Source organism: Lycorma delicatula, chromosome 9 (assembly GCF_047948215.1).
Source record: "Lycorma delicatula isolate Av1 chromosome 9, ASM4794821v1, whole genome shotgun sequence".
NCBI lineage: Eukaryota > Metazoa > Arthropoda > Insecta > Hemiptera > Fulgoridae > Lycorma > Lycorma delicatula.
This window is the reverse complement of record NC_134463.1, coordinates 46,220,525-46,508,882: the sequence shown is the minus strand read 5'-3', so window position 1 is coordinate 46,508,882 and position 288,358 is coordinate 46,220,525. Positions and strand designations below refer to the sequence as shown.

At 29.9% G+C, this 288,358-nt stretch overlaps 1 protein-coding gene and 1 non-coding gene across 2 annotated transcripts; both read left to right on the top strand.

Annotated features, from left to right (window-relative positions):
* Positions 1-125,920: 125,920 nt before the first annotated feature.
* On the top strand, positions 125,921-275,854 carry LOC142330227 (aminopeptidase N-like). Its single transcript, XM_075375380.1, has 16 exons — positions 125,921-126,055; positions 146,204-146,626; positions 218,789-218,947; positions 231,879-231,998; positions 233,791-233,976; positions 237,834-238,017; positions 243,790-243,940; positions 249,074-249,155; positions 251,795-251,963; positions 253,959-254,157; positions 256,478-256,752; positions 260,153-260,340; positions 264,779-264,940; positions 267,527-267,655; positions 270,733-270,808; positions 275,471-275,854. The coding sequence occupies exons 1-16, from the start codon at positions 125,991-125,993 to the stop codon at positions 275,687-275,689; spliced, it is 2,787 nt and encodes a 928-aa protein (XP_075231495.1). The 5' UTR covers positions 125,921-125,990; the 3' UTR covers positions 275,690-275,854.
* On the top strand, positions 135,440-135,511 carry TRNAH-GUG (transfer RNA histidin (anticodon GUG)). The gene has a single exon. It is a non-coding gene; the product is annotated as a tRNA-His (tRNA).
* Positions 275,855-288,358: the final 12,504 nt, after the last annotated feature.

The following is a 288,358-nucleotide window of genomic DNA, read 5'->3' as shown; positions in this document are numbered from 1 at the left end:
CTGGAATAGACGGAATACCTGTAGAATTACTGCGTAGTGCAGGTGAGGAAGCGATTGATAGATTATACAAACTGGTGTGTAATATTTATGAAAAAGGGGAATTTCCGTCAGACTTCAAAAAAAGTGTTATAATGATACTATAATGATAGTAATGATGGTTTCAGGAAAAGGATAGGGATAAGGGAAGCAATTTTAGGCATCAGATTAATAGTAGAAGGAAGATTAAAGAAAAACAAACCAACATACTTGGCATTTATAGACCTAGAAAAGGCATTCGATTACGTAGACTGGAATAAAATGTTCAGCATTTTAAAAAAATTAGGGTTCAAATACAGAGAGAGAAGAACCATTTTCTAACATGTACAGGAACCAAACAGCAACAGTAACTATTGAAGAACATAAGAAAGAAGCAGTAATAAGAAAGGAAGTCCGACAAGGATGTTCCCTATCTCCGTTAATTTGTAATCTTTACATGGAACTAGCAGTTAATGATGTTAAAGAACAATTTAGATTCGGAATAACAGTACAAGGTGAAAAGATAAAGATGCTACGATTTGCTGATGATATAGTAATCTAGCAGAGAGTAAAAAGGATTTAGAAGAAACAATGAACGGCATAGATGAAAAGTAATGAAATGTAGTAGAAATAACAAAGATGGACCACTGAATGTGAAAATAGGAGGAGAAAAGATTATGGTGGTAGAAGAATTTTGTTATTTGGGAAGTAGAATTACTAAAGATGGACGAAGCAGGAGCGATATAAAATGCCGAATTGCACAAGCTAAACGAGCCTTCAGTAAGAAATATAATTTGTTTACATCAAAAATTAATTTAAATGTCAGGAAAAGATTTTTGAAAGTGTATGTTTGGAGTGTTGCTTTATATGGAAGTGAAACTTGGACGATCGGAGTATCTGAGAAGAAAAGATTAGAAGCTTTTGAAATGTGGTGCTATAGGAGAATGTTAAAAATCAGATGGGTGGATAATGTGACAAATGAAGAGGTATTCCGGCAAATAGATGAAGAAAGAAGCATTTGGAAAAATATAGTTAAAAGAAGAGACAGACTTATAAGCCACATACTAAGGCATCCTGGAATAGTAGCTTTAATATTGGAAGGACAGGTAGAAGGGAAAAATTGTGTAGGCAGGCCACGTTTGGAATATGTAAAACAAATTGTTAGGGATGTAGGATGTAGAGGGTATACTGAAATGAGACGACTAGCACTAGATAGGGAATCTTGGAGAGCTGCATCAAACCAGTCAAATGACTGAAGACAAAAATATATATATATATATATATATATATATATATATATATATATATATATATATATATATACACCGGGAGTTGCCTATGACATATATATATATTTTTTTTTTATTTCTTAGAGTACGTAAATATATAAGTACATACTTACATACACCCTAAATGCATTACACTCCTCTTTGGGCAGTCGTGTAAAAGCAAGTATCAATAATAGATTCCTAGTTACAGGAAGTAAGTACAATAACATATTGGAAGTTGGACAACCCTAGCAAATTTCCTATTTAATTTAATTCTTTACAAATTAATATAATTCTTTCCAATTAATAGAGAAATTTAAATAAAACTAGATACGACCAAAAACAATTTTTTTTAAACCATTAACGAGAATTGTTAATTTCTTATGACTGGTGATGTACAAATATTTCTCTATAAAATATTGTTTACTACTATAAATTAGCAAAAACTGTCCTTAAAAACAGTATTAAAATTACCGTAATTTTTTTCTAAAAATAAATCCTCCTACGGACGCAGCTCTAACTAATTTAATTTATCTTAAAAATTATTGCTTTCGGTCATTACAGTTTTTATTTAATACTCATATAATCTGTTTTCAAAGCATAATTGAAAAAAATTGTTGGGGTTGTTTGTTAGTTCTTTTTTATTTATAAATTTACAGCACGTTTAAAATAACTTTTAAAGAAACCATATCTACAAGTGTATGTGTTTCATGAAACTGTGTGATTCTTGATAACGTGGGATCTATTTTTAATACTAATGTATTTCCATTTAATAGCATTTTGAGGAAGTTTCAACTTATTTACAGCCACATTACTTTATTACTTAATGTTGACCGATTTCTACAATAAACTGGTACCGAAATCGTTGTTCAATTATAATAATAATTAAGCAAAACTATACAGTTGCGTAATCATAACATGATTAACCTTCATAAAGTAATCTCGGTCCACGGAACGGATCACGCCGGTCTTCTATAGGTTAATTAAACGTGTATAGTCATGTACATATGTTACTAACGTTCTACGTTTAATTACGAAACTAATTTTTTTCTATGCTATCAAAGATTATATATTTCAAAATCTTGTTTATGACATAATAACCGGATTATTTAATTACAGTGGAAGTATATTAGAAGTTAGAATTAAAGTTAAGATTAATACCAAAATGTAAATGTAAAGGATTTCCAAGAGATTGGGTAATTAATACCTTATGGTTACGGTTCATAGTAAAGCCTACTAACTACACTTCGATGAAATCGAAGTGTAAATAATATATTTTTTAATCGCACCAAGTATGAAGAGTTTTGTACCAAAAAACGCCAATTGTACAAAAAGCGTTAATTTTTTGTTTCCAATTGAAGAAATCGGCAGCTGAAAGTCTTCTTTACCTGTCTGAAGCATATGACTATTATGCTCCATCGACTGCAACTTGTAAGTAATGTTTTAAAAAATTCGAAAGTGATGATTGTAATTTGGAAGGTAAGAACCGCCTTGACAAACCGAAAAAATTTGAAGACGAAGAATTGGAGACATTGCTGAACGAATATCAATCTCAAACGCTTAAAGAATTGACAGAAGTATTAAATGTAACCAAAATGGCCGTCTTTAAATGTATGTAGTCGATGGGAATGGTCCGAAAGCAAGGAAATTGGATGCGATACGAATTTAATCCAAAGGATTTCGAAAGGCGTATTCTAGGGTGTGAACTGTAACGTAAAGGGTGACGAAGGGTTTTTTGCACCTTATTGTCACTGGCGATGGAAAATAGATGCATTTCGATAATCCCAAGACCATCTATTGTTTTTGTTTTAGTTTTGATGATAAATGAGGGTATTTTTTGTGCGTTATGTATTTTATGTGAGAAATGTGGTCCTAAAATTGGATCTTGCACTTTAATTTATTTATTTACTTTATAATAAATATATTAATGTAATGTCAAATAAAAGACAGTCTTCGTTTTACGTGCTTAAAACTACTAAACCAATTTCGCTGAAATTTTCACAATTATTTGTACCGGAAGTATTTAACGAGATATATTTTTTTTGAAATTCCGAGTTTAAAGGATTAAAATGGAATAACAATGAAATTTACTATTTTTTTTAATTTCTCGGTAATAAATGAAAATATCAACTTGATTTTTGATGTGTTTAAACATATCATCTTCATCTTCATCTGAATATCTAAAAATCAATTTCTAGATTTTTGAAATTCTGAGTGTAAAGGGTTAAATTGGATTTTTGAATCGTTTTAGAAACCCGGCTATTATTTTAATCTCCAGGTAACAAAAGAAGTTACCAGCTTGATTTTTGGCGTGTGTAATTTTTATGTGAATATTCTAAAAAACCTATTTCTAGATTTTTCTATGTTCGACGTTCAATTAAGTAAAGAAAACTAAAAAGATGTTGTTCAATGATTCCAAGTTTTCCCATTTTAAAACAATACTAAACGAGATATTCTCTAGATTTGGATCTGCAAATATTCTTCAGATAAATATAAAAAAAAAGATTTTCGGGTTTTTATAAATTTCTATTATTTAGGGGATGCGATGGTATACGGCGCGGCGGCTCAACCGACATAGCCATTGTCACTGTAATTGTATATACGATCCGACTGGCTGTACCTGCCAGTTACTTCACTAAAAAGTATTAAAAAAAAAAAATTGACCGCGATGATAAACGTAAGTAACCATATATATAGCACGGGTGAAGCCGTGACGGGAAAAAAAGTTTTTATGTAGAAATTGGATATGTGACGCTTGTATTTCAGGCGCATTACGAGCATCATAGCTGTAGTAAAATCCGGGGCAATTAGCGAAAAGAAAACCATTTTACGCCTTTTTTTTTTTTTGCAAGAAGCAAAATATTTTATATAATTCATCGATTCAGTAGAGGCGACCAGATCTTAAAGCGCAAAATAGAAATCAAAAAAGCCTTGATTAAAGAACTTTAATTGCTATTTTCTGAGCAAATATGTATCAGATTTCAAGCGCAAGCCTTTTCATGAGGAAAGTAATTTGACAGAATCAAGCCGTACCAGTTAAATAATAATGCGACTAAATCCCCCCCGTTGGAAATCTGAGTTCTAATTAACAATACGTCCTATTCTACTGACTTAAGAAAGCAACATAGCAATAAGAATGCTGTTTCAGTTTCCGTATAAGGAATGCAATTTTCTATGCCAAGTAAATTAATCTACACAAGATGTTGTCCTTGAGATTTTAAATTATAATATAATTTAATCATTCATTTAATTAAGTCTTATAAAAATTAACGTTAATAATCATTTATGATACATTCCTTGAGTAATAGCATTATTAACAAACAGAAAACTGACATAAGAGACGGGGATACGTAAAAATCTCCCTTAATTTTAAATAATTTTTCTAATAAAATTTGTCGGAAAATCTGTTCCATAGAAAGCACTTTTTTTTTATCCAATCTGAAGGGATTTCAAAACAAATAGGTTTTTAAAAAGCGTGCTGAGAATCCTTTGAACTATTTGTCTCTTTTATATTCGTAAATTTCATTAATAATTTAATTCAGAAGGTTGAATTTTACAATCAAGTTTGGAAATCTCAATTTTGTAATACATTATTACTTTCCAGGCTGTAGTTCAACTGCTGCTGCAGCAACATAGATATAAAAATAAAAATACAGCAGCCAGAATTTTAGCTATCCGGATGTAAGACGAATGTGGACATTTCACTGAGTTCAAAAAAAAAAAAAATTATAGAAAATTGTGGAAGATGTATGTGTAACTAATTTTGGTTGTTTAATATTTCAGAAAGGTTCAACATAAATTCTTAGAATGTAGCTCAAAACAAGTTTTATATATGAGGCATTAATTGCATTTAATTTTGGAAAAAATAAAAAAAATATATTGTCCTGGATTTTTCAACTTTTATTTTTTGAATAGTGGTCGTAGAAATTTGGGCTTTATTACGATGGAAGTATTTATTAAATTATTTAAAATGTTATAATATAAATCATCGAATTTACGGGTGGGAGTATATTCAACTTTATTAATAAACAGTTTCCTCTCTTAACTCGAAAATCCGTTGGCCAAAAAAAAGTTCAAATTTGGCGCTCTCTCTCTCTCTCTCTCTCTCTCTCTCTATATATGTATATATATATATATATATATACTAGCTCTAACTCTCCCTCTCTATATATATATATATATATATATATATATATATACTAGCATCCCCGCCACGCCTCACCAGTGCTATGTGGATACTTACGTTTCCCGACTCGGTAAATATTTTTTAATTTTATATATATATTTTTTTTAATCAGGTAACTGGAAGCAGTCGCAGCCAGTTGCGTTGCACGTACAATAGTAAAATGGCTATATTAGTTGAACCACCGGTACAACCAACCGTACACCGGTTGAACCTCTTAAAAAATTAAAATTCAAAAAAACCCGAAAATATTTTTCAGATATTTACCTGAAGATTATTTGTAAGCCCATATTAACTGAATATCTCATTTAGTGTAGGTTGAAGTGAGGGAAATTTGCAATCATTGTTCCCTAAAAAAACTAAACACACTAAAAAAAACACTAAAACACTAACAAAAACCTTTTTTTAGTGTGCACTTGCACCGTAAAAAGAACATGTATAAACTTTTCATCAATTTATCTTCAATAGATCTTTCTGGGTGTTGCTGAATCACTTTATCACTCAGGACAAGTTCTTTTATGTATATAATCATATATATATCAGTTTTGACCGGATTATTTATCTTATCGAAGGTACGAGAGCATCATCTACCATCGTTTTTTTGTACTCTTAATTAGTCTTGTTGAATAATAATATAGCACAATATAACACTGAGTAATAACTTTAAATTGGGCAGACTTATTGAAGAAAATTATTACTCAAATTAACAACCTTTTAACCCCCCTCCACCCAAAAAAAAACAAGAAACTGATAGAACCCGTACTTAAAATACCAATGGTTTTTAAACTTAATTTTAATGATTGAAAATCCAACTATATCTAGTATTAATATGACACCTTTTTTAAAAATGGGGTCCCGTGGAAACCGATTAAAGAATTTAATAAATGAGTTGAAGCATTGGAGACCCCGGGGTACTTGGGGAAAACAAGACTGTAGTCCCGGCGAGGGGCCCATTTAAGGGACTTCTGCTAGAGGCAGGGCGATTTAGGATCGAGTCCCGGATGCTTGAGTTCCTCTGACGGGAACGGCGTAGCCGGGCCCGAAGGAAGGACCTGAGTGGTTAGAGGTAAGACACTTCCCAAGACCGAGTGATGCTTGATTGCAGGTCCAATCCTGGGTGACTGGGTTGGTGAGGTGGAAGTTTGAACAGTGTCGTATGATGGGTTGTGTATAATAACAGAAGTTCCCCCTATAAATTTGCAAATTAGAGAGAGGACATTAAGAGCCACGGGACTTCCCAGAGGTGAGACCATAGAGCTAATACAGCAAGAGTGGCAGAGTGCGTGGGCGCACTCAAGAGTTGGGGATTGGACGAGAAGGCTAATCCCCAACATAAATACATGGGTTGGCAAGAGACTGGGGGACGTGAACTTCTACAGCACGCAACTATTGACCGGCCATGGTTGTTTTGGTCAATATTTATTCAGAATTGGGAAGAGGGCCACCCCACTATGCTTTTATTGTCAAGAGATCGACAATATAGAACACACCATCTTCGCATGTCCCAGATGGGCTGATAATAGAAGGGAAATTTTAATTAATAGACTAACCCCTGACAATTTAATTAATTGGATGGTGTATAGTCAGGAAAATTGGGACTGGTTCAAGAAGTTCGCGGGGGAAATTCTCCGTATTAAAGAAGACGAAGACAGAAGACGGGGGTCGTAGTAAAAGTATGGAAGGGAGGAGAGAGTCCCTCCGTGGAGGGCCCGCATGCTGAGGTGTGCGGGTTCCTGAGAAGGGAGGGAACTCCTGGGTAACTGTGGGGTAAAGTTAAGACCGAGTCTCGGCCGGCGGTGTCGGCCCTGCGGGTGCCTTGGTGCTTAGTAGGGTCGGTGCCACCGGTTTGAGGGATGGCAAAAGATAAAGACGGAGACCCGGTTCCCTGCCGAGGGGCTGAGGGACGGCGTTGCCGGACCTTGGTCATAAGGTGGGGGATTAAAGGCATGGCGAATGGAAAATAAAAGATCCGAGACCGGGGAGGCTAACCTGCCGTGCCGGACGTGCTGCCGGTGGGTGGGGGACCCCTCCTTTGAGTATATGGACACTCTCCCCGACTGCGTATACTTAAATGTATATCCGGTCAGGGCGAGAAGAAGGAAAAAAAAAGGTACACATTCGCACACTGATAACATATTGCAGAACCTGTTAGCGAATCCAACACGCTGTCCGTAAATAAAATTACTCCACCTCAACTTATCAAAACCATAGGAAATTAGATGAATATTTTATAATATCTGATACATTATCCGTTTTGCAAGTAGTGATCGTGATTAAAATTGTTACATTAGCTAGATGCTGATCAAGGAAGGGTCAGATAGAAACTAAACATATTTACTATTTTTTCTTTTTTGCAGTTATATTCTAAATATAATATAATTTTTGTTATAAAAATATCATTTGATACCGAATTATTTTATAAAACATTTTGATCTTTTTCCGAATTTTACTCTAAATATTATATAATCAAGTGAATAATATTTTAAACCCCTATAGTATATTTCAAATAAAAATCTGTCAAGAGTAAAGCCAGGAATATTAATATTATATTTGTTCGGTTTTTTATTCAGAACAGTAATTAATCAGTGACAAACATTCACCTAACTCTTCAGTAAATTTTTATTCACTCTTTTTTTGTATTCCCCTCTTCATTTCTCCTTTCTTCCTTTTCAACATGTTTTAAATCCAATTAAATAAGCTCTTCATTGAAATTTTTGTTTAACTAACAATCTAATTACTTTTAAAAAAAATTTAAATCCCAATTGGACTTCTACTTCTGAATCCAAATATATTTTGTTGATGTATATCAAGATGTTTCTTTTTTCAAATTTTTCTAAGGTGTTATCATATGATTTTTCCTAAATTTTTTACATAACAATCACAAATTTCTAGATTATAACAATCAAACTGATGCAATATTTTTTATATAACATAGGATGTTAATTTTTTTCCAAAATTCGAGCAACGTTAAATTTTCGTTAAAATCTACAGCAGTCATGTCTTAAATGAATGTAGTAAAATTTAAACTGCAATTACAGCATGCTCATGTGGAATGATATTTACGAAAAATATTATTTTAAAATTACTTTTTCTTATCGTAGTCATAGGGACTATTAAATCGGTGAACCGGTTTAATTGTTTATGCTGCAGTTCATATTTACCATTTATGAAAAAACTTGAAATGAAAAGAAAGGATTTAAAAATTCCAACCAATTTTCAATGAGAAAGGGGTAATTTTTTACACAAGAAAAAAAAGAGAAAAAATAAACAAAACCAGGTTTCCTCTTACGTATAAAATAATAATAATAAGATGGTATGTTACATGGAGACGGGTAAGTGGTTAGAGGGGTAAATATAAAATGAAATTCTTTTTCCTGAATGTAGACGGTAATAATAGAGGTACGAAATTACTTTTCTATTAATGATGTGTAATGATGTATTAGTAACAAAAGACTCATAAAACGAAACCATCTTTTGATAAATAACACGAGATAAAGTTAAACGAAAAACTATAATATTTAAGGAAGTTGATTTTTAAAATTTAAAACTTGTATTAAGTCCACGGTATAAAAGTGGGACTGTTGGGCTGTTTTAATAAATCTTTAATTACGTTTTACATCATCATTGTACATTTGAGATACATATTTTTTTTATTTAATTTCATTTACAGTCGCATCAACAATTAGTCATAATTATTACTTTTTTCATCAGATAAAATATTGCCAAAATTTTGAAAATACCATTGTTTATTTCTAAATTTAGTTGTCTTCTGATAATATAAATTATCTTTGCAGTAAAATTAATAATATTATTTCCTAACCTGTTTTTAACTAACTAAAAATATTTATTCAGATTTCAGTGGTAATATCAATTTTGACCATCCCTAAATTCATTTTGACTAGTTTCGGCGTGATGTCTGTACATACGTTCGTATCTCGCATAACTCAAAAACGATTAGCCGTAGGATGTTGAAATTTTGGATTTAGTACTGTTGTAACATCTAGTTGTGCACCTCCCCTTTTGATTGCAATCAACTGAACCAAAAGCGTTAATAAAAGACCTCAATAAAAAAAAATTGGATATTTGACGTTTTCATACTGCAATAATAAGCCCTCATTAACAGCTTTTCAACGATGTATCATTAAGTGGTACTTATTTTCATTCGTTGCAGTTTTAGCCAAATTAAATCTTAATTAATGAAATATTTTTTTTTCTAATTTAAACACCCCTAAGGCAACCAGTCCGGCAATTAAGCATCACTTGGTCACCTCAGGCTGTCGTAACAGCAGTCTGCCCTCCCTGTTTAACCACCTGTAAAGGAATCCCACCAGGGTCTCGCTAGCGTCATCAGGTCATACCGACTTCCTCTTCTGGACAGCCAGCCCATCTCTCAGTTGAAGAGCTGACCTTCCCGTCCCTAACCTACGAAGCACCAAATGTGCGTTTCGGACGTCTCATGTTTACCCCACGCGACCCGTCCTCTCAGACGTTGAGGGTCCCCCATACCATCATCGAGGAGCTCCGATATTTGGATCTTAAAAGGGGAAGGCCTCATCTGTTCGAATCAGATCCATCTGCTTTTATTTAACTTTTTTTGTTAATTTAAATATATTGATTTATTAATAATTATTAACCACTGATTGCAAAAAAATGTTTTGATAAATAATAATGCTTAGAACTAGATAGATAAGTAATTTGTTAAAGCTTAGATAAGTTCAATTTTTACTGGACCTCTCAGACATCGTCACCGGCCTTGTGACCGGACTTGCGCACTTTGATGTCCTTAATCGGAAGAGAGATGAGATTTACAGGTGAGTGGGTAAGAAGGATGCGGAGACATCCTTTGTTCGCAGCTGGCAGAAAAGATGGGATCAGACGAAAGGCAGATGGACCGATAGACTGATCCGGGACCTCCAGAAATAGCTGTGCTGAAAATACGGGGAAAGGGTACGAATTTGCACAATTTGCACAGTTCCTTAAAGGTCACCGGTTATTTACGATATACTTGTGCGCATAAATGCTGAGATTCTCCGCGAAATGCGATTATTGAGGGAAGAAGGATATCGCAGAACACACTGTGTTCGTATGCGATCGGTTCCTGTAGCATAGGAAAGCATGCAGGAGAGAATTCAGTGTGCTTATCCCAAAGAACCCTCATTAGGGCTGTGCTACAAACCGAACGGTCGTGGCACGCGGTGTCTACAATATTGGTTAAAATCATCCGTAAAAAGTTAACGGAATATATGTAGCGGTGAATAACTACCACTGAGTCACTTTGAGCAGGTCCCTCGCCTCAGGTTGACGTTAAAAAAACATATATATATATATATATATATATATATATATATATAAATAAACCGCAGGATTGCGATGAGTTCGAGACGTAAGGCTAGCAATGGAGTGGAGACACATAAGGTGCTGTGATAATCGTGTATATATCGTGTGCACAGAAGAGCCCTGATAGAAGTAGTTTCTGCCTACCGGACGGTTTCCTACGAAGCATTGTGTGTTTTTGCCTCGGTCCCGCCAATCGAGTTGCAAATGAATGAAAAGGTAGACATAGCACAAGGACTGAGTGAGCACAATGAGATTGATCACCAAATGGAAGAGCAGATGGTGAGCAAGAAGGGTGGAACAGTGGACCAAAAGGAACATACATGATTTAGAAGCGTGGAACGAAAGGAAATTTGGAGACATGAACTATTACACAGGACACATTTTAACAGGACACGGTAATTTTCAAAAATTGGTAAATGAGAATCGTAGACATGTATGTTTTGTGAGGAGGAAGACCTGCTGAAAACACAGTCTTCAGATGTCGACGATGGGACACACTGCGGAATAAGGCTGGAAGTGTACACCAGACGACCTGGTGGACTTCATGTTAAACAGTGAAAATCAGTGAAGGAGAGTAGATGCATACGCTAAGGAACTGCTAAAAATCAAGGATCAAGAGAAGCGGGTTGATAACGTAGGGTAGAGAGGACAACCCCAGAGGCAAGGGCTGGCACGCCTATGCGTGACAGTACCAATGAAACTCTGAGGACTCCAGGGAATAGTAGGCTGAACACTAAGAGAAAAGACCTGGAACCATGTTTGGCAGAATTGTCCGGATACGACGTCAAAAAGGCACACAAAAGAAGAACCCTCAAAAGAGCTGATCGGTGAGCCGACCTACCGTGCTGGATATACAGCCGGTAGGTGGGAAGGCTCATTCGAGTAACCGGACACTCCTTCAGGTGGAGTATAAAAACAGCTCAGGTGGTTTAAAACAGGTGGTTTAAAATATAACAAACGTCGTCACCAGAAAACTAATAATTGTATATATTTAAAATAGAACAGATCCCAAAAATAGCTATCTAAAAATACAGAAATCAAAAGTAAGTTTTTTACAACTTTTCTAATACACTTTTGATCGCGGATAGAGACATTTGTTCTTCAATAAGGTTTAATCAGAGGCCCTTATACCTACCAGTTTGATCCAACCTGGAGGAAAAAAAATGCTGTTATAATACCATAAAGTGGGCCCGTTATCCCTTGTGGCAAGGGGGAGGGGTTTTAGTAGACCCAAAAGGGAAAGTCCCACACTAATTATCGGGTACGAAGTAACCTCGTACATATAAAACCCGGAAGGAGAGGAAACCCAAGGGGGTAGTTTCCTCTCCTTCAACGAAAAAAGGTAGGTTCGATTTGGCAAGATATATTTCCTGAAATTAATTTAAAATTGAAAATGAAGTGTAAAAATTGTATATGTTAGAAAATTATGAGCATAATCAGAATTTCAATCCGGAATCTTTTGAACCAAAGAGTGGAATTGCTACCGCTAAGGTACGGAAAACAGTCAAATAGTTATTTTTCAATGAAATTTGATATCAGAAATTGTATTTCTATTATAAAATACTTTTGTGACTTTATTTTCAACCACTAAATCTCAGGAAACAGGTAAAACAAGCGGAATAAACAGTAAAGGAAGACCTACATTTTTATTCTGCCATAATTATATAAAGAACTAGACTGCCAAAAGAGAACTAGATTTTTTAAATATTTCAGGGAAATAATTAAACAGATTTAGTAATTTTTAAAAAGGCAGCTAACCTAATCACTTACTTTCTTATTCCGCTATGTATTTCACTGATATTCCTTTTATGGTTCGTGTAACAATCCAATAAAGTTAATTTATTTTTTATATTTTTATAAATTCATCCATTAAGTTATTATCATCACTTCAGAAAATTATCTTTCGATAAATATATACAAAGAGTTATTTTTATCAAGATTTCAAAAGAAATAAACTTAATGTTATATTTTTAATAATAAAAGTGAGTTAAAAAAAAAAATATATATATATATGTATAAACCCAAAAACAATCTAAATCTTTGTAGGAAATAAGCTAAAAGAGAAAATAGAACAAAATTTAATAAGAGAAAACCACAAGAGATTAGAAAACAATAGGAACTGAATTGAGTTTGACTACTAACGCAACACGCAAATGTTAAAACGAGATCTTTCTAATAAGTTACTTCGAAAACAAGAAATTACTACAAAATTGAATTATTTGTTCAATCTCTTCAAAAAAAAAGATAATCAGTCTTAAACAAAACTTTAGTTTTTATTGTAAATTTAATTGCAATAAAATAAAATATACCTTAAATAATAGAGATAAAACAAAACAAATAAACTTTATCAACAAAGAATAGTCAATTTAAACATTTCAATACTTGCAATCTATTACGTTAATCTCACTGAAGCCACTTGAATACGATTCTTTAATATTGACTAGAAATCGAACGTATTCAGTAGAAATCATAGAATGGGTCAAGGAAAATTTATCTCAACAAAAATAAATTCCTTTTCAATCTAATAAAAATTATGTGAGCTTATATCTTGATTAAAGTCTATGAAATCTAGTTTAACAAAATGAAAACATATATACGACTATAAACAACAACTTGGTCAATAATGGGTTACAGATTTCTAAATATGGGGTCAGGATAAGTTAAGTTTTATGAAATACAAATAACTAAGTCAACTGAACCGGCTTCACATCTTCCAGTAAGTGAATAAGTTTCCAGATGTATTTTAAATCTCGTTGATCATTGTTATTATTATAATACTAAGCTCGGCATAATTTAGCGGGTAACTTTGCCGTGTTGCTATGTTGTAAACAAAATTTTAATTTAATTACACCATAAGATCCATTAATCTTTCCTGAAAAAATTGCATTCCTAAAAGCCATCCGCGCGTAATTTTCTGCTGCTTTCCTGGTTACAGAGCTATATGCCGCTACAGCAGCATACTTATAACGGGGAAAGTACATAATCGCTAAAAAAAATTCTAGTCTTTTTTAAGTTTTTTTAAGTCTTAGAAACGTTAAAAAAAATTTTAATCAGAAAATTGAATTTAAATAACTTGTAAATAATCTCCGATAAAGATGTTATTCCAAAACGGGTTCAAAAATCTTAATTTTGTCTGACGGACGTTTGTGCGTATGTACTTTGGCCTGTATCTGGTCCTATAATTCTGGACCTCGTTGGCCGACTTTCTTCAAACTTGGTAGACAGGTAACCTTCGGGGGAAAGAGTGTATTCAGTTTTTGCAAAAATTGGAAAAAAAGGTAGGGGTTGTTTCGGCAAAATAAAATTGTAAAACTTTGATGGGGCACTTAACAAAACATAATTTTCATAAAAGGTGAAGTTTTTTAATCCAGATTACAAATTACAAACATTTTAGTTTATATATTCATCTCCCTCCACAAAAATTTGTTTTATATATATAAATGTTTCAGAACATTAAAACAGAACAGAACATTAGAAATTATGTATATATATATATATATATATATATATATATATATATATATACATAATTTTTTTTTTTAATTTATCTTGCTTCTGAAAAGGAGAAACTGGGAGTTTTTTGCATTTATATTTTCTATATGATAGGCCTTCAAACTACTATAAAAACTGTTTGCCCATTCCTCTCCAGTGGTTAATGGTAACAAAAAAAATTTGTTGTTTAAAAAAATTATTTTAAATCCATGTCGCAAATTACCCATAGTATTTGAAATGTAAAGATATTAATTTTTATTTCTTTGTACGAAGCAGAGGAAGTATTGTGATCGCGAAAAATTTCGGTTTTCAGATTTCAACGGAAATATCCATTTTGACCATCCCTGAATCCATTTTGACTAGTTTCGGCATGACGTCTGTACGTATGTAAATCGCATAACTCAAAAACGATTAACCATAGGATGTTGAAATTTTGGATTTAGGATTGTTGTAACATCTAGTTGTGCACCTGTCCGTTTGATTGCAATCGACTGGACCAAAAGTGTCCAAAAAACCCAAAATCCAAAACATTTTGGATTTTTTACTTTTTCTTAACTACAGTAAAAGCTTTCACTGAGAGCGTTTCAATGATATAAGTGGTACTTATTTTCATTTGTTCCAGAGTTATAAGCAAATAAAATTTTAATTAATGAAATATTTGGCTCTTACAAAAGGAAGGAGCATCCGGTTCGAATCCGACTTCACCTTCGTTTTTTTATTTTTTTTTAAATTTAAATATAATGATTTATTAATAATTATTAACGGTTGTACAAAAAAACATTTCAATAAATAATAATTCAATTATAACAATAAAAAAAGAAAAATAATCAGAAGTTAATAATTAAATAAAATTTTATGTACATTTTTCATTTAAAAAAAATGTGTATATGTAATTTTAGAGGCGTACAAAGAGATCATATGGGGCCGACATGAAATTTTTTTGTAGCTCTTATTCTTTAGTATTTCTTGGAAAAAAAATTAACCAAAAAATTTTAACCTCCTTTCTAGAAAATAACAACTTTATTTAGAATAACAGCTGTATCTTTGTATTTTAAAACAATTTTACAGTGCTTTTTAAAATTTAATATTTCCACTTTTATTATTTTCTTAAAAATTAATTTTACCCGAAACCTTTCACTTGAGTATGGGAGCTCCCAAAATAAATATAAACTTTCTTTTTTCTAAAACAAAAATAATAGTCCCACCGTTCAACTTCCTTTAAGTCCTCCAAAAGCATAGAAATAATCTGTTTTTTGTATTTATTTATTTATTAAACTATGAAAGAAAATTTTTTCTTTTAATTGTAAAAGACATTTTTATTAAAAAAAAAACAAACATTAAATTTGGGAGAGAAAAGAAGAACTGTAATGTTAAAATGTCTCAGCTTAGCTTTTTGTGTGCGTCGGCCTTTACTGTGTTGTCGGGCAATATAAGATGCGCTTTTACAGTTTTATTAACTCTTTCTTTTTCCTGTTTAGCCTGCGGTAATTTCCGTTCAGATAATAGTTCAGAGGATGAATGAGGATGATATGTATGAGTGTAAATGAAGTGTAGTCTTGTACAGTCTCAGTTCGAACATTCCTGATAAGTGTGATTAATTGAAAACCAACCACCTAAGAACACCGGTATCCACGATCTAGTATTCAAATTCATGTAAAAATAACTGACTTTACTAGGACTTGAACGCTGAAACTCTCGACTTCCACTGATTTGGAAAGACTCGTTTACCACTAGACCAACCCGGTGGAAAGTTTTAATAACTCAAAGGTACCATTCTACAACGTACGAAAATTTTCTACTTAATACGGAAGGATAAAACGTTCGGAAAGGGTGTTAAGGACTTCAAAAAACAATAAATTGAACGTGCGTTCCGAAACATTTAATCTTAATGTACCTATCAAGTTATATTACGGATAAAGATAATATTTATTATAATTTTTCATCTGACGTTAAAATCCAATAATTCATATAAAAAATTATGTTCGTTCTGATAAGTGGAAAAATAATGTTAAACGAATATATATGAAACAAATCATTACGGGGATAATGATTTATCCCCGTAACGGGGAACTGCTATATTAACTATACTAGAGTAGAAATTGTAGAAACAACCTAGTAATGAATACGTGATATTTGGATTGATGCTCAATAAGGAACAGCCAATTATGAGAAATTTACTATACAACCACCGTTCAGAAGCGATATATTTAAAACATATAATCATTAACTAATATCTGCCAACTTCCGGCGAAATAAAGTTGCTTTTTAGTTTCCTGTACCTTAGTTCTAGAGCTATGCTGGAAGATAGAAAGTATGGTAATTAGTCAGAAAATGGAGTATTGGTTTTTTGCATTTCTCATGACCCAAGAACTCCAAAAATCAAAAAAAAAGGAGGGTAATGTTAAGCCAAAGTGTTTTGAAAAATGTTTAGAAAACTTAAAAAAAAACAAAATCGATATTTTTAAACTTTCATCGACTTTCCACCATCAATATTGTTCCCAAAGTATTTTTTTGAAGGCCACTTCCATTGCTATTACTAAGCTTAGGAAGACAAAAAATAATTCGGTCAAAAAATATGATATAAATAAGAAGGTAGTTTTTTTCAATTTCTGGTGAAGGGGAGAATTTGGGGGCAACTATGTATGGTATGTATGGTTCTTTTAGCAAAATTTCGAGAAACTGACCTGGAGATACTTTAGTATCTATCTACCTACTGGAGATATTGATCCCAAAAATTTACCAACAAATTGCCCTTTACACATAAGCCTCTGCCAAATTTCAGTCAAAATGTGGTTTATCCAGTTAAAAGTTTTAAATATGTCAATTAAAAGCTGTCAATTAAAATATGTCTTAATTAATAGCTTCAAATATGTCAACACATTATACATACATACGTATGAAAATAATTCCTCATTTTTTGGGGGTCCCTGGATCATGAAAAACACATGGATCATGAAAAATGTAAACAACTCACACCCCATTTTTTTATCTGTTACCATACTTTCCTTCTTGCGGTTGAGGTCTAGATGCCAGGTAAATAATAAATAAATAAAACTGAACAAAAAATTAATATTTGATTTAAATATAATTTGACGTTTAATAACTGATAAAAAGAAAATAATCAGATGATTATTTTATCAATATTTTTTATCAAAGAAATAATTTTTCTTACTATTAACTGTATATGAAGAGCAAATTTAATTATTTCAACCGACGATTTTAATTTAGCTTCACTGTATTTTATTTTACAGAACTAATCGCATCCCATTATTACAAAGGACCGTTATATTCTGTTAGATCTGCATACGTTTAATAAAATAGAGAACTTATTAAAATCCATTCAAAAATTTTCTATTAATTATTACTGTTTACATTTAATCTTTTAAGTTTTCATCTCTTGCATTACGGCTAAAAAATTCCCGACTCCGAATATAAGTATTGAAGCCCCATATATTTCTAATTTCTTCCGATTATCCATCCACCGCTGAAACGATAATTTCCCCGCTTAACCCACCCTACTCGACTAGAACTAATACTTTAAACTGCTAACGTAAAACACTTAATTTAACCAGACCTGCAGCAGGGCCTATCTCATGGGAAAATTCACTGATGTGTACTCTTAAAGATTTAAGTTCTGAATGAAGCACGCACGCTTGTACATGTACGCGCACACTGACATAATAAAAAACATAATATAATGTTGTACGTCACTGTAGTAGATATTATAGAACATTTTAACAATTCAACACACATCTCGAATTAAAATAAACAGTTGTGCAGCGTTTATATTATATTCACTTAACAGACATAAAACTCTTGTCACCGAGTCGGTAAATTTAATTTAATTAAAAATTCTATGATTTAGTATAATTTTAACCTAATTAAAATTCAAGAATATCTTACCGCCCACTTCATTATAAACGATATACATTACCTCTTTCATATATGAAATAAATTTGGAACCCTCGGACTTAATTAAAACATTACTTCTTAGAGTAGTATTGACAATTTTAATTAAACAGTAATATTCTTGCCACGCGGTAAGAATTATCAGTATATAATATTTTAAAACGTAGTAATTTATACCTGTAATACAATAAAACTCAAAACCGGGAAAGAGTTGTGAATATAACTATGTTTCTAAACAGATAGAAAATTCAAATATTTCACATCAGTAAAAATATTAAAAATAATTAAATATTACTAGAGTAGCGTTGAAAATATTCTATATTTATCTTCTTTTTTTTTTTGGAAACGTAAAATTGATTAAAATCGCGATTTTTTCCTTTGCGCAAAAAGAAATGGGAGCCGCAGTAAATAAATAGGATTAAATTTAATAGATTGAAATTATAAATTTATATACACATATATAAAAGAACATGTCCTGTTGTTTTTTCCTGTTTAGCCTACGAGAATCACCGTCAGGTATTACTTCAGAGAATGAATGAGGATGATATGTGTGAATGAAACTGAAGTGTAGTCTTGCATAGTTTTGAATGATGTGTGTGAATGTGTATTGTCACAAACATTTCTGACTGATAAACGCCACGTCTAAGTTCACGCTAAGAATTTTCTGAAATTCCGAGTTTAAAGGTTTAAAATGGATTTTCAGTTTTTTTTTTTTTGAACCAGCTATCTTTTTAATTTCTAAAAAAAAAAATGAAGATTTAAACTTGATTTTTGGTATATGCAATCTTCATGTGAATATCAATAAACCAATTTCTAGATTTTTTTTATATTCGACTTTGAAGGCGATGGAAAAGGTAAAAAAATTCAGAACAATGACTGAAAAATGTCCCAATTATCCGCTATACTAAACGAGATATTCACTCGATTTGGACTTGTAAATGGTTCTAAAAACCATTTCTAGTTATATTTTAATTTTAAAATTTTAAGGGGTAAAAAAACAATTTTTTTTACATTTTTACCGTTTTATTCGATCGCTACTTACTCAATCTCTATGAGATTTGCTAACATTGTGATGGTAATTTATGTTTGCTATTCTGATTATGTACTTCACGAGCGAAGCCGCGACATAAAATTTAAAAAGAACCATTAGTGGGTTCTGTACTAACAAATTGTTCCTCTGAAGACATTACAATAAACTGATCGTTTTTATAAATTGAAGAGGTTTTAATTTTTATTTATTATTATTTTCACAAGCATGTGTTTAATGAACTTGGAGGGCAGAAATTAGAACCCCCCCTCCCGGACTAGACGAGAAAACTGGATTAACATCTCCTGACCGCAACCGGAAACGTAAGTAACTAAATAGCGTGGACGAGGCCGCGATGGCAATGCTTGTACATACAAGCACATAAAGCGAGGACCTGAGTAACGGATTCCTGCTAATTAAGAAGAAAGTAGTAAATAATATAATAATGGGAGGAATCCAAAGGGCAAAAAAAAAACTCCTTTTAGTAAAGGTAACAGGTCAGTTTAACAATCGTCTTTGGTAATACTGCCCACTGACACACAATAAACAAATGTTGTTCTGTGAGAAAAGTTACTAACGGGCTCGGTCAATTGTTCTCACGCTTTGAGTTGAGTCCAGTCCGGCAAATTAAGAGGATAGGAGTATAAATACTCTCGAGAATACCAGTTAAAAATCAGTACTGCGAAATGAGTCTACGCAAGACGTTATGATGACAGTTCCGCGATGTGAATCTTCTCGAATCAGTTCATGAGAAGTTAATCAGTAAGAGCATCCTGCGAGGAGATCAGTGAAGGAGCGGATTTCGAGTTCAGGTTCAATGCAACAAAAGTAACGTCACAAGTAATGGTTAGGTGAGTTAGTGTAAGATTATAAGTGAAAGAGATAATTTACTAAATTTCATTTATACACTGTTAGCGTAGTTTTATTTGTGAACAGAAAAGGTACCTGCAGTAAAAGAACTTTATATTTGTCTTATCTACTGTACTACTGTTATTAATACAAAACTAATGGTTAAAAGTGTTAACAATAGCGGCCTTTTGTCAACGGGACTGAATTCTGGTTTGCATTATTTATCTAACTGTGAATAAATCCTGACAATTACTTCAAATTCTGTTTTGTAATCTCTGTTTATTATTAGTATTATTGAAATTTATGATTATTATTATTACTGTTTATTGTTATCATTATTCTAAACATTATTGTAAGATGTATTTTGATCCCGCTTACCATTATTACTATAATTATTATTGATTTTTCTTCATTTATTTATATACTAATAAATTGTAATTATATAAACATTTTCTAATGTCAATCTCTCAATATCCTAATCAAGCCACGAACACTCAACAATACAATTAATCGTTTTTTAATTTTCTGTGGTTTATGATTTTTTCTAAATTCGATTTATTACATATTTTTCATAAACTGACCGTGTAGTTAAAAATAAAGATATTATTATATTTTCAAAACAATTCAAATTATTTATGAGTTAATAAGTAGGTAAGTATTGTTAATATTAAAATAGTACGGTTAATTAATATTAAAACAATCACGAAGTCTCGATTTTGTTTCTTTTTTTTTAATTGATATAGCTATACAATAAGCGCTATTCATGATCTATATATTCATGAATGTAAATGAAGTATAGTTTTGTACAATTTCAGGTCAACTTTCCTGAGATGTGTGGTTAACTGAAACCCAACTACCAAGGAACACCGGTATCCACGATCTAGTAACACGACTTATCGACTGCGGCAATTTAAGATAACCCGTTCATAATCTTCGAGGTGATTCTATAATCAGTATCGATTCTGCCACCGACTTCTCCAATAATATGAACTGTAATAAATGGCGTAAGTAGATTGCTCAAAGTACGACAGTTTTAACACGTTTTTTCTGACAATAAAGAAGTGTTAATTGTTTATTACGATATTCATAAGAAAAAAAGAAGCAAAAATAACACCTAGTTATTTTACTTTAAACTAAATTTTCTTGTTTGTTAGAACAAACAAAATTTAAAAATGTCTGTTTTTCACTCATATTAGATAAACAAACTTTACTTTTAGGAATTGAACTATATTTTATGGAATTAGATTTATTTTGTTACATTTAAAGTTAGCCATTTACGAACAAACATTATAACATTAAAGGTTCGTTTAATGGACAAAAAACTTCTGTTTTGTGGTAGATTTTACGAATGAAACTTGGGCAATAAAATTTAATCTATCTGCTTAATACATCTTATCTTCAGTTTTCTTGTTCCCAAACGGCCATAAACAACCTCTTTGTATATTATCTTTTTCCTTATTACTTTTTTCTACATCTTTATTTAATTTTTTTAGCCCATTTTACGTGTGTTTCCTATTCTTGAAACCCCTAATGAGTTATTTTATTACACTTAATTTTCAAACACATTTTACATTAAATAATACAGTTTTGTTATAAAAATATGCAAGTACAAATAATTTAAAAAAATATAAAAATTAATTTAAAAAAATAGTCAGACTGCATTAAAATAAAAAAAAAATATTCAAAGATGTTTAATTAATATAAAATTAACCTTTAATTTTCTAATTGTTTTACTAAAAAAAAAGTTTTAAATTTCAAATAAAACTGAAAAAAAGTTCATTTACAAGATTATGAAACCTTCTACTTAGAGTACTTCTTTTATAGCTAAGACACGATTAGCTTGAGTCCCCAATTGAATGAGGTTATAAAACCTAAAAATTTAAAATAAAAAAAATTTTAAAAATTTAAATTTTTTTTATAATTCAAATAAATTTAAATTTGAATTAAAAAAAAATTTTTAGAGTGCGTTTAGAAACTAAAAAGAAACATTAAGAAAATGTTTAATTTCCTTTAACAAAATATTCAAGAGCGATGGATGATGTTAAATTATTTCTTCTTCTTCTTCTTCTGTTGTTGATATTACTGTTGTTGATCAGTGATCGTTGTGGCTCATCTGGTCCCAGACACGTTATACATACACAGAATAGGAACAGGAAACTCATTGTCACAAAGCATTTTAAAATCTCATCGAAACGATGTTCGAGTTAATATTAAACGTACCTTTTTTTTAATATGAAACTTACTTCAGACGTCGCGGAGTAATAACTATGTTGAATTAAAGCATAACTCTACTTGTAAAATTCGAAATATGATTTTTTATTAAATTTTAACACTATACTGTATTTACGACGCGTATATAGGCCAAACGCATGTATAAGCCGCACCCGGTTTCTGAGACGTAATTTTGCGAAAAAATAATTTTCTTAGAATTTCATCGAGACACCAAAACAAAGACAGTAGGTTCGAAAAACTTGACAACGTTGTAAATCCTAAGATCCGCGCTGTCCACATAATGTACAGCCGGATTAATGTTGGAAAAATCAACCACTTGACAGGTAAAGGTACCGTACGAGACAAATGGGAAGTGGGTGGAGAGCACTTCTACCAGTATTGTGTATACTCTTTCTTTAGTTGACTGGTCGATCACTACGCGGTGAAATATGGGGGCGTAAAAAAAGTTATAGATGTAAATTTAAGTTACAGGTAGTGCGAATGCGCAAGAAAATGGAAACCGATCAGCTGGGAGGAAGTTCGATGAGGATGAGAAAAATGTGCGAAGATGGATGGAATGAAAGATGATCTTCCAAAAACGGACATAGAAACCAATCTGCTATATCAAGAAAATACGGTCAGATGAATTTTCTGTGTTCATAGAAATGTTACAATTTGAAGCGCGACAATTATCAAACAGCAGAGGAATTCTTCAGAGTGAAAATTTAAAGACAATTATGGCTAGGCAAGACGCTTTATGGTATGAAATGGTTCGCGATTTGGTGAATCATTATCGTGATTCATAAATAATCGATAATCAGTGGTGGACAACAATGGTGCAACGAATTCACAACAATTACTAGGAGATACTGTTTGAGTTTCAAAGACATAATCTGAAGTTACGAAAGACACATAACATAACATTGGGACAATTGTAAATGCAGATAAAACTCACGTATTCTTTGATATGCCAGGTAAAACAACAGTGAATGAAGGTGTTGAAAAAACAGTGCAAGTGTGACCTTCAGAAACAGAAAAACAATTCGTAATGTTAGTATTATTGCTGGCGGACACAAACTCCCACGTTACGCTATTTTTAAACGTAGAACCGTGCATAACGAGAAGCTACCGCCTGGGATATTGTTAAGAACGCAACAGAAAGGGTGGATGACTTAAGAACTGGACATGGATTGGTTGAAGACAACAGTGTGGACGCTCAGGTGCACTATTACGTTACGGGTCCGTGGTAATCATAAACACTTTAATAGAAACCCCATTTAACAAAAAAAGTAAAGAAGTTAAGGCAAGAGAAATGCGACATGGAGGAAGAGTCTCAAGAGGCTTTTATCGACTAGACGTACAAATGTACGATCGATCGATTGTTATATTTATGGAAATTTATTTAATTTTAATATACATCACAAAATGCATACACAAAAAACACAAAATCCAAAACAAAATTTGGATTTTGGACTTTCCCTCATTTAGAGCGTTACAACGAAATAGTTATTTTTATTGGTTTCAGTTTTATAGCCAAATAAAATTTTAATTAATGAAATATTTGGATCTTCTAAGGGGAAGACACATTGGTTTGAATCAGACTTCATCTTTCTTTGGTTCTTTTAACTTTTTTTTTTTTTTTAATTTACATATATTGATTTATTAATCATTAACTTCCGATTGCAAAAAATATATATAATAACTCAATAACAATAAAAAAAAAAATATGAAAAAAGTATCAGAAGTTATTAATGAAATAAAATTTTATGTGCTTTTTTTTTTAAATGTGTATACGTAAATTAATAGACGTAGAAGTAAGTCATGTGGTGACGATCAGATTTTGTGAAACATCTGATTATTCATTTTTTTTTCATTTTGTTAATGGTTACATCAAAATGATTTAAAAGCCATGGTATTAGATACATTTACTTAGTAGTAGAAGGGACTTTTACTCTACTCTAATATTTCAGGTTAGATTAGTGATTTATAATTGCATAAATATTTCATGTTAATAAAAACTAATACTTTAGCAATTGTGTAACTGTCCACTTTATTAAAGAATTGTAGGATCGTATCTCAATTTCAAATGAAATAAGTTGTATGAAGTGCAGCAAAAAATGTGTATATGTAATTTAATAGGCATACAAGGAAGTCATGCGGTGTCCACTCTTTTATTTATGGAAATTACGACATACGGTATGGTAACAATTAACGTATGGTAGCTCAATTAATTAACTGAGCTTAACTCTTCCGAAATTCTGCGCCGCGTAGCTTGAAACAGTCACTTCGGCCCTTGGCAGGGATTGACCTACGCGTTAGGGTATCGGAGCCCTTTCTGCTCGTGCGAGCCCTGGAATGTTGGAATCGGAGTCAGGCAGTACCTTACTCCCCACCAAGGGTTAAATTTATGGGAGGTGGCTGACTGGGGGGAACCAGACGGGGCACGCCCAACCGTCCCTCCAACCGCACCTTATGTGTATTGACTGGTAACACTACAGGCTATTGAGGAGAGCGTAGAACTCACGAACATTGAAAAGACGGATCGAACCAAGCTCCGGCCGAAAGGCAACGTATTAATACCAAAATATTTGGTTATCAAGAAGATTGAAGAGATTTTAGCAAGATAAATTCTTTCGTGATAGCCCGAGGGATTACGGAAGCTTCTTGAGAACTGATAAAGGATATAAGAAAGACTGCAGAAGTACTGTTCGTTGAAACTGTCGTCATGGCTGCTGGAAGCGAAAATGACTGGACAGTTAAACATTGAAGTTTCACCGCATGGGACTCGAACGGGGAAGTTGTGGCAGCGACCTTCTAAACTTCATAGAGGAAGAAATCGTCGAGGAACTGTATGAACAAGGAAATACAATTGAACGTGTCGACAATTGAACGACCGAACCAATGGAGAAGTTCTACCCTCCGCGTCATCGCACTGACATTCAACAAGACAAAGTGCGGGCTTTCACAAACCAGACATTCCGTCTCATCATCCTGATTCCATTGCATTGCATTGAAAGTCAGAGGTTTGGTCACACAGCGGCATGTTGTACAAGAATACAGATCTGTGTTTGTGGTGAACCGCTTCATCTTGATGACTCGTGCAAGGATCCCCACCTATCTGTGTGTGTCAACTGTCACCGGAATCGTTAAATATATAAAGATTAGGTAGCGTACCACTTCGAAGCCAAGAAAATCGCTTAAAATATATCGCTAAAGGTAAAATCGTATGCACAGGCGTTGACAACTCCTACAATTATTTTCAAAGCAAAGTATGTGATTGCAAAACTGGCACCGACGTTAGAAAGTATGGTTCAACGTACTGTGAACAACAAACTCGGAAATTGTCCAACAAGAGAATGTAAGACAAACGGGAGAAGAAAACAGCAATTACTAAAACAGTTTATCTTCTTTGAAGAATGAATCTTCAACCAGTTCCAAGGTGAAGGCCAGTGAATGCAAAACAGAGAAGAAGCCTGAAGCCAAAGTCGAAATTAAAAAAAATTTCCCAGGAAACTGAGAAGATGGAGCCATGCAGAAGACAAAGATGGAGCCCCCAAAAGCGCGGAACCTTTAAGTGAGAGGGCGGGGAGTTCTCCCACCCCCCAAAGCATTAGAGTCGAGTCTCGACTCTGTTGCACTACTGACCACAGTATCCGAGCCGGAATCGCCCGATGACGGTATCGGAGCATCCTCCGTGCTTTACTGTGGAGGATCGGATGATTCAATCTCCGAGGCTTCAGATACCTAGGAGTTTGACATCAAGGCCTTTAGGAAGATGGAAAAGAAGCAAAAAGGGATTGACAAAGGGTAAACCTAAGCGATGGAATTTAAAAAGAGATTGTTTTTATGTTTTCTGAAAAAAAAATAATAAAAGGTGTATCTTTAAATTTTTGTATAATATGAGGTTTATTAAATGAGCTTACATTAAAGGTGATTTGTGTGTTATTATGTGACAAGGGCCATTTACGTCACCGTCATCTTGTGTTTAAGAGTTTTTTAATTCTTTATATGACAGAAAAGAGTGTTTTTTTATAGTTATTAAAAAAGTTCGTAAGAAATCGTTAGATTGTTTTTAAATACCAAGAACCTTTAGAACATTGTTATGTTAGTTTTTGCGGTTTCAGTATCCTTTTAAATGTCTGTAGGTGCACTGTTTTGACAAGATTGGTCACTGCCAACTTCGTTAGCGTTTTTTATATAGCAGAAAAATCATTTTTTTTTAGGTGGCTAATGACCACAGTAATCGATACCCTTAAAACTTCAAAAAATAAGATAATCAAACTTTTGAAAGGATGTCAAAGTAAAAGTATAAATTTACGCGTGAAAATACCATACTAGTATTACCTATTTAATTTTTATGAAACCAAAATTAGTGTTACGGCACTGAATGATGAACACAAACGCATTCATTTTTTTTTTTTAATTCAACTGGTAAACATGTTTTTCTTATTATATCATATCTTAGTGAATCTTTAACTGACTGTGACATAATTTATGTTTAAAAAAAGAAAAAAACAAAATCAATAAATTTTTTTACTGTTTTTAATTATTATTAAGAAGCTTACTGTTATTATAATATTATTATTAAAATACGTTAACAATATTTTTTTTTTAAAGAAATAGTATTGAAATTAATAAATTAAAAAATGTTTTTATCTCAAATTTTTAAAGCGTAAAAAAATACTGGTAAATATTCTGGGTGTAATATTAAAAAGAATAAATAAGTTATGAAAAATAAAACATGAAAGGAAGAAAAATCTAGTTCTCTTTATTTTTCTGTGAAATTTATTTGTCGACTTGACGAAGGTTTAAAGAATGTAGGAAAGAAGAAAGAAAAAAAATACGAATTGCTATAACACAGCCTATAAAACGTACACAATAATATGCACAACGCAAGTATATAATATAAGAAAGAAGCTCCTTTTCAACTCCTCTCGTTTATTTTTCCTTCTTACAAGCGACGCCATAATTTGTCTTAAAAAAAGGGAAGTAAACAAAAAAGTATATATACAAAAAAAATCTCGGTTTAAAAGAATGAAAAGCAAACTAATTTTATTTTAGGCTTATAAGAAAAGTATAATGTAGAGTAGAGTAATGTTTACTCTAAAAATTTGGAAACTTTTTATAAAAACACTTTTATTTTTACCTCGTTCATTTTTTAAATAGACAAGAAGTAACAAATTTTTTTTTATAATCAATCAAATTGGATGAATTAATAAAAAATAAAAAAATAAAAAAGTCTGGTATATTTGTCATAAAAACCATAAACCATTTGTTTTTTTTTTTATAAAAAAAATACGTTTTTACGATAAATAAAAAAAAAAACATTGAATCCGTTCCTTTTCGTTAATGTATAATTAATTACCCCAACTTTATACAAATTTACTGAAGTACTCATGAGAATTTTCGGCCGACTACATTCTAAAAGTATACTTTACATGTCAGATTACATCAAGTCAAGCTACATCTGAGATAAAGAAACGAAGTGTTTCATCAAACACAAAGAGTAACAAAGCTAAAATTATGTAGACATTAGCAGACAACATATTTATCATTAGTAGAAGTAAAACACTTAGTACTAGACTGTGACAGTCTTCTAGATAACGTAGGAAAAGCAATGACACTCTTTCTCAACCATTGTTATATGAATAGATGGTCACCTAACCGCAGTAAGTTACTATTTATATTATGATTACAATTTATGATTGTCTCGGAAAAATTCTATATTTGATAGTTCAGAATCAAACAAATACATCTGACATTATTCTTCATTATTCATCATGTGCTTGTCGTATAATAACATTTAACAGTAAATGAATATGTCTAAACGCCGAAAAATCACCGTTTTGTGTCTTTAAACAATTGTCATACTTGTTCAAGACCGTTACAGTATAATTCGACTACTATTGCTATGCAATATTAAATAATATTAAGTTATGCCGATCGTCCCCGAAGAATTAAATTTTTTTTTTAAATAATTCTTAAATTTTGATAAAAAGTTTTTTTTTTTAATATCTTTGTTACCTGAAACACAATTTTATTTATTTGTAACGATAAGAGATTTCTTTAAATATATGTGATTACATATATTTAACGTTAATGTGCATGTACGTGTATATACCAGGAACACGATAAATATAGTAGAAATATATATATATATATATATATATATAGATATATTTTACTTAAAAATATTATCTTTATTAATCTCTCGGGTTAAACAACAACTACAAGTACTTATAAATTAAATTCACTGTGTTTCACTAAGAATTTTCTAAAGCTTCCTCAGGTGATAATACACATTCATACACATCATTCAAAATTCTCTTGCATATTCGCGATTAACTGATCTACCCATCCTAGATAACAATATTTTGTCCCCACTCTTATTGTATATATAAATATATATATATATATTAATTTTTCAAACATGGTACCGCTGATATGTTAAATAAATAAACTAACAATTAATATAATCCACCTTACCAATACGTTCTCCAGATCTTTCGGTTTTCTTAGAAGCCATCAACAGGAGTTAAAATAAATTAAAATTCAGTCAAAGTTTAAAAATCATAGTTAAAATTTAAAAACAGTCATGATTGCTCCGGTTATACTACTATACAAGTCGCAATCATCACAAACAAGATTGTATACTACTTGTTCATCAAATTTGGTATCATTATCATATTATTTTTTATTAAAATTATGATTAATATATTTAACTAATTTGTTATTAGTAGCATATGTATGTGTTAAGCCATTTTTTTATATATTTTTCCAATTTTTTGACTAAAAGGTGTATATTCATTTTTTATGTATATTTTATCCTTTTTATCAGGTAATAATTCTGTATTGTTATTTATATTAATTCTGTCATTTATTTTATTATACAATTTGTTTATAGTACCGACATTATAACTGTTAGCAACAGCAATGTTTTTAATTATTTCTATTTCTTTATTTAAGGAAGTTTCATCATGATTGAGGTATTTTATGGCTCTATAACAATGAATTATAAACAGCCATCTTTTGGGGCCATGGATGAAATGAATAGTAATTGATTATTGTGTCTTTATGATATATTTCCAATTTTATTTTCATTCTAATCCACCAGAGTTATGTATTTTTCCTTCAGTATACTAGTAGGACCGGGACAGTCATAACTGTTTTTAGATTTTAACTATGATTTTAAACTTTGACTTAATTGCATTAATTTTAACTCCTGATGATGGCTTTCAAGTAAGTAAGCCGAAAGATCTAGAGAACGTATCAACGTGCTGGTAAGGTGGATTATATTAATTGTTAATTTCTATATATATATATATATATATATATATATATATAGAAATTACTAATATATATATATATATATATATATATATATATATATATGTGTGTGTGTGTGTGTGTGTGTGTGTGTGTGTGTAAAGGCTACATAATTAAAGGGAGGAAGGAAATCACTTAAATATACGAGTTTTTAATATTTGAATGTGTTCTCATTTTAACATGAATATTTCTACAGTTTACTGTAATGTAAGACATGCCATTTTGTTATTATTTCTTTTTTTAATTATGCTTGAAATACTGGCACCATTAGTTCCGCTAATGTTTGCGTTCGCCTGACATAAATTTTGTTCTTGAACAAACCCCAAAGAAAAAAGTTGCAAGCGGACAAATCAGGAGATCTAGCCGGTCAAACAATGTCCCCATTTTTGGTTATGGGATTGTTAAGAAAGAATTCTCTTAAATCAAAATTAGAATGAGTTCTCTTAAATCAAACTGAGCAGTATTATTTGTAGGACCGTCTTGCTGGACCCAAGTAATTTGCGGAAATCTAACTTATACTTGTCTCAAAAATGTTGTGAATGTGATTGTGTAACTCATTATAGTAACTGTTGTACCGTTTCTTTGATCTTCTTGAAGAAGGAATGGTCCAATAGTCTCAGATGACGTAAGTGCAAACTACACTGTGACCTTCGGACTGTGCAATGGTTTCTTTCGTTATGCAAATTTTTTCAACCGTTCATAGTGGATTTCATTATCGATTATTCTGCTTATTTACGTAGCAGTTCAGATGAAAATGAGATTCATCTGCAAAAAATATGGTAGAGATTTTATCACCATCCAAACGCTGCAACATTTTTTGCCAAAATTACACGGGAGCAAAACCAAATCAGAATCATTTTTTAGTTCCTGAACAATTTGAATTTTATAAGGGTGGAATCGTAAATGCTTACGTAAGAATCGACGAATCGATGGTTCACTGAATTCACTGACATTCAGGGCTAATGAATGTTTAATGGCAGAAAGTTTTTTAACTTTCTGTCAAATGTTTTTCAACGACATTTCGAACTCTATCAATGTTTTCTGGCGTTCTAACGCTTTTTTCTGTCCGTTCATGTCTACATCTAATGTAAACCCAGTTTCCTCAAACCTTTTGACCCATAAGTTAACTGTATAAACAAACGGTAACCCCCCACGATGTGGAATATTGAATCGATTGCGATGCTATATAACCTTCGTACAATTGTTCCAGAGTCACCATTTATATTAAATGATTTAACACAGAAAGCACGATACACACCCGACCACCATTCTATGTTTACTAATGGCATTAAATGACTGACAATACTATACTGATAATATATCATTAAGTCCATTGCCCTTAGCCAAACGTAAAATGAATAACCAAATTTTTAAATTTTCCCGCTTTACTTTGCATATACACTGTTAATAAAGTAATGGGAACCCTTAGATAACGATTCAACAGTTAATTGAAAAAAAAAGGAATTTAGAAAATGCTCCTGCCTCGAAACGAAAAATTTTGTTGTATTAGACCACTACATTCCAAGCAATCAGGAGGCTTGCATTTTAAATGGAAAAAATAGAATTGTAATACATTACTTTAAAGAGCTTCGACAACAATTTTGATGAAAAAACTTCAGGTTGTGACAACTCTCTCTTCAGAACAGCAGTCATATAATATTTTTCACAGCTAGTTTCGAAGTGATCTACATAACTATATCTCTTAAATAACTATACGAGAATAAAACATTAAACTTAGGGAATGAATGCTTCCACCTAAAAACGATCGGTTTTTCTGAAATAGATCACTGTTCTTGCTCTACTATAGGCCACTTTTAAAGTCGGCTGTGAACAATATTAAATGGTTTTAAAATTTTTGGGATCCCTTAAATTAATAATTTAAGTATCAAAATACTTGTTAGAAAACTTCTTCAGCAAGCTATATTCTTTTCTTTTATTTTGACCCGGTTAAATTTCCATAATATCAAAATAAGTGAACTCTCTCTTCACTATGAATTATTTTTCAAATATAAGAAACATCAAGTTACTAAGAGCAAGCTTTAAAAAAAATTGCAACATTTTTTTATCGCATATAATTTATACTGATACATGATTCCATAGTTTTAAAGGATTTTTTTTTTAAGAATTTTAAATGTTAATAACATAAAAGAAACTCCTGTCTAGTTCTGTTCAAGAAAACCGGCGTTTCGTTATTTTATTTTTTTGAACTGCTCAAATAAAGTACAGTTATTATAACCCACAAACAGGTAATGCTACTGCGCCGAACAATAATGCTAATAATAGTTACCGCAGATTAAAACACTTGAACGTTCCAACTCGCAGCATCATAACGAACCACGCTTCTAACTACCCTCGCTTAAACTTTTACACCATAAGAATTGTTGTTGTACTTAATGTTTTTTCAACACTTTCAGTAATTTCCAACTTAATTATATACTATGCTGTTTTTTTTTTTAATTTTTATTTTCATCATATCAATTATTTAATACACATATAGTTTTAACCTTTGTATTTTTAATTTTTTATATACAAAGTGTCCTATTATTCTTATTATAAAATTAATAATTTGCTTACGTTTCATCAATTATGCCCATGATTCTGTTAATTCAATTCAGTCGAATGAAGAATACATTTTACTATAGCATATATATATATATATATTACATACAATTATTATATAATAATGATTTTATTTATTGCAATATTTTGTTGTTAACTTTGGTGCATAATAACGATTGCGATGTAACTAATCGTATACGTACACTAAAATCGATTGTACCAGTTTTCAAAAGACTAACTATTTCTAGCATATATAAACAGAAAAAGTTCCTTGACTAGTTATAATGGTCAATTTTATCACATTATATAAACTATTGTTACTTTAATGATTGTTAATTGCATAAACATCGATAAAACCAGTGATTAATCACTACATTTGATTTGTTGATTTAAGAATATTTATCGACTTTTAAAGCTAGTTATATAGTACTTCTATTAATAGTTAACTGACAGAAAATTTGTAATTATAATAGAAATTGGAAAAAAATTCATAATAAATAACTTAAAACTAATTGTTTTTGTTTTTGAAAAAAACAAATAAAAATATTACACAATTTAATTTTAATTTCATTATTTATTCAAATTTTTTTTTTGTCTTAAGTCATTCGACTGGTTTGATGCAGCTCTCCAAGATTCCCTATCTAGTGCTAGTCGTTTCGTTTCAGTATACCCTCTACATCCTACATCCCTAACATTTTGTTTTACATATTCCAAACGTGGCCTGCCTACACAATTTTTTCCTTCTACCTGTCTTTCCAATATTAAAGCGACTATTCCAGGATGCCTTAGTATGTGGCCTATGTCTGTCTCTTCTTTTAACTATATTTTTCCAAATGCTTCTTTCTTCATCTATTTGCTGCAATACCTCTTCATTTGTCACTTTATCCACCCATCTGATTTTCAACATTCTCCTATAGCACCGCATTTCAAAATCTTCTAATCTTTTCTTCTCAGATACTCCGATCGTCCAAGTTTCACTTCCATATAAAGCGACACTCCAAACATACACTTTCAAAAATCTTTTCCTGACATTTAAATTAATTTTTGATGTAAACAAATTATATTTCTTACTGAAGGCTCGTTTAGCTTGTTCTATTCGGCATTTTATATCGCTCCTGCTTCGTCCATCTTTAGTAATTCTACCTCCCAAATAACAAACTTCTTCTACCTCCATAATCTTTTCTCCTCCTATTTTCACATTCAGTGGTCCATCTTTGTTATTTCTACTACATTTCATTACTTTTGTTTTGTTCTTGTTTATTTTCATGCGATAGTTCTTGCGTAGCACTTCATCTATGCCGTTCATTGTTTCTTCCAAATCCTTTTTATTCTCGGCTAGAATTACTATATCATCAGCAAATCGTAGCATCTTTATCTTTTCACCTTGTACTGTTACTCCGAATCTAAATTGTTCTTTAACATCATTAACTGCTAGATCCATGTAAATATTAAAAAGTAATGGAGATAGGGAACATCCTTGTCGGACTCCCTTTCTTATTACGGCTTCTTTCTTATGTTCTTCAATTATTACTGTTGCTGTTTGGTTCCTATACATGTTAGCAATTGTTCTATCTCTGTATTTGAACCCTAACGTTTTTAAAATGCTGAACATTTTATTCCAGTCTACGTTATCGTTATTCAAATAATACTTAATAAAGAAACTTAAAATAAATTTTAAATACAGCAGAAATGAAAGATATACAGTAATTTTATTCCGTTATTTATTAACTAATAAAAAATAAATATAGTGTATTAATATATCAGTAATATTACATTTGAATACATCAAAAGACTGTGGCGGTTTCTCTGTGATAATATTAAAATATTATTAGAGCGTGTAATAAATTACACGCTCTAATCAAATTTTTTTACTCATTATTTAAATCAGCGTGAGATTTTGTACAAAATAAAATAACAGCCTGTCTAAAAAGCAGGCTAAAAAGAAGATTGAACGCGTTTATTACAATTGGGAAAGCCTACGCTGATACTGGTGTTTACTTAATATTTAATATAATAGTATAGCCTACGCGATATGAAAATTAGGTCTAAATAATTTAGGTATACATCAACAGAGACTAAAATCAGTCTAAAAAAGTAAACTAAAGCAAGAAAAAGTATGTACTACGGTGAATTAGAATAAAAAAAAGAAAAAAATGTTCGTAGAATAGACCTTAATATTAAAAAGGGTTGAGAAATTGTAAATTGGTGATGATACTGTTTTTGTGTGAGATTGAGCCATAAGGAGCACAAATAGCTAGTGAAAACAGGTTTTGAAGAGAAAGGAACTTAATCATGGAAAAGAGAAGAAGAAAAAATATTTTCTATAGAACAGAACAGAAAGGAACAGAAGGCCGCTTTAGTGTACGAAGTATAGTCGGATAGGCGAACAACGAGACGGGGATGACACGATGAAAGAGGAACACGAAGAAGAAGAAGATGATGATGAAGAAGGGTAGGTTAGTGGTGGTGTTAGTATTGGTAGGAAGCATTCTTTGTTAGCAAGAGAGATGATGGAAGAGGGTTTTCAACTATACCCTTCCAACGTTGCGGCATCACGCCAAATGGGGTCGATTTGTCTTGTCACCCCCTGTTGATCTTTAAAATTCCACCCAACAAAGTAACTGAAAATAAGGAGACCGAATTTAAGACTTCATCCTCTCTCATACCGCTGGAATTTTGCCTAGCGTAATGGTGATATACAGTAACAAAAAAAAAAAAATAGAACAGAAAGGCACATATGAAAATAAATATTATATCATTTTACGGAGGCATTATACTGTCTTTACTTTACCATATTCTTCTGTAAAATAAAAAATTATACTTATATATTTAGAATCCGTAATAATTCCGCGGGTTCCTTTCTATCTTAACTATAAAAATTCTGATTTTATTTTCTCAGTTCAAAACTTTACTTTTGTAACTGAGAAAGAGCTCAATCTCAAAAGTTAGACTTTTTCCTCTGCGACTCTTCGATACACACGTTGTTTAAGGACTGTAAAGTCATCCAGGAGAGCCTCTGGCGACCCAACGTGGAATCCTCGTAGCCTGTCTCCGAATGTCCACTTGAAACACAAAATGCAAAGTTAAACCCTGTCCTCGAATTAAATGGTACAACTTGAAAACATCGGACGGTGATCAGGCCGTAAAAAGATTATCTCACTGACTTCGTGATGACCAAGACGCTGACACAACATGAAACGAGCTCCACACCCAAATTACAGCATTGCTAAGGAAGAACTCGGCGCATTTAAAGGCAAACTGAATACCGGAAAAGATGCCAGCTGGTAGTCCGATGATGTCAAACAAAAGCTCAAAGAGAGGAAAACCAGCTTTAAGGTATGGCAAGAAACAAAAGCGGATACGGATAAAGACGCTTACAACATTGCAAAATAAGCAGCTAAACAAGCAATTCCATCGCCAAAGACTCGACCAACAAGACTCTGTTTATCCGACTATAAAATGTGGAAACAGATAAGCAAATATTCAAAATAGCCAAACAACATTACAAACAAACGCAGAATTTCAAATGCTTCAAGAAATTTACTAACATCGGACGATGAAATTAACAAAAGATGGCAAGAGTATTTCCTACATATTCTGAATGAGGAGTTGCCACAAGAGCAGCCCGTACCACTCTCATACGTATTTGGCCTTGTTGAGGTTGACGTACCATCTGAAGTGAGATTAGCTACATCTGGTATGAAAAATGGTAAAGCCACCGGTCCGGATGAAATCTCAGCAGAACTCTGTAAGAAAAACGGCACAGCTGGAGTTATGTGGCGACAAAACTGGAGACTCAGTAACATGATACCATTTTATAAGTACAAGGGGAATATTGCTGAATGTCAGAACTATAGAGTCGTTAAATTAACCTCACATATCTTGAAGATATGGAAAAAGATTATTATCGGTAGGCAAAATAAACTCTCTACCATAACCACAAACCATTGCGGTTTTACTACCGGTGGGCATCACGGACGCATACACTGAGTAAGACCACCTTATCTTCACTGACTTAGAAAAGGCTTTCGACCGAATACCACGCAAGCTCATTTGGCAAGCACTAACAACCTAACTGATAATAGAGCAATACATCAGTATCATACAAGACATGTATAATAATTCAACGACACGATTGGTGTCACCAGCGGATACTAGCGAAAGTTTTGATGTCACCAAGGAGGTTTTGAGTTCCACCAAGGATCCGCTCTGAGCCCATTGCTTTTCAACATTGGTATAGCCTACATAACAAAATATCTCCAAAAGTCGGCTCCATGGACACATTTATACGCAAACGATGTAGTTTTAATAGAGGGATCGTTGCCGGAAATCCAAAACAACCTCGACAGATGGCATAAGACTTTGGAAAGCGGTGCCCTACAAGTTATTCGCAAGAAGACTGAATGCATGCATTGCAGTTTCTCTGGTGACAACAGCAACACTCAGGCAGTACCTACTACCAAAGGAACTCTCTTAAATAAAGAAGAAGAATTCAAGTACCTTGGATCCATAGTCAACACGTCAGGTCAAACACGGAAAGAAATTTAGAAGCAAGGTTTAAGTAGAGGTCGTTCTCTGGGATCCTCTGTGACGCAAAAATCTCTATTTGAACTAAAGGCACCGTGTAACATTGCGAGCCGGCAATGTTATATGGATTTGAGTGTGAATAGAAAAAAATTCATGTCACGTAGATGAAAATGCTGCGATGGTAGATGATGTTACGAGACTTGACAAAATCCAAAACAAGCACATCCGAAGAACCTTTAAAGTAGCTGTAATACAGTAAAAAATTGAACACATAATGCGTGGAACTGAAGATCATATGACCTGACAGGTTGTAGCCATAAAGAAAGGCAAGAGAGGCAGAGGCCGCTCACCGACTAGCTGGACGCAAACCATCCATAATGATATGCTGACGATGGGCTTTAAGCCAGAAATGACACTAAATCGCCAAGAGTGACGTAAAGGTATCAGGAGGGCTGATCCCAAATAGGGAACAAGCCACGGGATTGACTGAGTTCAAAACATTACTTATCTGAATGAAATTATTCATTCAGTATCATTTAAATATATTTCCGACTTCGGGTATTGTTTAATATTGATGATATACTCTAATTAAATAAAGTACTTTATAATGATTGAAGTTATTAAAATTGATTAAAAATATAAATCAGAAATTAATAATATAGTTCAATTTTTTTTTTTTTTAAATTTAAGGTTCACAACTGGCAAAAAAAGGTTTTATCATCTTTTTAACTATTCCGATCTTTATGTAAGAAAATCGTTTATTCTATAAGTAACTATATAGAAAGAAACTGAAGAAGAAGAAGAATTAGAAGTGGAAGAAGGAAAGAAAGGAAACCCCCCGCATGAGAAAATTCATAGTAGTACAAAAGTAACGACTTTTAAACTAATACAAAATAATATAAGCCACTAAAATCATATTATTCAAAGTTAAATGCTACATTATATCTGGTTTGGATTATATTATTGTCTGAGTTGTATTATTATCATAAATGAGTCACAACAACAACCCGTTACCACCGCTACACCGACTGCAATTTCGGGCAATCATGATACAATGGTTATTCTTGCTCTATCATTAATAAATTTCTAGGGATCTCCCTTCAAATTTTAAAAACTTATTGTACAGTTCTTCGCAAGAAGATCGACTTTTCGTTATTTTGTTTCCTTTTACCCTTCTCAAACACATACTCAGTCATCATGAACCTCAAAGTACGTAACGCTACCTGAATATGCTGAACAGTACTGCTAACAATGGATACCGCACGTAAATAAACATCAATTTTAAAAATTGCAGCATCATAATAAACCTCATTTGTAATTTGCTCTGCTCAAACTTTTTCGTCCTTAAATTTAGCGTAACTAAAGAAAAATTCAACCAATCTTCATCAAATTTTCACATGCACAACTTCAGATACACTACTACAGCAAATGTAATCCTCTATGAAACTTACCGAGCAGTTTTGGAGATTTTCGAGCCACAAAATATTATACATAGCCTGTAAATAAATATATGTATATATAAGGAAGCCATAGTTTAAGTGAATGGTATTTTCGTACTTCTCACTTTAAAACGTAATAGAAATTCATTTTCACCAATTATTCACACTATGCGACCGAAAGTAATACCGATAATGATGTCAAAATATTTTAATTAGAAAAGTGGTAGGCCCTTATCCAAAGCATAGTAAAACGAATTCGATATTTTACTTAATAAGAAAGTTATAGGTATTTTGTTTTTTTCGAAAAAGCTCCCCCATTTCCACCCCCATGGTCCGATTTTTCCCATTAAAAAACTGGACCAAGATTTTGGGTCGTTATATTTTATGTATCAACCTGAAAATGATTGGCGCAAAATTCTGGCAGTTATAGTGTCCACAAGAAAGTGAAATATAGATATACGTATATAAATGTATTTAACAACTTTTGAACTGACGGTGGTTTGCGGGTCGGGGGATGTAAAACCCGGAAATATGTCGAAATTTTCTGGAAGGTAGCTCTTTCTTATGAAATCTAACTAAAATGATACAAAACGTTATTCTGAGATTAGTTTAAATATATTAAACTAATTATATTACTGAATTTAATAATCCTTATATAAGAACACAATATAAACAAAAATAATACATCTGACAATAAATTTGTGCGAGAATGTGTAAGCGTCATTCGTATTTGATAATAAATATGATATACATACAAATACGCGAATTTTTTTAAATATATCTACTACATACAAAAATGTTTAAAATATCCATGTGAATTTCAACCATACAAAAGAATATTTCAGAAGTGTAATATATATGTATGCGTAGAGGCATACCTAAATAGACGAAATAATTCAAATAATGTAACGTAAAAGCTACGTAAAAATTTTTTTTAATAAAGCAATGTTGGTGGTTCAAAAATTTAATAAAAATTATGGAAAAAGTTTGAGCTGTTTTATAAAGCGAGTTTTACACAGTTTTTTTTTTTTTGAGTAGAGATTTATGAATAACATCGTCCTTAGGGAATACGATATACAGGTATGTTCCGTTAAAAAAAAGCAGATACCTCTTTGTTTTTTGGGGAAAAAATTCATTTTCAAACTTTTTTTTTAATTTGGTACACTAGAACAAAAAAAGGTTTGATGCTCCTGTTCCGATAAAATAAAGGCTTATTGATTAATAATTCTTTCATAACCATCCTCTTTGATTAATTCAAGTAAAAGTTTTAATAAAAAACATTACCTTTGTTCTGGTTACAACTCAATACCTAAAATAGCTTCAACTACCGGTGTTGTAATTTTTCATTCATGTTCCGTTAATTCGTTAATCTGAAATTCTATTTCTGATTTTCATGAGAAAAGGAGTTATTATTTTACAACCAATAATGAAGAATGTATGAATTTTATTTTACATATTTACACATCCTACTTGATTCACTATTATGTTTAACTTAGTTAACAACAAGACTTCATTAAAATATATAACTCGTATTTGCGAATAATAGGAAAGAAGCGTTTGACTGTCCTAGCAATTAGCTTAATTAAAATTTATTTATATTTTAATATAAATATAGTTTATTTTCTGTAATGTTTAGGTTAAACTTTGTAATTCAGGATTATACATCTATTTGATGTCTCACGACGATTTTCGTTTTAAATATGTACATATATATATTTGCGAGTGTGTATTAAAACTTCACTGGCTTTGCCGCTTTAGGTAATGAAACTTTATCGACTGATCCACTTCAAATGCAAATTTAGACATAAGTTTCATTTGATACGCGAGGTTCTGTAAATCGAGTACTGAAATCATGGTGACCATATCTCCCCACCCACCTTGACCGATTGTAATGAAAGTTAGAATCGGTCAAGGAATGACCGGTCATCAATAATTCATGATCAAAAAAAAATTATTATTTTTATGAAAATCGGTTATTAATATTAGTAAAATCTTAATCTTAATCTTAATTAGTGAAAATCTCCTACCTCTCAATGAAATTGCTTGAATGTATAGGTCAATACTAATGTAATCGAATCATCTAATTAGTACAAGAATGTGAGCTTGAGTACAAAAACAGTAAAAAAGAGAAAAGTATTTTGGCCCATGACTTTATGAGAATTTTAATAAGATCAAACACAATCAAAAAGTAACATTAAATTAATCAAAAGGCATTAAATTATGTGAAAAAAATTACCTATCCTTTGAATAAAATATTTAGGTAAGAGACCAGTTAGGAAGATATTTGCAAAACTAATTGAAATCAATGCTCAATCTACAGAAAACACCGAGCAAAATTTCATCCAAAACTAAACATCCAGTCTGGAGACATCAGGCAAAAAAACAGACCGACATCCAAACACAGATTCTCCATACGTATATACATCCATACGAAATTTATGAATGTTAAAATTTTGTTATTTAGTTAGTAGTCATAAAATGTCGAGAATTTGAACTATTTACCATACTTTCCCTTACAAAGTACACTACATAACTTAAATAATTTACCGTGCACTCTATATTTCTGTAGTAAGAATTTATTATAGAGCAGCTGTATTCAGCAGCTATTTCAGATAATTATACAATCGAAAAAATAAAAATTTATCTCTGATATAGATTAAAATATAACATTTTTGTAAAAACTATTAAAAAATGCCATTTTATTCATTGGTATTTATCTACTACTCTCTTAATATTCTGATAGATTTGAAAATTGTTCTCGCTTTGATACCACGTGATTTAGTGAATAATTTTATTTCTCCAATTACAATTTATTCATAAAAAAAAAAATTACAATCCATGGCGTAATGAGAGAGTCTCGGCCTTTCATCCGAAGGTCCTGGATTTGAATCCCGGTCAAGCAGAGCATTTTTTATACGCTACAAATCTAATTTTCACATTATCGCGTACACGATTCACAGAAGGTTGTCGTACAACCTTTTGTGAATTCAATCAGTCAATAATTAAATAAATATAATGTAAAATACCTAAAAGTTGCTTTTTTAAAATAAAAAATATATTTTGTCAGTTTTTATTTTCCCGACTATGGCGATATTTGTTATAGCAGCTATACGGAGAACGTATACATAGAACTGTTAAAAAACTGGTCTTTTTTAAGTATTGTGCCTTAAGAACACATTTCAAAAAATGTTAAGAAAAAGATTTACTCTTTTTAGATTAAATAGAATCTTAATAGATTGTATATAATCTGTGAAAATAATTTTTTTATTCCAATGCTCCCAAAACCAAAAAATTATTTTTGTAAAACGGACGTTTGTGCATACGTACGTATTATGTATGTTGACCTATATTTGAATGGTCTGGTATGTATTTTTCATGATTGGCCTGTATTATACGTTGTCAGTATATCCCAAATACACCGATTTTCTTCAAAATCGATAAGAAAGCAAACCTTCGGGAGGAGAGTGCATTAAATTCTTACAAAAGTTTGAAAACGGTGGGGGGATGTTTTGGCAGAAATAAAATTCCCTGGCTGAATGCTTTCCTTTTAGTTTGGGAATTCCCAAAATAAAAAACATTTTTTGGCAATTTCCATTTCAATGAACAAAATGTATTTTGAAAATTAAAAAAAAAAAACTAAAATAACTTAATACACACACTCCCTGACGGGAAAGCTTCCAAATATTAAAAAAAATTGTATTATTTTTTACTTCGATTTCAATTTATTTACAATCAATTTTAGTGAATACTTAATCATTAAAAAAGTCCCCTGATGCAAAGTCCCAAAATCTTCAAAAAATCGATATATTACTTTTTTAAATTGTGATGTTAATATCAAAAAAGATGGGTATTGCATTATTTTGTTGAGCATCTTGGCTTCTAAAATTAAAATTAAAACATTTAAATATAATCAAACAAGTAATTCTATATTTAATATTTTTTCTTCCTTGCACGAAGTAAAAGAAGTATTGTAATTGCGAAAAATTTCCGTTTTCAGATTTCAAAGGAAATATCCATTTTGATCATCCCTTCATCCATTTTGACTACTTTCGGCGTGATGTCTGTACGTACGTATGTATCTTCTCGCTCAAAAACGATTAGCCGTAGGATATTGAAATGTTAGATTTAAGACTGTTGTAATATTTATTTATACACCTCCCCTTTTCATTGCAATTCCACTTGACCAAAAATGTCCAAAAAAAGCCCAAATTCAAAAAATTTGGATTTTGGACTTTTACTTAAGTGTAGTAATAAGCCTTCACTGAGAGCTTTCAATGATATATCATAAGCGATTCTTATTTTCATTGGTTCCAGAGTTATAGCCAAATAAAATTTTAATTAATAAAATATTTGGATCTTAAAAGGGTAAGACACGACGGTTCGAATCGAATTTCATTTCCATTTTTTTTAACCTTTTTTTTTTTTTTAAATTTGAATATACTGATTTATTTATAATTATTAACCTATGATTTAAATTAAAAAAAATTACGATAAATAATAATTCAAGAATAACAATAAAAAAGAACGAAAAGAAAAAAGATTAGAAGTTGTTAGTGAAATAAAATTTTATGTACTTTTCATTTAAAAAAAAATTGTGTATGTAATTTAATACGTGTACAAGAAGATCTGATGTCCACATCAGACCATTTTTTTTAAATTAAAAACTAAAGTTTATTATGATTCATGTTTCATATCTCTTTTTTAATATGTTGATTAACAAATAACTGAAGCATGCTAAACGAACATTTTTGTTTTAATACATTAAAAGGCTGTAAAAGTAATTGTTACAAATAGAACTTAAAATGATTAGCGATGAATTGTTTTTCTCAAAGGGAATAAAATTTCTCCGGCCGAATGCTTTCCCTTTAGTATGGGAACTCCCAAGATAAAAAAAAAAATTTTCGCAATTTAAAATTTTTAATGCTCAAAATGTATTTTGTTAATAAAAACACCAAAATAACTTAATACCCCTCCCCTGACGGGAGAGCTCCGATATTTTTTTATGTTTTTTATTTTGATTTTAATATGTCTAAAATTGTCTCCATACTTAACATTTTTTTTAGCTTTTAAGTAACTCATAATGAAAAAATGAAAAATTTCTAATTGTACTATATATACCATAATTCAGATTTTACATTATTTTTCAATAATATTTAATATTTAGCTACGGTGAAAATAATCTTCCAAACGTTTATAGAGTATGTAATTGTATAATTTAAACATCTTTAGTATATGATATCTGAAAATAAATTTGATGAAGAGTGCAGCTTAAGTATTCATGGAAAAAATAACAGTATAGGTCGATCTGAGAACTCCCTCTGGTTGAAAAAATAAATGACAATTTTTAATGATTATAAGAAGTAGTACGTTAAATCTCATTTATTTGTATAAAACTTTTAAAACTTGAATAGCTTTTTAAAATGTGAATAATGTTACCTTTTAGGAGTAATAATAAACAGCAGTATTAACCTTTAAGTAAATTAAAATTCTCTAAATGAAGTTTGCTAAAATGCATAGTTTATTTAAAACATATTTAAAAAATAATTACTGTACTCTGTTTTTATAATACACAGTACAATAATTATTTTTTTAAATTGTTATTCTTCATATTTTATAATTATTTTTTATTTGTTTTTTATAATATAAAATTTTATTTACTTTTAAAAATAAATTTAGAAAAAGATGTAAAAAGTTAAAATTTTATATTATGTAATATACTATTGTTCATAAAATTAGTATTATACAACAAATAGACAGATACTTGCAGTTTATATTTTTTTACTTGCATCTCATTTTTTACATTATAAATATAACCTTCGTCCAAAAATACTATGTACGGATGTAAACGAAATATTTTTTATTGTTATTATTATATATTTCTTTACTAGAATATCTGAATGTTGTATTTTATCTTGTGTTGATGCCAAAAAGAACATCTTTCTATTATAATGGAAAGTTATAATTTGGCAGACACACTGCTGCTGATCTAAATAGCTAGTTGCAAACACAAATACTATTATTAAATATTGTCTTTAAAAAATTATTTACCTTTACAAGGTACAATTTTTTAATTAAAAATCAAATTCATAGAAATTTATATATAAACATGTCATGAGGGATTCATAATCAACGCCCAGAAAAAACTACTTTAGATAAATTGATGAAAATTTTTATACAAGTTCTTCTTACGAGATAATTGAACACTAAGAAAAGATTTTTTGATATTCCTAGTTAAAAGGATTGAAATACAGTAACAATAAATTTTACTATTTTTTTTTTTTTAATTCTCGAAAACAAATGATGATATCTACTTTATTTTTGATGTGTGTAACCATCAAGTAAATATCTAAAAACTAGATTTTTGAAATGCCTAACTAAAGAGTTAAAATACAGCAACAATAAATTTTCTTTTTTTTTAATTTCTTGGTAATAAATGAAGATAACTTGATATTTAGTGTGTATAATTATCAAGTGAATATCTAAACACTAAATTTTTGAAATTACGAGTTTAAAGGGTTAAAATTGTGTAATATTAAATTTTACAATTTTGTTTTAATTTTGCACTAAGAAATAAAAACATTAACTTGATTTTTGGTATGTAATTTTCACGATAATATCTAAAAATTGATTTTTTGATTTTTTTAAATTCCGCTTTTAAAGGGTTAAAATGAAGTAACATTATTTTACTTTTTTTTTAATTTCTCTGTAATAAATAAAGACATCAACTTGATTTTCGGTGTGTGTAATCTTCAAGTGAATACTGAACACCGATTTTTAGATTTTTTAAATTCGATCTTGAAAACTGTGAAGAAAGGTGAAAAAAAATCGAACAATGACTGCAAATTTTCCTATTACAGACTATAATAAACGATTTTCTCTCGATTTGGGCCTGCTATTTAGATAAATATCTAAAAATACATTTCGGGGTTTTTGAATTTTAATATTTTGAGAGATAAAAAAACCATCAAATTTTAAATTTTTTTAGGGTTTTATGTTACCACTATTGATTTTTTTCTTTTTGAGATTTGGTAATATTTTGATAGTATTTTAAGTTTATAATTCTGATAATGAAGTGAAGTTTTTCGTCCCACAAGGTTTAGATTATATAGGCTGTTTCTGCGTCCATCTTTCCTTCGATCGGCCTCGATCTCTTCATCCTGTCGGCTTGTAATGCCAGTCTCGAAAAGGAAGTTTAATGTTTGGCAAACGAAATAGGTGCACGGTCCGATTCATGCGATACCTGCTTATGATGATTAATCGGTTCAATTTGCTATACCATTCTTACAACCTAATTTTTAATTTGGTCCGTTCTGGAACAATTTTTTACCGATCGTAAAAATCGTATAATTCGTCTGACTGAGTATGTGATTCCTCTTTTGAAAGAAATATTCAAGTCTTTCTTCTAATTGTCAACGTAGGCACAGTCATTCCTCCAGAAAAACATAATTGAGTCTTCTTCCTTACTTTGTTCCTCAGTGTCCTTCTGATGCTACCACATTGTAGCATTTCACTTTCCAATTTTTTCATTCTCGTCACTATTCACATCATAAAAAATACCACTTTCTAAATATTTAAAATAACTCTTATGTGACCTTCTACCACTATTTTTGAACGCGTTGGACATTTACCGATAACAGTCATCATATTTGTTTTTTGAGAGGAAATTGTCATGCCAAAACATTCACTTATTTTACCTCATTTATAATAGTATACCCGAGCAAGGCTGCAAAGGGAAATCTAATAGCCAATTAGTGGGTCTTGTGGTGATCAAACTTTTGCTCTAAACAAATTACAATACATTGATACAATACATTACAATACATACATTACAATACATATATATATGTAGAGAGAGAGAGAAAACAGGCTTTAAATTTTATATATCATTATTCTTACACAACCCTGAGTTTAATGGACACAGGAGGCTTCATGGGATTCTGCCCCAGGCCACGAGCCCTGACCGGCTAAACATCCCCTGACTGACCGTACCGGGATACGCAAGTAACCATATCACGAGGGCGAAACCGCTACGGGGATGCTAGTATATACATATAACATTTGATCTATTTTTATTAAATAATTATATACAAATTAAAACATAGGAAACAAGCGTAGTGTTTTTTTTCGAATTCACCCAAGATATTTAAAAAAAAATAAAAAAATAAATAAAAATAAAAGTGGAAGAATTTAACACCAAGAAATTTTTATGGATATCAGTAGCTTATAAACATAAAAATATGTTCTATAATTATTACCTTGAATCGTTTATGTTTGCAACATCTTTCTTTTAATTTGTTTTTTCAAATACTAAGAAAATAGTTATTACCTTTAAGTAAAGTCTTTTCTTAGTTTCCTCAAAACTGTACTTAGTCAAATGTGACAAGTTATTCCAACAAGCATCATACATTTATAAAAGAGACTTCAATAAGATTTCTATAAGTGAACGGATGGAAAAAATAATGCATACATCAAAGGCAATTTAAAGTTTCTTGAAACGTGCAAGAAGAGCTTTCTTGAAAAAAGCTCTGCTAATATCAAATTAGAATTTGTTAATTAGAAAGGTGTTGCTAAAATGTTAGGAAAGGATGTTGAAAATTAGGCGGGTCGATAAAATTCGAAATAAAGAGGACTTACTTCTAAAGGTGATAAACTGATGATAGAAACTTTATAAAGACACGAAGTTGGTGAGTAGGCCTGGCATTACGACAGGTTAAGTTAAGTTGGCAGTGAAGATACCTCTAGATGGTGCATACTGTAGTGGAAACAAAGATTATTATACATGGAACAAATAGTTGAGGACGTAGGATGTAGTAACATATATTGAGGTTAAAAGATTAGCACAGAATAAAAGGAATGAATACTTTCATACCAATCGAATGATAATTGAGTAAATTAAAAATTGAAAACTTGACTCATAAATTTCTGTGTAAGATCAAAAAATCCATGAAAGATCTAATAAATAATTTCTGAAATTTTCGAGCACAAGTAAACTTTCTTACATTTTCAACAAACGAACAGTTCTTTATTGAATATGTATGTGTAAGCACATTCTGTCTCGGATTTTGATTACAGATTCGGGTTACGTATCGTAAGAGGATTACAAAAATTCACGAATGGCCGCGATCGGTTGTCAAAAATTGTCGCCAAAATTAAAATTTTGAAATAATTATTACGCAATAACGGTGTAGGCTATCAAGGTGGTAAAAAGACATTAATGTAAGGTTTACTAAAATTCATAAAGTATATAAATATTAATTTTTTTAATTAATTGTACTGAAAAAAAAGCCATAAAACGGACAAAATATGAGGTAAATAAATTATATTAAATTAGCGTACGTAGGACTCCAATAGAGATTTATTAAAACCATAACAAATTCATTTGCGCAATCTCCATGAATAAAAAAACGTTTTTTAATTTGAAATTAGAGAAATATGTAACTTTTTAATTGTAACAGAGACTAAGTCATATAAAACTATAAATTTTGATTATGGAAGTACTGATTTGATCAGCCACCAAATAATGGTCACGTGACATAAGGGAACATAAAAAGAAATTCACACAAAGAATTCTGTTAATAGCAATTGTAGTTAATCAAACAATAATACCCAAGTATATTATACAAACATGTTATAATTATGTTATAATCTGATTTAAGTAGACGTTAGAAATAAATTAATAATTGAAAGAACAGAAATAATTAGAAGAATTTTCATTCGAAAAAGTCTTACTAGACTTTCCATTCGTAATTGATTTATTATAATAAAAATTTCTAGAGAAAAACCTATATTAGATATACTAGTAGACCCGACAATGCTCCGCTATTGCTAGATTTGAGTAAATATATATATATTAAATGAACACAAACAAAGGTTTGATAAAACATTAACAAAATTAACATTAACAAAATTTAACCTTTCCTTTTCTCCCTTTTTCCAGTTTCCATTTCCCCATTTCTTTTCTCTTTTTTCTTTTTCCCCCTTTTTTTCCATTTCCCATTTTCCTTTTCCTGTTTTCATTTTTATCGTATTCCCTTACCCCGTTTTCCCCCTTTCTCCCAAACTTACTTCCCCCAATTCTCTCCATTATTTCTCTTTCCCTTTTCTTTTTCTCCTTTCCTCTTTCCATTTCCTTTTCCCGTTTTTCCTTTTCCTCGTTTTCCCCTTTTTATTTTTCCATTTTCCCCTTCTTCCCAAAAAGGGAAGAAGGAACCTTCTTTCCTTTCACCTTTTTCGATTTTCTCTTATCCGATTTAATAAAATTCAAAATAATTCATCAACATACTGACCACTATGCCAATTAATCTTTATATATATATATAAATGTTACATTACATCCAAAAAAAAAGTATATAAGTAAAAACCTAAAAAATGAAGAAAATATAACCTCAAATAATTACAAAAAACTTGAATATCACAATATTATTTTCAGCTGGAATGATGTAAATTTTAAAACGGTATATAGGTATGTTCGTAAATGTTGTCAAGTCTTATAATTCAATATGTCTTTAAAGTACCATTTTCAAAATCGACCTGTTGATTAATCATTTCATGTTTTTTTTTTTTGTTTTTTTAGTTTGGTTTTTTCTAGGCGTAAAACGCTTCGGTGTTATCACTCGAATACGATGTATGTATTTTAAAAATTGAATTTAAAAAATTTAGAATTAAAAATTTAAAAAAAAAACGCCCGGAAAACAAAACATGCAATATAAATATAAAAACATTAAAATATTAAAAATAAAATCAAAACAAAAAACTTAACTGAAAGTTACTACTACAAAAAAAAATCGAAAAACAGTATTAAAAAGTACGTAAAATATTAGCTCCCTGGAGAAATAAAAACAACTCGTCCATTTCACGTTTTTTTTTTAAATTTATAAATGTAATATTTTTCAAGTATGTTTCATTATATTCGATATCCTCTAAAGATCAAATTTAGTAATTGAAATTTGACACACTTACCGTTATCCAATCAAGCTGAAATTTTGTACACAGTTTTGGTTCTGATGACAATATAATACAGCATATTTAATATCGTTCTAAATTCAATATGGCGAACATTGTGAAAACATATTTTTTTATTTACATACGGATCATATGTTTCGGTAACTAAGGATTTGTTGTGGTAGCGAAATGATTTTATTACCATAACAAAATGGATTTGTTACTATAACCTATCGTTACTAATTTGTTACTGTAAGTTACCTGATTTTGTTACGACAACAAACCGATTTGTTATCGTAAGCAAATGAATTTTGTGATTTTGAATTTTTATTTTTTGAATTTTGTTATTTTTAGTGCGGGCAAGAAACTGAAAAGAAAAAAAATAGATGAATTAAAAATACATTTTTAAAGAAAGGTTTTCTTTTAAAACGAAATTTCTCTAAAAAGTAGAAAATAATTCTTCAGTGATTATATGATAATCAAAATAATTTTCAACATTTGTAAAAAGAAAACCATTGTGCACTCAAAACATATTACTTAAGAATTCGAATAGGTATTCTGTGAGAATGAATAATAGTTAAAATGTAAACTTGAATTAAAATGATTAAACAAAGTGTTATACATAATATGAACTGCTTACCAATATATATATTAGAAGCAGTTCATATTACATATAATAATTGTATTTTACCAACAATAATTGTATTTGCCATTTTAGAAAAACTTCATAAAGTAATATTTTATGAACGCACAATGGTTTTCTTTTTACAAATGTTGAAAATTATTTTAATTATTTCATCATCACTGGAAAATTATTTTCTACTTTTTACAGTAATTTCGTTTTAAATTATTATTGTTACAAATTTCCAAAATTTCTGTTAGTTTTGTAATCAGTGATACTATGCTTACTAGCAGATTGTTGGCCATAATAGAAATACTTTTCCTTCTGTTTTTGTAAGTATTAATAATGTTTCATGAATCTTTTTACTTCCTTGTACGAAGTAAAGGAAATATTGTGATCGCGAAAAATTTCGGTTTTCAGATTTCAACGGAAATATCTATTTTGAACACACCTGAATCCATTTTGACTAGTTTCGGCGTGATGAGTATACGTAAGAACGCATTTTGCATAACTCAAAAACGATTAACTGTAGGATGTTGATATTTTGGATTTAGAACTGTTCTAACATCTAGTTATGCACCTCCCCTTTTGATTGCAATGGACTGGACCAAAAATTTTTTTGGAATTTTTCTTAACTGCAGTAATAAGCCCTCATTGAGAGCTTTTTAACGATATATCATAAGTGGTACTTATTTTCATTGGATCTCCAGAGTTTTAGCCAAATAAAGTTTTAATTAATGAAATATTTGGATCCTACAAAGGGAAGGCACATCGGTTCGAGTCAGATTTCATCTCCTTTTCTTTTTTTATCTGAATATATTGATTTATTAATCAATATACCTCTCATTGGAATAAATTTTTACGATAAATAATTCAATAATACAATAGCATAAAAAGTATGAAAAAATATCAGAAATTATTAATAATATAAAATTTTATGTACTTTTCATTTAAAAAAAAAAATGTGTATATGTAATTTAGCGGGCGAACAAGGAAGTAATGTGGTGTTCAAATCTGATTTTTTTTAAAGGATATGTTTCATAGTTTTGCTAATATAAATTTTATTACATTCATTAAATTAATTTTATGTATTCCTGTTAAATTGTCTCCATTTTTATTATTAATTTTATTCCTTAAATATTTTATAATATTCAATTTGTGAACTTTTTTACATTTATTTTTATCAAAAACAATTTTTCGATTATTTTATAATTTTATTGTATAATTGTAATCTAAGAAAAAATTATTAATAGTCTTGTATTATTTTTACGTTGTAATTTTGTAAAACTATCATGTTATACTCCCTGCTTTTTATACATATTTTCTATTAGAACCATTAAATACTGCTGTTTATTTTATTACATCTATCTCCTTCTTGAGTTTGTTTTTATTGTTCCTTGTATAATGTAAAGCTCAAAAAATCAGGTTTTTATATGTGCCAATTATTAGTGACCATGGGTGATTAGAATTTACATGTATTGTAGAAATATTCGTTGTGGGTTTTCTACAAACTGATGTTTCTATGATATATTCTTTCTGTTTTTTACAATTTCAATATCTAAAAAATTTATTTTTCTGTCCTTTTTCATTTCACATGGAAATTTTTAATTATCATTATAATTATTAAATTTATTCAAGATGATCATATGTGTTTCTCATTATTGATTTAATTTTTAATACTTAATTTCTTCTTTTTTTTAATAAGATATATATTGTAAAATTAAATAATTTATAAACAGTACAGCGAATTTAGAAATTTCAGAATACTCTTTTTATCCAATTAAAAAAAAATAAAAAATAAGATGCAAAGTTTTAATAGTAGCATTTAATGTTTTTCTTAAATAAAGATAAGAACTGAAGATCATGTACTACAATAATGTGTAGCGCCGAGACGCGGAGACGTACAGTCGACGTTACGATGTCGACGCTTTGTGACGGGATACAGACTCCATTAGTGTAAATTTCGAATAAAGATTTTATCTCATCTAAGATTCCTTCTTGCTTATCGGAAAACGGCCGGTATCAACACTACAGAAAACGAATATAGTGGGAATAAAATGGAAACGAAAAAAAGAGATTCTATATAATTCTTTTATACAGAACCCGGTAAAAATAACAAAAAGACGTAATTTTTGTTATATTTACAAAAGCTCTTTAAAAATATAAAAGCATTACATTTACAATTTGTAATTGGTTGTTTCATTTAAAAAATAAAAACAAAATCCAGAAAAATGAACAGCCTACAATAGAAATTTTACACAATGAATTACCTACTGTTTAATAAACCGACTTCCCGCTATAAATAATAAAATAAATCCTTTCTCCGCTCTTCACTGCTCGTATTAAATGCGAATATCATAATCATTTCAGATTCCTTACCGTAATAAAATTAACGAAGGTGGGTAGAAAATTAATGGCCTAAATTAATAATACTTTTTTACTGGCCGTAATTATCTGTATATGTAAGCTTGTAAACACATGCGCACGCGCGCGCGCGCACACACACACACACACACACACACACAGAAATTTCAGATTGACTCAAACCAGAATGAACCGTTTAAAAATGTAACTTAAATCCCTTGATACAAGTCTTGAACAAACTGGGATATAACGTTTTATACGAAAATATTCTAGAGATTCTAACCTCTCACGGTGAAAAATGTTAAGTTTGTATATATTTCATCCAGGGAGTTTTTCCTTTTATCTAAGAGGCTTTAATGATTTGAATATATTACTTTTTTTTAAGTTATAATGCACGTAACATTAAAAATTAATGTCAAACTCGGCTTTTCTAGTCTTCCAGCAGGTGTCGTTTTATTAGCTATAGTCGCCATCCACTCTGAATAAAAATGTTTCAAACTGGCTTTGAAAGGGCGATTAATAAAAGTTGGCACAGGGAAAGTTAGTAGCGGCAGCACTGAGAAGCTGGTAGAAAGGTGGGAGGAGTCCTTCTGTGCCCAACTAACCATCATTTATTTAGTAATTATGGAACAGTGGGTAGGTACGCAACGTGCATTTGTCGTGAAGGGATTTTACAAGATTGGAGACAGTGTGGCTGCTGCTCAACGGGAAATTTGGCGTCATTACAATTTAGGACGTCAAGGTCGCGTTCAATCTTGCCATGCCATCAAGAATTGGGTTGAGAATTTGAGGAGGTGGGTTCAACTCTAAAAAAGAAACCACCAGAAGGTCAAGGGAATTAAACCCCAGAAAACATTAAAGCAGTTGGGGTCTCAATTGGAAGGAGTCCACGACGAACGGCAAGGAAACACGCAGCAGCATTGAACCTAAACCGAACAACCGTCCGCCCAATACTACACATTGATTTGAAGTTTCACCCTTACAAAATTCAAATTGTACAGAAATTGTAACCATCAGACTACGTGAATTCCCGTGAGAATTGGTTTTAGTGTTTCAAAGTGCCGTGAAAAATCTCAGCGTTCTCTTCCAGGAATGCATACGTTCGAATGGTATTAATCTTATGAACATTGTTTTTAGAAATTAAAATTTTTTGTTGGGACATTTCATGGGATGTAATTTACTTTTTGTTTTCAACAATAAATTTTGTAAATTAATTATTTTACTTTTTTGAGAGTTAATTAAAAATTTCGCGTTTCCTTGCGCGACACTGTACAAAAATCAAATGGCTGGAGTAATGACGTCATTCCAGTAGGATATATAAATTTTCACTGTTTTACTTTCTATTTTTTTTTTTTTTTTTACATTTTCAGTTACATGTCCACGGAAACTGTCCATCACTAACATACTTCTCGATTTTAAAAATACACCTGATTGCCGCTCCCGTAACATTTAACCTACTCTAAACTAGATCGTCGTCCACCCACATTTTTTCCTGGCAAACAACCAGTGACACCAGCAGGTAATTTCTCACCATTAGAAGGGAGGTTTTTCTTTTAAATACAATAAATGGTAAAAGTTTTTTGCCCCTTGCAAGTACTATAAAAGTGATTGTAAATCGCTATTTTCATAACCACAAATACGGACGCGCACAGTTTATCATCGAGAGTATTAATTGTTGAATCTTCTAGCCGGTCGAAGTAAACCGGTATTTGATCAGAATTTCCAAACTGTCCCATTAAAAAGTTATTTTCTTGTTTTGTAACTGAATTACATATCTGGAAGGGCAATAATTTTTCCAAAACTGCGTCCGGAAAACATTGACAAACAGATGTACGACTATATATTACTACTGATAGTTCATACCTATTTGATATCAAACGATTTAACCATACTCGAATTGCTTTAAAATTCGGTATTTGAATTTCCCTTGCAATTTTTCGGGATTTTAATTGTCCCATCTTTGTTTAAAAAGCAATCCTTGTCCGCGCATGTCTTGAATGTAAGAAAATAACTGCTCCTTTCTTTGTAGAAACGTCTGAATACCGCCGCGAAATGGTCTTCTACTTTTACTCCTTTCTGTAAGCTGCTTTATTCTTTCTCCGATGGATTATACACGATACTTGAATATCATATTTACCGCCTGCTCCACGATTACCGATTTCCTCAGCTAAGCGATTAACTTTTAAATTTTCGCCGGCCATAAACAAACGCAAATGTTTTACAAAACTCTTTTTTTCCTAGCACATTTAAAGTACAAACTGAAAAATACTGTTATGTATTTAACTGAGTCGACTTACGTCCTGTACAAAAATACAGAATGTTGAATAATAACAAGTTATTATAACCGGAAATCCGAAGATAAACAAAAATGTTTATGACAAAAGTTTATTTGTAAACACGTAGTTACAATGTAGCCTACATGACTGATGCACTTCAACATTAAGTTATGGATGTGGCATTAAAAATAATTAGAATACACGCTACTTAAGCCACCGGGTTGGTCTAATGTTGAATGCGCCAAATCAGCTGATTTGGAAATCGAGAGTTCCAGCGTTCAAGTCCTAGTAAAGGTTTTATACGGATTTGAATACTAGATCGTGGATACCAGAGTTCTTTAGTGGTTGGGTTTCAATTAACCACACAACTCAGGAATGGTCATACTGAAACTGTACAAGACTGCACTTCATTTACACTCATACACAGCATCCTCATTCATCCTCTGAAGTAATATTTGAATGATAATTCCTAGAAGCTAAACAGGAAACAGAAAGAAGAATACACGCTACGATATGTTTACGTCACTGCCGTTTATTAGTATATTATGTCACAATATGTAGTGCAGTGGTAAATACAAACATTCGACCCTCATTTGGACATCCGCGCGTATCACTGACACCTATAAATTTCATGTTGTTTTTTAAGAAAAAACGCTGCGCGTCGTAAGCAAGTAAATACGGTAATTAAAATATAACATCAATGAGAGGTTACAATAATTTTTTTTATGAAAGCTAATTGATAATCAGGGTAAATTAATAGAAATTATGGTCTGTTAATTTTTAATTTAAAAAAAAACAAAAATAATGGTAATAGATTACAAATAAGAATACTTCGAAATTAATTACTTCGAAAACAATTTTAACTTTTACAAGTAAATTCCCCATAATATAGGCGAATTGAACTTCCTTGTGCACAGATAACAAAAAAATCAGATAATTCTACTTTTCTCATTCTTATACCTAACTAGCAGACCCGACACTGCTTCGCTATTGCTATACATATATATATATATATATATATATATGTAGAGAGAGAAAGAGAGAGAGAGAGAGAGAGTGAGAGAGAGAGAGGGAGAGTTTACATTTACACAATTGAAAATTTGATAAAAAAATTAAAAAACTGAACTTCAAAAATTTTACCTTTCACTTATTCTCCTTCCCCTTTTCCCTTTCCAACTTCTCCTTCTCCCTCACCGTTCACCCAGTTTCCTTTTTACCCTTTCCCGTTTTTCCCCTTTTCTCTTTCCACCTTTACCCCTTTTTCCCTTTTGCCTGCGCGTAAATCGACCCATTAGATTTTTATCTTTATCGGACACACATACGAACATGCCTTTTATATATATATATATATATATATATATATATATATATATATATAGAATAAAAAAGTCTGTGTATATTTGTTTTTTTCGTAAATATCTCGACACCGGATCCATCTAGCGTGTATAGTTTTTGCAAAAATATTTCTTTTCACGTAACTAATATTCATATTCTGAATATGAACCAAATCGGTCCATAAATATAATTTTTTCTAAATATCTCAACCCCAGCGCCATCTAGCGGGTTCATTTTTTGCAGAGAACTCTTTCCATGTAAGTAACATGTATTCTGAATACGAGGCAAATCAGAACATAATTTATTTTTCGAAATATCTCGATGCCAGCGCCACCTAGCGGGTCCAAAGTAATTCAGAAACCTTCCCTGGCATGCGTCCAACCATTCCCCAAAGTTTCATCGCTATCGGATGAACGGTTTAGGAAGGTATATGAGACTTACAGACAGACAAACAAACACTCATTTTTATATATATAGATAATGAGACAGATTTTTGATTTACGAGTAAATGATTTTTTTAACATTAATTGATTCATAGCTATTATATAAATTTTCCCGCCAAAAATAGTAGCTGTATTGCATGTAAAAGTTTTTAATAAAAAAAACGTCCTTATAGATGACAGTTTAATAGGAAATTAATTAATGTCAGTTTCAGTCAAAATAAAATAAAAAATGCTACTGATTATATTTAAATATAAATATTTACTGTAACCTAAATTACACAAATTAATGTTGTAAAAAAAAGATCAAACAAACCAGAGCCGCCAAATTGAATATTTAAGCAGTATTTCCATGGTTTTACTAGCGATACCCTTCTGTTTTGTGAGAATGATATTCTACTACAATTGTAGCATAAATTCAAGTACCTTAAATACAAAACATATATAATTAAAACGGACGATTCTAAATTCCGTTGATTATCAGTATTTAATAATATGAACTGATTAAATAGTACTTTGTTAAATAGTAGCTTATTAAATGATAGTACCTTATTAAATGCAAGACATACATAATTAGCAAGACGATTGTAAATTCTGATGATCATCAGTATTTACTAAAATGAACTGATTTCAGATAACATAAATTACATCAGTGTAAGAATTATAGTAATTTTTTTGATAAGACTGCACTTTTATTATCTATTTTAATAATTTATTTAAAACTATAATGGGAAGAAAATTTTTCTCTCCAAGTACGTGAGCTGCTCTGACATAAGACTGGATGGAATATGACGAATGATTGCGAATCTTTTTATTCTCGCTTGAATATCATTTAATTCAACTCAACCATTTTTGTAAGATCTTTGTACAAGAATTTAAATGTTTTTAAAAGAAGGTTATTGTAAAAATGAATAGTTGAAATAAAAAAAACTTAACTTTTTAAATAAAATTCCAGTATTACTTCGAGAGTTGATTAAATTTTTTTTGTACAATCCGTGAAAATAAATAAAATGATAATGCAAGCTACGGATAATTTTCTCTCACGAAAATTATAAGATTAGTTACAAATCCTTTAAATCATTCCAATATAATTTACCACTATCATTGTAATTTATTACCGCACAGAAAGTATACAATATTACTATGTTTAGTAGGAAAACACCTTGAAACTTTACGTTTATGCAATCTAACTAAGGATACAACTAATATCAGTCATCGGAAAGATGATTCTTTTTTTTGTTATAAAAAATCAACAACCATTTAACAAATGGGATTTGTTACAAAAGGCGAAGAAGTTACTAGTACAAAATTGTGAACCAAAATTAATAATAAAATAAAAAAATATTATACACAAAAATTACTTTTATCTTTCTTTTTAAATATCTTAATAAAAAGCAAAAAGAAAATAACAAACGAAAAATTATACTAAATTAAACTGGGAAATAATTAAGCCGATAATTTAGTTTGATATGAAAAAATACAACTTCAGTAATAATGACTCGAATAAAAAAGAAATACAGAGAATTTAATCACGACATACATTACTTACATAATTTTCTAAGATAAGGTACACATTTTTCGTACCTAAAAGATTAGATCATACTCGTATCTCCCATTTTTTATTACAAAAATAAATACTAGCCTTTCGAAACACAATAACTATAATGTTCATTTGATAAAAAATTGAAGTCCAAAACTGTATTTTATCTCAATAATGATGTTCCGAAAATAACGGAAATTATAATTATTACTGTTGATCTCTTACAAAGATATATTTTTATTAAATAAAGTTGTAAGTGAACGCATAATAAAATTTATGCAAATTCGAATATACCCAGCGAAATATTATGAAACAAATTTATATTTACACAATAACATTCTCTCAAATTTTATTTATAGGTAAAAGCCTACAAATAAAACTATTTTAAGAAATTCCGTTCATGCACACATTCTCACAATAGATGCCATAAATAATAAGAAGTATTTAGTAAATTTATTTAGATAATATTTTTTTATAATATGGCCATAGCGTTATATTTTATTATATTATGTACTAATGTAAACTATATTTAAAAAAAGTGTACAATTAAAAATAAAAGTAAATAAATAAATTTATGTTTATTTATTAATTTTAAAAGTTGTAAAGCTATTTAACCTCTTATTAACAAGTAGTTATCAGTTTTATTTTTAATTCATGCCATTCAGCGTTAATAATTTAAAAATTTAATTCTCTAGAGAGGCAGTCCATTATCGCGGTGAAATTGAACTGAAAACTTTTTTGTCTCAGTCATTCGAGTAGTTTAATGAATCGCACTTTAAGCCTTACGTAATTTTCCATATCCCATACATCCTCAATTATTTATCTTACGTAGGCTATCCTAATTTGTCTTCCCTTTGTCATTTTCATTCTTTGTCTTCGCTGATAAATTTACTCCGTATACAGTTCCTTCTATTACAAAATTAATTTACCCTGAGCGCATACAAACTTTATCTTCCTTTTGTAAGATTAAGTCTAAAATTTTTCCTTAAATTACTCGTTTTAAAACCTCTCCGTTTCTTTAAGTTCGTCATTACAGTTAATTTTAAACTGTCATCAACAAAACATGTTTCAAAAGTCTTTACTTTTATTCATTTTTTTTTTCTATCATAAAATTTTACTTTCCATGAATATATATTTTTAATTCTTGAAATGTTTTGCATTTGAATTCTTAAAGATTGAATGTATCTGCACGAAAGCTCTCATACGTTTACCGCCCTGCTTTGATCTCTTTTTATATCAGCCAGTCCTTTACCTATACCATTTATTTATCAGAAATCTTTCGGTCATGTATTTTTAAAACATAAAACAAAATATTCCTCACTTTTCAGATATTTTGTTGTCATATCGTAAATTTTCCAATAATTCATGACAATACCGTAATTAAACTTTAGATTATGTTTGCGAACCGATGTCACACACACACACACACACACACACACACACACACACACACACACACACACACACACACACACACACACACACACACACACACACATATATATATATATATATATACATGTAAAGGGTTTTTGTTAAAATTTAAGTAAAGAAAAGTTTTTTTCGCTTTCCGAAATATTTATTTCGTATAGAAAACATTATAATAAAGGGGAATATCGATTTTTTTTAATTTAAACTCCTCAAAAATTCCTCGACCGAGGAAATAATTTCATACGTTAAAAAATTAGGCTGTAAACTTACTTCCAGTCCGCGTTGACGTTTTACTGAACGGATCGGCTGATTTTATTTTTATTTTGCTCTAAATGACCCACAGATATATCATTAAGGGTCATCGAACACCAAATTTGAATCTCCCTGAGAAATCCTTATTTATTTCTTAATTAAGAAATTTTTCGAGGTTATTACTCATAGGAAAATTACTTTGAAGGTCTGTCGATGCTTCATGACTATCTGCTGTCCATTCCGAGCAGAATAAAAAACATCAGCTCAATCGGTCACGTAGAACGTCTGAACGGACTGGAAATAGGTTTCGAGAATGCACTTTACCTGTGATAGAAAAGGAAAAAGAAAAACAAGGGAGTAGGGGGCGAGACGTGTTGTAAATTGAATTGGTTTTTAACCGATTTCTTGTAATATTACAAGATAATAACCGATTATTACATATAATAACAGATTACATTACTTTCTAATAATAAGGTTGCGAAGCAGCAAGAGCCACTTGTAATACACTATATTTTTTGCTCAAAAACCAATAAAAAAAAAAAAATATATATATATATATATATATATATATATATATTTACAAAATAATTTTACACGTCCACTTATCTTCAGTTACGTGTTGGCATGTAGTACTCACCAAAATTCTTTATCAATTTTCACTCCTTGAGAGTGCAAATGTGCCGGCCTGAAATTTTTTCAAAATTCAATTTTAAATCGAATTATTTAGATTTAATCTTGTTATTTTGTAATTTTATTCTCTATAGTGTATAAATAAGAGAATATGTGTATAAAAATTTCTTCCGGCTTGCGTTACTACTCGAATAAACAAGCAAGAGAAAAATACTCAATTATAAAAATTAAATACGAAGTGTATAATGTTTGTAAAATATATTTAAAATATTAGAGCAAAATATAAAAAGTGTTCATTTGATGAAAAAAAAAACCAAATGAAGTCAACAAAACTGTATTTTATCGCAATAATTCGGAAATAACGGTAATTATTACCGTTGATCTCTTATAGAAGATATATTTTCATCAAATAAAGTTACAAGTGAACGTGTAATAAAATTTATGCAATTTCGAATATACCCAGCAAAATATTAAAGATGATAGAAATTTATAATTTAATTCAAATATTGTTATTTATTTCCGTAAATTAACGTAAGCACTTTTATTAACTTGTAATAATTAAAAAAATATAACAATATTAAAATAATTCAAAAAAATTAGTGGTAAATTAACACTTTAATAATAAAAGATAGCTAATTTTTAATTAATACTGATAATTGAAAAAATAAAAAAGATAAAAACAATAAAGAATTTTTATCAAAGACGACTTTTTGTTATTTTATTTTTTTCCCGCTCAAAAACACACCCAGTTATCGTAAAACTCAAACTGTGTAACGCTATCTAATAAAAAATATAGTTAAAAATAGATACCGCAGATAAAGAAAGTCAAGTTCCAACTTGCCTGATCGTAACTCAAAAACTACTCAAACAATCTTCATCAAATTTTTACATGCACAACTTCAGACTACTCAGTTTATCTAAATTTCAGTGAAACTGTTTTAATATTTTAGGAGATTTTCGAGCCACAAAATTTTATACACACGTCTAAATAAATACATAGGGAATTACAACTTAAGTGATTGGTATTTTGTATCCTCAAAACGTAAAGAAAATGCATTTTCACACCCATTACCACCATATGACCGAAATACCGTAATTTTCTTCGAAAAGTCGGAAATATATAAAAAAAAAATATTTTTTTCATAACAAACAAAGAAGCATAACAAAGCTTTTCAGCTAACATATTAATGCAATGGAATATATTTATTGTTCCCATGAAAAATAAATCTCACAGAAAAAAAAACTGCATGCTCAAGCAACAAAATTATTTTAATTTTCTTTTCAGTTCTTTTAAAATAGTTTAAATATTTTTTTTTCTTTTTCAGTATATTTTAGTAAGTAAAATATAATGAAAATATTAAATTGGACTGAAATTTCACGGAACAAAATGTTTCTATTGTCAAGGAAAACAGTAATAACAAATATGATTAGAAGGCAAGTAAGGATCTATTTTTAGAAGTCATTCAGATTAGTTCATACTAGCTCAAACCCATAATTAAATAACATCAATGTAAAGCTCGTTAAGTATATTTATCAATTCCAACATGCCACGGATTTTTTATATTTTTTTATTACTATTTTTCCCCAAAAAACCACCGTCGACATGTTATCAAATTGTTGTTTGAAAGATAATTACATAGAACAAAGCGATTTAAGTAACCGTGAATATTTTAAGTCTGGGATAAAAAATCAATGTATTTCAAAACTGGACATAAATAAGGATGCACTAAGAAAGTACAAAGCTCATAAAAATATTTCCCAAAGAACTTGAAAACACATTATATTACTAGCCTGTCGGGGGTCATTTGCTCACCCGACCGTCTAGCCAGGACCCCCGCAGCGTTTCTTTCCTGTGAAAACAATACTGATATACAAGAAACTTGAAAAAGACTACATTACAAAAGACAGAATATTAGTAACTATGGTAAATGAAGTACACAAACCTTAGACGAGGAAAATCTCACAATTTATTTCGATTCCCATTGTAACAGAATTAATTATTTATTAACTTTTTTCTTCGTGAATGAATAATTTTAATAAACATCTTCACCCCCTAATTGAACTAGCATCCCCGTCGCGGCTTTGCTCGCTCTATATATTTACTTGTGTTACCCGTCGCGGTCAATTTAATCGACTAGTCAAATAACCGGAGGCAGGTTCAGCCAGTCGCGTCATACATACAGTAACAACGGCAAAGGCTGTGTTGGTTGAGGCGCCGTGCTGTATACTGGCCTGCCCTTAAAAAAAAAACAAAATTCAAAAAACCCGAAAATTGTTTTTAGATATATATCTCAAGAGTATTTGTAAGCCAAAATATACAGAATATCCCATTATAATGAAAAATATCTCCTACACAATGATAAATAAGAATTAAATCTCAATTTATTTTTAAAAAATCAGTGTTTTGTAATTTCTTCAGCTCAACAGTTTTCTCAGTACAGGACCCGAAAATTTGAGTGATCTAAGAATGTATGTTTCAAATCAGTCGGCCTCTATCTTAAAGATATTAGTTATAACTATTTATTTATAAATATATTTACAAAATATATTTTGCCTGGTTTTTAGCAGTTACCCGACAAACACAACTTGGAGGTGACCGTACTTGGTTTCTCATTTTTAAAAAAAAAATGTTTAATTACTTTTATGTTTTTTAGTCGAGTAACGGAAGCCAGATTCAGCCAGTCGGGTTGTACATAGGTTAACAGTGACTATGTTGGATGGGCCACCGAACCATATAACTTCGCACCCCTTAAAAAATATAAAATTCAAAAAACCCAAAAATTTTTTTTGGATAGTTATGTATAATAGTATTTTCCAATCCAGTGAAAATTTCGTACAGTAGAAAATAGGGAAATTTTGCATCCATTTTTCAAATTTTATTTACCTTTCTTCATCCCTTTCAAGGTTAAATTTAAAAATTTGGTAATAGTTTTTAGATATTTACATGAAGGTTACACACACCAAAAATCAAGTTGATATCTTCATTTGTTACCAAGAAATTAAAAATTAATAAATTTATTGTTACGCCATTTATCCCTTTAAAATCGGAATTTCAAAAACTCTTTTCTTAGTGTGTACTTACACCGTAAAGAAGAATGTGTATACAAATTTTCATCAATTTATCTTCAGAAGTTTTTGCTGGGTGTTGATTCACCTACACCCGGCAAAAACAAGCCGTACAATCAGTCAGTCAGGACAAGTTGCTTCAATTTTTAGTTTTTCTATTTCATAAATTTTATGCATACGTTTGTTATACAAATTATATATTTCCAGTAAAAACGTACATATTAATATAAATTATGTGTAATTTTTAAAACCATCAATTTTGAAAATTCAATATACCTAGTTTATATTTTTAGCCTTACGTGGCAACAGAATAATATATCATATAAATGTATTATGTTAATAAAACCGAATTAGATAATAAATTTGATGATATATGACAATAAAATAACATATAGATAATTAATGTAATGCACATACGTTGAGTATTATTTGAAAAACGTTACTGTGGCAACGTTTTATGTTTTGTTGGTTTTGTCGTTTTCAATGTATTAATTAACTATAAATACTAATTAATATCACTTTTAACGCTATTAATGTATATATATATATATATACATTAATAAATATACATTAATAATAATAGAATTATTATTAAAACATATATATATATGTTTTAATAATAATTCACCGCGTTCGTGAATGTATTACATTAATAGGCTGACACAAAATAATTCAAGCTAATTTTAGTTTTAATCAGTAAAAAAACGTACGACGTAAACAGATATTTATCAAATAAAATGGAATATTGTTTCAATTTATATTTACCTAAAATAGACTTCAAAAACACGACAGTAAATCATTTAAATAAGTGTAAAAAATATTTATATATATATATATATATATATATATATATATCTGAAAAAATTCCAATCGAATTTTTCCTTTTCCGCTCATTCCTTTTATTCTCAAAAATAATCAATATTTCGTGCCTGATCGACCAGTAAAATTATGGAGTGAAGCAGTTTTCCGCAGTGATCAGTGGACAAGTTCCCCGATATCTACCGTCTAGCGTTACGCTCGTCGATAATAAGCACAGAATGTGGTATGATATATAGGTATGTTGATAATATATATATGTATGTATAATGAACTGTCTACTAAGAGAGGGAGATAAAAATAATTACTAATTTAAATGTTTATCCCTAATACTTGAAGTGTTTTATGCATATTTCCAATAATCTTCATTTAAAATATTATTAAGACAAATTTTATAACCTTAAAATACAGATATAAAGTGAATTACATATACCTAAATAAAAAATTTATAAAACCTAACATACTAAACTTTTTGGAGTGTATTTGATTCATTCTTAACTTGTAAGAAAATATTGAAAATATATTTTAAAAGTTTCGGACCTGCTTTTTTTCCTTCTGAGAATTTTGTGGACTACCTTTTCATTTAACTTATTTAAAACGTTATTATGGTATTTTCTACCCGAATTTTTTATAAGAGATGGGTCCTTGTAGATATCGGCTCAAATTTATGTAAATAAGAGTTGCTTTTTCTTTTAATAAAGAAAGTTCCTAACTAAGGAAAACAGAAGAAATTTATACTGATTTTTATAGGTTTACTGGTTTTATAAAGGTTTTACTAATTTACCGGTTATTAAAGAAAAACTGGTTTTTAAAGGAAGATAGAAGAAATTCTTAATTAAATACAGATACTTTTCATTCAGACTAAATTTTTTTTTTATGAAAATAGTTGGACAAAAGGTAGAGGTTGTAAGTAAAGGGATATTAAACAAGAGTTACTGAACTCTAACAAACTAGAGACAAATTAAATGTATTCGACTACATGTACTGAAGATGCTTCATGAAAAAATACCTTTAATCTGAATGAAAAAAAATGTTTCTCGACGATGTTCTATTTTAAATATCATAGTGATTTTACTGTGATACGGCAAAAACGTTACAGCAGACGTTACTTACGTCTGTATTTAACAAACTGGTCTCAGAGAGAGGATATTATGAATAATTATTCCACATACGTCATTTCCCTTAAATTCAAGGTACCTTTCTGCAAGACTCCATTAAAAATAAGTAAAAATGTTTAAAGTTTTATGTACGAATAGAAATTTACAACTTTCGGTTGCTTTGCTATCATTCCCTATCTTTGATTTATCGTACTAAATTTATCACTTATTAAATACCAAATATATAGATTATTTACCATTTCTAGCAACTGAAAAAAACTGTTTCAAAAATAAAAATGTCAAAAATAACTGAAAAGTCCTTTCTTTAGAAATAGAATATTCTTGTGTATGCTGTATGACTATTCTGTTTTTCAGGATGATCTGTTTTACAAGACTAGTTTTTTGACTTGGTCGCTATTTTTTATTAATGTGGTTAAGATAAGGTGGGAAAGATATTATTCTTAGCTTAGGGCAAGAGCTAATGACCACAGTAATCGATGCCAAAAAAAGACAAAATTTCTGTAGATTAAAAGTTATAAATAAATAATGTCATATCTGTTACAAATGTTTGCTATTTCTGCACGGGTCTTGGGTACTTAATGTTTTCCTAACATTCTACATAAAAAAAAAAATGTTATTAAAAGTTCTTAATTAAAACCAGAAAAAGGGATTTTTAACAAATAAAATAAAACTTAATGTAATTAAAGATTAGGAAAACAACATAAAAATACTTCAATAAAATCATTATCGAAATAGAACCATGTAATTCAAGATAATTATATTTTCTATTAACTGATAATTAAAATAACTGGATGAACGGAACAACAAGAATTAAGATCCATCATCAACTATACAAGAGAGAATATTAAACAAGCTTTAGAGCGTCGCTTATCAAAGACAGGATACACCGTTTACTTTAAAGGATGAGTTTTAGGTAGAGAATACATAGTGCAATAGAAATAGAGGAAGCTTATAGGATGAGGAAAAGGGTGGCATCGGTCGGTTATCTTTCTGTAAGTTGGGGAAGATAATCCCGTTCAAAGCACCCCCGGGAACCCCCGTGATCGCTGGTACCCCCTACCCGTTTTCGACGAAACTCATTCAATCCCAACAAGCACATTGTAAATTTACTCTAGTATGGTCAAAATTATTAATGATTAAACGAAATGAAATACATACAAATATGAAAATGTCTGTTTGTTATTTGAGCGTGATACGAATACACCTATTAAAGGTAGAGCTAATACTAATATAATCAATTATCCTTTATAATCCTTAAATAACTGTTATTACAAATATTTATGGTAGTAATTAGTCTATAAATATACATAGATATATCAATTTATTTAAATTAATCTTTATAATCCATAATTCCTCTGTACGTTAATTTTACCTACATAAATTGAATTTCAGCCAATCCACCAAGTACAGAATTAAAGGAACATTTTTACCTTTTTTTTCCTTTACATTATAGGGTTTCGGACATAAGCCCACTCTCATTAATGTTTTCTGATTTATCTTTATTTCAATTTACACATATATCAGGCTCGGCTGATAAATTTTTCACACTAGATTGCTACACGAAGACAAAAGTTACTATCGAGTTGGGAGTGGCAGCACATGATAGCTAAAATCCCCCTCCACAAAGCTGCGATAATGCGTTGAAGTCCGTTCACCGGATTGTTTTCAGTGGCAAGTAATATAGAGTCGAGTACGGCCAAAATGTCAACACAGATAAAAAACCGCGCAGTGATAGAATTTTAAACAGCAGAAAATGTGAATCCTACGAATATCTTTCATCGTTTAAAAGCGGTTTACGGAGGTTAAACTGTTGATAAGAGTACTGTGAATAGATGGGCGTTGAAATTTTATATATGAGAAGCTGGTAAATCTATAATTGAGAACGCAACTCACAGCGAACGACCAGTTTCTGTGACTGATGAGGACCATCGAAAGGAGGTAGACGATTTGCTTCAAAGTGACCGGTGAATCATCCAGTAACGCATCGCTATACAATTAGGCATATCTAAAGAACGAGTAGGCCATATTACCGAGCAACTGGGTTACTGTAAAATCTCTGCGCGATGGGTACCGCACAAACTCACTGATTGCTCTCCGCAAGCTGAAGTTTGAGCCTATTCCGCATCCGTCATACTCACCGAATTTGGCTAAGTGCGACTTCCACTTCTTTCCTCATCTCAAGAGGCATCTAATGAGGATCTTCCCTCATTACATCCATCACCGACGATGAGATGAAGGAAACTGTGGTCACTTGGATCCGAAAAAACCGCCAAAATTTTTCAGTGACGGAATGCAAAAACTCTCACACGTTGGAAAAAAGTGTATCATTGTAAACGGGGATTATATTGAAAAATGAATACTTCATTTTGTAGCTAAGATATTGTACTTTTATTCATTTTTTATTTCATTCCATTATATCTTTTCATTCCCATGCTATGCAGCTGTGTGCAAAATTTATCAGCCGAGCTTCATATATTTGTTCAGTAAAAAAAGTGTTTTAAAAATTTAAAAGCATCTCTAAAATTGCAATTAAAGTTAAAATTTCTTTCGATATTGCTTTACATAATGATAGTAAAGTAATCAATTACTTAATCTTATTTAATAAATTAAGATTAAGGATATCTTAGGAATCTTTAGAACTTCACATCAAGATTGAATTACTGCTCTGTCTAATCATTCAATTCCAGTGTTGGAATAAACGCTTTCCACTGTTTGAAATTAAACTTTTCAGTGCCGTTTTGTAATAAAATTTGCAACGGATACGAATTTTTAAGTAAAAATATATTATTTCCCGCTATTTAATATTTTTTAAACGAAACAATTATTTAAAATCGATTGTAGTTTCCAATTTGATATTCTATATGTTAATAAATTAATAAGGGGGCATATATCCACAATTTTCGGCATCGACTAAAAAATCACATGTTTGAAGTAGGGTATTAATCCTACTTCAAAACACTACACCTACACCTACTTCAAACCCATTGTGATTAAACTGAGGAAATACTTAATTTGCATTGACGGAGAGAAAAGTGGAAAAGAATTGTAGGGATTGCGATAAAGTGTTATTTTCAAATAATCCTTGAAAATCGTTATATCCAAATTTTCTGAAAGGATACACAATCGTGAATAGCACGTTTTGTTTATTCTCATCGCTTTCGCAACGTATATGAATGTTTAACAAAAATTAATGCTAAAAGAAAATTTATTTTCAATCAGGTTAAAAAAAGACTTCAATTTGGATTCAGAAAGAAACCTTTAGCAGACGCATCCTTTTAGCCCACCTGTCTGGTCTAGTGGTAAACTCGTCATCGCAAATCAGCTGATTTTGAATTCGAGAGTTCTAAGGTTCAAATCCTAATGAAGGCAGTTACTATTTTATACGGATTTGAATATACTTGATCGTGAATACCGATGTTCTTTGGTGGTTGGGTTTTCAATTAACCACACATCTCAGGAACGGTCGACCTGAGACTGTTCAAGACTACACCTCATTTACATTCATTCGCACGTACTTCCTCCTCATTCATCCTCTGATGTAATACCTAACGGTGGTTCCGGAGGCTTAACATTAAAAAGAGAGACGCTTCCTTTTATTTTGATAGAGGCATGACTCGAAGGCTAATGAAACTTTACAGTTACGTTACTTTTCATCTTGATTCGTTTAAATATTAAATCTATAAGAAATTCATGAAAAAATATCGTTTTTTTAAGACTTTTTCAGATTTTAATTACTTCATAACTATTGTGTTAAATAAATATTATATTCTGTTCGATACTTACTGTAATTATACCGATCACATCAAGAATGGGGAAGCATCCTACTCCATGGGTAAGAAAAAGGAATTATCCCACTAGCTGCTTGAATGGATCAAAGGAAACCGTAACCTTCATCAGACCAGCACTGCAAATTATTATTTTTTTATATTTTTACAATTATAAAATAAAAACAGATTCCTTAAAATCTACATAAATACTTAAAAGTAAAAAAAAACATGAAATTAAATAGAATATCTATTTAATTTCATGTTTTTTACGTCAAAGTAAATTAATTAAACTTACGGGAAAATACTAAATATATTAAATAAACGTAAATTCAGAGCCGTTATTCATGTATTTATAGCAGTAAGGATTATCTAGTCGTTTGGGTTTAGTACTTTTTTTTTTTGGGGGGGGGAATATATCAGTAAATTGTACGTAGTTACATTTTATATATATATTTTTTTTTCAATATAGATTTAATTTATTGGACGAAGTGAATTAAAAATGTATTGGTCTGTTTTTCAGTAAATACATTATTTGTCTAATTACTGAAGGACCCTCATCCACGAGAATAAAAATTAAACCTTTTCCGTCTGTGCATCATCTGGTAGTATTTACTGTAAACTACACACGATTTTCTTTTGAATTCTTAAATATTTAAAATGAATTGAATAGACACACTTCATTATAATTTTAATAAAAGTAAATACTGGACAATTTTTATTGCTGTTTCAGACCAAACTGGAAAATAGAAGGAATTGTTTACAGTGCAATCATGGCTTTATATATTATGAACAAAAATTGTAAAAATTAAAAACGCGTCGGACTGCTAACCTGCATGATTGTGTACGCTGAGCATGGTGACCTTATTTCCTTACTTAAGATTCGAGACAGGCCGTAAGAGGGGGGGTGCTCTATAAGGTTTAATGAAACGAACATGTTTTTTTTTACAAATATGCATTTTTTGATATAAAAAACAAAAAATTACGTTAACATTTCACCAAAGGACAGCGAAAAATACAAGGTAAAAAAAACATTTAAATAAAACCACATATCTCCATGGCTGTATCTTATGACCAAAGTAGATAGTGCAAACGAACTGTTCATCAACCAATCACTAATTAATGGAAATTTTTCAAGAATAGACTGTTCTGGAAATTAAAAATAGACAAAAAATATAATTACGGACAAACTGATGGATTAGCTAGGAAACTGTTGGAAAAATAATTAAAAAAATAAATAAATATTATAAAATTACTTCAGAAACTCTGCATATGTTGAAATTGCTAATAAAAACGAATACCGTAAAACACATTATCATTAGAAATTGGTATGTTCGATTTTGAAGGCATAATGATGCAATTTCGGACGCCTAAAATCAACGAATCATGAAAATTATTTTTATTAATGAAAATTGTTATTGTTAAATATTGGAAATACAAAAAATACTACGAAAATATTTTGTTTAATTACTACGTCAAAAGATTAATAACTACTGCTGATAAAAAATTGTAGAAAGTTATAGAAGAACGAATAAAACAGAGAAAAAAAGGCTGAAAGTCGAGGAAGAAAACCAAAGAACGTACTATAGATTTAGCTACCTTCTTTCTTTCCTGTTTAGCCTCCGGTAACTACCGTTTAGATAATACTTCAGAGGATGAATGAGGATGATATGTATGAATATAAATTAAGTGTAGTCTTGTACATTCTCAGTTCGACCATTCCTGAGATGTGTGGTTAATTGAAACCCAACCACCAAAGAACACCGGTATCCACGATCTAGTATTCAAATCCGTGTAAAAATAACTGGCTTTACTAGGACTTGAACGCTGGAACTCTTGCTTTCCAAATCAGCTGATTTGGGAAGACGCGTTCACCACTAGACCAACCCGGTGGGTTATAGATTTAGCTACCAGATTGTCCGAACGTTTACGTCGGATCATAACTTTGAAGATGGAACAGTGAACCATGCATCCCACTAAACGTAGTTTAAAATTTTATTTTATAAGTATACTCAGAAAAAAATATTTGACGGCAATTACGATCTTCGGAAGATATTTTCCACGCGTTAGATATCGGCAACGAACGGAAAATTAGTCGTAAATTGACTAGGTACGTTCGTCGAAGTATCGTTGGAGTACTGAAGAAGATGGCCGCATTAAAGGCAAATGACGAATCGTTCAAATGATTGAAGAAATAATAAAAGAAGAAAACGTAGATTAACTAAAGAGAATGTAATTTATTAACCTGAAATAAAAAATATCGAGCTTGTATAATCGGAATCTTTTTACTGTATTTCATGTAGTCCTCTCTTCTAATCGTACAATAATGAGTTAATTTCTAAAGATTAGTATTGCATTTATTCTGTGAAACAGAATAAAATTTACTTGAAAATTACAATAAAGTTAAAACGCGCCGTCCTTGCTTGCTGAAATCTGGAACGTACGGTCACCATTCCGCTAAGTAAAATAACTACTGTAATAAAGATAGAACAGTAAATACAAGGAAATTACACATTATTTAAATGCTCCATGTAAACATTTAAGTGGAAGAATATTTACTTTCCAGTTTTACTAAACGTTATTCACTTCAAATTGAGTAATTACTTTAATTAAATCCTCCATATTTACTTTACTGAAAGTAAATAATTCTATATATATTTACTACTTTTTATTAATTTCACTCCTACTGGGCCGGACGCAGAGATAGTTCTGCAAATCTTAATATTCAGAAAATAACGTCATCGCTAACTAATAATTCCGTTATACTCATTAGACTGTGAGCTCGATCTCTAAGTAATACCGTATGGTCTTATCATTCTTCAATATAACAGAATTACGTCAACGTAGCACTTTTAATCAAACTCACCTGAGCGACATAATAAAGAAAAAATTGACTTTACGGGGGAAAGTCTTACAACAGTGGGTTGTTTCTGATGCACGACTTACACACACAACTTAATCTAAAATATTTATCGTTTTATTTAAATATAGTATTTTTTCGTTAATCTAATTCAATCATTCTAACTAAAGCGTGCGCGCATATTGTATTTAATTCGCGCAGATATGGCGGTATAGCGGCGACCGTCAGCACTAACTAAACTAATGTAATTTTACAATTTACATAGAATAAATTTCACTTGTACGGTCGGAAAACTGGTATAGCCGCGAGGCTTAACACCCCAAATACCATGTCAATCGGGCGATCGAGTTCGGTACCCGGCCAGACCGAATTAATTTTTTAAACTTGAATTATTATTCATTTATTTGATTCTACCACTCACTTGTGACGTCACAACAGAGCAGATGACTACTTTACAGCCATTTCAGCCACGGTATAATACGTTGGTTGTGGTAATAACATAGACTAAGTAATTGCCGGACAAATAAACTATGAATAATTTACACTTTGTTACTTTAAATTTACATTTTTTTTTTTTTTTTTTTTTTTTTTTTTTTTTTATTCCCACCTACTCCTCTGGAACGGATCTACAATCAAGTTTGACTCGCGCCAGAGGAGTGTCCTTTACTCTAGCTTGCCTCCCCGCCCGCCGGCAGTATGTCCGGCACGGCAGGTCAGTTCACCGGTTAGCTCTTTTATTTATTTTATAGATATTCATCATACACTGATTACTGAGAGTCCACCACCCTTGTTCTCTCAGCAACAGTCACCCCTATTCTTTAATCTCTCTCTTTTTTTTATATGATATCATACCAACCCAACCAATTAGCTTAAAACTTAAACCACGGAGTCCTCACGTTTCTTCACCTCTCTGCCCATCCACGCAAGCACGAACGAGCATGAGCTCCACCTTCGGCTGTCCGTCATCACAATCGAGCAAGAGCACCACCTTAAATTACCCGTCAACAACAAACAGTTACCTTATGACAGTTTTCAGTATCTTTTAACAAATTTTTACAAACTTATAAGAAACACAAAGTTTAAGAATCTATAAGTTCCTTCACCACTTATTCGATAAAACCTACAAACCAGAGCTCCATCATCAGCTTCCCCTAAACAACAACTCAACAACAAATTCAATTTACATTGAATTAAATAAACGTTACATTAAATCACAATAATTTTATACTTTAGTTGAACACACATTTTTAAATATATATTAAACATACAGTCTAGCTAGAACAGATATAAAATTAGTAATGTTTATTTGACATTTTAAAGAAATGTGAAATCATGAGTTATCATAATTGCTTAATAATGGTAAAGCTCACAGAATCTTCATTGTTAAAAAATAAGAAATAAGAAAATGACAAGATATGTTTAAATTTATCAAGAGTATGAAGAAAACAAATGAATTTTAACAACTACAACAGCATTTTTTGAGGGTGAAGCTGCGATTTTGCAAATCTCTTTTTTTATCAAATATTGTTACTTTTCAATTGTAAACAAATGTCCCTAAGGAAAATATGATCTTATAAGACGAAATCTCGAGATACTGGGGGTGACCCTCAGTATCACCCCTTTAACCTCACCCCCTTCATTTTTTAAATTGAAAATTTAATGGCATCAATTGCCCATACATAAAAGTAACCTGAACAAGTTTGATGAAAATCGGTACAGTAGTTCTAGAGATATAAATAACGTGATTTAGATGCCAACACCGAACACACACGTACATACCAATATCTGGAATACTTACATCCGGTCTTTTGAGTTCCTAAGATGTCAAAACGTTAACATCCGGTGAAAACCGCATTTTCCCAAACTGGTCCGATTGCAATGCTTTCCCTTCTAGACCTATAGCTCTGTTATAGCGCTACCTACACAGGAAAGTAAAAATATATTTTTATTTATTACCTCATCCCCTCAATACAAGGATCTTTCTGTTTAGTATGTATTTAAAACACTTTCAGTGCTTAGCACTTGAAGGTGTATTGGTTTGTTTGGCATTTCTCCCATCACCACCCCATTCGGTCGCCTTAAAGCATAAGACCAAATGTCCGTACCACAAACGGTACTGTTCCTCAAAACGGTTTAGCGACCAATATCCTAATTAGCTCCTAAAGCTTACCTAACTGCTTGAGCGGCATAAGCATGGTGTCCTACACCACTCGCTACCGCGTCCCACCGTCATATATTACTAAATTGGGTAGGCGCCCCCCGTCTACATACTAAAATATATGACTTGTCAATAAATTACAATTTATTCTGTCAAGGATAGCAATTTGCTGCCACACCTAGGTCGCTGAATGCCAGTAATTACCTGTCCACCATATTATAGCGCTTGGAGCTACATTTGACTGATGGCCAACCATTTCCTGAGGGTAGCTTCCTAAAGCGGTAGGAGTCTTATATCCCTTAAACCACTGATGCCGGTTGAACAGTGTAACGGCATCAAGGAACTCCCACACGGTCCGACAATGCGGCTCACGCCACATTGACTTGCCACTTATGAGTGGCCAATTTTCTCCCTGACCTCTATGTTCCAGGGTGGCCTGAGTTCTGCTCCCCTCCCCACCAAGAACTGGGCAGCCGAACATCACGTGTTCGTTTGACTGGACCTCCCCACAGACGCACAGCTCATCAGCTACCAGCTGGAACCGAAACAAATATTGGTTCAAATTCGCGTGGTTGGAGAGCACTTGGGCTCCCGTTGCCCTTAAAAACGAACTAGAGGCGTACCATCCCTCCAAGTCCTATATAAATCTATTCAAGGACCTACCCTTACTTGTGGCGTGCCATTCTTGCTGCCATGCTTCCATCGTGAGGCTGTAAAGCCTCCGCCGCAGACGGGAGATGGGCATGTTCAAAATTTAGAACCGGTGCATTGAGATCACCGTTCTGCTCCGGTACAACCTCAGATCGAAACCGCGTCCCAATTACCTCGGCCTCACTGCCTCTTTGCAATTTCCTCATGGCCGCCCGAACTTTCACCACTAAATCGACTGGGAGAGCCTTTCCCAATACGGTAGCCTCGAAGGAGGTTGATTTAAACACACCAGTGCATGCGATTAAGGCTCTGCGCTGGGCACTCCTTAAATTTTAAACAAGTGCTCGATTTCTTTCTAACCTATGCGCCCAAACGGAAGCAGCATAAGAGGTCAAACTTTCGAAGACACCTCGGTACACCATATGTAAATGACGGCCCGACAGCCCGTAATTCTTCCGAGCAATTATCCTAAGCTTGTGCATCACAGAGACGGCGTCCATCGCTATTTGCCTAATGAGGTTGCTAAACAGCAACTTCACATCAAACAAGACACCTAGGTACTTATGAACTCTAACTCGGCTGATTACACAGCCTTTATACTTAATATGGGGGTTACGACTGTACGATTATTTGTCTGCACCCTTGAGAAGCATACACTTTGTCTTATAGACACAGAAATCTATAAATTTTTTGAAGGTGTATGACCTACGCATACATGCAACGTGCTGACCACGTAAAAACTCACGGTAGTGCAGAGGCTTTTCTATCGCTTCTGATGGGAATCAGCAAGTTACTATTCGGTATCGTATGTTAGCTCATCAGAAATGTTTATATTTTGTTACTGTGCAGTTCGTTCGAAGTTACACTGAACCGGCGTTTTTGAGTGGAATTTTAAATTTGCCTGAATTTTTATCACTTTTGAAAGAGAATAAATTTTTATAATAAATAAATTTATTTATAAATTGTGTGTATATCAGTTAATACTGGATTAGACAATTATGTCTTATTTTTATAATTATTACTATTATTATCATTTTAAATTAATACTTTTTGGCGATTATTTATATCCTTTATAATAAAATGTACGCTACATAAATATTTTATTATTATTCTTTTAATAAAAACGTTAAAATATAAAATTTATTATTTCATTATGTATTTAAAACATAGATAGCATTTGTGATTTATTCTAAAACATTCAGAGGAATTACGTAAAAATTAATTTTCAGGTTATAAACAAGTCAGATGGTAGATGAAATCTGATAAAAATAACTGTAAATTAATCAGATACAAACGTAAAATAAAACAGTCTAAATCAATTATTGATATACTGAATTAAGGATTTATTGCACGTAAATTTAACACTGACCTTTTATAAATAAAATCCACAATTTTAGGTCTTTCTTTTTTCATAAAACGAAGAAATAAATTAGTTTTATCTACTTAAAAGATTAGAAAATTAGTTAAATAAATTTCTAGCATGAACCAGTAAGTTAAATCTACGAATACTCTCAACGAGTGAGTGTTCATTTAAATCAAATGTATATCCCATGATTTTGAGCCACTTAAGAAAAATCCTGGACACTATCCTGGAAACTATTCAGCCCACCGGGCTGGTCTAGTGGTTAACATGTCATCGTAAATCAGCTGATTTCGAAGCCGAGTGTTCTAAGGTTCAAATTTTAGTAAAGATAGTTACTTTTATACGGATTTGAATACTAGGTCGTGGATACCGGTGTTCTTTGGTGATTGGATTTCAATTAACCAAACTTCTCAGGAGTGGTCGATCTGAGACTGTACAAGACTACAACACATTCACATTCATACATATCATTCTCTGAAGTAATACCTTGCTGTGGTTCTGGACAAAAAAAAAGAGAGGGTTGGAAACTACTAGAAAAAAGCAAAATACAACAAAGAAAGCAAAATACGACAAAAAATGATATCATAATTATAAGTTCAAACTTATTAATAAAATCAATGAATATATTTATTCAAAGGAATACTAAGAATATATTTATTACAGAACAAACAAATTAGTAATAATAATAATATTAAAAAAAAGTCTATTTACATTTTAATTATTAATTAAATTGAAGGTTCTATGATAAAAAAGTAAATAAATACATAAAAAAAAATCTAAATTACGAATATTATCGTTTCTTCGCTTGTTAATACATTTGTACAACTTTTTGTTTTATTATAAGAAGGTTACAAAAGAAAATTCTAATGATTTACAAAAGAGTTCTCGGATCTATAATAGTAAAACATCAAACTATCTTAAAAAAGAAAAAAAACTTTTTTAGTACTTCATTATTCAGATAAAGTTTCCGTTTACCTTTTGATATTAAAATAAAATGAGAACGAACAGAATTAAGTGATCCTTATAAAGATTGAATTAATAGTCAAGAATATTTTTTTTTTGTTTTTATTCTATTTAAATTACTATTTTTTTTTTTTTTTAAATATGCACGGATTACTTATTATTATGTTTAAATTTACATTTATATACAAAGTAATTCACTAAGAATGTAACAATCTTATTAAAGGTATTCTACTGGTGAAAAGATGAAAGCAATTTCAGATTTCTGCACAATCGGTAAAACTAAGACTAATTTTAGGACCCAAATTAAGGATCAATTTAATGGTTTTACGAGCATATGAATTTAAATCTGAAAAATTAAATTATAATAGGCCACAGAGACGTATTTTTAATAGTTTTTGAAAAAATCTGGGGTAAAAGACAAAATACTAGGGTCGAAAAACACACCATTTAGGGTTTGGCGTAAAATAATTTTGTTAAATGAATAAACATAAAACTTTTAAACACAAGTTTTAGAGAATTTGATTCAGGAAAAGATTCAGAATAAAATCTTCAGAAACAAAACACACTGAATTTCGGTTTTTATTAAAAGCACATCATAGTAAGACAAATTTTAAATAAATCTGTCATACTATGATAGCTGAAACTAAATTTTCAATGTTATGAAAAATACTTTAGAAAAATAAACTATCAAGATTAAAAAAAGATTACAACAAAAATCATATAAAACAATTTTGATGGTTTAACATAAAGTAAGATATGGCAAATACTTTAAACAGATCGAAATACTTTAAACTAAAAAAATTACTTTAATCCAAAAAAATGTACAAAATATACTTCATAGAGATTTTTCTGTACGTTTAAATTTTTTTCACCGAATTAAATAACGTAGATTTATTTTATTATGTTCACGGATGAAGTCATATTCACTCAAATTGGAATTAATAATTAAAAACCAGTTACACATGGAGTTACAAAGATGTACAAGCCACCGTCAAAAACGAATACTAATACAGGTTCCAATATATATAGACGACTTATTTTCAGTGAGAATGTTTCGGGTGCTTCATATTTAAATTTTTTATAGAAAACTTTTCAGATTTATTGAAAGATATTTTACTGATAACAAAAAGCCAGAGGATTTTCCAGCACGATAAGCCAACTCCACATTTTTTTATAACAGTTAAACACTTAAATGCGATTTCTGTAAACAACTGGATTGAAAGTGGCGGACCTAACAACTGACCTCAAAAGTTGCCTGACTTAACACCTTTGGACTACATGTGGGGCCAACTGAAATCATTAGCATATGAACAAGAGAAAAATTAGATTTCACAGTGCCGTACAACTAATACAAATCGGCCCTGTTGAAATTGGGTGGTGGCCTATCCGGAGATGCACCGTTCGGCAGAAGAAAGGTGTTTTCGATGCTGAAGAGTGGGGCACCGTGCGGGGTCCTGCAGCAAGCCGGACCGGAAGGAGCAGTGTTTTTACTCTGGAGACGCTGGTCATCAGCGCAAGGACTGTACGAAGGAGGCCAGTAACGCGTGGAGTCATTCGCTTGGGGATCGTGGCTGCAGGGTCTCACTGAAAGCTACTGCGGAGTAGTTTTGGTGAGTTGGGTTTTGGTGAGTTGGGACAGCCCAGTTTAAGAGGGGTGGGATTCTTAGGTGTCTCACTATCGATTGAACGGAGACTCCCTGGGGTTCTACATGGTGGGAATATTAAGACCGTAGTCCCAGTGGGGGATCCCTTTGGGGGTTCCTCACTAGAAAAACCGGAGTCTCGGTGGGGGGATTTCTTCGGGGTCTCCTTATTAGAGGCATGGCAGGTGAATAAATGACCAAGTCCCGGCTACCTGGGTGTCATGGCTACCAAGTCCTCAAACTACCAAGGTAGTTTGAGGCGATAGCGCCCCCCTGGAGCTGTGTATATGCTTAACTGCAAGTCTGGCTCCGGGAGGAAATAGATGAACAAAAAAAAATATTGCTGAATTACGGAAAACCACCAGAAAAATTGTTCGTCGGGCAGAGTATTTTATCCACTGAGGCGGAGAACATTTTCAGCAGTTGATATAATGGTTTGTTTTGTATTTATCTTTTTTTTTAAGTATTTAATTCTTTTCTTTTGTAATATTGAAAATTTTGTTTCGTTTAACACAAGTATTTTTTAAACTTATATGTGTTTATTATCAATTTAACGAAATTCTCTCAACGCCAATTAAAATAGTGAATTTTTCGACGCCAATCTTCGATTTTACCTCATATTTTTTTCGAAAACGACTAAAAATACAGTTTTGGGATTTCTTTTATCAATTTTTTCATTCAGATTTAATACAAAACTACAAAATTTATTCCATAATTCGGGTTCCAAGAATTATCGAACTCGCTACAGAAAGATTTCTGAACCTATATATACATGAAATTTGTTCTTTATTTTCACCGGTAGAACATGTTCTGAAAAGTTGTTACCTTCTTCGTGAGTCATCCAGTACATTATATTTAAAATAAAACATTAAAATAAATAATGTATTTTTATCGTTACACCTATATCGAGTAGAAAGTGGAAGGAATCAATAACCAAGCTAGGTTAAGATGCAGAGTCCGGATTCCACAATGTAATATTAAACAAACTGAAGTTATCAGGAAATTAAAAAAATCTTGTCAATTTTTTTGTAACAACAAGCGAAAATCTTTAGCTTGCTGTTACAAGCGATAATACAAGTTAGTGATATTACTTAATCATTTACTGTTAAATAAATATAAAAAATATAACGGTTAACGAAACGTCCGGCATCTAGTATAATATTAACATACAGATAAAAGAATGGACACATCTTTAGGTCAAATGCAGAAACATTTCCTAATATCTAGATAAATTAGACCATTATTAATGATCACCTAATGTTGCGCTTGGAACATTGACAGTGGTGGCTTCTTACTACTACTGAAATAATAACGATATGTGCTTTTCTACCTCCCAAACAGAAGGTAAAAATATCAAAACTTGAAAATATCAAAAGTTCAAAATATCATAACTTGGTCGCAACGTTTCAGATGATAAAAAAATTTGGAATTTAAAATCAAATTTGTAAATTTTATTTCAAAACAAGATTTTTTAAAGCTTGAATTATTTTCACTAAATGTTTTTATCGGGTGAAAGATTTTGGAATTATTTTTTCTTTGAAAATTTGCTTGAAAAGAATTTCGTGGCGGAATATTTAGAAAGTTATATAATTTTCCTTTTACATTTTTTAGTCCTTTTGATTTAAATTACTAATATTTAATACTATAATTTAAAGTTTAATTTTTTAACTTAGACACACATTAAGAAGTACAGTTTCTATTTAAGAAATTTAATTTTTAAAGAGACGATGTTCAGAAGTTTCAAATAAATAGTAATACGACACTATAATCTTTTGAAAATTAATTTTTTTGTGGTTCAAGGTAAAAAAAAAAAAAAAAAACTGAGAAAACATTTTTTTATTTTATTTTATCGTTTTTTACTTCCTTGTACGAAGTAAAGGAAGTATTGTGATCGTGAATTTTAATTAATGAAATATTTGGATCATACAAGGGGAAGGCACATCGGTTCGAATCAGACTTATTCTCCTTTTTTTACCTTGTTTTTTAATTTAAACATATTGATTTATTAATAAAAATACAAAAAAAAAATATGAAAAAAATCAGAACTTATTAATGAAATAAAATTTATGTACTTTCTATTTTAATTCAAACATTTTTACAGAGCTTAATAATTATTATTAATAAACCAATATATTTAAATTTAAAAAAAAGATCTCAATATAAAATAAATTATAAAAATAAAACAATTATAAGATAAAAAATCCCATTCGGCACGCCGGAAGGCTAAGGTAGATTTCACAGATTGTAAGTAGGGGGTAAAAAAGATTTCCACCTTAAAGTTAAGAAAAACCTCAAATTTATTCAATACAACAATGGTTGCATGTGAAAAAAGTTTCACGTGTTTAGCATACGACAAGCCCCTTCTTACAATTCCAGCATTATTTTGGTCATCCCTTGCCGTAAGGTTTGGTCATATCAAAAATTGTTACAGACAAAAGTTTTAGGTAATGTTTAGAGGACTAACGACCACTTCAAACAGATTCGACACTGTGCCTATTGAGGGAGGTATGATTTTTTTTTTGTCTTCGAACCTCATTTTTTCCACCTCCTTGACCAATGGTTGGTGATATCAAAACCTTTATTTAATTAAGTTTTAGGAACTTTAAACTAATTCAATATTTTGCTTAATAAGAAAGTTATAGCGATATTTTGTTTTTGTAAAAAAGGCTCCCCCCACATTTTCACTCTGACCGATTTTGCCCATTAACAAACTCGACCGAGATTTTTGGGTCGTTAAATTTTACCTAACAATTTGAAAATGACTGGCGCAAAATTACGTTAGCTACTGTGCTCACAAGAAAGTTAAATATATAAATGTATATATAAACTTTTAAACTGACGGTGGTTTTGGTGGCTGGGAGATGTGAAGATATGTCGAAATTTACCGGAAGTCGAATCATGGTACCCATTACAATAAGTAGCTTTTTTATGAAATCTAAGATAGATGTGAATGAAGACCGTATTAGCTATTTTAATACAAACACAAGAAATGTTATTTCTTTAATTTTTTTTATTAATGATAAATGTAATAAATATACGGATTTATAATAAAATAGTTCACCGGTTCGGAAACCATTATTGAAAATTATTTTAACCAAATATTTATGTACAAGCTGATTTGGTTTTAGATGAAATAGCGACCAAGAACGGTATTACTTTCGATCGCACGGTGGGATTGGAGAGGTGAAATTGGATTTTCTTACGTTCTGAAATATGAGTACGAAAATACCATTCATTTAAATTGTGGTTTCTTATATGTTTATTTATAAACCTATGTATAAATAATTTCCAAGACTACTACATCATGAAATGCACATGATAATACATAAAATATAGATGTGCTATACTAATGTATCTAAGGTTATGCGTGTGAAAATTTGATGATTTGTCGAGTCGTTCTTGAGTTACGCTCAATATAATGTTGAGAAAATATACGATGCGTGGTTCGTTTTGATGCTACAAGTTGGAACACTGACGTTGCTTTATCTCGAGTATCTATTGTTCAGCGATTCAGGTAGCGTTTTCTACTGAATGTGTTTTATCTAAGGATTATGTTGACTGGGTAGTGGTGTATTTTTCATACGCGCTTATGCAGTGAATCACAGTGGTGAGAGAGTCAGTTTAAACTTTTTTAAAAAGAAAACAAAATAAAGTAACGAAATTACTCTTGCACAGAATTACGCAAGAATATTTTTTTTAAACAGTATTACTTATAAAAGTTCATCGACAGAGTAGTATCGTTTATGTAAAAAAAATCTTTTAATTGTATTTAATGGTTTAGCAATTTATTAAATACGACAACGGAATCACAATAAAGTCCTTTCTCATAAGTTAAAGTAGTGTGCTAAGTTGCATGAAGACAGTTCCACTGCTTGGTTTAGTAAAGATAAATATTGTTATTTTTTAACAACTGATTATTATTTTTAACAAAGAATGCACATTCATAAATCAACTCTACGTAACATTACTTATAAAAGATAATTAAAAGTGAACGACAAAATTATTTAATTAAAAAGATTTTTTTTTTAAGCGACTGATTTCTAAGTGTCATTCTCTCGTGTTAAATTTCATGCATCACCATATTTCCTGCTAAGTTTTAAAAAAATATATTCATATATATTTATGCACTTTTTAAGTCCTTTCTTCTAAATAATGTGATGCAAAACCAAAAAGTTTTGAATAAGAATTTTTTTCTAGATTAACTTTGAAATTAATGTTTTATTCGTTTTTTTAAAAATACTTTCTTGGATTAATATTTCAGTTTGATTATTTATTTTATTCTTTATTTAACCTAAAAAGAGATTAAAAAAGGTTGTTTCTAAAAACTAATGAAATTTCAGCATATTAATGAAAGTTTTACTACTGTTACTAAGATTTAAAAAATAAATAAAACTATTCTTCCAATAATAAATTTGTAAATAAAATGGACCATTACGTTTATGTTTTTAATTATTTAGTTCCAGATTCCTGACAGAATTTAAAGAATGAAATATATTGAGTTTCTTAAGCTTCTTTGTTCAAAACATGAAATAAAATTTAAAATATTTGCCGTGGACTAGACAAAAATAAACAATTTACTTTCAAGTAGTAACTCAGTTCACGTTTCTCCTTTAAAGTAATTAAATACCTTTACGGTTCACTTTTATCTGTTTTAATTGGACAAAAACGTAATTTGATTTTACAGCTGAAATTTATCTCGGATGTTACGTTCAGTCTACACGTGGGATCCTTTTCCAGGTAATGATTCTTTTTGTTTCGATTAGGTTACAAATCACAATTTGTTTTTAGTATAACTCAATCAAAAACAAATAAAAAAAAAATTAACTTTATCTATATAAAATAAATACTCTTCTTCTACACACCATGGCGTGAAATACCGGAATCCCGACGGAATAATCGTTGCGTAATCATAACCGAATAACTAATCCATTGTTAGTGAAAAGCAAATCGGATGGAATTTTGAGTAAATATTATTTACTTGCTTACAGATGAAATGGTTCTGCTAATGAGTAACCCCGATTTCATTCATCGGACACAATGAACAAACAAAATTTTCGTTATTAGTCTGATACGAATCCTAAACAGTTTCATATGCGTCCTTTCCCCAGTCCACGTGTAACTTTTCTTGTGTGCTCTGGCAATTTTTAGAATCGTAGATCCTTATTTCTTCGAACAGGAAGAGAAAGTGGTGACAGACAATTTCCATGGATGTTTTCAGGCCAAGTGATTTCCAAACGAGGAGATTTCGCATGACCGGCATGTTTCCCAGACCTATCACTATGCAATTATTTTCTCTGCGGCTGTCTGAAGTGTTTATCAATACATCAAAACCATTAACAAACTGAAAGCTTCCATACAAAAAGAAAGAGAATCCCGAACAAGGTAGTGCAAGCAATGTTGCGAAATCTGCGACACAAATAACATTGCAAAGAAAATGGTGGAGGACATTTGTGTCTGATATGCTATTTAAAAATTATAATTACGCCGGCGTTTATATTTACTCTAAGTTTTTTTGGATTGTGATTTAGCCAAATAAACTTAAAGATTTAACATCGGAAATAGAATTTAAGTACCGTATTAAAAATTCCATGCTTGATCGGGAATCGAATCCGGTACCTCCGGATGAAAGGCTGGGACGCTAGCACTGTGCCACGGAGATCCGCGGATTACATACAAAAATAAACTTAGGTAAATTATATTTTGTACTTTTTATTCCATTTTTTTTAAAAATCAGATTCCCGTGACTCTATAAAATACACCATTTTCTTACAGATTTATTAATTCTAACCGTTTTCTTTTTTTGCCTTTCATCCGGAGGTTCTGGGTTCGAATCCCAATCAGATATGGCATTTTTCATACGTTACAAATGTCCATTCTTGTAGAGAAAAATAACCAAAGAAGTCGATGTCTATCATCTCAAAAAGAAATTGACCAAAACTAACTAAAGATTTTACATATTTTAAGCGCTTTAAATTAAAAACGAGTTAAATTTCTTTTTTTTTCTCTTATATTTGATATTAATTGTAAGTTTTTTAGGCATAATTAGTTTTTAAGTTTTTGTCATATTTAATATATATATTTATATAATAAATTAAGTTTTAGTTGTGTTTTTTATACTTTAATCTTACTCTATATTTATTTATATATATATATTTTTTTTTAACCTGTTATGTTTTATCCGGGCGAAGATAGTGCGAAAGCGTTTATCGCCAACAAAAAAAAAAAAAAGGTTATGAAAGTCCCGGGAGAACTTCGTGATTCACTCTGCGTGTATTTTATTTTTAATTAATTTTAATTTTGTGACTGATGATGTAATCAAGACTTTACGATGCTTCCTTCATCTATCCACTCACATATTAGTTTAGTTTCTTTTTTTATCTGTGTAGTAGTTTATCTCTCCATTCCTGACGTGATTAATATAAGATATTGTTATGTACTGATCAGAATAAAAAAAACTATTCACAAGTATTTTAGTATTATTTTTAATGAGAGGAGAACGGTTTCTGTATTTTAATTGCCAGGAATTTGAATGTCGATCTTATAAAGCGGTACTTATTTAAATGGTTTAATGCTGTTTAAAAAATAATGATCACGACGATAATAACAATAAAAACAACGATCATTTTGAAATTGTGTACACAAAGACATTCTGATAAAGTGCAATTTAAAACATATACTCCGATCAGTTATTTGCGGTGAAAATTTGTTCCATTTGAGCGCTTTCAAACCGATTTAATCGGGTAGAAATGAATTATTTCGTTGCTCTTAAAACTTTACCCTTCTAGTTATTCGGTATTAGTGTATGATAGTTTGCGATTGATACTTTATTAATCCGACTCAGTATTGCGCGGTATTTTAATAAAATTTTGAAATACCTGTTACATAATGCTATTTTGTTCGTTCATTCCATATCGTATTATAAGATTAATTTTCGTATTATTGCTTTCGGTTTCAAAATTAAACACTTTAATCTTGTTGCAGAAATACCTTTTATATGATATATATTAATTGGATTTCACTAAAAATTAAAAATTTGTTTCGTTTTTATAAATCCCAACTGATAAATTAATAAATTTGACAAACACCAAACGTTAATAATAAATTATTTAATCTATATCACAGTTCGAGGTGTAGTGAATGCATATCATTTATAATCAATACAGAATGGTTTATATAAATTTAACTAATAAAAATTAACAATTTATTTTCTTTAAATGTGTACGCTTGCGTATTCGTATATATAGTTCTAGTTACAGTTACGGTTCTAAATCAGAATCAATTAAAATTATTTTATCAGTGTATTCATATGTTGTAAATAGTAAATAAGTACAACTTACTTCAATGGCAAACCAATCAAACAAAAATGCACAGAAAAACTTCGTTAACAGCAGCCCAGTTTACGTACCCGATATACTTTATTTACCTTAAACAATAATTTAAACGCTAATACATTTCCGCACTGTTGATCAGCTGTTATTTTATTGCCAATTTTGAAGTAATAATTCTTCAAATAATTTATTGTATTTATTTCATTATAAAAAAAAAAATTGTATAAGTCATTTTTATTTTACAACTGTTGTGTAATCTACAGGTTTTTAAAAATTATTTCATCATTTTTAACAGTAAATTTTGTTTACGTTAAGCAAGCACTTTTATGACAAACGTAGTAATGTACTGTTTTAAATAAAATACGAATCTTTCTAACTTTTCTCATTTTATTCAACTTGTCTTACAAATTTTTTTTTTTTACAATTAAACTTTCTAGAAGTTTTGTTTAAAAATTTTGCTTTTATTATCCATTTAACAAAGTTATGGTACGACAAACATAAAAAAACAGGATTTTTTACCCCAATTTATTGGTTTCACCTCATATTTCTCAAAACCTACTGCAGATACGGTTCTAAGACCTGATTTTATAGGTAAAAAAACATAATAAATTGCTAATTCTGTAGCTTAAATAAGGTCCTAAGAATTTCAGTACGACCTCATTTCACCGGCGTGGATGAAATCCGAGCGAAAGCTTTCACTAGCCAAAAAAAACTTTTTTTTTTTTAAATCTTGATACTAAAAATTCTGCCCGAACTCTGTTCTTTCCCTTTCTACCTACGCTGCCCCAAAAACAATAAAGCTATAGTTGGAAATCAATAAACAGAAAAACAGTCTAGTTTTTAATGCAAATTATTTGAATGCACAGAATGTACTCACGTCAAACGAGAAGAAAGCACAAAGCTGTTTATTCAACTCCTATGTATACCAAATCAGTTACACACTTAAGGTTTACCATTGGGTCTATACGTATCAAATTGCGCACACAATTGTTTGATCGCGTGTACCAAATTTGCTCACACCCAACAAATCGGTTTTGTTTTGCTCACACCTAATCGATCACAATGTAATTAATTTAAACGGATGAACGACTCAACTAAAGACCAAATTAATAAATAAATTAGCTCGGTTTAAGTATTTTTTTACCCCTTCGTAAACAAAATTCGTATGTAACTTTTAACTAGTTTTTAACAGCTGTTTTAAGTAAATATTTATAACATAACAGTTTACCAGTAAAATATATGTAGCTGGTGCCTCATAATGTAGGATTAGTTTTACCTTAGTGAATCTGACTGTACACAACTTTTATTTTCGAAAAAAATTTGTAATGAAATTTATTATTGCTGTTTTTCATAATTGTGTAGTTTTCATTTTGTTTTCTTGTATAAAAATTAATTGTACCTAATAAAAAAAAATTAAGGGAATTGGATTTATTTGAAAGCAAGCTCTGTTCGTAAAGTAATGCACATTTTATGTTCAAGTTTTATTACAAACACCGCACATTGGTCTCACTTCGCCGGTTAACATATATAAATTTGTTAATCGCGTGTGACCGATTCTAAGTCTGGTTACCGCTACTTGTTCACGGCGAGTCAACTTAAGTCGCTTTTCCATTTATAAGGGGAAGTTTTAACTGAGTTTAAATTTGTATTTAAACTCCTCCATTCAGCGTTCCACTTGTTTCTTACTATGTTTGTTAGACGGTTTTTAACATCTGCCACTCTTACAGGAAATGCATCCAAATCATCGCAGACTGTTGCCTTTCTGGCAGCTTCATCTGCGATTTCGTTACCTGTAATACCAGCATGCCCCGGAGACCATACAAATACGCATCGCTGTCGTCGTTGTTTTAGAACGTATAAAATGGACAGGATGTTTGCAATTAGGACATCCTTAATGTTCTTGTTCCGAATTGCAACAAGTGCACTTAATGAATCGGAACATATTAGCACTCTCTATTCGCAATAGTGTTCAGTGTAGCGAAGAGCTTGCTGAATTGCAGTGAGTTCTGCCGTATAGACACTGGCCACATCTAGCAGTCTCCAAAAGTGGGCTTCATTTACATATATCGAGCATCCAACACCATGTTCGGTTTTAGAACCGTCAGTATAAATTTTAATATGTTCTTCGTAATTACTGACAGTTGCCAAAAATTCCTGCTGGATGATCACTGCTGGTTTCTTTTTTATTTCTCCTTGAGAGAGATCCAAACTTGTATTTACCGCTGGCAAGAGCCATGGCGGTATTTCTCTAGTAGAAATTGCTAGAGTCTCTGGTATAGCAATTTCATATTTTCTTTTTAATTCGTGGTACCTAATTCCGGCTGGTCTGGAATAGGTAGCACGACGTTCGTATAATGCAGCCATGGGATGAATCGTAAACAATTTATTATTTATATGAGCAGGGAAAGCCCATATATTTGCTGCATATCTTAACAAGAGGATCTCTCTTCTATAATGTAGTGGCATTATTCCGGCTTCAGATATCAGACTAGCCGCCGGACTTGTGCGGAAAGCACCTGTTGCGTATCTTATTCCGCTATTATGAACTACGTCTAACTTTCTTAAGTGCGACTTTCTAGCGGATGAATATACGATACATCCGTAGTCTAGTGAACCAATGCTTTATACAATCTCAATAATGTCTCTTTTTCTGAGCCCCAATTTAAGTTCGATAAACATTTTATAATGTTTAGGGCTCTTTTGCATCTATCACTCAAGTTCTGTATATGTAATCCCCATGTAAGGGATTTATCCAATACTAATCCTAAATATCTTACATTGTCTTTATATTGTATTGGATTATCATCAATTGTCAACGCAGGACTTTGATGAGGAATTCTCTTCCTACAAAATTGTACACAGCACGTTTTTTTCTGGTGAGAATTGGAATCCGTTGTTCTTTGCAACTTCATTTAGAGCATTGATCGCTCGTTGCAATTTGTACCTCACCATAGCAGTCTTGTTGCTGGCATACACAATTGCCAGATCATCAACATAGACGCTTTTGCTGATTTCTGCTGGAATGGCTAATATCAATTTATTAATGGCAATGGTAAACAAGGTACCGCTCAACGGCGAACCTTGTGGTATGCCACTTTCCAAGATTTTTACAGATGAATATTCGCTGTTGACACGTACTTGGAAAGTACGGTCATTCATATAGTTGCTCAATAAGATTGGCAGTTTGCCACGAATGCCCATGTATCTGGAGCATTATACCATGACGCCAGGTCATATCGAAAGCCTTCTGAAGATCAAAGAAGACTCCGATACGGTGTTTCCTTGTAATAAAGCTGTTGTATATAATGTTCTCTAAGTTGATCATTTGATCGGAGGTAGAATGGTATTGCCGAAAACCTGCTTGATGTGGTGATATCAGGTTTTCCCTTTTCTATAATCCCATCCATCCATCATTGGATGGATGGATGGATGGATTCTATAATCCCATCTCTTCATTTCCTTACATTCACCAAACTTTCTATCGCATCCACTAATATAATCCCTTCTCATAGAATGTTCTAGCCAGTTTTTTTCCTATATTCAATCGCATTTAGCATTCTTCTGTTCTCTCCGATTCTGCTTATTTCGTGATGTTTTAATTTCTACTATTCAACTCAGGTCATCAGTTAGCTCCCTAAGAACTGAAATTTCTTCACCTGCTCCTTTCTTAAATCTCTTAAATTTCTTATCTCCTATCTTAATCTCAGTCTTCTACCCTTTTTTCAACTATTTTTTTCAAAAATTCTACTGTAAACGTATTGATATGTTACTACTATTAACGAACAAGTCTCGATAAATAATGCTGCAGTAAAAACAGTTGTTCGCGTAATTGAACTGATTCACTGCAAATTTTTCGATTATATTAATTGAAATTTATGTGATTCACAAAAATCTTTGGATGGGACTCATCAGTGGATTACAATACAAAGTTTGGGAATCAGTGGTCTAAATCATTTGAAGAGATTGTATGCATGTACTCATTTGCATTTTTTAATATTCAATAACACTTTTTAATATACTTTCATTCAAGATTTTGTTTTCAAAACGTTATGTATATTTACAAATAAGTATTTCTGATCGAGGTTTAAAATGCGTAAAAACACAATATACCAATCAATAGAGCTCAAAAAGGACTGAGTTAGTGACAAAATTGTTACCCGGAAACCGATCGTTGGATATTTTGAAGTACGTTTCGTAGATTAAAATGTCTTTGTGCAAAAAAAAAATTAATACTAACAATTTTGGTGGTGTGATGAGAAAGGGGATGAAAATGTGTTCAGAAAATTTCAAAGTGATTTAGATAGACCTATTTTAGGTATTGTTTGTTCAGCCCACATTGTACACAGTTCAGTACAAATGGCATGTGATTCTCTACCCCTGGACATAGAGGTTATTGTAATAAAAATTTATAAATATTTTCACATGTATACTGAAAGATTAAACTTAAAGAGTTCTTTGAATTTATGTTAACATATTACAAAAATGTATTACTTTATAGCAGCACAATGTCCTTAGTTTGTTGAATGAACACCTTCTATAGAAAGAATTATTTTCTTTTTTATGGTCTAAAATCATACTTCTCTTGTGACAAATGCACAAAATTGTTTGATTTTTTGAAAATCTGAAAAATGAACTATTTTTGAAATTTTTCTATAGTACTCTACAGTTATTTAATAATGAAGTTCAGAAATTGGAAGCTAATTCTATCACAGCAACAGAAGCATTTCAAACATATTCTTAATTTATCAACTTCAGGAAAGAAAAAGCGACAAATTTATACCATCTTTTGTCAAACAATTGCTATGGACTCTAAAAGAAAATGTTCAGGAACAAAAATTCTTCTCAAGCGTAGACAATTTTTATAATTCTAGTAACCAATATTAAGAGTTGTGAAGACCAGTTTTGATAAAGTTAGTAAGTTTCAGTGGATAAAATCTACGAAATGAAATTGCCTGGTCTGATCTAGAAGAAAGTGCACAAGTTGTTAATGAAATTATAAAAGGTTCCATAAATATTAATGACCTATTTGATGAACGTACATTGTTGAACCGGGTAATTCAAAACCAAAGGGTAGGTTGTGGTTCAAGTTCTGAAAAAGTACCAGATACTATTGAAGAGAAGTGGAATGCATATTTTAAGGCGTTTCAAGACTTATTTCATGTTGCAATATTTCTAAAATGGTTGAGTTTGCAATGTCTTTGCCTGGGACATCTGTTCTAGTTGAGAGTTTTTTCAATTATGGGGAACATTTGGTCTGCAGAAAGGGGTCAACTTTCAGTCTACTGTTAAACATCTGCTAAATGTTAAAATTAATTCAGAACTTACTTGTGAATTTTATGTTGTAATTAAAACAAACAAACCATTTCTGAAAAAAGTCATATCTAATGAAAAATGCAACTGAATAAATAGTTTAATGTTTCACTAAACTGTTAAGACTTTAAAGTAATTTTAAAAATATATCCCGAGTTGGACCCAGAAAAATACGATAAGCCTATTTAAGTTTATTTAAATTATCAGATTTAGTTTAAATAAGTTTAATTTTTCCATTTTCTCCAATATAATGTACATACCACAACTTGACCGTACATACCACAACCAGACTGTTCTTCACAATCATAATTAGCTATTCTTCAGAAAGGATCTACGATTCTTCAGGAAAATTCTTCAGAAAAAAGCTTCTTTTTCTGTATTCACTAAGCTCAAATATCTACATTCTTTACCATTTGTTTGGATACATTTCCACACCACAATAGAAAGAAAATTTCATGTTGTAGCATCCATGGCGCGTTGAGATTTTTTTTTGTTGAGTGGAAACCGTAGGCAGCCTGATCTATCAGTTGGGCCTCACAATGGTGGCTCTTAAACAGCACATGGGTCCGGGACTTTCCAGGTACATTAGTGTACATAAGCAAGAGCTCAAATCTATTTATGAGGGTCTGAATGCGTTGACAGAGACATCTAAGCCGATTACATTGATAACACAGGCCACGCAGACGGTGGCCTGTGTTATGAACAATAGGAACTATAGCTAAAGAGGACGATATGGAGCAGATTCTGAACAGGGAACTGAACGACGAACAATTGCTTGATCTGCTACCGAAAAGGTGGCCAAATCATCTGAGGAGTAAATTAAATGCTGTAAATGAGTTATCGGCTGATGAGGGAGATGTTTGTAGCATCAACGATATAAATAAAATTAGAGGAAATGAGGATCTGGAGGCCTGCAAGATAAGATATAAGGCTGGTGATATACGTAGGGACGAGCAGACGATACTAGGAGATAACGAAGAGATTAAAAAACGTAAATATAAAATATACTATGACTCCAACGCCACAGAAAAAGAAATAATGGAGGTCATATTGAAGGCTCTTCGAAAGGTGATAGCTCAGACTAGGAAAGTGGCTTTTATTGTGCCAAATAATAATATTGGTAATTTTATGAAAAAGTTAATTTCTTACTTGTTTAGAGAAGAGGACGGGACGGTTAAAGTTTTAACACTTCCCGCGGTGGGTAGAACGTTGCAGGGCAGGTCAGGGCTGACGCATATTAAAAAAGCTACGCCTCCGGCTGTGGACAGCAGAACTGTGGTCGTTAAAGCGCCTGGTAAGTCCTACGCAGACCTCCTTCGTGCTGTCAAGGATAGAGTGTCCAAGGAGGAAGTCGGCGATGTCCTCTCCATCAGGAAGGGGAGGAATCAAGAAATGGAGGTCCGAATCCAAGGGTCAGAGAAGGCAGGACAATTTACTAATTTGCTGCGTGAACGAGCTGCTGACCTATAGGTGGATCTGAGGACCAGAGGTGACCGGAGGACTGTGGTGCACATCAAAGATCTTGATTGTGACACCACTGAAAAAGATATCAGTGAGGCACTTAATCGAGTTCTCGGGACTTCGGAAGGCTACCGCATTTCCTCGCTAAGGGGTGCTTACGGCGATACCAAGAACGCAACAGTTATCACAACAAACAGAGGTGCGAATAAACTTGTTGCAACGAGACTCAGGGTTGGGTGGGTAAATTGCCGCACCTATAAAAGGACCGAAAATGAGCGCTGCCACAGCGATTTCCTCAACCAGGTCGCTAGAAAGGAGGCTCCTGTTATTATTTACCAGTAAGAACCTGATCATTTCTTGCAATCAGGACTCCCGGTTCTGTGTTCTAAACTACTGCAGTTCAAGCACTTGGTCGCCTCCCGACATTCCCGGATTTGATGACCCGTACTACCACAGTTATTACACAGGTTTCGTCTGTCAGGACCCTTGCAGTCTCTACTACCGTGCCCAGACTCCCAGCAACATTATATTGGGTGACTTTAACTGTAGAACGGTCGCTGCTGGTGTGGGGTCCTCTAATGCTCGAGGGGAGGTGCTGGAGGACTTTCTGGCGGCCACTGGAACAGTATGCCTCAATGACGGTACCCCCACATACAGTGCTAGGGGTCATGAATCCGTTCTTGATTTGGTGATCGTGGATGGTGAAATGGCCCATGATTCGGTTACGGCTCAAGTTTTGGATGCAGAGTCTGGGAGCGATCATCTGGGAGCGATCATCTGGTAGTCTCCCTGGCTATTGAGGACGCTGTTGAAGTCTCTACTGTGCCTCAACCTGCGCGTAGACTGACAGAATGGCAGGTTAACAGAGTAGTCGAAAGAGCGGCGCAAAGGACCCGAGGGGAAAGAAGACCTAACCCGGAGGCGCTACAAGAGATAATTATGGATGAGATTAAACAATTGCCTGGCACTATTTCCAGACACCACCCAGTCTACTGGTGGAACTCCGAAATTGCAGAGCAAAGGATGGCTCTCCAAAGATGTAGAAGGACGGCTCAAAGGTACAGAATAAGGATGGGTCTTACTGCTGAAAGCGAACGGGCGTTGAATGATTATAGAGCGGCACGAAGGAAATTAAACTTCATGATTAAGAAAGCCAAAAAAGAAAAATGGAGGGATCTGTGCGGGGAGCTGGATGCCGACCCCTGGGGACGCGCCTTCCAGGTTGTCACTAAACGTCTGGGAAGACGTCTGCCAACGCTTAATAAAGAGAAAGCGACCCAGCAGATGATGGTGCTCTTCCCACGGGAAGAGGAAGCGAGGACTGGGGTGGTCCTGTGTGGAGGTGGCAGATTCACACAGGACGAAGTGACTGTTGCCATTAATAAACTCAAGGATAAAAAGAGCCCTGGTCCAGATGGAATCCCGTCTGCGATTATCAAGGGCCTGATGAAACGTATCCCGTGGGAAATGACCGATATTGCTAGTTACGGACTACAGCACCGTTTGTTTCCCGACTGCTGGAAGGCGTCTAGGACGGTCTTTTTGACAAAACCGGGTGCAGAGATCGGCATCGAAACATTTCGTCCTATTAGTCTCATTAATAACATAGGCAAGGTTGCCGAAAGGCTGGTGGCGGACAGATTGATTAAGGAACTAGAAGACCGAGACGGCCTGCATCAGGAACAATACTTCTGGTACGCCATGTGCCCCGCCGAACCCCTGCCGCCCAGTCCACCACTCTCCTGATCGCCTGGACCGTGGAACGGCCCCTCAGGAAACCATATTGTTCCTGATGCAGGCCGTCTCGGTCTTCTAGTTCCTTAATCAATCTGTCAATCAATCTGTCAATCCTTAATCAATCCGGAGGGGCCGTTCCACGGTCCAGGCGATCAGGAGAGTGGTGGACTCAGCGGGGCACATGGCGTACCAGAAGGATTCCTCTTGTGATACAATTGGACATCAGGAACGCATTTGGTTCCGTACCTTGGTCAGCAATCATGTGTGCGCTTACCAAGTTAAACATCAGCGACTACCTCCTAAATCAGGTAAACTGCTACTTGAATAATAGAGTGACAGAAGTGTCCACGTTGGAAGGTGTCGAGAGATATCGGATCTTCGGGGGTGTCCCGCAGGGATCTGTTCTGGGTCCCTTATTATGGAACATATTCTACGATGAAATACTTAGATTGGATTACCCAGATGGAGTCAAAGTTACTGCGTACGGTGATGACGTGGCGGTGTTGGTCGAGGACAGGGAATTGGATGATGTAGAGGTTAAGGCCAATCGCTCCTTACAACTAATTGATGACTGGCTGACAAGCAACAATATGGAGGTGTCCCCCGGCAAGAGCAAGTGTATCCTGTTCACGGGGAGACGGAGACTTCGTGGAGTCAATGTCAGGATCCGGGGTGAGGTTATTGCTGAGGTCAATAGTACTAAATACTTAGGCGTGATAATTGATAAACACCTGAAATATGGTGGACATATTGAGTCGGTGTGTAAACGCGTGGTGCCCACCATTAAAGCCATTAGGGGCTTGTTCGCTGGACGCTCCATACCCAGGACCTCGATAAGAAGATTGATCATGTCGGTAATGGTATCTTCTGCATTATATGCGGCATCAGTATGGGCTGAGGCTATGAATATTCAACGCAATAGACGAAGGTTGCAGAGTATGCACAGGATGGCTCTTCTGGGGGTGGTATCGGGATATCGCACCATGTCGTACGATGCTTTGTGTGTCCTAGCGTCGGTTCCGCCTATAGACCTTCAGGTCAGGGGAAGAAGGCTCACGGATGAGAGTCATCAGAAATAGAGGCAATCATAAGACAAGAATGGAAAACCTGGTGGGCCGGCCTGTCGGTGGCTGCTTGGACCAGGCGCCTGATTGGTGACCTGGACGCCTGGATAGACCGTCGACATGGAGAAATGGACTTCTACACTACTCAGCTCATGACGGGACACGGCTGCTTCTGTCAATATCTTAATCGAATCGGTAAGCGGGAGACCTCGAACTGCGATTACTGCCCAGCAATGGATGATGCAGAACACACAATTTTTGAGGGTCACAGGTGGGCACAGTACAGATTTGTATCGGGTATAGACAACTTGACGGCAGATAACCTGGTTGAATGGCTGCTAGCTAATCAACAAAACTGGGACAGATTTAGGAGTTTTGCGGGCACTATTCTCCGTATTAAAGAGAGGGAATCAAGGGGACGCGAAAGATAGTATCGTCGGTGCGGGGTAGGGCGGACAGCCTCGTTCTGGAGGGCCAGCATGCTGAGGTGTGCTGGTTTCGATGATGGGGCGGGGACTCCAGGGAGTCTTTGTCAATTGTGGGGAAAATAAAAAGACCTAGTCCCGGCTGGTGGTGCTGGTCCCTTGGGGTCGGCTCCGTCAGTTAGAGGCAATAAAGACCGAGACCCGGTCCCTGTTGGCGGGGGGGGGCGTGGAACGGCATAGTCGGGCCATGCTGCCTCATGGCAGGGATTAGAGGCAGGCATGTTAAGATCCGACACCGGGGGGGTTGACCTGCCGTGCGGCACATACAGCCGGCGGGTGGGGAGACCCCCTTAGTGTCCCTGGGCAGAGTATACTTAACTGGATGTCCTGCCCAGGGATGTAGGGGAAAAAAAAAAAAAAAAAAGGTTGAGAACCACTGGTATTTAGATAATGAAAAAATATGTACACAAAAATTTTATATTTAATGGAATCGGTTTTTGTAATTTAATGGAATCGGTTATAACTGAAATTTTTGTTGGATGCTAATATGTTCAGATTTTGATATAAGGAGAGGACTTGGATTTTAGGTGGTGTTAAGGTGTCAAGTTTTTTTGTAGTTTCAGTTTTGTCAATTTGGGATACCTTTTCTTGTTTGAAACGGGAATGATTTGTACGGGAATGATTTGTACGGGAATGGCCTGCAGGCGCCTGGTGTTGCTGTCTGGATTCTTTTTTAAGCCTATCCCTGCGAAGTTTTCTTTCTTTTATTTCTTCGTCTATTTCTTGGGAAAAATTATTGACTTCTTCAGAAAAAAGATTGACTTCTTCACGAAGAAGTCGGATTTCATTTAGAAGAGGGTCTATCAGTTCTAATTGTTCTGCCCTAACTTTTTTTCTAAACATAGTTGTCGTGTTTATCTTATATCTATATATAACGTAAGTGTGCTGTATTTACCTTTATCAGAAGAGTTTCTTTTAGGTGCTGTTTTATATACTAGTTTACAGTAAATTGTTTTATAGTAATATTTTATTTACGAAAACTACGTTGCTATAGAATCCACAAGTTAACAATTTGAACACAATAATATACAAATTTAATAAAACTACGTTGCTCGGTGACCTAACTATAATTTAATAAATATAAAAAATAGAAAATAATAGTAGTAATAGTAAATTAAAATCAGAAATAATTAGAAAATATTCATTTTTTTTAGTCAATATACAAAAAAATCGCTTACCAGCAAGTGAATTTGATGCGTTGAAGGGTTTTCGGAATTAATTTCCATCCTAAGGTGAGCATATTTGTAACAATAATTAAAACTTCACATATTAATTATGAAAGTTGTAATATTTGCGTAATTATAACAGTTGGTCGTCGTATGTTTTAAAAATATGTCAACGTGTACGTCATGTGAACTTATTATAACAAAATTATTATAAATTCCTGTGTTTATTTGCGAAGTCAAAATCAGAATATATATGTATATGTACTAGAAGAGATTTGCTGGGTGAAGGATAAATTTAATGAATTGTGAACTGTGAGTGTCTATCACTGTGTGAGCTGGATTTGAATTGAATTACTATGAATATTTAAAAACCAATTTCTAGATTTGAAATTCCCAGTTTCAAGTTTAATAATGTTCCGTTCCAACACAATATTAAAGTTTTATACGGTTTCATTGAATAAAATTAATAAAAAATTTGGTAAATATGGTAAGATATAAGTAAAATTAAAACACAAGTTAAAAACTAAATAATGAACATGTTCTTCAGCTGAATAAAAATTATGAGATGAGAACAATTTAAATTTTCACTACATCCTTCAACTATTAATAAATAAACGACAATGAAATCATTAAAAAACTAATCTGTAAGAAAATAGATGTAACGTTTTAGGAAAAAAAAATTCTTAGGATTTTTTGTTAATTTTTCTTTTTGTTAATATTGTGCAATGTATAAAAACTACATTTAACAAAAATCACTTTTAACAATCATACATATAATTGCTCCAGATTTCTTATAATGTAGAATCAAAAAAAATATATATATTAAAAATAATAAACGACAAAATATATTTAGGTCAGATTACATACAAAAATAATATTTTTATACAGTTAAGGGGAGGATAAATATTTTATATAAAAAAAAACCCAGACGAATAACAGTAAAACTTTATATCACTACTAAAAATAGTATACAAAATCTAATCTACACATCAAACAAAAATTTAATTGACAATCTAATAAAAACATTTTTATTTATTTAATCCTCATGTTTTAATTAATTTCGTTGATACACCGTTGTGTCTCTTCGACCTCTAGGCGCAAATATTTATTTATGAATAAATTATTATCAAAAAAAAAATAAAAAACATTATCAAAATTAATTGATATATTTAAAATGCAATCTGAAAATATAAATACTGTTCAGTTATAATTTTAAATCATTAAAAAGGTTTTTTGTATAAATGTCTAACATATTCGAAGATTCTTATTCTTCTTCAAAATTGATTACTTTTCTTAAAAAAAAAAAGTAATTAAAATCTGTTCGAAGAAGCAAAGATCGTTTTTGAAAGTACAAAGAGTATATAATGAAAAGTAATAAAGGATTTGAATTAGTTTCAACAAACTGATTATTTTCTACAGTTAGGGTATAATGTTATCAGTTATTTACCATAATATAATACGATGATATACCCTATGTAAATATAGATAGAAATAGAAAAGAAATTACACGAACGTTTATTGGCAAAATTGATACGTAATATAACTAAAATAAATGATATTCTACAAAGCAAAATGTTATACGAACAGAAGTTTATTATTTTTTAATACATCTGTAGTTTCCCCCTCCCCCCGGAGCTGGACAAACAATTAAGCATAAAATCAGCTGCGGAGGATGCCTTCGCCTCAAATTATCTTGGAAGGATGCAAAGCCCCGCCCAGGCAGCCAGGACCTGACCTTTTTGCATTCAGTGATTCAAATGAGGAAGTCCCAAAAGGGAACTCCCCACCGGGACTACGGCCTTGACGCCTCGCCACTAGTGGAGAACACCCAAAGGGATCCCACGCTGCATCTTACATTCCCCCCCAACAGCATCTCAAAGGAGTCCCCATCCGATCGTTGAAGGTGGAAGACCGAAGACTTCCAACCCTTCCGGTTGGATCTGTCCCTCAAAGACACCATGACGTTACTGTGAAGCAAATGGACCCGTCTTGCATCCTCGACTTCCGAACGCGAACGCAGGATGTACATCGAGCCGCCTGCTTACAATCTTTACGTATATGGCCAGCCTTACCGCGCGTAAAACAATGGGCACTTCTTTCTGCGCCATTACAGAACTTCACCCTGTGGCCTGGGCTCCAACATCTAAAGCAGAATTGGTCGGAGGCACGCCGCGTCACCCGACAGGCCATCCAACCAATGCGAACACGCCCATCAGACAGTAGTTTGTCGCAAGGAGGGGCGGCACTGCTAATGTTATTACTTGCGTCGAGCCATAAGCCGGCCACATTGATAAAACATCTATAGTTATCGACTCACCAGTTATTTTACGAGTTTCCAGCCATGGCTGTAGTAGCACCCTCCACTTTTTTGACGATATCTCTGCTCAACTGTTCGGCTGCACCACCATCGGCTCTCACCCGGAAGTGAAGATCCTCCCCCTGGCCCTTCCGTTCGGAGAGGACCCCGGTTTCACCCGGTGACACTACACCCTTCACGAAGCGGAAGAGATCAGCGTAGGACCTCCCCTCCACCTTGACCGGTGGTCAAAGCGGAGGCGAAGCTACACATAGGCAGGGTCTGTGGCCCTGCCTGTCGCTTCATGCTTTGCGGCATCAATGTTGAAGACGGACGCAACAAATGAACAAAATGCCACTTCCCTATCCGTCTACACTTATACTCAATGGTGCGCCTTAAAATTTGTACGATCCGCCCAGGCGACCTGTAGAAACAGACCGGTCAACTCTGTCCATCATTCAGCGCTTGGGGAACTGATCTGCAGATAACAGAGGCCACGATCCCACCATCCCCAACACAGCGTCATATACTTTCGGACTCCTTAAAAAAAACGGAATTAAAAAAAAGCCCCAAAAGTGGTTTTTAAATATTTATCTGAAGAGTATTTGCAAGCCCGATCTACAAAATATCTCGTTTATTAAAGTCGGGATTGGGAAAATTTACAATCATTGTTTAAATTTTTTTTTACCTTTCATCATCCCCTTTCAAGGTCGAATGTCAAAAATCTAGAAACTGGTTTACTGAAATGAAGATTACACTCACCAAAAATGAGGTTGATTTCTTCATTTGTTACTGAGAAATTAAAAAAAAAAACAGTTTCAAAAAAACTCTAAATCTATTTTAACCCTTGAAACTGGGAATTTCAAATCTAGAAATTGGTTTTTAAATATTCATAGTAATTCAATTCAAATCCAGCTCACACAGTGATAGACACTCACAGTTTACAATTCATTAAATTTATCCTTCACCCAGCAAATCTCTTCTAGTACATATACATATATATATTTTTTTGTTTCTAGATTTTTCTAGATGAAATATAACCAAAAACCTTTTCAGTTATGCCAAGAAACATGGGTAAAAATTTAGTTGCAATCGATCGAGTTTTTTTTTTGTTCATCCCGAACAAACAAAAACCTTTATATAACAGTATAGATTACTTAACAAAAAAAAAAAAAAATTAATAAAAATAACATTCTTTCCAGAAAAAAAGAAAAAACAAATCTTGCGGATTAAATGAACCTATAATTTAATTAAAAATCGATACTCCTTTTACAAATCATGCACAAAAAACAACTCTTGCGCAATTCTGCGAAAGAAGACCGACTTTCGTTTCTGACGTCCTCAGTATTTTGCAGTCAGAAACGCACTGATTTTCAGAATACAACGTACTACATACATTCGATTAACCAATAGATCCAACCCACAAGCATCAAGTTGCAACTCTCTCACCACTGACACAGCGTAAACGCGTATGAAAAATAGACCGCTACACAGTCAACGTGACCTCAAATTTTTTAGACCTTAAATTAATTGAACGTATCTCAAGAACGAATAAACCAATCTTCATAATATTTTTACATACATACCTTTAAATAAACTGCTAAAGCGTATCTAAATTTCAATGAAATTGTTCAAATAGATTTGGAAATTTTTGAGCCACAAAATGTAATACATAGAACTATAAATTCATAAGGAAACTCAATTTTAAATTGATGGTACTTTCGTACTCGTCACACCTAAAAACGAAAAAAACAATTAATTTTCCCTCTCATGCGACCGAAAATTACGCAGTACTTTTCTTCGAAAAGTCAAAAAAAAGGTAATTTTACATTATACATTAGCTACAGATAGGTATAAATGTAGATAACATTCTATACGTAACAAATTACAGTAAGATATTATAGTTTAAATCTCTACTTCAATAATTACGAAATATTTGTACTTGAAAGGCAAAGACCGGTAATTCCGAACTCAATAACACGTGCCGAGTTGTGATGTTTATGTATCCCTGAAGCTATTCATCGCATCGACATAAACATCTCGTTTCGTTACCTATTCATACTCATCCACCCTATTCTTGTTTACACTAACAGCAGATTCATACGCGTGCACGCACTAATGACTGTCAGCTACACATTTTCAATGTCAAAACATTCCTCTACATTTAAACATGTCTATATATTAAACTCGGTATATAATGTAATATATTTTAAATTAAATTTTGAGATCACAGATGCGTTGCATTATAGCAGTTCACCGATAAGATCTGGTGTATGCGTCAGGTTTGGCAAGAAAGCTAAACTGAATTTTCTTTTTATCTTCTAAAACACGTAATAATTCAGGAAAATATAAACATTAATTACATTTTTTCGGTAAATTAAATTAGAAAATATTATATTTTTAAACTGTTTTTATTTATCCCTCTTTATTACAATATGACAGTACCGGATCGATATTTTATGAACGGTGAATTTAAAGTTGCACTATAAAGAAATTTAAACGGAAGAAGGATGAGCCACTATTTTTTGATCGAATAAGCCATTCGGAAGATAATTTCTCTTCTAATAAGCCTACATCAATAAACTATCTACATTCAACATTTTCAAATCGATCTAAGGTAAAAAAACAAACATATATAATTTCAAATCATCGAGATCTTTGTCGATACAAAGATCTGATTTTACATATTCATATTTAATGAACATTTTACTCCCTTTTTCATGTTATGATACTATAAATACCAGTGAAAAATGTTTAGTTTACTCTTCTTTCGGTTTCACTTTTTTCATGAAATATGCGCAACATTCTTTTAAACACTGGTGAACCATAACGGAACACGACTGCTTAAGTATTACTTTCAGTTTTAAAATTTTATTTTTGTTTGACGATGTATTATAAATTGAACGCAAGAGATCATCGATTACAACCTCGAATCCTCCAGATTAATATTCTAACAGTATATTCGATCGCACATATTGGATTGTAAACCGACGATATTTGTTGAATATTTAATACAGATTTAATACTAATTTGTATGCGCGTTTACATGATTGGTGTGAAAGCTAGTACGATATTTCTAACCAGCTTAATCTGTCACGAGTTTTACTTTTTTTTCTCATTTTTTTAAAGTTTTATTCTACATTTAAATGAAAGAATGAATTAATTTTATTCTGTTAATATAATAATTACACCACAATGATCATAAAAATAAAGAAACAGATTTTTAAAAATTTTGTGGTGAATTAGGCTTGAGTTCAATCAGAAAATAAATATATTCATATATTCAAAAATCTTAATTCTAATAATCTAAAATTAGAATATAAATACGTAAATAATACTTCATTTCCAACAAATGTAATTTCAATTTAGATTAAATATCACTTCCACATATTAAATTAAACAGATATTCATGTGAAAAGAACGGATAACCATTTTTTAACTATCTTGTAATTGTGCCTTCCTTATAAATTCAAATAATAAATTATAGACAGCAGAACAATAAAATTCTGAATCTAATATAGTAAAATCTCTCATATACAATATCTTGCAATATATGGAACGATTTCCATATTGAATCCGTTAATTGACTGTAACATTAAAAAAAAAAAATGATTCATAAATGAAAGAACTATCCACAAAACAAGATGAGAAGATAATCAAGAATAAAGAAATAAATGTTTCGAAAATGTTCTCTTAAAAAATGAGTTCGGCCAGGTATTCGATGCTTGTGGATGTTTTTTGGTTTCTCAAAGATGTAAAACCGATATAACAAATTCATCTGTGTTCGTTTTAGCACAAGTGTTTCCAAATCGAGATCATAACCGAGTTAAAAGAGTGTTTATTCTGTGGATGGACGTTGAGTAAAAAGAAAATTCCATCGAAAAAAAATTAAATTCAATATCAATAAAAATCGCAAGGGTTGCCACCGCTGGATATAATTTCAAAAATTTTCATTAACTGAAATAATCGTTATTTTATTTCACGAACATTTACACATCTAAACATCGATTTTACAGATATATTCACGTAAATACTTGCAGGTGTAACCTTGAAATAGCCAACCTTATTTTTTTTATTGTTGTGAATCGAAGCGGTTATGTATGTACACCTCAACAAAGGATATACAACTAAGCTGGGAAAAGACTTACATTGTTATAAAAGAAAAAATAGATATAAAATGAGGTAAACCATTTTAAAGGGAAATAACATAATTATTATTAACCCACCCGGTTAGTATAGTAATAAAACTCATCATCATAAATCAGCTGATTTCGAAGTCAAAAGTTCTAAGTTTCAAATCCTAATAAAAGTAATTGCTTTTATATAGATTTGGATACTAGATCGTGGATACAGTTGTTTTTTTTGGTGGCTGGGGTCCAATTAATCAAACCACCGGGTTGGTCTAGTGGTGAACGCGTCTTCCCAAATCAGCTGATTTAGAAGTGGAGAGTTCCAGCGTTCAAGTCCTAGTAAAGTCAGTTATTTTTACAGGTATTTGAATACTAAATCGTGGATACCAGTGTTGTTTGATCGTTGGGTTTCAATTAACCACACAGACTGTTCAAGACTCATTCATCCTCTGAAGCATTATATAAAAGGTAATTACCGGAGGCTAAACAGGTAAAAGAAAGTTACAAATATGACGGGTCCAATTAACCACACCGTTTCAGGAATGGTCGGCCTGAATTTGTTCAGGACACAGATTTACCGGTACATTTACACTTACAAATGTAATTTTGATGAGTTACTAAGGACTTTAATTGTTGATTCGATTAAAAACAAAAATAATAATTAAACAAGCAACATAAATATTATTATTATTATTTATAAGCAATATAAATTAAATTAGAAAGATTTAGTTTATCATATAATTTTCGTAGAAACACTGGAAAATAAAATGTGCAGACAGTATTATTCGACATACAGTTAAATTTATTATAATAAATAATGACCAAAATTAATAATATTTGTTTTAATTAAAAAATAACTTATAACGGTGACACCAAACTAATTCATTCCATATTATATTCTATAATTATAGGGTACGTAGCTTAATTCTAGATTATAGATAAATTTCATACATTTTGGGTCGTGTTGCCCAATTAATTTGATCACGTCATCTTTCTCCTCTCCTTTACTAGACCGTAGAGTTTAAACTGTAAACTGACCAAACTTTAAATGGCTTTACACCCTCTTGAGAATGTTCATACACCCTAGACAGTTTCCTAGTTGTTATTACAATGCAAGTTTAGATCACGTTTAGATAATAATTTTTAAAAAAAATAGGTTTGTAAAAAAACAATCATAATTAATTTCCGGGTAAATAATTTTGTTGCAGACAAAACATTTGTGAAATAAATGATAATATAATGTAATATTTTATATTGCATAGATAAATTTAAAAAAATAAATATGCATGTTAATTTAATAAAAATCGGACAAATTACGACGCTACTACTCTAATAATTTTTGAAGATATATGAAGTTTTTTTTATGCTTAAAAAATTATTTATATCTTTTTTATAATTTTTATTTTAATAATTCAGAAGTTACGTAGATCTAAAAATATTCCTTGTTTTTTAGTTTAAATTCTTGCAGAGGAAACATTGAAAAGATCCTTTCTTCATTCCAACAAACAATGGTATTTTTTAACATTTTATATAGTATTGTTAAAAACAAATGTAGGCAAACATAAATTTTTTATGATATTGGCATGTCTGAAAAAATTCAAGGAATGAAAGTCTTTTTACATCACATCAGATATAATTTATAAAAATATTTCTGCTCAAAACATGGGAATAACTGTTTAACTACCTACCCATCCCTTATTAAAGTAGACTTATGGTATGAAAGAAAAAAGGTTGTATAGAATGATATTTCATAAATGATTAAGCGTTGTGTTTAAACGAGAATGTCTTTAAAATAAAAACAAAAGATTCTTTTCACTGAGATACAAGTAAAACAATAAGCTTTATAAATCTGTTAAACACTAAACGTTATTTATTTATTTATATTTTTACGTATAAAAATTACATTTATTATAAATATCGTAACACTGTATTACTTAATAACGTTAAAAACAATGAATTATTCTTAGAACAATACAGTGATAAAAGAATTCATATTCCACAGTTACATACCTAAAAATAAAACTTGATTTTTCAAAATCAATTTGATATTCTTTATCAATATATAGCTTGTAAATTAATTAATCATATTATTTTGTCGCAGTGATAGAAATGAATATTTTAAATTAAATAATATAAGATTTTAAAAAAGTTGCTTCATAAAAAAATTTATGAAAATTAGAATAGGAATATACAGTATTTTTTTTATTTTTATTTCTTGAAAATATAATTATTAAATTTTCCACGATATAAATAAAATTTTTTTCGTTGGAAAACAATATAAACATGTTATAACAAACATCTCTTTTTACCGAAATTTCGAAGAAAAATACGGTATTACTTTTGGTCGCAGGGTGGGATTGGAGAAGGTGAAAATGAATTTTTTTTACGTTTTTAGGCTACTGAAATACTGTACTTATAATAATACTTTCTTATTACTTATAATAATACTTTCTTATAAAAATAAATTATATCTTAATATTAAATAAAAAAAATTATTACTCTTAGCTTTTTATTTAATTTATCTTTTGTACAAATCTTGCGCAAAAAATTATACAAAATATTATAAAAATATTGAACAAAATAAATTAAAGAAAAGTCGTGTTCTTCAACAGAACTGCGCAAAACAATTTGGATTATTTCTCGTTGGAAATTAATATAAAGTTACATAAGTCAAACATCTCTTTTTTTAATTGTTTAAAAATTATCTAACAAAGAGGTAATAAATCATTTACGTGTATATAAATAAATTATATATATATATATATATATACTAAAACATGGTCACGTCTTCCCCCGCGCTATACGGTTATATGGGTTTCCCGTCGCGGTCAGTGGGTGTTTAGCCGGTCAGGGACCGCTTCACTCGCCCTTCCCGTCTACCCAGGGGGTTCTGCCCGTGGACCCCCTGTGTTCAATAAACTCATGCTTAGGAAAATAATATTAAAAAGAAATTTAAAAAAATAATAAAAATAAATTAATGCTCTATTTTTTGGGGCATGCAAATATTCTACTTATTATATATATTTAAAAACCGTTTTCAAAGTTTTTTAATTTCGATTTTTTAAGGAGTGCGACGGTGTACGGCACGCCGGCTCAACCAATACAGCCACTGTTACTGTTTGTGCCACGCGACTGGCTGCACCTGCCTCCGGTGCAGCACATTTGTTAACGACTAAAAAATAACAATATTTGCAAAATTGCACTCTAAATTGTTTTGAACTACCACTATGTTGTGACGTTACAGTTGAGCGGTAGAATTAAATAAATGAATAGTATTTAGAATATAAAAAAGTAACTCGGTCTGGCTGGGTCTTGAACTAGATCGCCCGGTTGACTCGGTACATGGTGCGTTAAGCCTCGCGGCTACACCAGTCTGCCGACCTTACAAGCGAAATTTGTTGAATGTAAGTTGTGAAAATACATAAGTTTAGTTAGTGCCAACCGTCCCCGCTAGTACCTCTACACTCGCACGAATTAAATACGGTATGCGCGCGCCCGCTTTAGTTAGAATCATTTAATTAAATAAACGAAAAATTTTATATTTAAAAATCTGATAAATATTATAAATTAAGTCGTGTGTGTATGTGTGTGTAAGCCATGCATTAGAAACACCACCCACAGATTTAGGACTTTACCGGAATGCGGATTTAGCAGCGGGAAAGTCCTATAACTGTGTTGTCAACTTTTTTACTTTCCTTGCTTCACAACTCTACAGCTATGTTGCAAGAAGGAATTATAGTAATCAGTCAAAAAATGGGTTGTACGTTATTTTGTATTTCTCAACATTTCATGACCCAAAAACTCCAAAAAAGGGGTAATATACGTACGTGTGTTGGGTAGTTGAAGTTTCATTACTTTAGATTGGATAAACCGATTTAGAGAAATTTTGTACATATATGTACAAAACTGGGCCAATTATGTTATTAAAACTTTCAATATCACAGAGTCAATATTACAAACAATGCCAATATTAAGATTGACCCTGTCAATATTGACAGGGTCAATATTACAGAGTGTGGGATAGATCATTTTTTGGGGTCAATTTTCTCAAAAATTTGCAATCAACCCCACATTATATTATGTTCAGTACATGGGTACATACCATTTTTAAAACGATTTTGCCCCAAAATTCCCCCTTCCCTAAAAATCTAAAAAACAATTTTTTTTATTTATTGCAAATTCTTTATACGTTTTATTTTGTCTTCCTAGGCATAATAGTAGTGTAAGTAAAAAAAAAATTAAAAAAATACTTTGTGAACAATATTTTGGGTGGGGGAACCAATCAAGCGTTAAAATACAGATTTTTTAAATTTTTCAATACTCTTTTTGGTTTATTTTATTAAAGTTAAAATAATTATCTTTTAGTAATAATATTACAATAAAATTTCATCATAATTCACCCCCTCCCAAAAAAAAATAAATATTAGGCAATTTTTATTGATTGTACATTGTTCAGTGGAATTTAATTTCATTCATTTAATATATTAAACGTAGAAAAATAAAAAATAAGTTCTTGGAAGTTGATTTTTGAACAGAAAAAATAAATAATCTGATGTGGAACCAGCATGACTTCCTTGTACGCCTATAAAATTGCATATACACATTTCTTTTTTAAATGAAAGGTACATAAAATTTTATTTCATTAATAACTTCTGATTTTTTTCACATAATACATATATATATATATAATTTTTTTTAATTTATAATTTTTTGTTATTGAATTATTATTTATTGTGACATTTTATTTTTTTTTATACTCAGATGTTAATACTCCCTTGTAAGATCCAAATACTTCATTAATTAAAATTTTATTTGGCTATAACTCTTGACACCAATGAAAATAAGTACCACTTATGATATATCATTGAAAAGCTCTCAATGAGAGCTTCTGATATTAAGAAGTTCAAAATCCAAATATTTTGGATTTTGGGCTTTTTTGGACCGTTTGGGTCCAGTCAATCGCAAACAAAGGGTATACAACTAAATAATACAACAGACCTAAATAAAAAATTTCAACATCCTACGGCTAATCGTTTTTGAGTTATTGCGAGATACATACGTACGTACAGACGTCACGCCGAAACTAGTCATAATGGATTCAGGGGTGATCAAAATGGATATTTCCTTTGAAATATGAAAACCGAAATTTTTCGCCGTAACAATACTTTCTATACTTCGTAAAAGGAATTAAAAATACTGGCTTTTTGAATTTTTTAAACCTTTTTTTGGTTTATTTTTAATACAGAATAATATTACCATAAAATTATAAAAAAATTAACCCCACTCTAAAAAAGAAATTATAGGTAACTTTTTCATGTAAAATTATTTTTCCACTGTATAAGAATAAATAACCAATAACAGAAAAGTATTACAACGTTGTTGTCAGTTTTTTTTATTTAATCACTACATTTTTAGATTTTTTTAATTTCTTTTTTTTAATACAATTAATTTATATAGGGTAAATATAACATGACTAAATAATTAAATACACGTAAATTCCCTGGGAAACCACGATTCCTATAAAATATTGAATGATATTCTATTAATAAGATGAGATTATTGTATCGTTGTCGCCACCCAGATATCTATTAATTATATCTGTCTGTATGTGCCCCATTAAACTGCGCTCCATACTATTAATAAAAAATATATATTAATTGCAAATTGGGATTAAAAATGAATGTAAAGCAAAGTGGTTGTAGAATTATAAAAGGCAACTCATACTAGCGATTCAGTAGTTAAACCGATCTCTATGGTAGCATCTCGGCCTTTTATTCGGAGGTCCCGAGTATGAATCCAGGTCAGATATCGAATTTTTCATACGCTACAAAATCCCATTTCCATATCCGACAGAAAAGCTTCAAGCTTATGAAGCGAAATCATCAAGCAAGTGTCTCTACGCTTTTTATACAATTCTAGAAATATTTCATTTTAACTAACATAAACCCTCTTTATGCAGTATTATTAAAAAAATTTGTCATAGATAAAATTTTTTATGCTGAAATAGATTTTTTGCATTGTCATACTATATACTTCCATTTTTTGCAATCTTCAATTTTCTTTAAAAAAATATTCATCAAGCAAGTGTGTCTACGCTTTTTATACAATTCTAGAAATATTTCATTTTAGCTAACATAAACCCTCTTTATGCAGTATTATTAAAAAAATTTGTCATAGATAAAATTTTTTATGCTGAAATAGATTTTTTACATTGTCATACTATATACTTCCATTTTTTGCAATCTTCAATTTTCTTTAAAAAAATATTCATCAAGCAAGTGTGTCTACGCTTTTTATACAATTCTAGAAATATTTCATTTTAGCTAACATAAACCCTCTTTATGCAGTATTATTAAAAAAATTTGTCATAGATAAAATTTTTTATGCTGAAATAGATTTTTTACATTGTCATACTATATACTTCCATTTTTTGCAATCTTCAATTTTCTTTAAAAAAATATTCATCAAGCAAGTGTGTCTACGCTTTTTATACAATTCTAGAAATATTTCATTTTAGCTAACATAAACCCTCTTTATGCAGTATTATTAAAAAAATTTGTCATAGATAAAATTTTTTATGCTGAAATAGATTTTTTACATTGTCATACTATATACTTCCATTTTTTGCAATCTTCAATTTTCTTTAAAAAAATATTCATCAAGCAAGTGTGTCTACGCTTTTTATACAATTCTAGAAATATTTCATTTTAGCTAACATAAACCCTCTTTATGCAGTATTATTAAAAAAATTTGTCATAGATAAAATTTTTTATGCTGAAATAGATTTTTTACATTGTCATACTATATACTTCCATTTTTTGCAATCTTCAATTTTCTTTAAAAAAATATTCATCAAGCAAGTGTGTCTACGCTTTTTATACAATTCTAGAAATATTTCATTTTAGCTAACATAAACCCTCTTTATGCAGTATTATTAAAAAAATTTGTCATAGATAAAATTTTTTATGCTGAAATAGATTTTTTACATTGTCATACTATATACTTCCATTTTTTGCAATCTTCAATTTTCTTTAAAAAAATATTCATCAAGCAAGTGTGTCTACGCTTTTTATACAATTCTAGAAATATTTCATTTTAGCTAACATAAACCCTCTTTATGCAGTATTATTAAAAAAATTTGTCATAGATAAAATTTTTTATGCTGAAATAGATTTTTTACATTGTCATACTATATACTTCCATTTTTTGCAATCTTCAATTTTCTTTAAAAAAATATTCATCAAGCAAGTGTGTCTACGCTTTTTATACAATTCTAGAAATATTTCATTTTAGCTAACATAAACCCTCTTTATGCAGTATTATTAAAAAAATTTGTCATAGATAAAATTTTTTATGCTGAAATAGATTTTTTACATTGTCATACTATATACTTCCATTTTTTGCAATCTTCAATTTTCTTTAAAAAAATATTCATCAAGCAAGTGTGTCTACGCTTTTTATACAATTCTAGAAATATTTCATTTTAGCTAACATAAACCCTCTTTATGCAGTATTATTAAAAAAATTTGTCATAGATAAAATTTTTTATGCTGAAATAGATTTTTTACATTGTCATACTATATACTTCCATTTTTTGCAATCTTCAATTTTCTTTAAAAAAATATTCATCAAGCAAGTGTGTCTACGCTTTTTATACAATTCTAGAAATATTTCATTTTAGCTAACATAAACCCTCTTTATGCAGTATTATTAAAAAAATTTGTCATAGATAAAATTTTTTATGCTGAAATAGATTTTTTACATTGTCATACTATATACTTCCATTTTTTGCAATCTTCAATTTTCTTTAAAAAAATATTCATCAAGCAAGTGTGTCTACGCTTTTTATACAATTCTAGAAATATTTCATTTTAGCTAACATAAACCCTCTTTATGCAGTATTATTAAAAAAATTTGTCATAGATAAAATTTTTTATGCTGAAATAGATTTTTTACATTGTCATACTATATACTTCCATTTTTTGCAATCTTCAATTTTCTTTAAAAAAATATTCATCAAGCAAGTGTGTCTACGCTTTTTATACAATTCTAGAAATATTTCATTTTAGCTAACATAAACCCTCTTTATGCAGTATTATTAAAAAAATTTGTCATAGATAAAATTTTTTATGCTGAAATAGATTTTTTACATTGTCGTACTATATACTTCCATTTTTTGCAATCTTCAATTTTCTTTAAAAAAATATTCATCAAGCAAGTGTGTCTACGCTTTTTATACAATTCTAGAAATATTTCATTTTAGCTAACATAAACCCTCTTTATGCAGTATTATTAAAAAAATTTGTCATAGATAAAATTTTTTATGCTGAAATAGATTTTTTACATTGTCATACTATATACTTCCATTTTTTGCAATCTTCAATTTTCTTTAAAAAAATATTCATCAAGCAAGTGTGTCTACGCTTTTTATACAATTCTAGAAATATTTCATTTTAGCTAACATAAACCCTCTTTATGCAGTATTATTAAAAAAATTTGTCATAGATAAAATTTTTTATGCTGAAATAGATTTTTTACATTGTCGTACTATATACTTCCATTTTTTGCAATCTTCAATTTTCTTTAAAAAAATATTCATCAAGCAAGTGTGTCTACGCTTTTTATACAATTCTAGAAATATTTCATTTTAGCTAACATAAACCCTCTTTATGCAGTATTATTAAAAAAATTTGTCATAGATAAAATTTTTTATGCTGAAATAGATTTTTTACATTGTCATACTATATACTTCCATTTTTTGCAATCTTCAATTTTCTTTAAAAAAATATTCATCAAGCAAGTGTGTCTACGCTTTTTATACAATTCTAGAAATATTTCATTTTAGCTAACATAAACCCTCTTTATGCAGTATTATTAAAAAAATTTGTCATAGATAAAATTTTTTATGCTGAAATAGATTTTTTACATTGTCATACTATATACTTCCATTTTTTTTTCTTCAATTTTCTTTAAAAAAATATTCATCAAGCAAGTGTGTCTACGCTTTTTATACAATTCTAGAAATATTTCATTTTAGCTAACATAAACCCTCTTTATGCAGTATTATTAAAAAAATTTGTCATAGATAAAATTTTTTATGCTGAAATAGATTTTTTACATTGTCATACTATATACTTCCATTTTTTGCAATCTTCAATTTTCTTTAAAAAAATATTCATCAAGCAAGTGTGTCTACGCTTTTTATACAATTCTAGAAATATTTCATTTTAGCTAACATAAACCCTCTTTATGCAGTATTATTAAAAAAATTTGTCATAGATAAAATTTTTTATGCTGAAATAGATTTTTTACATTGTCATACTATATACTTCCATTTTTTGCAATCTTCAATTTTCTTTAAAAAAATATTCATCAAGCAAGTGTGTCTACGCTTTTTATACAATTCTAGAAATATTTCATTTTAGCTAACATAAACCCTCTTTATGCAGTATTATTAAAAAAATTTGTCATAGATAAAATTTTTTATGCTGAAATAGATTTTTTACATTGTCATACTATATACTTCCATTTTTTGCAATCTTCAATTTTCTTTAAAAAAATATTCATCAAGCAAGTGTGTCTACGCTTTTTATACAATTCTAGAAATATTTCATTTTAGCTAACATAAACCCTCTTTATGCAGTATTATTAAAAAAATTTGTCATAGATAAAATTTTTTATGCTGAAATAGATTTTTTACATTGTCATACTATATACTTCCATTTTTTGCAATCTTCAATTTTCTTTAAAAAAATATTCATCAAGCAAGTGTGTCTACGCTTTTTATACAATTCTAGAAATATTTCATTTTAGCTAACATAAACCCTCTTTATGCAGTATTATTAAAAAAATTTGTCATAGATAAAATTTTTTATGCTGAAATAGATTTTTTACATTGTCGTACTATATACTTCCATTTTTTGCAATCTTCAATTTTCTTTAAAAAAATATTCATCAAGCAAGTGTGTCTACGCTTTTTATACAATTCTAGAAATATTTCATTTTAGCTAACATAAACCCTCTTTATGCAGTATTATTAAAAAAATTTGTCATAGATAAAATTTTTTATGCTGAAATAGATTTTTTACATTGTCGTACTATATACTTCCATTTTTTGCAATCTTCAATTTTCTTTAAAAAAATATTCATCAAGCAAGTGTGTCTACGCTTTTTATACAATTCTAGAAATATTTCATTTTAGCTAACATAAACCCTCTTTATGCAGTATTATTAAAAAAATTTGTCATAGATAAAATTTTTTATGCTGAAATAGATTTTTTACATTGTCGTACTATATACTTCCATTTTTTGCAATCTTCAATTTTCTTTAAAAAAATATTCATCAAGCAAGTGTGTCTACGCTTTTTATACAATTCTAGAAATATTTCATTTTAGCTAACATAAACCCTCTTTATGCAGTATTATTAAAAAAATTTGTCATAGATAAAATTTTTTATGCTGAAATAGATTTTTTACATTGTCATACTATATACTTCCATTTTTTGCAATCTTCAATTTTCTTTAAAAAAATATTCATCAAGCAAGTGTGTCTACGCTTTTTATACAATTCTAGAAATATTTCATTTTAGCTAACATAAACCCTCTTTATGCAGTATTATTAAAAAAATTTGTCATAGATAAAATTTTTTATGCTGAAATAGATTTTTTACATTTCGTACTATATACTTCCATTTTTTGCAATCTTCAATTTTCTTTAAAAAAATATTCATCAAGCAAGTGTGTCTACGCTTTTTATACAATTCTAGAAATATTTCATTTTAGCTAACATAAACCCTCTTTATGCAGTATTATTAAAAAAATTTGTCATAGATAAAATTTTTTATGCTGAAATAGATTTTTTACATTGTCATACTATATACTTCCATTTTTTGCAATCTTCAATTTTCTTTAAAAAAATATTCATCAAGCAAGTGTGTCTACGCTTTTTATACAATTCTAGAAATATTTCATTTTAGCTAACATAAACCCTCTTTATGCAGTATTATTAAAAAAATTTGTCATAGATAAAATTTTTTATGCTGAAATAGATTTTTTACATTGTCGTACTATATACTTCCATTTTTTGCAATCTTCAATTTTCTTTAAAAAAATATTCATCAAGCAAGTGTGTCTACGCTTTTTATACAATTCTAGAAATATTTCATTTTAGCTAACATAAACCCTCTTTATGCAGTATTATTAAAAAAATTTGTCATAGATAAAATTTTTTATGCTGAAATAGATTTTTTACATTGTCGTACTATATACTTCCATTTTTTGCAATCTTCAATTTTCTTTAAAAAAATATTCATCAAGCAAGTGTGTCTACGCTTTTTATACAATTCTAGAAATATTTCATTTTAGCTAACATAAACCCTCTTTATGCAGTATTATTAAAAAAATTTGTCATAGATAAAATTTTTTATGCTGAAATAGAATTTTTACATTGTCGTACTATATACTTCCATTTTTTGCAATCTTCAATTTTCTTTAAAAAAATATTCATCAAGCAAGTGTGGCTACGCTTTTTATACAATTCTAGAAATATTTCATTTTAGCTAACATAAACCCTCTTTATGCAGTATTATTAAAAAAATTTGTCATAGATAAAATTTTTTATGCTGAAATAGATTTTTTACATTGTCATACTATATACTTCCATTTTTTGCAATCTTCAATTTTCTTTAAAAAAATATTCATCAAGCAAGTGTGTCTACGCTTTTTATACAATTCTAGAAATATTTCATTTTAGCTAACATAAACCCTCTTTATGCAGTATTATTAAAAAAATTTGTCATAGATAAAATTTTTTATGCTGAAATAGATTTTTTACATTGTCGTACTATATACTTCCATTTTTTGCAATCTTCAATTTTCTTTAAAAAAATATTCATCAAGCAAGTGTGTCTACGCTTTTTATACAATTCTAGAAATATTTCATTTTAGCTAACATAAACCCTCTTTATGCAGTATTATTAAAAAAATTTGTCATAGATAAAATTTTTTATGCTGAAATAGATTTTTTACATTGTCGTACTATATACTTCCATTTTTTGCAATCTTCAATTTTCTTTAAAAAAATATTCATCAAGCAAGTGTGTCTACGCTTTTTATACAATTCTAGAAATATTTCATTTTAGCTAACATAAACCCTCTTTATGCAGTATTATTAAAAAAATTTGTCATAGATAAAATTTTTTATGCTGAAATAGATTTTTTACATTGTCGTACTATATACTTCCATTTTTTGCAATCTTCAATTTTCTTTAAAAAAATATTCATCAAGCAAGTGTGTCTACGCTTTTTATACAATTCTAGAAATATTTCATTTTAGCTAACATAAACCCTCTTTATGCAGTATTATTAAAAAAATTTGTCATAGATAAAATTTTTTATGCTGAAATAGATTTTTTACATTGTCATACTATATACTTCCATTTTTTGCAATCTTCAATTTTCTTTAAAAAAATATTCATCAAGCAAGTGTGTCTACGCTTTTTATACAATTCTAGAAATATTTCATTTTAGCTAACATAAACCCTCTTTATGCAGTATTATTAAAAAAATTTGTCATAGATAAAATTTTTTATGCTGAAATAGATTTTTTACATTGTCATACTATATACTTCCATTTTTTGCAATCTTCAATTTTCTTTAAAAAAATATTCATCAAGCAAGTGTGTCTACGCTTTTTATACAATTCTAGAAATATTTCATTTTAGCTAACATAAACCCTCTTTATGCAGTATTATTAAAAAAATTTGTCATAGATAAAATTTTTTATGCTGAAATAGATTTTTTACATTGTCGTACTATATACTTCCATTTTTTGCAATCTTCAATTTTCTTTAAAAAAATATTCATCAAGCAAGTGTGTCTACGCTTTTTATACAATTCTAGAAATATTTCATTTTAGCTAACATAAACCCTCTTTATGCAGTATTATTAAAAAAATTTGTCATAGATAAAATTTTTTATGCTGAAATAGATTTTTTACATTGTCATACTATATACTTCCATTTTTTGCAATCTTCAATTTTCTTTAAAAAAATATTCATCAAGCAAGTGTGTCTACGCTTTTTATACAATTCTAGAAATATTTCATTTTAGCTAACATAAACCCTCTTTATGCAGTATTATTAAAAAAATTTGTCATAGATAAAATTTTTTATGCTGAAATAGATTTTTTACATTGTCGTACTATATACTTCCATTTTTTGCAATCTTCAATTTTCTTTAAAAAAATATTCATCAAGCAAGTGTGTCTACGCTTTTTATACAATTCTAGAAATATTTCATTTTAGCTAACATAAACCCTCTTTATGCAGTATTATTAAAAAAATTTGTCATAGATAAAATTTTTTATGCTGAAATAGATTTTTTACATTGTCATACTATATACTTCCATTTTTTGCAATCTTCAATTTTCTTTAAAAAAATATTCATCAAGCAAGTGTGTCTACGCTTTTTATACAATTCTAGAAATATTTCATTTTAGCTAACATAAACCCTCTTTATGCAGTATTATTAAAAAAATTTGTCATAGATAAAATTTTTTATGCTGAAATAGATTTTTTACATTGTCATACTATATACTTCCATTTTTTGCAATCTTCAATTTTCTTTAAAAAAATATTCATCAAGCAAGTGTGTCTACGCTTTTTATACAATTCTAGAAATATTTCATTTTAGCTAACATAAACCCTCTTTATGCAGTATTATTAAAAAAATTTGTCATAGATAAAATTTTTTATGCTGAAATAGATTTTTTACATTGTCATACTATATACTTCCATTTTTTGCAATCTTCAATTTTCTTTAAAAAAATATTCATTAAAAAATAAAATTCTTATATTTCACAAAAATAATTGTCTTCAATATGAGTCGAGTGTACGTATTTTTCTGTTTTTCTTTGTTGATTATTCCATCATATACGAATAACAAAACTAATTTCAAGAGACTATGAATTACATAATCTTAACCCTGGCTGCAGTGTAACATATGTCTCGAAATTAATTATTAGTTGAAGTTCAGGGCATGCATTGATGACAGAAATTCTTTCTCAAGATAAATAAATAAAAAAATAATATTAAAATAAAACGGCAAGTAATTAATAAAATATAATTATTATTTTATTTCCTTATGATACCAATAACTGTTATTTATATATTACTTTTAAATAAAACAATTTTTCTTAATTTACAAACTCAGAGAGGATTTTACACAGAACAGGCTTGTAATATAGCGGAAGATATTTATTTTAAATAATAATAATAATAGGGCTGGTGTTGTTGTTAACTCGTCGTCGGAAATCAATTGTTTAACAGTTGGTTTTCGTAGTCGAAGGTTCTGAGATTCAAATCCTATTAAAAGTTTTTTTTTATACAGATTTGAATATTAGTGAATACCGGTGTACCTTAGTGGTTGGGATACAATTCTCAGGAATGGTCGGCCTGAGTCTGTATAAGACTACACCTCATTTACATGTCATATATATCGCCCTCATTTCCCTGGGACGTGAGGGATGTTGCTTACTGTTCACTAGTTGAGCAGATTGCAACTTACACATTAGGAAAAAAGATTACTTTTAAATTATAAATAAAAAGCCGACTATATTTCTTTGTATGAAGTATAGGAAGTATTGCGATCGCGAAAATTTTAGTTTTCAGATTTTAACGGAAATATCCATTTTGACCATCCCTAAATCCATTCTGACTAGTTTTGGCGTCACATCTGTACGTACGTATGTTCGTAAATATGTCGTATGACAAAAACGATGAGCCGTAAAATGTTGAAATTTTGGATTTAGGACTGGTGTAACATCTAATTGTGCATTTCTTTTTTATTGCAATCGGCTGAATTAAAAGTGTCCAAAAAAACGCAAAATCCAAAAATAATTTGGATTTTGGTATTTTTCTTCTGCAGTAATAAGCCCTCATTGGGATATTTTCATTGGGATATATATAAATCTCCAATTTATATATATATATATATATTTTTCTTTTTTTTTTTGTTTTAAATTTGACGCACATAATCTGAAAATGAATAGCCAAATATACTAAATCCTGTGTATATACGTACAGTCATATGTACAATCAATTCAGATTTGAATATTAGTGAATACCGGTGTACCTTAGTGGTTGGGATACAATTAACCACACGTCTCAGGAATGGTCGGCCTGAGTCTGTATAAGACTACACCTCATTTACATGTCATATATATCGCCCTCATTTCCCTGGGACGTGGGGGATGTTGCTTACTGTTCACTAGTTGAGCAGATTGCAACTTACACATTAGGAAAAAAGATTACTTTTAAATTATAAATAAAAAGCCGACTATATTTCTTTGTATGAAGTATAGGAAGTACTGCGATCGCGAAAATTTTAGTTTTCAGATTTTAACGGAAATATCCATTTTGACCATCCCTAAATCCATTCTGACTAGTTTTGGCGTGACATCTGTACGTACGTATATTCGTAAATATGTCGTATGACAAAAACGATGAGCCGTAAAATGTTGAAATTTTGGATTTAGGACTGGTGTAACATCTAATTGTGCATTTCTTTTTTATTGCAATCGGCTGAATCAAAAGTGTCCAAAAAACCCAAAATCCAAAAATAATTTGGATTTTGGTCTTTTTCTTCTGCAGTAATAAGCCCTCATTGGGATATTTTCATTGGGATATATATAAATCTCCAATTTATAAATATATATATTTTTTCTTTTTTTTTCTTTTTATTTTGACGCACATAATCTGAAAATGAATAGCCAAATATACTAAATCCTGTGTATATACGTCGTGCATATATGTCTAGGTTTATTTTTATATATCAGTAGCAGCGGTTGTTAAATTATTAGATTAAAAAAAAAATAACAAATTATAATAAACCAAATTATTAAAAACCAAATTATAATAAAAATTATGTAAAAAATTGACTTAACATCTAATTTTTGTGAATTGGTCGTAAAAAATACAACAAAAACTGATTCTAAAAAAAAGGTAAAAGAAATACAAACCAGTCTTCTTCAAAACAGTTTAAATATGTACAAGGAAAATACTTTTAAAAATATATTTATTAAAAGATTAATATTATTCTAAAAAGTGGTACGTGACCTTCATAGACGTCTGATTTCAAAAGCTCTATAGTTAATTTATAAAACAGCTCGACTTCTAACTAGGCTGTTTAAGGCAATTATTATAATTAATAAATAAATCTTTATTCTGATCGGAAGATATAAATGCATTATACCGTTCACGTTAATATAAAATAAATTATAAATATAAAAACAATGTTAAAATAAACGATTATGCTTAAAGTCCGTATTAATTATGTAAATAAAAATACATGAAATTATCTTAAGGTAAATTCATTAAACAAAAAAAAATTATTTTTATTAAATTAATAAATAATATATTTATAATAAATACCTACAAATTAATTTTCAACAACGGCAATCTTATCTAGGTTATTTTAGTGCACAGATTTTTCTCTCTGAATATTGTGATAAAGTCAATATCTATTAATAAAAAAAGAAACATTTATATACAGGTTGTCCCATTTAAAACGCAACCCACCAATCAGCCTTCTTTAATCCTTAAACCGACTGCCCAACTACCCTACGTTTTACTGAAACGGACGTCCAACAAATGAACATCGCACCGACCTAGTGGACTGCCATAACAAAGCGATCATAACGCTCAGTGCATAGTTAGAAGGTGTTTTCACAAGACAGACGTGTTTTGAATCTTTTTTCCGTACGTACAGGGTAAATCAGCACACAATAAGACATACGTTTTAAGGTTAGCGGCTAAATTTAAAAACACAGGTTGTGTTAGTAATAAGGAACTCAAAAGATCGATGACAATGTTGTGTCATCATTGTTTTCCTCACCAAACAATCAATTAGACGCTTGTCAACTGACATTATTTTATGGAATGGAATGCAAAGTTGGCAGGAGTCTATTACTCCCTACTTTATTGCAGAACCTGGACAGAGTCCCTTGCTGCTGGATCTTTCTAATCGGGCTTGTTTTTTTAAAAGGTTATTTTTTAATCTCGGATCTAATTTTTCAATTTTTGTCTATTATTATTTTAGTGAGTTTAAGACGGATTTAATTGCATTCCAATTCCGTTGTTATACCAGCGTTATCGAACCCATTTTACGGGCCGACCGCGGAAGGCTAGGCTTATAAAGCCTGTCCTCCCGACGTAATTCCCCTTCAGACCTTCCACTGAAGTCCTTTCGGTGCTAACTCTTTAATAGGCTAGCAGGAATACGCCACAACGGGGCACTATCTGTAAGGAGGGAGCAATGCGTCCCCTTTTCCGGAGGAGTCGCAATTGCTGGGTTATTTTGTCTGATTGTAAGTTTGAATTAGGAGAGGTTGTAAAGAAGCTCTTCATCCGCTTCTGGTATGGCTGCCCTTCAGGACGCATCTCTGCTGGGCTCTGTGACATTATTTTACTAAAATCAACCGTTCATCGGGCGAGAAAAAATTAAACTTACGACCATATCGAATTCAAACAGTTCGACTTCTTGATCTAGACAAAAAAAAAAAACGCTTGAATATTGTTAACGTGAATATCGTGTCGTTAACGTGAATACCCTCACGCACGAATCGACGAAACCAATGAAAACAATATTCAAGCGCTTTTTTTTTTGTCTAGATCAAAAAGTCGAACTGTTTGAATTCGTGCGTGAGGGTATTCACGTTAACGACACGATTTTTTTAACAGATGAGGCGTGGTTTCATCCGGACGACTACGTAAACAGACATTACAGTAGAATTTGGAGTGCTGAAAATCCTCACACTTATCAAGAAAAATAAATGCACCCGCAGAAAATGGGCGTATGATGTGCATTATCACGAGAAAAAAATTACTGATCCTCTTTTCTTCGATTACATCATTACTGCAGAACGATAACAGAATATTTTTTTGCGATTCATTGCACTCTTAAAATAGGAAGATCGATATTACCGGTTTCAACATGACGGTGTAACATCACACTATGTAAACATTCAACTTCTGATTTCATAAACGAATTTACTTGCAACTGTTTTCAGAATTTGTAGGTTGATATTTAAAACAAGCTTGTTCGATATTGACCTTCAGTTGTTCAAATGTACGTGGTTTGTTGCTGTAGGTTTTTTCTTTGAAGTAATTCCAAAAATTCTATCGCTCAAATCTGGAAATCTTGGTGGCCATAAACACGACCAATTACGCGATTACCAAAGAATTCGTTTAACATATTAATAATATTCGCGTAATATTTAATATTCGCGTAATTGGTCGTGTTTATGGCCACCAAGATTTCCAGATTTGAGCGATAGAATTTTTGAAATTACTTCAAAGAAAAAACCTACAGCAACAAACCACGTACATTTGAACAACTGAAGGTCAATATCGAACAAGCTTGTTTTAAATATCAACCTACAAATTCTGAAAACAGTTGCAAGTAACACAGTGAAAAAGGTGGAACCATATATTCATGAAAATGGCCTCCGCTTCCAGCATTTACCCTAGAATTTAAGGTATTTTACAGTTTGGAAATAAAATATTTAATTCAATAACTTAAAAATGCCTTTTTCTATTTAAATATATCGACTGTCATAGATGAGTTGCATTTTATACGAGACACTCTATACAAAGTATACTAATAGAATAAATATAATGTAAAAACAAGAATCAGGTCAAGTTTCGCAGATGTTAGCCAAAATATTAACAGAAATGAGTTCTGCGAGACAGAACTCTTGCACAAAAAAAAAAAAATATATATATATATTCTGTTAGAATAATGAAGTTTTTATGGAATATAAGATAAGCTTTTGTACAATACAAAGCTATTTCTTATCACAGACCGGAACCAGGGCAAAATACTTCTAAATGATTTTAAAATAAAGTAAATAGAATTTTACAGTAATTTTAATTTTTGTTCTTGAAACTTCTTTAAAAATAAAATGTTGCAAAATATGTGGAAAAAATGGCAGAAAATCATTTTTCAACTGAGCAGCGCTTCGGTTCTAGATTTTTACAGATTTGAAAGTAATCCAGCAAAGAGTTCTGTAACTTACTCTGCTTTGCCCTTGACACATTTTTATTTTAAGTACATCTTACTGTTTTTAAATATTAATAACTTAATTATGCTAAAATTAAAAATACAACTGCAAAAAAGATCAAAAAGTTCAATAAAAATAATTTGACTCAGATTTGACCTCCTTCATCAAATGATTTTTTACTCTAAATATTATACAATATTAAAAGTGTAATTATTAAAAAAAAATATTGCTAATAGGTTTTAGGTTCCGGTTGACCCCCTTGATCAAGTAAGGTTTTTATCATCAAAATTATACCGTATTTAGAAAATAATTACTAAAAAAGAAAAAAATATCAAAATTATCAGTACGAAAATTTGGGTCCCGTTTGACCCCTACATCATATAACATTTCTAATAAAGCAACAATTTGAAAAACACATACAAGAATTAGAAATTACAAAACATTTTAATACTTATGTACCGTTCAATGAAATGTCTTTTTTTTTAATGTTCCGTGTCGTCTACATTAATAATAGATATAGTTCGATTTTTAATCTTGAAAATTACACTTTAAAAATAACGAGTCCTGTTGAGCCCCTTGTTTTTTACGGTTCAAAAGTTTTTATCGGAGTTTTTATCGCCCCATTTGTGTCATTATTATTCAACAAAATTATAGTTTGCTAAAAAAAATATATTGGTACTGTGATGCTCCCTTGTCCGATAGGATTCATAATTAGGCTAAAACTGAAAAAAATTTGTGCTAAATTTCAACCTTTTCGATCAAAAGATTTTTGAGATATAAGGGAAAACAGTTTAGAAATAATGTTGAATATTTCCTACTCAAAATCAAAATGACTTAAAACTTCGGAATTTTAAATCGGGGACTCTCCTCGTAATAAAGGTTAAATTTAAAGTCGAATATTCGAAATGGTGAAAATGATTTATTTCCCTTTTTTAATTTTGTCCAGTATTTAATGTAATCAACGCCCAATATACAGAAATCTGTTGAAACATTTTGGAAGAATTTATGTTGAGCCAAGAATCTAAAATACAGGACAATATACGAACAAATATCTTTCGAAAATTTCTATAAGTTTTTTTTTTACTAAGGAGTTCTTAAAGCGCCGACATATTCCGAAACCCCGATACCAACAATTTTTTCTGATTTCTATACTGAATTAATTATAGAGATATCTTGCTGTAAAAGCAATAGAACTAAAACCGAGCAAGTAACAATTGTAGAATTGCAAGCGCTTTTTCTTCCTGTATAACTTTTTAACAGTAAATATAAGAGGCAAGAAAGTATAATGAAACTACATTTCATGTAAAAGTAAGCCTTTCAAAGATTTAAAAAAAAAATTAAAAAACTTTTAATAAAAAAAATATATATATATTTCTGTCTAAAAAAGCGTCATTTTCAAGAATTGTTAATCAAACTTTCATTTCGTAATGGTTTTTTTTTTTTATCCTACTTATACATCTTAAGCTAAACCCTAAGAAAACTTCTGAAACATATATATACATATATATACGCGTATATATTGATTTGAAACAGAAAAGCTTTAAGTCCTCCAAAATTTCTAAGAAAATAACAGATTTTTGTTAATCATGGAATAATTATTTTTATTACATAGGCTGACAGGTAAACAGTTGTTAAAAATTAATAAACACTTATATTAATTTAAAACATTTTGCTGATAATACTGAAACATGAGGTAACTTTTTGTAGATTACGTTAATTAACGCACATAAGATAATCTAACTGATGTAAATTAATCAATACTACAAAAAAGGCGCGAAAAAGTTTTATGCTATATGTTTCATTCCACATGATTCTGTTACAGTTTTTTGACAACTGTAAGTAAATAACGTACATGAATTTAGCGTAATAAGAACAACAACATTTTTAGCTGTTTCTTAAATTGTGATTTTTTAACACAGCACTAACCATAATGTTTTCCTATTTTATCTCTAAAACACAAATATTATTTTAGATAAATCGTATCAAGAAGTATAAATTGTTTGTGCGATGAGCGCAGCTTTCCGGCGTACCACGTGGTTCGCTCTGCGCTAATAGCAGCTAGAACAAAAATTGTGAGCATATATATCAAACAAACGCACCATCCTTTTTTATGGGAAAGAAACTTAAATAAAACAAGGAGGACATTTATTTTAAAACCGATTTATTGTATGAAAAATAATCCAACTAAATAAGGTTTGAAAAAGGAATACAGTCCAGTTATATAATCCAAAAACGAATATTTAAAAGTTAAAATAACAAGTAAAATAAAATTATTTTATTGGAACAACTTCTATTTTTCAAATTATTTGGATCTTTCGACCAACCAATACTGAATTAATTTTTTATGACAAATAATCAACAATCCATAAAAGTCAAATTAAAACAGAAATATGTAACCACTCCCGTAGTCTTCCTCAAAAAAAAAAAAATGAACATGATATTCACAAATTAATTTGAAAATTCAAATTAGTTTAATTTTAATCTTATTATAGAATATTTCACAATTAAATCTAATAAAGAAAAAAATTCTTGCGCAGTTCTGAGAAAAAAGGCAAACTTTTCGTTTTTTATTTTGTATAACATTTTTATATCATTTTGTGAGAAAGAAATACATAAAACAAAATAAATAAGAAAACTAAGAAAGAAATATTTTTTATTTATTTATTCTTTTTATTTGATGAAATAATTAAAAATAACGAGTAGACCCTACACACAAGCATCAAATTTAAACTCATTCACCGCTGTGATGTGCTGCATAAACGGATATGAAACATATACCGATACAAACATAATCGCAAATTGAGGTTATGCTCTGTTGTCGACATTAAATTTAACGTATTTGAAGAACGACTCAACCAATCTTCATCGAATTTTCACATACACAAACTCTGATAGAGTACTACAACGTAACTAAATTTCAAAGAAATTGATCTAGTAGTTTTGGAGATTTTTGAGCCACAAATTTTTTACGCAGGCATAGATAAATTGATATATATAGAGTGTACTACGAAGCTCTCCCGCTACTTTCCTAATCTATTCTACTCTTGGGAATAATGGAATAAGTTCATTTAAATATATGTCCTAAAATGTTAGTTACAGCTCTTGAAAGATTTCGCTCGTTTTCCAGCTACCTCCGGTCAAAGATAAACTACTATATCATATCTAAATTTCAAAAAAATTGATCACGGAATTTTAAATACATAAGGAAATTACATTTTAAGTTAATATTTTCGTACTCCTCATACTTTCAATTTATCCTCAATCCCCATGTTTGACCGAAAGCAATAACGTACATTTCTTAGAAAAGGCTGTAAAAAAATAATTAATCCCCGGTTATAAGTGAACTATTCATAATAAACTACCTGTTAAAAATATATAAATACGTATATGAAGTGAAGCTATAAAAATAACGCAAGGGAAATATATATTTACCTTTACTGTATGTTGGTAACACTGTCGGAGGCAGGTTCAAATGCTGGAAATACGGTGACCATGTGTAGTTACAGTATTATTCGCGGCCGTTTAGTTGAGAGGTAGGTGAACTGGTGAAAGAATTCGTTAGTATTTGTTCATGCAAGATGTTCTGGTTTTTATTTTTAACGTTCCTCGCTACAGCAAATGGAATTATTAACTTACCAAGAAGGTAAAAAATCAATTTTTTTTTTCTTTGTTTAGCTATCACTAATTTTTTTTTTAGCTTTATTATTTCCTGTTAATAAAACTAATTAAATCTGTCTGTATATATATACAAATAAAAACTTTGAAGGAAATATTCATATATATATATATATTTCCTTCAAAGTTTTATTTGATTATTTTTAAGTGCATGAAAACTGTTGAAAGTTCATATTTCATATTTCAAAAATTTCATATTTTTTCAATCTTGTAATAACAAAAAGTTTACTTTTCATCAGAATCTATTCGACAGTTAATTCGATTACTTATGTCATTAAAATCTGATCATATATGTTAATAGAAATATAATATCAAATTACTTTAACTTTTCAATTCAGTAAGTGAATAAATCGCAAGAGATTAATAGTTAAAATTTTGTAATATGGGCTAGATAAAGTATAATTGTTACTTATTAATAAAAAAAATAAATAATTATATCTAATCTCTCAAAAAAAAAATTGTGTTTTTTTATGAAATATTTGGATAAATATTATTTTGTTTCGGTTTTTCCTTACATAATTTTGAAATACATAATTCATTAAACTAAAAAAGTGAGTAAATAATATAATACGAACCTAAATGAACATTGTAGTCGATTTTTATTGTAATAAAAATATTACATATTCGTTACATATTATTTAAACATTCGAAAGTTATAACTAATCACTTTTTACTGAAAAATATTTTAAAAACGAAAAAATAATTATATATTTCAAAATAAATAAAATTATAATTGGCCAATTGATACTGAAGATACCAAACGATAAAAAACTGCTGAATAGTATAAAAATTATAACAAGATGAGAAAACATCCTTAGTCAGTTTAGGTATAAAAAATTACGCATTTTCATAAATATTAACTGGTTAAAAAAAAAATGATTACTGTTTATTACATCAAACCAGATTTAAACCAACATTTCTAAAATTTCTAGTGGTATGCTGAAGATCGCAAAAATAAAAAATTTACCTGTAACGATTAAACATTGTTAAATAAACTGAAAAAACCAACAAGAAAAAATATCTTAACAGAATACGATTTGATTTCCTTTTATTGTCGTTTTAATTTTTCCCATAAATTTTAAAATCTATTGGTAAGAGGGGAAACCAAACATTGGTTTAAAAAAGTACGGAAAGAATATGTTGTAATTTTAAAACATGATTAACATAAATTTATTCTGTAACTTTCGTTTAAATTAGTGATCAACCGTTTTTTCATGAGGTACGAACTAACTGTTCGGATAATTATTACCACCGATTATTTTTATTACCACCGATAATAGATAATGATTATAATCATGGTAATAATATTATTTACTGATATTATGTTTTTATCTATTGATAATAAACATCAGTAACATACTTCGTTAAATTTGACGTTTAACGTAGATTTTTCAGTTAATATTACATAATAAGGCACTATGAAATACCTAGAGCATCAAAATTTGCTGCGGTACCATTAATGTGTTTTACAAACCTCATAAACAAAGTAATAATTTTAATATCATTAGATTATTTTATAATTAAATTTAAATTAAAAATCTAATTCTTATAAAAACAAATTTAACAAAAAGAAAAAAGTTAACAACGTTGTAAAACTTTTGGGCATTAATTATTTATTTTTATAGTGTAGTGGAAAAATAATGAGACATGAAAAAAGTTACCTAAAATTTGTTTTTGAGTTGGGGCTAATTTATGATGACATTTTATTGTAAAATTATCACTATATGTTAAAATAAACCAAAAAAGTTCAAAAACTCGGTATTAATTTTATTTTTTCCTACTCTCCTAACTAACTAAAAAATCACCTTTCAAGAAATAGTTATTGATTTTTTCTACGTTTACTTTGTAAAATGAAAGAAATTTTAAGATTCAACTGAAAAATGTACAATCAATCAATGGTAATTAACCTAAGATCTTTTTTATGGGCGAGGGATGAGTTATGATGAAATTTTATTGTAATATTACTAAAAATTTAAATAAGCCAAAAAAAACAGTTTAAAAAAAATACATATTTTTAAGCTTTGAAAAAACTAAGTTTTGCCCCCAAACAGTTTTTTTTTTTTTGTAGCTTGGGGAATATTTCCATGCCTAGGGAGAGATTAAAAATAAAATTCGATTAAAAGATATGCAATAAATTAAAATACAAGTTTTTTCAATTTCAAAAAAATATGTAATTAATAAAAAGATATTTTTTTATTTTTGAGGAAGGGAAAATTTGGGGGGAATTTTTTTTTTAATGTTAAGATAAACATGCACACATGTACTGAACTTAATATAAAGTGGGTTTATATTTACAAAATTTTGAAAAAAAAATTACCCCCAACTCCCCACCATACATGGATGTATTGACCAAAAAAACATTTTACCAACAATTTGCCACAAAATATATCTCATGTTGACAATTACATTATTAAACTGTATATTTACAGATTTTAAGTAATAATAAATTGCTATATATAAACGAAAAATATTTATAAAAAAAAATTTAATATAAAACCATTTTGTTTCCTTTAGAATAAATTCAGTTCAATTTTTTCCTTTTAATTTTTTTTCTTTTTTTTACCACTAACCATACACAAATCTCTGTAAAAAAATTTCATCGAAATCGGTTTATCCAATCAAAAGTTATTAAGCTTCAAACAAACAAACACTCGTACATAACTTCCGAACGTAACACATAGGTACAAACTTACTCCACTTTTTTTTGTTTTTTGAGGTTCCAGAGTGTAAACATATCGAGAAATGCAAATAAAACTCTTTTTTGATGATCCTATACTTTCCTTCTTGCAGCACAGCTCTATAGTTTTGATGCAAAGAAAATAATTATTTATATATAAATATACATTACTTGTTTGTTTACGAGTATATTTAAATAAATAAATTGTATATTGGTAATTTAAGCCTAATTTATTCTTGACCTATTTATTGACGATTTGAGGTTTGAATACCACAAATAGTATCATCTGAATACTATTTAATCATGCAATCGTAATTTTATTCAATAACCTGCTATTAAATTTTCAACTATCAATATTATAGATTTAAAGTAAATATATTATTTTGTGTAGCAATTATTTTTAAACGGTTATCTCTCTCTCAATTCTTTACATACAATACAAAAAAAAAGAATTAAATTTCATTAAGATAAACGTTTATGATATTTAAAATATTATTCTAAACAATATATGAATATGAATTTACATTAATATTTATATTAATGTAAACTGATTTACTAGTAAATTATTAAGTCATAAAGTTATTATTAAATTACATATACACATTTATTTAAAATGAAAAGTACATAAAATTTTATTTCATAAATTACTTCTAATATTTTTTCAATTTTTTTTTTTTATTGTTACGAAATTATTATATATCGTAAATTTGTTTTACAATCACAGGTTGATAATTATTAAATATTTAAATTAAAAAAAAAAAGGTTACAAATGCGCCTTCCCCTAGTAAGATCCAAATATTTCATTAGTTAAAATTTGATTTGGCTATAACTCTGGAACCAATGAAAATAAGTACCACTTATCATAATCGCTGAAAAGCTCCCTCATTACTGCAGTTAAGAAAACGTCCAAAAACCAAATATTTCATTAGTTAAAATTTGATTTGGCTATAACTCTGGAACCAATGAAAATAAGTACCACTTATCATAATCGCTGAAAAGCTCCCTCATTACTGCAGTTAAGAAAACGTCCAAAAACCTTTTTATTTTGAATTCTGGGTTTTTTTGAACACTTTTGGTTCAGTCGATTGCAATCAAAAGAGGAGGTGCACAACTAGATGTTACAACAGTCCTAAATTCAAAATATCAATAACCTACGGCTAATCGTTTTTGAGTTATAGGAGATACATACATAAGTACGTACAGACGTCACGCCGAAACTAGTCAAAATGGATTTAGGGATAGTCAAAATGGATATTTCCGTTGAAATCTCAAAACCGAATGTTTTCGCGATCACAATACTTCCTTTACTTCGTACAAGGAAGTAGTTATATAACTATATCTTCAAATCGATATAAAATTTTCTCTGTAAGCCCAAGAAAAGAAATTAAAAACAAAAACAACAAAGAATCAATCCTTTTTTAATTAAAAAAAAAGTTTCGTTTATTGTAGAACAAACAGTCTTAGGATCGGTGAAAAGGTGTTATACAATACATAAACACGAGTATTATAAAGTATAAACAAAAAGTTTTCTGTCCAATCCCATATAAATCTTTATGGTATTACGAATAAATTTTAATTAAATCGCGATAAAAATGTACGTGTACCCGTTCTTTAAGTTTAAGGAAATAAACAAACTGCTTCAATAGTGTTGGTATTCGTATTTATTATTCTATTTTTTTTAAATAAAATAATCCGTGCAGCATATTTAAATGTTACACACATATTTTCATCCTTATGTCAATGCAATATAAACGTAAATTTATAATCAGTGAACAACGAACCTCGAAAACCAATAGAAATGATTTTGTTTCCTAGCTACCAGCATTCATCTCTTATGAATAATCATAAATAAATTAATAATACATCTTATATTTATAAGATTTCTATAAACAAAATTATATATACGAGAAAGAGAGAGAACTTCATCTGCATGCTAAAACTTGCTGATGATGATCATTTCTCCTTCATCAGCAAATCAACTGAACGTAAATGAACGCAGAATGTAACACGAAGTAAAAAAAAAACAAAAAAAAAACGTTAAACAATTACTAACATAATTACTAACATATCTTATAACAAACAATCGATTTGAAAGCTATTTAACAACACATTAATTCACCGTTTTTTTAACGTAATCTGCGGTTGAATGATTATTTTGGTTAAATTGTTAAAAAAATTAGACCGAAATAAAGATTACTTATATGTTTGTAATTATTACTTCCGATAGTTTGTCACGTGTCTCTGATATCTACATTTTCCGTAATAGCGTTTGTAACAATAAAAATAATAATACTAAATATATAGATACATTCATTACTACATTAACAATATTTTATTATATTCATTACATACATGCAACAATAAATTTTCTTAGAACAAAGAAACGTTCAAAATACTGCATTAAAAAATACATTTTTTGTGCAATATTTTGAAATAAAACTTTACTGTTTTCGTATTAAAACTGTAATCAAGATGCCGTTTAAATGTTCCACGTAATCTTTAAATGATGTTTTTGATATAAACACGCAACACTAAATTTTCAAAGTACTGCATTAAAAAATAATTTTTTTGTGCACTATTTTAGCAAAGGTAAAAACATTTTGAAGAAACATTTTCGATTATACTAAATGAGATATTCACTCGATTTAGGCTTGCAAATACTCTTCGAGATAAATATCTAAAAACCGTTTCAGTTTTTTTTTGGATTTCAGTTTTTTAAAGAATGCGACATTGTACGGCGCGGTGGTTCAGCCAACACAGCCATTCTGTTACTGTACTACTGTACGACGCGAGTGACTATACCTGCATCCGGTTATTTGGCTAAAAGACATAAAATGAAAGACATTAAAATACTCTAACAAGAAATTGAGAAACGATGTACGGTCATTTCCTAATGGTAATGGTCTAATATATTTTTACCAATACGAAGGACGGATAACCAGTTATAATAATATTTTTAAGATGAAGGCCGACTATTTTGAAAGCCGTATTCTTCAGATCACTCAAAGTTTGTTCTGACCAAACAGGTGCTCCGAAGAAATTACAATACACGCATAGGTTTTTATAAATTGAAGTGTTTTTAATTTTTATTAACGATTACTATTCTCACAAGATGAGTTTAATGAAAATAGAGGGGACAGAGCTTTCTGGCTGGACGGGAAGGGTGACCGAAATGAGCGTGCGTGCGTGCGTGCGTGTGTGTGTGTGTTTGTGTGTGTGTGTTTTTGTGTGTGTGTGTTTGTGTGTGTGTGTGTTTGTGTGTGTGTGTGTTTTTGTGTGTGTGTGTTTTTGTGTGTGTGTGTGTTTGTGTGTGTGTGTGTTTTTGTGTGCGTGTGTGTGTTTGTGTGTGTGTGTTTTTGTGTGTGTGTGTTTGTGTGTTTTTGTGTGTGTGTGTTTTTGTGTGTGTGTGTGTGTGTTTGTGTGTGTGTGTTTTTGTGTGTGTGTTTTTGTGTGTGTGTTTGTGTTTTTGTGTGTGTGTGTGTTTTTGTGTGTGTGTTTTTGTGTGTGTTTGTGTTTTTGTGTGTGTGTGTTTTTGTGTTTTTGTGTGTGTGTGTGTGTTTGTGTTTGTGTTTTTGTGTGTGTTTTTGTGTTTGTGTTTTTGTCTGTGTGTTTTTGTGTGTGTGTGCGTGTGTTTTTGTGTGTGTGTAATAAAAATGAAAAGGTGTTTTTAGATATGATTAACATACTTTCTCGTTGTTTGCTGAGAAATTAAAAAAATCTGATATGGACACCACATGACTACCTTGTACATCTATTAAATTACATATGCACACTTTTTAAAATGAAAAGTACATACAGTTTTATATCATTAATAACTTCTTATTTTTTTTCATATATATATTTTTTTTTTGTCTTCAGTCATTTGACTGGTTTGATGCAGCTCTCTAAGATTCCCTATCTAGTGCTAGTCGTTTCATTTCAGTATACCCTCTACATCCTACATCCCTAACAATTTGTTTTACGTATTCCAAACGTGGCCTGCCTACACAATTTTTCCCTTCTACCTGTCCTTCCAATATTAAAGCGACTATTCCAGGATGCCTTAGTATGTGTCCTATAAGTCTGTATCTTCTTTTAACTATATTTTTCCAAATGCTTCTTTCTTCATCTATTTGCCGCAGTACCTCTTCATTTGTCACTTTATCCACCCATCTGATTTTTAACATTCTCCTATAGCACCACATTTCAAAAGCTTCTAATCTTTTCTTCTCAGATACTCCGATCGTCCAAGTTTCACTTCCATATAAAGCGACACTCCAAACATACACTTTCAAAAATCCTATCCTCACATTTAAATTTTTTTGATGTAAACAAATTATATTTCTTACTGAAGGCTCGTTTAGCTTGTGCTATTCGGCATTTTATATCGCTCATGCTTCGTCCATCTTTAGTAATTCTTCTACCTCCATAATCTTTTCTCCTCCTATTTTCACATTCAGTGGTCCATCTTTGTTATTTCTACTACATTTCATTACTTTTGTTTTGTTCTTGTTTTGTTTTCATGCGATAGTTCTTGCGTAGGACTTCATCTATGCCGTTCATTGTTTCTTCTAAATCCTTTTTACTCTCGGCTAGAATTACTATATCATCAGCATCTTTAACTTTTCACCTTGTACTGTTACTCCGAATCTAAATTGTTCTTTAACATCATTAACTGCTAGTTCCGTGTAAAGATTAGAAATTAACGGAGATAGGGAACATCCTTGTCGGACTCCCTTTCTTATTACGGCTTCTTTCTTATGTTCTTCAATTGTTACTGTTGCTGTTTGGTTCTTGTACATGTTAGCAATTGTTCTTCTATTTCTGTATTTGAACCCTAATTTTTTTAAATTGCTGAACATTTTATTCCAGTCTACGTTTCCATATATATATATATATATATATATATATTTTTTTTTTGTTATTATTGAATTATTATTTATTGTAACATTTTTCGTACAATCAGAGGTTAATAATTATTAATAAATCAATATATTTAAGTTAAAAAAAGGAGATGAAGTAGGATTCGAACCGATGTTCCTTCACCTTGTAAGATCCAAATATTTCATTAATTAAAATTTGATTTGGCTATACTTCTGGAACCAACTAAAATAAGTACCAATTATGATATATCGTTGAAAAGCTCTCAATGAGGGCTTACTACTGCAGTTAAGAAAAAGTCCAGAGTCCAATTTTCTTTTTAATTTTGGCTTTTTTTTCCTTTTGCAAAAAAGTAAAAAGTTGTTAAAAGAAAAGAAAAGTGTTTTACAAAAGCCGACAAAATTTGAAACTGTTTCAAATCATTAAAAATTATGTAATTTCATTAATGACGAAAGCGAAAATGTCAGTCAAAATACATTTTTTAATAGAATATTGAAATGGAAAATTTGAATAGAATAATAGATGCGATTGAACCAAAAGGGGAAATTGGAAGTTCTCTTTATAAAAAAAGAGAACTTAAATTTTAAGTTCATCTGGTCAAAGTAAACGGTTTTTTTTTTGTTTTTTTTTTAAAGTAAAAATTTCAATAAAAAATGTATAAGCATCCAGTATATAATGTGTAAAACATTATTCTAATTTTTGTAAAATTTTGAGATCCTCTAAATTTTGACTGTATTTCCTACCCTTTTAATCGATGCTGACAAAAATTAAATGATATCAGTGACCCACATTTAGAAATTATTTTACCTAATTTTATAAAAATCGGATTATTTCAATTGACGATATCAATCAAATCGATAACTAGCAAAAAAAATATATATATAAATTATTATCCCACCCTCCACCTAACCATGTATCTAACTGCCCAAATGTATAACCAAAGTGTCATACTAATGTAACGGAATTATCCAATTATTCCAGAAACGATAACAAAGCAAAAAAATAGTTTATACCTCATCCCTTTATGGGGGTTTAAATAAGACCAACAGAAAACATTTATCTACCCACTGAGTAAAATTTTGAGATACGGAACCCATAAAGACTTTATATCCTGCCTCCTTAAGCAACTGTGAGAAAAATTAAATGGCGTTAATACTCGATATACAGAAGAAATCATCATGCCAAAATTTCATCCGAATTGGTCCAGCCAGTTTTAGAGATATAAAGCAAAAAGTGTAAGAGATATATATAGATATAAAGCAAAAAATCAAGCCTAGATACATAGGTAGCTATCTATATATTCATTAATATATATGACGAAGAGAGTTCTTTTTTGTTTGGGGAAAAAACTCGACAATCGCGACCAAATTTTTACCCATGTTTCTTGGCATACCCGAGAAGGTTTTTAGATTTATTTCATCTCGATAAAGCCGGACCGTCTAGCCAAAATCACGTAGCCAATTCAGGGGTTCCTCAGGGCCTCCCGAAACCATGGGACCTATCCCACGGCTGCAGAGCTCGCTTCGATCGCCATTCCCGTCCACCCAGAAGGCTTTGCCCCTGGAACACCGCACTGTTCGTAATCCTCATGATTGTGAGAACAATATTGATAAATAACAAATTATTCAGGCTTTATAGAAGCCTGAAAAAGAAACTAAATTACAAAACACAGAATAATAGTAGCTACGGTCGCTAAAGTATACACACATACCTTTAATGAAGAAAAATTCATAACTTATTTCTACATATATATTATTCTATTCGATTTCAGGTTTCACTTTTTCTTACTTTCCTTAACGGCGGTGATATGTATCAGCCGTGATAGTCTAGTGGTTAGGACCTCGCGTTGTGGCCGCGATAACCCAGGTTCGAATCCTGGTCACGGCATTACTTATGCATTTTTTTTTTTTTTAATTCTATTTGTTAGACATTAATTTAAACTATTTTTAATCTTTTCATTAATTAATGAATTTAAAATCTTTTTAAAAATTCAAGAAATAAATCAATTTTTTTTAGTCAAAAGTTGAGTTTGTAATTCAACGTAAGATGTTTCATTCTTTCATTTTATCTTTAAGATAAAATAAGATATGTCATATGGTACATCGGTGCTCTTAAATTAGATTCGCATGCAAAAATCATACGTTCGATAACATATTTTTTTCACCGTTTAACATAGTTACGTTGAATCCAATCTTATAGAGCTTTAAACATTAAAGGTATTTCGATAAAATTATCATGTTATTTAAAACCGTAAGAAAATTCATAACAATAATAATAGAAATGTTAATTTATTAATTTACGGTATTTTTATGGAATGTAAAAGTCAAACATTACGTAAGAAAGAAAAGAAGAGTATAAAAAGAACTTTCAAATGTAATATATTTATGGATATTAAATACCATAACCGTTACGGTTCTAGGCGATCTGATACGAGACGCTAGTATCTATACATACATCTTTCCGGAAATTTTTAATGATAATTATGTTTTTTCTTTTTTTACAAAGGGTTTTGAAAAGGTATGTAAAAACTCTGTCATGCAAAAATTTTATATATCTATGCAATATATATTTTACAATATACAATACATAACATCGAAAAAACAATTTCTTAACGTGAAAATCAATTATAATACAGCAAAATAATAATTACCTAAAGTCTACTGATTCTTCGAAAATTTAAAATTAAGATAATATCGAAAATAAATGTTAAGAACAGAACAAAATATTAATCTATTGTAATAATATTAGTAATTTACATTTAGGCAATGCATTTTAAGCACAGTCGGTGTGGCCGTCGTTCGTTAATTGACAACCCACATGGGTTTCTGTTATACTGTACGAATACGTTAATACGTTAAAGTATTAACGTATGAGGATGTGTTGTAATAACAGAAACAAATAACAAACTGTAGACATGAAATAGCTTGCGTTTAAATTTTATTGATACTACAAGCACTAATGGATCTCGATCTTTAATATAAAGTGATAATTATGTTTTTAATCTTGATCATTAAGTCACATTTTCGTTTGATGCTGTTTTACAGTCCTTTCGTTCCAAGCTAATTTAACCTCGACATAATTACCCGTTATTTGTTTTACTTAATCCTATCTTTATCTTTTTTCATTATTACCTTCTACACATCCTTCTGTTAACAAATTAACTGAACCCGAATTAGTTAATATAGTCCGGTTAGATCTAAAGATACAAATCTTGTCTTAATGTTACCACGAGCGAAAAATTCCAAGTTTTTTTGTTACTAATTGTAACCCTGAATTTCTAGTTACAACATTCTATTTCCTAAACCAGCTAGCATTCTTATTTGCTAACGATTTTATGAAAACGTTTGCATTATTTGGAATGACTGACGTCTATAACATATAATCAAGTTGCATTCTCAACAGTAGATGAGTAAGATTCATTTTCAAATGCAGTATAAAATTAAGCGTACTTCTTGAAATCCCAAATATCTATTTATTTTTAATAAAACTTTGAAACTGTTTTATTTTTCCCCTGTCTTATATAACCCTAAAGTTTTTCTCCTTACGAAACAGTCATCCTACACGATGCCTCATTTTCTTAGAAATAAATTTTTCTCATCACAAACAAATTTTTTGTTTTTCAGAAAGATATTTTCCATAAGCTGTTTACAACGCTATATTACCACTATTTTTAAAAAAAAACAATCCGTAAATATTACACAGAAAAACACCCAAATGCTTATATTTATTTACTTTCTCTATTAACTGTTATTTATTATATTAACAATTTTCATTTACCTTCAGAATCCCTCCCAACTTGTGAACATTAAATCTTACAAGTTACTTTTAAATTCGTTATAAGTTCCACTTATCATAATTTGAATATTTTATGGTGAGGAGCACAAGGCAAACATATAAATTAGTATTGAACATTTATTATCCGATATAAAGAATCCCTTCCAGTTCATTTTTCAAATCATTTATTTACAAGGCAAACAACAGTCTGTGAGTTTAAACAACCTGTCAGAATATGTTGAAAAAGAATTGGCCGTCCCCACTCAATGTCCTTATAAAGATTTGAAAATAATGCTATAAATTTTTTAAAAGCTTGTAAATTGTACAGTTAATAGTATACAAAAAAAAGATAACCTTTCTAAGAAAGAACTATCGATGAATTCTTTGTATTTAAATTTTAATTGTTTAGCAATTCAAACAATATTATTTTTCATAAAATTTTAAACTAATAATTAATGACAAAATAAATACGTATATTTTTTAATGATGTATGCATTCTTCTTTATATAACAAAAATTTAACTCTACATAAAAAAAATTATGTTTATGATAAAAGATTTTCTTTCATTAAATCTTTTATCATAAACATAAACATATAAATCATTACCAATATTGATTACTATATTCAGATTTGTTATTAGTTACAATTTTACATATTTAATGTGTATGCCTTTCAAATTAAATAAGATATAAGATTGTTTACTTTAAAATTAAATATATATATATATATAATATATATATAATTTTATATTTAGTCAATTTTTTTCGCCTTTCAAGTAGATTATAAACATTTTGAATAAATAATGAATTTTCCTATCTAATTTTATATTTTTATGTAAAGTAATAAACTAACGCTAAAATATATAAGTACAGTTATGATAGCATTAAGTAGATTCTAAATAGACTAGTAAAGCCAGCTACTTTTACACGGACTTGAATACTAGATCGTGGATACCGGTGTTCTTTGGTGGTTGGGTTTCAAATAACCACACATCTCAGGTATGGTCGAACTGAGAATGTACAACACTTCATTCACACTCATACATATCATCCTCATTCATCCTCTGAAGTATTGTCTAAACGGTAGTTACCGGAGGCTAAACAGGAAAAAGAAAGATTCTAAATAGAAAAAAATAAGGGAGTTTGATAAAAATAATTGTATTTTATTTTGCAGTAGATAGCTAAAAATACTTGAAAAAATGAAACGAAATTCAGTTAATAATTTTTTTTATATATCCTTTTTACGATGTGAAAATTTTCTTATATAGTATATCTTAATGATTCGTAACTCTTATCGAGCTAGTAGTTTGTTGTATATGACAGAGTCTCTTCGGAAATCTTTTTTTCCCCTGCCTCTCGGAATCAGACCCCCAGTTAAGCATGAACACGGTTCCGGGAGGTACCTTTGCCTCTAGTCGCCAGACGAGGCAACCTTCTTAGGTTCAGTTAAGTGAACCCAAAGGTACAAATATTTGACCGTAATTTTTTATTTTATTTATTACAAGTATTAGATAATTGTATAAAATATTCTTCTAATTCATCGTTATTTGTAGTCAATGTTTAGGTACAAAAAGATTTAGTAATATATATATAAAATAAATAAAAAGAAAAAAATGACTTTTAATTAGGCGAAATCTTGAGATACTGAAAAAGACCTTGCTCTACAGCCTCACCCCCTTGACCTTTTAAGTTTGGTCAAAATCTGATGGAGTTTGGTCAAAATCGGTCTAGTGGTTGTGAAGATATAAGGTGATTTAGAGGCCAACACCGAACATACGTACGTACAAACATTAACTTCCGAGAAATTTCCATCCGGTTTCTTGGGTTCCTTAGTTCTCAAAACGTCAAGATCCGTGAAAACTGTACATAAAAAATTGGACCGATTATTACTTTCCCTTCTAGAGCTATAGGACTGCTATAGCGCTATCTTGACGGGAAAGTAAAAATAATACTAGATGGGTTATTTTTACGATTTACCTTTAACTATTTTTAATAAGTGTCAAATTAAACAAACACGTCTAAAGAAGTTATTATTAGTTAATACAGAGAGTTTACCAACGATTTAATGTTTAAAGATACTACATAGTTTTCTGGTTAGATTTATTTTTCAATATGAGATTTGTGGAGTCCTTACTATATTACCAACGTAGAATGTTAGAAGATGTATTATCTGCGTTATTTAAAATAAGGCCAATGGAATATACTATGTATTTATATTTACCAAATTTGCTCATTATGAAGAGTCCATTGTTCGTAAATAAATAAATAGAACTTTTATTCTTATTAGTAATATGTTGTACAGATCATTTCAGTAATGGATATGTATGATGTTCTATAGGTTGAAAAATCTAATGTGGGCACAACATAACTTCCTTGTACACATATTAAATTATATTTACACATTTTTTTTTTAAATGAAAAGTACATAAGATTTTGTCGTAAATAACTTCTGATATTTTTCCATATTTTTATTATTATTATTTATTATTGAATTACAATTTATCGTATTTTTTTTACAGAGGATAATAATTATTAATAAATCAATATATTTAAATTAAAAAAAAAAATTAAAAAAAGGAGATGAAGTCTGATTCGAACCGATGTGCCTTCCCCTGCACATCTGTTCGAATCAGAATTTACTGAATTATTTTTAAATTAAACTTTATTGAATTATTTTGTATTGTAAAATTCTTTTTAAAATCAGAGGTTAATAATTGTTAATAAATCAATATATTTTAATTTAAAAAAAGAAGTTAACAAAAAGAAAAGGAGATGAAGTCTGATTCGAACCGATGTTGTTCCTTCCCCTTGATCCAAATATTTCATTAATTAAAATTCTATTTGGCTATAACTCTGGAACAAATGAAAATAAATACCACTTATGCATATCGTTGAAAAGCTCTCAATGAGCACTTAGTGCTGCAGTTTTGAAAAAAAACCAAAATCCAAATCTTTTTAGATTTTGATATTTTTGGACACTTATGGTTGAGTCGATTGCAATCAAAAAGGGAGGAGCACAACTAGATGTTACAACAGTCCTAAATCAAAAATTTCAACATCCTACGGCTAATCGTTTTTTAGTTATGCGAGGTACATACGTATGTACTTACATACGCACGTATAAACGTCACGGCGAAACTAATCATAATGGATTCAGGGATGGTCAGGTCAAGATGGATATTTCGGTTGAAATCTGAAAACCGAAATTTTTCGCGATCACAATATTTCCTTTACTTCCTACAAGGAACTAAAAAGGAACTGCCTCAGCATTTGCCTAGATGAATCAATGCGAACCGTGCTTGATTAGAGAAGCATTATACAATAGAAAATTCATTATAAGGTAAACAATACATGCGATTAAAACCCATATTAAATATTTAAATAAACATGAAATTACATTAAATACACGAAGAATATAAAAAGATTATAAAAAATAACTAAAAAATAATTAACAAATCAAAAGACGTTAATGAAATATAGGAATATATTTATATACTCGTTAAACGGGATGCAGAAACTTATGCATTATTTTTTTAATTTGTTAATTATTTTTATTTAACAATTCACCAACAGAATAACAGTCTTTCACTTTTAATGGTATTTTAAATAAATTAGTGGGAAGATTTTTTTAAAGGGTTCGGTAATTTATTAAAAATTGCATCAACGGCATAATAACGCGCTTTCTCGTAAGCCCAAGTACTGTATTTGATATAAATGAAAACAGTCCTGTTGCTTAAACTCACCGGGTTGGTCTATTGGTGAACGCGTCTTCCCAAATTAGCTGATTTGGAAGTCGAGAATTCCAGCGTACAAGTCCTAGTAAAGGCAGTTACTTTTATACGGATTTGCATACTAGGTCGTGGATACGGGTGTTCTTTGGTGGTTGGGTTTCAATTAACCACACATCTCAGGAATAGTCAAACTGAGACTGTACAAGACTACACTTCAGAGTATGATATGTATGAGTGTAAATGAAGTAATAACTGAACGGTAATACCCGGAGACTAAACAGGAAAATGAAGAAGGAGTTCTGTTGCTTAGCTTGGTAGAAGTAAATTTTTTTTTTTGTTAATAAGTGATACTTGTTTATAAAAAATATAATCATAAATAGAAACACAAGAAATAAGAATAAGGATTTAAGGATAAATTAACAAATTTAACTTTTTAAATATCGATCTACAGGATTAATTATTACAAGCGCCAAGCAGTAGCCAAACGGGCTGGTCTAGTGGTTAACTCGTCATCGCAAATCAGCTGATTTTGGAGTCGAGAGTTCTAAGGTTGTTCAAATCCTAATAAAGGCAGTTACTTATATTCGGATTTGAATATTAGATCCCGGATACCGGTGTTCTTTGGTGGTTGGGTTTCAATTAACCACACGTACTCGAATGAGGACCACACTTCATTTATATTCATACATATCATCCTCTGAAGTAATACCTACAATGGTTCCGGAGGCTTAACAGAAAAAAGAGGGAGAAAATAATGATCTGACAGCCGATTTAGCACCGATAAAACAATCTTAAGAGGCTAATATTGAGAAATATTAATCATTTTATTTATTTTGTCGTACAATTTCTACGTTTGATAGAAAATTTTAAGTAAGTATTTTTTTTTTTCGTAGATATTCCACAATTAATTATTTATTACCACAAATATAATGATAATATACCCTAATATTCTCTAGATAACATCTTAAATGAATACCTTTAAGATTTTGTACACTTGTACAAAATTATAGTTGATTTTGTACATTTGTACAAGCTAATAAACTTGTACACTATATCACTCCATCACAATTAGTAATATAACTGCGGTACTTTATAATCAAGTGTAGTTCTTGTGATATTTTTTCTTCTGAAAGTAAATGCATATAGTATAGTCAATTTGTATTTTTATTTGAAAATCCTTACCTACCGATTGATGTTTTTTCCATATGTTAGGGGCGATGAGGGAAGCTTAACTCCAGATTTTTAACATCCCCTCCCATAGATTTTTCAAAAACTCAAAAGTTTTTTGAAATGCGTTTTTTCTGAATCTATGCATTTTAGAGAAAAGTTTTTAAAACAAAAACTGTAGAGGACATTCTCCTCTACGATTAATGTCCATGAAGTTATGCCGTATAATTTGAAATTGAAATACTAGGTGGCGCTGAATTTTAAAAAAACGTGTTTTTTCGGGGTTTTCACCGGAAAAAATTTCGTCTATATTGCAGATGGAAAAGTTGTTAATCTCAAAAAACAGACAACTTTTATTTAAACAATTTTCTTGTACGACTTACCGTTTGAAGCTGTAGCTGGTGAAAGTGTGAAAATGTTGTGAATTGGGTACGTGTTCGAAACCGGTCTAGTCGTATACAACGTTTTTTACAACTTCAGCGGCACCTAGTATTTCAATTTCAAATTATACGACATAACTTCAAAGACATTAATTGTAGAGGAGAATGTCCTCTACATTTTATGTTTGAAAAACTTTTCTCTAAAATGCATAAATTCAGAGAAAAACGCATTTCAAAAACCTTTTGAGTATTTCGAGTTTTTCAAAAATCTATGGGAGGGGGATGCTAAAAATCTGGAGTTAAGCTTCCCTCATCACCCCTAACTCATGGACAAAAGATCAGTCGGTAGGTAAGGATTTTCAAATACAGCCTATTTTGATGACAAATTGCCTGTATTAATTATGAACAGATTATATTTTCAGGCACTAATTTATTTATTTTATTTTTTCTATTATAGCAGTTGTGAATTAAGTGAGTTTTCCCTGTAACAGATTAGGATTAATATTATTTGTAATTAACAAAGTGGACACTAGCATATCGAGGAGTCTTGGGCTGCTTTTTTAGGTGTGCAGGGACACGTAAAGCAAATTAACAACACCAGGTACCGCTATCAAACCCTTCTCAGATCAGCCTTTAAGTACTATTCTGTGATTTAGGATTATGAAAGAGAGATTATTAGTTTGAAGATTGGGGTTGTGTAAATAAAATCCCTTTGGAAGCTATTTCATCTGGTCTGAGTGCACACCAAATGCCATATGAAGTTGGATGAAATCTCTTGGGCATTGCTTCGTTAAGAGTCTAAAAGTTATTTTCATTTATAATCGACTTATGGACTATGATATTTTTAGTACAGTTATCAATATTCCATACAGGATTAATAAAAAGTATAAATTATTTAAATTTGGTCAACCGAATGTACATCACTAATAAATATAAAAAGTTTTAATTTAATTTATGAAAGTGGAGTATATGTTTTCAACGAGAATTTTTATTCTATTAAGAAAACGTTTAGGTAATATATATATATATATATATATATATATATATATATATATATATATATATATATATTAATATGGTTTATAAATACGACACGAAATGAGTTTTTCAAACAAAAGGTAAACAAATAAACCACCATATACATATATATACGTTTATTGAACGACTTTTATAACATGATTTCTCCTTTGTTCTGAATAGTGAAAAATGTAAATTATATGAATGTTAATCAAATCGCAACTGATATTAGATTTAAATAGACAAAGGGATATACTATTTTAGATTTTATTTCATCTGACTTATGTACTGTTGAGAATTGAATTCATACATTTCTGTGTTTATATTATTTTAATTTTTAAGTCATAGTAGAGTTTTTAGTATTGCTAGGATTTATTAAATTACGTGTTCCTGCTGATAGATTGATGTAGCATACTAAGCTTTTCATACACTGTTCTGTTGAACTTCTTTACCGTAAAATAGAACATCCCCGCTTTTCTGTTAAAATCATATATTTTTAAGGAGGATGGGATTGTCTACAACAAGCTATAGAAAGCAAACATAAAAAAAAGTTATAATACAATGAAACTGGGCAAATTGGCTATTTTGTAAGATAAAATAAAATAAAACAGAAAAAAGATTATCTGATGGTATATTTTCTTTCCTTTTAATTCTGTAATACAAGGAAAAATACACTAGTTTTAATGAAATAGTATCAAACGATTTGTTTTCATAACGCAACATTAAGTTACCAATATATCAAAAATAAATAAAGCTTACACCAAACATATCAGACTTCTGCAGTATTGCATTACTAATAAATCGACTCGTTATTGTGTATACTTGTTTATTAACTTACATATATCAGTTAAAGAGATCCAATAGCTATTATGAAAACATACGAAGAATAAAAAAAAAAGATTAAATGGTTTACAAATACGACACGAAATGAGTTTTCCAAACATAAAGAAAACAAATAAAAAAACCACCAGTCCTATATTTTATGCTGTTTCTTGCAAAGAGCTTAAAAATTAAATAATGGTAATACATATTTTCAGGATTCCACACACCTCAATTTCCTGCAATTTTTTTCTTAAGTCTGACCCGCAGACAGACATTAATTTGTTACATATACCGCTGAAAGGGAAAACAATGCAATATAATAATCAAGATCACTTATATACTTTTCTTTATAATTGTTAATATTTATTTAAATTTTATTCTGCATTTCCATCCTTCAGGATAATCCTTAATAATAATAATAACGGAAGTTTAAGAAATTTAGCTCAACCACAAGGATACATATAACAATTTATTTTAGGGCAATGCGGTTATGAAATTTGTACATTGTAAACATTTATGGGTTATAGTTTACCCGTAATAGGAATATAGATGTTATTTAATAAATAATTGTAATAATTTTTGTTTTCAGTTGTAGAGCTATGTTACAAGAAGGAAAGTATGGTAATCACTAAAAAAAGGGCGGGGGGGGGCAATGTTTTTATGTATATATGCGGCGTGATTGAAGTTCAATAACATTTGAGTGGATGAACCGAATTTTATGAAATTTTGTACACAAACTCGTATGTATAGGGAAATTTATTGATATAATTTTGGGGTCAATATCCCCATTGGTGCAAGGTGTCTCGAGGGTAAATACTTTTTAAATTTTGCAACATAACCACACATTATATTAAGCTCAGTACATGCGTGCATGCTTCTCACCATTTAAAAAAAAAAAAATTGTATCAATTCACCTCCCAAAAAAAAAAATTGAAAATAACCTATATTCTTATTTATTGCATATTTTTAACCGAGTTTTTTTAATACCTTCCTAAGCATAGTAATAATGCAAACGACTCCAAAAAAATACGTTCGGAGCAATATTACGGATGGAGAGCCGATCAAAGTAAAAAATATCGATTTTTTTTTAATGTTTATACATTTTTTTATTTAAGTTTTTAGTAATATTATTACAATAAAATTTCATCATAATTCACTCACCTCAAAAAAAAAAAACAACAAATAAATTTTTATTGGTTATACATTTATCAGTGGCACATTTTAGCATATTAAAAGTAGAAAGATAAAAAAAATTCTCCTGAAAGGTGATTTTGGAAACGGGGAGCAGAAAAAAAATTAAAAATACCGATTCTTTCACTTTTTAAAACTTTTTTAGTTTTTTACATTTCGATTCGGCCACTGTGGACCATGCTAAATATATAATTTCTTTTTTCTTCTTCTCTTCTCAGAAATTTTACACCTTCAGGGAGAATTCTTTTTTCCTCTATTCTATGTTTTTGTTCTATTTAAAGATATAATGATAATTTAACAATAAAACTTCATAATAAATTATCACCACCACAAAAATTAAATCTTAGGTACCTTTTCTCATGTATAATTATTTTACAATATACAATAAGAATAAATAACTAATACCAGGAAAGTACTACAACTTTGTTATCAGATTTTTTAAAAAATAGTTAAATATTAACTGCATACAACTAATATAATTTTATTTATTTTTTTCAGTTTCAATTCATTTGGACGAAGACCGGATAGCGATTATATTTTACCAGATAACATAGAAGCATCACATTATAAATTAACAATAATACCGTATTTTACTGAAAATGATCCCGAAATCTATTTTGATGGTGATGTCCGTATAACATTTCGTCCTAAAATTTCAGGAGTAAAATCGATAACGCTTAATGTAGGTGAAGGAATAAAACTGATCGAACCGTCGATTAGAGTGACATCGATCGATGGTGAATTTTTAACAGTTTCACCAGGAACGCTGGATAGAGAAATACAAATGATAACGTTTCAACTGGATCAAGAGTTATTTCCGGATAAAGAATATATATTCAGTTCAGATTATATAGGACTAATCACAGATGTTGGATATGGACTCTTTAGAAGTTCTTACAAGGATGAAAATAATATGACAAGGTAACCCACCAATATTATTTCATTTATTTTTCTAGAATTATTTTAGTAGTTGTAGTTATAATAATAATATTAATGTAATTTAGAATTTATGTAATATATAAAAATATTTTCACAGTGTATTTGTTTGGTAATAGACATTTAATCTTTTTTTTTTTTTTAAGAAAATCTATCCCTAATTTTGGAATAAAAAAAACCGTCGAACAGAATAACTGCTGACGGACTACTTTTTCTCGGAACAAAAATTACTAAAATCAAGACATAAAAAAAAACAAAACAATTTAATTAGCGATGTTTTATTTCTGTTTTTTCTTTTTTTTGTGAGAAAAAAAAGAAACATCGTTAACTGTTCATTGTTTTTTTACCTATTGAAATGGCTGCAACAATAAATAAATGAATAAATCTGCAACCAATATTAAAACTTACCCAAAGCTGATCAAGGGGTAGTTAAAAACGACCAGACCTTTTGATTCATATTTTAACGTTTTTAAGTAATGTCCAAAATAAGGCGCTAAGAGAAGCGTTTAGTTAATACAAATTTTATTATTTTTTATTATAACTAAGTAAGTATACGTAAATACCAGTTTCCTATTTCATTAAAATTAGTGTTCCTACATATATTTCAAAAATAGTAATTTAAAGTATGAAAAGTGGAAACAATTTAATTAAATTTTTAATTATTTTTATTATTATTACGCGACCGACTATAAAAAAATTTCTTTGACAGCTCAGACGAATTTCACATTATACAAAACTATCTTACAAAAAAAAGTGGATGTTTCATTTACGTTACATAAATTTATTTTTGTTGATTAAATTCATAATATGTCATAAAATTTCGTAAGCTGGAAATAAATGAGCGAATCTTTATTTTTTTTATTTTTTACATTTGCAGACATAACTCATAACTGCTGCAGCATAATAGCTATAAAGAGAAAGAAAATTGGACTGCCCAAATTTTGGGTATCGGATTTTACCAAAAGTTGACGTTTCACAACTTATTTAAATCAAAAAACACAAAACAAGTTATAAAAATTCCTGGAAGATGTATGTACGTTCGTATTTGTGTTGGCATATATTTTGATTAATATCTCCTAATTTTTTCAACATAAATTCTTCGAAAAGCTCTCTATAATTTAAGCATTATGGTAGTAAATTTTTGGAAAAATAAAAAAATGATGTAGGAGTAGTTTCTGCCCCTCCCTCATTTTTTTTTAATTTATAATTTTTTCTTTTGTAATTTATAATTTTATTTATTTATATATTTTTTTTTGTCGGGACGATGAAATTAATTACGAAATAATCTATTTAAAATTCCGAGTTTCAGTTCTATCAGATTTACCAGTAGAAGGATATATAGAATCATTGCTTAACAGTTAGTGACACTTATCTCTAAAACACGATACGAAAAAATTAAAATTTAGCATATAGTCTGGTCCAAGCCGGCCGGAATGAACCCTGGAGCCGTCCTCGGGGCCATCCGGGACCACGGGATCTACCCTGGTCGAGAATTGCGCAGAATTCGCAATCTAGCCAGGGAGCTCCGCCCCCTGCAACCTCACAGAGTTCTTTACCCTCATGGTTGTAAGAATAATACTGATAAATAACGTTTAAAGTATTCAGGCTTTATAGAAATCTGAAAAAGAAACTAAATTACAAAATACAGAATAGCAGTAACTATGGTAACTAAAGTAATTTACACCTTTGACGACGAAAAATTCATAAATTATTTTTGTTACCATGGTGACAGAAATAAAATAATGAAATAAAAGGATTAGTATTTTATTTTTCTTTAATGAATATTTTTAATTCACAACTTCACTCCTAAGGGAATTCACATCTTCGCTCTATGGCTTAACCCCTTCCCTGGGATTACACGAATGTACCCTGAAAATTTGAAAGCAATCGGTCGGTTAGTTCTCGCGGGATGCTGTTACAACAAACCCAGACAGACAAACTTTCGCTTTATATAAATAAGATATAGTATATATACACTCGATATGTATATCGAGTTTCGGCCTAATTATCGATCTCCCCCCCCCCCCCCAACAATTGGACAAAGAAAAACATCATGATACCAGATTATTTTTAGTAAACTATATTTTTTTTTTGGTTTTGCACCAAATTAGCTTAAACTGTTTAAGTAAATAATTAAATAGATTACAATATATAAAATGTTATGCCCAGAAACAAAGTAAAATGAATGAAATTAGAACTCAAAATATCAATTTTTTTCAACTTTTAATTTTTAAGACCAATTGCATCTAGTATTATTGTAGACGATATGAAAGAAACATCTTTAAAAAAATTTAATTCACGGAAGTCGATTTAAAAATGAAATTTTTCTGATTTTTTTTTTATAATTTGATATTTACGCATTTTTCGAGTTGTGGATGTTATGAAAAATGTTGTATGCGATATATTTCGAACGAGGTAGTAAAGTAAAATGAAACCAAGTTTTCATACTATTAATAATTAATATTTTTTGTTAGTAATTATACCCAAGAGACAATATAATTGATAAAAACTTTACTTATTTAAGTAAGTCAATCTGGACTCAAAATATTTAATTAGAATTTTTATTATTTTTTTCATAAGTTATATTTTAATTATTGCATATTTTTTTTAAGGAAAAAAATAACCGTAATTTGATCAAGGCGGCCACCAAATAGGACCCAAATTTTTTTACTGGAAATTTTTGTAATTTTAACTGTAAATATTGTAATTAATATTTAAAAATATTATGGCCTATTTGAAATAAAGATCTGCCAAGTGCAAAGTCGGGAAAATGATGTAATTATTGCCGCTTTTATTTCTTCTAATTTGAATTTCTTGGAATTGTCTGCTAAAAGGCATCATCAACATTTATTTAATATTAATTCTTTGAAAAATATTTTCTTTAAAAAGGAATTTTACGCGAGGAAAAAGTTTTGAAAGAAATAACGGTTAAAATCTCATTCAATATTTAAAAACTTTATCGAAAAATTGAAAATTGTATAAAAATTGCATCCTGATATTTTGAAAAGGGAACAAACATATAATACATTTATTAATTAACAGGAAAGAGATTACAAAAGTTTGAAATTAATATATACTACACAGTACAAAAAATAAAAAAATGTTAGAATATTTTTTATTTTGAATTTTATACCTAAAAAAAAATTTTTTTTTTTTAATTTAATATGTTTCTTTATAAAAATGTCGTATTCTAAATAGCAATTAATTATCAAACATCATAAAGAATTAAATTTCGTATCGGTTGCAACCGGATTTAATTGTTGCGTGCGTAATAATTTGTAAGAAATTATGAAAAATCTGGTAGATTTAAAATCTCTTACAATTTAAGGATTATGATCTTATCTCTTATCTCTGTATTCCAGTAAATAAAACCTTATCTTACAAGCCAATTATATTTACTCGTTTTCCAAAGAATTCAAGGAGCTTTTACTTTGTGTGTTCTGTACACTTTGTCAACATTTACAAGTACTACCGTTCTGTTTCTTTGTATTTTCAGCTAAATGCTTTATATTTTATTATATATTCTTTGTCAAGTTGCTAACAAACAATTCATTGTTTGATACTTAAGAATTTTTTGTGTTCAGCTGGAGTATTTTATGAGAATGTAAACATTTCGCATGGTTTTGTAAAATACATCTAACTTGTAAAGAAAATAAATACTAAATAAATAATTCCTACAAATTAATATTTGTTTTTCTAAAGCTTATATTTTCTTCGTGAATTTTAATAAATTTCATGACAACCCTTGTTCGTAAAAAATATTTTTGCATTAAACATTTCTTTGATTTTTCCGTCACATTTATGCAGAAAATGGAAAAATTTTTCTTGTAAAAGAGCATTGAAAACATATTTTTTTTTACTCGACAAACTTAACAAAATGTACTGTACAGTAATAAATAATTAATTTTTGTAACATCTAATAATAAACCATTTAATTTTTAATAATTTTTAGATTTTATGTTGCTGAGTTTTTAGCGGTTATTTACTGAATAATTATGCAAAATACGAAATAATTAAATTTTTTTTTCTTTTCTTAAATAAATTTTTTTATCGAGACAGAATAAAATATCGATAAACAGTATTATTTTTGAGAAAGATAAAATTTTACAAGAATTACTTCCTCTAGAAAGTAATAATTTATGAAGTTTTAATTTAATAAATATAATACATTACATAATGATTAATGTAAAAAAAAAACAACCGCATTTTTTTATTATTACTGTTTACCTTTATAAAGATATCAGACTGGTAATTGAGGAAGTAATTAGTAATCATTTGAGTTAATGTAAGTTTTATCAGTTGAGTAAAAACTAATAAAAATAGGAAATAAATTTTCATTTTATTTCATATCGCTAAAATTTATCGTTTTTTTCTCTCCGTAAAAAATATACTCTCCAAAATAGCTGCTTGTAAAAACAATTGAACTGATTTTTTACTTTTATTTTATATTTACGAACACAAGCGATCATCCTCCTATACCAGTCACCCAACCCCACAACAATTCTAATTAGATACGTTTCAGTTACAAGAAGAATTTAAGAGAAAACAAGTAAAAATTTCAAATTAAAATCGCATATGAAAATCGGTGAGGTGATCATTTATATAAATGCCGAATTAATAAGAATTTTATCAACTGAACTTTTATCAACTGTTCTCTACTAATATAATTATAACGTGTATTCTTTTCATAATATGACAAACGGTTACGTAGTCTTTAACATTGTGGCGCGCCCAATTGAGTCCCACAAGCTTATTTATAAATTCGAATATATAAACTTTACCTGTTTGTTTGAAATAGCATCACAGGAGAATCAACCGACCGATTGCTTCTAAATATTCAGAATGCATTCATGTTATCCTTGGGAAGGTTTTAAGCATACATCGACGCCCTAGCCTCTTTGGAGATTAAGATATTAAAGATATTGATTAAAAAACAAAAATTAATCCTTTTTTTCACTTCATTATATTTCTGTCATCATGGCAGAAAATATTATCAACTAATATGATTAATATATTTTTTTTTTTTAATGAATATCTGTAAAATATTTAATATTCTCACAACTATGAGGATAACGAACGCGCCGGGGAGAGGGGCCAGGGAATGGAACCTCCAGGCTAGTTTCTAAATAAAACATTCCATTTCAAAAGTTCCCTTATCAATTGACGTAACATTATACATTGTATAAATATTACAAATTAAAAAATACCAATGCGAAATAAGGTTCATTTCTGAGTACATCATTTAATTTTTGGTTCTGGTTTGGCTTCAACGTGATTTTGTATTATACTAGCAAATACAACTTTTGAATTTTGAAAATCGGAAGATCGGTTGCAATGATATAACAACATTTCCGAAAAATCGTGATCTGTTTGATCGTGAGTGTACCTGATGCGTGTAAAAATAAGCCTTCAACCTACTAACACCCCGTTTGATTTTTGAAAATCGTACCATTGATTGCAGAGATATTAAAAGAGTATCCCACTGCACTTCTCAAAACACGCCCCAGGGGCATCCCGTTTGTTACCAGTTGATGGTTATGATTGATCTAGCCTTGCACGAGGTGCTCGCCTCACCAATCAAGCCTCACACACACTCCCCAAATGGGAAAGCCCATTATTATTAAACAAACATTTTTTTTTTAATTTTTTTTTTTTTTTTTTATTTAACGTAAAATTAATTCTATTATTTTCTTAATATTATTGATTCGTAACGTACGGATTCCAACGCGGAATCATATAATCTAAATCGGTTCAGTCTTTGAGCTGTTATGATGGAACAAACATATATATAAACAAACAAACTAAATACATTACACTCCTTTTTATGTAATCATGTAATATCTAAATTAAAAAATTGTACCTTCACTGCCAGTTATCCAACGATTATCGCAAAAATATGACATAACCCACAATTATATAATCATATTTTTCAATTATAAACAAATTCATGCTTGGCGAACCATGACTATACTCCCCAAGCTGCATGTACATACATTACACGAACAAAATATTTAGCAGCTTACGGTTTCCTATATCAAGAAACCTATGCTAAATATATAGAAGATATTTCAAGAATACCAGTAGAATCATCAACTTAATAGAGAATTATCAACTATGATAAAATAGCCCATAATAAAAATGTAAAGAGTATTTTTCAGGTTGAAAATGCCGGATTGGTACAGAAAAGTAAAAGTTCTAATTTTAAAAGTAGTTCCTTCAAGCTTATATTATTTTACAAATTAATTTTTGTTACGTTTGGAACAAACTTTGACTATACTTACATATATAAACAATTATCGTAAATTTAAAAATTAATTTTAATAATGTGCACCCTATAATGAGATATTGTAATTATTAAGCTGACGGTTTCAGAAAGGATTGAATTCTTGAATAACACAGTTTAAAAGTTATGTCTTTTAAACCCTTTTTAAAACGACAATTTTGTGATCGAAGTCGGATAAACATTTCAGAAAACATATTAGAATAAAACCTTATTTGAATAAGTATACATATTTACATACTTAAATTTTTTTTAAAATTCTGAAAGAAGCTGTAATTATTACTTAATATAAATTGGAATGATCCATTATTTTAAAGCTTCATGACTTAATAAACATCGCCATTTTGGTGTTTGGTTAAAATTTTCTAATTTTTTTCGCAAACAATAATCCGTAAACTAATTTCTAACTCTATAAAATACTTATTCTGATCATATTTTATGAGATAACTCATTGAGGAAAGTAAAAAGGAAATTTAAACGATTTTTTCCCCGTGTAACATCATTATACCCCTAGAAGCACGCAGGAGGCTGCTAAGGAGGGCAACTCAAAGATTTTAATAGAAAGTTTAGGGTTGTGATAATCATTTTAAAGGGCAATGAAAAAAAATTGACATAAAAAACTTTGAGATACAACTGTAACCAAAATTCTGGCTCTTTAATGTTTTTCACAACTAATTTAAAAAACATGGCCTCAAGAAGTACACCTCAAGAAATGGAGGTACGAGTGTTTGATAAATTTTATTTCTTAGTGTTTCATTGTTGAATGATTTAAGAAGTACGGTAAATCACTTTAAAAAAATCAATGAAGAATGTTAAACAGATGTCATTTTGGTCAGAATTATTGCAGCTTAAATTTTTTTAAATCAATTTTCTGTTTTTAATGCGTTTTAAAACTCACTATCCTATCCACCTCCAGTTAACAATTTAAATTTTATAAGTTGCTCTCAAGACAGCCCCCTGGGTTCTCAGATTGTGGTAGTCTCATACTAAAAAATAGATCGTTATTAGATGGAGCATTTAAAAAATTTCATATTCCTATGCTAACTGTTAAAAAGTTATTTAAGGATTATCATACATTAATAATCAACATACTTTATAAACAAGAATGTAGCAGTTATCAAGCTATTATATTATGATATTATCAAGCTATTGTTAATTATGTTCATATTTATTTTAAAATATTTAATTAATTCTTTTAATTTATAATTTTTTTATATTATTGTCATTATTATTTAATACAACAGATGTAAAAAAATCGTTATAAGTTACTTAAGTAAGAATGAATAAGGGAGAAAACAATTTTTTTTTTAGTATTTCACAATAAACCCGGATCTAGTAAAATAAATCTGTTATTTATAAATATGAATTCTAACGGTGTAATAAAACAGATAGTTTAGTATGGGCAAACAGCAGAATATTTCCGGTAGTCTATAAACCTCCTGTTGAAATATGTAACAGGCTATACGCTTTACTTAAATCCCAGGTGAATCGGTATATTTTACAAACTGGAAAAAAGAAGCAATTCGTAAAAAGCAATACCAGTTGATTTATCAATAGTATAATAAACTAATAATAATAATAAAATATATATATATAATAGCTGTTAAATAATTATTACAAATAATTATAGCTGTTTTATAATCAGATAAATTTGTACATAAATTGTTAAAATTAACTGTTATATAAAATTTAATGATATTGATGATGCCCTGTATTAGAATTTAAAATACCCCGTTAGATTATTCAATTTTTGTTTTAAATAAACTTTTTATGATTTTACTATAAATTTATTCTGCTATAAATCTTTCACCCCAGTAAATTATTTTATCATATCTAAAAAAAAAGAAAGTTTTTACATTGAAACATTCATCGTTAGTGTTTATCAGAATTAAACTGAATATATCAACTCTGGCCCGGAGAAAAAATTAAAATAATAAACTATTTTAAGAATGTCCTTATTCCTTTAGCATACGACGGTACAAATCCTTTCTTTATTTGAAGCTCGTATTGCAACACTAAAACATATACGGAGTGCAACAGAAATGAATACCAATGTAATACCGATTTACCGTTAAGTTGGTCTACGCTTACATTCATTGAAACCTGTTTGAGAGTTCCAGACAAAAGAAGATCGTTGAAATTGAAATATTGCCAATAATTAATTCATTTTATAAAAAAACTGATTCAAAGAAAGAAAACGAGTTTTTACTCATAATTAATAGTAAAGTAGAATTAGCATTTAAGATGAATGTGATTAATAAGGATTCGCTTAAAATTAAAAATTACGTGTATTCTTTTCCTTATTTATATACAGATTCTTGTCCCTTTCTGTATAATTAATTTCTTCGAGTTTCTCAAGATCATCCTCTATCTGATCTTCAAAAGTTAGCGGCATGAAACTCACGGGAATAAATTTGACTGTAACCCTTTAGAATATATGTAGATCCAACTTACTAACTTCGATGGTTTATTACCTGCCATCAACAAAAATATGGCAATTTGCCTGAGATAGAATCCCTTTGTACTGAAAACTATAACTACAAACTTGAAAAATAATAATAATAAGCGAATACCATTTAATACTAAGATTTGTATCCTCCGTTATTGCAGAATCACTTATTTACCTTACTGAAAGGAATACGTACCAAATTTCCAGTCCGGTTTTATTTTCTTTGGTGATCTTTAGAAGTTAATTTTCCCTGAACGGGAAATGGCTGAGTTTCACGGGAATAAATTTGACTGTAACCCTTTAGAATATATGTAGATCCAACTTACTAACTTCGATGGTTTATTACCTGCCATCAACAAAAATATGGCAATTTGCCTGAGATAGAATCCCTTTGTACTGAAAACTATAACTACAAACTTGAAAAATAATAATAATAAGCGAATACCATTTAATACTAAGATTTGTATCCTCCGTTATTGCAGAATCACTTATTTACCTTACTGAAAGGAATACGTACCAAATTTCCAGTCCGGTTTTATTTTCTTTGGTGATCTTTAGAAGTTAATTTTCCCTGAACGGGAAATGGCTGAGTTTCACGGGAATAAATTTGACTGTAACCCTTTAGAATATATGTAGATCCAACTTACTAATTTCGATGGTTTATTACCTGCCATCAACAAAAATATGGCAATTTGCCTGAGATAGAATCCCTTTGTACTGAAAACTATAACTACAAACTTGAAAAATAATAATAATAAGCGAATACCATTTAATACTAAGATTTGTATCCTCCGTTATTGCAGAATCACTTATTTACCTTACTGAAAGGAATACGTACCAAATTTCCAGTCCGGTTTTATTTTCTTTGGTGATCTTTAGAAGTTAATTTTCCCTGAACGGGAAATGGCTGAGTTGCAGGTAAGACCAGTACAGCGCTGTTAAATTAGGGTCTCTGGTCATGCCCGGTGGGTTTCCTTTGGAGTCCCACCTGCTAGGCTTTCCCGCCCTCGCCATTGAGTGCATTTTTACATTACATCCTCAAAGCCATTGACCGTTTGTCATCTAAAACTCTAGGCGAGGGCCTCACAACTGAGTGCTACCATCCGGAGCCAGATGGACCCAGGGTTTTTTAACGAGGTTATTACTCCTTCCCCTCCAAATTTCCTCATACTCTTGAATGATGGGTTCGGGCTTAGGATAAACTTACGGCAGTGTTAGACAAAATTCTTCGCAAATGGATTACTAGATTACGGAATTATGTGTATGACGTGGAAGAGTCTGGTCTCATGAAGATGATTGCAGATTTATTGCTGCTGATAAGGAGGAGGTTGCACAAAATGCGCTCTTGGAATTATCTAAGGTGCCTCGAAAATTTAATATGAATATTTCAACAAATAAAACCAAAGTTATGGCATTCAGAAGGGTGTGGCCGTTGAGATTCAAGATAGTGTTAGGAGATAGACCTATCGAACAGGTGGGGGAATTAAAGTTTTTGGGATGTAAAGTATAAGAGAGAGGTGGAGATTGATGATAAAATTGAGAATTTAAATATATTAAATGATGTAATAAAGGCATCTCTGAGGAATAAGTTTGGAAAGGAAACTCATCTGAAGTTTTGTAGAGTTACGTTAGTACCGGCCTGCCTTTTTGGAAGCGAGACGTGGGCATAACTAGTGCTCATAAATCAAGGTTACATGCAACAGAAATTCGTTTCCTGCGGTCAGTGGCGGGTTATACTCCCATGGACGGGAGTAAAACTGAGATACATAACGAAGTTTGATGTATGTAGTGTGAATAGCAAGGTTGAGGAGTATCAAAGGCAATGGTTAAGTCATGTTCAGCGTATTAACATGTCTAGAATTCTCAGAGAATTTTATGAATACTGGCCGGCGGGTATGAGAAATCAAGGTAGGACAAAGACAAGATGGCTGGATCAGTCAGATAGGATGACGTAACAGGCAACTGCCTAAATTCGTGAATAATAATAATAAGAAGAGAAGAGTATAAAGTATCATCGACTTTAAGTACGGCAAGAGACCAGTTTAGAACATGACATTAAAATAAAAATGCTTAAATTAAATAACTGGAAATTTTACTTACTTTCATGTAAATAAAAAATTGACGATCAATAAATCCTGAACGGTTTATGGTTTACGATAATTCCAGTATCATAAAGCCTGTACGATTATATCAGTTACAGTTGTTTGGTGCAATTTCAAAAAGGACGAACTTAACAAAGAATTTAGGTATTTAAAGCCAAAACTTTTAGAATAACTTATGTCCCCTTATGTAATCTCCTACCTTAATGAATCGTTTAAGAAAACATATGCAAAAAACATACCTTACTAAAATCTACAATAATTTTATGAAAAATCAGAATTATTTAGTAAGTAATCTCTCCAATAGAAAATTCCCAGAAATTGCAAGAATACGAAATAGTAATAAGAGATTCTCTGTAAAATGTTTAATTACTTAATTCAACTATTAATTTTTAAAATTAATTTTATAACACAATCGAATCAATATAATTATTCTTTCTCGAAATAAATCTTTCAATTCATTATGAAAATATTCATGTCCTCGGTAAAGTGAAGTTGCTGGATTTTTAGCTTCTTTGTGTTGCTTCAACTTGAATCGTTTTCATATCTCAACATCTTATCTAGTAATTGTAAAATATAATTCTACGTCAAAACTTAATCAAAAAATCATTTTAGCTGACCGATCGAGTAGCTTAACATTTGTAAATTTCTATCTTGTATAATCTCGTATCTTACCTCACACTAATTACGTTATGTAATTTGTATAAATGAGTTTCAAGCCTAACAATATACTTCATAACAGAAAAAAAATCTTGAGTAGTCTTCTTTCTTTTCGCACGTTTACGTTTTATTAGGTAGATTTCATAAGAAAGCTACTTATTGTAATGGATACCATGATTCGACTTCCGGAAAATTTCAACATGTCTTCGCGTTTCTCATTCCCCGAACACCAAAACCACCGTCAGCTCAGAAGTTTATATATACATATATTTTTCACTTTCTTGTGGTAACGATAACTGTCGTAATTTTGCGCCAATCACTTTCAAGTTGTTCCTTAAAAATAACTCATTACTATTCTTTGGATAAGGGCTTAAAACTTCTTTAAGTAAAGTTTTCTGATATCACCAACCACTGGCCCAGGGAATGGAAAAAATGGCGTTTTGAAGACAAAAAATCATACCTCCCGTAATAGGCATAGTATCGAATCGGTTTAATGTGGTCGTTAGTCCTCTAAACAGTACCTAAAATTTTTGTCTGAAAAAAATGTTTGATTATCACCAACCCTTACGGCAAGGGATGACCAAAATGTTGCTGAAATTGTTAAGAAGGTGAGGCTTGTCATATGCTAAACATGTGAAACTTTTTTCACATGCAGGCTTGTCATATGCTAAACATGTGAAACTTTTTTCACATGCAACCATTGCCGTATTGAGAAAATTTGAAGTTGTTCGTAACTTTAAGTTGGAAATCTTTTTTGTCCCCTACTTAGCACTGATGAAATCTCTTCCTCCGCCTTCCGGCGTGCCGAAAGGGATTTTTTTTTTTGATAACTTATGCAAATCCATTTAAATAAAGAAACGATTTGGAATAATCTTCAAAGCTAATTAAAAAAAATTATCCTTTCGAACTATTCTTTAATCTACCTTGAATTTTCGGGAAAATATTGAGTTACACTAACGGTCAAGGAAAAAGAAACGGATTAATCCTCTAAAAAGAAAACGGGTTTTGTAGAGTTGCACCAACGGTTGACTGACGAACCCGAAAATTTATTTTGAAAATTTTCAAAATAAAATGATATATCATCTTTATGGGGTTAATCATCAACAACCTCCGAAAAAATTCTTCTAAATCATTTCTGACAAAATTCTGTAACTATTTTAATAATTCACATTCAAGCATTTTTAACTTTGTGAATACAATAAAAATGAACAGCCATATAATTTTACATTCAAATAAAAGATAGTAATGTACCTAGATAAGTGAATTCAAAACGTATTTTAGAAATGTAATGTTTAGAAGAAATGAAAACTCTAAAATTATTAGGTAGTAATAATAGATTTTAGTATATAAGATCGGATACTAACATTAGATTTCGTATTAGGGACAGCGATAAATGTGCAGAAATTGGAAATGTAATAATAAAATTAAAATATATATATACTCGTATGTGTGAAGACAGTAAAAAAATAATAAAGATTTGTAACAATCTGATTACTTGAAAAGGCTGCAAAGCCGATTTAGATAGTAGATAGATTGTTGTTAAATCATGTTTTAACAGTATCTTTTTATTTTAAATGACAAAGTGGCCAAACATCTTCCTTTTAACTATTTAAATATTATTAGATAGAAGGTAAGATAATTTATTTTATATTAAGTACTTTACCCTTTAATTATTAAATACTTAAAATAAAAGAAAGTCAATTAAATAAAATTGCCCAAAACATATGCAATTGGGAGAGAGGATATCGATTGGGAAAAATAAATCGTCGGTGTAACTCGACCAAGGTAACTTTTAATTCTTTGACCATTGATGCAACTAGGAGACCTCCTCTTTACGTCTTTGTACAACGCATAAAAATAATGTTAAGTAAAAATGTGATAATAATCTTTACGAAGCGGATTAATTTTTATCTTATATATTTAAAAAATTAGGCTGAAAATCAATCTCCATTCCTAATAGGCGTTCTATTGGACGGATCGGAATGATTTTTTTTTTATTCTGCTCGGAATAACCCAGAAATATTATCAAGCGTCATCGGACCCCAAACTTGAATCTCCTCAGAGAATTCCTCAAAAAATCCTCAATTATTATTTAATTGAGGAAATATATATTTATATATATATTTTTTTTCACTTTTTTGTGGACACGATAACTGCCGTAATTTTGCGCCAATCACTTTCAAATTGAAACATAAAATATAATCACCCAAAATCTCGGTCGTGTTTGTTAATGAGCAAAATCGAACCATGGGGATGGAAATGGGAGGGCTTTTTCAAAAAAACAAAATATCGCTATAACTTTCCTTTTAAGTTAAATATCGAATTCGTTTAAAGTTCCCACTATTCTTTTGATAAGGATCTAAAATTTACCTAAGTAAATTTTTTTGATATCACCAACCATTGGCACAAAGGGGCGAAAAAAATAAGATTTCGAAGACAAAAAAAAATCATACCTCCCTTAATAGACACAATATCGAATCGGTTTGAAGTGTTCGTTAGTCCATTTAAACAGTACCTTAAACTTTTGTCTAAAGCAATTTTTGATATGACCAACTCTTACGGCAAGGGAAGACCAAAATTTTACTGCAATTGTAAGAAGATGGGCTTGTCGTATGCTAAACAATTGAAACTTTTTTCGTATGTAACTATTGTCGTATTGAGAATATTTGAAGTTTTTTTTAACTTTAAGGTGGAAATCTTTTTTATCCCCGACTTAGCACCGGTGAAATGTACCACCGTCTTTCGGCACCGAAAGGGAATTTATTTTAATGTTATATTATAAAAATATGTATTAAATATATATATTTTGTAATAACGATGTGGAGCAGCACGGGTCGACTAGGTTTTTACATGATTTTTTAAATATATACCGTAACTTTGTAATAATAACGTTGTGGAGGTGCAAGGCCCACCAGTTTGTATGTAAAAGTAAGTTGAAATATTTCGAACAAGTTCAGACTATATAAGTCTTGAAAAAAAAAAAAAATACATGTTTCATTGTCTTACAAGTAACATTCTACTAAACCGGTTTATAGTCAACGTAATTTTCATGGATTTTTTTCTCTTTGTAACAGTTAAATTAAATTTTTTTTTTAATTTTTTAAAACGGTAGCATATCATCTCCGACATAATGGTTGTATTTTTTATTTACAATATTCATTTTCATGTCTAACTGGAACTTATATATCAATAGATCAATTTAAGAAAGGACAATAAAAATAATTAAATTTAAAATGTATTTAACAAAAAATTGCTACTACTTTTCGACATCCGGGTAGTACGTGTTTGCCTTTTATTCCGAAGGTTCTGAGTTGTAATTGACAATACCGTAATTTAAAAAATTAATTTCATTAAAAACTGTAATTGAGTGGACAGCCTTGCTAAAATCCGTTGCTAAAATAAATAAATTAATAAATTAAAAATTGGGCTATTTTCTTTACTTTCTCGTAGGTAATACTGATTAATAAAACATAATTTTACGGTTTTACAGAAATGAAAATGAATTACCGTTATGAGTAATTAACCTTTAAACTCATCGGTAAAGATGTTGTATCATTAATATAAACATTAAGAGAAGTTTTACGTCTATAAAATGTATGACCGTTATATTAGAAGCTGATTTTGAAGGTCTTTGTAACCGGTGTAGGTTAATGCATTCGGTAAAAAAAAACTATATAAAAGAAAACATGTGTCAAGATAAACCTTCGGCTATAAATTGTAACCGAATAATGATTCGTATTTTCCTTATTTCTATCACATAAACTTGAAGGATGTTGTATTATACCTTACAATTTCGTAAATAACCTTCGCATGTAGTGGTGCTTCTTTACTGTTCATTAAATATATTTAAATATCTACTAAACTCATTATTTAGCTTTATTATATTATTCCAGCTACATTTATAGCTTATTTTATGTATTCCAAGGTTAAATTGCGTTTTAAACAATAATTATAATATAAATTAATCAAATCTCACATATTAAAGAAGCCCACCGGGGTGGGCTTCTTTAATCTTGTTTATATATATATATATATAAACAAGATTAATGTAAATAAAATCATTTTAAAATAAACGTGTTCTTATAAAAATTTCTCAGCATAAATTTCAGTAATTTTTTTAATCACATATACCTCTTTTTTTATTTCCGTTGAAAATAGTCAGAATAATTTCTAGTTCAGTTAATTACTAATAACAGCTATTAAAGTGTTATTTAAAAATACTTTTAAAAGTACTGAATTTTGGTTTGAATTTCTTTTTTATTTCCAAAGGAAAAACAATTTTAGTCTATCAGAGCGTGAAACCAAACGCAAAAGACAGAAGATTACCGGGACAAAGAATAAAATAATAAAGACAGATGCTCAATTTGACAAGTTTCTTATCTTAAAAAAATAATAATTAACATTTTAAAATCACACATATTCTTATGAAAAATAAGAAATTTTACAATTGTTATTTTCCCGGCTACAACACTATTTCTGCTTCAGCAGCATAGCTACAAAGGGAAAATTTAGCGACGGTCGAAGAATATTGAAATGAGAAATAAATTTGTAAGCTCAAAACAATAACGAAACCGAATAGGTCCTATTCGGTACTTGACATTTCAATTTTTTTTCAACTATAATTTTCAAGATCGAAAATCCATCTGCATCTAGCATTAACGTAGATGTCATGCGAACTTCTAAAAGAATTGGAGGTGTAAGGGACTTAAGGAGTAAAGGACTTAAGTTTCTGATACTTTATCTGTCTTTTCACGTTACAAGTGTTATTAGAAATTTTATCGGGTGCTTCAAAAAGGATCCTATGTTTAATAAGGTAGAAGTCACGTAAAGGTAAATCTTATTTCTCTCTATATGTCAGTTGGCAAAACTGTACTCAAGGTTAACAGTTGAAAACTCCTTCTTAAGCACTAGTGCTATACCAGTATAAATTCGTCTCTATTGTGCTATGTGTTATCGTTATTTTCCAATGACGAACGTGTGTTTATTATTGAGTATTATTGCGCATATAAATCTAACGAACGAGTGAAATTGAAGTTTCGGATAATTTTTCCCAATCTTTCAGTTCCTAATAAGTCGACAATATCGCATTTTTATAATAGATTTCGTGAGACTGGGAGTATACATGATCGGAAAAGCACAGGCCGACCATCACTGTTAATAGTACAAGTTCTGGAGGATATGAAAGAACGTTTGACTCGCTCACCCAAAAAATCGCTCAGAAATTTATCTTCACAGGCTGGACTTTCACTATCTACAGCTTTCTGAACTACTAAAAAATTACAATTGCATGCTTATAGCATCGGTGTCGTACAAGAACTGAAAGAAATAGACCACGAAAAACGTTTACAGTATTGTCATTTTGGATCGTGTTTATTTCAGCGAAGTCATAGTTTCACTTAGATCGCTACATTAACAGCCAAAATTGCCAAATATGGAGCGCTGAAAATCCTCATCCGTTTCATGAACGACCATAACACGTACGTAAAATTGGTGGGTAGTAATAGGGCCTTTATTTTTCGACAAATCTTTAGATGGTATGGTCTAATCGAACAACTTAATCGAACAGTTTATTGTCATGTTAAATTTACACAAACGAGACTGTTGATTCCAGCAGGATAACGCAACATGTCATACTTCTAATGAAACGCTGGATTTGTTACAGGAATTTTTTGGCCATCGTTTGATATAAAAAGAGTTGTGGCCTCCAGAATCCCCAGATCTTACATTAGAGACATTTTCCTTTGGCGGTATTTAAAGAGAGTAGTTTTTAAAAATAATCCTCATACACTTAACGAATTGAAGGCTAACATTGAAACTGACATTTCAAACATCCAAAAGTAGTAGTAGTAGTAGTAGTAGTAGTAATTGTAAAGTTATTAAAGGTAATTTTAATATAGTTACATTTTATTAAGTTAATATTTTTGCAACAAATTCACGTCGTCACACAAAAGGGTTGCGTCCTTTATGAAACACCCGTTATATGTAATAAGAATCGAAGAGATCTGAATTGGAGCAATTTGGATCAAAAACTTGATGCAAGTTTCTTTAACTGAGATTATGATTTTTTTTTTTTTTTTAATTATACTTTTAATATCTTTAAGACAAAAAAGGGTAATTTGATGAAGGGATCAAATTGAATCCAATGTTTTTTAGAGAACGTTTTGCTCTTTTTCAAAATAATATTCTAAATAATACTTAAGTTACAAATATTTAAAAAATCTATGGCGTATTTGAAATAAAAATCTGTAAAGAGGAAAGCCGGGAATTATTTGCCTACTTTTAAAAAATATTATAAATGTATTAAATATGCATGATTTATAAACAATTGACTTAGTGGTTCTAACTATTTTATGATAAAAAAAGAAGTATTTATAAGCAGATTTTTAATAATCCAACATCAGGGCGCCCAATGTTAGTTTTTCATTATAGAAATTGATTTTCCAGTTTATGTAGTTATACGTAACTCCACTAAATAGATTTTAAAAACAATTTTTTTTTTTGTTGTATACCCTGCATATTGTATTGATTAAATAAGGATTCGATAAATGTGTTACTACACGGATAAAAAAGGAACGTATTATCGTGGATGGATCAAGGGAAACCGTAGTAAAACCTTGCTCAAAGCAGGATAAAAGAATACACAATTAATTATAAAATTAAAACTGACGTAATTAAAATCCAAATTAATTATTTAAAATATAAAAACATGAAATAATATTAAGGTAAATACATAAAGACACTAAGTATAAAAAAATACGTAAACAATAATCGGCAATACAGAGCTAAGTGTTATTAAAAGTTATTTGAGATTATGCACAGATTGAATGAAGGTATAGAAAATTCAAAGGTTTTTCAAATTTCTAATTAGTACTACTAAAAACGTAATCAACAGTGTAATATTGTTTCTGTAAAGTGAAAAATCTTATATTTCAAATAACCTAGTGAGAAGACCTTGTAAATGGTTCGGTAATTATTAAAAATGGTAACGGAAGAATAATAAGGCCCTTTCTCTTTGGCTGAAGTACGAGGGATATCTCTAAAAAAAAAGACCGCTGGGAAATTTCTCTCCTTAAGATTCATGGCTAACCTGCGTCGTTCATGGCTACGCTAGTAATGTACATACTGCATTGTCTGTAAGTTGTCGCGTTGTCATTATCTTTAATTACGTGTGAGTTATACGTTATAAAATGAACAGGAAAATCGATGTTTCCGGCGACTGTGAAATACAGGAAACATTAAACGGCTGAAATTCATAGGCAGTTAGTTGCTGTGCACGGTGATAATGTAATGAATGAATAAAACGTCCGAAAACTGTGTCATCCTCAATCATCAACCAGACCAACAAAGGCCAAGCCACAGCCACTTGGACGCAAAGTGATGGTCACAGTCTTTTGGGATCGGTTTGGCATACTGCTGATTGATTTCACGTCACGTGAAACGACTATAAATGCAGAAGCCTACTGCGGAACTCTACGTAACTTACGGCGCGCCATTCAGAATCGGCGACTGACCGACAGCGTCGTCCTGTTGCATGATAAAGCACGTCCACATTTTGCGGGTCTGACACGTGATTTACTGAGAACATTTGGATGGAAAATTTACGATCACCCACCATATAGTCCGGACAAAGCTACTTCTGATTGTCATTTGTTTGGGAAATTGAAAGAATTTTTTTTTTTTGAGTGATAAGCAATTCGCGGGTGACTATGAAATTAAAAATGCTGTTAATCAGTGGCTAAATGGAATGGCAGCAGAAGAATACGAAATTCATCGCTACGATAAATGTCTTAATTCACGTAGCGATTATATGGAGTAGTTTAAGGTATGTAGTTTAAGAGAAATAAAAAATATTTGTAAAGTTTTCAGAATAATTTTTTTTACAATGAAACGGTCTTTTCTTGAGAGATAACTCTCGTATTTTGTTGTTACACAAAACCAATTCTGTTGTTTAGTTTGATACAGGTAAATATTGTTTTTAAGAATAAGAGGTTTTCAATCTTTTAACAAAAATTGTACATTCAACAGGTAAAGACGTTAATATTTTTAATTTTTTAAATATCATATAAGTACCAAATAAGGACATTTAAATTTAACAGAATACATCCAGTTTAATTTTATTATGAAAGACACTCAAAAATTATAAGTGCCTATATTCATTTTCGTTCTGACCGTGACCGTTTAATTTAGAAAATACTATTTTTTTTTTTTTTTTTTTTTTACTTTTAAGTCGCAAAGGACCACTTTAGTCAGAATAATTCAAGTCTTTTTTGCCGATCTTTTGGCCTTTAAGTTCTTAGCTTTTACTTTCTCCCAATATTTAGTCATTCTTAACGATCTTGCTTTACGATCTTCTTCTGAATGAAAAGTTCTTACTTTAAAGTTGGTATTCGGATCTTTAATAACAAATTTTAATTTTTCGGATTTATTAAGTAAATCTTCGTAAGTCAAATTTAATTCTTGCATGTCTTCTTTAATTTCTTTGATCCATAATGGCGGATTTTTTAAAGACCAAAATCGATCGATAATTCTCTTAGTAATCCTATCCTGCGGTAATCTTAACAAGTGTGCGCAGAAAGAAATTCGCTTCTTTTTCATAGTATCAATTAAGGATTCCAAGTTTTCGTACAGAAATTTATTTGGCAATAATCTGTACTGATTTTCATGTTTATATTTTTTGTTTATGCAGGTTCTAAGAATCCTGCGTTCAACTTAAGCAAAGGTTCAGTCCTATTTTTCTGATTTAGTCTAAATAAAATCTCGCTCGCGTAAGTAATTACTGGTTTAACCACAGTTTTGTAATGTCTAATTTTAGTGTTAATCGAGAGCGATTTTTTGTTGTAAGTATTTTTGGTTATTTGTAGCACTTAAAATAATTTATTAAGTCTTTCAGTACAATTTTGTTTTTCGTTACAATTACAAGTAATGATCTCTCCAAGATATTTAATTTTTTCTACAAGTTCTACTTTGTTTCCATTAATATTCATAGAATTAATAACTAAAGGATCTAGAGCCATCATTTTAGTCTTTTCGTAAGAAATTTTAAGTCCAATTTTATTCGCAAGTTCTTCTATACTTATTATTTGTATTATGGCTTCTGCGATACTATTAGCTAATAAAACTAAGTCGTCGGCAAATCCTAGGCAATTTAAATTTAAGTTATCTCTTTTGTATCCTATGTGAATAGTTTTTGGATTAATTTTAAACCATTCCCGCATCAGAAATTCTAGTACACAATTAGATAATAAAGGTGAAAGTCCGTCGCCTTGTCTCAGTCCGGATTTCATGTAAAAAGGTTCGGAAAATTCGCCACGAAACTTCACTTTAGATTTTGTATTTGTCAATTTTAAACCGATCATATTTACCAATTTAGGATCCAATCCGAGATTTCTCAGAATTTTTAACATCGAAGGCCTATGTATGCAATCGTACGCTTTTTTGAAATCAATAAAAGAAATAATCATGGTTTTGCTTTCTATTATAAATATCTATAAGTAATTTCAAAGTAATAATTTGATCTGGACAACTGCGCCAAGGCCGAAAACCACCTTGGTAATCGCTTAGATCGCTTTCTAGTTGGTCCTTAATTCTATTGTAAATAATTCTAGATAAAATTTTATACGTACAATCTAATAACGATATTCCACGATAATTGTCTGGATTTGTCTTGTCGCCTTTTTTGTGTAAAGGATGTATAATAGCTGTCGTCCAATGTTCTGGAAGTTTTTCGGATTCCCAAATTTTAACCAGAGAATTATGCAAAGATTTCTTAACCGATTCTCCTACATTTGTCCAAATTTCTGCAACTGTTTTCTCTTCTCCGCTTGCTTTATTATTTTTAAGTTCTTTAAGTGCATTTTCTTCTACTTTATAAATCGACGGTTTTCTGTTTGATTCTGGCGTTTTAATTTCTATATTAACACTTATTTCTAGTAAATCTTTCGGTTCTTCGCAGTTCAAAAGCTTATTAAAAGCTTTTGCAAGGATTTCCGCGTTTTCTTTATTAGAAAAAAATATTTTATAAAAATATTAATTTTATAAGATTAATTTTGACGAAAAAATTTATCGGTATTAATTGCTTAGTAAATATTTATTTATTATTATAATACTAAATTATTACGAATAATATAATAAAATTTGTTGTTTAAAAATAAACGGAAGTTAAAAAAAGCGACCAACAAAATCAATAAATAACATTTTTGTCAATAAAAACAGGTCAGTTATAAGGAAACTAAATTGTCACCGTGAAGTATGGACCCGTTGGTATGTATAGAAATTAGATGAAATCGCTTCGAGGGATTGGTATTTGTATGTCATCAGATAAATTTTTTACTGATTAGTAACATTATTGTGGCAGTGACAGAGTAACGGGTAGACGTAGTTGAACAGTAGCAATACGCTATTTTAAACATGTGCTTTTTTTACGATACTCACACAGACATGTGTATAGATATTAATTTATATGGAATAGATTGTACATGATTTCTATGTTATTATGTACTTCACTGAAAATAAGAAGAAATAAATAATATTTTTATCGATGAAAATCCCGCGAGCTAGTCTATCCGCGTAAAATAACACAACATCGCTAAAATCGTAAAACATCAAGTACATCGGAATATTCCCTCGTAAAAAAAGTATGAAGCAACCGATAACCTATCGACATCGTTGTTGTATGGACTCAGAAAATGTAATTTTGAATAGTGTTTTTAATTAAATTGCGACTAACAAAGTACTACGGTATAGCTAAAAGTATCTGAAAATTGCACAACAGACGGTAGGTGTTTATTTTTATCAGTCATCCGGCTTATGAGTAAAGTGATTTTAATCTATATTTTTCAAAAGTTATTTAAACCAAATTAGAATAAATTATATATATTATTTTCACTTTTACCTTTGTAGAACAAGTTTATGAGAAATATTACAAAATATATAACGAGTGGGTTTTTATTTTTTAGTTTTAATTTAACTCATAAGTGTATCACACTACAACTGTAGATACCTTAATTAATATTTTAAAAAGATCGTATTTTTTATGTATAGGCCTAAGCATATTATGTTAATTAAAATTTGCTAATCCAACTATGAGGAAATCTAGTTGTAAAATAAAATGTATAAAAAATAGTTGACGAAATTCTGCATCACAGGAATTAAGCAATAAGTTATCGTCTAATTTAATATATATAAATGGAACCCGTTTTTTCTTTTAGCTCTGTTTATTTACCATATACACTGGTTACGAAATGTTATTTTATTGGTTTTGTTTGTCAGTTTTTTTTTAACTTCTGTTTATTCAACAAATTTTATTATACTACTTTAATAACTATCGTAAAAATTAAACGGGATTTATTCGGTTAAATTTAATTTCTTCTTTTTTTTTGCTTGATGATATCGCCACATAAGCTTGAAAGCTTGGGCATGGGACATGGAAATATAGCGTATGAAAATGCCGTGTCTGACCGGGATTCGAATCCAGGACCTCCGGATGAAAGGCCGAGACGCTATCACTCACGCCACGGAGGCTGGCACGATAAGGATTTGGTACTTATATTTAACAAAATTGAAATATTAACCTTTACCTGTTTATACTTATGAATGTACAATCTTTCCTTTAAAAAATGGCCTCTTATTCTTAAAAACTAATGTTCACCTCTATCAAACTAAACAACAGAACTGTTTCCGTTTAGGAACAAAGTACTTCAGCCTAGGAAAAAGGGTCTTATGATTCTTCTGTTACCATTTTTAATAATTACCGAACAATTTAGAAGATTTTCCCACCAGTTTATTTGAAAACTAGATTTTCTTTTACAGAAACAATTTACTCTCTTGATGACCTTTTGATTAGTACTAATTAGAAAATTAAAAAAAAATGAACTTGAACTTTCTGCACTGTACCTTCATTCAATTTGTATATAATCATGTGCTCAAGTAATTTTCAATAACACCTACCCCGTGAATTGTCGATATTGTTTACTTATTTTTTACACATAGTATATTCATTTCATGTTCACCTTAATATTATTTCATGTATTAATATTTGAAATATTTAAGCCGGACTTTAATTACATGTATTTTTTATTTTATAATTAACTATGTATCTTTGATCCTGCTCGACCAAGGTTTTACCACGGTTTCCCTTGATTCATCCACGAAATCACTGGGACAGTTCCTTTTTTATCCCTGTAGTAGCATATTTACCAATCGTTATATAATACATACAACATGCAGGATATAACAAAGAAGAATCCCGGGGTGGAGGGGGTTAAAGCTATTTAATATCTCTTAACTTTGACGTACAGTAATGAATCAAAAAATAAATGAGAGACTAACTGTCTACAACTTTTCCCTAAAAGTGTTCAATATGAGCGTCTTTGTCACACATCCAACCGATAAGGGAGTTTGCTTAATACTCTAACCAGCCTGTCTGTAGTAATGGAAACAACAATTACTTCAATCCTCAGCCTCAAATCAGATGGATCAATAGGTAGAGGATTCAAGATTCCCTATAAAAACCCCAAAGGAAAAAATTACATCTGGTCAAATCGGGCAACTTTGTAAAACACCGCAAACAAGCTCTACCATTGGATCTATGCTCAGCCGACTGATCCAGTCTCGTGTTGAGGAAAACGTAATTCAACCGATGCCAATAAGAAGACACACCAATTTTTTGCCAAATAAAATTCTCCGTGCCATCTTGCAGTTGTAAAAATAGCATTGAACGTAGCATATACAAATAAACAACACCTGTTTGTACTTCTTTCAGCGAAAAAGTACTGTCCCGTAAACTTTCCGTCGCAAATAAAAGATTTAATTTTGGAAAATCCCTTTCGCAATGTAAGAATACATAAGATTCTCTGATCTCCCACATAAAGACATTATGTATGTTAAGTTATACAGTGAAATTATTGGCTCATTATTAAACACAATACGATCTCAAGAAAGTCGTCATCATCATGCTGCAAGATTTCGATCACGAGGTCGGTACGCATATAGTAGTCGGTTGGCTTCAAATCCTGCAACAAATAATAAATGGTATGGATGCATATGTAAGCGGTTCTTAAAAAATTCCACCCGGTCTTCCTAACAAATTTTTTAGGACTATGCAGAAAAGATTCCCTAACATATTCAATATTTCCTGCAGACACTCTCGTTCGTCCCGTAATCTTCCATTTATTACACAATCATGATCATTTCACACTAATTATGCCATCGACCAATGTTATCTACTTTGTAGATCACAATTAAACTTACTACAGAACGTACATCAAACTGTAACTGCAGAATCACATTTAGAAAACTGAAAATCATTGAAGGCTTTCTGTTCAGGAGTCACCATTTTCGCCAGTGGCCCTTAAAAACGAAAAGATAGGGAATAAATCTACGGCCGTACGCGCAACTATAACTGTCCTTTTTACTCTTTGATTCTAGTCATAAATCAACACTGTACACTTCAACTAAGGGATGTAATAAGAGATTAAAACTTAAAAATATTTTTTTCGGCATTATTCTGTACCGATCAGCATAACAGATTTATTTGTACGAGTATTATGACACAGTATCAATTAATAAGGTATACGGTCTTCGGCAATCGAAAACACAATTATGTTTATCCTCTTTGTCATATAATAATCTAACCAATCAGTCCTCATCAAATTATTCTTTGTTCAGATTAATACACCGTTTACTACACTAAATGAACAAGATAGAAAATCAAGTGAAATCTCCGTAGTTCGATCACCGCTAAACATAACTTATTTGAAATTGATTAAGTCTCATATTCAAAATTAAATAAATATACGATTTAACCTACACGGAAAATCGAGAATACTGTAAGTAGAATTAAAAATACTTACAATTTAATTTATAATTAATATATAATTTATATTTATTTAACCGTAACGATATTTATTTAAAGATAATTTTACTCGACTAAGAATAAATAAACTGATATAGAGAGACCTAAATAAAAACGATAAAATCTTATTTAAATTGATCCTATTAAAAAAGGAAATGAACCTTTCCTATATATTTCCTTTTGCAGGTACCTAAAAAAGGAAGTAATAGTTAATAATAGCATTATTAAAGCTATAAATTATTCCAGTAAAATAAATGATGAAAAGGAAGTAGTTTAATACATAGGAAAAGGAAGCCATTTAGAACAAGAACCCATACAACTATAATTTTCTCATTCACAAAGCTAACAAAATAATTCAATCCGTATAATAAATAAGTAAATATTATAAAATTTGAGTAAACTTGATTAATGGTAGGAAAAATAATGCGCTATGCATGTTTCATGTTGTATACATCCTAAAAACGTTATATACAAGTAGCAAACCAAATAACAATACTCATATATAATTTACCTTCATGAATATAGTAAAAGAACACACGTACACACATTCATACACTTAGTAATTTATTATAGATTTTAAATTATCCAGCTTTCTTTTAGTATCTTTTCTATTAAGGTGACAATTTTTATTAATTTGCTATTATTATTTATTACTAATAATTTTTATTACATTTAGTGAAGGAAATATAAACAGGCAAAACGTTATCAACTTGCATTACGGTGCGCAAGCGTACTGCCGGGTTAATTATGTGGAATAATTGGATGGTTCGTCAACTGATTTTTACAAATGAGATGTCAGTTTATTAAAAATGAAATACTTAATAAATCATGTAAAAGTAAAAATTTGATCAAACAAATAATAATACTAAACTAATGAACTAAGATAATAATGAATACCTAAGATAATTAAAATTAAAAGATTGAGATGCCCGCCATCATGAAATTTTTGAAGGAGATGTTTTCAAAATATTTTATTTTTTAGAACAAGTCCACTAGTCTTAGATTCGCCAAATTTAATTAAATTAGATCTACCTGTTCCTGAGAAATAATTTTTACTTCCTTGTACGAAGTAAAGCAAGTGTTATGATCGCGAATAATTTCGGTTTTCAGATTTCATCGGAAATATCCATTTGACCATCCTTGAATCCACTTTGACTAGTTTCAGCGTGATGTCTATACGTACATATGTGCGTATGTATCTCGCGTAACTCAAAAACGATTAGCCGTAGAATGTTAGAATTTTGGATATAGGACTGTTGTAACATCTAGTTGTGCACCTCCCCTTTTGATTGCAATCGACTGGACCAAAAGTGTCCAAAGAAGCCCAAAAACTATGGATTTTGGACTCTTTCTTAAGTGCAGTAATAAGTCGTCATTGAGAAATTTTCAACGATATATCATAAGTGGTACTTATGACCATTGGTTCCAGAGTTATAGCCAAATAAAATTTTAATTAATGAAATATTTGGATCAAGGGGAAGGCACATCATTCGAATCAGACTTCATATCCTTTTTTTTTAATTTTTTTTTTTTAAATTAAAATATATTGATTTATTAATAATTATTAACCTCTGATTGTAAAAAGAATTTTACAATAAATAATAATTCAATAATAACATTTTTTTTAAATATATGAAAAAAATCGGAAGTTATCAGTGAAATAAAATTTTATGTACGTTCCATTTTAATTCAAAAATTTTTACAGAGGTTAATAATTATTAATAAATCAATATATTTCAATTTAAAGAAAAGTATATATATATATATGAAGTCGGATTCGAACCGATGTCCATGATTACAGATCCAACACGTTCTTACTTACATCACATAACCATTTCAGCGACGTGATACAAAATTAATATATAAACTAATATAAAATTTTGATACGGACACCACAGAAAAAGTAATGTAATGTGGTGACCACAATGGAATTGTGTAACTGTTCACTTTATTAAAGAACTGGAGGATCATATCTCACTTTCAAATGAAATAAATTTAAATGACGTGCAACAAAAAATGTGTATATGTAATTTAATAAGCATGCAAGGAAGTCACGTGATGACCACATCAGATGTTTTTATTTGCAAATCACAAAATGATTTCCAGAAGGGAAACAAAGAAAAATAGGACTTGATGCTGATATGAACTTTTTTTTTGCTCATTTTGGTATCCTGAATCAGTTCCTGAAATAATACTTCCCGGAACCACAGTATATAAACAGTAAATTTGCTCAGTTTAGAGACCTCCCTAAAATTTCGTACAGGATAAGGTGAATCTTATTACCAATTCCAGAGTACAGAATCTTGTCATTAAATAAATAATCATTATTCTGATCGATACATAAAATTATACTATACGTTTCACATCAGTATAAGAAAAATTATAAATATAAAACAAATTATATGATAAAACATAAATGTATTTAAAATCCGTTATTAATATTTAAAAACTAAAAATTAACACGTGAAATAATGTTAAGGTAAACCCGTTAAATATAAAATATTACTACAAAATAATTCACAATTCAGAAACCACAATTGAAAATTATTTTCACTATACATTTACAGTCACGTTGAACAGAATGCAGGTTAAGCGAGTTTTTGTTTTGTTTTTAATTAATATTATTTAAATATTCATCCAAAGAATAATATTGAGGATCTTTTAATTTTAAGTAAATTAGCGGGAAGATTTTTCAGATAGTTCGACAATTAATAAAAGATTATGAACGGAACTATAATAAGGCCAATTCTCGGCCGAAGTATTGTGTTGAGTTATACGTAAACAGTTCCGTTGTCCGGTTTGGTAAAGTGATTTTTTTAAGACTATTAAAACTTTCTTTTAGCAAAAATTGCATATTCGTAAATATAAACACGAAGTTAAGTTAGAATTATTTTCAAAATGTAGGTCAATATGATTCATACTTAAGTAATCCAGAAGATAATGATTTAACAGCCCATTTTTGTATCTTAAAATAAAATCTATCGATGAAGGCCCGTCACTTGATGGAAACCCATTATAAAAAAACAATGTTCTTAATTTTTACAAAATTATTTAAAAAATCACAACAGCTGTTTCGGTACACAATACCATCTTCAGGTGTGATTTTTAAATAATTTTGTAAAAATTAAATAATATATTTGTTTATTTTCTTCTTCTATCTTAAAAACTCGTTCTCATTTTTTTGAGGGAGCCCCAAGAGATGATATTACGTTTAATACAGTATATATATATATATACACATAAACATCATAGATATTTAAGCGCTTTATTAAAAAATACAGACAAGCATAACAGTACGCCTTGATGTTGTTACAAACGAAATGAATTTCATTATCCGACGAGAACTTATCATCTAATAAAACACCCAGAAATTTCACAATGTGAACACTAGTGTTATCATCAATGGGAATTCTATCCTCGCTTTCAATAATATTACGTCTACACGGAAAGCTCAATGGATCGATTTTATCCATATTTAACGTTCGGTGGTTACAATCAATCCAATGAATAATTTTTTATTTGGTTGTATGGTTACTAGAAATTATATGTATATTTTCCTCTTTTTCATAATAAAAATACTTTTTTACTCTTTCAACGATATATATGATGAAAATTGAATAAAAATCGACTGGAATTATGTAATAAAATCCTATCGTTTTGATATATATATATATATATATATATATATATATATTAAATGATACATTTTAGATTATTCTAACAAATCGATTGGCTACAGTATTTTAGTAAGACTTACTATTAACTGAATTATTTTACCATCAAATCATTTAAAGTAAAATTTATCATGAAAATTATAATGTGATATGAGTAAATGAATATATCTAATTTACAAATTCTTCACTTTATTTAAAAAAAAAAATTCCTTTTCAAGTGAGCTATTATTCTACTGTTTGAGAATAGTTAAAAAATGTTTTATAAAATACTATAAAAGCTAGAAAAGTTGTATCTCTATTTTTTTTTTTTTTTAAAGAGATTTACAACGCGAATCTTTCTTGTCACTTGTTTTTTATATAATATATATATATAAATATATATGAAACAGGGAGGATAGCTGCTGTTTAAAAACTACGCAGACAGAAAATTATTTGCCTTATACTCATTCGCATGTAAATCGGAAAACTGCAGGGAGTTTTTAACAAAAACTGTATTCATAAATAAACAACGTACATTAGGTAAGCTATGTAATTTATTGTACAAAAAAAAAACACTTTTCTTTTGCTCACATCTCATTTTTTAAAACACACAAACACGTAACGGAAGACTTTTTAGTATACATATAAAATATGGTCTAATTTAAATACATATATTTTAAGAAAATTAGAACCAAATAAATGCCTCTTTTGTTTATTATAGAGAACAAACAAAAAATTTTCCTCAAACACTTAATTTTCGATATTAAAAAGAATTGTTTAAATTTTAAAGGATTAGAAATAAACAGAAAATTTAAATCTGTAGGTATGCAAGCACACTTTTTGTTATTAAACGTACTTTGTGAAATGTTATTATGTTTGGTGAATTACTTTTTAACCGAATTAAACTGTGAAAATATAAGGTAAGTAATGTTTTGTTATATTTCAAGAACTTAAACTTTAAAAACCTAACAATTTTATAAAATAATGAATAATAAATTACATAATGCAAAAGTATATAATCGATGCTATTTAAAATATGTGAGGTATAAACAAGCCAACCCACCGGGTTGGTCTTTCCGTTCTCCTCTTACCACACAGTTAGACGCTGAAGACCCCACGGCAGGTCAGGAATTGCGTGAGCCAGTAATTCAGAGGTTTGGGGAGCTGAACTAATGGCTCACGCAATTCCGGACCGGCCATGGGGTCTTCCTCGCCTACCTGAATTGTAGGAGGAGAGCGGATGACCCCTACTGCCCTTACTATGGCGTCCCGGAACACGCGGTGTTATGGTATCCGTAGTGGCATAAGTACCGCCTAGCTTGCTCGGCGATTACCAGACCGCTCAGCGTGAAGACCATCATTGATACCATGTTGCGGAGCTCCAAGAATTTTGATACCATCGAAGGATTCGTGACGAGGGTTCTTCAGGAGAAGGATGGGGGGCTCGGAGATGAGAGACAGCCCTCTGAGGAGCTGCCATTCGCTCGTGTTTGCACGAGTGGACGGCAGCAATGAGACACGGGGACTCCCGAACCCACGAGCGAAAAAGACCGAGTCCTGCAGGGGATACCCCCCTCGGGGTGTCCCCATTAGAGGCGTTGACTTAAAGATTGAGTCCCGGCTCCCGGAGTGGGGACCCACGGACGGCATAGCTGGGCCTGGTGGATCCTACTCGGGAGGTTTGAAGCGGGCGCGAAGTAACATCCGACCGGCAGACCGAGACGGAGAGGCCCGTTAGGGACCCACGGGACGACAGTACAGGGCACTGGGCTGTGTTATACTTAACTGCAGAATCCGGCCCAGGAGAGAAGGTGAAAGATTAGAAATGAGAAAAAACCCCAAAAACCCACTAGATTCTCCGGATTCCGTGGCGCGAGTGGTAGCGTCTCGGCCTTTCATCCGGAGGTCCGTCCCGGGTTCAAATCCCAGTCAGGCATGGCATTTTCACTCGCTTCAAAAATTTCATTTATTTCATCCTCTGAAGTAATACCTAACGGTAGTACCGGAAGTTAAAAAAGAAATCCCACCAGGTTGGTCTAGTGCTGAATTCTTCATCACAAATTAGCTAATTTCGAAGTCGAGAATTCTAAGGTTCAAATTCTAATAAAGGCAGTTACTTTTATATGGAGAATACTAGATCGTGGATACCGGTGTTCTTTGGTGGTTGGATTTCAATTAAAACCACACATCTCAGGAATGGTTGACCTGATAATATAAAAGACTACACTTCATTTACATTCTTACTTACATCCTCAGAAGTAATACCTTACGGTGATTCCGGAGGCTAAACAGAAAAACAGAGGTTTAAACAACTACTGAGAGAGGTATAAACTAAAAACATTTTCTTTTAGTTATTCTAGTTCGATGATAAATTCATATTAAAAGATTAAAAACTTAGTAAAGATCAGATAAAACGCCTTTACAATATTAAATTGGTATCACGACGTTGGTAATCAGAAACATTTTTTTTTTGTAATTAAAAGGACCTGTAAAACTGATAAATATATTTTTCCTACTACAAAGACCTCAAGAATGATTTTTTTTGCAGGATAACATTTACAAGGACAACTTGTTATTAATAATACCAGTTTTTTAGCATTGAACATCATCATCGCTTCGTACGTGATACCTAATTAGCTTATTCTTGTAATTTAATAATGCTGGTGAATTAATTCTAAATGATACCTGGGTCTACTGATAGAAACAAATTTTTTTTTAAAGAATCATATAATAAAGCTAATAATTGAGCTGTGTTTTAGTATCGTGAAGCTCTATTATTTGTGGTCGGTAAAAATACTGTTGGTGTAATTTCGCGTAGGTTCAGTCAGGGTTATAGCTTATCGCGTTCGGTAGAGTGAACTACAGTAATGACAAGTTATAGGAAAGAGGCATGTAATTCGATTGATTCTTAGTAAGAATAAACGTCATTAATCGTTTCCGTTATTTAGACGTTTACATATTTTGCCTCTTCGGTTTATGTATATATTTACAGTGTTAAAAGTTTTTTTTTCTTTCATCAGTAGTGGTAACAATTGTAATTTTATAACAGGGATTTTTACAAGTGCTGGTTTTCTTGTTCTCCCTAGGCCTAAGTAAGAAACCCACCGGGTTGGTCTAGTGGTTAACGCGTCTTCCCAAATCAGCTGATTTGGAAGTCGAGAGTTACAGCGTTCAAGTCCTAGTAAAGCCAGATATTTTTACATGGATTTGAATACTAGATCGTGGATACCGGTGTTCTTTGGTGGTTGGGTTTCAATTAACCACACACATCTCAGGTACGGTCGAACTGAGAATGTACAAGACTACACTTCATTTACACTCATACATATCATCCTCATTCATCCTCTGAAGAATTATCTAAACGGTAGTTACCGGAGGCTAAACAGGAAAAAGAAAGAAAGGCCTAAGTAAGAAGCTTTAAAAAAATCGTACATATGCATGGATCCTTACACGTACAACTAGCCTATTAATACTAAAAATAATAAAAATTCGACAGAATTCGATAAATTAGTCCATTTTTGATTATTTAGAATTCACATCGTTGAGAAATTATTTTCATTAATTGTAGATATCAAGTGTTACATTTATACGGATTTGATACGAAATCGAGGATACCGGTGTTCTTTGGTGGTTGTGTTTCAATTAACCACACATCTCAGGAATGATCGAACTGAGATTGTACAAGACTATACTTCATTTACACTTATACATATCCTCCTCTGAAGTAATACCTGAACGGTAATTCCCGGAGGCGAAACAGGAAAAAAAGAAGATATCATTTTCTTTGCAAAGTTGTTTAAAATTTTATTTTGTATTTCTAAATCAATGTTGCTTGATTGATAATATTCTATGATATTCCAAAGCACTCACTATCATTTAAAAATTTTTCATACTTTTTTTTTACGAGATGACGGACATCGACTGCTTTGATTATTTTTCCCTACGAGGATTCAAATTTGATGCGTATGAAAAATGCTGGGATTCGAACCCAGGACCTCCGAATGAAAGGCTGAGACGCTACCACTCCCCCACGGTGATCGGCGGAATGTTTATATTGATTGTAATTTAAATGGATGGTAAATTCTTCACCACAATGGCTAGATTATAAGAGGGTAGGTACCTAAATATCACTGTAATTTTATTTTAGTGTAAAACCAAATCCATGTACCGGTTGGTGTGAAAAAAAAACATTACTATTTATTAGTCCGAAATACTTCTAATGCAAAGATCATTTCGAAGCAGAAATTACAAATTTTTTCGCGAGTAGTAATTAGAATACGAGTGTTACAGCATTGTTTCTATATACCACAAGTATAAACGGGAAGAAATCAAAGTTAAATCTTGTAAAACCGGTTTTTAAAAGTAGTATTTTACTGGTTCTGAGTCAGATTCCTGAGAAATTCATATTTCATACTTGTAATATATTTAAAAGAATTGAATGCTAGATGATAATCACTTTTTCCTGTTTAGCCTCCGGGAATCATAGTTAAGTATTACTTCAGAGGATGAATGACGATGATATGTATGAGTGTAAATGAAGTGTGTAGTCTTGTACAGTCTTAGTTCGACCATCACTAAGATGTGTGGTTAATTGAAACCCAACCACCACAGAACAGCGGTATCCACGATCTAGTATTCAAATTCGTAAAAGTAACTGCCTTTATTAGAGTTTGAATCATAGAACTCTCGACTTCGAAATCAGCTGATTTGCAAAGACGCGTTCACCATTAGACCAACTCGTTGGGTTAATAATCATTGACTATAATCATGTACACGCCGTTACACCACTCAACCTGACGCATCATTGCCAAACCAATACGCATGTGGAATCGTTATTTGCCACTTTTAATGATGTTTTCGAGTGAGTTATAGATAGCTTTTTGTTGTTTTTTTTTTTTAAGAAAATAGAGATTACGTATATTCAGTTGTACGTAACGGCAATTAGGTTTCAAGTAAACGTTCAACTCTGTAAAATACAGCGGTATCTTCTTAATTACGCGTCTGGTTTCTTCATGATGGATTTTTAAAAGTAGACGTAAAGTTCTTTAAAGAAACCTAAAGTTATTTTACTAGGTGGCTCTTTAATATTTGGAGGTAAATAGATTTCAATATTTATCTGAATCGGTCAACTCGGAATTATTGATCGGTAAAACTCCGTTTCTATCCTGATCTTCAGAAGAATTGTTGGCGCGATGGATATATACTAATACGACGAAGCCTTAACATAATTCAAGTGGGATTATTTTTCTCACTTTGCAGTCCTAAATAATTGATATTCTCTTATTTATTGACCGCTCCTTTCCTCATTTTATTTATTTTTGATCTTTCTTCCGGTGATGTTAAACAGGGATCATATAGAAACTCACACGGCACTGTCGCACGTGTGGTTTCCGGTAACCGTACGTAAAACCAAACCAAGGTAGAAACGATACTTTATACGTTTCATTCTGTAAAACGGGTCGGTATTCAACGAACATGAAGATAAAGAAATACTTTAAACAAAAAATGAAATAAGAAAATGTAATAACGACATGAAATTTTAATTAGAAAATTTAGATACGTGTTCTCAATACGACAGAAAATAGTTCAAATTTTCGCTTCTTTTTAAATATTTAACCGTAATATTTTCTTTAATTTTTACCAGGAGTATAATTCACGTTAAACTCTATATCAGACGATGTATACCAGCGATTTAGATCGTTAACTCATCTTTTTGCTTTTAAAGTAAATTGAAAACTTGAAACCCTCTTTTTAGATAAGTGGTCAGTCAATTCAGTTACCGAACCGGGTAAACATATTCAAAATTAACAAGATGAGTTGAATGTCTGTGTAAAAAAAGTTTATTCAGGTCGTCCGGATCAATTTAATGACACATTTTTACGTGTCGGTTTAATTGATTTCGAACAATATGCTTCTTATACACTATATATATGTATATAGATAGGATTGTTTCAAATTTAAATTTCGTTTTTCAAAATTTAAAACTGCAAAAAATTTACTATTTTGTTAATACTACGGAGTATTGAGTATATACTACAACATCAATTAAAAACCTTTTTTATGCATCGGTATATTGTAAGAAACATTAGGAACATAAAGGTGCAACGATAATAAACATGTAATTGTCCAATTAGACTTACTTTAATTGGTTTACATTTTAAATCTCGCTGAATAATAATAGCATTCTGTAGTCCGTTGATGAATAGCAACCGGAGTTACGATCACCGCTAACAAGGAAAATCATGTACGGTTGCAACTTTTAACGAGTAAAATTCTATCGAATTCTTTTCACTTGTGATAACAATCGATGGAATGGTACTAACGCACTTGCCGTTTGATTTAGAACTCTATTTTTTTCCTATTTCTATAATAATAATAATAATAATAATAAAAAAAAAATTGTGACAGAGTCAAGGTATGTACTTCTATTCAACCGGTAGGGGTTTCGATTCCTAAAAAGGATATTCCTGAAAATGCTTTTGAATCTTTCATCTTTTAACAACTAAAGAAAAAAAAAACAGATTTTTGTAATAGAAAAAAGGTATCTACTCCAAACGAATAGAAAAATAATATCATTTATGCACCCGCATAAGAAACTACATTTTTCTTTTATAATCTATAATAAAGTTTCTCAAGAACAATTCTATAAATAAATATCTTTATATATTACTAAAAAACTTTCCAAGTATACGAGTACGCTTTAAATGAAACGATTCGTTTTAACAAATATCCTAAAACAAATTGTTACATATAGAACACAACAACCAAATAAACAACATGGAAAACCAATTAAAACATATTACCCTGGAATATATATCTATATATATTAAACTGTTTTGATTGTTCGAAGTTCAACACCAGTCAAATATAACGAGGTTTTATAAACAACGGTAAACTACAATGAATACAATGAATACCCAAAATTCCACGGCAACACAAACATTTACTAACCAACTTCATAGATAAAAGTCACAAATCTATCAGCATGACAGTTAAAATTAAAAAAGCTGCCAGGAACATTGTTCTTTAATATAGGATAATTAAAGAACGTAAGAGTGACAATTGTATATAGCAGAGGTCGGCAACCTTTTTGTCAGTAAGGGCGAAAAATAAATTAAAAAAATATTGAGGGCGAGTTTACTATAAGAATATTTATCAAAAAAACAATAAAGAAGAAAATTTAACATACTAGTAATTCTTAATTCAGCCTAAAATATAAATGAATAAACTGTAAATAATACGGTTGACAATAACAGATTAAATGTAAAGGTTAGTGACATTGAGTAATATCAATCTAATAAACGACTTATATTTTCTATTAAGCTAGTTATTAAAAGAAATATATTATAGAAAGAGTTAAATATTATAAAACAGTCTGCAGCTTGGGGTGAGGTTATTATTTAAATGAATTGAAAAGTAATCATTCCTAACTGTAAAGAGTAAAGTGAACAAGGTGATGCCTTATCTAAAAATTATTTACTGCTATATTACTCTAACAGTGTTGAATAATAAACCATCTCGGAGAGAGGAGGTTTGTTTGTTCCCTCATCAAAAAACAGGATAATTGTTCTGGGATAGCTGAGTTGGGTATTAATTAAGTACATAGGAAACTTGCATCGTAGTTGGGTATTAAAATCCATCCCACAAAAAGTGTCCATTGAATGGCTTGCGACTAAATAAAAGTACATATTAAGTCAAATTAAATAGTACAAATACCATTAACTTTATATTCTGTTAACGTGTCCTATACCTTGGATTCAATCTATTCCAGGATATTTTCATTCTCTTATCTTAGGAGTAATTTAATCTGTATTTAATTTATATGTAAATAATTTATAAAAAATTATTAATATATTATAGATTTTTATTATTATTGTTAGAAATTATAACTGTATAGATATCTAAAATATAATTATTATTACATTTTTATAATATATATATTATAAATTAAAGTACCGAATAGCACAGGCGAAACGAACTTTCAGTCAGAAATATAATTCGTTTACATCAAGAACGAATTTAAATGTCAGGAAAAGATTTTTGAAAGTATATATTTGGAGCGTCGCTTTATATGGAAGTGAAACTTGGATGATCAAAATATTTGAGAAGAAAAATTAGAAGCTTTTGAAATGTAGTGCTATAGGAGACTGTTAAAAATCGGATTGGTGAATAAAGTGATAAATGAAGAGGTATTGCGGCAAATCGATGAAGAAAGAAGCATTTGGAAAAATACAGTTAAAAGAAAGAGAGACCACATATTAAGGCATCCTGGAATAATCGCTTTAATATTAGGGAGTCAGGTAGAAGAAAAAAATTGTGCAGGCAAGCAACGTTTGGAAAACGTATTTAAGTTTTCATTTTGACTTTTACTCCTTTGTTTTCTTGTTCTTCTCTTTCTTGTTCTTCTTTAAGCTTTTATAAACAGCTACCTCTTTTATTTATGAAATATTTTACATAAAAAATAAAAAACATGTTAATTTTCGAGGTGGGAGCCCTCCAGTCCACCTCACTTAGTCCCACAATACCAATATCGTTATGGTTCGACCATTTTTGTTTTATTTTTCTTTTACTTATGTTATTTCTTGTTTAATTTATAAATACCTTTTTCCTTAAATTATAGCAGTGTCAATGGTTTTAATTTTCTTTTTTTTACTTTTTCTCCATTGGTTTTTAGTTTCTTCTTTAAGCTTTGTCAAACTAGTTGCCTCTCTTTTATTTATTAAATACTTTAAATTTGTTTCTTAGCTTTCTTTTAATAAAGTTTCTTTTGATTCTTTAAGTGTTTATTTACAACTTGTAAGTTCAATTTCTTGGTTTTAAAACCTTGTTTTTAACTGTTAAGAAGTGTCTTTCTTTTTCTTAAATGTTGTTAATTAACTGATTAAATCTTTTTCGATAAGTTTTCTTGTTTTCTGTAAACTAGAATTTGATATTTAAATTGTCTTTTCCTTATTTGTGGCTTTTGTTTTCTTTATTTAATTATAAAATCTCTTTTTTCTTTTTATGTAACTTGTAAGCTTTGTTAGGCTGAACTTATATAAGGTTTTAGTTTTTAAGCAAAGTTTAATACATGTACTCTTATCAGATATTTGAACCGAAGTAAATCTTAAAATAACATAACGTCCCTGTGTTACCGATTAAACATTGTTAAAGAAAATTTCTAATTTTGTTCCACTGTTAATATTTTTATTAATAAACCATAATAATACTTTATTTAGTTCGTATGTAATAAAAAAATCGTAATATTATGCAGTTTGAGCACATGAATATTCCCTGCTGAGTTGAATTAGTGTGTATAACCCATTGTTTCAAATAGAAAGGAACTTGTAGTTTTCCACTATGTCCCATTCACTTTTTATGATTACAATACATGTAAAACAAAGCGAAAGAGACGCAGTTAGAGTAACCTTCTCTGAAAGTAGCGATGTTTGTACTAACAGCCAGTCTATGTCTGTAGGTATCTCATACGTGAGATGCGAATTATTCAAAAACGACTCATTCATCTGATAGATGTTTTCAATTTGTTTTAATCTATTTAATGTATATACACGCAAACACACACACACACACACACACACACACACACACACACAGACATATTTATGTAGCCTATGACACTCCCGGTAACCTAAGGATTCCAAAGCGGGGTCATTCATCTAAATTGGTTTAGCCGTAGAGCTGATACGGCGGAACGACCAAAAAAACAAGCAAACAAACAAACATATATATATATATATATATATATATTATATATGTGTATACATACACCCTAAAAACATTACACTCCTTTTTGGACAGTCGTGTAAAAGTAGACTATCAGAACAGAACAAATAATGGATTTGAGGTCCATTAATATAATCATGTAGAACGATATTTAGTGTTAAAACTGTTTTCGTATCTTAACTAAATGAAATACTTTGTTTAAAGAAAAAAAACTATATCTACTTCTGTTAAACTGGAAAACAGAGCTATTTTCATACAACTAAACGCAACGCTTCGTTTAACGAGAAAGAGCCTTACAGAAATAATATTACTTTGCCGATGTTTTTTTTAAATAATAATAACAATTAAACATTAAAAAAAACCTATATTTTTTGCATCCTCTTTATAACGTGTACATAAATATGTCCTCAAAAATTTTGATTAACTTCCAAATATTGATTTACTTTGTCATTTAGTATCTTATTGGTATTTACGTTATCATTATTTCATATATTTTAAATAATTAATATGGATTTTAATCATATAAATTTTTTTATTTATCATTAAATGTGTATTTTGTATGCTGCTCTGATAAATGTTTTACCACGGTTTCCCTTGACCCACCCCAGAAATACTAAGACAGTTTTTTTCTCTTTATTCTTGGATTAGCATATCTATCTATCCATTCCTGGTATGATCTACACGATTTATAATTTACGAGTATGTACCGATCTCATAAAAAGGTTTATTTATTTTATTTTACACCAGTTCCAATTACTGATGAAGTTCTTAATTGCGATCCTCGAACAATTGAAATGTCCTGAAATAAGTTTGTAATATACAAATTGGTATGATCTGTCATCCGAAAGTAAAAAATAAATAAATAAATATTGAAAAAAAATTTATTTTAATATCAAAACTGAATTTCTAAAAGAATTGCCCTCAATATAGCCTTTAATTATTTTATAACTAAACTATATGACAGAACAAATTTAAAAATCGTAGAAATATCAAATTTTTACATTAGTTATTTGTAAGAAAAATTACTATTTAAAAGTATATTTACACGTATATCAGTTAATTATTATCATTACCAAGACACCTGACGTGAATCACGAATCGCTCCGAAAATAACGTAAACATTCTGAAGAATATCAAACATCACATGCCAGGTTTACAAAGGAGAATTAGATAAGGTTTCCCGTTGTCTTTTTCACCGAACCGAATATAAAATACCAATATCATAAGCAAAACCCACTTAAGTACGGATAATATTCAGCCATACAAGAGAAAACTTCATTTTTCCACAACAAATAGGGACCGGCTACATAATCGACATCATTCAGCTCTGAGAAAGCAACTCTAATGATATTCTTCATGTATCTTAGCAATTTATACATTTTAGCTATAAGAAAGACTGAGTCATACAAATAAGTAAAATATTATATTAACCAATCTGTTACGAAACCAGTTTTACACGTTAAATTATTTCAATTCGGTAGTCTACTGTAAGTTTTTTATGTATTATTAAATTTTTATAAAGTATGTTAAGGTTAAATTGACGTACTAGTTGAACTCACGCGCGCTGTTTGTGTGTATTTGTGTGTCTGTGCGCGCTATGTTAATGATTCCGATTTCCAATTATAGCTTAGTAAATTCTACACAATATTTAACTCATTCAAGTGGAACATAAATAATAATAATAATAATGACTATAAGATAAAGAAAAGATATTGTTAAAAAAATAAAACAGTATTTTAAACGCTACGTATTTCCAAATTATATTTTTTTATAAAATAATTATAATACAGAAAAATATCTTTGAAATACATTAAAAGTTCTAGGTAATTATAATTTTTCTTTCTTTTTTTTAAGAAAAAAAAAGGAAGTTTATTAACCTTAAAATTACCGACAAAAAAGATTATTGGAAATAAATGACTTTAAACTTGAACCACAGTCTTTCTAAATGATGCAGAAACAATAAAATGAACTTATTTTTAATGTCAAGTACGATTAAGTAAGACGTTCATTTTAAAGTCTGTAATTTTTTTTCTTCTATTTAATTTAAAAAAATTAAGCATAAAAAAATTCTCGCACGGTTCTGTCCAACAAAAGCTGTTTTTCGTTATTTTATTTTGTATAATAATTTTTATGTATAATAATTACTTTGTATAATTTTTTGCGCAAGAAATATACAAAACATAATTTAATGAAAAAACTAAAAACTTTGTCGTCATGTGTAATTTGTTGAACCACGGTTAGTTTGTATGGCTTCAAGTGGAATGGAATCGTTTACGTAATATGCGCCAAATAGTCGTTTGTGGAATGCCAGTCTCATGTGACGCACATCGGGTTGATTTTTTCGTACTACGAGCAAAGTTTTATCTGAGTTTTTCCACAGCAGCTTCAGGGACGCGTTAGCGTTCTGGTGATTTTGTATGTTTAACAGAACAACCTACCTCAACGAAGGTTTAGTACAAAGTGTAAATTATACGTCTAGTATGAAGTCCCTGACCTACCGGCTTGGTCTAGTGGTGAATGCGTCTTTCCAAATCAGCTGATTTGGAAGTCGAGAGTTCCAGCGTTCAAGTCCTAGTAAAGTCAGTTATTTTTACACGGATTTGAATACTAGATCGTGGATACCGGTGTTCTTTGGTAGTTGGGTTTCAATTAACCACACATCTCAGGAACGGTCGAACTGAGAATGTACAAGACTACACTTCATTTTCACTCATATATACCATCCTCAATCATCCTTTGAAAGTATTATCTGAACGGTAGTTACCGGAGGCTAAACAGGAAAAAGAGAAAAAAAGGCCCTATCGTACTATGTACGAAAAGTACGTTGAACTGCAATTGCTGACTGCAAATCGTGAAACCAAAACACATAGCGAGCACGTTCCGCGCCAGTAAATGTATTCATTTTAACAACACTGGTGACAGCGGTGGTGGGTAAATTCGGTAATAATGAACTACGTGGGTCAAAGCTTGATGTGTTTTGCTATGAAATGAGACCTCATCCGAAGCTGTAAGGTATCAAAATAAATCTTTATATGTTTTTAAATTTGTGAAGTCCTTTTGGAATCACCCGGTATTATAATGTTAAAATTATGTCAAAATCTGAATTCTTTTCATGTAATTTCATGTAGCATTTTCATGTAATTTATTTAACGTACTGTAACCGAACAGTTATAAACCCACTAAACCCGAGAAATATGGTGAGGTGGGTTTTCTTGTCGCCTTTATCCAGGTGATTATATGTATAATCCATTATATGTACGCTATATCCACCAAACTGGAGATGATATTCAATCCTACAAATGACACCATTACCTGTTCAACGTAGGGAGAGGTTAAATTATGAACATCATTACTCTCAGAGAAAGTAACCCTATTTTACGTTAAATGATTATATTCAGCATAGCCATAGCTAAGACCCGTAAGATTGCGTAAAACAATAACTTTACGCACCTCTTTCTATGAGAAACAATACACTGCATACGTTTATTCTTTAATTTATTTATTACTAAACAGTCTTAAAATTTAATAATTAATATGCACACATGATATTATAATTTATATTAAAATCAAATTATTAAATTACCATATTGTTTTTTCTTTTGATTTTTTTTCTATTTAAGTACAGATTTCAAATTACATTTTCTACAGGATTTCCATCGATTCACTTTAAATTTATTTTAAATTATAAACTTATATTAATTCTCGTATTATAGATTCTCTCATAAATCTTTAATTAGCAGCACCTTCGTGGACGCACTTTTGTATTGCTCAGTTACGCTTTAACTAAAAAACCTTACTATTAAATTACTCTGTGAACTGATGACAAAATTAAAAAAAAACTCTATTTCTTTTATTACTTCTGACTATTTAGATCTAATTTCATGAAACAAAATTTACAGAAGACTATTAAAACAAGAATTTTTATTAATTGATACATCACTTTTATGGATTTCTTTAAAAGAAGTTCATATATAATTTCATTTATATATGATTAATTTCATCTACACGAAATACGTAGCAATGCAACTAAATTTATTTTTTTCTTATTTGTATGATTAAATACTACACTAATGAACGCTGTTCACCAGATCTACTATTCTGTTTGTTTGGCTGAATCATGAAGGTTTTCTCGTTAGTTATAACGTTCTCCGAGTTCGATAATGAATTTACTTCAATCAAGATGTTCGAATCGTTTTTAACATCTGCTTCTAAATTTGTTTCTATTGTATTCCAGAGTATTTTTAATTTTAATACTAAGGTGAACCGGTAAATGCGTACGTGACGATTTTTAGGTATCAGTAAAATACGGTGGAAGAGATCGGCGACGTGAAATAATTACGTAAATTATTTTTATTTATTTTTATTCAGTTATTAAAATTAATATTATGAAGAAGATATATTACAATTATTTTTTTTTTTAAATCGGAACTTATTGTAAATGTCTACAGTGTCTGTAGAGATTTATAATGTATTTACAGATAAATCGACCATTTCCGGTTTTGACTGGACCTTGGAAATGAGAAAATAAAAATCTGTAGCGTATGGAAAATGCCACGCCGGGATTCGAACCCTGGACCTATTAGATAATTTAAGATAAAAAATATATAAATACACACGCTTTTTTATTTCTATTTTATTTTAGACCGTCACTCAATGAGTCATAAACAATTCTGTTCCTATGAATCGAACATAATGGCGTCTACCATTTGACTAGCTTTTTTATTAAATCGAACATATCTCCATCAGTCACACGACTTAAAACGAATGATATGTAAAAATAAATGTTCATCGAAAATTGAAAAAAACCACCAAAATAGATCAATGTTAAAATAAATAAAATTAATAAAAAAAGTTTTTTTTTTAGAATAGAGTGATTGATACGGAAAATATAATTAAAAATTTAAAAACGTTTCATTCCGAGGTTCCGGGTTAAAATCCCGCATTGTCATGACGCTACATTTTCATACGCTATACAATTGTCATTTCACTTCATCCTCTGAAGCAATACCTAACGGTGGTCGTGGAGGCTTAAAAAAAATATAATAAGACGATATAGGTCAACATTTGTAATTTTTGAAACAAAACTACCTATGTCATAACATAAGACGTCTACTTAATTAACTATAATGTTAGATAACTAGAGAGATTCTTTGTGTAATATTTACGGAACCAGTGAAGCTAGCAATGACGTAAAACAATGATTTTCGTAAAATACTATGATTATATATATTTTACGCTACATTTTTTTTTTTTTAACTAATTTCAGATCATTATGAAATTAATATTTTTACATTTATCTACAAGAAAATATTGGAATAAACAGACTCCAAAGTAAATATAATATTCTAAAAAAGAAAAAGAAATCCGGATTAAAAAAAATTTTTTAAAATATTTAAAAAATTCCTTTCGGCACGCCTTAAGGCGGAGGTAGATTTCACCGATGCGTAGGGGATAAAAAAGATTTCCACCTTAAAGTTAAGAAAAATTTTTAATTTAATCAATACGACAATGGTTGCATGTAAAAAAATTTTCACACGTTTAGCATACGACAAGTCCCCATCTTCTTACAATTCCAGCAAACCTTTGGTCGTCCCTTGTCATAAGGATTGGTCATATCAAAAATTGTTCCGGATAAAAGTTTTAGGTAATGTTTAGAGGACTAACGACCACTTTAAAACGATACAATGCTGTGCCTATTAAGGGAGGTATGATTTTTTTTTACTTCGAAATCCCATTTTTTCCAATCCCTAGGCTAATGGTTGGTGATATCAAAAAACTAGGTACATACGTTTTAGGCCCTTATACAAAGAATAGTAACAACTTTAAACGAATTCGATAATTTACTTAATAAGAAAGTTATAGCGATATTTTGTTTTTTCGAAAAAGCCTCCCCATATCCATCTCCACGGTCCGATTTTGGCCGTTAACGAACTCAACCGAGATTTTGGGACGAGTTATTTTTAAGGAACAATTTGAAAGTGATTGGCGCAAAATTACGGTAGTTATTGTGTCCAAAAGAACTTTTTGAGCTGACGGTTGTTTTGGGGTCTGGGGGATGTGAAACGCGAAGATTGTCGAAATTTTCCGGAAGTCGAATCATGGTACCCATTACAATAGGTAGCTTTCTTATGAAATCTACCTAAAAGCCAGCAAAGGGGAGCACAATTTGCCTTTGCCCTTGATAAAGTTTTATTTCAAATACGCATTTTTTTACTTTAAAAATTATGTAGTACAAAAGTACAATTGAGAAAAGAATAAAAAATTTAAAAAAAAAAAAAAAAAATTGTTTATTTTATTCACTTGGTCGATAGCTAACCTCAACCTAGAAGATTGTTATTGGCACTTGCAACTTAAAAAACAGATAAGTACCAGAAATTATAAAAAATTGTTAAGTCGGGTCTTCCAGATCCCCTTTTCCTAAATAGTTACCATTTCATCTATATTAATAGTTGAAACAGGGAATTTTCAATAACGAAAATAAATATTAAAAAAAGAGATTTTAAGCTCGTGTTGTTTTCTTTTTTTAGGGACAAAGATTTATAGTTTACGTCAATAAGGCCCAGTTTCGGTCAGTATTATTCAACAAGACTAAAAACAATTATAAGAGTAGTTTACTAAAAAAATTATGGATGTCATGATTTCGAGTTATCAAATGGGGTCAGAAGTAGGACTAAAACTGGAATATACTTATATATAAATATATATGTATAGAGCCAAATATTTAAACCAAATTTCAATATTATTAGTCAACAAGTTTTCGATTTATGAGACAAAGACTGTTTAGAAATAATTTGTGTATCCCTCACCGTAAAATCCGACTGACTATAAATAAATTAAAGAGATATTTTTGTAATTTTAAAAACTTTTCATCGGACTGAAGCTCAATTTTCTACAAAAAATTTACAAAAAGCTAAAAATAAAAAATAGCGAAAACGATCACTTCCCTTTTATAATGTTTGCCAAAATTTAATACCATGAATGTCCCGTATATGCAGAACTTTTGTAAGCTATTTTCGAAAAATTTATGTTGATCTAATTCCGGAGATATTACTCAATATACAATCCAACACTACGTGTACATACATTTTGCGGAAATTTCTACAACCTGCTATCCAAAATTTGCTCGATTGTTCTACTTTAATTTTTGATATATACTGCTGCAGCAGCAATTCAGCTGTAACCGTGAAAGTAAAAATCCTTATTTTTAGAAAAACCAAACTAAGATTTACTTAATGACTAAATTTTATATCTCTTTCGAAACTAAAGAATTATTTTTTGAATTTTCTAGCGTTTTTTCAGTATGTTTTTTTATTACATATATTCCTAGAATTGTAAACTAATTTTCCTTAATTTTTTTTTCGTGAAAATCCTTTGAATATTACAGTGGTTATTAAAGTTATATATTCATAAAAAAAATTAACATTTTTTTAATCTTCTATTACTTTCCCTGAATCATAGTTAGAGCTATGCAGCAGTACTGAAAGTATGGTAACAAGTCAAAAAATGGGTTATGGCTGTTTTTTTGCATTTCTCGACGTTTCATTACCCAATAAATCTCAAAAAGTAAAAAAAAAAAAAATTGAAATGCGTGTGATGGCATAATTGAAGCTTAATAATTTTTGACTGGATAAACCGATTTTAATGAAATTACACTGAAGACACGTGCATGCGGGCCAATTTGTACGTAAAATTTTGAGGTCAATTTCTCCAGGATGTGAGAGGAGGGTTTTTAAGTTTTAATTTTCTTAAAATTTTACAAACATAACTCCATTTTACATTAAGTTCAGTATATCCGTGCATGCTTATCTTACCGTTAAAAAAAAAATGTTCACAAAATTCATCTTCCCCCAAAAATTTAAAAAAAGCTATTTTTTATTTAGTGCATATTTTTTAACAGGATTTTTTTGTATATGTTCCTAGACGTAGTTGTAGCAGTAGTGTAAAAAAATAATTTGGGAGCAATATTGTGGTAGGGGAACCGATCAAAGTTTAAAATATCGACTTTCTGAATTTGTTAAATATTTTTTTTGGTTTATTTTTACGAATCATTATTTTTCCACTTTATGAAATAAATAATGACTTATGGTACCATAGTTAAATATAAGCCTTTAAATTATGGTGTTACTGGAGAACACTGAAAATATCGTAGACAGAGAAAGTAAGAAACGAAAGGGTTTGAGAAAAAAATGGAGAACCATATGTTTGATCCATCAGATGAGGAAGAAAAAAAATAATTGACGTGTGTTTAGGCACGACTACTTGTTACTAAATATCGTGGAAGGTTCTGTGGAGGGTACGAATTTAGAGAAAGACCTCGATTGTAATATATTGGGCAAATGATTTTGTCTGTCAGTAGTATAAAAAATTTAAATGACTAAAACACTAGATCGAGAACTCTTGAGAAATGCGGGTGCTATCAACTTGCGGGTTGCTAATCAAAGAACAAGAAATAAATAACCAATGCCAGGAAAAAGGATTACAACTTATACAACAGCTTTTATAAACAATTAGAAAATATTTTGACGAAATATCTTCTGTTTAAGTTACTTAGAAAACTTACGCGGAGATTAGAAGAGGAAGATTTCTGTAAAATAAATAATCTTCAATCTCGACCCAATTGATAAAAATTAAAGCTTAATTAGAAAATCATACCGATCAAACCGAATACCTTCTTATTTAATTGAAGTTGGTTAAAAAGAGATAATTATTAAAAAAGAAAACTAAAATGAAGATCTTTTTATTTTTTATGCCTACAACACTCCGTACTTCTACATAGAAAATGAAACGAAAACAAGGAAACAATAACAATTCTCTGTGGTTTATTTTTTGTAATTAAGTTATACAGTTTTCTTTCTTTTACCGATGCGATTATAGCGATATTTTATGCAAATTGCGAATAAAATCATTTGAAAACAACTAACTTTATGTACTTTATCTCATAACGGTAAATGTGTATACATAACATTAACATGTTTTGTACGGTTAAGGGTAGAGAGAAAATGAATGGATTCAGTTTAGTAATTATAAGCTTTAGTAGCACTTTGACTAAAATATCAGCGTACTTGACTGACTCTTGAAAGTTATTCGTATTTTCATAGGATGTAGTTAAAGAGAAAAACAGCTAACATTTTGGTCTTACGTTTACTACCGCCCTCCAACATTACTGTCTATTAAATTAATATAGTTTTTAGTTACATTACAACTTATTAGACAAGTTGGATAAAAAAAGGCTACGACAAAATTATGAAAAATTACATAACTTTTTTTAATTTTAAAATTTTGTGAGTACAATATTCTTGTATTTTAATTTTCTTAAAAAAAATATCAGATGTTAAATATTAGTTATGATTTATACTTAATGTTAAAAAAACAATAAGAATTATAAGTTAAAAAATTAATGTAAAACTTCGATTTACTTTTTGGACAGTTAAGATAAAAGGAATTTTAGAAACGTATTCCGATTTAGAGCTCCAAAAATAATTTTCTTTTATTGCAGTTTTTATATTACGAATAAGGGAGTTATATGAAACCCGCTTTCCCACAGTTTATAACAAGATATATCCTCAATTCTTCTTTTACAATCAGATCTGTAATGATCAAACACATAATAAGTAGAAAAATCGTAAAAATAAAATATCAGATGTTACAGATGAATAACGAGCTACTGTTGTTGAACTAAATTTTATATATAGGAAGCCTCTTTGTTAAACAAAAATAAAATGAACAGCCAAGAAGTAACTTTTTTATTGATTTTTATTTTGTTTTTTATATAGTAGTCAAGAAAACGGTTTTTCTTAACGTAACAATCGGACCGGTGCGATACAAATAATTTCTACACATAAAACTCCCGTAACATCTTTCCACTTATAAGAAATAATAATAATGATGAAACTAATGACATAAAACTATGTTTGCAACATAGATGTAACCTGTGCAACATTAAATAAACAAAAATACTCCCCTTTTTAGGTGAAATGAGTTACAAATGAATGTTCTACTACGACAACTGAGCTAGCCTGATATTACACCCTCAAACTAGTATACTGGAAACATGTGGGTAAAATAAATAGCACCTATCCAAACACAAAATGGAGTGGTAGAATTGCTCCTTTGCCTTATATATAACTCAAGAATTTGATGGCAGTATCTTTGCCATTGCCTTATAAAGGGTAAAACATATTTTATTTAACTTAATTTTTCAATTAAAATTTTTTATGTTTTATTTTATATATCATGTTACAAAAATCTTGTGTTTTTGTTTAGTTAAATATTGTATTTTTAATTAGTTCTTTTATAACTCATCCTGTTAAAATGATATGAACTCGCGGCTAGCGTTCAAGGATTCTTTTGGTAGCTGCATCAAGGATAAATATATTCAATAAAAAATTTCAATTGACAATAAATAAAAATAATAATTTAACCCAGTAACAAGCGGACGTTGCATGAATTACCGTTATTGTTTTACGATAGAGAATCAAGTAAAATAAAAAATCACAATCTGATTTAGATTTAAATTTATTCCATATAATTACATTAAAAAAAAACAATTAATTAGTGTTAGAAAAAAATGCTTAAAAATGAGGAAATTTTTATCAATAAATAGTATTAATGGTAACTGCCATTATCGAAAAAATTAGGAACATAAATTTATCTGTCAGTTAAAGAAAATTTATTTTCCATCTTAAAAAATTACAGCGATAAACGAAAAATATAGTAATGATAATAGTAAATCATAATAATAACTATCATGACGTATAAAAAGAAAAAACAACTATAACAAAATAAATATATATAATTGAAGGTCAGCGTTTTTGTTCATAATCGATAAGTACAATAAATTATTTTTATTTACATGTACCAACGATAAGAATTTCCATAAAATAGTTTGTAATTTTAATGACATAGTTATCACTATTTCACAAGTTATTTATTACTAGCCATATTCATACTCCGTGCACGTAAAATGGCTTTCGAATGCTTTTTTATCCACAAAATTACTATAAAAAACATTTTACAAACACTTTTCAGGTACCCACAAGAAAACAGTTTCTTTTTAGAAAAACTCTACCCAATTATTACTCAGCAACTTTAGTTTCTTTATTGTGGTACTTTGAAAGAAATATAAGCTGAAAGCGAAAAAATTTGAACCCCTGTTTTTAAATTATTTTCAATCAAACGTAGAGCCAAACTAAGTAGAAGTCTGCTTCTGATGATTCCTGGTTCGAACTAAATAAATAAGGAAAATAATCACCTTTCTGTTGGTCATGAAACCGATTACGAGCTACACATTTTGTTAATAACAGTCACGCGTCCTTTGTGACGTCGTAGTCCAAAATTATACAAAGTTTTCCTGTATGTTCATCAATATTTAGTTTATAGTTCACCGTACCTAAAATAAAAACTGATTGGTTTTTTTTTTATATTCGAGGCTAATTTCATATTTTTGAAACCCAAAAAAGTACCGTACCAAACTAAAGGATGAACCAATTTTTCTCAAATACTGAAAAACTTCCACTATTAAGAAGCTTCGACGAAATTTCTGTTTTCATTTTTTGTAGTTCCAAGTTTTTTCATTTTTTGTAGTTCCAAGTTGTCTTTTTCATTTTTACTTTCCCGTCTATATAGCAGCTATAGCTATATAAAAGGGAAAGTATGGTGATTGTTCAAAATAGGGCATATCCGGTTTTCACCGAATTTTGACGAATTGACCCCTAAGAACCCCAGAAAACCTAAAAATGGCATCGATATTTCCATGAAAAAATGTGCTTACGCACGGATGTGTGTATGTTGGCGTGTAAATCGCCTTATATCTCCAGAACTACTTGACCGATTTTCACCAAACTTGGTCAGATTATTTCTATATATGGGACATTGATGATATTGTATTTTCAGTCAAAAAAGTCAAGGGGGTGGGTGATACAGGAGGGAAAAACGAAATCGTCTCCAGATTTTGCATAATTAAGATTATATATATATATATATTTTTTTTTTTTAATTTTGTGAATATTAATAAAGTAAACAATTTTTCTAAAAAAAAATTGTTTGCTAAATTTCACTCTCATCCCTAAAAATGGTTTCCGGAGTGGTGGCCTATAAATCATCTTATACCTCCAGAACTACAGGACCGATCTTAATCAAACTTGATCAGATTACTTCTATATACAAGACACTGAGATTCAAGTCATTCCTGAATCCCGTATAGCTATTCTCAAGATACTAACCTTCCTGTATCGGACTTAGAAAAGTAAGTAAAAAATGAAGTTGTTTCCGTAAGATGAGCTGCTTAGAGAAAGCGCATATGTACGAGAAGATTAGAATAATATCAAAAAAAAGTTGAATAAACGATGAAATATTTCCAAATAACGAAGACATATTTGATTACACTTGAATAACCATCAATATTTAAAAAGTATTTTAAGAAAAAAAGAATTCAATTTAAATGAAGGTGACAATTATTAGATTATACAAACGTTTGATTACTACAATAAATGAAAAAAGGGGCTCTTTCTACAAAATATTGTGCCGCATGGAATAATTTGTGTTGTTAAGAAATAAAATTCAATCGAGTAACAATCAAGGAAAGAAGGTAATATATTTGTTGATGACCTGTTCATTCAATTATAAATTAAAAGAAGTAACGAATCAAACGACATAAATTAAAAAAAAGAATGAAATTAAAGTTAAAAATAAATCAGATTAAAATAAATCAATTAATTATTAGGCAATTACGAATTAAATATTGAAACAGAAAAATGTAAAGATTATGATTTTTTATCCGACTACATGGAGGAGAATAATTTGATCGAATGGTATATCTATCTGTCTGTGCCCATACATGGCCATTCAACTCCAGAACATGTGCACCGAAATTCAAGAAATAAGTTATCAATAATTCGTCTCATCTCAATTATTCTAGTTGATTATTATAAGTATATAAAAATTTTCAAAACCTAAAATTTTTGTAAAATTGTGTACTCCGTTTCAAAGATGGAAACGGGAAAAAAATAAACGTAAAGATAACATTTTATTTACCGTAATTTGAAATTACGTTAGATTACGAAATTAAGTTGAAATTTCGTTAAATAATTTAGAAAATTCAAAGAAATCAGTTACTGAAATAAATTTAAATCAAAAAATTCAAAAGTTCTTTTATTAAAAAAAAATTTATTCAAAAAATCATAAAGTAGGACAATTGTAAACCGGTTATTTCGATACAATCGGTATAGTCTATACCAAGGAATTAATATAACAAAAAACATAAAAAAAAAAGCTAGCTTCGCTTGCGCTGTATGATTACTTACTTGTTTTTCCCGTCGCGGACACGTTGTATAAGAGGTCAGGTCCCTTCGCTCGCCCTTCCCATCTAGCCAAACGACTCTGCTTCCTGGACCCGTCTGTGTTCATTAAACTCATGCTTGTGAAAATAATAATGACAAATAAAATTTAAATCCTGTTCAATTTATAAAAACTAGTAATAATTTGGTCAATACAGGACCCAAAACTTTGAGTGATCTGAAGAATGGGGATTTGGAAATAGTCGGCCTCCATCTTAAAAAAATATTATTTGTAGTTAGTTACCCGTCCTTTGTACCGATAAAAATATTTTTTACCCGGTTCTTAGCGTTACCCGGCTAACGGCACTAGGAGGTGACAGTACTTCGTTTCTCTTCTTTTTTTTAATTATTTAATTTGTTTTATTTTAAGTTTTTTAATTAAGTACATGAAGGCAGGTGCAGCCAGTCGCGTTGCACATACAGTAAAATTGTGTGGTTGAGTCACCGCGCCGCGCCGTACATCGTCCCTTAAAAAAACCGAACCCGAAAAAAATCGAACATTATTATGTTTATTTTTAAACTGTATATTACAGAGCGTTCCGAAAGTCGCTGCGCAGTATGCTTTAGAATTTTGTGGTGCATTCTGTTATTTCGGCGTTAGGTTGGTTGCTCTGTGTGTTCGTTGGGCGTTGCTCAGTAATAAACCAAGATGTCAGCTGTTGAGTTGAGACTGAACGAGCTTTGTTTCGTTTCTAGTTGTTTCGTTTATCGGAATCAGTAGCTGCGAGAAAGGTAATGGTTCTTTCGGTAGAGGAATCCATTTTTCTTGTTGAAAACATCTTTCGTGAAGGTGACAAGTATACTTATTTAGTGAAGCACAAGTTTTCTAAAAAGCTTCCAAATAGTTTTATAAAAATTCCTCACCGCAATGCAGTTAGAACTCGTTATCAAAACATTTCGCGCAACAGGCTTTGTTGAAGACACGCTGATCGAAATGAAAGACGACATAAACAGAAGCTGCTTGATATTTCGGATGCTATGGCCGAAAGTTCAACAAAGTCAACGCGTAAGTTAAAACAGTAGCAAAATATTGGGCTTGCTATCGCACATAAGGATGTAAGAAAAGAACTGAAAGTTTTCCCCTACAATGTAATGTATGTTTCATAATCTGAAACCTACACGTTATGCCGAAAGTCTAAATTACAGTCGGTGGTTGAAACGTTTTATCGACCAAAATCCCATAAGTATCCTCGAGATACGTTTTTTAAAGATGAAGCGTTGTTTCATTAGCGTGGAAGAGAATATTAATTCACAAACTACACGAATGTGGTCAACTTATCCCCATGAATTACACGAAGCGAAAAATGGAGTCTGGGTCGATGTGAGAAGAACGCGTATTGTGGGTCCAATTATTTTTTTAAATACTGTCAATAGTGATCGTTATTGTGCTGTTTTAACAATGTCATTTGTCAGTTAACAGAAGTGGAAATCAATCACGGTTGGTTCCAACAAGATTGCGCCACAACGCACACAGCTTACAGGTTAATGATTTTTTTACGAAATGTCTTTGGTGAACGAATCATTTCAAGAGACGTGTGGCCTGCACGATTGCCCCATCTGATTCTCTCAGATTATATTTTATTGCTGGCAGCCAAACAAGCAGTGTATCGCAACAGACCACACACGATTGACGAACTAAAAACAGATAACGGCAAACGTACGAGACATTCCAGTACAACAGCTGGTTAAAGTGTTTGTAAACAAATTAAGACGTGTGCAGTATTGCATTGATGTTGGAATTCATTTTAAATCTTTTATAAATTATTCCAGTTATTGTAATATAGCTTTGCATAAAATAATGAAATAAAATTTGAAACTAATAATTAAGAAAGTTTCATAACACTTCTATAATTCCAGTGCACAGTAACTTTACAAACGTACTGTATAATTTAGATCTATAAGTAATTTTTTAATAAACCCTAATAACAGCTCAAATAATTTTAGAAAATATTAATATTTAATTAAAATCAAATTTCAGTGAATCTTTTGGAAATTTTACATTAGATAACGAGTAATCTTTTCTGGCAAATATTTTATCAATATTAAAATGAACTATAATGACGTAATTCAATATAGAATTAACTTATCAAAACTATAAAATTAAACATTTAAGGTAATATATGCATAATACATGTACCATATGTTAAAACTTTCAACTTTAAACAAACATTATAAAGAAACTTAGTAACATCGTTGAAAAAGTAGATAACAGTTAGAATATTATGTATGTGTCGGTTAAGTGGTGGTGAGTAACTTGTCATTACTCGTTCCTTCTTAAGTACTGAAATGAATATTTAAATACTTTGTCGCACAATATTTTTCGTTGCATTTTTAAATCAACACATACAATTATATAGACAACTGTACTGGACGCGTTTTAATTTTATCGATGAGTTTAATTAAGGGTTAATGTTACTGTAAAAATTCAAAGATGATGTGGACTATACTTCCCTATCGATGCTGTACCAAAGTAACAAATTTTATTAATTATTATTTTCTTTAAATACAAAATAAAAAAATAAAAAAAACGGAAAAGATTTGCAAAGCTTAAACTCTAGCTATCGATGACTTCACTCTCTACAAACTGTTACTTAGAAGAAAAATTAAGTGGGATATTGATGTAAGTAATTAAAGTATTATGTAAAAAAATATTCTAATTTTTTAGTATAATTTTCAGGTATGAAACGCAAAGGGACTGTATATTCTCATCCTCCAGATCATTTAATTTTAATTACATGGCATCAACGACCCGTATTCAGAAGTCATCAATAATTTTTTTTAAAAATCACTTAACCTGTTTGAAGATATCAAGAAACAACAATAACTGACGAAAAAACCAAACATCAGAAACAATTTTAACAAGCTAACGGGAATTAAATTATATGAATAAATTAATCTACTTCCCGAGTAAAATTTTAAAATAACGGAATCCACGAGGTCAGAATCTCCATGCTTCGTTTACCGATCGTAACCAAAATTAAATAACATCTACGTATACAGAAATTATCGTGTCAAATTTCATTTAAACTGGTCCACCTAGTCCCGAGATAAGAAAACAACGAGAGAAGCAAACAATAGGCCAACTAACCAACATAGTATATTGTCTAGACATGCAGTATAACTTTCTAACTGGAAAAGTGAATATCGAAAGAAACGTTTTTACTGATTTTATACAACACAACTCTATTTTACGCCTGTGGGGAAATGAGCAAAATAAAATTGTAAAAATATATTTTACTAAATAAAAAGCTTTTTTTTTCAATTGATCTTCAATTTCAGCAATTTCCGGTTATCGGATATTTTTTCCAAGCAATAGATCTAAGAAGAACGGTTATTTTAAAAAATTAAAAGCTGACAACACAGTTGTACGACTTTACTAGTCACGTGGCTAAAATTGAGTTCCAGGAAAGTCATACAACTGTGGGTTGTTTCTGATGCACGGTTTACACAACAATTTAAAATTATTTATCATTTTATTTAAATATAATACTTTTTCTTTTATTTAATTCCATGATTCTAACTAAAGCGCGCGCGCATACCGTATTTAATTTGCGCGGGTGTGGCGGTACTAGCGGCGACGGTCGGCAACTAACTATACTAATGTAATTTCACAACTTACATAGTACAAATTTCGCTTGTACGGTCGACAGCTGGTGTAGCCGCGAGGGTTAATGCACCGAGATACCGTCAATTGGACGGTCGAGATCGAGACCCAGACAGACTGAGTTATTTTTTTCCACTTTAAATATTATTAATTTATTTAATTCTACCGCTCACCTGTGACGTCACAACATAGCGAAGACTACACCAGCATTTTTTAAGAGTAGGGATGCGATTGCAGAAAATTTTTTTGCAAATATTATTTTTTAATTGTTAAAAAATGTGCCTAAAAACCATATAACCTTAATTAGGCGAAATCTGGAGATGCTGAGGGTGACCTTACTCTACAGCCTCACCCCCTTGACCTTTTAAGTTGAAAATCTAATAGCATCAATCTCCCATATGTAGAAGTAATCTGACCAAGTTTGGGCAAAAATAGGTCCAGCAGTTCTGGAGATATAAGGTGATATAAAGGCCAACACCGAACACACACGTATATGCGAATATTAACATCCAGAAAATTTTCACCCGATTTTTTGGTTTTCTTAGGTGTCAAAATGTTCTAAGGTTCAAATCCTAGTAGCTTTTATACGAATTTGAATACTAGATCGTGGATACCGGGATTCTTTGGTGGTTGGGTTTCAATTAATCACACATCTCAGGAATGGTCGACCTGAGATTGTACAAGATTACACTTCATTTACATTCATATATATCTTCATTCTTCCTCTTAAATAATATCTTAAGGTGATTCCGGAGGCTAAACAGAAAAAGAGAGAGAGGTGTCAAAACGTCAAGAACCATTGAAACCGAATATGCCCAATTTGGACAGATATCTTTCCTTAGTAGAGCTATAACGCTATCTAGATGAGAAAGTAATAAAGAAACTGATATTTTTATTTTTACAAGCTAATAGAATAAGCTGAAAATATTAATTATTATGGTACTTTATCGTTTCCTCCAAATTATTACTTATTTAAAAAAAAGAAAATTATTTTTATGAAAATATTATTTTATTTTAAAAGATTTTTATAATTTATTAATGTAAGTAATTAATTATAATATTTTTCTTTCATAATTACTTACTAAAATCTGTAAATAAATCCCAATAAAGTAAAAAGCATTACTGTAATTAATAACATTTAAAATAAATTCAACAAATAATACTAATGTTACAGTGATAAAAGAAATTAACTAGGAATTTTTTCCTGAAATACAACTCTATTTAATCGGAATTAAATTATAAAAGAACATTTATTTATTATAAAAAATATATATCCTAGTGACAGTACATAAAAAAAAAAACGCAACGAGAAATTTTTTATAAGCGACTATTTTTGCGGTAGGACCTTTATGCGTCCCTTAATAGCTCTCATGACCTAAACAAGAACAGTAAAAGGGCAGGACACGGAAAAATCTTCCATTAAAACGGCGTTTATCTTTGATTTATAGCCCTCATCACGAATTTTAGCACCAGTAATTGCTGTATTTAACAGGATGGCCATAATCCTTCACAAGGAAAATTTCCATTAATTTCTTAAAATTAATTCACTAATTTCGACGTCGATTTAATTTTAGTCATATATATACGAGTATATATATATATATATATATATACATTGACTGGTAATTTTAAAATTTAAAAATCCTCATCAATAAAATACGTACCTTACAATTCTTTTTTACATTAAAATTATATTTTTGTTTTTCATGAAAGATGAAAGAAAAATTAATTAAATTTAATATTACTGTATTAACTTTTGGATATTACCTCTAATTTTTAATTCTACATATTACTAATATAAGAGTTTTACAAAATCTGTCTGGAGTGTCCTATAATAAACTATTGATAGATTTATTGTTCAAGAACTTAGTATTCTGTAAAATTAGGCTTGTGTAAAAGAAATTTACACAAAGATGGATCCGGCAGGCCTTTTTTTCGAAAAAGGAGCAATTCAATGATGAAGTATTATCGGTAAGCTTTTCTTAAGGGAAAAGGTCTTTTGTTACTTCATCACTCAGATGCATTTTAGAAAAAAAATATTAAAATAAAATTTAAAGTTGTTAAAGAAATTAAACTTTATTAAAATTAAAAATTATTTATGTAAAATACTTTTATTAAATCCTGATTAAAAGATAAATTCTGGTTTCCTGAGGGGAAGACAACCGCCTTGTGACAATTCCGATCGCCAAACGCCCCCTCCGTTCCTAGTGCTGAACACAATATCAAAATTATCAGCTAAGCCTTTGTCAGGATGCCACCGATATAAATTCTTCGGTAGACATTTCCACCAGTGTGTTTTAACTCAGTTTTTGGCTTTGCTGAAAGCTTCTTCGGAAATCTTCGCTTTTCTGTCCTACTTTGTATCTGCCCACAACTATTTAACCGAGTCAGCGGAAGCGGATATTACTTTTGTTTTAATAATACTGGGTTGTCTATTGATAATTATAATTCTATAAAATTACGATTTCGTTCGGTTGACAAAGTTTTCACGTCACAAAACAGAAAGGAATGGAAATAACATCAAACTGAGATCATCAAACTAGTCAAACATCAGACTAAGATCTGAAAAAAAAAAACTAAATACTCGGTTCAAGTAAAATGTTGCTAATAACTGCAAATTTCCTTACACAGTAATTTTGTTAGTGATTTTTTTTTCTTTAATGGTAGAAGAGATATAAAATCTCTTCTACCATTAGAAGCAAAATACATTTTTTTACCCAAATACTGCCATAATTATACTTAAATTTTATAGCGATATTTTGTTTTTTTTCGAAAAAGCCCTCCTATTCCCACCTCCATGATCCGATTTTGGCCGTTATCGAACTTGACCGAGATTTTGGGGTGAGTTATTTTTAAGGAATAGTTTGTAAGTGACTGGCGCAATGTTACGGCAGTTATCGTGTCCACAAGAAAATGAAATATATAAAATGTTTTATTTACTATTTATATATTACGTCAAAAATTAATTTAAACGTCAGGAAAACATTTTTGAAAGTACATATTTGGAGCGTAACTTTATATGGAAGTGAAACTTGGACGATCGGAGTACCTGAGAAGAAAAGATTAGAAGCTTATGAAACGTGGTGCTACAGGAGAATGTTAAAAATCAGATGGGTGGATAAAGTGACAAATGAAGAGGTATTGCGGCATACTGAAGAACAAAGAAGCACTTGGAAAAATATAGTTAAAAGAAGAGACAGACTTATAGGTCACATACTAAGGCATCCTGGAATAGTGGCTGCAATATCGGAGGGACAGGTAGAAGGAAACATTGTGCAGGCAAGCAACGTTTGGAATATGTAAAAAAAATTTGTTAGGGTTGTATGATGGAGTGGGTATACTGAAATGAAACAACTGGCACTAGGTAGGGAATCTTGGAGAGCTCCATCAAACCAGTTAAATGATTGAAGACAAAAAATATATATATAAATGAATATATAAACTTTTGAGCTGACGTTGGTTTTGGGGTCTGGGGGATGTGAAACGCGATGATATGACGAAATTTTCCAGAAGTCGAATCATGGTAAATATTACAATAGGTAGCTTTCTTATGAGTATACCTAAAAGGGGTCAAGCAATAAACTGAATGTAAATATTTTACTCCGTCAATTATTAACAGATTAATATTATTTCTTTTACAACGTTATTCAAAATAATTTTAGTTTTTGTTATATAGTTTTTTTATCCTTTTACAAAAACATAAACTATTTTATTTAGACTAAAAGAATTATTTTACAATGTTTGATAAAAAAAATATATATATATATATTTTTTAATACTGTTTAGTTTAAATTTTGTTTAGCTAAAAACATTTTGTTTTCTACAAACTATTTGTACATTTGAATTTTTCAATTTTTACATTTATTAATTTATTAAATTTTCAGCATTTTTATTACTCAAACCTAATCATAAAAATGAAATTTATTTTGAAAATTATCTCTACGAATTTAATAGTAGATTTTTTTTTATGTATAACTTTAATCTTTTTTATACTTGTTTAAATATATATTTGTATTTATTTTTTATGGAAAGCTTTGTCAAAATAAAAATATCATATTACAATATTTTTCCATCAAGTTAGTTGTGGTTTGATTAATTTTATTTAAGTGTATCTATATATCATATTTTTAAAGGTCTAATGATTTTTTTAAAGCAGTTAACAACCAACATTTTTTTTTTAATTTACCAATATAAAATAAATTTTTAACTTGTGATTTATTGATAATTTTTACTGACATACAAGAATGAAAAATAGGCAAAACTATTGAAGGCTACTTTCTCAAAAAGTAAGAATGATGGTTGACTTTTTATTGTATATGTAGGTCCATATCGCGTCAGAGTTGTGACGTAAGTTTACTAACAGTTTTTAACAATCATAACTGGTTGCCCTACATTATTTCAGATACAACAAATTTCATTCATTAAACCGCACAAGCTGATAAATAATATTTAATAATCAACTACATTCATTCATATAAAAATTTATTAAATTATTTTGAACACTTAAGAAACAACTTTAAAACCTTAGCAATAAAAAATTTTTGCATTTTTATTTGGCCTTTGTGGTAATCAGTATAATTAATATAATACAGTACTCAAATAATCGTTACTGCACGGATTTTGGTACAAAGTATAAAAAAAATACGTTTAAATTTATGTAAATAAACTGCAAAATATTTTACCCTACCTTGCACGTGACAGACAAAAATAATCGCAATTTATTTATTTTTTATCAGTAGAAGATACGTACGAGTATATCCTAAACACTGTATTTTAGAAATGTTTTTCAAGTCGCATCTAAAAAACTTTCGTAAAATTCTTTCAACCGTTCTGCAAGAAAGCTAACTAACTGGTTTATTATAAACCAGATGTTCACGACTATTTTGCATTCTTGTATGTTAGTAAAAATGATCGATAAATCACAAGTTAAAATTTACTTCAACTGTTTTATATTGCTATTATTATTAAAAAAAAATAAAAACGTTGAAATTTCTTTAAATTATTTAGTTGTTAACACCTATGACAGCCCCGGTAACATAAGGATTCCAACGCGGGGTCATACATGTAAATCGGTTCAGCCGTTAAGCTGCTACGATGAAACAAACACACATACACCCTAAATGTATTACACTCCTTTTTGGGTAATCGTGTAAATAAGGTCCATTTCTGAGTACGAGTATATCAGTTAATTTTTGTTCTGGTTTGGTTCCATCCTGATTTTTTTACTACAGTAGCAAATACTCCATTTGAATTCTGAAAATCGAAAGATCGGTTTCGAAAATATAAAAATATTTCCGAATAACCGTAATCTGTTAGATCAAGGAGTATACCTGATGCATGCAGAAATTCTCCTTCAACCTACTAGCAAATATCCCGTTTGAATTTTTAAAATCGGACGATTGTTTGCAGAGAGATTATAAGAGCACCCCATTGCACCTCCCAAAACAGCGACCCAGGGACACCCCGTTTATTACCAGTTGATGGTGATGATTGGTCTACACGAAATATTCGCATCACCTTACCAGTCTCACCCGCAGTCCCCACGGGAAGCCCATTATTATTAAAGAGAATTTTTTTAAATTTATTTAATATTATTTTATTTCATTTAACACAAGTTTAATTATATTATTATTTTTTTAATATTATTCATTCGATTGATTAAAATCATTCAGTTCAAACAGTGATACAGTCTTACAGTTCATCAATTCAATTCATTAAAATTTGTGCTTCGCTGGCAATCTCCACTACTACATATATTTATATATATATATATATATTTTTTTTTTTTATACACATATTTATCTAGCCCATGACACTCCCGCTAATTTAAGCATTCTAACGCGGGGTCATGAATCTAAATCGGTTAAACCGTTGCCTGGTTCAGCCGCTGCTATGGTAGAACAAACATACATAAACCTAAATACATTACACTCCTTTTTGGACAGTCGTGTAAAAAGACATTTTCGAAAACACAACTGCAAAGAACGAAAATATACTGCAATGAAGCTTGAACAATTGACAACAATAAACCAGAGTAGTAACATATACAACACTACTATCGAGTAGTGCTAATAGTAGCAGCGACAACAGCAGCATTAAAGGTGACACTGAAGGCGACTACAGATCGAGCTGGCTCATTTCGGTTTTAAGTTTCTCACCTGTACTTCAGACTGGATATAAAATTAATAAATATTTAATATTAATGACAAGATTATCGTTTTATTAAGGCCCTTCAAAGTAAAATAATAGGAAACACTTAATGTGACTGCTCAGTAGAATCTCTTATCACAAGATTATAGAAATAACTTCTAACAGTACTAGTATGCACGGTTCAAATTTCGAGAAAAAATTAATAAAACATTTGTAAAGTTTATAATTACTTAAACATAAATTATATACTATTTATCAATCATCCTTAATTTTCAGTGAAAAAAATTCAAATTAGTCTCGGGAAATAGAAATTTCAGGTTTTTTTTTCTATTAATTTTAAAAGTTAGTTAAAAATAACTGTAACAAACAGAAATCGCTTGAGGTAAAAATTTACTGAATATTTAAACAATATTTTATGGTCGACTGAATATAAAATATTCAATATAATCCTTTATGTTTTATTATGAAATATTTTTTTTCATAGAAGAGTAATACCGTTTCAAAATCCTTGAAGCAATATGAATTAAATTTAATATTAAAAAAATACACTGAAAAAAATCAGAAACTTTTAATTATCTTGTGAATTTTGCAGAAATTATCTAAAAATAATGATCGGTTTCCAAACTGAATCATGTATATACTAAAACTTGCTGATTAATATTGTTAGATTACCGTACGACCTCAATAAAAATAGCCTTGTTTTCAAAACTTGTTTCATCTGACTACTTAAAATGCGGTGGATCGTCAGCAATTAATAATATAAATTATTTCTCTGTACTTGAAATGATAAAGTGCAGCAGAGAACATACGTATAATTATTTATTAATAAGTACTAACAGAAAAATAGCATCACTTTTATTATAATCTATTCAAGACAGTTGATTTTTAAAACTAGTTCAGCAAATTGTAAAGAGTATGTTGGCTGGCTATTAAGTAATAATATTAAATATAAAAATGTTGTTCTTGAAATTCAAGGGAGTAAAAGTACATAAATAAATTTTATGTAAGTTATTTTTTATTTACTACATTTATAAAGGTTACAAAATTCTAATAATAATTAACCGTAAATCATTTGTTTCAAAACTAACTTTTCAGTATCAAATACTTTAAAAATTTATTAAAATTAATTTTAAAACTTTATCTTTTATTGCTTTTCATTTTTCATCTTTGTTGAGTACTTTCACAGAGATTTCTGCATTTTCAGAAAGGACTTTTTAAATTCATTTACTGCTTAGATTTCATGTGACTGAGCACCAATTACATTATGATGCTAAGATGGTAGACCAACTTACCTCTGGGTGCATAAAATAAATAGATGACCAAACGGAAACCTTGGTTTCCGTTTATGGCACATCAGGTGGACTAAATTGTCTGATGGTCATTAAATACATGGTATTTTGCTTGATGCGAGAAGTATGCAGGGTGTAAGGTGGATTTCCCCCAATCTGGCATATTACACAGTTTCTTTCTGGACATGGTGTTTTTCAAGATAGGTTGCCCAGATTTGGTTTGATTAATTCAGGCTTGTGCCCAGAGTGTAGGGCCATTGATGATGTGCGCCATATCTCATATGTCTGCCCTAGGTACGAAGGTGACCGTACCAAAGTAGCTAAAGAGCTTGCAAGGATCAATTCTGGTTTTGATCTAAGTTAGTTGGAAACCGAAAGGGAATGAAACATTGTTGCTGGCTTATTTTTAGCCCTGCCTTCGCAGGGCTAAAAATCTAATCTAATCTAAACTTTCAGACAATTGAGGAGGTCCTGTGAAGGCCTGACCTGGTTACTGACCTGATAAGGTCTGATGCTCCCAGACCTTATCAGGTCAGTAACCAGGTAACACTTATCAGGTGAAATAAGTGTTTTTTTTTTTTACATCGAGGTTCGGTTAGCTGAGATATTTACTGTTAGGATAGAATGAATGTGTGGAGAACTCTGTGTTAGAGCTGCGGTATGAGAGGGTGTAAACAATGACCTCGCTCCTGAAAGTGGACAAGAGCAGACAGAAATAGAGTATAATTTCATTAGAGGCTTATTAAATTTGTAAATTTGTTTCTTGAATTTTATGTAAATCAAGAAGACTTTTGAGTAAATTGGACTGTACGACAAAATTGTCATTTTTTTCTATCAACAATTTGTTTTGTTTGTATGAGGATAGTATTTTTGGTGTTTAATGACTCAATCAAGTAATTATCTGAGTGCATAGTCTAATTGAAGTAAGATATAGGAAGAGTTTTTGTGTGAAACCTTTGGTGTTACAGAAAGGCATGGGGATCACGCATCCACGAATCGGTTAATTTGATAATTGATTGTTGTAAGTTATATGTGGTCATGGTTAGACGAGGCCATGCGAAGGCAATAGCAGATTGTGTAAATACACTGACGGAAATGTCTGTCAAGGCATTTGCATCGGTGGCATACTGACAAGAAGCCAAACTGATGACTGTGTTGTGTTATCAAGTTTAGAGGGACTAAAAGATGACCTCCAATAAAGTTCAACAGGGCTAGGAACGAAGGAGGTGGTATGGCGACCCGGAGAGTCACAAGGCTTCCCCTACAGGGGTTAGGATGCTTAAATCTCTGTAAAAGTACTCAGCAAAAACAAAAAATGTGAAATCAATAAATATTAAAATTTTTAGATTAATTTTTAGAAGACAATATTGCATATTTAAAATAATTATAAAATAGTTTAATTGAACGAGTTATAAAAATTAATAATTGATATCGTATAATATTTACATTTTTAATAAATTACCTAACCATTTTAAAAAAAAAAATTTCCAGTAATTTATTTAAAATACAATTAAACTATTTTTCCTAAGGAAAAAATTACTATAGATTAATTTTTAAATACTATTAATGAAAAAAAGCCGGCAAAGGGTTACATAGCTTTTTCACCTTTACTATTGAGAAATTATTATAAGTGGAGTGGTAGCATCTCGGGCTTTCCTCTGGAGGTCTCGGTTTCAAATTCCAGTCAGGCATAGCATTTTTCATACATTACAAAATTTCCATTTTATATTCATTCTCATGTCTACAAACTTCAAGCTTATATGGTGGCCATTAAAGCAGTCAAATATATATACTATATATACTAGAAAATTTAAAAGTGATAATGGTAAAAACAACCATTTATGTATGTTTTTTGTTAGTCATAATTGCTGTTCTCTTACAAAATACGTTGTAAGCTTCAAGAATCGAAATGTTTGTATAAAACTTTCATAAACTGTACAAAAAGAGTATGGATTAATGAACTTAAAATACATCTTTATCCATTTTTTATTTTGTGATTTTTAAAGTTTGGCATTTGAAATAAATACACTGTGACTTTTTTCTTCCACGATAGTTACAATTAAAAATTAATTATCAAATGCCAAACAGTATTTTGTTTGGCATTTTCAGGTAGCATTACCTAGTTTGAGGGTCATGATGATTGAGTATGTGTTTTTTATCTAAAGGTTACATTGATTGTGTATTGGTATGTTTTTCATACACACTTATGCAGTGAGTCGCAGTGGTGAGGGCGATGAAATTTTTTCAAAAGAAAAAAATAACACAATGAAAAGTTGGTTTTATTACGCAGAACTGTAAATTATTTTGTGTTTTGACAACACAAAGCAACATTATTGCTTTGTGTTTTGTATGAACATGTGTGGTAGTGAGGGTTTTATAGAACTTAAGTTACAAGACTTTTGAAAACAGACAAAATAATGGTATTTCGAACATTACTTAGTCCTTCATTATTTTTTTGTTTTACAACAGGGATACAGCAAATAGCCAGTTTAGCTATAGAATTAATACATAATAATGGTATAAAATACTTTTATGTAATATCCGCAAAGTTGATTTTTTAACAGCTTAGAAAAAACAGATTATACTTACAGGAAGATTCATACAAAAACAGGTTAATATTACTGTCAATACAAGTTTTAGCTAATTATATAATGCTATGTCTACATTAATAAAAGTTTAAAGTAACTGTATGCTGGGCTTAAACAAAGGTTAATTCCTTATAAAAACAGGTTTTCTAAAAAGAGCTTCTTATATTTCAATAATTTTCTTTTTTTTGAAAAAATAAAAAATGGTGTTGTTTTACATTCTTTTGTGATATGATAATATAATACAGATTACGTAATCTGATTCTACATAATAAAATGACAATTTTAATTTTAGAAAATACATTTACCAATATTGATCCGCACTCAAGATAAAAAATCATAAACAAATATTATTTTGGTTAAATAAATTTACATAATAAAATTGAAAATCTAATTTCTTCCCACCGTCTTGAATTTAAAAATAACCATGCGTTATATAAATCCTTTTTATTTTTATTATAAACAAAAATTATAACTTCTTAAGCTTAAGTAAGTTGGTTTGAAATATTTGTTTTGATTAACAGATGTTAAGTTGAATCCCAGAAACACATATTTATATGATATCAACATATAAACTCATTTCAAGTTAAGTATTTAAATTTGTTTTTATACCAGAATAAACATTTTTTCTTAAAATTAATTTGAAAAGACAAATACACAGCAGGAAAGGAATATATAATTAGCACACTTAACTAAGGTAGAAAGCAAAACAAAGGTAATACAGCAGGAGATTATCAACAAGGGTCAACCTTTCCTACCATTATACTCCAACTCCCATTCTCTATCTCATTGTGAGGCTTCTATAAAAGACCAGTGGCTTAAAATGCGTAACAGGTTACATTATAATATTCAAATGTTCAAGCTAACCGTTTCAAAGGAAATTCCTGTTTCATTAAAGGATTAGGCAAACTCAGTGTTACTTTATTTTATGAGGAATACCAGGATAACTCTTTTGCATAAATATATAAAGACACATTCAAACTTCTTGTTAGTTTGTTATTCTCACAACCTCAATTATTAAAATATTAAAAACAGTACTTCTCACAAAGAGGAAGAAAAGTTACTTTTAATTTAAAACCAAATATTTAATGTAGAAGATATTGAAAACCTTAAGGTTTCAAGGATGGATATAATTACTGCAGAAATTAGTACTAATCCTGAAAGAAGAGAGCAAACTTTTTTTATTAGTTCAAAATTCACAGATATAGAGTGGCTGGGCAATCAGTATAGCCTCCACTAACATCTTAAAGCTAACAAAATTTTAACTAAGCTTAAAGATCATTTATAAGACTATATTTTGAAGTGAAGGAAGTGGTTAACGTTAGTCTCTCCATGTAGGAAATATGACAGTTCAAGGTCGAGTCCGATATAACACTAACAGTTCTGTAATACTATTTCTTAACTACTGTTCAGCTGTTGAATTCTAATAATCAAAATATCCTGACATAATGATCTAGAAAATAACAAGTTGCATAGTTGCAGTATAGTCACTACAAGAACAAGGGTTGCAGCTATCTGCTAGTACTAAATCGATGAAACTAGCCTAAATTTTTATTCATCTCTGGTGGCTGAGAACCAAGTACAAAGTATATCAGAATTTTATTTAACTTAATCGAAAAATATTCTTTCAGCTAAAACCTGATTTAACTTTACTATAATGTTCATACTATTTCAGGTACTTATGTCATAAGCTAATTTTCCCATAAACTTTGACTTGATGTAAAAATATTTACGTTTAAATAACATTAATTCTGTTGAATATCATAAGCTCTACTCAATTTCATGGAATTCCATTTCTTTATGTCTCCAGATTATTTTTCTTTTTTTATAAAAAAAAAAAAAATTACACTGTTGTTTGTAAAATGGTTGTTTAATTAGAGTGTTCTCTAAGATAAAATAATCCCCAAATTGGATCCCTTAAATTGAAAAAAAATATATAGCATATTTGTGATATTCTTGTGTCTTCTAAGATAAAATATTAAAATATAAAATAATTCTCTAATTGGATCCCTAAATTGAAAAAAAAAAAATAGCATATTTGTGATATTCTTCTTGTAGAAACATAAGATGTAAGGTAAAAAAATGAAGCAACATATAAGATTGGTCTCAAAACAGACTGATTAAAAAAAAAAAATTCTCCATTTCTAAACTAAGAAATTTCTCTAAATTCTGAATCACTAACATAATGGTGTGCGTGTGTGTGTGTATATATATATATATAAACTTCTATTCAATGGTTTAAAACCAAATAAATCTAAAATAAATTTACATTTTACAGGCTTTATTCTTCCAGACATTTTTTTTTAATGTGCATCATTATTAAGATAAATTTACAAGAAATATTATGCATCATTACAAGAAAAATTTTTAATCGGTCATAGTCCAGTACTGAAATACAGTTATGATAAAAGGAAAAGAAAATAAAACTCTATATATACAAAACATCACCTACATCATAATATTATAGAGGAAATATTCGTAGAATATTTTTTTACTTATATCTTTGATTTCAAAAGTTTTTTTTAAAAAACCACCTTTGGAAGCATGGCTGATATTCGGCAAGTAGTTATTATTATTATTATTATCATCATTGATTAGTTGCTACATCAGATATCATCCATCCAAGTTCTAACATTAATATATCAGCAATTAATTATTATGGATGGATGTAAATGCTTATGTTACCAAAATATATCAATCATCAGTAGATCGGTTAGTGGTATTAACTGTACTTAATGGTATCGTACCATACAACAGTTAATATTATTACTACTACCACACAAATATAATAATCTGCATCTGGATACGACTTTCATTAGATATGCACAAGTAAATAATTAAACCTTTTATTTTGACTGGTGTATTTTGATTGGTGTAATGTGTATACATTACATAAACACCTTTATTAGTGGATATGCATGCTAATCCAAAAATGAAACAAAGAAAGTAATCCAGAAGATGCAAGAATGGATTAAGGAAAACTAGATTAAAATTTTGATCACAGTAATATCATAAAATACAAAAAAAGAAAGGAAAAGTGGTTTAAGTTTATACAATTATTTAAGGATAATAGATACATGAAATAAAAGTAATGTAACAGTTTGAAGATATTAAACAAGTAAACATTAGAAACAATACAATAGAACAATAGAATAGACATTAATGAAAATTATATGTTTGCACTTTTTAACATTGTGAGGATACAGAAAAATCATGTTTCTTTTTTAATATATATTTTTTACTATTATTCATAAAACTTGACAGAAAATTAATTTTTCTACAAAATAAAATATTTTTATTTTATTTTAAACTATAAAAACATCTGTAAAATGGGCCAGTAATTTATTAAAAAGCAGGAACAAGAACAAGTTATGCATTTATGAAAATTTGTACGAATATATTTGAACTATTTTTGAAGAGAGGGTGGATTTTTGAAAACGTTAATTCATAATATATTCTGTGGTATGTTGGAAAGGAAATAAAAAGGTAGAAAAAAAATGTATTCTTCAGACATTTTTATTGAGGTATGACAATCTTTAAACAGATATATATATATATATTTTTTAATTTGACATCTGTGCTCCATATACATCATAATCCAACAAAATGTCAAGTATTTACATCAACCTGTTTCTGAGATAAAAAAAAAGTGGTCGTCAATGCATAAATACGAACATATTTGTTAAAAAGCTTTTCCTGCATCTCTGACATTTCATAGACCCGTGAATCAGAAAAAAGTATGTACCTAATAGGTAATTGACAAGATAATACTTAGCCTCTTATACTGTTACAATAGGTAAGAAAGAAAAAATTGAAATGGAAGCGTAATAAGACACTTTCTCATATACTGAAGTACTGGAATACAATTTTTACGTACCTGACTCAATGAAGTTTATCTAAATATTTTTCAAACTTGATGAGAACATAGGGTAAATAAGAAATTTGTTTAATTTAATCCTAAAACTCCCATCTGATGACAAGATTTAAATATTTATTATTAGAAGATCCACTATTTACAAAACTAATTATAAGCATGGAAATAAAACTAAAAAAATACAGATACAACACTTAAAATTATTAAAAAATTTATATTAGGAAAATGTGAATAAAATAGCAAAATGAAACAAAACTATTCTACAATACAATTGTATTGTAGATATTGTGATTAATTGAATCAATTAATCACTGACAAAACCTGATAAAACTTGTATAGTTAAAAAAATTGATATAGATAAGCATCACATAATGATAGAAAGTTTGATAACATTTACCATAAACAAGAAACTTAGTAACCGCTAACAATAATTTATAAACAAAACACTGATTTTGTTAATATTGTATAATATGAAGTTAAATACCATAACATCTTATTAAACACTTAACTATAATTATTACATGGTAGAAGGTAAATAAACAACATTCACTCATATATATGTAGGAAAACAAAATTGTGCCACATAATGACCAGATCAACTTTCAAATCAGAGAGCAAGGACGAGAAGCCTAAATATCACCACCTACTTTCTTTTATACGCTTAATCTTTTAAAAACCTTCATTCCAGTTTTACATGTCACTTTTATTCAATATTCTGGTTTAAATTACATCACATTACGTCATATTTAATAAATAATTTTTAAATATTCTTTGAGAATATTTCATTCTGTACGATCAAAACAAAATAAATAAGGAAAAACCACCTTTCACTATAAATAATATTGTCATTGTAACAAATAAATTAGATAGTCAATAAAGTTTTAAACAGACACATTATCACAAATAGTATAATATATTAATTTATTTTGCAGTTAGATAAAATGTGCAGAAGCTCCTGTAACAAGGAGGTTCTGGATTTAATTTCCACTATACATAGAAATGTTGAAAAATAAATGTTAAGTAGATTAATTTTAAAAAGTTGAATCAATGTTATCATACAAATCAAATTGTCACTATGTAAGTGTAAAAACTTTAAAAAGTATGAAAAATTATGATAATAAATATTTCAAACAATATTCTCATCATATTTTATCTTTTCTAAGAGCTTTTTGTTTTGAACTATTATTTTAACAGACAAATGAATGCATGTATTGTTTATTGACATATTTATATATAATATAAACGTTTGATCTTGACTGGTCATGTTTAATAGAAAATAAAACTATATTTTTGAAAAAATATTTATTTAAAAAAAATGATATATATATATATATATATATATATTATATTTCCACCAACTTGAACACAGCAAAAAAATTTAATTAAATTTTACTGAATTCATGGTATTCTAATCTAAAAAAAAGAAGGGTTTTGGTGGTTTTCATTTAACAATTATCAGTTGACATTTGAATCTAATTAACAGTACTTTTCAGTTAGAATTAATTTAATATTAAGGTTTTATTTAGACATGACTATATTTTTAAACCAAGATGATCAACTGACAAAACCACAATGAATATAGAGCTTACACATATCTCTAACGATCTAAATTTTAATCAGCAACAAAAATAAAATTTATATTAGTGTTTACTTTTACACAAATAGAAAACAGATTAGTTTTTCTTCTAGTTTTTGTAACAATAATAGCTGTATAATGAAAAGAAAAATTATTATTGCTAAATTTATGGACAATCTAATTCATATTAATTTAAAATTTGAATGACTTATTCACTGAACACATTATTTTTATTTGAAAAATAAAACAACTTTTTTATCTGATTAAAAAGATAAAAACAATCTTTAACCATAAGTAATTTATTTCAACTGCTTGTCATTTTTCAGAACTAATAAAAGTTTTTTGGGATGAAGTAACAAGAGAAAGTTATTCAATCAATGGCGTATTCAGTTCCTTTAACTTTTAGGCCTTTTTCAAAATTAATCTTGTTCAAACATGCAATACAAATAAAAATTTACTTTTAGTTCGTTTTAACAAGACTGTAGCATATTACATTGTTTGTTTTATAAAAAATTTATGAGTGCTTTTTTACTGTTAATTTTATCAACTAAATCCAGCAGATCAATACTCAATTGACTGATACTGTTATCAAAAAAACAGAGATTAACATTCAGTACCATTCTGTTTTTAAATTGCAGAGAATAAAATACTGTTAAAACAATCCTATCCTGACCTTATAATCACATTTACACAGTTGTAATTTAAATATTGTCTGTAATTAATAAAAAAGATTTCCAGATTCAATTACATCAAATCTAATTGAAAGTTTGATTTTTATTTCATATCAATATACTTTAATGTATTAGTTTTTGTTTGTGTACGCACACATGTAAATACAACTACATAACACACAAATGCATGTGTGCATACACAAACAAAACTAATACCTACCCAATTATATACTACACACACTTGCATTTTTATTAGTACAACTTCCTACCCTTATATTGATATTTTTTATATTTAAATATTTTACTTATTCTATATAATCATATTTACATTTGTTGTATTTTCATCAGGTATTTTGTAGGAACTCAACTACGGCCAGTATACGCAAGGCAGTTATTTCCATGTCTAGATGAGCCCAAGTACAAAGCCAAATTTAGTTTAACAGTTTCACGACCGCAAGATTATTTAGCAAGATCAAATATGCCAACAAAAATTATATCTACAGTTGAGTAAGTAAAAAATATATTGTAATTAAGTTTATTCTACTATATTTTATTGAATTTGCTATGTTTTGCTCTATGTCAGTCAGTAATAATATATACTTTAATGTTTTAAATGACCAACTGAATCACTTTTTAATATTCACATTCTAACAATCATATTCTATAATTCATTATATTCATATATAATGAATATAATATTATATATATATTCATATATATATTATATTCATTACATTCTATAATATATATATATTTCACTTTCTTGTGGACATAATAATTGCTGTGATTCTTTACCAGTCACTTTCAAATTGATAATGGACAAAATCGGACCATGGGGATATGGTGACAAGGGTATATGGGGAGGCTTTTTCGAAAAAACAAAATATAGCCATGTGTTCAATTTTTGGTAAAGGTCGCAGACACAGTGTTGCTCGAAAGCCAACAGTTTTGTCAATTTCACAATACCAGGCTAGAATTTGTCAGCAAATCAGTGAACAGTATTATAAACAACATACCAATGAAAATGCATCATCATCAACATAACACAGGTTTATTTATTACAATTCTGTTCAGAGTGTGGGAATGACAATGTCACCAGTCTGTCGAGCAGTTCTCTTCGTGCAGTGGGTGTGTTAGCTTCGGTTGTGCTGAGTAAATCGTTTTGTTATCAATATATCATCAGGTTAAGCTCTTTACAAGATTTAAATTATCTAAAGACTTTATTTAATTCTTACTTACTGTTCGCGGCTGTTTCTGGATTGTCAGATAAAAACTAAAATTAGATTATTTGCAAGTAAAATGTGTTCAGACCGTGCTAGGTTTTCATGCTGGACGTTAATTATGTGTTTGAATTCCTATATCTTTTATTTGTGAATGTAATTTTTATTCAATGCAGACTGTATTATTCTCAGTTTAGTCTTCTGTTCTTGTAGCATAAATATCATTTACCATATTATTTTCCTTTAGTTTAGTATAGTTGATGCATAAACTCTTCTTGCAATTCTGGTATAATTACAAATTTAACAAATTTTAAATAGTGTTGATGTGCTTTATTATTTTTTCTTTATTCTTTAGTAATCACTACCCAATCGAGACTATCAGATCCTCTCAGAACAATATGACTTTCTTATTAAGTAACATATTGAATTAATTTTAAGTTCCTACTATCCTTTGGATAAGGGGCTAAAACTTATCTATGTATCCAACCATTGCCCCAGGGGGTGGATAAAATGAGGTTTCGAAGACAAAAAAAAAATCATACCTCCCTTAATATGCACAGCATCAAATCGATTTAAAATGGTCATTAGTCAGTCCTCTTAACATCACCTACAACTTTTGTCTGAAACAGTTTTTGATATCCAACCCTTACGGCAAGGGATGACGAAAATGTTGCTGAAATTATAAGAAAATAGGGCTTGTCATATGCTAAACATGTGAAACTTTTTTTCACATGCAACCATTGTTTTGTTATGTAAATTTGAAGTTTTTCTTAACTTCTAGGTGGAAATCTTTTTTATCCCCTACTTAGCACCAGTAAAATCTACATCCACCTTCCAGCATGCCAATAGGGATTTTTCTGTTTGACAAGGCTCTTGAGTGAGAAGAACCAAATGCTATTAAATACCTAATCACACACAGATATAACTGCAACTCTTTGATACACTCCTACACGGACTGTAGTAACATAAACAAAACAAAAAATACAATGTACATAAAAAAATACTCTGAAAATAACTTACATATTTAGAAAATCAGGATCTACAACAAAAAAGACAAAATAAATCATTACACATAATATACATTCATGAAACAAATGTAAAGTCCTTGATATAAATAAAGTGGAATGCTCTGTTACAGAATGTTCAGTGTTGAACAAATAAGATGCAGCTTTAACAAAGATATAATGAACACTTAAAAGCCCTCTGTAGCAACACAGTCAACACTTGCCAACAATCTCACAGATGCTACTTAGTTCAACCAACATTAACAATGTCATCAATGCTCAACATATTATTCATAGAAAGAAAAACATCTTAACATACTTGAATATTATGAAATAAACAATAAAATCTCAGAACAATATAATTCATGAATACACAATCCAAATTTACCACATTTTTTGATCACATTATAAAAATATTTCTAACAATCTCAAAAAATTTGTCACAACAGTGCAGTAGCTATAACATCACTCTGTTGTTATTACTCTTGGCAGCTAGGATGAGAATATCAATTACAAGAGATGGCTGGAAGCAATATAAAACAGATTTTAAAAGAAAACTACACATTACATTTGGTTCAAATAAAATCAAATTCTTTATTTATTGGACAGAATAAAATTAAAATTTCTGCATTATAAACAGTCATTAATTGAAGATAAATATTCATAACAAGTTATAAATTACTGATTAAAGGATTGATAACTATCTGTTAATGAATACTTAAAACTGTGAAATAGTGCCTGTGCACAGACACAGCGTTCTCTCAGCTATCATCTTTTGTTCATTTTTTAACTCCTATCACATTGTTTTTCAAAATTAACAAATTCACATCAACAAATTTAAAGTGAATGAGAAAGAAATGGAAAATTTTTACAAGTATAAAATACAAGTTTCATTAAGAGTTATTTATATAATACTAAATACTGTTATATATTACTTCGGCCTCAATTTAGTATTCTCTAATCATAGACTGCAACTACTGCACCAGATGCTTTCCCTTTCTGCTTGTCCCTGGTGTTATGTTAAACAACTTGTATCTGACATCTAAAATTAGAACTGGAAAGACTGTTGGTATCATCTTTTTCAAACTTAATTACTTGTAATCTTTTCACATTCTAATTTCAATGAGGCAGTGTAGCTCTAAACTAATTGCACTCAAAATTAGTTTAGAGTAGCATTTCTCAACCAGGGGTTCACGACCTCCATGGGGGTCATGGAGATATGAAAGAGAGGTTGCGAAATTAACCTACATGTAAACAGCAATGAAAATCATTTATGGGAAAAAAATCATTAGTAACATTTTACTTATAAGTACGCATGAAAAAAAATAATTAACGAGATGGTTGCATTTGTTTTTCATTTAAAAGTTTCTCCACACATGAGTCTACATTAGAAACACACAAAAACAAATTGTTTTCAAGTGATAAAAGACGATTCCTATATTTAGTTTTTAGCACAACCATAGACAAAAAATCTTTTTCACAGAGGTAAGATGCGACGATAGGGATCACTATTTTCAATGCTTCTGTAACTAAATTACCATATTCACTTTGATGAGCAAGCCAAAACATATGTAAATCTTCAGATGTGAATTGTAGTTTTAATGTTTTATCGGCAGACATTTCAATGAGCTGCTCATGAATCTCAACTGGTAACTTAGCACCTGCCACAATGTTCTCGTAAACTAAATTGATTCAGCATCTGCCTCTTCAAGAAATCATTTTTATCTTCCAAGAAATACTCTCCCAACTAAAGTTTAGCTCAAGCAAATGCATCTTGATGCTACCCCAACTGTGGTGAATAACAGTGTCTTCTTCATCCAAATTTTTCTTAATATAATCAAAAGTGAGTGGAACATATAAATACTTTTGCTTTGAAAGCAAATAATCCAGATATCAAGCTTCTTAATGAATGCATGAACTTTGTCAGTAATTAATAAAATGTTTTTATCACATACTTGTAAATTCACATTCAAGTTGTTTAAATTCAAAAATACAACAGCTAAGTAAGCAAACAGTAACATAACACTCATTATTCAGTAAAAACATTAAGAATGGTATTTCTTTATCCTGGAAAAATATTAATTCATCTCACAATTCTGATAACTGGGTTAACACTTTTCCCTGCAATTCACAGTATGGACTGTGTCCCTGCACTGTATGGAAAAAGGAGAGATTTTTTTCTTTTCACCCATTTCATCGCATAGCTTAGCAAACAGCCTACTCTGTAATGGTTGACACTTAAAATTAACAATTTTTACAGCTTTACAATGAATTTGAAATTTTCCAGCAAATTTTTTGTGGCAAGAGAATATCTGTGAAGGAAGCAGTAAATTCATTCCGCCCTTGATATATGACAATCTTTTAATTTTTTCAGAAATCCACAGCTGTTTCCTGATATCGCTTTTTCACTATCATTACATATTGCAATTACATTTTGTCCAATCTATGTTATAATTTTTAGTAGCTTCATAAAAAACATCAAAAAGGCATTGTCCCATTGCATGATCAGGTACTGATTTGCAACCACCATATTTTCTTTGATTGATTTGTCCCTATTGTAATCATATCTCATAATATATAAGAATTGAGAAATGTTTGCCACAACTGTTTATTCAACAAACTGAATACTAAAAAATTTACTTGAACTCACTTGCTCAATTATCTGATCACGAACATCGGCAGCCAAATCACAAATTCACCTTGATACTGTGTCATTAGAAAGTAGATTTAAAAAAATTTTTTTGCTTCTACCATACCTATTAAAATACTCACCTGCTCAAACATCAATTGCAGCAAGCAATTTGAGGTTTTCTTCGACTGTATGTGGTTTGGATATTTTAGCTACTCTTAATACTATGAGATAAGATGCTTCAAGTGTACTTTTATCAGTATGACTTGATTTACAAATGTAAGCTTGGTGATTTCTCACAGTATGTAATTTTCTTTTGAAATATTCCAAGGGTTTGCTTTTATGATTCAAATGTTTAGTATCCAAGTGTCGAATTAATTTTAATGGCTTCATGCTTTCATCATACAGGACTTGAAAGCAAACAACGCACTGTGGCTTTCCTTCCAATGAGGTAGAAATATAATTTAAATAACTGTCATTGTACAATCTTGTCTTTTTACCAATTGATTCACTGGATGTAGACGACACACTTCGTTTTTTCATAAATTTATCCATTTTGCATAAGAATTTAATTGAAAAAAAAAACAAAAAAACATTATTTGACCATATTCTAAAATCCCAAAAAGTCAATTATTATTATTATTTTCAGTGAAACTACACTTTTAGAAACCTTGATGCAACCTTGATGAAACCAGATGCATTAAGTTTAGTTTTGAAAGTGAAGTTTAACTTTCAAAACTAAACTGATGTTCTGCAATCCCTTACACCTCTTTTATACTGCTTAGAGCACAATGTTTTCAACTTTCCAGCATTACTTTTTTCATGTTGCTTGAAAAAAAAAGGCCAGAGCATTGGCAAAGCAGAATAATATTAGTGTGTTCAACTGCCTCATCTATAATGGAAGGTTATTTACATATAAGAAGAGATCAGTCCTAAGAACGATTCACTGAAGCAACCAACAGGTCACCACTCTCAGCTCACTCTCCTGACATTCAGACCTTACAGTTTGGCTACATCCAACTAGTTAACTAGTAAAAAATTGCGTTCCTTACCTTTATGCATCAAAGTCTAGAAATCATTTTATGGGGAAATATACCAAGGATCTTACCCCAATCAAGAAATATTACCAAACTCCAAACTCCATTAGAAATATTATTTTTCAATTTTCATAAACTTTAAATCCTTTTCCTAGTTTGAAATCCAAATTGGTTTTTGTTTATCCCTCTAAATTCATTTAGATATTTTACAAGTATTATGTAATATGTAAATATTACATAATACTTGTAATACTGTACATATTTACATACAGATTTAGATTACTGCACAAACCACTTGATTTTTCATTATCACTATCAACCACACCAATAATTAAAGACCAAATTTTCTAAGGATTCATGCAAGCTTTAATTCTACGATAAATATTTTTTTATTTTGGAGGCTTCATTTTAAAATGAAATTTCTACCAAAACTTATTTACTTTGTTGACACATTCTACATTTTTTCTCTATAATTTTCTCAAAAATTTTATTTTATTACAGCTTTTAAAAACAGACATATAATAAAGTTATTTAAACAGACCTATAATTAAAGTTATGAAACTTAGGACATAATATAATGCATTCAAATGAATAATTAAAACATTTTGAAAAGCTTCTCATGAAGAACTTATCAAAAGACTAAGTGCTTTAATAAAAGCATGCAAACCTTTAATAATTTTAGATTCTACGAACAGAATGAATTTTATAATATTTATAATTATGTCCAATTATGTTTTGGACATGACTTTTGGAACTGAACTGAAAATATCATATTTATTTTATTTTAAGCCTAAATTTACAAATTTAATACACCTGTTATGTTTTTACTATAAATTATTTAATATAGGATGATGATTATTTTTATGATATAATAATTTTTAAAAAAATTATCTTAATTTTAATTCAAGTAAATACTTAAAAAAGAAAAGATGATTTTTCAAACTTGATTAATTAATAATTTTAATGTTATAATATATCGTGTGATGCTGTGCAATGAATAACGGAAAATTAATTTTCACTTAATTTGAATACTATGTATTCCTTTAATTACAGTTCAAACATATCAATTTAGTAAGGAGAAACAGATATATAAATATAGTAAATTATTGCGATGTACAAAACTAATGTGCTTCTAACCATTTTTATAATCTTAATGTTGCTTCTACCTAGCGATAAAATATTAATTAAGAATAAACGTATATTCTGATTAAACTGAGTGCACAAAAAAGTGTTGTTAATATTTGAAATATTACCAGTACAAGCTCACCCTGATGTATCTCATCTCTCCTGGTAGCAATAAAAATAACTCTTAGTACATCTATAATATGTCAAAAGCGCAACATTTTTTATAAAAAAATTATCATTTTATTATCATTTTTATTTTTATTTTTATCATTTTATTTTCAAGTAGGATTACTTTTTGCCTGATCGCTACCGATTCTGAAAATCCTCTGTGGCAGATCAGTCAAATTTATTCCTGGCATAAAAGTTATCATTACATTAAGACCATTAACGTTTTATTAGAATTTCTAGAATTAACAAAACTTGTCTGGTAAGTCATATTTATTACTACTGGATTGTTAACTCTTCTTATAACACCAGTTATAACATCGTTAAGCTTAAAATTTGCATAATTTTTTTACTCCATTTACAGTAAATATTATTAATAGCATCTACATGACCAAAAGTTATACCAAACTGTTGAGAAACTATTAATTTTTTTTTTTGGGCGATGTATTTTTCCAATAACTACAAAAAAAATTTACCTCCATCATCGCACCTACAAAAATTATAATTCTTAAAGGTAAAAAGTCCAGTAAACAATAAATATTACAGGTAAACTGAAGTACTATGATTAATTGTTAACCAAATTAAAAAAAGGGAAGAAGTTCCCAATTTGACTGGTATTTATTTAGTTGTCCATTTTTCTATTCTTAAGAATTGGTGTAACCTAATAAATCAGTTTTAATGATTATTTCTTTATTTTGTACATAAAATTCCTCTGCTGGTCCAATTATAAATTTTCCCAACATAACTTAAGTGAAAGATTATAACTTACTAAAATAAAAAATTAAATCACTTACTTAGATGATAACTGAATGATAAAAGGTAGATGAATTAATACTGTCAAAAAAAAACAAGGTAAAATAATGTTCTACCATTTGTTTAATCATTCCTCTCAATTTTTATGATTATAAATAATACAGATTTACTAATGCAGATGGTAGATTTGAATAAGTAAATAATAAACAGACACACAGGAATATGTTAACAATGAAGTTCAAAACAAGCCACAATATAGTTTATACACGTAGGAGAGATGAACTCAGAAGGATAAATAGTAAAAGAAAAAAATTAAAAATTATTTACTTTTAACATTTTTTCTTAAAAAATATACATGTACATATAATACTGCATTATAATGGGAACCATTCCACTTATTCTACCATTTCGTAAACTAGTTTCAATTTAGAATAATTCTTCATTGTAGCTTTAAGTATAAAATGAAAATCTTCAAAACTATAAAATAATGAAGTTAAAATTCAAAATAGAATAGTGTTGGCCTACTGCATTACAAATAAAAATTAAACCTTTGAAAATCACCAAATAAATTCAGTTACTAACACAAAAGACATATTAGTTAAATTTACAAAGCATTTTTATGTAGTAAACAAAATTAACCATTTGGTCTATGAATGGTATTTTTATTTTATACAAAGTGTTTCATCAAGAAAAAATCATACAAATAGGTCCAGAAATGTTTGTTTTCGAGTTTCAACTGCTGAAAGATTTCAATTTCATTTTTGTCCTACAGATACAATAATTAAATTTATCTTTTTATACTACTTATGGTAAAATATTCGAATATTTATGTTACACGACCTGAAAATTATTAAAAAATGTTCCCAGAACTTTATCTGTAATATTCTATGAGAAAAGTCATAAAAATGTAAAGAACTGATTTTTGGGTTTGGTGCAAAATAACTTTGTTAAAACCAATTAACAAATAAAACTTTGTAACAAATGTTTTTAGAGAATTCAATTCTGAGAAATTGATCTACTCGTAAATACGGTCAATAAAAAAACAAGGACTAGTTTCATCAATTTGGCTTCAATTAAAAATTGTACAAGTAATTATGATCCGCTCATATTTACAGTTCAGAACTGAATTGTAACTATTCTTTTATTTATAGTTGCATTACAATTAATGTCATTAGCAACTTATCATTGTAATGTACCAGTAAATTAGTAGTTTTGAACAAACTCAGGTCGACTACTTCTGAGACATGTGGTTAATTGAAAACCAACCACCAAAGAACAACAGTAGCCACGATCTAGTATTCAAATCCAAATAAAAGTAACTATCTTTATTAGGATTTGAACCTGAGAACTTCAAATTTGAAATCAGCTGATTTAAGACAATGATTTTACCACTAGACCAACCCAGTGGGTTAACTCTATCTTAATTTACATTCTACTCAACATATGTTTAATAGCAGTACACCTTATTATTTCTTTTAGTTAAATAAGTAATCTTCATAAAATAACAGTTATAAAACTATGAAAAAAAGAAATAAAACTGGTAAATAAAATATACAAATCTGCACAAAAAAAAATTTTTCTTTTTGCCAGTCTATAATATTTTTATTCACCTCCTGATTCTTTCTATTGCAATGTGATTATTTGCTTGTCTTCTATATCCTTCAATACTTTTTGTACCATGTTTGTACGCTTAACTATTTTATGCTAAAAAATATTATTTTATCTAATTTTCAAATAATTTGAATGTAATAATTATTCATTTTATTTCATTTGATTTTCATTTCTTTTGATTCACTAAAACTAGATATAAATCATTGCTTTTTTAACACCATGTAACAAATGGCTGGATTTATGTCCAAAATTTTTACATCTGTTATTAGTAAACAAGTTTAATCATGTGTCTGTAAATTTTTAGTTAGTATCAGTAATAATAAATCATTAAATACTCTATCTATTTTACACAAATAAATATTTAAAAATGCAAGAAAGGATAATACAAATTCTTTTCATTATTTCTGAAAGGAATTTACTCAAGAACATTCTTATAAGACTGCGACAAATGTGTCGATATATATTTTTTTTCTGTCTTCAGTCATTTGACTGGTTTGATGCAGCTCTCCAAGATTCCCTATCTAGTGCTAGTAGTTTCATTTCAGTATACCCTCTACATCCTACATCCCTAACAATTTGTTTTACATATTCCAAACGTGGCCTGCCCACACAATTTTTTCCTTCTACCTGCCCTTCCAATATACATATATTCTACCTGTCGATATATACATATGTTTTACTATAGATGCAATATTGATGTTAAAACCTTTTCATGCAGTAAATATAAATAATTTCAAGAAAATAGATAACTGAAATAACAAAAAAAAATCACTACTGAGACAACATACTCTATATCAATAAAAATAATAAATATTTATATATTGCCAATTTATATTCAGTGCTATAACATGCATAAAGATAAAGATAAAAAACAGTAAATAAAGTAAATAATTCTACAGTACTGCATAAAATAATTAATCTATTACACATTGCTGTCTCATAATAATAAATGAAATATCTGATTAAAAAAAACTAGGTTAAAAGTTCACTACAGCATGTTTATTAATTATTATCATCATCTTTAATGATTAAATGTTTATAAAACTGTTTGATTAGACAATTTTTTACTGCAATCAAACTGATCAATTGACAATGATTAAAATGGCATACTTGTTCTAATTTATTAAACTGCTATTTATTTTAAAAGATAACAAGTTTTAAATAACTGCCAGTTATTTTAAAAGTTGAAAACTAATTTTACTTGTTAATTAAACAAAACAAACTAATATAACTTTATGATACAATGATCTGAAAACATATCATTAAAAACAATAATAATATTATTATTATTATTAAAATACAAGAAAATATTTAAATTTATACTATTTCCAATATTAATAATAAATATTATTAATATTAATTATTATATTAAATAATAATATATAATATATATTATATATTTAATATATATTATATTAAATAATATATTATTTTATAATATAATATTATTATAAAAATAAATTAATAATAAATAATTTAGAAGAATTAAGTTACATAATGTATGTTTTGTTTTTTTTTTTTTTTTATTTATCAGGCATCGACTACTAAGGTCACTCACTAGCCCTTGTCAACTCGTAAAATAAAAACACAACCAAAAGATAATACACTAATGACATGTAAAAGCTCCCAGTCGGCACAAAACAGACAGAAAACAATAAATGAATACATTTTTCCTCCGGACATAGAAAAATTTGAAGGGGATGCTGTCCAAAATTAAATTCAAATACTGTTCAAGAGACCCACTGCAAAAAGAAAAGACAGCAGGGCTTTGACAGTGCACTCATCGTTTCGGAAAACCTTTATTCCCCCTCTATTTTAAACTGACGATGAAACCTTCATACACACGAAATTTTCCAGTAAGGGTTTGATTGTCAGTGGTTTCTGACACTCGCAAACAAGTTGTTTTTTGCCAGTTAATATATAACTAGATGTTAGGTTCGTATGTCCTATTCGTTATTCGCCTTGTTATAACAACTTGTTCTCTCCACATGATCATAGAGGGACTTGACCACTTGCGAGGAGAGTCCTTCACCACACTGTGAAAGACTCTGCGGCATTGAGTTTCATTGTAACCCTCTCCAAAATCTGTGCCATTCATGACTGACACAAGCAGAAACTTAACATCGCCAGATCTGACGGGAATTTCCTCAGGCTCAGGCCCATCAACAGTTGCTCAAGCTGCCTCGTCTGCAGCCTTGTTTCCAGAAATGCTGGAATGTCCTGGGATCCACAGTGTGAATCGTTGCCCTTTCCTGCTTTGCACTTAGCGCAGTGCAAGTATCACTTGCATCCATGGGTTCATTGAGCATGCATCCTTTCTTTTTCCTATTTAGCCTCCAGGAATTACCTTTCACATATTACTTCAGAGGGTGATATGTGTGAGCGCAAATAAGTGTACTCTTGTAGTCTCAGTTCGACCATTTCTGAGAAGGTGGTTAATTCAAATCCAACCACCAAAGAACATCGGTATTCACGGTCTAGTATTCAAATCCGTATAAAAGTAACTGCCTTTACTAGGACTTCAACGCTGGAACTCTCGACTTCCAAATCAGCTGATTTGAATTTTGGAAGACGCGTTCAACACTAGAACGCGTCTTTCAAAATCAACCCGGTGGTTTGAGCACGCATCCTCGAGTGTCTGAAGACCACTCATACAGTCGTTGCAGATACAAGAGGACGTTACACGATAGTGCACACAATACGTCAGAGCTTGCCAGATGGCATACAACTCCGCAGTATAAACAGACGCAACAGCCAGTAGGGACCACGAATGACTAACGCCTACACAATAGAAGGCGCTGCCAACCCCGTGCGCTGTCTTAGAGTCATCCGTATATAAAACCAGCTCATAATATCTCGAAAACAATGAATTACCTCCCGAGAATTACATTGCTTAAAAGGTACTAAATCCAATCGACAAACAGTCGGCCGAAGTAGCCACGGTGGTGATTCACATAACGTTGATTCAGCAACTCTGGGAAGTACTATATCGTACTTATTCATCAATTCTTGGGCTCTGATTCCGGTCGGCCTGGTTTAGTTCTTACGCCGGTTGTAAGCTCCTTGGAAAGGATGTCTTGTAAACGCCAATCTATTTACATGATACGGCGATGATGTGACAGTGACCGCAAAGCGCAATAACAGGACGTCTCTCCAAAAAAGGAACGAAAACTATTCATATGTAAGACTATCGACGGGACTGGTGCGAAATGCTCCAGTCGCATATCGTTTTCCGGGGTTTTGTGCGACGTCTAAGGCTTTTAAACAGATCTTCCGACCCGAGGAATAAACAACGCAGCCACAGTCGATTCGTGATCGTATCAAGATGTACAAACGTATTAGGACTTCTCGATCCGATCCCCAATTGATATTCGACATACATTTGAGAGGGCGGACGGATAGACGGTTGGGCGTGTCCCGGAACATTGATTCTACTTGCGTTCCCCCAGTCAGCCGCCTCCCACAGATTTAACCCGGGCCAGGGAGTCAGGTACTGCCTGACCCACGGTACCGACATCCCAGGGCTCGCACGTAGCAGTAAGAGCTCCGATACCCTTACCCATGGGGCAATCCCTGCCAAAGCCCGAACTGACTGACTCACACTGGGCGGCACAAGACTTCGGCAGAGCAAGTTCTGAAAAATACCATTTTCCTCTTGGCCGACATAAGAGAAAGTACCCAAGTACCATGTCGTTGCCCTCCCCGGACGTGTGCGTAGACGTTAATAAACGGACGTGGGATTGGATTTATTCGGGACATGGTTTTATTAAAGTACAATTTAAAAAGTTTTTAAATTAATAAATAATTTGTCTCACTTTTGATATACTTAAAATAGTGTGTAATTAAACAATTTTTATTAGTTTTAATAGATATTGTTTTGTTTTTATTTTTCAGTGCAAGTGGAAGACAATATGAAACATTTGAAGAAACACCACCGATGTCGACATATTTATTGACCTTGTTTGTATTTCAGTTTAAAAGGGAAATCAGCCGATCAGATTCTCCTTTTGAAAAGTGAGTGCTGTTATTTTATAATAATAAGTATTATTATTATTTGAACATGTTTGTTAAAACCATAGCATATATCATTATGCTGTATATGTTAATTTAAATATTTTATGTTAATTTAAATATTTTATATTAATTTATGCAATGTGTACGTTTTTCAGAGCTTACGTTTAGCAAATTTATTAACTTTCTACTAAATGATATATTATAAAAGATATATTTCAATATATCTTTTCCTTAACAGATTTTATCAACATGTACATAATTTTGCTTTAATCAAAATTCCTGTATTAACTTCCATACGGATAGATAATTATATGAAATTAACACTAAACCAAGAATTAAACTCGGTCCTACTGTGTCACTTGGTTGTTCTGTCATTGACTCAACCAATCAAGTGGTGGAACAACTAATAATACTATTATCTTCTATTAGATGCTTAATTGTAAGTGTTTTATTGCAAACACCGCACACTGGTCTCTCTTCGCCGGTTAACAAATATGAATTTGTCAATCGCGTGTGACCGAATCTAAGTCTGGTCACAGCTACTTGTTCACGGCGAGTCAACTTAAAGTTGCTTTTCCATTTATATGGAGAAGTTTTCACTGAGTTTAATTTTGTATTTAAACTCTCCAAGAAAGAAAATATGAAATTGCTATTCCTGAGACACTAGCAATTTCCACAAAAGAAATACCGCCATGGCTTTTGCCAGCGGTAAATACAAGGTTGGATCTCTCTCAGGAAGAAATAAAAAAGAAGGCAGCAGTGATCATCCAACAGGAAATTTCAGCCACCGTCAGTAACTATGAAGAACATATCAGAATTTATACTGACGGCTCTAAAACCGAACATGGTGTTGGATGCTCCCTGTATGTAAATGGAGAGGCCCACTATTGGAAACTGCCAGATATGGCCAGTGTATATACGACAGAACTTACTGCCATTCAGCAAGCTCTTCAGTACACAGAACACTATTGCGAAGAGAGAGTGCTAATATGTTCCGATTCTCTAAGTGCACTTGTTGCAATTCGGAACAAAAACATTAAGGATGTCCTAATTTCAAACATCCTGTCCATTTTATTTGTTTTAAAGCAACGAGGACAGCGATGTGTATTTATATGGACTCCAGGGCATGCTGGTATTACAGGTAATGAAAGTGCAGACGAAGCTGCCAGAAAGGCAACAGTCTGCGATGATTTGGATGCATTTCCTGCAATGGTCATTTCTTAGCTAATCATGAAACTCCTTTAACAGTGGATTTACCAGTAACTCCACTAATGAAGGGATTGTATAATTAGTTATGAAAATACTTCTAGAAAAACAATTTCCATATTACTTGAAAATGAATCATTAATAAATTTTCAGCATGAATATACAGTGCAGGCCTCATAATTGAATAAACAGCCTACCAAAACAACTCTTTTGAAAAGACAGCTAAGATTACAGTCATCTAAATAAACTAATGTATAATAAAGCATTCAAATAATATTTTAACTGCTAAAAGTATGCAGATAAAAATTAATCAGTGGAGTATAAAGAAGAAGAAATATAAAGAGTGTCACTACTCAATCTGTAAATCAAATAGTTCTATATGAAGTAATACAGAGCAAATTCAAAAAATAAAGCTTCTAAATACAGTTTAAGTATAGATCTAAGTAGTATGCATTGACTAATTAAGTAAGGAATGTAAAAAAATTAATAAAAAAAACCACCCTCCACAAATTAAGCACCCACATTAGTGGAATTTGCTGTTCCCCACAATTTAATGTATTAAAATAATTAAACTTTTTTATTTAAGGTTTGTCGGTTGGGCTGTACCTTCAAAAATTTCTCAAATGATTTGGAGCCAAACAATTATTCCACAACTCACAGATATAGCAGAAATGTATTTCAATGTTCCACTGCATGTACCTAAAATGGACCAGATAGCTTTACCAGAATTTGTGGTAATTGCAATGGAAAACTGGGGAATCAATACTTACAGGTAAGCAGAATGTGATATATTTAATAAGTAGTAAGATGCATTACACATTTATAAAGTGGCATCTAATTAAACATTTTTAATAAAAAATATTTGTCAATTAAAGACAAAAATTAAATTAAATTCTGAAAATTTGCCAATCGATTAGAAAATACTTCTATTTTCTTTTATCAACGTATTCAATGTACGTTTTATTCTCAGTCAACTGCTATTGTTAATGTTATTAACAGTTACCTTAAAGTAGTAAGAAGAAGTAAGAAATGATAAATATGACCAAAAGTAAACAACATAAGTAGCCCACATCCAATTTGAAGTGCTGTTTTTGCTGGTTTTAGTATGTTTATACAAATAAAAACCATACAAATATAACCTTTGATTTAAATTTTTTTGTTAACTTCTCAAAACAGCTACAAACTTCATCAAATCCACCTACAACAAAATAAAATCCGAAGTGTGGACTTGGAACGAAGCAGTTTCAAAATGATCCACTTCAAAAAAATAATACAATGAATTGACCCCTTTGTATTATTTACTTTTTTAGTATTTGTTATGATAAACATTTCATTGTAAAATTTGCATAAAATAAAATTACTTAGGACATAAGCATTTTATAACACAAAAACCAATTTCTACGAATCCTGGTATATAAGCTGAAATTTCAGACTCACAAACATAATTAAAAAGAATTCCTTTTGGCATGCTGGAAGGTGGAGGTAGATTTCACCGTTGCTACATAGGGGATAAAAAAGGTTTCCACCTTAAAGTTAAGAAAAACTTCAAATTTACTCAATACAACAACGGTTGCATGTGAAAAAAGGTTTCAAATGTTTAACATATGACAAGCGCCATTTTCTTACAATTCCAGCAACATTTTAGTGGAATGTTCCCTTTGCCTATTAAGGGAGGTATGATTTTATTATCTTCAAAACCCTTTTTTGCCACCCCTCTGGGCCAATGGTTAGTGATATCAAAAACCTTTACTTTTACTTACATACATTTTAGGCCCTTATCCAAAGAATAGTAGAAACTTTAAATGAATTCGATATTTTACTAAGTTATAGCAATATTTTGTTTTTTTGAAAAAGCTCCCACCATTTCCACACCCATTGTCTGATTTTGGCCATTAACAAACTTGACCAAGATTTTGGGACGAGTTATTTTTAAGGAACAACTTGAAAATGATTGGCGCAAAATTACAGCAGTTATCATGTCCACAAGAAAGTGAAATATATATATAAATGTATGTATAAACTTTCGAGCTGACAATGGTTTTGGGGTCTAGGGGATGTGAAACGTGAAGATATGTCAACATTTTCTGGAAGTCAAATCATGGTACCTATTACAATAGGTAGGTTTCTTATGCAATCTACCTAAAACAACAGGGTGATTTATTCATAATGATTAAAGTAAAGTTTTCTTATTTAACTAGAGTAATATAATATAAATTTAAAATAAATCATGTAATAATACGTTGCAAATAAAAATTAATATATAAATACATATTATTAGGCGATTATGCAGCAGATGTAAACAGATGCAGTACTACTCCGAATAAGTCATTCATTTACATGTCAGTAAATTCTGCGATAAATGTATAGAGTAATAAGAGTTGAAGCGTTATCTTAACATACAAGATTCTAGGATAGATCAAGCAACATTTAAATGACTCAGTGAAAAGCAACATTATAATAATGTTGTACGTTATAATTATTTTGATGGACTACATTATTATGAAATGATATTTGATATATATTTTTAATCACCTTTACTTTATTTTATTATAATACATAATTTATTCATCAGTGTTTTACGGTAAAGTTTCTGATCGATGAGGTTTATATGTCGATGAATAACATAACATATAGCTACTCAGTTTTCATAAACCCATTCTGCTATATAGTTTTCTATTCAGGTCAACAAGTTTTGTCTGATCACTTTGCACATCTTGAATGATGGCTTTTTTATTTAATACTTTCATTTTTCTCTAATCATAAAAAATTTGTTGCTAAGATCTTACTTAAGTCATATTTCACAGTTACTTTCATTTTTCTTTTTACAAAATCTAAAAATTAACTTAAAGACTTGCCCTTCATACAAAATGTACTATTAAAAATGTTAGATCGCAAATTATAAAATGAAAATATAAATTTAATATTTAATGAATAAATGTAGTTTAATTTTAATCCTCAAGAAGGTGTTCTGAAATATGGTATATCTACTATGTTGTCCTTTTTTTTAATATTATCTGGATGCTGGCACATAAGCATTTCCCACTCTTACCTTCCTTGTGAACTTGAATCAGCTGCCTAGTGATTTTTATTTTTCTTGGAATTGGTTTTGTCAAATACAGTCTACTACAACATTCTATACCACATTGCATCCAATCATGTAACTATTTATCAAGAACTTTATTTCTTATGCTTCTTAACTGATGAATGCTTTTGACAGATTTATTATATATAATCATTGCTTTTAATGCTATTTTTTTTTAATTATATACCTTTACTTATACAATTATTAGTAAATATTAGCAAAGTAAATTAAGAAGATATTTGTTCTAAGAGGTAATTTATGGAACATTCAGATTACAGTAAAGTATATGAACCAAAGGGTGTGCACAATTACAGATCTAAATTTATGTTAAACAATGTTGAAAAAAAGGCGTAATAAAATTTGAAAAAGTTTACAACTAAAATGAATTGTGAAAATTTAACTAAAGAAGTTCATCAGTTCAACCCACTTTTAATTACCAAAATGATACTGTAAAAGGTACTAATGTTTATATACAATAAAAATTTTGAGATGAATTTCATCGCAGGGCTTACTGTGAATGAAACAGCAAGGCAAAAAAGTTTTTCATTGATAAGAATGCTCTTTTTAATGGCACAAAAGTTGAAATTTGAGTTTTGGACAATGTTCATTGTGGACAATGGTTGGATATAACTGACATTGCAGTTTATATTAGTTGTAATATTTCTTTTTATTTGCTTGCTAAGTTCTGATGAAAGAGGCTAAGAGAAGTAAATCCCAATTTATATAGATAAGCTATCAGCATTTAGATCATTTTTGGTAAGTCTGTGAAAATTTTAAGTTAGTTTTTAGTATTGTTGAAGTAGATGAAGGTGTTTTTTTCCAATATAATTGATAAAAAACTTGAACCATTCTAAAAGTGGTTCATTTTTCACCTAACATTAGACAAAAATACAAGCCATAACCGATGTGTAATAAAAACCAATAAAATAAATAAACATAAAAAATGATAATAAGGAAAAATTTCATTGATTATCAAATATAAATATTAAAAGACAGGACATGTATATCAAGTTCAACATAAACACTGCATGCTGACTGGTATTTAAATAAAGGTAAGTGTTGGCTTGAGAGTTAATAATAGTACAATTTGTTCAAAAAACAGATGCTAATCAGGACATCAGGACTACATTTTCTAAAGTGGCCAATGTATTGTTTGTGATCACAATGAATCAAATGATAATATATATAAAAACAATATTGTTAGAATTAATTTACATTACACTCATAAATTGAATTCTGCTTGAATTCCACAAAACATCCTATAAAAAATTAAGTTTTATTTATATACCAAGTTTAATTTTACAATAGGATTTTGGTATTCATTTAAAAAAAAATAACAAATTTTAAACTGTGTAGAAGTTATTTTTTTACTCAAATTTCACATATTAGCTTTAAAAGAACTGAAATAAATATCAAAATTGATAACAAAATATGAGGAAATCTACATTTTGAAAAATTTTTAAGAATAACTTCACCGTCTTAAAATTACTTTTTATAAAAAAAATTAACTTTCAATTTTACTAAATCAATAAAACATTTGTTTTAAGGGAAGAAAATGTCTTGGCAGATACTGAAACATCATCAACACGTCAATTACAAACTGTGGGTCGTTTTACTGGGCACGAAGTATTACACCATTGGATTGGTGATCTTGTTACTCTAGAATGGTGGGATTATTTATGGATACAAGAAGCATTTGCAATGTACTTTGAATATTTCTTCCCTAATGAGGTAAGTTAAAATATTTTTACTTTTTTAACATACTAATACACATTAATGGGCATCAGACAGAACAGTTTACAATTCAGTAGAACACTTTCCCATACCAAACAATTCCACCGATGGCAAACCAACTCTCACACTGGCTCTTTAATTTCTGGAGAAAAAGCAACTTTTGTTCCAGCTTATATTTAGGTTGGTCAATTCAAAATCATTAATATGCTACTTCTAAGAAAATAATAACCACTTTGAATTAATTTATTTCATTTCATGGTTCCTTTGTGAATAGATTGTTTCTCGCTATCCATTCCTTTCATCTATCCATCATTCCCTCTTATCTAAGGTAAATTACATTTTGTCTAGACAATTGCTGAACCCACCGACTTGGTCTAGTGGTAAACACGTCTTCCCAAATCAGCTGATTTGGAAGTCGAGAGTTCCTGCATTCAAGTCCTAGTAAAGTCGGTTATTTTTGCACAGATTTGAATACTAGAGCGTGGATACCGGTGTTCTTTGGTGGTTAGTTTCAATTAACCACACATCTCAGGAATGGTCGAACTGAGACTGTACATGACTACACTTCATTTACACTCATACATATCATCCTCATTCATCTTCTGAAGTATTATCTGAAAGGTAATTAATGGAGGCTAAACAGGAAAAAGAAAGAAAGAAAATTGCTGGATCTGTGTTAACAATATAACCCTTCGGGTTACAGCATCACGGTATTTATATGGCCAATGAGATGATCTGCACATATATTATTCTAGTGATTATGCTTTCCTATCCGATGGTTATACGAAGTCCAACATAGGAGTTATGGTCATGTTAATTATCAAATAAAGCTGTGCTTTCTTATCACAACTAATAAATACGTAAAAACATATAAGAATAAAGTACTGACACATTAAAGTTACATTTTAACATGTTAATTAAAGCAGATAATCATTTAAATCTTTTTTTTAACATTATTATATTTTTTTGTTCTTATTGCTATATTTTAAAGGTAAAAGAATATCTTTTGAATGCAATAATTACTACTTTTTAGTTATAAAATGTAAAAACAAAAATAATGATTAAAAAGTCATTTTTAAATGTATTTTTTATTTTTATTTTGCATGCTAGCATTGATGAATAAAAATATACTGCTAAATATTCACTGTTGCAGCTGTTACAAACAATTAATAAACTAATTAAAAAACTCATTGTTATTATAAAAATTGAATAAAATGTAAAATTAATTTCTCAGAAACAAAGTTGGTTTTTATCATAGAAAATTCTGTAGATATTTTTTATATACTTTAAACAACTTCTGGGTAATACAAGACTAAAGTAGATAATGCATAGCTCTCTCCCTACATCACATTTTTACACATGCGATGTAAACTCACAAACAATAGTTTGCCTTTGGGCATTGTTGTTTTGATCACTTTGGCATAATTACAAAATGTCAAATGGATCAACAGACAGCTGTTTTCTTAGAGGGCCTATTTTAGAAAACAGCTGTCTGTTAGAAAACTGCTTAGTTTGCCATATTTTTTGGGTAAGTTTGCACAAAGGTTACTGAAATTGCAACTGTGTCCATTTTTTGTTTGTATTTTTGTATAAAATTAAGATATTTTGTACAGTAAAATCTATAAGTCAAGCAAAAACCGTCAATATTCTGATACTAAAACCTAAATTTCAGCAAAATTTGTGCAACATACTTTTATCATAAACATTAACCACATTCGATCTTTTAGCTTGCAAACATTTTTATTTTTTCTGGAATTTTTGTTTATGAGGATTGATACCATGTGAAATTAATCATCAAATCAATGTAACTCCTTTCCCATAAAAAAAAAAAATTATTAAGTTTTACTTTGAAATGTGTAAATGGCATGCTATTGTCCGAGTTACTATAAGGTAACATCAAGACAGATTTCAACACGGTACAAAGATTCGGTTTAATGATTATATATTTATGAGCAACTGAATATATTTGTCACTATTTCTACTTTTTATTATAAAATGTTATTACTGAAGAGCAATAAAATCTGCAAACTCAGAAAACCAAATCAGTATAAACTAAATAATAAATTATTTACCTATTACTGAAATAGAGAGTCAGTTAGATTAGATTATAAAAATAAATTAATACCACAAAGATTAATAGAATATAATAATACCTTACCTTTATAATGCTTCTAACAGTTACTGATATAAAGTATGTAACCTCCTGCTAGAAAATATGACCTGAAACATAATTTTTAATTAAAAAAAGAAAAAAGGAAATAGTATTTTATAAATATATTGGTCAAATAATCACATAAGTTTATGTAAAATTTTATTTAAATTAAACACAAAAATGTTATAATTATACGGGAAAAATTTATTCAAGAAAACTAAATAATGTAATTAAAACTGCAATCACTTGATAAGTAGTTTTGTAAACTTACTGTATACATATAAACCTGTTAACATTTAAAATTTACAAATTTACAATGCAGCCTGACCTTTTCTTTAAAGAACTGAATAATTGTGAAGGTATGAAAACAAAAATTAACAATAAAACAATATATACTAATTAGAAATAAAAAAAGTACTATAGAGGTATTAAAAATGTAAAAACCTGTTACGTTAACATTAAATTAATTTAAATTTATTACACTATCAAGTAGTTAGAATCATATCATCATTAATCAACTGCAATTGTCACCATTTTGAGTTCTACACCCAGTTATGTGTTTTGGTCACTTTTATCCAGTTTACATACCATTTCGAAATGGTCAAACAGAGACTGGCCCAAGATACTTATTGATAAAAGGTGTAACTGGGCTTACATCCAGTTGTGAGGCATTAAAAAAATTAAATTATTAAACTTTAAATGATTTGCTTTTAAAATACTGTAAATTTTTCTTCCAAGGGATTTTTGACAGCTAAAATTAGCAGCACCTTCTTCAGTGTAATTAATGAAAATATTATTGCTAATAGTACCAACCCTTAAAAAGGTTAACTTCTCAAGTATAAAAGCATTGACAAAATCAATATGTTAAATGAATAAACACAGCAAAGATCAAATATATTATTTAATTGCATACTTAAGGAGTTTCCTAACCTTTTTAAAATTAATTCCAAAAAGAACAGCAATACCAACCACATCTCATAAGACGAATATGCTACTAATTAGCTATAAAATATCCTTGGAAAAATGTTCCAATACGCTGAAAGAAAGTTAACTAATTAATCATTTTAAATGTTATTGCGTTTTAATACACTACTCAATAGAAAAATAAATTAATGAATGTTTAATACATGAACATCTTGTACAGAAGTAATGAGATAAAACTGAAAGTGATAAAAAAAGTTCCATATGCTAGAAATTCATAATTCCAAAATTCAAATTTTTGGAAAATTAGTTAGAATATATGGTTATTACAAAAGACAAATTACTGGTTTTATTATGTATTAATTCTTACATTAGAGTTCCATGAATAGATTGTAAAAATGAACATAATGAGAGCAGACACATTTTATTTGCTGAGACACATAGTGAGGGCTAAGAAAAAAACATTCCTTTTAATCCTTAGTGTCACCAAATTTGATAATTGGCCAAAGAAAGGGAAGAGGATGACTCACTTCTACCCATATACATACATATATATATATATATATATAATAAATAACAACAAAATAACCACCAAACACAGTAACAGAACCTAAAAGTCAACTTCCACAGGATCTCACATCATCAGTCAGTACAAAATTACATCAAACAAAAACAAAAAATAAGTAAATAAAAACTTATAAATTTTGAAAATATAAACCCTAACAACAACAAAATTTGAACAATATAACTAATCCAACTGGAATGATAATAAATTTAAAACATCATGCAACTACATTTGTAAACACTGTTACCAACTGCTACAACCAACTATGTCTTTAATTAAATCATCATCTTCAATAATGATCTGTTGATTAATTATTTCATTCTTTTGTTTAAATTTATAACTTATTTTTATAATCAGTAATACTATGCTCACACAAGTGGTCAACCATATTAGACACACCTCTCTTTCCATTCCTGTAAGCATTGTAATGTTCCATAAATCTCCAAGATCTGTTAGTTTTACCAATATAAATTTTTATTACCTGCATTACATTTAATTTTGTACATTCTTCTTATATCCTCTCTATCACTTTATTATTTGAATTTTCACAAAGTTTTATATATATGTTATGAATGTTTTAAGTTTTAATTGCAATTAGTTTAAATTGTTTTACTTTATTTTATAGAGGAAGTTCCTGTGCTGATCCCATAGTAACTTTCTTAAAGATAACTCAAGTGAAAAATATTTTAACTAACAATTAATGGTCATGTAAATGAACTAAAGATATTTTCAATTTATTTATAATTATTATGTAGTGCCTTTCATATTTTCAGACAAAAATTAATAAAAAAGTTTAAATAAAAGATAAAATGTTTTTCCACATTCCAGACAATTATCCTGTCATACTTACCAGTAATTAATTAACCTTGTTTCTCTTCATTACTTTTCTTATTTTAATTAAGATGTAGGATTTCTATACAAATATACTTTTTCATATAGGCTATACTTTTTCTAACCTTTACCTACAACCCCACCAGGTTGGTGTAGTGGTGAATGCATCTTTGTAAATCAGCTGATTTTGAAGTCAAGAGTTCCAACATTCAAATCCTAGTAAAGGCATTAACTTTTATATGGATTTGAATACTAGTCACAGATATGGTGTTCTTTGGTGGTTGGGTTTCAATTAACCACAATTCTCAGAAATGGTCAACCTGAGATTGAACAAGACTATACTTTTCATCCTCTGAAGTAACACCTGACAGTGATTCTCAGAAAGCTAACCAGTAAAAAAGTCCTTTAACAAAAGATTAAATAAAAAAAAAAAATTATAAAAAAAGTTAAATTAAAACTTAAAAAAGATTCTGTAAAAAAAAAATTATTCAAATTTTGACTTTTTGGAGTAAGCACCAAATTAACAGTTGACAATTTTGTTTGTTTTTAATATGAGTTAGACCTTGAAAAGTAAAAAAAAATTTAAGAATTACATAATATTATTTTTACATTTTAATTTGTTAATTGAAGCTGATTTTACTTGGATTTGTTTACTATCTCAATTTATTATTTAAATCAATTTAATACCAAAACAAAAACAAATTATTTGCTTTTTTTCAGTTTAATGTAACATTTAATACAAGGTAATATAAAAAACTGACAGGAAAATCTCTGTATTTTATACTAACAGTTGTTTAAAAGTAATACATCACAATTATAGTGATAATTTATAAAAATTTTAACCATTTATTTTTTTTATCATAAATACTTTTTCATAACAGAAACTTAAACATAAGATTTTTAAAAAAATTGAAATTTTAAAACTTCAAAAAGATTATCTGATATGAAATCTGTAGAGTTTACTAGCACTGACAATGGATCTATTATAGTTATACAGAATAAGTAGGTCAGTAATATTAAGAGATAAAGCAGCATAAATAAAAAATAATACGGTGGCAACTTGTTAATGCCCAAGAGAAAATCACATGAATGTTAATGGTAACTGCTATTACCTGCAAGAAAGATCTACTATCTGTTATGAATCTTGAAATATTAAAATGTATTCTGCTTCATTATATTTTATTTCACATCATTATAATAAGAACAGATTTAACTGCAATGCTTTTTATTCTATGCATAATTATGAGGAAATTATTTTATGCACAAACAAAACATAAATTTTATTTTAAATTGATTACAGATGGACCCTTCATGGAGAATGATGGATCAATTTGTAATAGATTTAAATGTGGAAGGTTTACAAGCAGACAGTATAGATACACCATTAACTACTCATGTTATAACTCCTCAAGAAATAACATCAAAGTTTATGGGACTAACATACACTAAAGGTAATGCGTTATTTTAAACCGCCATAAAATAGAATTTATAATGATATACATATAGTAACAGATGCTGCAACAAAGTTCTATGAATACCAAATATATGAAACTAATTAAATTTATCTACTGCATAGACTGATACATTTCTTAAAGATCAACATTTTGTGAAGGAACAATGAGATTTTGACTTAGAAATATTTATAGAATTATCATTATAGCTGTGCTTATTAGTAAATATAACTTAAACATAGGAAATCTAAGATATCACAAAGTAAAAGAGACTTTGACATCTGCCTATTGTTAATGATACTAATAAAGTGAAAAGATAGAATTTTTCTATATTAAAATTATTAAATATCAAATGACTAAGTTTTAAATTAGAGGAAGTTTTTTTCTAGAAGTCTTTTGGAAAACATATTGTAAGTATTGAAAGATATGTTTACCACCTAAATCACTGATAAAAATTAATTTTTATAAACACTTAATAACAGATGGAGTGATATAATTTTTTTGCACAAACCTTTCCTTCTTGTAGAATAAAAGAAGTTTTGTTTGTTATAATTCATAATTTACTGAAGTAAGCTTCAGTGAATAAAATACGTACAATCTCTAACAAGGTACTTAAAGATAAAGGGACCAGACTTGGATTGTACTGTATTTTCAGTCTGATACCACAAAAAAGAATCTTAACATATAATCTTTTTTAATTTAATACCTACAAAGAATAGTGGTGATCTCTTATAATATCATAGCAGAAGAATTTATCTTTAAATATAAATATACATGAAGGAGGTTTGTACTAAAATTATATAAGAAACTCTACTTATATAAGCATTTCTGAGTGTTTTATTAGATAAGTTCTCATGGGATGATCAAATTTATTTCATCTGTAACAGAATCAAGCTATATTGTTTTGCTATGAAGCAACTAAATCAAACACAAGCTTGTCATCGTTATTAAATATTTATTATAGCTATAGATATTTTTGTATTTATATTTATGAATATACAAACTTTGCTAAAAAGAATGGTTAATTATCCTTAAAAAACAACAACAATATCCACCTTTACCAAACTCAACACAATACTTTGGATAACGAGAAAGAACCTTATTTATGCTTCTCTTGCCATTTTTTAATAAATTGCAAATCGTACGAAAAATCTTCCCAGCAATTTATTTAAAATACAATGAAAATTTACCTTTATGAAAACAATATTCAGCTGTTGTTGAATTTTTAAATAATACTAATTAAAAAGGAAAATAAAATAAATCTTTTTTCTGCACCCTGTTCAACATATATATAAATGTGTTCTAAATAATTGTAAATTTAGAAATTCTGAATTGTGAATTATTTTCTAATAATTTTTTATAATTAATTTACCTTAACATTATTTCATGTGCTTATATTTAAATAATTAATATGGACTTTAAACAAGTCTATTTTTATCTTAAAATTTGTTTTTATATTTATAATTTATTTTATATTGACGTGATTTATATAAAGTATTTTTGTGTTCCAAACTAAAGGTCTATTTATTTATTGTTGAGCAACAAAAAAAAAGATGATAATAACATTCTAAAATAATTAAATATTAAATTTTGAGTACACTTACTTTTAAACTAATAGGATCTTTACTTCATAAGGCCTTCTGGAACTAATTATCAACTCCTTCTTGATTTGAACATTCATTAAGATTGTTATTAATGGCACTGTTTTAAAAAGATACATACTAAAGGAGTTTTCTAATCATTTTATGATGAGTAGCATTAACAACAATTCTACTAAATATTCAGGTGAAGAAGCTTTTTTAGTTCCAAAAGCCTTTTAGAAGAAAAAGTCCTATTAATTTGAAAGCAAATTTAATATGCAAAATTTTTGACATAAAATTAAGTAACAAATGAGAAATCTATGAAAGCACTAAACGTTGAAGAAAAGGAAAATATAATGAGCAGTAAATAAGAGAAAATTCATTTTTATAAATTATTATATTCTGCTACTAGGATTTATGCCATTATTATTAGTCTTCACATGACAAATGGATTTTTATATTTATAAAAGTATATATATATATATATTAATATATTTAATATATTTATATTTATATATAGATATAAATATATTTATATTATAGTTATATAATATTTATATTATTAGTAATATTTGTAACACTAATAGTTAATAAATGGTAAAATCCTTTATCAGTTAATAAAAAAAATTTTAAAGTTCATATTACAGAGTAGTTAGAAATGAAATTCAATAATTTGTTATAATACATTACTTTTAATGTAGAATCTACATTGTAAAAAAAAATAAGTTTATAAATAGATATTAAAAAAAAAATTAGAAACAACTTTTACTCTTACAATAAATTTATAACATGTTTTGATATAATTTAGACTTTAGGATATATTTATGTTTTTATTATGCTGTATTGCATTTAATCTTATGTTTGTTCATTAATATACAGTACATTACTACAATATACTAGGATGTTTGATATATCTATGAATTACTGCTAAATGAATATAACTAATAATGTTTTTTTTTTTTTCATTTTAATATTTATGCACTTATGACTGTAATAATGTTTGTAATGACTGCAATAATTCAAATTTATACAATTTTTAAACATATATAGTACCCATATGTATTGTTCTCTGAAACATTGGCACACCATGATTAATCATCTCTTAGTAGCATAAACATGATGAATGATACATTGGGTAGAAATCGTTGCCACTCCAAGCTCACCATTACTTGGCGGTGACTGTACAAATATAATGTACTTGTAGGTCAGTTCATGAATAATAATGACCATGCAAACAATAATTAAAAGCATTAATTAATTAGCATTTAAGTGTGAATTATTATGATAGACCAATTAGATTTAAATTTTCTGTCAATTTAACTCAAATTTCTTCCTTTACTGCTGCTTGTGAGATCAAATTCTAGAAGTATTAATTGTTATTTACTATCACCTCTGAAAAATATAAATTTTAATTCATATTCATTATAATCCATGAATACTCTAAGAAAAAAAATGAAATGGGAACAACTGCTATGCTAAGAACTTCATTTCGCTAGTAAAAAACTGTAGAAGCATGCAGTGAAAACTACCTAGTGTGTTTACTAGTTTGTAGTTAAACATCAGTCCCATATCAATAGCAGCTTAAATTTTAAGGATAAAATAAAGCAGTACATAACAATACATTATAAAGATTACATTAGGAATGGTAGACATGCTAATCAACAGTTAGAAAAAGAAACTGCCTTAGCATTTAACTGGATAAATTAAGTGAAATCATGGTTAAACCTTGATCAGTGTATCACAAAATACACAATTATAAAATAAAAGACAGATGTGATTAAAGTCCATAATAATTATCTAAAAAATAAACACAATATAGAATAAATCACATTTCAAAACGTGTTAAAGAAAATCTTTTGATCACAAATTTACTTGTGTATAAACATTGAACAAGAAGTAAAAAATTCAAGGTTTTTTTTTGTATTTTAGATTTTTAATTAATATAATTTAAAAATGCTTCAACAGAGTACTATTGTTTCTGTAAAATAAAATCGTTTAATTGTATTTTAAATAGATTGGTGGGATGATTTTTTAAAAAAGTAATTTATTAAAAATAAAACAAGCATAATAATGCCCATTTTTGAAAGCCATAAGTATTGTGTTCAGTTATACAAAAATAGTTTGTGATATTGTTTTACCAAAGATTGCAACAACTCAAAAATACAAACAAATATTCCATATTTATAATTGCTAAATAATTCTGTTAGAAATTTTTATATCCTGAAAAAAATAGTTCTGACTTCTTGAAGGATCCTCAAGATGATATTAAACTTCAGACAGAAATATTTATAAGCATGATAAATATTTAATAACTGTGACAAACTTATGTTTTAAGACACTTAAAAACAGAACAGTATGGTTTGAACATTGTGGATGCTTTCTGATTAGACATGTTACAAAACCACAAGACTGGAACAGAAAAGAGAATAACTTCCAAACTTCCACAGAGAAAAATTAAGAATTATTAAAAATCATAAAAATTTGGAAAGTAAGAGGCTTTAATAAAGTACATTATAAATTATTTTCCAAACACTCAATTACACCAACGCTAAAGATTAATCTATTTAGAGAATCACATAATTGTGGATATTTCAAAATGAAAGCCAAGATTTTTCTTAATATTAAATATTGTATATTATAAATATATATATATATATTTATTTATATGATTCAAAGACAAATGTAGTTACTGCTATATCCATTTTTACAACGACTGCTTTAGAATCCATTATTAATATATATTTAAAGTCCATACAGCAAGTTACAAGTATCATGCAAATAGTATATCAAGAAAATTATTAAGCCTCAGCCATATACATAGCGCCTTTGAATTTAAGGTTTTTATTTTTTCTAAGAAAAAGGTAACGCCTTTGAAAATATATCACAATCACAGTCAAAGGATCTAAGTATGGGACCATCCTAAGAAATACAGAACCCTTTATATATTAAGTGTTAAACCAAACAAAAGATTAATAAATGAAAATAAAATTAAAATATTAATTTAAAATGCATTAAATAATAAACATGCAGTAAAAAATGTGCAGTACATGAGACTAATTTACTAACTTTGATATGGTATAACTTATCACTAAACGTAAATAGGTAAATCTTAGGTTAAAAATATTTTATTAAAAACTAAAAGTACTAAAAATGCTAGATGAAGTGATGAAGAACAGTGAAAAAACAGAATAATATTCTCAGTTTTACTCATGGCTAACACACGTACCAGAGGATATAATTTGTAACTGCTACCTAGGTAACTTTATCAGAAGCTTTGAAAGCACAGCTTACAAGCATAATTCTACAATAAAATTTAACAAAATATTAATGAAAATTTAAGCAAATATTAGTGGTTTTTATTTTTTTAATCCTAGCATAAAAATTCAGACAGAAGCCACCGCAGGTTAATTCAAAGACGATTTTTTTAATAATTAATACCGACGCTATTAATAAGTCCTCCTAGCAGACTTACAAATAAATGTATAAATCTACTTATATTCATTAAACACATATAATAATTTATCTTTAATATTCCTATTAAATTAATTTACAGGTCCAGCCATTATAAGGATGCTGCAACACATAATAGGCGAAGACAGTTTTCAAAATGCTTTGCGTCAATTAGTTCAAGATAGGTAAACAACCTAAACTAATCATAGAAATGTATGGACTACTATGTTTTACACTATTAAAATACTTTAAAAGTAATATTATTTGTAATATCCTCTCAAAGGCAAGAGTGGTTATTGATAATATATTAATGAGAAAGTGCATTTAATAAGTATTCGTGTAAATCAGTAATTACATTTTTTGGATAATAGCAAGTATTACTGTTAACAATTGTTTGCTTTATAATTTTTACTGCAACTACTGAATATGCTATAAACTAATGTATTTTTTGTATGTCATCAACACTTATTCTAACTGTATGAATGAATGAATGAATGAATATATATATATATATATATATATATATATATATATATATAAATAAGAGCTGTCTCAAAATTTAATCCTGGTTGTATGTTGTTGCAAATAAAGCAGTTCCCATAACAATGTAGTATATTTGCAGTAACTACTAGCAATCTAAATCTTGTCCCACTTCTTTCCATTACATTTATAGTCAGTAAAGGCTCAGTTGATGAAACATGGACTCCCATAAGCACTAAGATGCAAGGATGATTACTATCAAAAGCATAAAAAATTCCAACTAAAATTTACATATTTCTCAATGTTCTGTGTTCCAGTACAGTCAAAAATACAGGTGCCAGAAAGTCAGAGACAGGTGCAAAGAATGTTCAAAAAGAAGGAAAGTATGACAATTGTGAAAAATTTGCTTGTCATACAAAGGCATTTGCTTGTCATACCTGAGCAATTCAAGGGAGGTTTTGGCATCTCCTTAACAATCTCAATACAATATAAAACTATCAACATTAAAGGACAGTAAAAGACATCACTGTTTTTCAACATTGTAAAGGTCTGACTAGCTACCCCACAATTCTGGGACCCGTGAGGAACTTATGAATACCCCCAGGCGGGATACTCTGGTGATGAATGGTCTACCTTTGAAGACGGGTTGTTGTAAGACAAGCACCCTGGTTAAAAGTTATATGAGAAAAGCAATGTATAAAGATATGTATGTATGCCTATTTTGTGTGTGTGTATGTGTGTATGTGTGTATGTGTGTGTGTGTGTGTGTGTGTGTGTGTGTGTGTGTGTGTGTGTGTGTGTGTGTGTGTGTGTGTGTGTGTGTGTGTGTGTGTGTGTGTGTGTGTGTGTGTGTGTGTGAGCACACATGGTTTATGTATAAACCTTTTTTCTACACAAACATAAATGTATACATTTTCTTACCAAGCAGTTGGAAATCAAATTTTAAACAGTTCAGTTGTAGTGTATTTTCACCATTTGATAATGAAGTGTGGTATGTTTAAAACTGGGATTAAAAACTGTAAATGTTTAAAACTGGGTCACTGGTGTTTGGTTTTTAAAAAAATATGTTGTTAAAATTTTAATAAATTTTTTTTAAATTAATTTTATTAATTAATTACATTTAAATTGTACATATCATGTTTTTAGTATAAGTTAGTATAACTGTTATAGAATGTATTTATATTGAATATAAATAACTGTTATATAATCTATGAAAAAAGTTAGTTCCATGCGTGGAAGCATGAAACGAAGGTGAATTAAAGAAAAGCAAATAAAATAGAGGTGGTGAAAAATGCTGCACAACTAGTTTGGTTATGACAGCAAGGATATGTGTTAATGGGAGCAGTTAAAATTTGCATTGATTAAATTAAAATATAATAATTTTATAGCAATACATAATATTACAATAAAAAGAAACAAAAGCACATGACCATTTTATTGGAAAAAATATTTGCAAGCAGTCAGTCTAAAATAGTAATTATATAAGTACATAGTGGTTTTGCAATTTACATACTAATTTCACAGCCACAATTTAAATTGTAACTTACAATTATTGACCTGATATTGCAAAAACCTTAGGGCAATCAGGTTAAATATAAACAACTACTATTATCCTGCCTATTCTAGGCAATAAGGATCATCAGTAGACTAGTTCCCTCAGGTATCAAACATCAATTGACTGACCCAGAGAATGTTAACACATTTTCTACGTGCCACTTATGAGCTAACAGCCACTCTTGGTAGCAGATGCTCTAATCAGATTTCATACTTGTTGGAAACTCTTTGAGTTATTTCAACCGCAATTCTTTACATGATTAAAAGTTATTTTCCTTTTATTCTGAAGAGGTGAGTAACCTTAGGTTGGGTAATTAAAATACTGTCGAAATATAGTTTTTGTTTTCACAAACTTAAGAATATGTAAACAATTATAAAGTGTGTAAATTTCTCAAAAGATGACATAAATGAAGAAATACAAATAAATTGTCATACTGAACTGAGACTAGTGAAGATAAATAATTATATACATCGCTCATAACATTGGCTTATTGAGAATCGAGATTACTGAAGATTTTAATGAATCATCAACCTGAAAAAAATGTTGTGTTTGATTACATAATTAAAAAACCTATTAATTCAATTCATTATTTCTAATTTAATTATAACAAGATTTTGATATTTTCAAAAAGAAAATTTCTGAACATTTTGACAAGGATAATCATCAATAAGTAGTAAAACTAATATACAAAAAAAAACCAATGTCATACCCTTTAACTGTTAGTTTATATAAAAAATGTATTATATGTAAATAAGATATTATTATATTTCCAGGCTATTTTTGTTTCAGATCATTTTCAACTATGACCCCACAAATATTGTGGAGTTACTTCCAACCTTACGTGGTAGCACCTTATTTTGATGTAAATGAAGCTATGACATCATGGACAGATCAGGGAAGTTATCCAGTTATCTCTGTTTCCAGACTTAAGAACAGTAATATAATTGCAGTACAGCAGGTAAAAATAATTCTTGCTTTTACTCCAAATATTAGTGATTAGCAGATTATAAATTAAGCAACAAATAATATATTCATAAGTTCAAATTCCAGTAATATTATTAATAAATGAATACAGTTCTTGCCATTACATTAGTGCAGGAGAAAATTTCATTTAATCCAAAGATCAGAATATCAACTTTCTGGAAAAGGTCTGGAATTCATTTTCTAAAATAATGTTTAACATATTATTCTTGACATAATTAATGTTAGAAAATCTTTGTCTTTTCTAGCAGAGTCAATGTGATTTCTGGTTTTGGAATAACCAGAAATCACAGATGGCTATGTCACGTGATCAAATGAATAAGCCAGTGATCTAACACAATAATTGATTTTTTGGATCAGAACTCTCTTATGATATGTGCATTACGGTTTAGTATATAGTTGTGATGGGTATTCACTTACCAGGTTAGAATTCAGGTCTTTCCCTTTGGATAGAATCTTGCAGTCTCTTTAGAACTATTAATCTTTTAATCAGCTGTTAATCATACTCTTAATACATTTATTATTCATACACTTATGTTACGTAACTAAATCATGCATTCTTTTCATATTAATGTCCACTATTTTTGTTTTTTGATTGGCCTCTGTCATATTGATTGGCTTCAGCCATGTTTTCTTATGCCTCTTATGATTATCTCCCAGATTAAACCACACTTCATTGTTAAATAACATAATGTCAAGGATACCTAAAGAATTTTGGTCAATAAAATGTTTAAACCATTGACAGTAATTTAATCTTTTGGCATGATATGTAGGCTTCAGTTCATGAAAATACATTACTTTGTAGGGGAAAAGTTTCAGTTCTTTTATTACAGCTGCGTGATAAAAGTCCGATATGTTACTGCTGTGCTAAAGCATTGATTTTGATGGAATTTCGGCAACAGCATCTGAAATATGAAGCAGCTTCTGTTTGTTTAATTTAGGTGGTCTTCCACTTCAATCAGTATCTTCAATAGAGTCTTGCCTGAAAAGTTTTGATAAGCATTCCAACTGCATTGTAGTGAGGAACAGGAGTATTTGGAAAGATTTCAGGAAATTTGTGCTTCACTAAATCAGTATACTTGTCACCTGCACATAAAATGTGTTCAACAAGAAAAATTCATCCCTCTACCAAAATAACCATTACATTTCACTGTTGATTCTGATAACTGAAACAAATCACAACTCAACAACTGATGTGTTGATTTATTACTGAACAACACCTAACAAACCCACAGGGCAACCAACCTTAGTGCCAAAAGAACAGAATATACCACATAATTTACCGCAGCAACTCTCCGAATGCATTGTACATTATATTTTACTAACTGTTTAGAGAATAACAAGTTTTTTGTATACATAATTTGTGTCACTAGATTTTGTACAATATCTATGTCCTTATGGAAAGAGTTTGTTGATTAAATAAAGCTATCACAATTTATTGTCTCACAAACCAAAGAATCCAATTTATCTCTTTACTAATGATTGTTTTTAAATTTTGTTCTTAACATATGTTATTACAGTAGCATTAATTGAGCACGTGTAGATAAATTCAACTGAAGAACCAAAACATATACTTAAAGCGCAATAAATAACCTAAATAACAGGCAATATAGTAAATAAAACAAAAATTATGTAATTTTATAAACCAACTAAAAAAATTTGTCTGAGGCAAACAATTGTTAAGAAAGTGTCATTAATTGAACCTCCAGTGACCTTATTATATCAGTAACATAAGGATGAAAATGTCTCTTAAACCATGTGTAACATCAAAAAACCTATCATTAAGGTAAAAATTTTATAATAACACAGCGTGACTTATGTGATAGAAAGACTACAGCAACACTGGAAAAAAATTGTTGTGGGCATGTTATTGATTCCCTCTTTTCAGTTTTACGTTTTTAAAGCATCACTTTTAATGCATATTATTATAATACATATTAAACATACAAAAAATATATATTTTATTTTTCAGAACAGCATTGATGATTTTAATGGTTTACAAAAACTACAAAACTTAAAGTGGTCTATACCATTAAGCTATACAACAAAATCTGAACTTAATTTTAACGAAACAAGACCAGTGTATATGATGAATGAATACAGTGTTTCTCTCAGTACAAATCATCCAATATCTGACAATGACTGGATTATTTTTAACCTACAATTCACAGGTATACTATTTAATTCTGGGATATATTTTCTATTAAAAGAAAAAAAACAGTATTATATTATTACACAATGCACAAAGTTTATCCCACAACTATTTAATCCAAATATATTAAATTAAATATACATTAATATCTGTGCTGCTATGGATTTAGATTAGTGTTGAAAAAATATTAATATAACACATTTAAAATTTTAACAATTTCATTCAAATGGTTTCCAATTGAATTTTTAACCAGTAAAGAATTTAAAAAGGTGAATTACTATCTAAAAGTATTTAAAACTGAACCAAGACACAACTTAAACTTTTCTGAGTAGTTTAAATAGAGTAAGACTTTATAAAGTTTAAGTTGTGACTTATTCAGTTTTAGACCCTTCAAATAGCTGGTTTTGTTGCTAAAATATGACACAAGTGTATCGGCTATTAATAATAGCTTTGCTTTTTCTTTTTCTATTTTATCATTATTCACAAAACAAAATTTTACAATACTTTATGTACTTCTTTTACATATGATAATTACTTTTATCTATTCTTTTTATTTTTTATTTACAATTTATGAATTTATTATTTTAAGGTAAATTTTATAGAAGTAGATTATTGGGTTTCGAATTTTAGTGAAAAAAAATTGTGTAAACATAAAGTCTTATGAAAAATTCGGTGCTGTTTTTTTTTGTTAATCAGTCTGTTTTACACACAAAAACTGAGTATTAGCTAAACAAGAGAATTCTGGAACTGACTTACAGAGGATTAAAAAATGACACATTTTCTAAGAACATGGAAATTTACTTCTAGAATTTTTTTTTGAAGATATTGTGCAATGTTTCTCAGCGGTATAGCAGGAGATGCTTTTGTTTATGGCATCCATGAAGAAGCAGTAAGGAAATCCTCTTAATGTTTACATTTAATACTTTCTTTTTATCAAATTTATTACACAGCAAAATTTCATATGTTCAAATGTTGAGTTTATTGGTAGGTGCAAAATCTGCATGTTGCGCTTAATTAATGAACGAATTGAATGGATGTTGCATCATGTAGCTGTCAATTACAATGAAGATAATGAGCACAATCTGAATATTTACCACATGTTGACTGACCACAATGTGTATATTTTACATACAGCATATTACGATTACAATACAATAACAAATTTTTACTTTGTAAACAAATTGAAACATATTCTAACAGATTTGCTAACCACATCTAAATAGATATTATTAATAATTGAGCCACTTGTAATACCACTGATAGATGAGTTATGCAACAGCTTTAAAAGAATCTTTTAGTTCTACATTACTTTGAAATTAGAAAGCAGTTAGTTAATTTAAGGTTTTTTTTTTAATAATAAAAGAAATTAAAAATATATAAATCCATTTAAAGTAATCGTAAATAAGAACTACATCATAATAAACAAACCTATGATTTCTAATGGCATGAAGTAAAGCATGTTGATAATTTAAATTAGGAATGTCTGCTGAGGGCAAAACAATTCATTTATTGGGTATAATTTGTTGAAAAAAATGATATAATAGTAAATAGTGTTTTTGTAGTTAAATATATCTAAAAATATTGACTAATCTTATTAAAACGCATATACAGGGAGTATTTCGTTAGTTTATTAAGTAACTAACAAATGTAGCAACCCAAAAGTATACAAATTAAGTTGCACTGATTGCATTAAATAATCAAAAAGATTGGATACATATTCAGTCAGATACAAATAATAAATTCAGATGTAAACACAATAACAGAATCAGTTTTTGCAGACAACCTCAGGACACAGAGTCCATGTACAAAAACATTAACCATAATATGCAAATTTACATAAACCAAACAAGATCACATGATTTGATCTGCATGAAATTTATAAACTCAATGTATTATTTAACTATGTAATAATGTAAATATGTTTTGTCCATTTATTTGATGGAAAAAAATCAGATAATTTTTGTATAAATGTTTTATTTTTTGTGTTTTTTCAATTCACTGTTCAGTGTTCAAACAATAATTTAAGTTAGATTGAGTTCAAAATTTACTTGAAAATAGTTTTTGCTTCATTAGTTTTACCTCAATAACTTTTTAACTAAATAAATAGTATGTGAATTAATCCAGTTGATGATGTGTAAACTATTTTGAATCAATTGAGGTTCAAACAAATTAATATTTAATTCACAATATAAATATTCACATCTAAATATTAGCAAAATTAATAATTCATTTGTAATAGTTAATATATACAAATATATTAATATAATTTTTAATATGACATATGTTTTAGATATACAACCTAGATTTATTTTAATACTGTAATTCTTTTACAATTTTAGGTTATTATAGAATTTTATATGATCAAGAAAATATGCAATTATTAACAAATCAACTACAAGAAGATTATGAATTAATTCATCCACTTAATCGTGCACAACTTATAGATGACATATTTGCTTTTGCTGATAAACATATTTTATCATATGAAAAGGCATTTAATATTATATCATACTTGCATAGAGAAACTGAATATGTTCCACTCAGAGTTGCATTTCGAGCATTAAGTATACTTGATGCAAGACTTCAAATATCAGTGCTCTATCAACAATATTGTGTAAGTACACTTCAAATAATAATACGGTATGGTTTAATGAGTATTTACTACCAACTATTAAAGCAAAGGCATTAATTGATTATACACGTGTTACTCTGTAGTCAATAATTAAAACACTTGCTAACGTTTGCTAATATAACAATAGCATTATTTCTTCATTCTGCCTTCTTTACCAGCTCATTTGTTCATTTAAGAGCTCTGTTCCCCATGACTCCATGACCAATGGAATTCTAAAAGCTAAAGGTTCTTGATTTTTTTTTTATTCCGTAGAATCTAATCATATTTTTTATTTATCTTTATAAGCACACTTTTAATTTGGATACTTAACTTGTTCAGGAATGCCACAATCACAAACAGCTATGATTAGTGATTAACAGTATTACCATATAGGCTATGGCAAATGTAGTATAATTTTTTTAATTTATGGTGACGATAAGCATGTTATTGTGAGAATCAAAAAGCTATGACGAATTTAAGCCCCTAGAGCATTCCAAAGTAATGCAAGAGTAATAATAGTAGAATAGTTTGTTTGTAATGAAATCAAAGCGTACTGTTTGCTTTGGAGCACTTATTTATTTCTAAACTTTCTAAATATGGAAATGTTTCAGATATAAAGTTAGCAAAGTAGCAGAGTATGAGGGAATATTTACCATATTACTCAACACCTGTTGTAAATGGCTATATTAGTTATAAAAACTTTCAAAAACATCAGTTATTTATACAACTGTTATTAACCACTAGATTAAAAATAAACATCCAATTGCCAACAAACAGAAAATCTTAAAATACTAGAAATGAATAAAAATGTTATACAGTTGGAGAAATTATAAAAATATAACATTTATAAAACAGAAAAATATTTAAAGAACCATCCTATTATATATGAAGATTATCTCATTAAATAACAAAAGAAGGCTTTTAAAATAACTGTAATAAAAGGAAGTAATTCTTAATACTTTAATTTGAATTTTTTTTTTATTCAGTATTGAAAAATACCATATTATGATGGGATCTATTATTAATCTATCTACATATATATATATATATATAAATGTGAAAATTCTTACTCATAGTTTTTTTATCACATTTACTAACAGAATAGGAACATTAACAATAATAATTATACAATTTTTACTATGTCCTGAATCATGACTTACTGGTAATCGTACATACAAATTAAATGCAATGTAAGAACGCTACTGGCAACAATAAACTGAAAGTAGCTGTATGAGTAACATTCAAAAAACAAAATTTAAAAGTACTGTAGAGTGTGCATTTAAACACTAATGTATTACCATTTATTTACTAAGAATTCAGCATACAAAAAATTGATTATAGTTACAATAATATAATAATAATAAATAATACAACAAAACTAGAATAACTCGACCAATACTGAACAGCAACAACAAATTTAAACCAAAATATCACTGAAATAACTGATAAGGTAAAAACACAATGTGTGGAAGGTTCACATTATTGATAGAAATAATAATGTCTATTAACACTGCTCTCTAAAGCTGGCAATTAACTAGCAGAAATAAAAATATTATATAACATTTCAATTCAAAATGAAAAAATGGGCAAAGAATAAAAATTAATATATCAAAAACAGCAACAGATAAATTAAAAAATCTGATTTGAGTTCCTTGTACGTCTATTAAATTTGATATATACACATTTTTTTTTAAAATGAAAAGTACATAAAATTTTATTTGATTAATAACTGCTGATTTTTTTTTTATTGTTATTATTGAATAATTATTTATCATATTTTTTTTACATTCAGAGGTTAATAATTATTAATAAATCAATATATTTAAATTAAAAAAAAGGAGATGAAGTCTGATTCCAACCAATGTGCCTTCTCCTTGTAAGATCCACGTATTTCATTAATTAAAATGTAATTTGGCTATAACTCTGGAAACAATGAAAATATATTGTTGAAAAGCTTGCAATGAGGGCTTATATCGTAGTTCAGAAAATGTCCAAAATCCAAATTTTTTTGATTTTGGGCTTTTTTGGACACTTTTGGTCCAATTGATTGCAATCATAAGGGAAGGTGCACAACTGTATGTTACAATAGACCTAAATCCAAAATTTCAATATCCTACGACTGATTGTTTTTGAATTATGCAAGATACATATGCAAATACGTATGTACATACAGACGTCACGCTGAAACTAGTCAAAATGGATTCAAGGATGGTCAAAATGTATATTTCCATTGAAATCTGAAAACCAAAATTTTTCATGATCACAATACTTTCTTTACTTCATACAAGAAGTAAAAATGATGTACTAGTTAATGCTCTGTTTTCATATATTCACTTTTTGGAAGCAATAAAATATTAAAACTAATTGCAAGTAATAATAAAAAAACACTTTCTTTAGAAAATAAATAACGAGCCAAATAAATGTCATTTAAAAAATAAATTAATTCTTGCTTCTTATATGAGGGATTAATATGATGGCTTCCTCATATCTAAGAAGACATCATATAAAGAAAAAAAAAATATATATATATAAATAAAGAATCTATAACACTCCACCATAATAAGGGCAATAATGTACTGTTTTTATATTATGGGTACAAGAGTAGAATCAATAAGCATCAAAAGGATTAATTTCATTTTTATTATTTGTTTCAAAAAGAAATAAAGTTAGCAAGCAGTTCATATAGTTCAATCGGGATACTTCCTAAACTCCACATGATTCTGGAGATGAGCAAAACCTAAAGGTGTTTACAGGTGATTATATCTTGTATAGTGAGAGTAAAAAATGTTCAATATATTTAAACCAGTCAACACAATATTTATGTTCTAATCCCAATCTGGTTAATAAAACCCAAGGAATTCTTGGCAAGATGACTGCAGTACCTATGCAAATAGATCATCTATTTTGTACTCTATATTTCTTCTCATTATCCTTGATTCTTCAGTTTTGGTAAATGTCCATTTGGTCCACACCAAGCATGTAGGCGCTGAATTCTGTGGTTAGATGGAGATGACTCATGGGTATGGATCTGTTGAAGAATTTTATTTCATATAAGATGGTTTACAAAAAAAGCTAGGATGGAAATCATATCAGGTAAAGTAAAATTTTCTAATGTCTAAAATGAAAAGTAAAACGTACCAGATTTTATATTTTTAGATCATTCTGTAAATGAAATTGTCATTAAAGTTACTAAATTTTATAATTTTACCATATTATCACTGACAGAAAATTAAATAAAAAAGATACAATTTACTAAAAACACAATTTTCATTATTAATTTAACATTGCACGTTTCATTTTTACATTTTTATTAATAACAGATTTACTGCAAAACTTCACGTAATAGCAACTGTATAAATATAGCTGAAATCTACATAAAGAATTAATATTTTTTTTGTTGCAGAATTTTATGAGACAATTGTTAGGATGTATTTACAGTAAAATTGGATTTGATGAAAACTCAAATGATGAACCTCTCGACTCATTAAATAAAGAACAGGTAGCCAAACTGGCTTGCTATTATAATGCTGGAGACTGCAGAAGTAAAGCTGTGTCAATCTATAAAGATTATCTGAAAGGAAATTTAAGGAGGTAATTTTTATAATTGTTTAAAAAATTATGTATAGTATTCAATAATCCCTCTCATAGATAATAATTAAAAAATTTATCATAGAAATATATGAGTTCAATTTTTGGAGTTTTTCATAAATAGAAAAAGCCGTTCTCCCACCATAGCGACGCTGCGGCCCCACCACTATCAGCTCCAATAAAAGAGCGTGTACGAGAGGAGTGAATTTTCAATTCGTCATCAACCACCACCTGGAGAAGACCAAGAAGAAGAAGACAGAGGAAGTTCCCTTGCCGCCTCAACGTGGGACCTCCTGGCGGATGCCAACATCCCAGCCGGAGCAGCAGGCCTAGCCGGCCCGCCGAAGGAGCCGCTGGACACGGACGGTACCATCCCGCTCCAGCTCGCCAGGCTTCAATCGCTCGCCCGGCACTGCGGGGGTCTGGGGGCCACCACTGCCAGGCTGTAGTGGGGACTCAACTACCGCTGAGGGGAAGTCCGTTCTGATTTCAATAGACGAACCGCAACTCCCCGTCTTCGCCGAAGACCAGCTTCCAGACCCAACAGCTCTTCTCCGAGCTAACGCAAAAAATGGCCTTTTCAGGGCCACCAAAAGGTTATGAATTATGAGCCATCCAAGCAGTTCGAAGATACATTCCTTCTCAGGGCTACGATAAGGTTATTAATTACAACAAGCTGTCGAAGCCAATCGACAACAAAAACGGCCCTTTTCAGGGATACTATAAAGTTATTAAGTGTTACACGCCATTGAAGCCATTCGGCGACAATATATATATCAGTGTGTATCTGACCATTTACTTACAAAAAAAACTCTTGGACCTACAGAAACATATAATCTGCATGGAAGAAGATTGATTCGTATTGATAAAACAAATAGGAGCAAAAATTTTGTTTTCATGTTAGTATATCTCATTCCAAAGAATAATTTAATTTAAAAATACAAACACACACACACACACACACACACACACACACATAATATAGTTTTCTGGGTTTCTAGTTGTTTTAGACCATGATTCTTTATGCTCTAACAAAAGGAAACTGTGAAGTAGACAAAAATTAATTAAAATATCTTGGAGAATGAACCCATAAAAATTCATAAAATTATTTTTTTTTTGTCTTAACTACTAAATAAAGCAATCATATTGAAATACAGCCTTCCAGACACGTTGGTGGAATATATCATCTATTATACATCCTTATAGCTATTAACTAACTAGTGTGGCTGGAAAACTACAATCCAAGAAAGAAAATTTAGAAAGTAATTTAAATTGTTATTGACATATATCCAATACATATTATAATAAATATATTTTTATTGTTAAATATTTACAGAAAATGCTAAATCTTATCCTTCCTATTTATTTTATAAGCTTCTAGAATAATTCTGTAGAGTTGGTTTTGTGTTACTGTTCATTTTTATTTAATAAATATATAGAAATTCTATTTATTTATTAATAGTCTCTTAAAAAGAGGCTATCAAGAGAAAATGAGGTCATACACACATTGATATTACTTGACTATCAAAAAGTCCATCATCTTTCAAACAATATATGAGGTTATCCTTCTTCAAATAGAACTTTTTTCCATTTACTATAATTTAATTTATTGAACAATATTGCAATAATATGGATTAGCAGATGTGTTAAAAAAAAAATTGAACCCTCAATTCCTATTCACATTAATGGCCACCACAATTCCTATTTTCTTAGGTTGGAAGTAAATTTGAACTCAATTGCAAAAAATGTTAGATGAAGGCAAGCCTCATTACCGAAGAGCTGTTAACCAGATACCAACTATGTTCTGAATAAAACCAGCAAACTACTTGCAGAAATAGAAATGTCTTTGTATAACAGGAAAATTCAAATGTTCAACTTCATTGTTTAAAGGACTTGTTGATACATGAGTGATACATTTGACATTAACTACTCGTCCTTTTATTACAAAAATAATTTTTTATTTATGTTTATAGTTGGTGTAACTTTTCAAAATTTAATGACTATGCATTTAATTAGTTTTCTCACTTGTAATGGAGAGCTATAAAACTCAGCTGTGAATTGTTATTGTATCATCACGTACAATTACGAAACAAAAAAACTGTTCAAGAATGATAGCCATGTTATTTTATATTGCACAGGATGATGACATCTACAAACCACTGGCCTGAATGAGGCATTTGTATGTATCCCTTAATTCAGGCTACTGGAACTATCCTAAACCTGTTATCAATCACCAACATTACCACAGGAAATGCAAGAACCAACATGATGTGACAAATCTCATATGCCCTGATCTCATATTCAATAATTTCATTTTTTCTGCTGCACTTATTGCAACAAATATAATGTTGTTAATTACTACTACACCACATACATCATCTGATTTTTTTACAACATCCATCCAAGAATATGCAGAGAATCAATGGGTTATTCCGAAATATTGCAGGTGATTTCAAGGATATTTTAAACACCTGAAGTTTTTTTGAGATGTCACTCTACATTCTTATAAGATATCAAGGCTACATCCCACAAATCCCAGAAATAATAGGAAGTCACCAGCAGATTTGTTCATTCTTTTATGTCAAATAACAACAATAAAATAAAAATTTTATAATAACAATAAGATGGATTAACTAATCCATTTGAATATAAATAAATGTTATCCAAAAACGGCATGTCAGTGAATTTTTTTTTCAAGTATCAATTCCCAATAAATAGAATTTTATTGGTTAAAATTTTCCTATGAAGTAGATTTATTACAGATAATTTTCTTACTTTAAAGTATGTTCCTTGAACAGGTATAGAGAATTGTTAATGTAATTTATTTACAAATAACATTAAAATATTTTTTTTCAAGGTGGTAAAACTAAATTAAAATGCTAATAAATTTTCAATCCGTTTGGACAAGCAAATTTAAATAAAAAAATTTTATTTATTATCAACAGACAAGATAATCTTGATCATCAATATTAAATCAATGTACATTTTAATGAAGAAAAATTAGTAAAAGAAAATAAAACATTTTTGTAGTTGAACTTGATAACAAACAAGGGAAGAGTTATTGAGAACATGATAATTTTTTCCTGACAGTATTTATTAAATGTAACCTTTGGCAGCAGTTGTAAATGAATTATACTTTCAAGCTTACACAGATGGCTATTTCTGTACTTATATTTCCCTACCTAAAATTTTCAAGACAAATTTTCCTCTCAGAGTTATTAAATGATTTAATAATCAATTTACTTAAAATGCATAGTTGATATATACATCTGCGTGTTACATGACAGTTTAAAAAATATGTCTTTTTCTCATAGGTCCCTAGAATTTAAAAAAAAGAAGTAGTTTTCTTATTGCTTAAATAGATATGTGCAACATATGGCAATAGTTTAAATTCTTCATAAATGAAAAATGTTTTCAAATGTTTATTATTATTTATTTTAGTTATGTTAAGAATTTCAGTTTCATAACCTAACCTAAATGTAAAACTCTGGTGTCCATTTTATAATTCTGGATGTTCCTTTAATACTACATTCACAGAGGATATACTGTGTGCCAAAGTATGTACTGTGAATATCCTTATCAGATTTCAATATCACACAGAACTTTCTACACATATCCTGTAGATATACATTTCTGAGATATCAGGAACAATCATTTTTAAATTCTAGATATGTCCTTATAGCACAATGGGATTTTCCAGGAATCTTCTCAAAATATTCTGCAAATCCTATTAGGATATCCAACACTCCAAGGATGTTCTTATGCAGTAGGGGACATTATTTGATAAATCACCACACTTATGTAAAATAAAGAACAAAATCAAAAACACATCAATTTTCAGAGAATATTTACTGTATACCAACCATCCCGCACTGATAAAAATATTTTAACATTTTCAGAAAAGGGAATGTAACTTTCAGAACAGAAAACAAAATACCGTAATGTATATTCCCCACAAATACAAATCAAGCATAAAGGTGCTACACAAAATAATAGAATCCACCTTTGTAAATCATACATTAAAAAAAAAAAAAAACATATAGATTAACAAACAAAGATATTAATCACAATTGCAAATTTCAATATAGTGCAATAGATTCATAATCTAAACATGCCTGAGGACTCTGAAAAGAACAAAAAAATATTAACATATTATTGAATTACATATAAGAGGTTTCTAAATATTTCAACACAAATGTCAAAATAACAGTGGTCACCTGCATGTACACGAATTAATAGCTCTACACAGATCTTCTGGAATCTATATTCCACTTATTTACAAAACGAGTTATTTTTAAACTTCTTTTCTGAAATATTTCATCGCACTGATCAACAAACATATCACTTTAGTTTTCTTTTAATATAAATTAAAATTATTGATAATGCATTTTTAACGTACTATCATATTTAAATAAATATGTATTTTAACACATTGTTTCAGACTACCACGAAATACCAGGTCAACAATATTATGTTATGCAGCAAAAGGTGGTGATTCAGAAGTTATTCAAGATTTTTTAAATCAACTTTCATCCACAGATGATAGACTTCAACTGACAGAAATAACAAATGCTTTAGCATGCGCTGATTTAGAGGTTCTGAAGTAAGTTTACATTTTAAAGTCTATCATAAATGATATTTATACTTACCTTTCTGTATTTTTATCAACAAAAAGGAATGTGGCTGACCTACAATACAAGAACTAAACTCAAAATTACATATGAATAGTAGAAAAGATGTAACATAACCTAATGTACTAACTTAATCATTAATTACCATCATCATCTGATGGTGTGCTTGGTGGCAGGCTCGGTACACTTCATCCATTTCTGTACCATGTCTTCTCCTTCGTCCTGTTGAAGTTTCCATTATTCTCATCTATTAACTTCATCTTTCTTCTTTCTCACTTCTTTTCTCCTTGTAATGATCCTTCCACTTCTAATAAAATCACTTCCTTGTAATGAAATTCCACTTATTCTAACCACAAGTCCTAATCGGTTTCCTTTTCTTTTGTGAACTTCACATATAAGTGTCCTTTTCTACTTTAATCCTGTGTTCAGTACTTCCTCATTTTTCATTTTATCCATTTAATCATGCACTCTCCATCCTTCTCCAAATCAACATCTGAAAACCACAATCCTCTTCCTCACATTCATCAAATTTCAAAACCTCAATCTTCATCTCACTATCCATCTTTCACTATCTATCTTTCTCACTATCCATGCTTTGCTTCTGAACAACAAGACACTCCATATAGAGCATCTGACCAACCTCTTCCTTAACTTTAAGCTCAGACTTTTACCACACAGTAATTTCCTCTTCTTACTGAAGCTTTTCATTGCTATTGTTATCCTTCCTTTTTTATCCATTGCTCTCTTTCAGTTCTCTACTGAAAATATCTGTAAGTCTTTACTTTTCTATTGTTCTTTCATTGTTCTTTACTATTAAATTTCAACACTAACATAGCTTTCATTCAGAGCTCTTTAATTCCTTTTTCCAGGGCTATTAACAATCTCTGAAATATATGTGTGTGAATTACCATAACATCAGCACAAGTTATGCATTTTATTTTTTTATTTTCCTATACTTATTTCTTCTTCTATTTCTTTTAATATAATTCTGAACATATCTCCAATGTAAATGTTAAATAGTGTCAGTGAAAGGCAGCATCCTTGTCTAACACCTAAATCTAGACCCACTAAATCAGTCATATTCTAATATTTATTTCCTTTCATTGTTGCTGTTTGTCTCTTGAATAATTCTTTAATTAATCTTCTGTCTTTCTATTCTTTTTTCTTCTCTTTAAGAATCATCACTTAATATAGTAGTAAAAGTTTTTTATGAATAGATTAGCAAGCCGATAACAATTACACAGAAAAATTGTAATGAACTTAGTTAATGTGGTTTGTATGGTAGGCAGTATCATCTTGTTACATCCCATTAAATATGCAATTAAGTAATTGTTCTGCCTCTCTTTGAGCTAAAAACAAATTTATAAGCTGGTACACCACATAATCAAGTACTTATTTAGGAATATCAAGGTATAGTGGGGATAAATCCTAAATTTATCAGGTGGAAAAATATAGGTATAGTTTAGAATACAACAAACATAAAAACACTACATAACTTGACTCTCAAAAAAATTAAACACAATCAAAATTATGTCAAAAAACAAACTGTCTAATGTTTATTATTAACTGATAACCCACAACAATCACTAGTATTCAAATTAATTTCGAAGAATACTGTTTGTATTGTCAATCTAATTTTTCTAAAGTCGAAATTTATTGTTAAGTTTTGTTCGCTTTTGTTTTTAATAGTAAAAGTTGATTTTTGTTTGTTTTTTAAACTTTATTATATCAATTTTCTCATGATTAGATTCTCTATAAGTTTTGAGAAAAAAATTTATTCATTTATTAATCATTTAACAATGTTATTGTACTTCAAACCTAAAAAACACATGTTTTTCATCACAAATTTTTCTGTTTTACATTGGATATCAAAAAACTAAAGGAGATATAGTTCTGGAACCTGTTTTATGTGATTCTTCAAGTAAAAAAACATGATAAATCATAACCCTGTAAGAAGCATAACATAGACCATATCATAAAAAACATACGTCTACTCCTTAACATAACACCTCAAAAAATTCAGTATGACCTATTTCACCACGGGTTCTGAAATCTGAGCAAAAATTTTCACTAGCCATAACTCAATAACAAAGCGTTTTCAGATATATGTTTGGATAAACATTTTTCCTTATTTCAAGCTCTAGAATCAGTTCGTAAATTATATACCTTTCCTCTTGAGTCACTCTATATATTATGTGTATCAGTAAAAAAGTTACTGAGTTTGTGTATTATGTATGTCAGTAACAAAGTTATTTAGTATGAAGTATATTGTATTCTACTAAGTATTTAGTATATAGTTTATATAGTTATTTAATACATTGTATGTAATCAATAGAGATATTATTTGTAGTCAGATCAGCCGAGTCTAGCATTAGTTAGTATGATATTTGAAATTCTTTATCCATATATATAACAACTGTTTAATTAAACAATTATGTAATATCAATCATTGTGTGTATTTTTTTGTAATTTTGTATTTTTCAGTGTAAACTCTGAAAGTAATTTTATTATTTTTAATTACTTCTTATCATAAAATAATTATACATGTGTTTTTTCAGCCAACTTCTAAAACTACCTCTTTCACCAAGTAAATGGACTTCCTTATTTACAGCTATAACATCACTTGAAGAAAACGCTTTGTTTGGATTGGATTATTTATCAATTAATCTTGACAATATTGTTGAAAGGTAAATAAATTAATCAATGCAACATTCTGTTCTGAAAAATTTTCTTGATTATATATCTATTTTGTATTGTAGTTATAGTCATTACTTAAGGTACAGGCCATTTGTGTAAAATTCTGATTAGTTATTCAGTTATCATTAGTTCCTTGAATATTATAATAGTAATACTGATGACAATAAATATTTGTAAGAATTAGACAGCTTACTGGAAAGAAAGGAGATTTTTGGCATTTTATAAATTATTTAACTTATGACTTGTAGATAAATATTTTTAAACTTTGGTTCCTGGAGAAAGTTAAATCATTTTCCAATCATATTCAGGAATAATTTACTCAGCTATTAACAAAGTTACTCTTATTACAAACATGTAACATTCTTCCAACTACTTCCCATATTTAATTAAGTAGGATGCTCTTATTTATTCAATTATTTATTCTAGTGCGACCTTCTAAAAAAAAGTCATAATATTTGATGGGCCAGACATTCAGAATATATTCATAGTGTTGAATTTTTTCTTTTGATTAAGTGGAAAAAAGTGAAATGTATTTCATTTAGTTCATTTTATTGAATTTTTTACCTGAAATTAAATGTAAGCAATAAAAATCAAACTGTAATCTTTAATATGATAAAGTAGATAATAATAGTAATAATAACAACCCTTACCCAAAAAAGAAAAATTAAAAAGGAAAATTTCACAAGAAAAATAATAAATTTCTCTTTCTCTGGAAGTGGAAGAAAGAAAAATACTAAGGAAAATAATGGGATTAATCAAAGAATGGACAAATCAAAGAAAATGAACAGTACCGAAGGTGACATAACAAAGACCTGTATACACAGATTGAAAAAATTACAGATATTATTAGAAAATGAAGAATGGATCCAAACACTCATTAATACAATTTTCACACACCTCTATAAGAATAAAACCAACAATAACTGGTTTCAAGAAACAAGGAAAGATTTAAACAAACTCATAATAACGATCCTGACATCAAACAACGATCACCTCTGAAAAACAAATTACAAAGAATAGCAGGTTTTCAGGAGAAATCAAGATGTCAGACCAGAACAACATGGACTGAAGAAAGGAAAGAGAAAAAAGGAAGATTATTATGAAATGTGGAATAACAAAAGACTTTCCAAAATGAATTAATTGAATCTTGTGGTCCAAAGAGGCCCTTACCAACAAAAAAAAAAAATAGACTGCTGACAATAGCCCCTGGTAAATTGTTGTGTATTTTGTGATCCTGTTCTAATCAACTTTTTACCACGCTTTCCCTTGAATCATTCAGGATCAAGGGAGTTCCTTTTATTTTTCGTGGAGTAACATATCTATCTACTGCTGACATGATGCGTAGAATGTATTAACTATCAGTAAGAATAAAATATTTTTTATACTTCTACTGGGAAGAAATAAATAAGACATCAATAAGTATTTGACAAATTATTTAACAATAAGGCATCAAATATCTATTGAAAAAATATTAAGAATTTTAAATAATTTCTTTGATATAAATTCCAAAGATAGCATAATTATTTTTTTAAATCCACTTAGTTTCTCTTATGAATCAATTACACATTAGTATTTTCCTTGATGTTGGTTACTTCACGCATTGAAGTGACAAAGTGCATTGTATACTAATAAACCAGTTTTATAAAAAAATTGTTATTCTACAGAAATCATTTGAATTCTGAAGCACCTATAAAAGTTAAAGATTAAAAAAAAACCATTATCTCATTTTTGAACTCACTAACCTTCTTCAGTATCTTAATGTTACTTTAAAGAATGAATAAATAAATAATAAAAGGTCTCAACTAATAATATGCAATTTCTCAAGCATCATCAGGAGCCATCATCAGGAGTTCAAATTAATGTATAAATCCGGTTCAAATTAAGCTTTGAGTATCCAGTGGAGTTACTAGTAGGACTGAACAGTCATGACTCTTTTTAAATTTTAAATATGATGTTATTTAAACTTTTGATTATGCATTAATTTTAACTCCTGATGGTGGCTTCCAAGTAAGCCAAAAGATCTAGAGAACAACATGCTGATAAGGTGGATTATATCAATTGTTAATTTATTTAATAAATTGTAAAACAACTGGTGTCATTTAATAAAAATTAAGAGTATTCATATGTCTTATCACATGGTTTTTGTCATTCAAAAGTCTGGCACTCAGGAAACTTTTGTAATAAATATAATTCAGTGGAAGAATTTTATTTTAAGAGATAATGCTGTCAGTTCTTTAACTAAAAACTTTCGATTTCACTCAAGTTGAGAGCATTATCTATATCTATATTATGATCCAGAAGAGAGTTTAGAGTTGTACATATAACATTTAAATCAAAATAAAAATCATTTAAAAAAACATTCAATTGGCATGAACTTTTCAATAAATATTAATTCATTGCTTTTTTTTCAATCGAATAAGTGCTTTTTATATGCGTATTATTTTATTTTAAATAGTATCAGTTGTTTCATATAATGGTGTCCTCCTATGACAATATCTGTGATAATGAACAAGATGCCATATGCATTTTATGATTTGAAACTGTTTTTTTTCTCTTATCTGAAAAATTACATATATATACATTTTTTATTTAATAACAATTTTTAAATATGGTATTTATGAACTATTTGTGAGTTTTGTTCATATTTAAATTACAATATGTAGTAGTACGGACAATTAAGGAACCACTTTATTTTCTGATAATTATCATTGTAAAACATTACAATAAATAATTATAAATAAATACAATAAAAATGTTTGGTTTTCTTGATTTAAAAGGTTACTTAGATTTTAAAGTAATAATACTTACTCTTCAAAGTTATTATGATTATACGTGTTTGTATATTCATGCATACAAGTTACCAGGAATAATTTTGATCAACTGCAAGAGGAGAAATATAATTGCAAAGTATAACATGAGGAATGGCTTAGTAATTCATACTAGCGCACTCAATGCTTTACAAAGTCATTTAACTATAATATAGAAACAGTTGTAATAAAAGTAAAAACAATAATAGCAATAAAACCAGTTATAGTAAAAATTTATAACATGGCATTCTTTTTTTCAGAGTTGGCATAAGTAATACAGTAAGCTTTATCACACAGTTACAAAACAAATTATCACTTCAAGGGGTAAACAAAAGAGTAAGTAAAGTAAAATTTTAATATAACTTAAGCGTTATTATTTTAAAACTATAAAATAAATTATTTGAATTCTAATGTCATACTCTTATTTTTTCACTGTATTAACATATTCAGTTTTTTAGAATAATAGTTTTCAAATTCAAAAAAATCATGATACATTATGCCCATCAGAATAATATAGTAAATAAAAAGAAACCATTACACAGAAAACAAAATTACTAAACAAACAAAATATTCCTAGAATGTGTAAACTGAACTGCTTTGACTGTAACTGTACGGTCGATGATGTGTTCTGTTGGTTTTCAATCAGAACACGACTTCAAAGACAAATACTTCAAAACCTTCCATAGCAACACATAATGAACATTTGCTGACCATCTCTTAGATATAAATCACAAATTCACCAATAAAAGAGAATTTTACATTCTAACTCATTTTTAACACATTCGAACACTACGGAATATATAAACTTAAAAATATGAACAGTCAATTCAAATCTTTCACACACACTTTTTAACTTATACACTTTTCAACCGTATTCTAAATATATGGCTGCCTAATCACATACTAAAAAAAAAAACAAAAAACTACAGCAATAACTACAGCTGACACCAAAGTGTCAACAGCAACACTAATTACTGAAGGTGGCTGTAAGAGTGAATACAAATTTTGAATTAAATAAACCTCACATTTTATTTAAATCAGTTTTTATTGAAGTTGTTTTAATTGAAGTTGTTTTTAATAATTATGTTGTGAATTTGTTACTCTGGTTTGATAAATATTTTATATTCTATTGCAATGCATTACTGACCAAAAATCAGGTATATGCTAAACTCACAGTAATGGCTTTCTGTAAAATGAAACAGGCTTTAAGCCTGTAAAACATCTTTACCAGGTTTCAAAGACTAAAAAATACATATATTATACTTAATTAATATTTGCACTACATCAACAGTAACAAATTGTGAACTTTTAGAAAAAAAATATGATTAGTTTTACATATTTATCAACTCGTTTTCTTTTATTGTTAACTTCATTAGGCATTTAATGCCACTGAATGAAAATAATGTGATAAAAATAAGGTAAAAAAAATAATTTTAGTATTCAATCAAATCTCCTATTAAAAGTAGGTTTTAATAAATCATTGTGTTCTTAAATTTCAGTTTTTCATTAAGATTAAACAATATGAAATACAAAGGTTACAAATATTCCTTTTCATCAACCATGTGTTAGTTTAAAATTTAATAAAAAATTTTATAAGCATAAAGTTGTTATAAATTTTACATCAATATGAAGAAGAAATATTGATTCAACTGCACAACACAAACAGTAGCTTGTGCAGTTTGCTTGGACCCTTCCTATTATGTTTCCAGTATTCAATAACACTGTCGATAAAAACAAAATTTATTTAGCAATCCACTGAACAATAATGATTTCTTTATGTACATGTTTTCTATTAGTGAGTATTTTTTTTTCTAAGATCATTCCACTTTTTTTTTCGGGACCACCATTAGGTATTGCTTCAGAGGATAAGATGAATGATTTGTAGTATGTGAAAATCCCATGCCTGACCGGGATTCGAACCTGGGACCTTTGAATGAAAGGCCGAGATGCTACCACTTGTGCCACAGAGGTTGGAAAAAAAAAATCATTCCACTTAAGCTGATTTTTCAGCTATAATACAGCTTTCTATTATTCCTTCATCTTTAAAATCACATAAATTGAAAAGAATCACAGCTTATCTACCGTTTAAAATAAATGAAGTGAAAAAACAAAACTAATTTTAAAAAATTTAATAAAAATTAGAAGAAAAAATTTAGGAACACATAATAAAACATTCAATATTCCGTAATTCTTCTTTTTCTTTAATTCTTAAAGTAAAGGCTTCTTAAACTCAGCATGAAATTATAAAATAACATTTAAAATATTGAGTGTAGTCATAACTACATTGCTTATAACCTAACAAAAATAAATATTTGTATTCTAGTACAATGGCTTACTGATACAAAATCAAATACCGCTAAATTCATAGTAATGGCTTTCAGTGTGTAATATCTCTTTACCAGGTTTCACAGAGTGTAAAATTACACATACAATTCTTAATAAATATTTGCACCTATCAACAGAAAGAAGCTATGTTATTTTTAAATAATTGTTGACAGTGGATCCTTACTTCAAAAGTGTTTCATTTCTATAATAATATTGTAGTTGAAGTATTGGTTTTGTCTGATATTTAGTAATGTGCCTTTGAAATTTTGGTTGAAAGCATGCCAAATGTTCAATATTTTGCTCAATAAAAATTAGACACAGTGATAAAGCAGTGAGAGATTCACTGTTAATCAGAGTGGTGCCAATAAATTTTTCTTGTAACTGGACACTTCAATAAAATCTAAGAACACTGGGCAATAAACAGAAGTTACAGTTATAAGCATATGAAAAATTATAAATTAAAATAATAAATTTGGAAAAAATTCCACATTTATTTAATTGCTAATTAGTAGTTAGACTTTACATAAAAAAGTAATTTACAACTTGAAAGTATCTTTTTTAAATTATTTTTATATTTATATAGTCTCTATTTTTTAAAGTATTAGGTCTAAAAATAAAGTAATGAGACTTGTTCAGAAAAACTTTTTATTTACAATTCAATCATACATGGACTATAACCTTCAAAATAGTTCCCTTGGGAGCCACGCATCACTTTTAACAGTTTTCCAACTCTTCATAGCAGTGTTGGAACTCAGAAACCGGAATATCCTTCAGATGGTCAGTTACATTTTTTTTTTAATGTTTTCTACTGTTCCAAAATGGTGTCCTTTGAGGTGTTTTTTTAAAGTCAGGAACAGGAAAAAGTCGCAGACTCAAGTCAGGTAAATAAGGTGGTTGAGGAACTACAGTCATGTTTTTCTTTGCCAAAAACTAATTAATAGAGAGTACAGTGTGTCATGATGCAGCATCATGTTTTTGATGGCTGGTCTCACGCAGGCAACTTTATTTCGCAGTCTTTCAAGAATTTTTCAGTAAACATATTGATTTTAAGTCAGTACTGTAGGCAAAACTCCTTATGGATTATGCCATTACTATCGAAGAAACAAATTTACATGGTTTTGATTTTTCGATTTGTTCATTTTTGCTTTTTTGAGACCTGGTGAGTTTGAAGTGTGCCACTCCTTGCTCTGGCATTTTGTTTCTGGGTTGTACTCAAATATCCAAGATTCATCACCAGTAATAACATTTTTTAGAAAATCAGGATCCGTTTCAATTCACCCTAGAATATCGCGACACACTTCCACCCTATTATTTTTCTGTTCAAGAGTGAGGTTTTTTGGGACTAATTTTGCACAAACTTTTTTCATACCCAATTTGTTTGTCAAAATTTGACGGACTATAGTACAATTCAAATTCATTGTTCTGCAATCATTCTGACAGTTAATCGCCGGTCGTACCATATCACATCTCTGATTTGCTCAACATTGTCATCAATGGTCTTTTGACATTAATGGTCTTCCAGAGCGTGGATAGTCTGCAACTGAATCCCAGTCATTTGAAAATGCTTTAAACCACCTAAAAACTTGGGCTCTTGACAGAGCATCATTTCCATATGTCCTTTTCAATTTAAAAAACGTTTTAGCAGCATTCTCATTGAGTTTAACACAAAACTTGATTGCAGAACGTTGCTCATAATTAGTATGACTCATTTTTGTAACGCATAACAAAAACTCATTTCACAAAAGGTTTGTTTATGTCTCATGTGGTAACAATAGACTAAAAATATTAATATCTAATATAAATCAACTATTCATATAACCATAGATTTACTAGTATCTTTACACTGTTGCAATTTTGGCTGCAAAAAAAAACTAGTTTTATTACTTTATTTACAGACCTCATATTTCTAAAGTACTGAGTATTTTAAAAGTATTTCTTTAAAAATAAATTAAATTCACATCAGTCTACATATCATTATGCGAGGAAAAAACTGAAAATTTTTTTCTATTCTCTAAGTGAACAATGTAATTTCTCATTTAAAGAATCTTCCAATAAAGTTAAGTCCAATGAAGTTATTATAAAGAATAAAGTTACAATAAGACCATCACAAAAACTTCCTCTACAAAATAAAATAGAATCAATGAAACATGTTTAATAAAAAATAAAACTAAGGAGTAACACATAATAAAAAAAAAAGTGGGTCAAATTGAGAACCCCTCATTTTAGAGAAGACTGCTAAAATTAAAATAGTTATAGATTATAAATAAATTAGTTATTTATAGATATTAGATTAGTAGATAGTTATAGATTTATAAATTATAAAATCGATTAAACTTGATAATATCAAGACTGGGTGGTCCTAGAAATGTGCACCTACTCAACCTAAATATTGTTGACACTCGATGTAGAAGTGGATACAAACCTAGTACCATAACACTGTTGGAGGTGAGCCAACACTAAATTAATATCTAAATATTACAACATTTTAAATTAAAAAGTCAGACAGATATGATAATCAAATGCTATAAAATTTTTCTCATGCAAAAAGAAAAAACTAACTATAAACGGGGTCAGTCTGAGTTACATCATGAATAAATAAATAAATACATTGATAAATAAAAAACTTAAAATTTTTAAGGTATTGCTTATAATAAACATATTCTTCTTTTTCAGATTATAGAAAGTTTACAGAAAAATAAAATGTCAACATCACCAGAATTACAAACACCATTGAAAAACTTATTTTCTAACATACAGAAAAATGAGGAATGGTTAAGTAAAAGGTACAATGAGTTAAAACATTTGTTACAATTTTATAATTATATGGAGAGTAACAGTTACAATTCACAAATACAACAATTACCAGTTTTCTATTATGTCAGCTATGTTTAGTAACTTAAAAAGCTAAGTCAAATCATATATTATTGTAATTAATTTGTAATTATTTAATTAGGATTAAGTATATGTAATATAATTGTAAAAATAATATTTTAATTTTTTTAGCTTTTGTAAATTAGTAATAATAAAATGATTAATTCATTATTTATTTAATTTTAACATTTTTTATTTATTTATTTAAGTACTATAATCCTCATAGTAGTACATGACCTGACAAGATTCACAAGTTGGACATATTTTCAGAAATATATCTTGCTTACACTTACTTACCAACAAGAAGCATGTTGAGACTGCATCAGTAGCACCGTGCATCACAAATGAAACCTGCTTCATGGTGTAACAGGAAATGATTTCATTTGTATAAATTTATTTTTTTCTCATTTTTTAACAATAATACTGATAAATAACATACTTAGTGTTTGTTAATGCTACAAAAAGTATTTTTGTGCCTGAAATTACTTAACTGAAAAGAATAATGAAATGTAACCATGGTCTGATTTTTATAGTGTGGCATTGAAATCTTATTACCTGTTAAATAAATGTATATAATGACAACATACACGTAGTTCAGTAATAAATAAATACAATTAATTAGTTACTAAATTTATTGTTTATAAAAATAAATAATTTTTTAGTAATAAAGCAATACATGTACTTAAATTATTTTTTGTTTGAAGATCCAAGATTAATAAAAGTTTTTTTTTGTACAACTATTATAAAATAAAAACAATTTTAAATTTTCCAATTGAAACAAAAAATGTTTAAATTATTTGATGTACAACTTGGAGAACAAGCTGTCAAAGCAATAGCATCTAGATATGATCTTTGAATGATATAACAGTAAGAGACTAGATTGTATCAGAAAACAATATGTATTTCACTCCAAAAAGATGTACAGTTCCAGTCTTCCACAACAGTTCAACAAAAGGTTTCGACTTCGTTGGAAATTCTGAATGGCCAGTTGTTTCCTCCAATCTAAAAATGGGTGAGCACTTTCAGATAGTTTTCATGAGATAGAATCTCATGATTGTCAACATGACAAACAGATTCTCTTTTATAACTTTATGGGGCACCTTTTTTTTTTTTTTTTTAAACCCTTCCTGGCAACCGGTTCAGCAATTAAGCATACGCAGTCACCAGAGGCAGTCTCTGTCCCCCTATCTACTCCTCAACAGGAGTTTCCCTCTGGGGTCCTCCCGGCATCATTAGGACACATGTGGACTGCCGCTTCTGGCAGCCCATGCCCCTTCCGCTGAAAGGCTACCCTCCCCGGCCCTAAGCAGTTCGCTCGACTATCGCATCGCGGCCCCTCACACCTCAAGGGTCCCCCATGTCATCATCAGAGCACCCCGACCCACACAACTTGCGTGTAGACCCGGGCGACCTAAACATGGAGGCTACCTTCCTTGCCCTAATGTCACCACGTTTCATGATTCTCTTCATTCTTCCTCTACTCCCCCTGGGCCGATCCGACTTGCTGGTATAGCGTCGCCCAGGAGAGTGTCTTTTGACTCTAATAGGCCTCCCCACCTACCGGCTATATACCGGCATGGCAGGTCAGCCTACCGGTTCAGCTTTTTTGAGGTTCTCATTTCTCTTTTCCTCCTTTCACACATTGCCCTTTGGACACCACGCTATACCATTGTGACGCAGTGTCGGGTTTTGTTTTTGTGTTTTTTTTTCCCTGACCTAGCACCTCGCTAAGACCACCCACGTAATTCTCCTGTCATGCAGCCTCTGCTTCATGCCAGTTATGGCAGACCAAGAAACACAATGAAACCAAATCATAATAATAAACCCTAACACATTAAACAACATAAGAAATTCACATTACATCCAGATCACAATATAAACTAACAAGTTAAACAATAAAGCTACTACAACCAGGCCCACTGCGTGCGGCTCTTCTCCAAGCCCTGACACCGGCTTCGCCAACCACAATTTAGTCACACTGACAGTGAAGATCAGTGTGACACACAATGAAATCCGTCCCCTTATCATTCTGGCGCAGACAACACAAGAAATATACATCAAATCACTATTAACTAAGACATCAAACAATAAAAAGTACAACTAAACCTACTTGATGCAGCAAAGCCCTAGGACCCTGACAGACAACCCTGTCAGTCCGCTCCCCACTCTTCATAATCCCGCTCCTTTCGTTGTAAAACTGCAGCCGCCAAACCCTTGACCGCCCTCCGACTGTCTCGGCTCTGGAGCATGAAGGCTACGAGCGTGTCCGGCGTGACCCCGTCTACATGAGAACATGTCTTCTCATGTCCTGCCATCTCAGGCACCCGAAGAAAGTATGTTCGGCCATGTCAGCTTCCCCACAGTAGATACAGTTGGGGAAGCTGCGCCGCTTGAATTTGTGGAGGTAACCAGTAAATTCTCCATGACCAGAGAGGAGCTGACACAAATAAAAATTGACATCTCCGTGTCTCCTCCCCAGCCAATCCTTCAGCCTCGGGATCAACTGCCGGGTCCAAGCCCCTGTGTTCGCAGCCTCCCAGCGTTCTTGCCACTCCTGCATCATCCTGCAGGATCCTGATATCCTTCGAGTCCTTCTTTGACATACCTTCATAGACCCTCTTCAGATGGAGGGCACGCTGCCAAATCGGCAGGATTCCCACCAGGACATGCGCCGCATCACAAGACACAGTCCTGTAGGCCGCTATCACCCTTATAGCGGCCCGTTCTAAAGCTTCACACCAGATCGGGGCCGCGTATAGCAGTACTGATGTCGCAGCCGCCATCAGGAGCTTACGCTTCGCCATTCTTGGCCCCTTCCTGGTGCCCATCAGCATACTTAGGGAGGTAGCCACCCTCTCCGCCTTCGTCGTGCTCTCCTTCAAGTGTCTAATGTAACTACCTGACCTCTCCAACCAAACCCCTAGATACTTGACTGCCAAGGACTCCACCACATGAACCCCCCGAACAGCTATCCCAATTTCTCGTAGGCGACGTCGACCTACCACTGCAGCCATCTGGGTCTTTTCTACCGCAAGCTCAAGCCCATGCGATTGCATGACATCTGTTGTTAATAACAGAGTGGGTTCATACAGATCTGTACATTTAGTACACTAATTATAATTCTTTACAATCGCTTTCTACTTTTTGAACCAATAATGGACATATACTCATATACTTGTAGTCATACTAATGTGCTTGTGTAGGATGTTACATTTTAATCGCCCCAGGCGATTAAAATGTACACATGTGTGTAGTAAAACTACACACAATACAAATAAATTACCTAAACAAAAGTTACTAAGATTGGAGAGGAATAACATGATTTCCTTGGATTTGACCTAGAACTTGACTTTGACCATTATTTCAAGGTTAACACCATCTTTTCAAATGTGACCTATTTTTGATCCCACCAATGAAAAAAACAGAAAATTTTACAATGGAATATGCAGTCACACATACTATCTTAAACCTCTTTTGAAAGTCATATGGCTAACCATCAGAGATAGTATTATATAATAGTGTAGTCATTTTTATGCTCTTTCCCATAGTTTGCGAGATAAATGGCCTGGAATATAAATTTCAGGAATATTGTATGACCTTTAAAAATTTTGTAACTCATAAAACACTATCTCCGTACAACACTATCACCATATAATACTACCTCCGATGGTTAGTCGTACTATTTTCAAGAAAGGTCCAAGGACATATGTGTGACCACATATTTCAATAAAAATTTTCTGCTCTTTTCATTAGTTGGATCAAAAACAGGTCATTCCATTTGAAAAATCATGTGTTAACCTTAATGTGTCCCCCTACAATCTGAGTAACTTTTGTTAAGATAATTTTTTTTGTAATGTGTTAGTTGACAAGAAAATTGTCTGGGCCGATTAAAATGAAACACCCAGCATATATCAAGGCTTATTGAACTTGATCAATTTCCATATTGGCAAGGTATCTATAATTTTTTTGTCAGACTCCTTAAACAAAGTTTACAACATTGTGTGTGTGTGTGTGTGTGTGTGTGTGTGTGTGTGTGTGTGTGTGTGTGTGTGCGGGTGCACGTGCTCCACTTTTGTACAATTCTCATAAATATTCTACCTCATTGATGTTTACTGTTTTCAGCTTTTGGTATAAAGTACAGCATTATATCAGATTTACTTATTACTCTTCAGAATGAAGTCATAAAGTTATAATCATGCTTGTCTTTCCAATAAACATTTTTTTTTAAACACTGTGCTATGCCTGTTTTGAGCTTAAAACTAACTGAGGAAGATACTTTGAAACGTAATGAAAATATATCTAAGCTAAGCTAATTCAAGCTGTGAAAGCATAATTCTTATAGAAAACTTTTGAAATAACTATTTATACATACTCTATTTCTCAAATAAACATACAGTTCTTTGACGGCCCATATTGTGTCTGTTAACCAGTAGGTACCTGTCATCTTAATGACCCCCCAGAGCAGGACAGTAAAACATCAGGTGTTCATTTGACTGGACCACCCTGTAGATGCACAGCTCATCAGCTGCCAGGCGGAACCAAAACAGATATTGGTTTAAATTAACATTGTTGGTGAGCACCCAGGCACTTGTTGCCCTTAAAAACAAGCTTGAGGCACACCATCCCACCAGATCCTGTATCAACTTATACAATCTTCAATTATCTTCCCTTGGTCATGGTATCCCATTCCAGCTGTCATGCTTCTATCATGAGGCTGTGCAGCCTCTTCCGCAGGCGGGAGATGGGCATCTAATTGAAATTTAGATCCGGTGCACTGTGATCACCATTTCTACTCCTACAGAGTAGTTCATCTATCATGCAGTTTGTATATAACAAGTGTACTTACCACTAAAAGTTGATTTTAGTGTGGTAAATTTCAAAACATTCTTGTAGGCAAAGGCCAGCCTGGCAATCTGAGCACCAGTAAACTGTCTCTCCTTTTACTTTGTTTGGAGCACACAACACACGTTCTTTGGGGCTTTGCCTTTTTGCCAGACGGTGGAATATTTTCAATAAAATGTCTTTCAGCCAGTCTTGCAAGCTGGGACTCAGTTGATGAGTGACCATGTACTGGTTTGTTGCCCTGAGTTTTAAACTTGTGAACTAACTCATTCGCCAGGGTTAATCTAAATGACAAATGGTCAACTTTTGGATGTGTTTTCTTCCACATTAAACATGAATTTAACACAGCTACGTTTATTAAAACACTTTTAAAGAACTTTGCATTCCATTTGGCCTCACGTTTTCTTTCTATTGGGTAACTCTGGAGCATTTGGTCACCTAGATCCAAATCTCCCATATTTGTATTGTAATGTAATACTATTGAAGAATTTATTGTTTTATTTGATTTTGATGTATGCTGTTTCATTTCAATATTATGGTAATTTCAAATCAGGGTGATTATTTCCTTGTCAAGCCACCTGAATATGAAAATACCAAACACATTATGGATATAATAACTGGCATACGAAGAAATAATATAGTGCAAAATATTCACAATTTCATTTTCTATGCAGCTAAAAACAGTAGAACAGTTTAAAATAGTTTACCAATGTCACTAGAGGGCAGAATATGATATGGCATTAACATCTTCAACTTTAAAAATAAAAAAAAATAATGAGGGCTGTGTGTTAATGTTACTGCACCACGGGTGAAGTATAGTGAATTATCCCGATATTTTTTGGTGTAGCTAAATCTTTTCATATTGGGATGAATTTACAAGACTACAAAAATTTCACATATTCATAGTTTAATAAAGAACATTAAAATATTGAATTTCCAGAATATAAACAATTTAATCGCCTTACTTGAATTCAGAATTCAAATTAATTATAACAACACTATTTCTGTTACACATGAAGCAAAACTTCTAGGTTTTTCTAAATTCTCTTTGGACAATCCAACTGATTTCATTTACAGCAAAATCAAGCTATACTCTTTTGCTTAGCACCTTACCTAAGCTTTCATCATTATTAAATATTTATTATGCAAATTTATATTCCATTCTGAGTACAATATCATCTCTTGAAGTGGCCTCTAAAAGTCAGAATGATTAAAAAAATGGACTGTCAGATCATTGTTTGTAGTACGTTTAAATATGAATCGTGTAGATTGTAATTTAGAAAAACAACAATTTTAACTTATTCCAGTATTTATATTAATGAATGTGCAATCTTACTTACTCTTAAAAAATAATAATATATGTCTCTATTAAACAGAATAGCAGAACTATTTCTGTGTCTAAACACAATAGTAGTTCAGGTTATGAGAAAGGCTGTTACTATGATTATGTTGTCATTTTTAATAATAAATAACCAAACCATTTAAAATTCTTTGCATCAGATTATTTAAAATGTAATTAAGAGTTTTTCTTTCAAACAAACAGTATTAGTCTGGCCATGCATTTTTAAACAATAATAATTAAACATTTTTAATTGTAAACACAATTATATCGTAATTTAATTTTAAACAAATAAATATATGCTTAGCAATTTTGAAAAATGCCTTCTGACTTTTAATTAATTTTTTAATTACTTTTTAAATTTAGAATCTCCATCCTTCTACCTTAACATTATTATTTCATTTATCTATTTTAAATAAAAAAATATGGACTTTTATCACTTTTACTTTTCATTTTATAATTCAATAAAAATTTCCCTTGATTCCTTCAAACAAATACTGTAGCAGATGTTCCCCGTTCATCCACGTTGTTATATACCTAATCATTACTAACATGTTCTATTACGTAATGATCCGAATAAAAGATTTATTTATTTAATGCTTTCTAGTTGCTTCTCTGCATTCATTTCTTCACAGTACTATTTATTTACATTTAAAAGTGTTTTTTTTTTTTTTATTTTTATTGTATGTTAAATTATAGTTACTGCTTTTGCAATTTAAAAATTAACTGTTCCAAAACACCCTAATTAGAAAAAAATAAGCTGTATTAGAATACAATTATTAAAAGAAAAACTGATTAAAAATTCTCTTTTAATTTTAAAATTAAAAACAAATTCTGTCTTTAACAAAAACATTAATTTCTTTTTCTTTTATTTAATAATAAACAGAAAAATAGAAGATTAACTACATGGTTTGTATCACAAGTTACTACACTCATTACATTGTTATTAAAATTTGCATTTTTCATACTGGGCAATAACACAATACTTTATTGAAACATTATAAAAATTCTTATTTAATTTGAATTTTTAATAAGGGTAAAGAAGTGAATTAATTATATTATCTACAACAAAAATAAATAACTTAACATAAATAAACACTAACAAAAAATAAAAACATTAACATTATTTATAAATATAAAAATATATCCTAAATTTTCTTAATACTGTTTAATATTATTTCTTCCTCTTTTATTTGTATTAAGGACTTTTGCAGAGATATCTGCTTCATGAGAATTTATAAACATATAAATATTGAATTAAAAAAAATAGTTAAAAAAATTAAAATATAAGAAATGTATTTTTACAATACAATATTAAATGGACAAACATTTATATAAAATAATATTTTATGTAAACAACTTCATTACCAACACTGGATTTCAGTAATAGCAGTGGAATTGCATTATATTTCAAGTTTTGTGATTATTAGGGTGTTTATGTTTTCTAAATTCTTAAGTTTTTATTTATTAATTTTTTTAAAATTATTCTTTGATGTAATTATAAAATTGTATACCAACTGATGATGCAGGGTCCCATGAAAGTCAACAATATGTATTACTTTTTTTTTAGGTTTTTCACAATGACAATTCATGAGTAAAATAAAACAAAAATTAAACAAATTATGAAAAGAAAATAGATTCTTCGATAGAACTCTCAAGAATGCTACCATTCATGTAGTGTGCACTTATATAATATTAATTTGTGCATTTTGATGTGCTTTATGGAGCTAGAGTCACCAGGTTTTTGCTGGTATGCACAGGGTTTCACTTCACAATTATTGTGAAACAATCCATTCAGTAAAATAATGTCATTTGAATGGGTATTAGGAATATTGCTAATCTCTGCTGATCGTCCAGCTCTGGTCAGTAATATTTCATCTTCCCCAAAAAATAACTATAAAGAAATGTTTTTTACCTTATTCGTTTTTAAAAAAGAATCTCGATTGTTTTGCGCTGAAGCCTCAACGAGAAACTCTACTGACACTGATGATGAAAAAAGTGTACGTGGTAGGTGATAGATGATTGAAGGAAAGAAGAGTAACTAAGATCAGAAAAAACAAAGAAAAGACCACAATGATTGTTTAATCTAAATGGTACATACAGATATTAAATTAATTAGAAAAAATAATGCAAATATAATTTTTTAAATAAATAAATAATCATTGTGTGATTGGCTAAAGAAAAAGAGAAGGAAATTAAGGCTCTCGATTTAATTTTCTATAAAAAGATAATATATTTCTTATAATAATATATTAAAAATATTAGTAAGTGTATTGTGAGATACAAACACACTTTTGCATAGAGAGAAAACTACAAAATGAGAAAACAAAAAAGTAAACATAAAGAATCGTATGATAAAAAAAGTACAAAGATATTATACTAATGTGTGGCTGTAAGTGACAGCACAATATTATATATAAATGTCCTATATAAACAGTTAGAATTTGAAGATACACAGAGTGTAATATTTTCAAGTATTATAGATATAATACTGCAATTACATTTTTACATCTGTTTTACTGAACTGTCAAAAGAGCTGTCAAAGACAGCTAAATTCTAAAAGTTAAAATGATATTTTCTTAAAGTATTTTAACTGATGTAAGAATTATGCATTTCAAATTATTTACTATCAGTATTATCCATTTTATTTATTTATTTTTTTGATAATCATTCATTTTTGATACGAGTAATGACAAATAAAATAACCAACATTTGTTAAATTTCAGCTTATCATATCTTGTTAACTAATTAATTAATTTTTAATTATTATTAAACTAACATCTAGCAATGGATTTCAAACCCCTGTCATGGAAATGAAACAGAAAAATATCCTTATTAACACGAAAACCTATAATAAGTATACTGTGTCTTAGAAACATAAGATTTCCTTTTTTGGGGTGGAGGTGAATTATGATGAAATTTTATTGTAATCGTATTTTTTAAATCTATTATTTAAACTTTTAATCGTACTAAATGTTTAAATAAATCAAAAAAAAGTTTTAAAATATTCAAAAAATTGATATTTTTAAACTTTGATCGCCTCCCCCATTCCCAATATTACTGGCAAAGTATTCATTTTTTTTATTACTTACACTACTAATATGAAAGACATTAAAAACAAATTTGATTAAAAAATATGTAATAATAAAACGATAGCTTTTTCCAATTTTTGGGGAAGGAGGAATTCTGGGGCAAAAGTTTTTAAAAATGGTAAGATGATAGCATGTTTGCATGTACTGAGCTTAATATAAGGGGGTTATGTAGCAAAATTTAACTCCCGAACCCCCTCCACCGCCACCTTGAGATGTTGACCCCAAACTTTTATCAACAAATTGCCTCATATACAAGAATCTTGTATCAAAATTTCATCAAAAACAGTTTGTCAAAAGTCATTAAACTTCAAACATGCCAATTCATACACATATGAAAATTACCCTCCTTTTTTTTTGGTTTTTTGGAGTTCCTGGGTCATGAAACGTTGAGAAATGAAAAAAAATTCATTTCCATTTTTTGGCTAATTACCATACTTTCCTTCTTGCAGTATATATTTAGTGCTATGATCCTTGAAAAGTAAAAACAATTATTAATATAAAAAAATTAACATATTTTGAAATAAAGAAAATTAATGAAAAACAAAGACAAACAAACGTAAGTAGGTCAAATATAAGATATTTCCTGTTTCCTTTTTATTTACTATTTTAAATCTTTTCTCTATTTTTCACTTATTAGCGGGTTAATTTTCATTTATATATTAAAATTACAAATTTTGGGATTATCACCTCCTTAGATACCTACAAACTTTAACAGATAGCTCTGAAATTAATATTAATTAAAGATTAAACAAATAAAAAGTGTATATTAATTAAAATCACCTACTAAAAGTACATAAAAAAAGTCATTAATTAAAAGTAGTTTATATATCAATAAAATTAATTTATTCCATTAACTGCTCGTATTTTTTAACCCCGTTTAATATTTTCACAAAAATCTATGCTTCATCAAAATGTTTTTTTTTTTTTTTTTTTTTTTTTTTTTAATTAAAAATAAAATTATACAGTAATTATACAATTAACTACGAAAATTATACAGATATGTTTACAATTTATCAGTGATTTAATAAAAACTCATCAAATTCTATTTTAAAGAATTGACAATTCATACTTCAATAGATAATTAATTTTGTATCAGGGATTGCAAAAAATAATCATTCGTTCACATTTTTAAATTACTTGAACAATATCCAATTAGTTCATTTTTTTGTGACAAAATCTTTATAAAAAAGACGTTCTTTATTCAAATTTACATATATGTATTTTCTCGTATGAACAAGACGAGCGCTTCGGGTGTTTTTAGAATTGTTTAGTAAATTAACTCAGTTGTAATTATATCTGTAAACACTGTCACAATCGTATTATTATGTTACAATAAAAATTATTTTATTTTTTCATAAAATTAATATACAATATACAATTTTAGATAAACGTGCACTCCTAATTTATTGTTATTAAATTATAAATGAGAAAATACACTGCAGGCGACAGGTTATAATTGCACGGAATTCAAAATGAAATTTTCATTTATTTATCATTGCTGAAAAAGCTTCCACTTTCTTGTTTGTCTAATATCTTGTGTTATAATAATTTCTACAGGAAAATAATCGTTTAGGAACAATTTGTAATGAAATAAAAACAATGGAGAGAAGGAATATAAATCTAGAAATTCAGTCTCTAGATCAGCAACACTGGCTGGCTGGATCACGCCTAACGCTACCAAATAAAGTTGAAAAATATTTTCTTACAATTTTATGCATTCTAAAATTTTGCATCGGTTGATTTAGAGTTTATCACTTTAACGAGTGCAGATTATGTGAAATGCGTGTTATTTTATAATAAAATTAAAATCTAAAGGTCGTACTAGGTAAAATCAATTTTTTTTTAATAAAATATCATCTATCTAGTTTATAACATTTTATTAATTAATGAAAAAGATAGTTTCATGTACCCACATAAACAAAAAATTAGCAATATCAATATCTTTAAGTAGTGATCGGTTGGAATACGTAATGCTGCAATAAAATATTCAACGTGTTTTTAGCGGATTTCCAAAGAATTTGTAGAAACCGCTACTGCGCCCGATCAGATTTCTAAGGAAGTGTCGGGGGAAGGAAGACTAACTTTACTTTACGTCTTGGAGTCTCCTGAACACGATTCTGCATTTTTGCAGAGTGATGCATTTGCGAGTGATTCAAATCTGTTGGGAATAAAGGCCTATTGATTTTCAAGCGAATCGATTCACGGAACCAGAGTTAGAGGCAAAAAGCTATGTTTTTGGGTACTTTTTCAAGGTTTTCATGTTTCAACATGTTAGAAAGCCAAATTAGATTTTTATGCCAGCCTCCGCGGCGCAAGTGGTAGCGTCTCGACCTTTCATCCGTAGGTCCCGGGTTCGAATCCCCCGGTCAGGCACGGCATTTTCACACACGCTATCCTCTGAAGCAATAGCAAACGGTAGTCCCTCCCGGAGGTTTAAAAAAAAAAATTACGCACCACTAAGTGTGAACTGGTTTTCGAATAGTCCCAAAACATCAAGCTTGTACCCCAAATCAGATTTCTGGGAGCACCGCCAAATGCGAGCTAGTTTCATAATAATCTAAATTGTGATCTGGTATGAAGAAAGGGATTTGATGTTCAAAAAATCGGTTTTGATGTTTTACTCGTTTTGGGTCAATTTGAACCTTTTCTTTATGGTAAGCAGTTACAAAATCACATAAATTACGGGTAATAGTATCAAAGTGGTTGTTGGCAAGTAGTAATGTTAAGCAATTGATGTAGTCACAACTCAACAACTATATGAAAAGAAGGAAGAAAAAACACTGATATATAAGTAAAATGTATTTATTGGAACAATACAATCTGCACAACTGATTTAAAGAAGAAACGCAACTGTCTGAAAATAAGATTCTGTTACAAAAAACTGACAAACAGGGTGTATACAGTTTGGGATGTGCAAGCTGCGATTTGAAATACGTCGGTATGACTAATCGATCCTTCTCAATCAGAATTAAATAATAAGTGTTCTGCCCATTCTTCCCAAAGGCAGGTTTTCACATGGCCGTCCTCCATTCTGTGCCACCCGTTTCATTGTATAGTAGCTTCCTTCCCTTTTTATATTGTCTATCATTTTCATTCGTCTCCGACTTCTTGCTTTCCTTTCCGTTATAAATCCTTCCAATGCCGTCACCAACAGACAGTCGTCTCAGCCAGTGTCCCAACCAACTGCATTTTCTTCTATTTATTATTTCAATAATCGCCCTCTCGAAGCACCTCCTCATTCCTAACTCTCCGTCCAGCTGATTTTTTTCTGATCAGAATTAAAGAGCACATAAGTTGTATAAACAAAAGATACATAGAAAAATCTAGCTTTGCCAAACATATCCTAGATCTAAATCATAATTATGACCCTAACAATTTTATTAATATCCTTGATACTCCAATAATATATATAAAACA

Excerpts from the sequence above, each read along its gene's own strand:
- LOC142330227 (XM_075375380.1), top strand. The coding sequence starts at position 125,991 with ATGTTCTGGTTTTTATTTTTAACGTTCCTCGCTACAGCAAATGGAATT. Across the intron at positions 249,156-251,794 it reads CGTCAATTAGTTCAAGATAG|ATCATTTTCAACTATGACCC; the intron begins GTAAACAACCTA and ends TTTTTGTTTCAG. Across the intron at positions 270,809-275,470 it reads TTCAAGGGGTAAACAAAAGA|ATTATAGAAAGTTTACAGAA; the intron begins GTAAGTAAAGTA and ends CTTCTTTTTCAG.